Source organism: Sturnira hondurensis, unplaced genomic scaffold (genome assembly GCF_014824575.4).
Source record: "Sturnira hondurensis isolate 20B ecotype Veracruz unplaced genomic scaffold, ASM1482457v3 Scaffold0019234, whole genome shotgun sequence".
Lineage (NCBI taxonomy): Eukaryota > Metazoa > Chordata > Mammalia > Chiroptera > Phyllostomidae > Sturnira > Sturnira hondurensis.
Genome location: NW_028091865.1, coordinates 1,955,554 through 2,243,911, shown reverse-complemented (window position 1 = coordinate 2,243,911; position 288,358 = coordinate 1,955,554). Strand labels below are relative to the sequence as shown.

Here is a 288,358-nt window from a genome sequence, read left to right as displayed (position 1 = left end):
GGACTCGAACCCCAGGACTCGGGTCTAGAAGCCCCGTGTGTCATGGCAGCCCCCTCCTCACAACGCTGAGCCCGACGCCGTGAGTCTCAGCTGGGCGCCACTCTAAGAGAGCTGGTCCACAGGGGTGGAATTCCAGTCAGGGACCTTCTGAATGTACCCCAAACATTCACCCGCCCCGCCCCCCCACACACACACAATGACCACCTGAGACATCGAGAGGCTGTCTCCGACATCCTAACATCCTCGAAGAGCCGTCATCGCCAGGAAAGTTGATGACACTTAAAGGTGAGAATCCACGTAGCAACTCCTGTTCGGATCCGAGTTCCAACAAAGACATTCCGCGTGAGCCTTGTCTCATCACATTCTCTCACGCGTTTCCTTGTGTGTTTATAATAGGTCCCGTGCAAAGTCAGGGCCTTAAAAATAAACTTCACACGGCTACCTGGTGTCCCCGCCCCACCCCGTTGCATTTTTCCATTCAGGGAAGCAAGCCCGATTCATTCCTTTTTTCTTTTCTTTGTCGTCTGGTTGTCGTGCATAAGCATGTCGTCTTCGCACAGACCCAGAAACACACACCGATAAGGACAGACACAGACACACGAGTAAAATCAATGTCCATGCCGTGGCCACAACAGCAGAATGAAGTGTGTGAGGGGGGAGGAAGGCCCCGCTCGCCAGGTCTGGGGCAGGTTGATAACATTTCAACCAAGAGGTGACGTGGAAGTCGGTGTTGAGAGTGAGAATGGCACCGGATGGTGATGGTGACGGCAAAGAGGTCGGAAACTGGAGAAAAAAAATCAGAAAGCACTGGGGAGGCTGTGGAGTTAGGAGATGCATGGGCTGAACTGGCCGTGAGATATTCTTTCCCGTGCAAGTCCAGACGCAGAAACAGGAGGATCCGGTGTTGGTTGGCCCTTCTCTCTTGCTTGGGCGACATCGGTTTTCCCGTCTTATGCAGCTTCTAGTGACCCCTGTCCTTCCGCGGAGCAAAGGGAATCCCCGGATTCAATATCTGTCTCGCCGTCATCTGGAGGCGAGGTTGGGCAAATCGCCACTTGGAGAAAGACACCCTTTTGTCCTCTCTCAGAAACACCAGACTTGTTATCATTTCAAATCGGTTCGCAGGGCAATTCTATTCCCCCCCGAATCACTTGTTCTGCCCCACTATGGTGGCCTAGCGTACCAGGTGACCCCCCAGCGCCTTACAAGTTGTTAACATCGTCTTCAACTACCACGAGCTGAAATTCACTGAAGAACGTCCTTCCCATGCCTTACACTAGTTATTTTGCATGCAGAGGACGGGATGGGAGATGAACATCTCCCGCGTACGTCTGTGAAGAATGTCTAAAACACTGAGAAGTTATAAGGCTCCTTCTTGTAAATCCCCCCTTGCGAAATAAAGCCCGTTCCGGCTCAGTGTGGGTGTTGGTCATTCCTCCAACGTCTCCATCTGCAGTATTTATTCCCCTGCAAAGCCTAAGTAGTCCCGTGATGGCATTAACCGATTGAGCCATGGGCAGGGGCCGCAGCATTTGGCCGCCTGTGGAAAGTAGAGGCACCCGTACGTACGACACCTCATCGAAGAAGGTAGTGTCCGCCCATCCATTCCACCATGTTTTGTCGTGGGAGAGCTTACAAACTTACTGTTTCCTCTTGGCTGCGAAGCCAGTGTCTGTTATATAGCAAAGTACTCCCCATCGGCTGTGCTGGGCACGGTATTTATTTCGGGGGGAGAAGCCGTCGGGGGTTACGGAGGTTGCTGTAGAACGCCCGTCCCTTTGGGAACGAGGAATGCGCCTGGTGACTCAGGTACACGGAGACGCAGTTGGAGGGGGAAGGTGGATGAGGCCAGGGGGAGTCATCGAGGCTTTGGCAGTGGACGTGGGAAGGCAGGACCGTCATTTTGCAAGTGTTCCCCACCACCAGAGCCGCAGCCTCCCAGGCAAGAAGCCCCGTTGCCTAGAATTGCCCTTTTTAAGATCAACACTCTGCCCCTCGGCCATGGCTTCAGGGCCACGTAGGGTGAGCCACGGGGCTGATCGACATTCCGCTGTCTGTTTAGAAAATGCCCAAACATCTCGCAACCCGTGGAAAAAAAAAAAACAAGTATTAAAATTTCCGCTGGGTATCATGGCAACACTTCTCCTAACTTCATGTGTCACTGGCCTGCCTGACAGTTGTCACAATATTGGCAGCCAAATGGGACCGGGATGTGTCACTTGGAAATGACGCACTCTGCACCTGCCTTGTTGTGCCGTGTGCCTCACTGTCAGAGCCCGGGGCTCGGCTGGTCTTTCTCCGAAGTCAGTTTGGTTCCACTTATATTTTTTTTAACGCGTCTTCCACACCTTTCTGCAAGGTGGAGTGGCAATAAATCATTTTGATTTCATTTCTCTATCTACGGCTTGCCATTCCCAGCGAAGCCACGCTATTAAGAGACACTAATAATCTCACGCTGATCGCATTCGCTGATTCTTCTATTTCAATTTTGAATCAGAAATGAACTTTATCGATTCAAGTCTTACAATCCACCGGGTTCGGTTTTCATTAAAGTAAGGGATTTTACTGTTGAGTCCTCAAGGGAAAAGTTTACAAAGTCTTGCCGCCTTGCTACCCAAGAATTTGGTATCCGAACGTGTTAATTCAACTCTCCCCAAACTTCTTCCTCATGTACCATCGACTGAAAACTCAGGGTGTACTGGGAGCCATCAAAGTATGAGTTATGAAGATTACATTTTCTCTGGATACTGTGTAAGCAATGCAATGTTTTCTGTAAACATTTACATTCTGAAAGGTCTCGGCAGGACAATACTGAGCACACGCCTACTGACTTAGAACTCTTGACACAGGGACAGAGATTCAAATGAGGGGACAGTTACAGCTGGCCAGGAGCCCTGCTCTGAGGACCCCACCCCTACGCGGTCCCCTCAGAGACGGGGACTGTGTAAGGGGGAAGGGAAATATAAAGGTGTCCCTCCCCACCACCACCAGCCGCAGCCCCCTCTTGCCTTGAAAAGACCCCGTGTTCCCACAGCAACGGGACAAGGAGAACATCTGGTTCACAACGTGCCGAGGAACCGGAAGAACATCAAACCAAACAGAGCTACTGTCGGAAGGAAAGAGTGGACGCCAGCCGGCGGGGGAAATTTCTCCCTCCACGCAGAAGGCACAGAAAGGCACGAACGGCAATAACTAATAAATAGAACCACCAGCACAACACCCTGCAGTGAGCGTCTCGGGGAAGTGTCCGTGTGAGGTCAAAGAAAGGACAGTGGAACACAGACACCTCGATGCCTGGACAGGGCCCCCGGGCCCCCGGGGCCCTGAAAAGTGGCGAAGGAGCAGGTAGCATCTAGCAGTGGTATCCAAAGTTTCGGCGTCTCCGGGCCGCGCCAGAAGGAGGAGAGTTGCCTTGGGCCACACCTCACATACACAAACACTAACGGGAACTGAGGAGTCCCACAAAGGTTTTAGGTAAGTTTGTGGTTTTGTGTCGGGCCACGTTGAGAACCATCCCGGGCTGCGTGCGTGGGACTCGGGGCAAAGGGCGGTTCTCATCCCAGACAGCGCTGAGGGAGATGGCCCGAGACTTGCTCACACGGGTGTGCGATTGACCACTCAGGAGTTGATCCTTTCTGGAATTTTCCACCTGGCACGGGAAAATCCCGGCCACGATTCTTCGCCGGCATCTGAGACCCACGGAAAATGAGTCTGACGCACGTTCCATGGGACTAATCGCTGAAGGCCCCCCCCCCCCTCTCTCCCTCACTTATTTACAATCCTTGCCATTCCACCCTGGCCCTCCTGTTGCTTCCCCAGGCCCGCCCAGGTCTAGGAAGCCTCTAGAAGTTCCTCCAAGTCTGAGTCGGGCATCATGGCGTCCCATGGCACCACGCGAGGGTAGGTTGTGGTAATTGCTCCAGTTGGTTATTGCTCGTTGCTGCTAATCCCTTGCTCTGTTTTATAAAGAAAACTTTATCACGGGTGTGGACTTGTAGCAAGAACAGTATATGCACTTATATGGTCTGGCCCTCTCTGAAGCTTCAGCCGTTCACTGCGAGGGGCGGGGTCTTCACGTACACCCCACCCCCGGGGGCAGCGGTTCAGAGATGTCCCCTCTAACTGGACGTTATGACCCTTACGGGCGCCTATCAGATCCTTTCGTGTCAGTTTTATAAGCCAGGGAGGGCCTGGTGGAGAATGACAAAGCGCGCTGATGTTCTGTTTCCCTCTCAAAGGCAATCCAATGTCTCATCCATCTCAGAGGAGGGCCGGGCTGTCTCCCACAGACCCCTTACGTATATGTATCGTCGCCGATTAATCTGTGTTGTAGGAATACGTAATCACCTGGTCTGCGCTGTAATAAAAAAACTGTATTTGTAGCAAAACCATCTACCTCCCAGTATGCCGTATGTCTAGATTTTCATAAAAATGTTTCACACGTCTAAGAGATATTTACGGGATGTGTCTCCCCGTTGGGAACCGCTCTGCCTGGTTTCAGGAGCTGTATCCGCCCCTCACGGCTAAGGCTGAGTGAGAGACCTCTGGAATGGGAGCCACTAAGGAGACAACGCTTGTCTTTGGCAGCTGCTTCTGCGTCGTCCCCTGCCCCCAACACTTGGTCGGTTAGTTAGTCTAGGATGGGTAAGACCCCTCAGAGGGGAGGCAACCGAGGCCAGACACGAGCACTTGGGAGGCCAATCGTGGAAGGACGCCAGGGGGCTGAGACAAAGAGGGAGCGATGGACCCTCCCCCCCTGGCTATTCTGACATAGCCCGAGTCCCCATTTCCATCTGGGAGAAGCCCTTCCTGGCTCTAATCCACATAAGCCTAAAAACCTATGATGGGGAAGGAGGTGCGGCCCGGTGCTGGAAAGGGCGGGTTCCCCAGGTCATCAGGCCTACGAAGGAAAGCATAAAATCCTGTGAAACCTGCTTTGTTTAGCATGCTCTCTTTTAAATGATAAGCGTCCAAGCAAGAAGTTGGTTCCTCAATGTTTTATGGCTCATGGTTGGCTATCGGACCCTGAGGGAGAAGAAGCCCTCATAGATCTTTGAATGCTATCTCTTGTTTGAGCCTTGCCTGTATTCTTGTGCAAATGAACCCAAGAAAAGCCCCTTGAGCAGGGGGCTCCGGGCCCTTGTCCTACGGGGGATCGGCCACCTCTCCTCCCCAAGCAGAGCACGTCTTGGGACTGTTTACTTTCATCCTTGGCGCCTGGGGGGACTTGCGAGGAAAGTTGCCCCCACATCTCCCTGGGAAGTATAGGCTCTTAAAAGCTTCCATCAGACCACGGCCACAGGACCACAGGATAATGAATCGTTAGTAAATCGTTTGGAAAGTTCCTTGTCCACGAAGGCGCCTTCATTGTGGGCCGCAGTCTCCGAGTCGTCACGGAAGGCACTCCGACACAGCTGCTGTGGCCGGGGATTAGGAATGCGTAAACACATCCTGACTGATGGGGCTTCCCCTACCGAACCTCAAGTTTTTAATTTCCTGATCGACAACAGATGTCAAAAGAACCCTGGGATAGCTGAGGGTTTAAAAAAAAAATCAGACTCTGAAATAATCAGAATGCATATTCTGCCCTACTTCCTCCTGTCCTCGATTGTACTGACGCTCACACAATAATTAAAATTAATTTTATTCTGAATCTATCCCAGGCAGAGAGGAACTGTCAACGAACCGGCAGGGTGTGAGCATGGCCGCGACGCAGTTTCATTTTATAAACGTCGGCGTTTCTTTCATGAAGTGATATTCACTGTGCTGGATCCTGACACCGTTTTAAAACGTATCGGCGAGATGTCATTTAACAAGGACAAATGCACTTATTAAAACAAGTTAATCCTCTTGAGCTTATGTCTCGTAACATTAGGAGATCGTCTAGATGGTCTAACCAAGCCGTGAGTGTGAAAGAGCCCGTTTCCGATGGCGCGTCCTTTCAGGCACGATGGGGTGGGGATTCCTAGCTGATGACAGGTACCATCTGGTCATAGAGAATCTCAAGTCCACGGGCAGCGGTGCTCAGGGGTCTGGGCCCAGGAACCAGAATCTATGGGAGTCCTCTGTGTGCCCAGACCCCCTGAGGTGCCCCGTGGGGGAGGTGACGCAAACTTGCCGTGCCTTCCGTCTGCCGATGCGTAACTTGGGGACGACAAGGGGCCGCTTCGGGAGGTTGTTGGAGGAGTAAGTCAGTGACATCTGCGAGACCCTGGCGGCAAGAGGCTGGCATCAACCAAGCACCACACATGGCTGTTTAAAAAGGGTAGACCTAGCCCTGGCTGGCGTAGCTCAGTGGATTGAGCGCGGGCCCGCGAACCACACGGTTGCGGTTCGATTCCCAGTCAGGGCACATGCCTGGGTGGCAGGCCAGTTCCCAGCAGGGGACTCACGAGAGGCAACCATACATTGATACTTCTCTCCTTCCCTTCCCCTCTACAGATAAATAAATAAAATCTTTAAAAAAATAAAAATAAATAAAAAATAAATACAAATGGTAGACCTGGCCCTGGCTGGTGTGGCTCAGAGGACTGTGTGCTGGCCTGAGAAGCAAAGAGTCGCTGGTTCGATTCCCAGTCAGGGCACACGCCTGGGTGGCAGGCCAAGTCCTCAGTAGGGGCCTGTGAGAGGCAACCACACGATGATGTTTCATTCCCTGTCTTTTTTCCCTCCCTTCCCCTCTCTCTAAAAATAAGTAAAATCTTGAAAAAAAAAAAACAAAAAACCCTGGTAAGTCTTCCCTGGCAAGTCTTCCCTGGCCAGAGGTGCCTCCGTTGGTTGGAGCATTGTTTTATAAATCAGAAGGCCATGGGTTCGATTCTCAGTCAGTCACATACCCAGGTTGTGGGTTCTGTCTCCAGCCAGGGCGCGTAGGAAGGCAACTGGCTGATGTTTCTCTCTCACGTTAATGTTTCTCTCTCTCTCTCTCTCTCACTCTCTCTCTCCCTTCCCCTCTTTCTAAAATCAACGAGCACGTCCTCGGGTAAGGATTTTAAAAAAAACAAAACTGGTAACTCCACAAAGAAATTACAAATGTTTCCGTGGAATAATGGGAAAGAAAGCACGATCAGGGATTTCAGGAACCATTATGTGGACAGACAGCGCTCTCATTCCAGGGGTAATGGTTTTATCAATAAATTATGATTCAATCCTTTATAGCATTACATCACGTCAGTGTTTTTTTATGGGCTCATCTAGACAAGATTGAAACTAAATCACGGATGTTATTTTTAATTCAGAATTCTAATGCCACTGGCTACAAAATACAAGCAGAGTAATCACCAGCTCTCCAGGTACTAACAAAGGGAAAATATGATTTTGAAGAGAAAAAGGGCCCTGGCTGGTGTGGCTCAGTGGATTGAGCGCCGGCCTGCGATCCGAAGGGTCCCCAGTTTGATTCCCAGTCACGGTACATGCCTGGGTTGTGGGCGAGGTCCCCAGTAGGGGGCGCGTGAGAGGCAACCACCCACTGATGTTCCTCTCCCTCTCTCCCTCCCTTCCTCCCTTCCTCCCTTCCTTGCTTTCTAAAAATAGACAATTGGAATCCTTTAAAAAGAGAGAGAGAGAAAGGATAAACCTGTCTTTGAAAGGGAAATGTTAAAGGATCTGACGGACCAATTCAGTTCGTGCCCAGAAACTGAAGAGGGTTAGAGGTTTTGGAGATGTGCGTTTGCTGAGCCCCCCCACCCCCCCGCCCCCGGTGTGTGATCCTGGGTACATGTTGTGTGGCCCCTGGAAGGCAGGGCGGTGACCACCTTTCCCACCTGTCACGGCAGAAACCAACTTGGAGTTGGGACGGACTCAGCTCACATTGTCAGCACCGAAACCCTGTCCACTGTGAACGTTTTTGCAAAAAGAAACGTTACGGTTTGGTTGGTTGGTTCTTGTCACTTCCACCCTTTTTGGTGTAACCTCAGTCCCACCTGCCTGTCACGGACACACCCGGGTGTGGACCGTCGATGGGTTTGGAGGTGCGTCCGTTCAGGGCCCTGTCCAAGATGGCGCTGAGAAAACACAGGGGTCTTATTCAGGTTCTCCACATCGCTGGTCTTCGGAAGGATGTCTGGGCTGGCAGCCAGGAAGCCCGGGTTTCCTGGGGTTCTGACTCCCCACCTCCAGCAGCCGCATCCTGGTATGAGTGCTGCATGAACCCCTGACATCAGGGAGGCGGGAAAGTGGGTGAGCCTCCTGTCCTGTGACTCACAGTGTCCCCCGGGGAGCCGGTGCCACCCTTTCCTGCAGCCATGTCACAGGCTCGGTGGCCGTGCAGCATGGCCTGTCCCCTAGGGCGGAGGATGCAGTCACTCGTAGGAGCTTCCGCCCGTTCTGGAGGGCCTCCGGTGCCCACTGTGGACTCCAGGGCAGGTCCCATCCATCCCGTTGAACGTGGCCTGGCCGCCTGCCCTCGTGGGATGCCAACTCCCCGGTCTCACAGTGACACCGAGTGAGGTCCTTGTGACAAAGACATACGCACCCTCCAGGTGGTCAGCTCCTAAGACAGCGCCCTGCTGCAAGGCCAGAGACAGCAACGGTGGCGGGCACAGGAAACAGGCGACGGAGGGGCCGGTCACGGCAGGGTGCATAAATAAATACCCTCCTTGCATCCGGATGCGACTTGAGCATTTGTTGAGCTAGCGCCTTGCGTGGAATGAAAGCATTGACTGGGGGCCCTGGCCGGGTGGCATGGCTGGTGGGAGCGTGGCCCTGTACGCCAAAGGCTGTCAGATCTATCCCTGGTCGGGGCACCTACGGGAGGCAACCAATCCCTGTATCTCCCATCAGTGTTTCTCTCTCCCCCTTCTTCTCTCTCCGAAAATCAATACATATGCCCTCAGGTGAGGATTAATAAAAAAGAGACAGCACCGACCAGTGTGGCTTGGTTGGACATCATTCGGCAAAGCAAAGTGTCACCGGTTCAATTCCCAGTCAGGGTTTGGGGCTCAATCCCTGATTGGGGCCATAGGAGGGGCAGCTGATGGATGTTTCTCTCTCTCTTTTTCTCCCATCTTCCCTGCTCTCTAAAACATAAATAAAATCTTAGAGAGAGAGAGAGAGAGAGAGAGAGAGAGAGAGAGGGAAGCCGTGAGCTGCTTCATCATGGGTGCGTATGCATAGGAAAAACCATAGTGTATGTAGGGTTTGGTTCTACCCACACGTTCAGGAGTATTTGGGGGTCCTGAAATGCACCCCTATACATGAGGGGGGAACTGCTGTACTTCCAACGTGAAGCCCTTAAGCACAATCGACTGTGAAATTCCTCAAACACGTTTCTTTTTAAGCAAGGCACGTGGTGACTCAATGATACCACACGCAGCATAGTGTGTTCCGGACGTCTTTATTTCCAGACGTCTTTAGTGTCACTGGCTTTACGGACACTCTGCATTTTCCTCTCCGACTTCCCCACAAACGGTGCGTGACGGTGATGGAGAGCCTGCAGGTTCTTTGCTTCCTCCCCATCCTGACTTGGATGTGCCTGGCAAAGAGGGGTTGGTCACGGATGGGGAAAGGTGGACCTGTACCCTTCAATTAGGGAGCCAATTCATCCGCCCATCACGCGCAGAGGGTTCCAGGCGAGGGTGGAACCGGCTCGGCCGGCGAGGCGTGTTTCCGTGTGCAACACTCTGCAGGTACATCCCGACACCCCAAAGTGAAATGTAAATTTAGCCATTATCTAATTAATTCCAAGCCGAGCCGTGTTGAGCTCTGAATTACGTGCTTAGGTTCTTTTGACACTAACCAAATTAACAGGGCAAGCATTTTTTTTTTTCTTGAAGAAGAAGCGGAGTGAGCAAGGAAAACAAAGGGGAACCAAAGTACGATGGTTTGCAACACCCGGGACACAAATTAAAACACAATAACAACATTTAGAAACAAGATTATGGATTATGAATCAAAATGGGTCAGCTCTGTAACCCTTCCGTAACCTGTGGGTGTCTTACAGTCCCAAGTCCAACACTAGAGACTCACAAAATTCCTTTGTGAATGGGCATGTTCTCTGCCATTTTTTTTTCTTTGAAAATAATGCTTGGATGGGCCCCATATGGTTTAATCATGCATGTAAACCTCCTCGCAGGAGACGTGAGACNTACGATGGTTTGCAACACCCGGGACACAAATTAAAACACAATAACAACATTTAGAAACAAGATTATGGATTATGAATCAAAATGGGTCAGCTCTGTAACCCTTCCGTAACCTGTGGGTGTCTTACAGTCCCAAGTCCAACACTAGAGACTCACAAAATTCCTTTGTAAATGGGCATGTTCTCTGCCATTTTTTTTTTCTTTGAAAATAATGCTTGGATGGGCCCCATATGGTTTAATCATGCATTTAAACCTCCTCGCAGGAGACGTGAGACCGGAGGAAAATGGCATCTCTTTTAAAAAGCGGGGGCAAAACAGGGGGGCAAACGTCAGGTGTACAGTTGTTCCCGTGGAACATATACGGTAATTCGTGAATAAGAATTCAGCATTAAATTCCGTGCTTCACGTACTCACAGGTGCAAACCTACCGACGCCCCACCCCCGCCTTGCCTATCAAAGTTCACCGATGTTGCCCCCTTTTGGCATTCTCCCTGGAGAAACCGGTTGTGAGTGGTCGTGGCATCCTGGGCAGTCTGTTCTCGTACCAGCTGGCGGCAGGGAACACAGGCTGGGCTTGCACCCAACAAGGGCCCCTGGCAGACACCCCCGTGCCGCTTATTGGGTCTGTAGAAGTAGCCAGTCCTGATAAAGACGGATGTGCCAGAGTGTTGCTCCTGCTGAGACAGGAAAGGTTTCTCATACACAGCTCATCAGAGAAGGAAACCTTTCTATGGCTCCTGGGACCAGTCCCCGGGGACTTAGGGGCTCCCAACAGCTCACGTTTGTGCTCTTTCTGCAGGTCAGTGTTCTGGCAGGGACCTTGCTTCTGCAGGCTCTCGGGGTGCGGGTGGGGGGAGGTCTTGCAGGTCGCTTCCCAGCCCCTGGCAGCTGCCTGCCATGCTTGGCGCTGCTCGGCCCCTCCCCCAGCCCGCACACCGAGCAAGGGCAGACTCCTGGCTGCTCACGCACGCCAGGCCTCTCATGGGTGGGGCCGAGGGCTCACTTGCAGTCTCACTTACAAAGTCTGTTTGCCCTTTCGGGTCATTGATTTGCAAGCAGCAGGAATCGGCGCCTGGGCACCTTTGAGGTGCCCACTTCCCGGCCAACCACACGGCGAAACAGGACCAGCCCATCTCTAGAACAAAAATTTGCTTTCAAGACATCAATCACCCCAGGCTTGCAGGCTCCCGTCTTTCCCCACCGATCCTAGAGTAGGCATGGCAGGCGTTTGGAAATACTCCGTGGATTTGCTCACCCGACACTCTCTCATTCATTCCATTTTTACCCGACTCCCCAGCTCACGAGAGCGGTGCCCCAGAAATCCACGCGAGAACTAAACCGCACGGCAGAATGATAGGTCGCCCGTCACTTTTCACCATCGCTGACGTGTTAACCTACAGTTCACGAGGGAGACGCAGCGTACGGTTCTCTTCCCTCTTCTCTTTAACTTGTCTTTTAAAGCGGTCGCACTGATTGGGAGACGAAAGGCGGGAAATACGGACAAACAAATAGAGCAGGACGACCTACTGTGGTCACTCAGAGGCGAGCGCTGTTGACAGATTCTGGGGAACCTCCCAGAGTGTCCGTTACCCCAGGTAAGCACAAGCTTGTGTGTATCGCTATTTCTAATGACAGGTGGATCTCGCTGCGTGCACTGGGCTTCCAACTGCTCTCCTCACTCAATATATTCCTGAATCTCCCCCCTGTCAGCTGAAATCTGCGTTGGTATTGGGACAGGAGCAGCAGACTCCGCTGCTATGTACCTGTGGGGTGTACAGAGGGAATAAATACTCGCTCTCACCTGACGCTCACAGAATCTCCTACATATTCTTTCACCTTCACCAAACATCTTAGAAGCACCTCGTGGCCTTGCTTTTCAGACTCTCGTGAAGAATCTACGAAACTTATTCTTCCCAGTGAATTTTGAAACGTTTCATCAAGATAAACCTTTGGCATTTTGCATGCATTTACAGGACGTTGTTTTGAGTGAGACTTAACGTCTGCCTAGACCCGCACGGGCCACGTCTCTGTGTGTTTCCTCAGGGCTTTTTAGGAAACCGGGTCTACTATTTTTTTTACGCCCTCCCCCTGAGCTTAAGAAATCCACATTTCGCCCTGGCTGGTGTAGCTCAGTGGATTGCGCGCGGGCCTGCGAACCAGAGGATCGCGGTTCGATTCCCAGTCAGGGCACATGCCTGGGTTGCAGGCCAGTTCCCAGCAGGGGATGGACGAGAGGCAACCATACATGGATGTTTCTCTCCCTCTCTCCTTCCCTTCTTCCCCTCTCAAGATAAATAAATGAAATCTTAAAAAGAAAGTCCACATTTCATCAGGCAGATCTAAAAACGTTGTTATTCTGTTCCTTTCTGTTTTCATAGCTATTGTGCAAACAGCAATTTGAGATTACCTTGTTGAAAGTGGTCACGCTGTAAACATGAAAAATTATATTTACTTCCTAACATATCACGTTGGATACTTTCACTTTGAGTCTTTTGGTCAACTGCCGAACCACCTTCAGGTATCGGTAAGGTTGCCTCTTCTCATCAAACGTGACTCTGCGCCAATATCTGAAGGAAGATTGTAAACAGAAAATGGAACGGAGATTCTTGTCATATGATTGACAGTTCCTAAGGGAAAACGTGGCTTGCTTTTCACATTTAGAATGATAATATTTTGACACAAGTGTCTTCTTCATCATGGTGGGAAGTTTTCTTCTCTTGCTGCTTCACCAAGAGCCCTTACGAAGGGTGGAAATGGAAGTGTGTCAGAATTCATTCACGTTGTCCTACTGTATGAAGGAAACTGTGTCCCCTTTCCGTCGCATGACATTCACATGAGTCACAGGCCTGCCTTTTACAATACGGACCTGCCTTGCATTCCAGAAATAGGCTGCGTGGCGTCGTGGCGTGCTGTGATCTCAATATCCTGGTTTCCTTTCTGTTCTTCGAGGATTGTAAGTCCATGGGAAACTCCCCCCACCATCAAACTTTAAAGCCACACACTCTGTTTCGTGGCATTGTGTTGGGACAATCCCCCAGTGACTTCCCGAGTCACTGGTCTAAGATTTTACCTCTGCTTGAATCCATTTTCACACTCGCTGTCTTTACAAAAATAATGCTCCCGTTCCTTCTCGTTTTGTAAATGGTCTATAACTATACACGCACACAGGACACGGATCAGAGATGTATGTCTAAGTGTTTCAGTTTCTCGACGTATAACTCTCTTCCCTCAGTGCAGACACCTGTAAGTTTTTATACTGCCTTTCACAGTGACACATCTGATGTTACATTTTTTCGCTTGTCCCGAAGAAATCATACCTAGGACGATTTTCCATGGACACCTTTGCTCTTCTCTATTATTCCGTGAACTCTAGTCATTGTTTTTAGTAGTGCTTTTCCATGTGTCTGCTCTGTGTTTTAAGATCTTCAATGCATGGGACATTGCCTATCTTCACTTATTGTTAGAAACAAACCCGTTTAAAGATGTGTTATTTCCCCAAGAGTGTAACACTGCCGTAAGCGGAAAGTAAGTGACTCGCATTGCTGACTTTTCGTCTATCGATACAACTTTAATAGGCAGCTTCTCTCCAATGTTGTTCCCTTGTTTCCCCGCATTTCTGCCCGAAATCTCCAACGAGCCCTAATGACCCCGGGAAACACACTTGAATTCCGCATCTCCTGGGACATGTCTCTTGAATTCTTTAGTACGAAATACGCTGCTCTTTCTGATCTGAACTGACCTACTCCTCGACCTTCAAAAGTCTGGACTTATATAAGAAAGAGATGATGAAAAATATCAACAGTGAAAGGACAGCAAACACACAGTTATTAACAACCACACCTAAAACAAAAGCAAACCAAGAGGACAGCTAGATCAGGAGTGGAACCATAGAAATGAAGAACACATGGAGGGTTAGAAACAGGGGGGTGGGAGGAGGGGAAGGGGGGAGAAGGCACAGAAAATAGCATAGACAGTAGGTAGAAAATAGATAGGGGGAAGGGCGAGAATAGTGGGGGAAATATAGAATCTAAAGAAGTTGAGACACGTGGTTATAAACTAAGGGGGGAGAAGGGTTGGGGAGGGAGTGTGCGGGTGGAGGGGAATGAAGGGGGGAATAGAACAACTGTAATGGTATAATCAATAAACTATATTTAAAAAAAAAAAGTCCGACAACCTCCACTGGAATCCCTCTGTCAAATTTACGGGCCAATTCAGGATTCTTCGACCGAACCACAAAACACCTCGGCTACCTTCCCACTGAAAACACTCCATTCATCCAGCTTTGCCTCAATGGCTTCATCCTGCGCGGTCGTCTTTGCCTTCTACCTGCAGAAAGAAGCACTTTCCACTTTCTTGCAGACCCGATCAGCCCTCCTATTTCTCTCCTATCATTCCCACCCTGTGCTCCAGGTTTCTCCCCCCCTTCTTCCCCTCCCATCTGCTCCTTCGATGTCACTTCAGGGGCACACACAGCAACAACAGCCATGAGGATCCCCAGCCCATTTCGGCCCAACGGAGCAAGCGGCCGCGATGAGCTAACTCGTGCCACCGTGCTTCCTGACTTCCTTTACGGTGACAGCTGCGGATGGAGTCACCGCTCACGCAGTCACGCCCCCAAGGAACACATAAGGAGGGGGTGACTCAGACCCACAGTCCTGCCACGTCACAGCCTTCCTGTGCTCACGTCACAGCCTTCCTGTGCTCGTGCCAATTGAATGCCCCCGGGGCAGGACCAGTCTCTGGCATCTTTGGGTGTCGGTTGCAGGGTTGTAGCCATCAAACACCAGAACACAGGCGCCTTGGAAGGCACCTGGTCCCTGCCTTGCAGGGAGGTCAGGCTAGCCACACCGTTCCTGGTAGGCAGATGTCATCCGCATGCAGGTGTCCTTCCCTGAAGCATACTCCGGTGTTTTGCCCGTGCCCTGAGGGCTGACCACTCTGTCACCTGCCCTTCACCCTCTCCTCTGTTCCTGCACCCATGGGTGCTGCCGGGGTGCAGTAACCACCCACGGGCCACACGCCCAACCCCACGGCACCCGGTAAACCTGAAGATCCCTCTCTGCCGCTCTCGGACCTTCCAACCGAAAAGGGAACGCCCAGAGGGAATCTGGGATGCGAAAAAGAATTCAGTTCAAGGATAAAAAAAAAAATCTTGCTTCTATTGCTGATGACGGTCAAAATCAGCACCATTGTTGGGGCCCGTTTCTGGGCAATGTGCCTTAGAGACTGCAAAGCTCTTCACAGCCCATGGCGTAGGTGATGCTACGCCCGCCTCCTGGAAACCGCTGACGTCACAGACGCGCTGTGACGTCCCTTGGGGAGGTGGAGCTTCCACCTGTGGAGAGGCGAGAGATGCCTGCCGTCCACCAGCCCATTTCAGCTGAGAGGTAGGGTGGCAGCTCCCGTGCTCCCCTGCACTGAGCGATGTTGCAGAAAATGGTCATGGCAAGACACAACAAGTAGTAATAAATATCTCCTTTTCGCCTCGCCACTGATGACGTCAGAGGCCTGTGGGGGCGCGGAAATGCAATTGACCGGGGAGAAACTCCAGCCTCGGGTGGAGGCTCGGTCCCAGATGGACAAGCTTCGGAGAGGGTGGCTATCAAAGTTGCCGTGTTGGACTCCAGGAAGGACCTAAACTTCAGCTGAGTCCCCCAACCCGGTGTCTTTGGAAGTGGGGGACCAGGAGATCCCTGCACACCCTCAGAAAGCAGAGGTGTGCGGGTAAGCCCGTCTCCTGCCCGGGTTCATCTCCCACACCCACATATGGCACATTCATCCCAGCGAACGGTCTGATGCTGATACATTATTCAAAAGAGGACTCTCAGGGGAGTGTTTTCCTGGCACGAGCCCCGTTTCTGGTAGCCTCACCCACTTGTTTATTGGAATGGCTCTCGGGGTGGAGCGAGAAGATAACTCTGGTGACCCCACTGGTTTTCCCCAATGATTCTGCCAGTGACTGTGTTTACGAAACGCACATCCTCCTGACAATGTCAAATGTGCACACTTTTCAAAGAAAAAAACGTGTAAATCATGATAATGCCTCTCTCTGCCTGGGGAGCAGCCCAAAGCATGGATAGACATTCTGCCCCCAATTCCTTTGTTCCTTTGATGTCTCTGGGTAAAAAAATTTCCTTTTCCTCCCACGGAAGGCATGCGATCTAGCAGATCAATGTTGTCTATCGATCTTTGTAGCTGCTCAACAAAACAAACAAACATAAAACAAGAAAATCCTCGAGTGTTGAAACCTTCAGTAGACTTTAAACTGAGCTTGAGGCTTTGGGGGAACCCAGCGTTGCCACTCGGTAAGTCAGGAGCGGAAGAGTCAGGGGCGAGCGGGCCCCACCGAAGGCCAAGAGGAAAAGCAGAGAGATGAGGAGCCGGGAGGAAGAAGACCAAGCTCACCAAGCTCAGCCCTAAACCGACGTGAAGTGAACTGAGTTTCTGAGCGAGAGTCTGAGACCCGCCCCCCGCCCAGCTGTGGCACACACACGGGTGGCTTTCTTTTCACTCTCATCGGCGGGCCAGGCTGCATTTCCCCCACGCGTGAGCAAGTACATGGCCCAAGTCACTGTGAGCTTTGCTTCTACAGTCTATTGCAAGCAGCCCGTTCAAGCAAAAAATCCATTTTAGCTTCACAATAAACGTTCTCCGTGTCTCCACGCAGCAATGACAAAGATGGGGATGTTGGGTGAAAGGTTGGTGGTCACTGACTCCACGTGACTCTAACAATTTCATGGCCGAGAAGAACATGTTTTACTTTGCACAATGTCATCCTTCGAGGGGCGGGTGGGGTTAGAAGCAAGGAGTTGGAGGCAGGTTCAGCTCGCAGGAGTGGGGAGCCCTCTCCCCCCTGGTTTTCAGGGGGGTTTGTCTTTTTTTTTTTTTTAATTTTCTCAGTGGAACGACTCACATCCAGTTTCCAAAGTATTTGTGAAGATTGAACTGAACAGCATGTGAACGGACTGGGATCCAAGCGAACCCCTGTGGAAGAACAGGAGCCCCCACTCCCGGCGGCCTGAAACCCGGGTCAGGACTGCTGAGGGCCCCGGCGAGCTATTCTTGGAAGTCACCTCCTGCGATTTTTGTCATACTAATTGGGGTTTGAAGCCAGACCTTCCAGTGACAAGGCTCTCACTCGGCACGCTTTCTGCAAACATCAGGCTTTTACCGGTCTCTCCTCGCTCCAAGGGAAAGTGCTTAAATAATTAATGGATGGAAGAGAAATGTTGAATCATTATTGTTCAGAATGTACCGAGATAATGGGCTCTGCGCTGGAAACAGACTGTAGAACAAGAGCTGTTTTTTCTTTCCCCCCCCCCCGCCTCTCTGTGGCTTCGAATGCACCAGGTAGTTTTGTGAGGAAAAGTAGAGATCGTGTTCAGGAGTTTGTTGGAGCAACACCTATCTGGTGCGGACGTCTGGGCACATCCCCTAGGACAATAGGAAAGACTTCTTGTGCAAGGTGATGCCTCATTACGAGAACGAAACACAAACGGTAAGGATGGACACGGGGGTGTGGGGACACGGGGAAGGATGACCCAGGAAGCAATACACTCCAACGCCTAGGTAGACCGGAACAAAATCCACTGTATCTTTTTTTCAGCTCCCAATAAGTTTTATTTGCTTCAGCAATAGATACTCATTTCCTCACAATTCTCAAGCCAGATGTCCAAGATTAAGGTATCAAAAGGGTTTTCCTTTTCTTTTTTTAATCGAGGTATAATTCACACAGCACGTTACATTAGTTTCAGGTACGCATCCTACTGATTCAATACGGGTGTCCGTTGCAACACCATCCCTCTAAGTCTAGTTGAGATCTGTCACCAAGCATAATAACACATTTTCTTTCTTGCCCTGAGGCCCTTCTGTGCCTACTCTTAGCGACTTTTAAGTATGAAATACAGTACCTCTGTCCCTAGCGGTCAAGGTGCCCACAGTCCTTGGTGACTACAGGTACATCGGAGACCAAGGCCACTTTGGCGAATGAGTCCGTGGGTGGGGCTCGCCACATCACACCGGGGGTAAGACCAATGCCACAACATCTGGGGTGGGTTGCAACTCAGAGAGGGAGGCAGGGAAACATTCTTCATGAATGGATCACAGTGGCAAGAAGGGGAACCCATGCCTAGTCACAGCCGGGGTGGACGAATGATGGGCGAAGATAGAGAAAGATGCTGCAGGCTCTCTGTACCGAAAGGAGAGCTGCTTTCACACCCATAAAAGCAAACAGGAAAACTGGCAGAAGTCCAGTCCGTAGGATGGAAGATCATTTACGCTGTGGACACAAATGCAAAGAGAAAAAAAAAGGGTTTCCCAATTTTATTTTTTAGCTGGTGAGAGACTGTATCAGATTTCTCGAGGCCAAAGAACCATACTTTCACCTTCAAATAATAGTGGGGACTTTGGGAAATAAAGACCCACGGGGGAGAGAAAAGTGCTAAAAATATCATAGAAAAAAATTTTACGAAGCCAAGAGGATCCTTGAGTTTGAAGAATTTCATGGAAAAGGAGACATCATCCAATCAGTAGGCATTTGAGCGAGAGAAAGAGCTGACCTAAAAAAAAGGTGGAAGGAAAAAATAGATTTTCCTCAGGGGTTTTTCCATGACAAAGGGGAGTAAGGTGACTTAAAAATAATGCACAGACTTTAAGGAAGACGGTGGTGGAGTGTCATCGGTAATTTTCAGCTAATCTGTGCATGGAAAATGCAGAAGCGGTGAAAATGGGTCAATAACTTGTGTGTCTACTATTGGTATTTGCATCGATGACATCGCCTCCGTTCAATGGACTATCTATCACATGTCAAAAATAGGAATGTGAGAAGCATATACAAATTTAGAAAATGTCATATCCTGTGTGAAGTATTAACACATAAATTACATTTGAGATAAGTAGGATTACAGAACATCAAACCAACGCTTGAAAAATCTGTGGAACGAAATATGGACATATGGTCATCCTAATTGCCTTTGGGGTGCTGTAATCATGTTTTTTATTGTAATAATGACCTGACATGTAAAGTTTCTTATACTTAGGCTGTCTAATTTAACACGGGGAAACCAAACTTGAATGTTTGTTTTGTTCTGTTTTGTCCGAAGGTTGACTCACATCACCGCAAGAACGCAGAACTTTCCAGTGGGTAAATGTCCCACACTGGTTTCATGCACTCGTCGGCCCATGGCACTGGAGATGCTTCCAGGTCTTGTCTGTCGTAAACAGCGGTGGTAGAACACACAGGGCCCCGTGCCTGCTTTCTGATTGGGGTTTTGGGGTTCTCAGGATATTGTCCCAGGAGTGGGATTTACATGGGACAGACGGACAGGCCCCAGAGGGGAGGGAGGTTGGGGGGACTGGGAGAGATGAGCTGAAGGACCCGTATGCACGGCACATGGCCCCTGGACACGGACAAGAGTGGTGAGGAGGGGGTGGGGCTGGGCGGGGCAGGCCAGAGCAAGAAATGGGGACATCTGTAATAGTGTCAACAACGAAAAAGCAGAATACATTCACTTTCCAGGCATCTGGGGACTAAGAGACTCGCACCTCAGGGTGTTACCAGGCAGACTTCATGGGTACCAGGTGCTCTTTCTGTTCTTTCTAATGTTTTTAATACTCACATGAGGATATATTCATTGATTTTTGTTTGAAAGAGAGAGACAAAGAGAGAGAGCAACCTCAACCAGTTGTCTCCCACACACACCCTGACGAGAGATCAAACCCACATCCTTTCGGTTCATGGGACGATGCTCCCACCCACTGAGCAACCCAGCCAGCAACCCAGGCCTTCTCTTTCTATCAGTGGATTATTCTGCCAGGCCCCCTCTTCTACCGTGTGTCTGGCCCTTCCTCGCGCGGTTTCCAGCCCCTTCCTGTCCCCGCCCCCTTCACTCTATCTCAATTCTGCAGCTGCTCTCTCACACACCTGGTCTTTCTCATGGTATCTCCTGCTGTGATCCCTGGGGCATCTTTCTCCTTCCTCATCCAACAGACCTCACTGCCTAGCCATCATCCCATCGAGATGAATGGAAGAAGCCCATGGCATGTTCCGTCCCTGCACACCAGACCCCATCGGCAGGCGCCCTCTCCTCCCGGGCTAGGTAACCCGCTCTGGTCCCCAGGACAGCACCCGGCGCCTTCCAACCAGACACCCTGCCCCTGCAACAGCTCATTCCAAAAGGGACAGAAGGGACAGAAGACACCCTGATGGGAGAGCGACAGATTAAACCGGGGGTCATTTTCATGACGGGTAGTTCTCAACGTGCACCACCCTTTCACGGTTTAAGCCAATCAGCCTCGTGGGATAGAGACCAATGCTTGCTTCAGGTCACAGCTAATTTTTTCCCCTCCCACCTAGTTGTTCCCTGAAACACCACGGCATGGTTTTTTAAAAGCATCTGTTTATGAGCTTCAGGAATGACTGAAAATAACTTTAATAATACTCTCAATCGAGTTATGTGCCATGTGCTGCTTATTTAATTACTGTAATAATTTTAGGAGGCTGGTATTATTATCACGGCCAAGTCGAGGCTTAAAATTCAGGATCCATTAAGGTTTTCTTAGGCTCTGCCCTGGAAGAAATGCCAACCAGCCACAAAGTCAGGCAATATAGAGCTTTATCGGGGTTTGCGCACCCAGGCGAGGTTCTCGGGTCTGCAGAGTGGGGCCGGGGAAGTCACACCCAAGCAGGGAATATGGCGGGGGTTTATTTTGGTTGGCTCTCTTTGTGGGAGCTGGGGATGGGTCCCCTTTGAACAAAGTGGCAATATATCATTGGTGGTTCTCCTCTGGCTCAGGTTGCTATGCAGATATCCGTTTTGGCAAAGCCCGCCCTTTGGGCTCTCTGGTTTGACCTCAGCCGCCTTTTCTGGATTGTATAGTTCAGCCGCCATTTTGGGTTGTAGTTCAGCCGCCATCTTGTCCTACCCTGCCCATCCTGACATAAACTTTTGAAGAAGACCAGAATTTGCCACCCCAAGATATCTCTCTTTGGCATAAGGATGATTTTTAAATGGCTATTTTTAAATTGATTTTAAATAGAGAGAGGAAGAAGAGAGCGAAACATTGAGCATCGATTGGTTGCCTCCTGTACGCACCCCAACAGGACACTGAACCTGCAACCTATGTATGTGCCCTGACCGGGAATTGAACCTGCAAACTTTTGATAGATGGGACAATTTTCCAACCAACACACCCACCTGGCCAGGACTTAAACTGGCTATTTTTTAAGAAACAGTTGACATAGCCGTGGCTGTGAAAGACTGAGGAAGAGCTACCCTTTTGCAAGGAAAAACTTACATTTATCGTGGAAATCTGCATTTGTAAGGGTGTCTTTTCTTCAGAACCAGAAAGAAAAGGATGAGTCCGTCTCTAGAAACTCTAATCAATGGGGAAGGTAAGAACTTAAACCAAAATAAACCACTTACCCTAGTTACTGTGCTTTGCCCCATAACCTCCCATAACTGCCTGCCTCCAACATCTTTTGTCTTGGCTGAGTAGGGCATTTAAGGCCGTGGCTTCTGCCCTGTCTGCGACTGGCTGTTTCCCAGAGTCTCTGCCATGTATTCGAGAGGTATACGCGTTGTGAAGCTTTTCTTTGTTTTTCTCCTGTTACTCTTTTCTCTTTTCTTTTCTTTCCTTTCCTTTCCTTTCCTCCTCTCTTCTCTTCTTTCCTTTCTTTTCTTTCTTACTTTCTTTTTCTTCTTCTTCTTCTTCTTCTTCTTCTTCTTCTTCTTCTTCTTCTTCTTCTTCTTCTTCTCCTCTCTCTCTCTCTCTCTTTATCTCTCTCTTTTGCTGTACAAAATGTCTCAGCCAAGAACCTAGAAGAGTGGAGAAAAATTACTTTCCTTCCCTGCATTTGCTACCATGCAGGACGGCTCTCCTACTTACCCCACACCAGTACAGGTGAAAGAGGGAGCATACCTTTGCTGTCATTGGATGGCCTGCTCTGTTTCGTAGGCTCAGACAAATGAACGTTTTTGAAGGTTCTCCGTCTCCTTCTCTTGGTAATAGGAGCCACAACCCTGGTTGTATCTTTTGGCACCACCACAGAGCTGAGGGAAAAAGAAGATGTGGAATATTTGGATTGCCCAGCTCCATACGCCAGCTTTGCGATGGTGCTGTGGGTGAAAAAGACGGAAGGACAAGTTCACACCAAGATTGAGGACGACGATAGCACGGGGAGTCCTGGAGGAGATGGGCACAGGCCGAAAAGGTGAGGCTGGCAGCAAACCCTAACGACCTAGGGATGTTTTAGAATGTAGCTGTGAGATAAAACGATGAAATTAGCCCTTGCCGTGAATCATGGCTGTGCTAGAAGGCAGCCATCGCCTGGGCTTTGCTGGGAAGCAAGGCTCAGAAGGCGTTGTCAGCGTAAGATAAAATAGGGATGCAGCCTGCAAAGCTTAACACGTGGAGCTCCGTTCTCTCCTTCCCGCTCTCGAGAGAACACCCCTGATTCCCACTCCAGGAGGCGGTGCAGACCTCTCCTTCTGTTCAGGACCCCCGGTCTGTCCTCACAGAAGCCCCGCCGGGTGCCACCAGGAGTGGAATAAATCAGATGGCCGAACCTGGTGGAGGAGCCGACCCATCCGCACAGCCCACGCCCCGGAACCTCCGAGTCATCCTGACTGTTGGGTTTGGCCCTGTAACACCCACTGTATGCAAACCGTCAGGGGCGGGGGCTTTTCCAGTGCCAACTGCCTGTTCTGTGTTGTGTAGGGCTGACCAGTGAACGCCACTTTCTGTCCCTGCCCCCTGGCGTTGGCGTGATGGGCTGCCTGCCCTGTGGGTGCATGGCGTCCCCTCGGATACAGGGAGAAGCTTGCTCTAGGAGACAGACACCCCAGCCCACCCTGGGCTTCGACTGGAATTCCCTGTCCATACACCGCGCTCTCGCTCGTTGACAGAGCAGACATTATCCTTAACCACAGGCGGAGCTATTCTGCGTGTCGTGGTTGTTTGGTTTTTAAAGCACTCACCCGTGGTTTGGGACAGGCAGGCATTATACCAGAATAGTCCCACGGGACATGCTCAGGGTGAAAGTAATGAACTGAGTGCTACTGTGAGGAATCCAATGAATTAAAACAAGCAGTTGCTCCGTGCCAGCTGCTTTATAGTGTTTCTGGGACTTGCTGTGACAGGATCTACACGCAATGACGATCCATGTTAGACAGAAAAGGCGGCCACAATGGTAAACGTTGAACGTAACCACATGCGTGTGGCCTCTGGTCTCCTACCGTGAATGGGTCGTGCAGTGATGTATTGACTAAAGGGACCTCTCTCAGTTCACGCTTCTCTCCACGTGGCCCTGGGTACAGCAGGCTCTGCACTCGGCTTCGAGCTCCGCTGTCACCCTCCTGAAATTCAGAACTCTTAGATTTATTTTTTGTGCACGTGGAGTTGGTGTACGATCTCACATTGGTTACAGTCGCTTCAGGAGCACGGTATAGAGATTCGATATTTTTATACGTTGCATCGTGATCCCCTCACTAATTCCAGCAATCATCTGGCCCCTTATAAACATATCACAATATTATTGGCTATATTCTCTTCCCATCAACTAGTCTATGACAAAGGAGATAAAAATAGACACTGAAGTAGCCATAGGGTCTTCCACTGGGCAGATATAGGCACACACACAAAAAATGAACCTGGGCCCTGGCTGGGTGGCTCAGTAGGTTGGCGTATCTTCCCCGTGTCCCCAGGTGGCGGGTTGGGTCCCCCGTCAGAGTAAGTGCCAGAATCGACCCATGAATGTGTAGGTGGGTGGAGCCAACAATCAACACTTCTCTCTCTGTTTCTCTCTGACTGACTTCCTCTCCCTCTCTAAAATCAATAAAACTCAAAACGAAGAAGTTGTACCTCTCTCTTACACCATAAACCAAAATAACCTCCAAAAGGTTAAGACATGCATGTGAGGCCTGAAACACCGAAACCCCCAGCAGACCACATCGCGGAAGCCAGCCTCGTGCCCTCAGCCACCCTGAAGACAAACGCTCACGCTGGGGAAACAGAAGCAAACATAAACCCAGGGGACGGCACCCAAATAAAAAGCTCCCGCAGAGCGAAGGAGCCCTCAGTCAAACAAAGAGGCAACCTGCTAAATGGGAGAATTTACTCACCAATGATACGTTCAGTAAGGAGTTGACATCCAAAGTATAGAAGGAAGTCATACAATTGAATAATAAAAAAAGAAATAACCCTCTTGAAAAATGGGCTGCGGACCCGCGTAGACACGCCACCAGAGAGGACATACAGATGGCCGATGGACATACAAAAGGATGCCCGGTGTCACTCGTTATCAGAGAGATGCACATGAAAACCACAGTGAGACACCAGCTCACGCCAGTCCGACTGCCTATCAGCCAAACAGGGATTGACCAGGGTGTGGAGGGAAAACGGCGATACTTTCTGATGAGGATAGCGCTCCCGTTTCCCTTGCCCCCTGCTTCTAAAATAGGGTGCAGCCCATCTGATGTCCACTATTTGACCCACGAGCACCAGCTGCCAGTTGCGACATCAGAGCCTTGAGGGTGTTTGAGCACCTTTCCAGGGGTTCTTCGGCCGAAACCCCGCCGGTGACAATTCCCAGGCGTGATTGCCTTTTTCTCCTCTGTTCCCCTCACCGGGTTAGGGCGCGACACCCACCCCGACAACAGGATTGAATGCAGTCGCCCGCGTGGGAGCCCAGCTGTCTTTCGTCAAGCTCACTAAGGAGATTGGCACCGATAGAAAAAAAAATGGGACCTGATTGTTACTTTTAATATCATTATTTCTACTCAGCCGTTATTTATATTCGCCCGGAACGGGCTTACTATGTCCGTCCGACCTGCATTTCACAGTGTGATCAGCAAAGACTTTAAATGCGTCTGGGTTTTCATTTTGACCTTGGTAAATATGGAGGGGCAGAACCCATCCTGCGAGGGTTCTTCGAGGTCCTTGACCATTTGTAAGAGGACACAGCTGTGCCCACGCAGGACGTTTGGAAGACTGCCGAGACAGGTCTCGTGCCTGTGCCCTGACGTAAGCACCTGAGGAACGCTCAACGCCGTCTCCGTGAACTGCTGTGCATGCGTCTGGGAATCCAGGAGGGTGCCCTGCAGGGATCCTCAGGGGAAAGGAGTCAGGCCTCCTCTGCTGCGGACCCTCATTATTCCTCAGTCACAGACACACACACGCCACGCTACAGAGCCTTCCGAATACTTAGCTGTCTCCCTTCGGTGTTAGGAGTGACGGTGGCTGAGGATGATAATAAAACATCCAGACAGAGCCCCCGGTGCCCTGAAATTGGTCTCGACTGAGGGAAAGGGGGAGGAAGTCTGTGAGCCCAAATGCGGTTTCCTTCACACACATCCTGGTACGGGAAGACGAGGAAGGCTACAGGATATTCTCACCTGACACCGTCCGTGGGGGCTGGAAATGCGGCCAAATGACCTACGATGAACTGTGTTGACCGTACAGGGAACCGATATCCACACGATGGAAGTTCCTGCGACACCTCATCAGCGGGACAAGGACCGGGCATGGAACGTGATGACCTAGTGTGGGGACCTGCTGTGGAGACGGGGTGAGTCCCACGGCATCACCTAGCTGTTCCACCAGGCAAGTTCGCCTCTCAGGGACCGAGCCTTCACGCAAAGACGTCTTTGCTCAGGTGGCTCTGGGTGACTTTTCTCCGCAATGGGACTTCTTGTGCATTCAGGGCCTGAGTCACCGGGGGTTGGGGGTCTTCTCCCACCGAACCCTGACTGAGCAAGTCTAGGATGAAGCTGAGACGCTGTATTGTTTCTTAAAGATTTTATTTATTCATTGTTTTAGGGTGCAGGGAAGGGAGGACCAAAGAGAGGCAGAGAAACAACTGTGTGAGAGAGGAATATGAATTGGTTTCCTCTTGAATGCACTTCACTGGGCCCGCAACCCAGGCATGGACCCTGACCAAGAATCGAACCAGCGACCCTTCTGTTTGCGGGGCGATGTTCAACCCACGGAGCCACACTGGTCGGGACGAGGCTGTGTACTTTCTAAGGAGCTTCCAGATGGTCATGACGTTGAAGCCCGGGGGCCAGACATTGGGTGTAAAGCCCGTGGACACTGGCGTGTCTCTGCCTGCTCCGTGTACTCCAAAGAAGATCGCCTGGAGTCGACGAGGACCAAACCAGCGTATGCCACACAGAGACGCTTCCACATGAATACTAATATTGACTCAGGGGGCTTTCTTCAGCTNTTGCGGGGCGATGTTCAACCCACGGAGCCACACTGGTCGGGACGAGGCTGTGTACTTTCTAAGGAGCTTCCAGATGGTCATGACGTTGAAGCCCGGGGGCCAGACATTGGGTGTAAAGCCTGTGGACACTGGCATGTCTCTGCCTGCTCCGTGTACTCCAAAGAAGATCGCCTGGAGTCGACGAGGACCAAACCGGCGTATGCCACACAGAGACGCTTCCACATGAATACTAATATTGACTCAGGGGGCTTTCTTCAGCTCCGTTGTGTTCGATGCCTTTTGCTTTGAAAGGACACTTTGTCTAACTTATAAAACCTTCTGTATTTTCATCTTGCTCGTTAAGGGGAAGAGAGGAACACGTGACTAGACGTGTTACTTAAAATTCTAAGGCCTGCCTCATAGAAATAGACTCGGCGTCCATAACATTTTTCATCGTTTGCCACTCCGTTCAGGAAATCTCTTCCGAAGAAGCCCACGCTTCATGTCAGCGCCAAGAACAAGTCGTTCTCCTCGTCCGCCGTGCAAAGTGAGCAAGCCAAATGAACTTGAACGGCCCCGTGAGACAACCGTTGTCATCCTTGTTCCTATGACTGATTAAAACAGGGGGCTATTCTACGAAACATAAAAATTAAATACGGAGGACCTCTAAAGGGAGCCATTTACATCTCAATTCTTAAACATACACCTTTAAATGAGGTATGTTTTATCTTCCTATCCGGGCACCGAAAGATGCGAATCAAATTTCATCTCCTTTGCTATCTGCCATTTTGGGAAATGACTACCCCATCAGATCATTTTGTGTCCTATATGAGGTATCAGGAAAAACGCTCAGGATAACTCAACGATAAAGCTGAAGGATGTTCCAACCAGGCAGTTCTCTTGGGCTTTTAGATCTCACACACGTTTCCGACATTTTGAGTCAGAAAATTCAAAGTGGAGTTTTGAGGGAGGAATGTTAGCGGGTAGTACATATTTTAATAATTTTTTAAATTGTTGTTCAAATATGGTGGTCTCCATTTGCCCCCCATCCCTCCCCCCCCACCCCAGCCCTTCCCACTCCCCATCGGCGATCCTACTCCCCCTTTCCCCCGACTATCCCCTCCCCCCTCCCCTCTGGTTACTGTCAGGTTGTTCTTCGTTCTGATGTCTCTGGTTCTATTTTGCTCCTTTGTTTGTTTTGTTGGTTAGGTGCCACTTAGAGGTGAGGTCATAGGGTGTTTGTCTTTCAGCAACATAAAGGGGCCACATATTTTTGGTGACTAGCTGGAAGGCTACAGAAACACACGCAAGGACCCTGACGGGGAGACGCATTGGGCTGGTGCGTCAGAGGGTTGGGGGTTCGATCCTCGGTCGTGGCGCGTAAGGGAGGCAACCGATGAATGTTTCTGTCTCGTGTTGATACTCGTCTCTCTCCCTCCCTCCCTCCCTCTTTAACATCAAGAAGCACGTCCTTGGGTGAGGATAAACATATACAGAGAAACAAATACGCACATACACCCTTCTGGTAAGCGACGGATTTCCGGTTGCAGACACCACCATGGATTCCTCCAGTTCCTCGATAAATATATATGTATGGTGACATGGAAGCCAAATAGCCCACAATGGCCAGACAGAGGACAGGGTTTCCATGGGGTTTCTGTGAACCCATGTGTAAGCTGTGGGAAGAGAAGTCCCACAGCGTGGGATTCTTTGAGACCCCGGTCAGGACCCATGAAAGAGTCAAGCAACGAAGGCATAAATAGGTAGAACAACAAATCGATGTCTCTCTCTCTCAAATCATTAAATAAATTTTTAAAGTGGCATGTCCCATATACAGTGGGCTCTTGAATTTCGCTCCTGGAATGAGATACCTGTGAGCATTTTAATTTCATTGCCATGGGAGGAAAGGGGCACATATGAACCGCTAAGAGCAGGGGGGTTCATCCAGAGATCTCCGTGCCCTTGAGGGTGAGGGCTCCTATGTGAGAATTGGTTTCATTCTGGGAGTGGAGTTCGGCGGAGTTCGGAGTTCCTACAAAAGCTGGAACCCACTGCTCGTTCTCTCTCTCTCTCTCTCTCTCTCTCTCTCTCTCATTCTCCCCTTTTCACTTTCTTGGGTCATGTGGGTGGCAGAGATGCCGTGAAAACATTGACATCTCAGTGTGGTTGTACTAAATGTTGAAACAGAACCCACTGCGTCCATGGCCCTGCCGAAACTGTCGAGGGTAAATCGTGACACCTCCCAGGAGTGTCGCCGGCCGGGAACTTCATGAAGGAGAAAGGTCTGCCGACACATCCATCTTTTATATTGCTTGCCGCCGAAACAGCTCTGGGTGGAGCCATCTAGAAGTTCTTTTTAAAAAAAGACAGAGAGAGAGGAAAGGAAGGAACAATAGAATGGCAAACAGTTACATAATTCTGCAGGTTATATTTAGAATCATTTCCACAGTGTGAAAGATAAGCGAGGAGAGGATGGCATTAATAATACGCGTCTGGCTCCCTCGCAGCGTGCCGAGCTTGCGAGTGGGGCGCCCCGTGACCGTGCACGGCAAACGTCGTGTTTCCATCTCTTGTTTTTACGCTCAGGAGTCCTGGGCAGGAAGGAGGGCAGCAGATCCAGGCTGCCGTCATGGGCCTGAGGTTTCTGTGCCCCGGTGCGGAGCCCTGGCAGTCTGTCCTCTCCTGCAGCCCCTTGGGAATGGGGAGCATGGGTGTGCCGTTTCGGACAGACGTGCTACCTGCCTCTCATTCGCTCTCCTGAAAGGAAAGGTGAGATTCCATCAAGCTCTGTGCACCTTCGTGCCTCACTTTGTCCTCAGAAAAATTTTGCTTTCTCTTGAAAGGAGCTTGATTTCTTTGGGAGGCATGAACTGGTCAACGTGGCTATTCTGTGGGTCGGTTTGGTTTTTCATTTCTGTTTGTTTGTTTTGGAATGTCCTGGGAGAAGACCCAAGGGGACCACCACATTCCGTGCTTTGAAACAACGCCAGGAACATTACCTCCCCCCTGGAGATGGACGCACACCCAGCGCCGAAGAACTGGGCGTCCTGGTGGACATACTAAACTGGGAGAGCAGGAGACACCCGGTACCAGTGGGAAGGGAAGCGGGAGACTCCCAGACTGGGTTTACCGTGAACGCTTTTCTTTTCGGAATCCTGGGACCCGTGCAGAGTTGCTCCGTCTGGTTAGAGAGGGTGGAGGGCAGACTTCCTTCTTTCTCCGGGGAACGCACTTTCTGGCTCATCGACAAGGGTGGAGGAGCCCACGGCGTTCACTGGGGTCTGCACTGCAGGGGTGGGGTGGACACCGAGGGGCTGTCCCACTGCCTCCCGCTGCTGGGCGTGCCCCTGAAGGAAATGAAATGGGCGTCTCCAAGAGATATCCGTACCCCCGTGCGCCTTCCACCGTTATCCCTGCAGCCACGACATGCACACAACCTGAATGTCCACAAATGGGTGTGTGGATAAAGAAAACATGGTCCCTCCACGCCAGGGACTGTGAATCTGCCTGAAAAAGATGGCAATCCCACCGCCGGGATACTTAAGTTACTTAGGGGGCCCTGGCTGGTGTGGCTCAGGGGATGGAGCCCCGGCCTGCGAACCAAAGGGTCCCCAGTTCGATTCCCAGTTGGGACATATGCCTGGGTTGCAGGCCAGGTCCCCAGTAGGGGCCGCACGCGGGGCAGCCACACCTTGATGTTTCTCTCCCTCTCTTTCTTCCTCCCTTCCCCCATCTAAACAAATAAATAAAATCTTTTAAAACAATGTTGCCTATGGATCGCTTCGTTCATCCAACCGCAGCCATAAATCTCTTTAAAAAGTCACCACGAGAGTAGGGACAATGATCTTATCACACGTAAAAAATACTCATACTCAGTAGAGTGGGAGGAGCCTTTGGGAGGAGGGGCTGGAGGCCTGTCTGTCATAGTTGGTACTGATGGATTCCCAGGAGGGTGCCTACCCCCCAATTCACAAAGTTGCAGGCATTCGATACATTTTTACACCAAGCGCTTCTCAATGTGCTCAGTCACAAAATCAAGCAACATGTAAATATCAGCATGGGCACAGAAGGTTCTAACCCAGCCCTCGAAGTGGATGTTTCTCACATAAAAGAGGAACGTTCACCTACCTGGCGATATCAGACCTTCAAAAGTGGGTTCACCCTTTCTTTGTCCACAAAGCGAATCATTAGTCATCTTTATCTCAGGAACGTGATTTTTTTTTTAAAAAAAAGGTGTCCCAATGCAAATCAACACAGAAGCTGTCGTTTTCCACGCATGCGGGTGGGAGCCCTTTTGTATGAAGGGAATGTTGAGTAGCAGATCAATAAAGCCATCCCCGCGTGCCCGCGATGTGAGTTGTAGAAAAAGTGAAGGCACGTTTTCTACAGCAGCAGAGAGAGTTCAGAAACCATTTCCTCCATTTCTACGGGGCCTAAGGACCAGGATTCGCTGGGCCTTCACCTGCTGGGTTTTGGGGCAGCTAGCCCCCTCTCGGTAATAAGCTCCTTCCAGAATTGCTCTCTCGTTCCTGCACCAAACCATCCCCCGTCCCACGGGCTGCTTCTGCTTCGTCTGTTTCCCTCCTCCAGGCCATGTGCGCACGCTCCTCTTTGGGATTTGCAGAGCGGGCCTTGGGCATTTTAAAACTCCCTGCCCGTTGCTTAAAAGCTGCCATCATTTCTTAGCCCCTGGAGGAGCCAAGAGCCCCCTGCAGAAGGGGGCCTGTGAGTCACGGTGCCACTGTCGGGTGTCGAGCACCCCCAAGATGCCAAGGAAGGCCATCTTGAGTGTCGGGGACGCCCTGGTGACTTTGTTCCCCTGGGCTGTGACTGTCTCCCAGTTGTCAGCTATACGCCACGCCAGCCTGTGTCACAGGAGCAGGACTCCCCCTCATGGGAGCTGGTGGAATCCTCGGTCACTCAGCTTGGTGAAGGGCCCCCTGAGGACCTGCGTGGAGGTGGGGGTGGGTAGGGACTCACCCCTGCGGAAAACAGCGGCCCCTTTCTGCTTGCTCTTTCCCTCAGGTGATGGGACTAGGCTGCTGCCGCCCCTGCGGTGGGCTGAGCCGTGTCCCCTCAAAGACACAGCTGAACCCCTCCGCCCCGGCCCCTCGGAATGCCCCCTCGTTTGAGGACATAAGGCGGTTCAGGTGAGGAGTTCGGGTGAGCGCTGGCTCAGTTGTCGGCCCCCTCAGAGAGGGAGATTGGGGTACACGGAGTACGTCTGTTTGCTCTTCTGAAGCAGAAGCTCTTTCCTTCTCGAGAGACATTAAAATTCTCCTGATAGATAGCGAGAGAGAGGAGTCGGTGGCAGCTGGCGAGTGACTCCTTCTCTCCCGCCCGGGGCCAGAACTGTCTCAGAAATGATTTGGGTGGAAGTAGAAGCCACTCAAGACATGGATATAGTTTTACTCAGAGGGGAAGTCTGCCCATGTATAATGGATGTAGGAAACTCTTTTTAACATCTTCAGGAAAGGGGAAAAAAAAGCAAGTCAGAGGTCTAGAACGTCAATATTTTAGGAAAAAATACTCAGAGGTCTAGAACCTAGCAGTGCATCAGGACGTTGGAGCAGGAGACAGTTTATCGCCTCATGAATGTTTTTTTCTTTTCTTTCTTTCCTTCCTTTTTTTTTTTTTTTTTTNAGCCCTCGAAGTGGATGTTTCTCACATAAAAGAGGAACGTTCACCTACCTGGCGATATCAGACCTTCAAAAGTGGGTTCACCCTTTCTTTGTCCACAAAGTGAATCATTTTTCATCTTTATCTCAGGAACGTGATTTTTTTTTTTAAAAAAGGTGTCCCAATGCAAATCAACACAGAAGCTGTCGTTTTCCACGCATGCGGGTGGGAGCCCTTTTGTATGAAGGGAATGTTGAGTAGCAGATCAATAAAGCCATCCCCGCGTGCCCGCGATGTGAGTTGTAGAAAAAGTGAAGGCACGTTTTCTACAGCAGCAGAGAGAGTTCAGAAACCATTTCCTCCATTTCTACGGGGCCTAGGGACCAGGATTCGCTGGGCCTTCACCTGCTGGGTTTTGGGGCAGCGCGCCCCCTCTCGGTAATAATCTCCGTCCAGAATTGCTCTCTGGTTCCTGCACCGAACCATCCCCCGTCCCACGGGCTGCTTCGTCTGTTTCCCTCCTCCAGGCCATGTGCGCACGCTCCTCTTTGGGATTTGCAGAGCGGGCCTTGGGCATTTTAAAACTCCCTGCCCGTTGCTTAAAAGCTGCCATCATTTCTTAGCCCCTGGAGGAGCCAAGAGCCCCCTGCAGAAGGGGGCCTGTGAGTCACGGTGCCACTGTCGGGTGTCGAGCACCCCCAAGATGCCAAGGAAGGCCATCTTGAGTGTCGGGAACGCCCTGGTGACTTTATTCCCCTGGGCTGTGACTGTCTCCCAGTTGTCAGCTATACGCCGCGCCAGCCTGTGTCACAGGAGCAGGACTCCCCCTCATGGGAGCTGGTGGAATCCTCCGTCACTCAGCTTGGTGAAGGGCCCCCCTGAGGACCTGCGTGGAGGTGGGGGTGGGTAGGGACTCACCCCTGCGGAAAACAGCGGCCCCTTTCTGCTTGCTCTTTCCCACAGGTGATGGGACTAGGCTGCTGCCGCCCCTGCGGTCCCCTCAAAGACACAGCTGAACCCCTCCGCCCCGGCCCCTCGGAATGCCCCCTCGTTTGAGGATATAAGGCGGTTCAGGTGAGGAGTTCGGGTGAGCGCTGGCTCAGTTGTCGGCCCCCTCAGAAAGGGAGATTGGGGTACACGGAGTACGTCTGTTTGCTCTTCTGAAGCAGAAGCTCTTTCCTTCTCGAGAGAAATTAAAATTCTCCTGATAGATAGCGAGAGAGAGGAGTCGGTGGCAGCTGGCGAGTGACTCCTTCTCTCCCGCCCGGGGCCAGAACTGTCTCAGAAATGATTTGGGTGGAAGTAGAAGCCACTCAAGACATGGATATAGTTTTACTCAGAGGGGAAGTCTGCCCATGTATAATGGATGTAGGAAACTCTTTTTAACATCTTCAGGAAAGGGGAAAAAAAAGCAAGTCAGAGGTCTAGAACGTCAATATTTTAGGAAAAAATACTCAGAGGTCTAGAACCTAGCAGTGCATCAGGACGTTGGAGCAGGAGACAGTTTATCGCCTCATGAATGTTTTTTTCTTTTCTTTCTTTCCTTCCTTTTTTTTTTTTTTTTTTTTACTTTTGGAATTCATTCCTCACCTGTCCCAAATACCTATATCTAGGTCAAAAATGTGAATCTGCTGCTCAACGATACCATGGCTGGGTTGACCTGAATAACACTTTCTTTACATCCAATGTACTTTGGTGTTGGTTTCCGGGGCGACACAGCAGTTAAGACAATCATCCCCTCTACACAGCGGCCCCCCACTACCTCCAGGACCCACCCGGCATCACACGGAGGTATTGCCATAGTGCGATGCCATTTCCGGTGCGAGTGGCCAGGTCCAACGAGTTAATTTTAGCAATCCAAACAATCACAGGAACACTTAAATGTTGTAGAAAATATCTCTGAGGATCCTCACTTCTCCAAATAGCTGTGCAACAATTTTAAAAAGGATAAGATCGGCAGCATTTCGTGTGTAAAGGAGCTCTAAGTCATTTATATCTAGTATTTCACTGAATCTCCACGACAAACTTTTTAGGTAAGTACGGTAAGGTGTTTATCTCTTTTCCAGTACGGATTAGTTATATTTTTAGATGTGAATAGAGTGTTTTTGCACCATTTATTATATTCAAATAAAGAGTCGCTATCGTTGATCTGTTGAAAAGTTTCAATATACTGGAAACATACATCAGTTGAAATGCAAAAGTACACATTCAGGAGCTGCTGAGTAATGTGGAGGTAATTTTAGATTTATTCAATAGCACTACTTTCTGGACACCACCCCCCCCCCAAAAAAAAATCCAGCAAGTAAGTGAAAATCAGTAGAAAAAAGCTATCTCCATCAGCATCCTCAGTAGACACAGAAGGGTATCTGTGTGTGGAACTTCAACATTTCCAAAAACGACAGGAAAATAAGTAAGGCCAGACAGATGGAATGTATCTTAGTAACACATTTGATGTGGCCCAAATTCTACCCTTCCAACACGTGACCAATTGTGACCGGTATGAAATATTAGTCACGTCTCCCGTATTCTTTTGTTGTTGTTGTTCTTGCTCTGGTGATTGTACCCCTTTGAAATCTCACATGTGTTTCACGCTGGAGACCCATGTCCAGCTCACGTGGCCACGTTCCACGTGGTCAGGGTCACCTGTGGTTGGTTGGTCTCGCGTCGTTACCAGAGAGGCCGCCACCATCATCACCATCACCATTGCTTTCCCCAGCCAATGACCTCTGCGTCTGTCATAGAAATGGAACGGCCGAGGAGGCGAGAGACGGGTGGGACCACAATGAAGCATTCCCCAAAGATGCATGGCACCAATGCCAAGTCCGAGGCTCGGAGAGTTTCACTGGCCCGGGCAGCTGAGAAAGTTCGTACTCGACCAGAACTCAATCCCCAGCCCTGGGTTGGTGTCTTGTCTCTCTGAGCATTTGTGTGTTGATGTTATGTTGGTGTGTGCTGACGTGTAAGTGCCACACGACTGTTCCTTACTTCTAGGACCTTGGAATATCCATCTTTGGGAATGTCACTCAAGGGTGCCCCCTACTGGTCACGCCCTAGAGAACCCATTCCCTTTAAATTGGGGCCGGCTCTGGGATTTGCTTCTAGTCACCGTGGGACCTTCGTAAAGGAGTTTCTCCGGCGTCCCGAACATCCCAGATCTGTTGGTTCTAAATTTGTTAAACGGGAGATTTTCCTGGGTGGGCTTCACCTGGTCCAAAGAGAGCCCTGCTGTGCACTGAGACCCTCCCGGCAAGGCTGGGAGAGTCGACACCCAAGCAGGTGATGCCCACGGGCTTAGCAGTTGTGGGGGGCCTGTGGGAGCCGTGAACGGCCTCTGGGACCTGCAGGTGCCTCTCGTCACCAGGGCGCCAGCACGTGGGACCGTCCGTCATACACCCGGGAGGAGGTGAGTTTTGCTGAGAGCATAAGTGAGTTTGAAAATGACTTTCTCCCATCTCATCCTCTAGAGGAGAAGGCAGCCTGGGTGCTGTGTGGAGTGTCACTTTCTGACATCTGGATATAAGAACCCGTAAGAGTCAGACCTCTAACTCCCGAGGCACGGAAACGAGGAAGCCATCATGGATGTTCATTTCAGCCTCCGATCTAGGTCCTTCGTTGGACAGCAAGAGGAAGGAAACAGAACCTCTGTTCCCGAAGGTCTACCACATGCCCCCTGTTGAGAGCTGACCCGTTCTCAACAACAGGATGGTTTGTTTTTCAAAGACCCTTGCAAGTGAGCTGTTTGCAGAGAGTAACTGAATCAGATCTCATAAATGAAAACCAAGGGGTACTTGGTAGGCCCTGGTAATTTAGCTTCTGGTTTTCTCTGTTGCTTTTCTGGTTGAATCCGTTGTTGTTACAAAAGTCAAGTCCCCCGGCGGCCAACAAGAGATTGTTTCGTAAATGACGAAAAGCTAATGATATTTACAACAACCGCAGACAGAGCTTGGCCATCTTGTGTGTCCCGTGCCACCGCAGTGACGCCAAGGTGACCCATAAAGCGAGTCGCAGAAATGGTTTCGTTTCTCTCTGTACGTAAACGTTACCTTCGTGGTGTACTGTAGTCCTACTCAGTGAACGATCGGGTTGTGTTTAAAATGTCCATGGCTTAATTAAAACTACTTGATTGCTAAAAAAGTCTCACCATCATCGGAGCCTTTACTTGGTCACAATCTTTCTGCTGGTGAAGGGTCTTACCTTCAATCTGTAAAAAAAAAAAAAATGCTGGATCTAGGCCTGGCTGGGTGGACCAGCAGGTTGGAGCATCGTCCCCTACACCAAAACGTTGTAGGTTCTGTCCCCCGTCGGGGCCCATATATGAGGCAATCAATCGATGTTTTTCTTTCCCTCTTCCTCTCTCTCTAAAAATTAATAAGAATATATCCTCAGATGAAGATTAAAAAATGGAGTGTCTAATCCCTGGCTGGTGTAGCTCAGTGGATTGAGCGCGGGCCTGCAAACCACACGATTGCGGTTCGATTCCCAGTCAGGGCACATGTCTGGGTGGCAGGCCAGTCCCCAGCAGGGGACTCACGAGAGGCAACCACACATTGATATTTCTCTCCTTCCCTTCCCCTCTAAAGATAAATAAATAAAATATTTTTAAAAATGGAGTGTCTATACAACACATCGAAGGATGATGCAACAGAAGGAGGGGTGCTTGTGTAATGAAGATTGGAAGACTTTTAAAATGAAGATATCGAGAGTCCCAGAACAGAGGGGAATGTGGACATTGGTAGGGGGTCTCAGGGTTTACCCGCGTAGGATGCCCCGGAGTTTCAGTGCCGGGGCTGTGAAAGGGGTTCGGCTTATGTGCCTGGATGACATCTCACCAGCTGCTTCATCAGAGGACATCTGTTAGTTTCCACAAAAGCCAGCCCTCCTTGGTGACAAGCCCTTGGCGTCGTCACAGGAGTGGGCGAGAGAGAGAAAAATCAATGTGTTCCCTTCACAAATCGATAGATTGCTGAGGTTTGGGGGTGAGCACATAATAACAGGGATCCGCGGAGGGGACAGGGCTACTAGGTAAACCTGTCACGCGGCCAAGAGAGGGTCGGGGCGTCTGAGCGTGTGGCTTCCTCCGAAACTCCCTTCCATCTGAGCGAGACTCACATTTGGCCCGAGGAGAGGAAAACATTCTAGCTGAGCAATATGACTTTCTCAGCATGATGAGCTTCTTGAACAGGGACAAAAAAAAAACCCACTGATAATAATAGTTTTATTCAACGTGTAGTCTAAGTCACCCTGCTAAGGGCTCTAAAATATCGATCCTCTTTCCACATAATAACTCTCTGATAGGACGGTTGCTCTTTGCCCCAATTCATCCACAAGTGACATGAGTTGGAGAGAAGCAACAGCTGTTTAGATCCCAAAGCAAGATCTCGGCCTCACTGACGTTATCGTCCAATCTTCCGGGGATCTGTTATCTATGGCTGCTAACACATTATCCCCAAACCCGGCAGCGTCAAACATCGATTTGGTTAAACCCCGTGTGTTATCTCACGGTTGCCGTCGCTCACGGTTGTGGGTCAGACCCCCGGGGTCTCCAGGGCACAGCTGCGTGTTCTCATCTTCGGGTTCCCGAGGAGAAAAACTCAACCCGGGGCCTGGGGTCGGGGGGGCCCTGCTGTGTGAGTCAGCTTCTCTCTGGAACTGAAACACCAAAGACACGTCACGGGAGCTGCGGACAGCAGACCAAGAGGACCGGGCTGGAGAGGGGCACACCGTGGGAGAAGGAGCTTAGATGCGTGGGTCTGGCTGGAAAGGGCCTCGCCCTGGGGCCACCTCCTGGCGGTGCTGGCCCACGGCCACAGTCCTTCCTAACCAGGCTGTAACCTACGGAGCCGGTACGCAGAGAGGCCTGATGGCAGCTGTTGGCCCCTCTTCACATTCTCCTTGGCATCGAATTGGTGACAAGAACCACTGGTTGGCCAACGAGTCTTCACATACAGAAAACTTGAGTGGACAAAGTGCCCCAGGACTATTCTAAAAACACATCTTCCGTGGGAGTTTCCAGTGACCCCCTGTTGCGTGTCGTAAAAGGAAAGAAGACGAAAAACAGAAAGAAACAAGCAGACCGAAAATAAAATCTGGGAGGCGGTCACGAATGAGCTCAACGATCGCGTGGATGTATGTTAAAAATGCCGTGCGGTGCCTCTCACAAGAAGACAGGCGCGTCATTTTTGCAAGGCGTCTCCATCGTGGACAGACTCTCCCCTGGGCTGCAAAGGACATCTCAGACGTACACGCAAAGTGTCAAAGTCATCAAGACGTGGTCCACTCTCCAATCTGCAATTATGTTACATACACCGGCAGGCAGGCAACACAGAACATACGTACGGGATCAAAATCTATAATAATGCAACTGCCACCTATGGAAAAATACAGTACGCCTTGAACAGAAGACTAATTGAACAAAATCACCCAATACTAGAAAACACGGGGAAATGGGTTTAGCTGTTTGGGTTGGGACTGTGGGGGTTCCCACCTGGTCACCCCGAGATGTGGCTCTGCGGCTTGTTTTGAGCCGGGGGTGTCCACCCCTTCGGCGTTTCTGGGCCACACTGGAAGAAGAAGCGTTGTCTTGGGACACCCATTAAATACACCGTGACATGTAATTACACACACAAAAATCTCGTCATGTTTTAAGCAAATTTGTGACTTGAGGTTGCGCTGCACTCACAGCCATCCTGGGCTGCATGCGTCCCATTGGCCCCAGGTTAGGCACCCCTGATTTAAGCTAAGGACAGCTTTAGCAGGGGGCTCCATAGAAATTTCTGCCCTTCCCTTCACTCCCTACGAGAACTTGAACTAGGGTGAGACAACATCAGAGAGAACCTTTTTGGACCTCTGTGTAGGGAAGGACAAACTTCCATGCCCTGGCATCTGCCCTTGTTATTGTCCTGCAAGGACCCTTTGAAGCCCTGCGGGCACCTGGGCTCACCCTCAGCGCAGGTCTGCTTTCTGTCTCCGAGTCTCTTATGCACAGGGTGTGTCTGAGTCTCACGTAGGCAGGGTTCCCGTGCACACGTAGGCATTGCGTTGGGTCGTCTCGCCCATCTGTCTCGTGTCCCTTAGATTGCTAGACCAGCCAGAAGGACCTGGAGAGGGGAGGGAACGTCTTCCTCTCCCACAAGACAAACCTTCCGCCATTGTCAAATCGGCCGATTTTTCCCCCGACATTTTAGTTTAATTTGTTGTTGTTCAAGTACTGGTGTCGCCATTGTTCAAGCTTCATTATAGCCGCGACCCACTCTTGCTGTTCATCCAGACGGTAAGCTTGTGCCGATTACTCCTGCATGTCGATTTTCCCCAGGCGGGACAGGAGCTGGGGGAAGGGGAGTGTGCCCGGCGAGGAGAGCACAGCGTGGTCAGTCCCTGCGGTTCGCTTCCCTGGGCTCTCGCGTGGAAATCACGAGGGTCGCACCGTGGTTACCACTCAGAGAGTTCATTCCTTCTCTTTTGTGCTGGGGGCACTTCTCGGTTTCTGCTGCCGTGGCAACGAGTGTGCCCCCCCGCGAGCCTCCCCTTTCCAAACAGGCGTTGGCCTGGGGCGCATCCTTTGTGCCCGCCCTTCCAACATGGGCCTGATCCTGCCCAGAGACCCCCCAGATGGTGCCTGAAAACGTGTCGATTTACCATTTCCCTGAAGCATCCAGGCAGAAGGTGAAAAATGGGGAAAAAAAAATCCATCCTACCAGAAAGGTGAAAATAAGGTGAGATCGCTAATTATGATTTTTTAAAGGTTGTTGTTGACATTTTAGCGGCAGGTTTTCTAAAACTGTTCTAACGTGACAAGAGCTATAAGGTTCCTTGGCTAGGACAGTGGGTCCCCTTCAGGGAGAGGGGGGAAAAAGCCATTTATAAAAAAAAACACCCAAAAACAATGGTTGATGAAGTCGAGCAAAAGATGGAACAGTATACAGAGTTATGTTAGAGATGCCCTTCTTCTATAAAAAAAAAACACCCAAAAACAATGGTTGATGAAGTCGAGCAAAAGATGGAACAGTATACAGTTATGTTAGAGATGCCCTTCTTCGGAAAAGATGCCCTTCTTCTTCTTCTTCTTATACCCCTTAGGCACGCGTATAAGATAAATTTCTGACTTTACTTTTATTTCACCTGGTAGCTACAATTTCACTCTTTGCAGAGCTATATGTAACTTACAAACACAGAGTGAGTCAACGAGTTCACATCGGAGGTCATTGGCACGCTGGGTGAAGTTTTACAGGGAGAAGAATAAGAAAGAGCCACGTGGCTGCCCATTCTTTGATGGTATAACTTTGCATGACTGTACGTTAACCACACTGCACTCATCACCTCTCCGTAGAAGGTAGTCTTCTAATAAAAAGGAACTGTGAAAATTCAATTAGATGCCGAAGTGGATTAACCCGAGCGCATTTGATTTTAAGCGTGAAGCAATTAGAGACAGCACAACACTCATTTAATTATTTTATCTACAATAAGATTATCTTCCACAGCCACTTGGCACTTTCCAAAAACATTATTATTTTCCTCGCTCCTTCCCGTCTCCCAATGTATGTTTGGAGAGCGATTCAGGCATCGATGTTCTCAACGTGTAATAGCTCAGAGAGCAGGGCAAATGGAAGTTCATAATTGCAAAGAGCTCGGGTGATCATCGCACCCAAACATTTTCTTCTTTCCAACGGCAGGGTGTAACCCCAGAGCCAGCCACCCGGGCGCCCCTAAGTCCGCCTGTCTTTGCGGGTCCCCTGGTGTTCTATCACGGGCACCTTTGAGAGGAAAAATGGGCCATCTGGTATCCCAGTGTGACGGCTGGTCACCAACCACAGGGATTGTAGGGGGGCTGCAAAACACTCACTCACATTCCGGGGTTCATCTCAGTGCCTTCTGCATTTCCTTCACCACCTGCCCCCTCCCCCCGGCTTCAGAGGCCCCAACAGACACCCCACAAACCACGGGAAGTCTGGAGCATTCAGGAGGGGGGACCGAGAGACCGCTGGACCAATTCTTTTACACACAAAGATTGCCCTTTCCCCTTGTCACAATCCTTGGTTGTCCCCTGGGGACGCAAGGAACGGCCCGCTGACCACTCTGAGGACGCAAACGTTCATTTTCCTTCCACCCTGCTAAGTGCTTCTGGCTGGACCGATCACCCCATGAACACGAGACAGACGAGCAGGAGAAAATGACCACACTTGTTACGTGTGTGCATACGGGGAGCCCGAAGAGCACCACACCAGGGACAGGTCAGGCAGTGAAGACTTATGTGTAGCTCAGGGGAAGGGCGCCGCGGTTCGGCGCTTCAGAGGGCGGGGCGGTGATTCCCATGGAGGTGGAATTGCAGAGGTTTGGAAAACGTGTGTGTTTGCTGAGGCATCTGTAACCACCCACGTGACCCAGAGGGGATGTTGATCAGGTGGACCCAGGTAGCTTGCTCCCTGTCTGTCACATGTAATGCATACTGAACGACAGTTTTCTGTGATGGTGTCACCCTTGCTGGGTCTTCTCGATTCTTTCGGGCAGCTCTCACGCACAGCCATGGTTTCTCCAGAGTCTTTCCTGCCTTAAAAATAACTACGTTGAACATCACCATCATCACATCACCCGAGATTAAAGATCAGGAGAGAATCTTGAAAGCAGTAAGACACAACGAGAGACTTACTTACAAAGGAGTTGCCCCATCAGACTGTCAGCGGATTTCTCAAAAGACACCTTACAGGCGAGAAAAGGGGCTGGGAAGAAGTATTTCAAGTCATGAAAGTCAAGGACCTATATCCAAGATGAATCTATCCAGCAAAGCTTTCATTTAAAATGGAAGGGCAGATAAAGTGCTTCCCAGATAAGGTCAAGTTCAAGGGGTTCATCCTCACCAAGCCCTTATTATATGGAATGTTAAAGGGACTTGTCTAAGAAAAAGAAGATGAAAAATGTGAACAGTGAAAGGACAGCAAAGTCACAGTTATTAACAACCACACCTAGAACAAAAACAAAAATCAACTAAGCAAACAACTAGAACAGGAACAGAACCACAGAAATGGAGATCCCATGGAGGGTTATCAACAGGGGAGTGGAAGGAGGAGAAGCGGGGAGAAGGTACAGAGAATAAGTAGCATAGACAGTAGGTAGAAAAGAGACAGGGGGAGGACAAGAATAGTGTGGAAAATGGAGAAGCCAAGAACTGACATGTATGACCCATGGACATGAACTAAAGGGGGGGGGTGAGGGTGGGAGGAGGTGTACAGGGCGGGGGAAAATGGGACAACTGTAATAGCATAATCAACAACATATATTTAAAAATCACCAGTGTCCCCAAAGGGTACGTTTTGAGAGGCAGACTCTGGTTCCGTGCACCATGACGGCTAAGATGAGCCCCCGATGCGACCTCGGGGATCCTCTCTACTTCGAGGTGTGTTCTCATGCGCCACCCCACAGCCTCATCCCTGACACCTGTGTCTTCTCAGCGGTCACCGCCTTGTCAGCAAGCACGGGTCTCCGGGTCTGAGCGGTTCTTACAGAACGCTACTCCTGCGCCACAAGACCGTGGAGGACACTGTTCTGTAGGCACAGCTGGGACTGGAGGGCGTTCAACCAGGTGAGTGCAGCCACGTGCAAAGAAGGGGTCAAACAGAACCGACCCAGCCCTGGCTGGTGTAGCTCAGTGGATTGAGCTCGGGCCTGCGAACCACACGATCACGGTTCGATTCCCAGTCAGGGCACATGCCTGGGTTGCAGGCCGGTTCCCGGCAGGGGACTCACGAGAGGCAGCCATACACTGATATTTCCCTCCTTCTCTCCTTCCCTTCCTCTCTAAAGATAAATAAATAAAATTTAAAAAAATGAAAAAAAAAACAGAACAGAAAACCTGGTGGCTGTGCATAAGCCACCAGGAAGCGTCCCGTTGGGGACACACAGCTTTGGGGGGTCCCCCGTCTCCTTTACTTTCTGCAAGTCCATAAACTGCTCTGACAGGGGCCATCATGTCTCATTCTTCTTTAGAACATTTCAAATTCCAGAACATTCTCCCCAGAGGGACCTTTGAAAGCCCGCATTCCTCGGCACTGTCAAACAACTGATCTGCCTCCTTCTCTGCGTTTCATTTCACAGCTCAGGTGTAGAGAAACTGCCCTTCACACTCAGAGAGGCACTTCCAGGTGACTCCTTTCCCCCAGGTGGAGGGAACGTGTCCCCCAAAAGGCGCAGGGGGTGGTGGGTTTAGCTCTTGGGGGCCGGACCGTTTATGGTGCAAATTCAGGACTCTCCCGGGGCAGCCCGAAACGGGACGGTATTTCCCAGACTCTATGGGAAGACGTCGGCGTGGCTCTGAGCCAGTAAAACGGTATCCGTGGGTGCTGGGGACTTAAATTTCACACAGTCCTCATGTGTCAACAGAGATTCTCCTCTCGTTTGTTTCTCAGCACGGAAAATGGGCAACGCTTTCATCGTTGGCTCGCTGTGTGGCTCCAGGGGGTGGCCGGCCTTCACCTAGAGACTGTGGTGTTTGAAACCCTCGCACGCAGGGTCAGAGTGCCCCTCACTATGTTCCTTGACACTCACCTGCTATGCAGAAATGGCAGCAGGCTGATTTGGTGAGTTTGCATGTAAGATGTCGACCCCATCAACAGGAACATGAATCGAGACAGAAAAAGGTGGACTGAAGACCCAAGTCAGGGTCATTTATGTTACGACGGACATGTGTCTCCAAAGACGCAAGAGCTGTGGACAATGGCGTGATTACAGTAATTGCTCTCTCGCTCCGTTGGGGGGGTGTTTGAGCAGAAAACGGGAAGGCCTTGGAAGAGAGACACACTGTGCGCTCTACACTGTTTGCTACAAACACAGATCAGCTGAGAGAGACCTCACGGAGTGAGGGTTTGCTCGTCAGCCCTCCAAGGAGAAAACATATTCATCAGAATAAACACACTGAGGAATAGGAGTGTGGCCACATTCTCTCTCCGTCATTCTGACCTCTAAAGAGTGTTTAATAGCCCAGGCCACGTAGCTCAGTTGGTTAGAGCATCATCTCAATACTAGACACCAAGGTTGTAAGTTCAATCCCTGATCAGGGCATGTACAAGAATCAACCCGTGAATGCATCAATAAGTGGAATCACGAATCTGTCTGTCTGTCTGTCTCTCATCAATAAATAGAAATGAAAAGGCTATTTAACAGGTATGGTGTCATTTGACTCCCGTTCCAGAATTTAGTCGCCACTGGGGTTGGCCCACCAAGGGCCAACTGTTCTGCAGTGCTGTGGTCAGCCCTAAACCTTCACTCCAGAGGGTGAGTCGATGGCGAAAGGACGTCTCGAATAAACCCCCTTTGCGTGAGAATTTCCCCTTCCTCTCTCCACCCTTGGCCTCTCAAACAATCCCTCCTCCTCCTGCTGTCAGTGAACAGGCAGCAAGTGTGGGTCCGACTCTGGTGACAGCTGGTGCCAGATGTCTCTCTGTGGTATTTTTGTGTTAACATCTCCTCATGCTTTCTTATCCCTTCGTTTTGCTACTACGGTCTTATCCTGTGGTTGAAAAAAGCATGCCCTGTCCCTCAATGCACTTCACTAGATAGCTCAGGCACACACCTAACTCCCCTGCTCTGAATAGCTGTGGTGATTGGGACCTTCACAGTGGAACGCACGGCATGAGCCCACCCACGCTGCCAGAGACAGAAGGCCATGTCCAATGCAATGCCTGCTGGAGAGTGAAGAAGATCAGGGTGTTGGACTCACGCTGGACGTTTTTTTCTGAAGAAAGAAGTGACCGACCGTAGGCAGGTAGACAGTGGCTTTCTGTGTGTGGTGCAGGGTACGATACGTCATCCATGGTCGGGGCGGCAACATCCTGTACAGTAGCCCCACCTCAACAAAAGTCACCCCCGTTTAAGTAAACCACTTTATTGTTGAAGGCTCACTGTAACTATGGAAGAACTTGCTTCTATTCTTGTTTCTAGATGTCTTCTAAAGAACGGAATGGAGGGAAGAAATGCACCCTTTGGGGGTGGAGAATCCTCTCACCTCAAAGTGCTGATAAACATTTTTAATATATATTTATTGATATTAACGAGTGAGGAAAGGAGGGAGGCAGGGAGGGAGAGAGGAGGACAGATGCGGACCGATAGGGGCAGTCACGTGAGAGTGAAACATCAGTTGGTTGCCTCCCCTATGCCCTTGACCGGGGATCAAACCCACAACCTATGTGTGTGCCCTGGCCAGTGACTGAACCCACAACCCTTTGGTGGGCAAGAAGATGCTCCAAGCAATTGTGCCACCCACCCAGGGTAGAGGTAAATATTTTTTAATTGAATTCTTCATGTAGACGTCCATATTTTCGTTTCTGGGGGGAAAACTGTCATGAGCTTTCCTTACTCTTCCTAGAGTCTTGAAATCAAAATTTTCCCTAAGCGATGCCACATGGTGACTTTAAAAGCTGAAAAAAAAATCCCTCAGACCTGTGGAAACTTGACTTCACGGCCAGAGCAAATCAAGACTGACTTAACGGCCAGAGCAAATTGGATGTTCAATTTCAAGGTCCACCCCGACACATTGAGCACACCTTCTCATTCCTACGACTGCAGACCTGTGAGACAGCCGTTCCCCTACCCAAAGCGAGAGCAATGGCAACAACTAAAAGTGAAAAACAAAACCTTCCACTTTGGCTCCGCGTTCCTTCTGACTTACCCACCGACAGAACCGGCTGCCTTTGGTCCCTCGTTCTTCTCCTGCCCGCTGCATTTTCTGCCGCAATTGTTTCTTTGGCTGTACACGTGTGGGTCTGCAGATAAACACTGGAGTGTTTCAACACACGGGTTAGCCATCAGACTCCTTGCTCCCAGCGTGGAAATAGAAGGAAGAACACCTGCTTTTCTTCTCATTTTCCAAAAGGAAGACACCCCACGGGTGGGGAGTGTCTTCCAAAGGGTTACGCATTTGTTTGTCTTGCTTGCCAGGGGAACGAACGTCCCCCAGCGATTCGAAAGGCCGTGTGGCCGAGGCTCGTCAGATGTGCAGACCTACACAGGAAGTTGGGCTCCTGGGAAACGCCACCATTTTCCTTAGCCAATTTCTCCCTGGCTGTGTGTACCCACACTACCTTCGGGGAGGTGCTCGGCGAAGACTCTGCCCACTCCACCGAGTGGGCAACAACAGAACAGATCGGAAAAACCTAGTTGTGAACCACGCAGACTTACCCCACTTACCTGTGGAGTAAGTGTGGGTAACATGCGTGGGCACTATTCAAACGTCGCCTCTCCAACAAGGGCAGCCTGGGAAGAGGGAGACCATCTCACCGCCGTAAGGAGCTCATTATTTCAAGTCGGTTCCTGGCCTTGGCATTTGGGGAGCTGTTGGAATACGCAGCGGCTCCTTTTTTTGTCTCTTGGTGGGAAAATTCCGTTACACGAAAATCGCCCACATCCCGAAATGCCCACCTGTCCGGCACGAGAGCTCCCTACACTCCGCAGGAGCAATTTGCCACCGAAAGCTCATTGCCTTCTGCGCCATCCAAATAACTCCCTGTGGTTCCAAAGTGTTTGGGAAACACGGCCAAGTTTTCTTGAACACATTTTTTTTTTTTAGACATAGTATTTTAACTGTAACTCTCTGGGTTTCGTTCCTAGTAAAATTGTAATCCGTGCCATCTGAATGCCATTTAGATGACAATACGGTTAAAGAAATGACAAGTTTGCCACTAGAAACGACAGAAGACTCTTTGACAGGCCTTCCCAGACGTATCCCGAGTGGGAAAACCAAGGGCTTGGTGCATCTTTAAAAATAAAAAGGTAACACGGCACTCACATAGCATCGACAAGGGGAAAGGGGGCTGTTAACATTTTTTCTTGCATGTATCATGGCCACTTGTGTTTTTCACACCTTAAACTTGGCCAGCATGACCTTCCGACGGTGGCTTTGTGTGAAGGACAGATGTGAAGGGCCTGGTGGGAGGGAGCGTGTTCGGTCTGCGTGCCAACCACGGGGTCCCAGGTGGGGGCTTCCTGCCTTCAACCCCCCCCCATGGCTGCCTGCGAGAAATGGAAATGAGCACGTCTCCACGGTTAGATCCACACAGTACTTCCAGTTGCCTCTCTCCCCCCCCCAAGATAAAACATTCACCCACTGCAAATGCGGTGTGAGTTTTACTGAAATGTCTCCTTCGATAAGACAAAGCAAGGAGATACATCTAGCAAGAAAGGAATCTTGGAGGAGGTTGGACGACAGCCCCCTGAAATGTTGTGATGCCTTTATCCCTAGAAAGTGCGGTATGCATGTTTCTATTTCTCTGTGTTCACAAAACAAACACCCGCCCCCTCGCAAGGAAGAAGGATGTTTAACGTCATATCTTTTAATGACACACGTCCCCTGCTTGTGATGGACCAAGGTGGCCAACCTGTGACGGAGGCCGATGGGAGACATGTTCTTTGGTGCCTTGAACTGACTCAGGAGAAAGGGCGGGGCGGCTTTCCGGACTCTTCCGTGGGCTTACTGGGGCACAGGGCTGTCTAGCTGGGCTCGTCAACCCCCAGGGAGTCCAGTGTGCCGAGATCATGTACTGCATGCTTTCTGTGCCTTGTCTGCCTTGTTCAAAAACCCTTCTAAAATCCTCAAACATTACCCTAAAGAAAGCACCAATACAATGGGTAGCTTATAGAAAGAGACTGTCTTGCACGTGGGAGGTATGGGTGCAGCTAACTTTACTACCTGTCTCCTGAACCTGTTCACACAGTCCCATGCCTCAGTTTCTCTTCCCCCAGCCCATCCTCACCTCCACCCCCAAATCCTGAGAACCGCACTCTCTCTCCTTTGGGTCGGACGGAACCCATGGCCCGATTTGCATTTTTCAGCCTACATGGGCCTTTCCCCGTGGTGGGTTTGGGGAACTTGCATCTGGAAGCATTACTGAGAGCTATTCATGCTTTCGTGTTTTTTTTAAAATATCAACACTCAGTTACCAGAAACCATGGTTGTCATTTTAAAGAGCTCTGGATCCATACGGAAAGGACCTCGAGCCCTCATTAGATGGACTTTGGTGCACGTCCCCCCCCCTGCCGATTCCACGCAGGTGCCGCGGTGCTACGCTGGACCCGGCCTGTACAGAACTGTCGACGGCTCCCTTTCCAGGAATTCCAAAGACCTGTAGTTAAATGCAGCTTCTGTTAAGAATCTAATTATACCATCTTAAAATGAAACACACGACCTAAAAAGGTGGTCAGATGCTTGGAACTTCTCGCTGGCGTGCGCTCCGGCTACATTTGGCCACGATGGATAGTTTTGGGTTATTTCAGTCGGATGGACCCTCATGCCAGAAAACCTGGGTCGTCCTGGGATACCACACATTCTCAGGCTCACGTCTTGGGACGTCGCGTTATATAGGATACAGGCCAGGACCCCAGTATGTCACCCCAGAAACCAGAGACCCAATCCTTCAATAATTGTCAGCACAAAGTCATGTTCCCTGCAATTTTTTTCCACGATGGAAGTAGACTCAATTTCTTGAGGACCATGACATATACCAACGTTTGCATTCATTAAAGTACATTTCATTCCACCGAGCCCTTGTGTGTTGAGTAATTCTTCTTTCCTTCACTTCTGGTGAGTGGCTACGGATGCTCTCTGACGAAATAGCAATATTTGACCTCTTGTCCCTCAACGCATGGATTCTGTGACTTGGGTCGGCGTTTACCAGCCCATGGCCCTTCATCCTGCAGTCCCATGTTTGTCCCCTTGCCCGTGCACTCGCCCCTATGGAGGGTGTAAGTGGGTAGTGGAACAAGGTTGACCTTTGTCACCGTAACTTGTCATTCTTGTCAAGAATGGAATTCTTTCCCAGTAGGTTATGGCTGTCTTTTGCTGTCTCTGCTCCTGTGTAGAAAACAGGAATTTCTCTAACGCCTGCTCTTGGTTTTACGAACTACTGCGATGCTGTGATTCACACGAAGCACGTGGTTCGACGGTGTGCCTGCTTCCTGGCTCCCGGCTCCCCAACCCCTAGGAACTTCCTGTGCGACAGAAGCCACCGGCCCATCGGCTGGTACCACATTCAGGTCCCTTCTCCTTTGCGCCTTCAGTTCCAAGATCCATCGCCTCAAGGACACAAAGTTGGAGCAGGGGTCTTCCTGGGGGATCTTTGAACAATAGTGCGACCTTCCCACCACACCTGTTTGTGTGACTGGGATCTCACTGGGAAAGTACCCAAGATGGGGACCCACTGCCCCCGGGGGACCCAAGCAGGGACAGGGGTCAGGACTTGCAAATTCACCCAGTGGCCTCGGATGCAGGTGGGGACGGGAGCTGGAGACTGAATTCCTCCGCAATGGCCAAGGATTTCATCATCACCATCCCTCACTGAAGCCCGCATATATTCCCCACACAAGGCGGGGGGGGTGCACAGTTTCCAGAATGGGGGGAGCAGAGTGCATTCACATCTCCCCGGCCTGGAACTCCGTGGTGACAGAAGCCCCACCGTTCCCCTCACTCGGTTATGGGTAAGGTCCTTGGTCACACACCAGGGATCTAGCGAGGAAAGTGCTCTACTGAGTTCTGGGAGCTGCTTGACCCATGTCATCAATCCCGCGGAGGGGACAGCTGACGTAGAGCTGGTCTGAAGCACAGAGGACAACCGGTGCCTGCCATCATCATTGATGTGGAGGGTGGTCTTCCGGGACGGAGCCCTTAAGTCGAGAAATCAGCTGCCACATCCGGTGGGGAAGGACCGTGCCAGAGGCATTAAACAGGAGGGTGTCACAGAAGTACTTGGTGGTGTGCATGTGTGTGCGTGTGTGTGTGGGGGGGACCCAGCCATGGGGACTGGTGGCTCGAGCTGTGAGCTCCGTGAAATGCAAAGCACCCTTTGCGCCCATTCCAGGGCTTGTGTTCCTCGTCTGTGTGACGGAGAGGAAATGCCACCTTCCTCCATTGTCAAAAAAATAAACTCGGTGAGATGATGCCTGCGGAAAAGCGGACACACCTGCCGTGCACTTTCAGCACACTGCTGGGCGTACAAAATAACTGTTCTCTTTCTCCTGAAAAGATTATTTATTTATTTATTTATTTATTTATTTGGTGGGGAAGAGAGGGAAAGAAACATCCATGGATGGTTGCCTCTCGTGCGCCCCCTACTGGAGACCTGGCCTATAACCCAGGAATGTACCTTGACTGGGAATTGAAGGAGCAACCCTTTGGTTCCCAAGGCAGCACTCAACCCACTGCACCACACCCGCGGGGGCCAAAGTCACTGTTTTCTGTAGCGCTGCGGTGAGCTTCCTTTTACAATGGGTGATGTGTTGCTTTCTAGGACTGACAGAGGCCGGTGAGACTTCAGAAGGAAGAAGATGATTCTCAGCGATGCAGAGTCCAAGAGTCACTGTGTTACGGCTCCTAGAACCTGACACAACACAGTTTTCAGAGGTCATCCCTTCTCAAATGCACACGGGCCTTCTCGGTTAAGTCACCTGTGTGTCACCCTGGACCTGGGGCTGACAAGAGAGAAGAAAAAGAAAGTGAAGAGAAAGAGAGGGGAGAGAAAAGATATTGTATTAGTTATCTTTTTTTTTAGTATAAGGAACCCCAGTTTCAACGTGAGTTTAAAAATATGAGCTATTAGTGAATTTACTTTCCTTGAAGCGGCCAATGTGAAATCAATATTCCTTTGCGGTCTTGAAACCCACGTGCTTTCCCGAAGGACCGTGGAGGCCAGAGAGCCGTCCAAGAAGCCTTGCTGTGGTCAGCGTCCGGCCCCTGCAGACCAAGGGCTTCTTTCATCAGTTACGTGGGTGGTGTCCGAGATGGGCCACACCCTGAGCTTGGGGGTCCTGCCTATTATCTGGGACTCCCGCCCCTCTGCACTCTTAGTCAAAACCGCTTCATCTCAGACACTGTCTTCCTGGTAGTCAGACCCGTGGGGGACGTCATCCGCCCACAGTGAGACGCTCTCAGCGGGAAGACAGCGCTGGCGCTGACGTTCTGGGCTGCTGTACGCGCCGACGTTCACGTGCGGTCTCTTTCTGAACCGTACACGGGGGGATATGTGTGTTTCCATCGACAAGATGTTGGCCTCCATCTTGCTGTGTGCCACTGCTACGGGAACGGAACGTTTAGGGACGTCTGGGGAGATTATCAACAAAACTATCATGTTACTGGTTCTTAAGTAGAAGAAAATGTGTACTTGGAGAAAACATGCATCTCTTCCACATTGCATATATGCATTTTCTGGTATGCCTCTTTTCCATAAAGGGTGTGTTTATACATCATATCTCCTTTAATCACCCCAGGAAGCCCACCAGAGAGCCATAGTGCACGCCTGTTGAACACGGCTATTCCCTGAGACACACAGAACACCGCGGGCTTCCCAACGAGGCCCACGGAGCGAAGGCAGGCGTGGGACGTGGCACGAGCCCCGTTGCCCCCCTTATTCGCCACGTCCCCCAAGATTCCTTCTCTCAAAACTCGTGAGAAACTGCGATATCATGTCGTCACAGCGAGTATTGACACCGGCTTGGGCGCCTAAGCGTGCATCTTAAATGCAGAAGGAATTGTGGGAGGGTCCAGCAGGAAGGGGACACGACCTTCCGTCGTAAACGAATGGGTGGGCCTGGGAAATAATTGTGAGGAAAGCCAACACGCGTTGGAAGTGTCTGGCCCGTCGAGTCCTCTGTTAACCTCCCTCCAGAACAACATGGTGGTGGGGATGATGTTTGGTTTCTCCACCTCCCCGAAGCAGCGGCTGGGACAAAGGCTTTCCACGCACGCCCGTGGCCCTACGCCATCGCAGCCCGAGCCGTCTCCGCGCAGAACCTGTGTTCCCATCGCCACCACACCACACCGTGTCCGCCTGTTTATGGACGAGGGACGTCACGCGTTGCCCACACCGGGCGGGTTCTTTCCAACCCAATGACAATTGTGAGGCCGTCTCAGCACACGTGATGTCCACTGGGAAAGGTCAACTCCTGGACCCCCCAAATCAAGAGGGGTGTTGGCACACCACTGGCCGACCACAGATCGCCACACAGCCTGTATTTCACGGATCAAAAAGCCATCAGCGGGTAAGAAAACAAACAAACAAACCAAAAGCATGAGCAGAGGAGGCATGGTTGTGTGGCTCAATCGGGGTTGTTCTGCCCTGAGGGGACCCCGCTGGGTTGTGAGTTAGGTCCTCGGTCAGGGCGTGCAGGAAAGAGGAGCAATAGATGCTTTTTTCTCACATGGATGTGTCTCTCTTCCTCTCTTTCTCCCTCCTTCCCCCTTTCTCTAAGAGCAACGGAAAGATGTTCTTGAGTATTAAAGAAAAAAACCCACACACCTTCACTCGGCACCTGGGCGTGAGAGTGGTAGGTGTTTGTCCTTTGTGGATGTTTACGCTCATTTAGCTGCCCTCCCCAGTGGGTAGCATTGCTTCGAATATTCGAAAAAAAATCACAGTAAGGTCCAGGAAGAGCAGCCGGGGTCAGCCTGACCAGCCCGCACAGCTCCCCGGGCCGGGCCCTGCTGCGGAGGCGGCCCGAAAGAGTTAAAGATGTTTGCCAGTGTTGCACGGCGGCGGCGCTTGGTGCAGAGCGCAGGGCGCACAGGCTCCGGAGCAGGCTGGCCTGCGCGCCCCCGGCCCGGCGGCCCCGCGTGACGCTCACCTGTTCCGCCGCCCGGGCAGCGGGACCTCTGGGTTCCAGCTGGTTTGCGCCGGGATTAGCTGCTCTTTCCCGAGGCTGCTGGCGGCGGCCGGGTTTCTGTAGCGATGGGCCGACTGCGGGCATCTATTGGCTGCTAGCTTCCTGAATTTCATTCAGTTTGGTCCAATCGCGCAGGGGGAGCAGGGAGGCTTCGGGACCACTCGCTGCCATCTCGCCTTTTCTCGCCGCCCGGACCGTGTGTCTCCAGCACGGAGGTCTCATTCAGACCTCGCTCTGCCCTTCCCCTGCCGACCGGGCTGCGTTCAATTCCTGACCCCGGGACTCCCGGCGACCCCAACCACGAATTTCCTGCCCCTGGCCGTGTCTTGGGGGCGGCGGGGGGGTGGGGTGGTCCTCGCATTCCTTTGGAGGCGCGAGTCCAGTTGGAATTGGAGAAAGCCGAGGAGCTGGAACGGAATCCATCCTCGCCGCGCGCACCTGGTAGGGTCCCCGAGGAAAATCCGGATGCGTAAAAAGAACAGTCAGCCGACGCAGCTTCGCCACGGCTAAGGTAGGTGCCGTTTTTTTTCCACATGTGTCTCCGTGTTATTTATTTATTTTCTGAAGCCTTTGAAACACTGGGACTCGAATGCGCTGCCCGGCCAAAGGCGATCCATCTCTCTGCAAACGTTTGCGCTTGGATTCATCAGACATTTTTTTTTTTTTTCCCCTTTTCTTCTGAAATTTGGACAGCATGTTCCCCCATCTGTCGCTGCATTTCTTCGGTGTGGGAGGGAGTGTGGACCTACGTAGATGGACAGGCAGCGTGTCTGGGCAGGCTTCTGCACATCGCCACCGAAATGTTCCGGGTTTTTTTTTTGTTGTTGTTTGTTTGTTTGTTTGCTTGTTTGTTTGGACTTGAAAAATAAAACCGGGGGCCGCCGCGGCTGGGCAGCCTTTTGCTGCAGTCAGCTCTTTGCGAGGCTCCGGGGCCGTGTGTGATGTGTTTACAGAGTAGCGCTGCCTCCCATACACATAAACAGAAGAGTGTGCCGGGCAGAGGACGGCACGCAGACAGACATCTGCAGTGAGGGAGAGATGGAGGAGGCACCAGGTCCCTGCAAACCCGGGCCGCAGGTGGACCCGGCAGGACGACTTCTGCAAACTGTGAGCAGCCGGGGGCTCCCCCTCCTTCTGCTTGGAGGCAGCTGTCGTCGGCTCCTGCCTCCCGGGGTGCTTTTTGGGGGGTTAACCACACAGGAACCAGGAAAACAGGCTCGGCTGGGGTTGCATCCAGCGATCCTCCCCCCGCCAACCCCCCTTTCTCTGGTGCCTGGGATCAGAGGAGGGCTTGTGTGAGGCACGGAATTGCGCACGTGATTGATGAGAGACCTGGCTGGGCTTTGCTGGGGACCCGGGCAAGCCGGAGACCCGGGGGTGGGGGTTGGGGTGGGCGGGGGGCGGGGGGGGGGCGGAGACGACATCTCGGTGGCTTAGCGCTGTCCCTGCAAAGCTGGGGAGCGGGCTGCCTGCCCCCCTTTCCTCGTGCGCGTGGGCTGGGGGAGAGGCCGGCGGCAGAAGGCGCGGGGGTGGGGGGTTGTGCTTTTTTCCCTTTTTTGGAAGCCTTGGGGTCTGGCCTGGCGCTTTCCAACGGGCGCGCAGCCCGGTCGCGACCTGCCCGCGTTTCCGGAGGACCACAAAGTTGCAGGCTGCGGGCTAGCCGGGCTTCTCAGGGGATGCGGGCCCCCGCCGGCGCCCACAGAGGGCCCGGGTGCCCGAGAGCAGAGCCTACGGACCGCACGACCGGCCGGTCCCCTGCCCCTGGCGGGGGCTGGGGGCTGGGTAGTCAGTTCCAGCCCGTGGGACCGGCGCCAGGACCTTGGGCAACGTGACAAACACCTCCCAGCCCCAAGCTGTGTGCTGTCCCGCGCTCCTAAGGTCCTCCCCCACCCCACCCTCGCCAATGCTTTGCCCCGGCCGATGGCATCCTGGACCCCTAAGACACCCGCCTTTCTGCGCGGCTGGTCTCGGCCGCCTCTTATTCCAGCGGGAAGATGCGAGAGCCAGAAGCAGCCAAACCCGTAGCGTTCGGGCGGGGGGCGGTGGGGATGGGCCAGGGGCTTTGAGGCCCACCCCCCCTCAGAGCAAGTGAACTTGAGTCCTGCCCTCTCCCCAAGGCTGCGGCGGCGGCGGCGGCGGCCCCCCTCCCCGACCTGCGCCCGCGCTCCCGCGGCCTGACCTGCGGAAGCGCGAGTGGGGTGCGGGTGGAGTGGGAGGTGCCGCCGGGCGGAGGATGCGGGGGTCCGGGGCCAGCGGCGGGAGGAGGGGTGGAGGTCTCCGCCTGCGCCCGCGCCCCGCCGCAGCTGTTTCCTCCCCCTCCGCTCTCCCGGACGCCAGCCGCCTCCCGGGGCGCACTCGCTTTCTAGTCTCCTGGACACCCCCGGCCTCTGCGCTCTCGCCCCCGACTTGCCCCAGCTGCTTCACCCCTCAGAGAAGTGGTAAGCTGGTTTCCCTCCCCCCGCCCCCCGCGGGGGTCTCGGGCTGGCCCTTGGGGTTTGCGCCGCGGGCTTTGGGGCCCCGTGCGGTGCGCAGTCCTGGGCCCTGGAGCTCCGTTCCGGCGCCTGCTCCCCGCGAGACACAGCGCCCTTTCTTCCCGGAGCGGCGGGGGCGGCCGCCGGGGGTCCCTCCGGCCCCCGCAGCCCCGTGGCCTGGCCGGGACCACCGTGGGAACGGATGTCTCGCCTGGAGGGCGAGGGCCCGGGAGGACGTGCTGTGCATGTCGCCGGCCCCTTTCCTGGGGCCTTTTTTTATCCCTTTCTTTTCTTTTGCTTTTTTTTTTTTTTTTTCTGGTTACGGGTTTCCTATTCTCTGACTCCTTCTTCTGAAACCGGACCCGCAGGTGGGGGCCTTTCTTTATTTTTGGAGGCACTATAGGCTGCTATTTCGGGACTGGCGGCGGCGGAGGGGGTACAAGGAGGCAGTCGGGGGTGGGGTGTCCAGTGGGTGGCGGTGGGGTGGCCGCGCCATGCGCCCTGGCTTGCAGCTGCCGCCAGCGCGGGGTGCGCGCGTAACGCCCGAAACCCGGTGCCCGCCCGAGTCTGGGGCGCGCGGCGACGGCTGATCCCAATGTGTCCCTTGGAACCAGCTTAAATGGGGGGTGAGGGCTGGTGGGTGCGGGGGCTACCGAACTAATAATAAGCAGGTGCTGTTTTTGCGAGCAGAATCCACAAGGTGGTAGTATGGATTCTTCTTTGGATGCGATTTGGGGCTTTTTTTTCTTGTATTTGGTCAGTTACGGGGGTGGGGTGGGGGCGGTGCTGGTTCATGGACTCAGATCGTATGCTTTTTGAAGGGGATCCACCACCCAGAGCGCGTTGCCTTCGACTGTTTTCTAACGGGAGGGGGCGCGAGCCAGCTCCCCCCTTCGGGTGAGCACTCCCCGGGATTTGAGGGGACCCGAAGGGGTGGAAAAAGAGGGAGAAGAGGAATAAAAAGTTTGGGGCCACCCCAGGCACCCCGAGGAAGCAGCATTTCCAGTTTGTGCCGGCGTTCTGCAGGGGACGTGCGAAAGCATGCCTGAGACATTTGGGGCAGGTACCTCTTTGGGCTGCAGAATAGGACTCACTGGGCTCGGCGTGCAAAGAAACCTGACTTTCCATCACGACTAAGCAAAGTCAGCTGCTCAGAGAGCTGCCTGGTTGGAGGGGCGGGGGATGTGCGGAGCCTGGAGACCCGATCCCGAAGTCTGCCCTTTTTTGGTGCAGTTTTCCGAGATGTGTGCCGTGGGCAGGCCTGGGGAGTGGAGAATGACTCCATGCCTTTAGGTGGCTGTGGGCAGAAGTGACCCGCCACCCTCCCAATGGTCAGCATACGTGTCCCTGTGCCGCGAGGGCTGGAGGCTGGGGGTGGGGTGGGCCAATGGCTCCCGCTGGCATGCACGCCTTCATTCCAGAAAAAAAAAAAAATCCTCATATTTGAAATCTGTCCCCAAATTAAGAACGTGAGAATTTCGCCAAGGCCTCTGCCTGTCTATATAAACAGGTGCATCGATATATATATATTTTTTTTTTTAGGTTGCAAGCTCAGTGTTCTGTTACCCAAGGAAACGCAGGGGAACACATACAAACTGGGGCGGGCGAAGGTAGCTGGGCAGCTGGGAGCCCGGGAAACACGGCGTGGACTCTGATATTATTATTTATTCATTCACCGGCGATCGTATTGTTTGCCACACCCACACCCTCAGCGCGGGTGTCGGCCCAGCCTGTGTGCACACACCTGTCTCTGGCCACTTTCAAGGGCGTCTTCCTGGGTGTTTCAGGAAACGAGCCCGGCCACCCGGAGGGAGTGGGAACCCACCCCACCGGCTTGACATCACCGCCTGCAGGCCCCCTGAGAATAATTTTCACCTCCGTGTTTTGAAAACGGGAGGGTTTCGTGCCGGGATTTCTCGCTGGTGGGTTTTCCATCGCCGGGCCTGTCGTCTGACGCTCCTTCTCGGGTGCGTGGACGTGTCGTTCTGGGGCGGAAGGATTGTCCCCGTCCTTTTGTGTTTCCTTGTTTCCGAAAGAAAATCAGGGTGAACGGTACAGTGGGCCCAGACGGCAGCAGCCATCCAGCTGATGGCAACCCCCGAATCTAAGGCTAGAAAAGATGCTTCCGTGACCACGTGCTCTGTAAGGTCGATCCCATCATTCCACTGACAAGGGAATATACACTTGAGCGTGCTCGAAGTTTGTTTCCTTACCTATTTTTTATTTTGGCTTGGACCACAGACTTAAGATACGTATATGATTTTTGAAAAATATTTCTGGACTTGGCCTTTTAACTTCACTTGCCTTGTCGTCATGGGTGGGAAGTTTCTGTTTGGGGCTCGGGGGCGAGACTGGGTTAGCCCACGCGAGTCACCTCGCCTTACTCTCAGAATGCTCCGGGGCAGGGGGTTCTGTTTGGGAACTCTTCCGAATCTAGTGCGTTGGTGCCTCCGAACGCGCAGAACCCTACGCAAGGTCAGGCGGCCCCCCTCTGCCACCTGGGGAGATGGCCTTGGCTTAGCCTGCCCACAAAGTCCGAAAGCTGCGTGGTGGCTCAGGCTCGCTTCGGCATCGTCCACAGTGCCGCTCGCGGATCACGTTTATTTTCTCCCACTGAAGCCGCGTGTTGGAAACCGACGGGACCATGTTGTGAGTCCTCTCGTTCCTTCCCACACTGATCTGGTTTAAACATACGCAAGTGCCAGAGTGGGGGACAGCTGACTGGAGGCAGGCGACAGTCTGTTGGAAGGAGCGCATTTGGAGTATGGAACTCAGACTCGATGGTTTCTGGAAGGCGGGGGAAAAAGTGTGTCCCGGGTTTCGTTTAAATCAGTTGTCCTAGTTTCTCTCTCTCTCTTTTTCTTTCTGGAAACTCTCTTTCCAGAAGAGAGACTTCATATGCTCTTTCATTACGGAGCAGAATTCCGAGGTGGGCGAGGCCTTCTGTGTAGCACAGAGAGAGGTGTTCAACTATGCAGCGACCGGTGTGGAATGAAACGCTCAGCGCTGCTTCATTCCAGGAGGGAGTGTGTGGGGACTGCGGGCCAGTGAGGTCACGTGGGTCAGTGTAATAATCCCTGACGGGCCACTGGCGCCATGAATATTTTCCGGTTTTGTCATCTTTCTCTAAACAACCCCCATTGGGTCTTTCAAAGGGGCCACTGTTCTTGGCCGAGTGAATGGCAGGACAGGAAGCCCCGCCTCATTTTGGGGGGGGGCAGGACGGAACAGCACAAAGGAACGGAAGAAAGAGCAGGTACCACCCAGACCTTGGACCTCCATGGCTTTGAATGAATATAGACGAGAGAGGGATTTCCTTCTGTGATGGTTTTATTAAACAAAACGTGAATTAAAAACTCAAAACTTCCGCACGTGGTTGGAAGGCGAGCGGGCCCAGCCGAGGCGCTGATTTCAAACGTCAGCTGTTTGGTGTTGCGTTCACCTGTCCCAGGTGTTTGTGAGGCACCCGAGAGCCACCGACCTGTGGACACGGGGCCGTCGCTTTCAAGACGGAGGCGCTACTCTGGTCCGGTCCGACCCACCTGCCTTCTCCCCGAATAACTCAACCGAACCCCGACCAAAAAGACATATGTAGTAAGACAAGGTTGCTTTCAATCGATCCTGGTATAATTTAGGAAGGAAGTGAGGGAGCAGGAACCCTGGCAGGCCTCCTTGGAGTCCGTCTCGGGGAGAGAAATCGTTCTCTCAGCACCGGGGCTTTCAAAAGGAGAGCCTGTCCACGCCTGTCTGGAAATGTGGGAAATAACCCCGAGCTCCGTGTGGGTGGCTTCATGGAAAAGTCTGTGATAAAAGTAGTGCTTTGTCATAGTCCTGGAGCACTGTTTCTCTGTTACAAAATCAGACCTACTTGCTTCTGTGTATTGATATCGGTGATCACCTCGGTGTCCACAGGCTCATAAGCCCTGATTGGATGAGGAAGCCCGGGGTCGTGAAGTCATCACCCAAAACGTGTGTTTCTATTTGGTTCGCTGTTGTAAGAGCACGTAGTAGGTGATCTGTCCTCTTAACACATGATGTTCGAAGATTTTATTTATTCTTTGAGAGGGAAGAGGAGGAAGAGAAACATCAATACGTGGCTGCCTCTTGGGCGCCCCCTCCTGGGGATCTGGCCTGCAATCCAGGCCGGTGCCCTGACTGGGAATCGAACCGGCGACCCACTGCGTCACAAGCCAGTGCTCAGTCCACTGAGCCACACCAGCCAGGGCCTATACCCCTTCACATAGGGTAGGGCCTATACCGCTTCACAGAGTTGTCGAGTCTAGGTATGATGTGGGAAGCACATGCCTGCAACTTCTCATCCTCCTTGATTGAAACCTGATAGCCCTCGATTCCCAACTCTCACTTCCTCTCACTCCTGCCCCCGCCCCGGGGCAACCGCCATTGTCCTCATTTAGTCTGTGAATGTGACTATTTCAGATATTTGCAGGTATCCACCACCGCCTCCCTCTCATCCAGGGTCCCGTTCCGTGTCTGGTTTTGCTTGCTTATGGATTTGATGTGGTGGTGGGTTTATTTTATTTTATTTTATTCTTTTGTTTTGTTTTTTGGAGTGATGGGAGAGGACTGCACATTTTGTCTCATTTTTCTTGCTGGGTTGGGGGGGGGTACAGAAGGGACCCTGTTCTGTGTTTCGTATTTCAGCACCACACAGGGTGTGGGTCAGGACCACGGCAGACACTCGGGCGGGGAGCCAGCTGGGGTCTCAGAGTTTGCGCCTTGGAAAGGTGGCGTGGGGGGTGGTGGAGACCAGGATTTTCCCTCCTTAAAAAGAAGCGTCCCTCTCAGAATGGGGTGGGACGCAAAACAGAAAAACAGGCGCCCCGGAAGAAACGAAATGTCATTGTTCCCTGTCTTTGTGGGTCGCTCAGGGGTGCCCTCGGGCCTTTGAGCCCTTGGTGACTCTCAACACCTGCCCATTTCTTGCCTGAAACGTTCTCCTCCGCCTCGGCCCCGCGCCCTCGCAAAGCAGAAAAACTCCAACTGTCAGCAGGAAGAATGTGAGGTTGCCTTTGCTGTTCTCTCTTACTCCCCCCCCCCCCGTCATTTTACCAGACCTATCTGCCATTGACACGTTTGGCGTGGAGGTGGCCTGGGGTGCCCCTGCGGGGTGCCCCTGTGGCGTGCCCCCTGGGAAGGCGAGCACCTTGGTCAGCAACGAGATTGAGTAGAGGGTGTGTGNTGGAGTGATGGGAGAGGACTGCACATTTTGTCTCATTTTTCTTGCTGGGTTGGGGGGGGGTACAGAAGGGACCCTGTTCTGTGTTTCGTATTTCAGCACCACACAGGGTGTGGGTCAGGACCACGGCAGACACTCGGGCGGGGAGCCAGCTGGGGTCTCAGAGTTTGCGCCTTGGAAAGGTGGCGTGGGGGGTGGTGGAGACCAGGATTTTCCCTCCTTAAAAAGAAGCGTCCCTCTCAGAATGGGGTGGGACGCAAAACAGAAAAACAGGCGCCCCGGAAGAAACGAAATGTCATTGTTCCCTGTCTTTGTGGGTCGCTCAGGGGTGCCCTCGGGCCTTTGAGCCCTTGGTGACTCTCAACACCTGCCCATTTCTTGCCTGAAACGTTCTCCTCCGCCTCGGCCCCGCGCCCTCGCAAAGCAGAAAAACTCCAACTGTCAGCAGGAAGAATGTGAGGTTGCCTTTGCTGTTCTCTCTTACTCCCCCCCCCCCCGTCATTTTACCAGACCTATCTGCCATTGACATGTTTGGCGTGGAGGTGGCCTGGGGTGCCCCTGCGGTGTGCCCCCTGGGAAGGCGAGCACCTTGGTCAGCAACGAGATTGAGTAGAGGGTGTGTGTGTGTGTTTGGGGGCGAGTGTCCGTTGCCTGTCGGTTCCCTGGAAGCTCCCTTTTGTCGTGGGAGCGGTATTCGCTCACAAGGTCCTGTCCCCTGCATGTACTGCGGTGGAATAACCCATAGGGCAGGTGTGCTACAACACTGCCCTCCTTACGCGCCGGCGCGGGCCATGGCTCTGTCCCAGGGAGGGCCGTCTGACCGTGTTTACAGGAACCGACTGCTCTCTTTGGAAAAGGCTAAACTCATAACCCTTTTGTGTGCCTGATAGGAGAGAGGCCAGACTTCCTGTCCCGGCCCCAGGGCTCCGTGAGGGCGGGGGACTGCTCCCCTCCAACCTGCTGGCTCCTGCTTCAGCCCTGGAGACAGACCCAGCAGTCACAGCGGTAAACACCGGACGCTTGAGCCGGGAGAGTTGAAGAATGCACAATAGTCCCTTCATGCTCTCCATCTCCCTCACTCCTGTCAGGGGGCCTTTGCCTTCTAAAGACACCTGCACCGCGGAGGTGCAGGGCATCCCGGGACGTGCGGCATCCCTGCTGACCCCCAGGGAGGGAGAGTGGACGGGAGAGGGTGTTGTGTCCAGGGGTGCCGGTGTGTGGACGCTTCAGAAACAGGGTCACGCATTCCCAGCGTGCAGACAGACGAGGTTTAAAGGCCCATCGCATCCATCAGGTGGTTTCATTGCCAGATTGTTGCTAGAAAGCCTTCAGTGTCTGAACTAACTCCATTTCATTTAAATAGCCGCAGTGAGGGCTCTGTTACTGCACGTCCATTGTTTTCATACTGATACTGGACACCCTGCGCAGGTCTGGGGCTGCATTTATGTGCAACTGACGGAATGGGTGAAAAAGAAAAAAAGCCTTTATCATCAAAACGGAGTCTGTGTCAGACTTCCTGGCGAGATTTTTTCTATGTCGCGGATACAATTTGTTCCGCTCTATAATTGTTACGTAAACACGATGATGAAGTCTAATGTTGCCTATTGTTGTATACAAATGCATAACCTATATCCCGAGTCACTCTAAATGTGTAACGTTCGTGTAGAGATCTGACACAATGTAAATGTATGATACGTACAGTAGGCAGACAGGCAGTCAGACAAGCTGATGGGTAGGGAGTTGGTTGTGCCTTTCAGCAAAGAAACTGTGCTGCGTGGTTAGAATGTCCAGGCTGGTCCCCGGTGTCTGCCCTTGACATCCACTTGCCCGGGAAAAGTCGTGACTGTTTCTGGAGAAGCAGGCGTATGGCAGAACTCGGGGAAACGATGAGTGGATCCTTCCAGAGCTTTGATGAGCCTCTGGCCACTCTCCCATCTGTGGGGACCGACCTGGGGCCACATGTCCATCCTGCCCAGACGGGGAGGCATCTTCTGCTGCTGGAGTGTAAGGCGGAATCTCTCCGAGGGGCGTGCAGCTCCGCAGGGAAGAGACCGAGGCAGCCCGTGGTGCCGTCCCTACCCCCGGGGGGCACGATGGTGCGGCCGATGGAACTTCTCCAAGCACCTCTGTGCAGGGCGTCAGCGCGCGCCATGGACACGGCAGGTTCAGGGGTGCAGCTCCCGGGCGTTGGCAAGAAGGAGACTCGCTGGCTAAGGTATACTTCTCTTTTTTTCTGGAAACGAGCATCTTCCTCCAGCAGGAAGTTGTTGTTCACGTCCCTTCTTTCACTCATCACCTTTTCTAGGAAACATGTTTTCAAAAGGTTGTCTGTTTATTTTGGCCGAGAAGGGAACGGAGGGAGAAAGAGAGGGAGAGAAACATCGATGCGAGGCAGAACCATGGATTGGTTGTGTCTCCTATGTGCCCGGACTGGGGATTGAACCCACAGTCCAGATATGTGCCCTGACCGTGGATGGAACCGGTGCCCTTTCGGTTTACGGGATGGTGTTCCATCCAGCTGAGCCACACGGCCCCAGGGTTTGTTCCTGGCTTTGGTGGAGCATGTTCTGTATTTAGTGACAGGCTCACAGGTGGATTGAGTGCCACAGATACAAATGTGAGTTGGGCATGTTTGCCCAACTGTTGTCAAGAACCCCTGCCCAGGTGAATGTTCCTCAGAACGTTGTGAGGGCCCCGAGTTCTTGTGTAAATCGTCCCTTCCTGTTTTCAGGTAGGCATCCTTTCCCCCGTCGCCCCCTCCTTCCTTCCTGTCTTCCCGCGTGGCTTTCTTCAAGGTCAAGGCATTGCAATGCCTCGAACCCAGAGGTCCCGAAAATCTTGAAGGGGAGAGGAAGGTACCCAGCTGTAGCTGGAGGGATGGACCAGCAAATCGGGAGAGAGGAGTACAAAGAAAAGGCAAAAAAAAAAAAAAAAAACAAAACCAAAAAAAACAAGAAGAAGATGATGAGTTGTGGAATGGAAAAGAAACATTCCTATGGAAATTGAGTAGGATTCTTCATGTGTCACTTTTATGTGGCTGGATATACTTTCAAATGCTTGACAAACTCTGTACTTGTAAAACGTGGATTTTCACTTTAGGAAATCCTGTGAGTGAATAAATATATAAAACACTGCTTTGCTCCAATAAACAATGGAGTTCCATGTATAGACACACACACACATATCTAATAGAAGGTAGCCGGCAGCCATTTCCCACGGTCTCTAGTTACAGTCAGCAGGCAAAAGTTTCTCAAGATGTCCGCGTTTTGAGGCCACCGACAACACCTCGAAGGCTCAGAGACTGTAGAATTTCGGATGGTTGTCTCAGACTTGCGCACACCTGAGAGGGTCTGTTTTTTCCCACCATTTAAGGGGCTTTGGTTCCCTGAGTCAGCCTGGTGGATTGACAATGTCAACCTGGGTAATAGACAAGGTCCCTCGCACTAACATTGCGTCAATACGCGGTGTAGCTTGTTGCATCGTCTCAGAAGGAAAAAAACAGTAACTGGGGGGAAGAACTCCCAAGGCTGGATTCCTTCCTCCCATCTTTCCCCTGTTTTTGCAGTTCGGTTTTAATTTGGGGGCACCACCGTTAATCCCTCCTGTACCCTCTCTCACTCTCCTTCCGCGGTCCGGTCATCATGCAGACTCCCCCCCTGCTGTAGTCCTTGGTGGTTTAAAAGCGGTCTCATTCTCTTACCACGATGGTGTTGGCTGTAACGGAAAACTTTGACGTGGACACGGGCGGGTATCGCGGGCGCGTGTCTCCAGAGGCACCCTCTCTGCGGCTCTGGGAACCGGGTCCTTTTTAGGAATAAGTCACTGAGTTGCACGGTGGCCTTTCAAGGAGCTTGTTAGGAGACAGTGTTTTTTTTTTTTTTTTCCTGCAAGGTAAAAATGTGTATGAAAGGAACTGTCGAAATTTCGACTCAACGTTACTCATCATCGCACAAGCCATTGTGCAACCCTAAATAATTGATGTGACTTCTGGTACCAATTTTGTGAATATTTTAAACACAGATGGTCGTTATCGATCTACGTCTACCCTTTCTGTATCTATATTATGTGTAATAAGTGTATATATCTCTAGAAATCACATCTCCATGGATTTCAGTGTCTGACGATTGGACACTGAATTCACGATAATTATCGATATCATAACTATGATATCTAGGACTATATGTATGTCATACTGTACTTACCTGTATTTGTACTCAAAATATATCCATATTCAGATCACTGCTTTTGTATTTTTATGTCTCTATAATATATTTACTTCTGCATCTATCTGCAGTGATACCATTTTGAAGATGACGTTTTCCAAAATGTCACAGCAGAAGTCACTCAGGATTCTTACAAATCTTCACGAGCATCGCATTTTTCACGATTAATTCTCTCCGAAGGTCATGCCTGGTGAATCATTCTTTACTTTTTTGATCTTTCGACTATTCCTACAGTTTTGATCCTATAACGTCTTTCCAGATCCTTCCGTGAGAATTCCGTGTTCTTTGTTGTTGTGGCGTTCCTTATTTTTTTTTTTTTTGTCTAGTTTTCATGCTGTTTGGTTCCTAAACCTTTTTTGGTGTCCTCTTAAGAAACACTTGTGTGGGTACTTGAAACCTCAGGGAATATTGTGATTGTCAAACATTTCAAGTACATGCAAAAACTACAGACACGGAGGAAGGGATGTGGGGGACCCGGTCGTCACTCGGGCAGCAACTAAGGGGTGTGCGAATCATTTCCGGGATTGATCTTAACCCTCTTCTCGTTAGAGCCCCAAGAATCCATCTCAAAAATCCAACGAGAATCCTTCTCACTACAGCCCCAAGAATTCAGAGCAGTGCACTGGGCATTCCTTGCATTGCACTGAAATGGTCGGGCCGTTTTTTTTTAAACATAGGCACCCCATCTCTTCCACATGTCAGATGGTCAGCCCCGCCTCAGTCTGTTCGGCGTCAACCTGGGGCACATCAGAAATCATCTTGCAGCCGTGGACTAAATCATGCCCCGTCTGTGGTGCAGCGGTAACTTGATTTGCCTATCGAACGGCTTTGCGTCGCTCTGTCTCCCTCTCCACCTTCTTGCCATGCAAATTCCGGTGGAAGAAACTGCTGTTTCTTTCATCCTGGGCGAAAGTAGGTTACAGAATCAGCAAAATGAGGTGCTCGGGTTATTTTTGAAGGAAGAGGCGTGGCGTGCAGGGTTGTCTGACTTTGCCAGTTTCCCAGAGAGTGGGGCTTGGGGCTTGAGGTGGTGCCTGCCCCAGGAGGAAAGCTTGGTAGATGCCCCAGGTGTGTGCAGGGGGGCGGGGTGCCCTCCGGGGTTCCTGGCCCTGCCCCAGGCTGGTGCCCGACAGACACTCAGAAACTGAGCAGGTGCAGACAGAGAGCGGCTTGGCCGCTGGCCTTTTGTCCCATCACCGGTCACCCACTCACCCTACCAGGGCTGCCGGGGGTCCCCTCACGGGTCACCAAATTACATGTTGCATGTTGCATGTACCCTGGGACACTCGGACATGTTTCGTGGGCCGGTATAAGCATGACCGAAATGAAGACCGTTGCCAGCTGCCAGCTGACACCTTTATCTCGCTCCAGGGTGGTGGTTTCTTGGCTGTGGCGAGAACATTTAAGGCCTGTTCTGCGGGCAACTTTCAAGTCGGCCCGCACAGAACTCACTGTTACTGTCACCCCCACGACTTACCCATCTCCTAACTGGCACTCTGTGCCCTTGCACCAACACCGCCTCACTCCCCTCGCCCCCCACCCCCACCCCAGGGGACACGGGCCGGTTCTGTGCCTGAGTTTAGTTCTTCCTCCAACAAGAGAGTCAGTCCCGCATCCTCTGGGTGCCCGGCTGTGTACCTGAAAACCTAACACACCTTCGCCATGTCGCTCCAAGAGCAAAGTACAAGAATGAATTTGCCCCCCTACCTCGGAAGAATGATCTTGCTAGAAATAGCGACCTATGCCCTTTCAGTGTGTGTCTGTGAGTGTGTGTGTTGACAAATACAAGTTTCTGTACCACAGATGAACGCTATTAAACTGTAATGAGTAGAAGATCATTGAAATGTCTTACAGAAAGTCGTGTTAGGACACTTGTCGAGCTAGTAAGTGCTGGATCCCATTGAAAATACGATTTGACCTCCGTGGGAGAGTTTGCAGGAACGTGTCTTTCTCACAGCACAAGGTTTCCTGACCTCGGCTCCGCCGATGCCGAGCTGAAGGTTCTTTTCCGTGTCCGTGGCTGCCCTGGGCGTGGTGGGTGCTCAGCCGTGTGTAGGGCCCGATGCCACCGGAAGCCAGGAGCGCGTCTGTGCCAGGCGGTGACAACCAGGAATGTCTTTTGACGTTGCCGGCTGTCCCTGGGGGCGCCATCCGCATCCGTTAAGAATCTTGGTTATAAACTGAGGTGTGCTTATGCCAGCTTTGACAGAGGCAAGCTCCCCGTCTTTGGGGTGTTACGTGGGCAGGGCCCTCAGCAGAAAAACAGGCCGATGGTGCCGTGTGCGATAATCAGCCCGCCATTTCCCAAGCTCCTCTTTGTCACAGGCATCGACTCGGTGAATCCTGCCCCTCATACGGAGGATTCGGTGGCTTTGGGGAAATACTCCACTTTATGCGCTTGACCGGAAACGAAGATGAGATTGATTTTTCTAAGGGGAGCTCGGGAGGAGACAGAAAGGAAGGAGAAGAAAAGACAGTCCTGCGTGGATGACACGCAGCTGGCGTGTCTAAAATTGGGGGGAGTCAACGGAAGGTGGGAAGACAGCGGCGCTGCGTAGGGTGCGGCGGCCTACAGTTCCGTCCTCCCGATGGGCACAGACCGCCGAGCGCCCTTGGTCACTTTGCAGCCACGGGTGCCCGCCGGAGCCCTCCCGTGCTCTGCACAGAAAATTAAACTTGAAGACTCGTTGGAAATGGTGGTGTGTTTTCTGAACGGTTGGCCTTGATGGATTCACCCTCGGTTCTTCGACAAAGTAAGAAGTTTTAATATTCTGTGAGTGGCTGCAAGATGGATCTCTGTTGAGGGGGAGTCAATGCTTGGGAGAGACGCATTAGGAACCTGGGAGGGGGGGAATGAATCCCACACGCCTCGAGGCGTGCGATGCGTGATAGGTTATTTCGTATTATCGCTATTAATTTCTGTGATACATAGGCATCTTGGTCGTTTTTTACGATGAAGGGATGATGCCAACCCCGTTATTTTTTTTTATCCGGATGCTAATAAGACAGGAATTGCCCTGGTTCGCGTAAGTGTGGACGTGAAACCTGTAGTAGGTTTCCACACCCTGGACGGTACCTAGTAGCTCATTATGAGGCGTTGGATGCCGTAAGAGCGGGCTTGCGTTCATTTTCTGTCCCTATGCACACCTTCCTGTGTGTGCCCCTTTGCTAAGCAGGCAAATGAACCGTGTGGCCTCCACTGTCCCGCCCCGACGTGTAAATGGCTTCCTCCTGCCCCCGTGTTTGAAAGCTGGGGTTCTGCTTTTGCCGTGTGGAACGGCATGGGTACCGTACTCCGATAGCTATTTCAAAAACCAGTGTTTGCTCTCCGGGGAAGCAGGTCAAGAAGCCAGACTCCCACCAAGTGCAGGAGAAAAGAACAAACCAGTCGAGGACGCCGTCTTTGTAGACAGTGTGGGCCGAGTGCGTGCTGTGGGCAGTCGGTCACAGCTCCCTGGGGGGGGGGGGGAGCGTGGTGAGTGTGTTGGTGAATCTGACTTGTCCAGAGGGCCAGCCGTCCAGGTCTCATCCTTCAACGGGCTGCCCACTTGCAGACACATCAGGGTGGTTTGGGTAGGAGGATAAAATACCTGCTTGAAAGTGAACCCTTGCAGGCCACTCATCCATCCACACGGTCTGTTTCCACATTGCCGCGTTCCAGTGTCTGTGTCTCAGCATGTGCCTGGGTGAGAGGGAGACAGGGAGGCTCACTGCCTTTTTCTCCTCCTGTTCCCAGCTGTAACACGAGAGACTTGAGGCAGAAACACCCCTCAGTCCAGCCATCTCACGTTACAAATAGACCAAGCGCTGTGGGCTGAATCATTGCCCCCAAAGATACGAGCCAGTCCAAGCCTCCCCCACCCACCATACCGTGTGCCCGTGGGTGGAAATAAGGTCCGTGCACGTGGAATGAAGGGGAGTTACTAAAGTGGGCTGCAGTCCAGGGGGACTGGTGCCCTCCCCCCTCACCGTGTAAGGGGTGGGGCAATGCCCCGTGAGGACTCAGCTCATGGGCAGGCGACGTTGGGAGGGGAACACTCAGGCAGCAGGTGGACACAGACACGGGAGCAATAGAGCTGCCGGCCCAGGGATGCCACGGACAGCCCCCGCCGCCTGAGTCTGCGCAGAGGGAGGATTCTTTGCCCCCCCCCCCGGGGCTTTCCAGGAGAGCGTGGCTGGCAGCACCTTCTGGGATGCCTTCTGCTCCTCGGTACCCGAGGAGACCGAATTCGTAGAGTCCTAAACCGTCCGCTGGCTGACCTTTCTCACCCCAGCCCTAGCAAGTCCCTGGACAGAGAGAGCGCCGTCTAAGGGAATTGCCCCAAGGGAAGGGATGCGGGGAGGGCAGCCCCATGCCTGCGCCTCGCCTTGCTGATTCTCCGAGGCGTCCCAGCAGAGTTGGACCCTCGTCCTTCCCGAGCCACCTCCATCAGGCCCGAGAGAGAGTAGAGAGCACAGCAGCCCGCGCGAGTTCCAGAGAGGGGGGTGGGCGCCCCTGCTTAATGACAGTGCTCGGAAGCGGAGCGGCGGGCTCCACACCCCTACACTGTCAAGTGAGTGGGCCGGCCCCGCCTCCCCGCCCTTCCCCACTCCCCTCCTCGCACAGGGTTCGAGAGCCACTGTCCTTGCAATTAACACTCTTGACTTGAATGCTACTCGTCTGCAGCCATGATTAGCGACGGCAGGGCCTGGGTTTTTTGTGTGTGTGTGAATAAACGTCGTCGCGGCCCCTGGGGGAAGGCCGCAGACAGGAGTGGAGGTTCACCGGGCACAACCGCATCATTTTGAACGGAATCCGGGGGGGTGGACCTACCCTCGCAGCTCCACGCGGGCCAACGTCCGGGCGCCTGGTGGTGCTGACGTTCGAAAATCTAAACGGGGCTGGGGGCTGAGACGAAACATTGGGGTAGGTGCCGTGTCTAGGCTGTTCCTGCTTCATCTTTTAAGTTACAGGTTGTAGGTGACGACTGTCTCCTTGCTCCCGTCTGGCTTGGCAACATCTCTTGTGTGTGCGTGTGTGTGTGTGTTTGTGTGTGTGTGTGTTTCCCTCGCCCCCCGCCATCCCAAGCCATTCTCTGTCACACCAGTTCGGTGTCCCAGAATTCCGTTCAGTTCTGACAAGAACTGGGGTTCGAACAGACCTCCCGGGTTCACGGCTCGTTTCCCCAGGGCTCCCCCAGCCCCGCGTCACCTGTTCATGGCCGGCCGCAACTCCCCGGGTTATCCAGGAAGTTCCTCCCACGTCGCTCCCCCCTCGCAGGCTGAGCCAGTGACGGCCTTCACGGGTTCCGGGATTGGCCAGAACAGCTCACAGAACTAAGGGGAACAGTGAGTTACACTTAGCAGTGTATCCCCTTACACAGGGTGTGACGGCAGGCACAGGTGGACAGCCAGGTGACGGGGAACATGGGCTCTGGAAGGGACCTGACTCAGGAGCTCTGTCCCTGTGAACTTGGGACACGTCCCCTCTTGGCACACGAATGCGCTCAGACACCCAGACGCTTCCTGGGCTCCGTACGTGGGGGAGGGATTTTTCGGGAAGCTTGGTCACGTAGGCAGGATCCCGCACTAACTCCACCTGCAGCCCGTCTCGCCTTCCTCCAGGGTGGGCACCAAAGTTCCGAGTTTCTGACCACAGCTTTCTGGCAGCCAGCCCCGCCCTCCAATTCTGAAAGCTATCCAGCAGCCCGCCAAGAGCCTTCTCCTTAGAACAAAATATACTCCTAGCACCCAGGAAACGCCAAGGGGTTCTGGGGCTCTCGGTCCAGAGCCAGGGCCAAAGTCAGAACATTGGCTCCAAGTTCTCTTCTCACTTAGGAAACAGTAAGTAAGGGTTGCAGAAGCCCTATACCAGGAACTGCGGCATGGGAGCCAGAGACCAATATGTATATATAGTTTTTCTTACTCGACGCATGTCCACACACTACCCACGGCTCGATCCACTCGCTGCCGCCCCTGCCTTTGACAAGCGGTGTGCGCGTTCGTCTCTGGTCCTCCTCAGCTTCCCCCCGAGGGGCCAGGCCACGGACCTGGGTCACGGATTTGAGTCGCTGATTTCCATGGCCCTCATTTGTAAGAGAGTGAGGGCGAGGGGACCTGCCTCGTCACGGTGTTTGCAGAATGAATACGTTCAGGAAGCACATAAGGGGCTTTCCAATGGAGACCCCCTCGTGGGCTTGGAAGGAGGGCTCATCGTGTTAGTCATTGACCTAAGGGCCCCTTTTTCCGTAGTCGGAAGGAGGCCTTCATATTGTGCTTAGGGACTGTGAGCCCTGCCTGCCTCTACCCGCTCTCTGCCCCACCATCGCCTGCTTCCGGCACTGCTGGGATACCAGTCGTCTCTGGTTCTGTGGCTCGGAGCACTCACAGAGAAGGCTGTTTTCAGGGACCACCTTGCCTGCCTGGAACTCGCTTCCCTCTTTCCACGTCGAGCGGGCCGGACGTCCGGTTGTTTCCATAGGAGTGCCCCGTGTGCTTCCTTCCCGGGGCTCGCCTGGGCTTGTCTACTGACGTGTTATCAGCGTTTCCCCGTCCTCCCTTCCGACGGGAGTGTCGTGAGTCTGTCCTGGTTCCCACTGGGTATTTGTTGGAGAAGGAAGTTGATGGAAGACGCCCTCTCGATAGTCATGGAATGAATGGGAAATTAAATACTGCGTGTCTAGGACACGCGCTCGCAAGGCACCGATGACAGTGTCTTCGGGGAGACACCAGGGCAGCGCCCCTTTTTGTTCCTTGAACCAGTTTGTCGTAGGAGGAGCATTGTCTTGCACCCGAGCGAAGGAAGACTTTCCTTGCTTGCTTGCCTTGGTGTTTATCGACGGGCGGGATTTACTGAGGATGGATTGGTTCAACATTCTTACGTGATTTAGTTCTTAAACAGTACGTAGCCTTCAGAATCTTGTTTGCCCGTATTGGTGCCCCCCCAAGATTTCACCGTTTTTTTTGGGGGGGAGGCTTTTGTCAACGTTTGTCCACGCTAGTCCATCCCAGGCAAGTGGGACTGATCGGTTTGGGGAATGTTGAGGATTTTGGAGCTTTATTGTTTCCAGCCTTACCTGAAACCTGTGCACCTACTGTGTGTGCTGTTATTCACACTGTTTGGGGGGCGGGTGACTCTGGGCACTGAGTTTGCCCGTAAAGATTTGGGTCAAAATTACCCATGTGGGCAAGAGACCAATTTCTTATGAGTTATGAGACTTGTGGAGTGATTCCAGAAGAGTGGTGTTGTGAAATTCATTATATATATTTTTACTTTAGTCTTGTTAAGTTCCAGATTGGAATTTGTTGTTGCGTTATTTTTTTGACCTTCATCATGCCAAAAAAATGAAACCATTTCAAGATTGCGTTAAAAATCGGAAGCATATCCAAGACAGAAACAGATGTTGTATTAAATAGGCATCTTTTTGAAAATGGATCGAGTCTGGGAGATTGTTCTTTTGGGGAGATGGAGGTAAAACGTGGGCTTTATAAATTAGGGTGACAGTTAAGGTCGTTTCTGCTCATTCCCACATTTACATACACGGTTTGGAATGTCCTGATAACCCCCCGGAAGGCAGAGATGAGTTCTTTTCTCCCTCTCGCGTGACTTGTTTTTAACCTACTCGACCACATCTCCCCAAGTTCAACTGGTTCCTCCTGTTCTTTTTTCCTCAGATATTTAGCAGGTCACTGTGACTCAGGAGAGAACTCGATCCACGATGCGTGACCCTAGGGCTGGTTTTGGAATTTAAAGACACCCCTGAAACATCTTCAGGCTTAAAAACTAGGTTCACACCGTCCCATAGTTTGTGTATGTTTGTGCACGTCCACCCGCGGGCGTTAGTCACAGCCGGTTCCGAGCCGTGGGTCCCCTGCGTCCTGACACCCTGGGGAGTCCACTGCCCTTCTCTCTGCATGTTTTCACCGGCTGCCTTCTGAGCACCCTGATCCTTCTCTCCTTCTTCAAGATTCTCCTCCAGGCTGTCTCCTGAGACACGCCGAGAGATGTCCCTTTTCCGAGCTTGGCGCTGATAATTCTTTATCAGCGATGACCTAGGTGACACCCTCCCACCTCGAGCCCACGAGCCCTTGAGGGAGGGGTTGGGCCGCCACTGTATCTCTGAAGATCCTTCTCTGTTCCGTCCCGTTCAGGGTCTGTGCTGAGCAGACCCTCCTTCGAGGAAATCTCACAGGGTTTCCAGGCAGTCTTTGTTGGGGAGGATCTCGGTGTGAAGAAGAACAGGTGATGGTGGTCCCACGTTGAAAGGTCAAGAGCTCATGGACGCCGTGTTTTATGAAAACACTTATACCCTGACATCTTGTGTTCCAGGTGCCTTTTGGACCTACTCCCCAGGACGAGTTGGGATGGCTGTGAAGGTCTCCGGGCGCCCCCAAATCTTCCGGGGTGGCGATGAAATTATATGGCGAGGCTCGCTTGAGACGTTATCGTAGTGTGGAGTATAGCGCCCTTAGCTCCCACGTCTGATTCCTTCAAAGGTTCGTTCGCGTTGACTGATCTATTCTGAGTGCCAAGATGCCATTGCGTAACACGAGGTTCTTCTGCTAACATGTGTTAACATGTGAGTAGGTCAGCAATGTAGGTTTGCCTTGACTACTTAACCCCAAACCATCGTAGATAATAAATAACTATCTATTACACTAGGCGTGTCGTAGCTTTATCAGGCAACTACTTCCTAGGGTATAGACATGTCCACCCACTATGCTCTACACCTGGAACTAATATAATAGTAAATGTTACTGTAAAGGAAAAGTAAAAAAAAACAAAGGAGGCTTTATAGATGAATCAGTAAGTATGGTGCAAGTCTTTACAAACGATATGTGCATGGTAAAGCATAGTTATGTGGGGAAACAGAGTGTAAGACATAATTCTATCACCATTTCACACTAATTGGTTCTTTGTACTCGTACGTATCTGTGTTGAGGCGTGGCATAAGACCCCACGCGGTCTGGATGAAATGGTAAAAGTAAGAAGTGTTGTTCATCCTTGGAAACATCTCGGTAACCCCATGACGGTATCTTGTCATTTCGCTTTCCATGCGTGAACCGATGCTCCCCCGGCTCACCATAGCCCACGGTGGGTCGTGTCGCAGAGAACTCGCCACAAAGGCGGTTTTGGTCTGCGTACAGGGGTGTCGTTCTGCACCTCCCAAATGTGCACAGTTCGCCCCGACACACAGTGGTCACGGGAGGCGCCTGCCTGATTCTGGCTCTCCCGGGTCTGGGGGCTGCTGGAAAACTGCCTGGAAACGCGTTACGTCGTGAGCGCATACGAGAAGGGTGACCCTCTAAGAAGGAGTCAGACAGGTACAGGAGGCATGTAGCTTTGCCCAGCCAGAAAGATAAGGCAGTCTGTCTAGGACGTAGTGACCACGGCTCACTGTGACCAGAACAGGAGGTGGCGAGGGGGACCAGCCACGATGCGGCCAGACCTCTCTGTCCTAGACACCGCCCTAGACGCCCCATCCTCCACACGCAGCTAGGAGCCTTGAGCTCAGTTCTGTCCGGGGAGAGCTCTTTGTCCACTTTTCCTACTTAGTGTCCGTGCCACAAATGGACAGCTCTCAGTGCCAGAGGTGGCGGGGGGTTCTGCCAGTCACCTCACATGGCAGTCACTTTGCCAGTGACACGTCTCACTTGTAAGTAGAAAGAGCCGTGTTGCCCATGGGTCGTCCTGTAAAGAGAGGATTCCAGGTTGACAAGAAGACTGTGACGCGGTCCTAGAATAGTTACTGACCGAACGGAGACACCCGTTGTGACGGCGGAGCCCCGAGGATGGGGCAGTGTTACATTTTGTTTCTTCTGACTCGGGGCCGCAGGAGGAAAAAGAAGATTCTGCAGGCTCAGGGTTCGTTCTCGCAGATTACTCTGTAAAACGTGGACTGGTTCTTTGCCCAAAGTAACTTTGCAGAGACTTTTAAATTCGTAACGTACAGCAGCTAGATCTAAGCTAGATGTGTGTTATCTTCAACCACAGTTGACCGCGCCCATGAGACGTGCCTTGGTGTCTGCAGGCTCTTGCTGTGGCCTTTCCTAAGTGGCATGTGGGCCGGACCCTTTGGTTATAGAATCCCCTCTTCCTGTGTGTCTTCTCCCGGGTCGTTGCTTGAGTGATTAAGGAACTGGCTGAGAATTGCGTTACGCCATCACCACCAGCTGCTGCCCGTAGGCACCCCAAAAGAAAGTGTGGGAGGAACGTCACCTTGGTTTTGAAGCCTCCCACTGTTTCTCCGACTGAGCAGAGCCGTGAAGTCTCGCTCTGTTTCGTTTCCGTAGGGGAAGATGTGCTGAGATGGGGGAGAAACCCAGCGGACTCCCGTGGAGGCATCCTTGAAGGCATCTTCTTAGGAGGACAGCGTGATGGTAAGTGCCGAGAGTAATTCTCCACCTCTGCAGACTTGTTTGGTGGCTGGATTTACGTCAGTGAGGTCTAGTAGTGTGTGCGCATGGCTCTGGTGGTGCAAATTTTTTTTTTTATCTCTTTGGCATGAACAAAAGGACCAAGCAGTGTTTTCCAGTGTAGCTGGAATGCGCGTGATGGTGTGCATTGGAAATTTAGGATTCTGTTCTTCCAGATACCTGCAATGCAGAGTACATCTCCTAATGAGGGTCAGCTCTCTGTAACACCCTCTGCAATTCACCCTTGTCCCTGTCGGTCCCTGGAAGCCCACTCTATGGCAGAGTAACGGGTCTCGAGCTATCTGGGTGCTTCAGCAGCATCCGCCTGTCACCGGACCCTTTTGGTGTGTGGTCCCTGCAGCACGCCACCCAACGGGGCAGACACCTGCTTCTAGTCCAAGGCTGGGGGTCCACTGAGGGCGCAGGGCCCTTCTCTCCCTCGGGAAACCAGAGCCCGGGCGTAGCCTAGGGCAGGAGAAATGGGTAGGAAGAATACTTTTACGACCTGCGGTTGCGACCACATGAGGACAAAGACACGTCGCAATTCCAAACCTGGACCTGTTCCTCCTCGGCTTAAATGTCTTAAAGGGCGTGTTTTGGGATATTTCCAGCTAACGGTTGTGTCTCCTCACGGTTCAGCGGTCCATGCAAGGCCTGCCGAGGCAGTCTTTATCATATTGCTTTAAATGCTGGTTATTGACCAGTGTCCTTACCAATTTCAGTGCCAGGGCTTCCTAGCATTTGCCGAAACTGGTAGCACAGGTGACTTTGGGCATTTCTTTCCAGTGGACTGGCTCACACCCATATATTCATTTCCTGGATAACAAGCTTCCGCAGCTTTCCTGGACTCCAGAACAACATCATGCCCTGAATGGAAATCCTTTTCAACGAACCTGATTTCCAAATGCCTCTCTCTGGTTCCCTCCGTAAAGAAAATACTATTTCTTTTCCAGACATAATTGGCGATTAATAGTAAAGTCCAACGCTGTCCCCTGTTTGGTCAGTAACGTGCAAAAAATCGAAAGATTGTGGCTTAGAAAAATGACCTGTTTGCTCTTTTGATTGCACAGCGATTTATGGTTTTTTTTTTTATCAAAGGCACTTCATGTACATGCCTGTTATCTGCCCCTGTCCCTGAACAAGGCCTGTCTTCTGGATCCTGAGACATTGTCCCACTTGATTCACTGTGTTTGTTCTTCTTTCCGTTTTATTTGGTATCGGTTTCGGGGACACAGCATCGTGGTTAGACAGTTGCGCACTCTACATGGTGTGCCTCTCAGTGTCTCCAGTACCCCCCTTGCCCCGTACATAGTTACCACAATATTATTGGCTATGGGTAACCTGTGAAATTTTTTATTTTTTTTCTCCATCCGGAGGAGCATGTGTATGTGTATGTAGCCGGGGGGGGGGGGGGGTGGAGGACCCGGTGGTATGTCCGCCCTTCATTTCCCTCCANATTTCCTGGATAACAAGCTTCCGCAGCTTTCCTGGACTCCAGAACAACATCATGCCCTGAATGGAAATCCTTTTCAACGAACCTGATTTCCAAATGCCTCTCTCTGGTTCCCTCCGTAAAGAAAATACTATTTCTTTTCCAGACATAATTGGCGATTAATAGTAAAGTCCAACGCCGTCCCCTGTTTGGTCAGTAACGTGCAAAAAATCGAAAGATTGTGGCTTAGAAAAATGACCTGTTTGCTCTTTTGATTGCACAGCGATTAATGTTTTTTTTTTTTTTTATCAAAGGCACTTCATGTACATGCCTGTTATCTGCCCCTGTCCCTGAACAAGGCCTGTCTTCTGGATCCTGAGACATTGTCCCACTTGATTCACTGTGTTTGTTCTTTCCGTTTTATTTGGTATCGGTTTCGGGGACACAGCATCGTGGTTAGACAGTTGCGCACTCTACATGGTGTGCCTCTCAGTGTCTCCAGTACTCCACTTGCCCCGTACATAGTTACCACAATATTATTGGCTGTGGGTAACCTGTGAAATTTTTTATTTTTTTTCTCCGTCCGGAGGAGCATGTGTATGTAGCCAGGGGGACATGACGTCTCGGAAGCTCCTGTCTTCCCTGTCACCCACTGGCCTTTGGAACAGCCACTCTGGGCGGTTTGGTGGGTGGTGACAATTTTGGTTGCTGTAGGGCGAGGACACGGTCTTCCTCGGCCTGGCACGATGCTCTGTGTGGTGGAGGGCTCACTGCCCCTTAGGCGAGAGCCCCTGTGACGAGACCCCACAGGGAACGTGGTACAGAGTGACCAACCGGGGAAGGGACGTGAGACCCTCTGACTCTTGAAAGGTGCTGTGTTGCCTTTGGCCTCTGCACCTAGGTGCCCGCGGCGTTTGAGACCACGGGTTGGCCTCCGTGTGTTCGTACACCAGTCTGTCTCCCTGCCTCTCAGAGGGCGGGCAGGCTTTGGGGTGACATTGGGGTGGCCCTCGATGAGGGGTGGCCCTGCTATGCAATGTCCCTCATGGTCTCCCCAGGATGACTTGTCTAGATGAAAAGCTAATAACCCAGGAGTCTTCCCCTGTGCTCTCAGACTTTTAAGAACTAAAAGGGCTTGGACTCCTTAATTGGAACCATTGTCATTTCCCTTAATTTTTTTTTCTTTATTGATTTGAGACAAAAAGAGACAGACAGACGGACGGACAGACGTCACTTTGTTGTTCCCCTTCTTGACACAGTCACTGGCTGCTGCTTGTCTGTGTCGTGACCGGGCATCGTGCCTGCGACCTTGGTGCCTCGTGATGACGCTCTCGCCCTACTGAGCTCCCCGGCAGGGACAGCTGTTGCCGTTTTTGAGAGGTGCAGGGTTTTTGGGGAAAACACGTGGATCGGTGAATCGGGGCACGTTTGTTATAATCTACATCTGCCGCTAAGTAGCTGGTTTCTTTGTTTAAGAACTGTTGGGGTGGGGAGAAAATGGAGACAACTGTCCTTGCAGGTCATACCAAATATTTTATGGTTATTCTGTTACGGCTGTCCCAAGTTTCCCTGTGTGCCCTCCTCCACCCAGCCCACCTCCCCCCCCGCCCATGGTAGCTGCTCTCCAATGGCCAGGCTTCTGTTGTGTTCGGGAAAAGGAGGCATCCAACTCTTTTCTGAGGGGAGAGTGTGTGATGATAAATGAAGAAAAGCAGGGGCCGAGGAAATACTAATGAGTCGTGACGTCTGGTTCATCTCGATTGCCAGTTTACTCAGATTTTCCGTCCAAGGTGGACTGGACCCCTTCTGGCTCCGTTGCCCTTGTTGAAACAAGCCGTTCCCAGTTCCGTGTCGTCGTCGTCCGGGATGGTCGTGGTGCGCCGACATTGGGAATGAATTCGGTGTAGTCCAAGGACGGCCTAGTTTCCTTCACAGCTGATGACCCACAAGTGAGGTGATGACCAGAGGGGAGGGGGTCGGAGAGGCAGGGGAGGGTACAGGGGGCGCCCATGGTGATGGAAGGAGACCCGACGACTCTGGGTGGCGAGCACACAGTACTACATACAGATGATGTGTTACAGACGTGTACACCTGAAGCCTACATACATTTTTTACACAATGCCACCCAGATAAACTCCATAAAAAAAGAAAAAGCCCTGTACCGCCCATTTCCCCCTAATATAATGCTTCTTTGCTGCCAAAAGGATATATGTTAGAGTGGAAAAAGGGGCAAGTGTAGATAGATAAATCACCTTACACTATTTATGAGGTGCACGCATCAGCTAATTTTGTTGGCTGTTTGGATGGCGCAAAACTCACCTGTGGATAAATCACACGATGCAGGTTCAGGTGAGCCAGCTATGGCTTGCCGGCGAGTCCCTTGTTCTTATAAATAAAGTTTGATTGAAACAGCCGGAGGCTTGCGTTTTCTTTTCTGTATGTGGTTGGTTCACACGTCACAGGCAGACCTCAATGTTTGTACTAGACACCGTGTGGCCTCAAATACAGAGTATTTGACCCTTTGCAACAAGTGACTCTATCCTTGCGTCAGGGCGCGACTCAGTTCTTGGAGAGCCGGGGAGGCAGTTCATAGTAAACAGCTCAGATCTGCAAATTCGCAATGCATATTAATATATACCAAATGATTATTCATAACAGAGAGGCCTGCGTTCCCACCAGGAATTCTATTAATGTATTCTGTACAATCTGTGAAACCTGAGCAGGTGTCTCTGAGCTGAAATTTCGTGCACATGTGGGAATGGGGCCCAGGAGAACCCTAGAATTCCACACGTGGAATGTTTGTGCACCAGGGAAACACCCAGTGACCACCCCCGTAAAACAAAGCAGGGGCCGCTGACCCGGATGCGTGTGGGTCGTTGCCAGCCACCCCGGTGATAGATCATAATCGCTCCCTGATTGTTGGGGATGAGCTTCGTCACTAACCAGACTGACCCAGACTGACCACGGGGCACCCTCTTGACAGGCTCTCTCACGCCCAGTCATGCGTTTCGTGGCCCAGAAGACAGGAACGCTCGGTTCAGCACAAGCAATCATTGCCGTTTTTAGCCTGCTCACTGAATTTAACAAAAATTTTTTTTTGCATTTTTTTGATTGTTGTTCAAGTATAGTTGTCAGTATATTCTCACTGCCCCTCCCACCCTCCATTCTTCCCCCCCCCCCTTCAGTGAAGTGTGTTTTTGGGGGGCATTGAAAACCCAAGAGCTCAGGCATTGCGCGTGTGCCCGTGGGAGAATTTCAGAGCCAGGTAGTTGTGACTCAGCACGCTCCCCGGAAGTGGGTAATTAATGTCCCTGGGGGAGAGAATTGTTCCGTCGCTCTCTGCCGGATTGTTGGATGTCAGCTCCCTGTGCTGTGGGCCTGCAGTAAATCCTAGCAGACTGTATTTTGGTTTCGACTGAGGACGTTCCGTCTAAAAACGGTCGTTGGATAGGCGCTACTTCCTTCCCTTTGCAGGGAGACTGTGCACACATTTCCCATTGTGTTCCTAAGTGTTACTTTACTGAAGCGTCACACGGGATGAGGGGGGGGGNACCGTGTGGCCTCAAATACAGAGTATTTGACCCTTTGCAACAAGTGACTCTATCCTTGCGTCAGGGCGCGACTCAGTTCTTGGAGAGCCGGGGAGGCAGTTCATAGTAAACAGCTCAGATCTGCAAATTCGCAATGCATATTAATATATACCAAATGATTATTCATAACAGAGAGGCCTGCGTTCCCACCAGGAATTCTATTAATGTATTCTGTACAATCTGTGAAACCTGAGCAGGTGTCTCTGAGCTGAAATTTCGTGCACATGTGGGAATGGGGCCCAGGAGAACCCTAGAATTCCACACGTGGAATGTTTGTGCACCAGGGAAACACCCAGTGACCACCCCCGTAAAACAAAGCAGGGGCCGCTGACCCGGATGCGTGTGGGTCGTTGCCAGCCACCCCGGTGATAGATCATAATCGCTCCCTGATTGTTGGGGATGAGCTTCGTCACTAACCAGACTGACCCAGACTGACCACGGGGCACCCTCTTGACAGGCTCTCTCATGCCCAGTCATGCGTTTCGTGGCCCAGAAGACAGGAACGCTCAGTTCAGCACAAGCAATCATTGCCATTTTTAGCCTGCTCACTGAATTTAACAAAAATTTTTTTTTGCATTTTTTGATTGTTGTTCAAGTATAGTTGTCAGTATTTTCTCACTGCCCCTCCCACCCTCCATTCTTCCCCCCCTTCAGTGAAGTGTGTTTTTGGGGGGCATTGAAAACCCAAGAGCTCAGGCATTGCGCGTGTGCCCGTGGGAGAATTTCAGAGCCAGGTAGTTGTGATTCAGCACGCTCCCCGGAAGTGGGTAATTAATGTCCGTGGGGGAGAGAATTGTTCCGTCGCTCTCTGCCGGATTGTTGGATGTCAGCTCCCTGTGCTGTGGACCTGCAGTAAATCCTAGCAGACTGTATTTCGGTTTCGACTGAGGACGTTCCGTCTAAAAACGGTCGTTGGATAGGCGCTACTTCCTTCCCTTTGCACGGAGACTGTGCACACATTTCCCATTGTGTTCCTAAGTGTTACTTTACTGAAGCGTCACACGGGATGAGGGGGGGGGTTGTCGCAGAGCTTCACGGGGGCAGGCTGCACCCTAAAATAAACCACATGGAAACTGCACCCAGACTCGTACCAGGCTCATTGGAACTTTCACAACAGCCTTCATAGGCAGTTGGCGACTTCCACAGAAAGAGTGTCGTGTTCCTGGGGACCTGTCACTGTGCAGGGCAGGTGGGAGAGGCGGAGGCGGCGGTGGCCAAGAGCAGGTTCCTGTGAGCAGCTCCCTTGTTTGACAAGAGATGGAACAGGTACCTGTGGGAAACCAGTAGCCAAAAGGGACTAGGCGTGGCTGAGCCGGCCAAGTGGCCAAGTGACATTAGACGAGTCCCCTTACCTCCTGCCGTCCCTTCAGCTGAGAAGTGAAGGCAACGAGCCTCGACTCTTACCAGCCTGAGTGAAGATGATAAGTGTCTCTTATGACATTTTTCTATGGATAATAGCAACTTGGAAGCGATGGAATGTCGATTCTGGAGATCTGTTGTTCCCAGTGATTGTTCTGGTCTCCTGTATATGCATAGAAGGATGTGAATTATTTACTGTGGACTTACCCGTAATGAAGTCTTCTGGGTGGGTCGCCGTGCTAGCTGCTGCATTTTCTTCTCCCGTTACCGGGAAAATGTAAACCTTCCTGGGGAAATGCCTCGTCTTTCCCTTTTCCTTTCAGCGGTAAATGGATTGGTTTGTTCCAATTCTGCTCTTCTGGGAGGAACGTTGACAGGTAGAGTGTCGCCGGGTCGTAAGTAAACGGCATCTGGTACAGGAAGAACGTTCTAAGTCCAGGATGGGCGTCTGCATTAATTTCTTACCGTTCCAAAGCTGCAGATTTGTGATGAAGGCGAACTTGAAAATACGGGAGATTTCTCAGCTATAGATGTAGGCTTTCATACCAGGTGTTTGTTGGGTCCCTTTTCATGATTAGTCTTGACCTTTAGCCTTTTATAATTCAGGGTGTGGCAGAAGTAAGGCCTGCTTGAGTGTGGTTGGTTGGGTAATAACATGGGTGTAACACCCTGGCTGGTGTGGCTCAGTGGATTGAGTGGTGGCCTGCGAACCAAAGAGTCCCTGGTTCGATTCCCAGTCAGGGCACATAAATTACTTTGGGTTTACAGCGTCATGATTGGACATTTGTGTCACTTACCAAGTGTTCCCCCCATGAGCCTAGTACCCACTGCGTATCATACCCACTAAGGACTGTGAGTTAATGAGTTGAGTCCCCGTGCTGGATTCTGCATGAATCACTCACAGTTCCTTTTCCTCACTTTCCACGTGTTTTCTTTTGGAATGTATCAATTTTGTACTGCTGCCGTGGCAACGGTGACAACTGTCAGCATGTGTGAATAAACCCAGTTCTGGAAGGCACACGTCTGGGGCAGAAACCCAAGTGCACCCAGAGCACCTCCTCCTGATGGCCCGGGGGAGGGCACCCACTTCCCTGGCCTTTTCCAGTGTCTACAGGTGCCCTCACTCCGTAGTTCCCAGTCCCCTCTCCCGTCCTCTTCTCTGTCTGTTTCCATCGTCCCTACCTTTCTCCGCCTTTTACCTTGGTCTTTGAGGACCTCCCAGAATGCCCTTCGTCTTTAGACCCTTCTTTTCATCTCATCGTCTGCGTCCTTGGCCATGGAAGGTCGTATAGTCCCCGGGGATCTAGGGGGTTCAGAACTGCACGGGAGGCTGACGTGAGTCCACGCACCACACTTACTATGCTGTGATATTATGGTGGTGACAGCCAGCAGCTGCCAGTTCTCCTTTGTCATGTCCGATGACGCCTACTACATCCGCTTCCTTCCTGGCAATGCTGCCTTCCATATTGTTCCACAGCACTCTTGTTTCCCCTTTTTCTGCCTGGGGTCTGCTTCTCCATCTCCTCCTCAGGGTCCTCCTGGCTGCCTCTCTCCCCTGCACCCTGGGCTCTGTCTTTGCTCCACCCTCTTGGGAGTCTCACTGTCTGTCTTTGATGGCCAGCGAGTTTGCAAGGCCCTCCCATGAATGACCACAGACTGGGGCCACTGTAACGCTCTTTGCTCACTTGGCTGCAGGCCCCCCGATTCCATGCCCCTTGGGACACCCCTTCTCAGACACTGCCCCAGCCCGTGGAACTGCTCAGAACCTTCGAGAACTAGGAGAGTCCAGTTCTCTCTCAATACCGCCCCCCTCTCCTTTCACGGTGGACCTTCCTTCCTGGGGCCAAGTTCCTGAAAAAAAGACTCTGTTTCCATCCTCGGGCGGTCACTCACCCCCATGTCTCTTCTCAACAAAGCATCCTTCTGCTTCCTTATGGTCTCATGAAGAAGGCACCTCCATTGTAATCATCTCCTGCCTGTTTACTGACACAGTGGACTTGCTCCCCAGGTTAAAAAAGCCCTTGAGCGTGGCAGATACTCAGGGTTTCTGTAAAACCCACCCCATCGGACAGTGTGCCCTGGCACCGTCAGACATCACTGCTTGAATTACGCTCATAATAACGGAGCTGCGAACGAAGGCTGAATGCAGACATGGCTTCACTTCTCTGCCATCCGTTTCAGTCGTTTATTTATTGGTATGCATTCTCTAGAACGTGTACCTGTGTGCTTAGGCACGTTATAGCAGTTTTTCTTCTTTTTTAAAAAAATTGATCGATTTTAGAGAAACAGAGAAAAACACGGACTTGTTGTTGTACTTATTGATGCATTCATTGGTGGATTCTTTTTCTTTTTTTAAAAAAATTCCCATTGCTGGATTCTTGTATGAGCCCTGGCGAGCTCAAACCCACGACCTTGGCATATTGAGATGACGTCCTAACTAACTGAGCTCCCTGGTCGAGGATGTTTTAGACTATTCAACAAGTCCCATGAGGACACCCTTGAGGATTTTTGGTAACATCTGCTGGAACTCATTAACATCTCCATAGAGTTGTCAGACACGGGACGTGTTCCAAGTGACCCGGACCGTCGTCATTGTGCGTAGGCCCATCCTGATGTTCCCAAGGGCCACCGATTGTACCCAGGACGACGGGAATTGAATTCCGCCCCCAACGTCTTCGCCGTCGCTCGGAGGGGCAGGCGCTCCATGCTGATGCCTCTTTGTGCACTGCTGCTTCCCCCCAAGAAAAATTTGCTCTCCCTGGGTTTAAATAAAAATCTAGGCCAGAGCGGAAGAAAAAGGAGCTGGTGACTTCCCGCTGACGGGCAGGGCTCTGCCCCAGGGGAGACACACAAGAAGTGACGCTTTCAAAATAACAGCAAGAAAGGAAAGTGTTGAAAGAGAGGCTCTTCACCGTGTGCCTCCTGAGGGTCATGGGGCTGATCGCAATTCACGGCAACTCTGATTCTTTTTCTCTCTGTTTGAGGAACCGTATGGCCAAAGATACTTCTTTTTATAACCGAGTTCTGTGGCTACCTTCTACGGTTTCAAACAGTAAACGATTACATGTTCCGTGTTACCTGCCGTGAATGGACCCATCCAACGTTACTCTGAACGCTCTCGTCGTACCGTGCGTTTGGGTGTCCCTTCACACCCGATGACTTCGTTTAGGGCTCCCTCAGAAGTGCTGTCTGTATGCCTGTTTTCCTGTATGATTCTCACTTGAGAGCCTTTGCAACTGGAATGCATTTCCCCAAGCGACCCATGCATTTCCCTGAGACAACAACGTGAGCTAAACGGACAAAGCTTGACAAGACCTCGGTGGTCAGACAGGAACATCTCAGGCATTTGCTGTGTGCTCGGAAGACCTGGTTCCACGTGTCCTCGGCGTCGTCACTGTTAGACATTTAGACATGTGGGGATGATAATGGCCGTGTCCCTAAAAAGGGAGAAAGGAGTAAGGGCCCCGAGTCACAGCCCTGTAGGCGAGGGATGACCCGCCTCCGGCTCCCTTTTCTTTCTGCCGCTGTCTTGAACCTGGGCTTGGGTGGTGTGCCTGGGCTTTGAAGTTGGAGAAGAAGCAGTTGCTCCCTCTTCTACCGGATGAACTGGAGAATTCAGGCTTCGGGGGGTGGGGTGGGGGGTGGGCAGTCTCTCCCTAGAAAACCAAAACCAGGAAGAGCCCTAGGATGTCGTAGAAATCCGACACAGATCAGGTTGGGACGACACCATCAGCCCAGGGCGCCCCGCAGGCAAGCTCTAACATCCCCAAAATGTAGGTGTCCCTCCTCTTGGGATGCCACAAACAACTCGCACACGGAGCAGGATTCTGGATTTCGGCCTCCTGTCATTCCNGAACCTGGACTTGGGTGGTGTGCCTGGGCTTTGAAGTTGGAGAAGAAGCAGTTGCTCCCTCTTCTACCGGATGAACTGGAGAATTCAGGCTTCGGGGGGTGGGGTGGGGGGTGGGCAGTCTCTCCCTAGAAAACCAAAACCAGGAAGAGCCCTAGGATGTCGTACAAATCCAACACAGATCAGGTTGGGACGACACCATCAGCCCAGGCTCCCCCACGGCCAGACCAGGGCGCCCCCCAGGCAAGCTCTAACGTCCCCAAAATGTAGGTGTCCCTCCTCTTGGGATGCCACAAACAACTCACACACGGAGCAGGATTCTGGATTTCGGCCTCCTGTCATTCCCTGTTCTCGTTAAAGAAAGCGATGTGCCCAGAGCCTTCGCCGTCATGTCAGGTGGTTGACATTAGGAGACATGAGCCTGTGTGTCTCAACCAGAGAGAGGAAGCGGGGACAGAGAAAGAGAGAGAAAAACATCAATACGTTGCTCTACTTACTCATGCATCGTCGGTTGATCCTTGTATGTGCCCTGACCGGGGATTGAACCCACCACCTTGGTGTTACTGGGACACCTCTTTCACCAGTGAAGATACCCTGTCAGGGCTGGTTGTTAAAAGATGCTACTTATTTATTTTTAGAGAGAGGCAGAGAAACATCAGTGGGAAAGAAAGATCGGTCAGTTGGCTGTCATACACACCCCGCGGGGGACCTGGCCCACAACCCAGGTGCCTACCCTGACTGGGAATTGAACTGGTGATCTTTGCCTTTGTGGGGTGACACCCAACCCACGGAGCCACACTGGTCTGGGCACTGTTGTTGTCTTTTAATGAAGACCTTTTAAGACCAGTTTAACACAATGAGTACGGAGATTTCCCTTATTCCCCCTGCGTTCCCCAAAATACAGCCTCTCCCCCATCAGTGCCCCACTGGGTGCTACCCTTGTTACTGTGGACGAACTTACATTGACATGTAATCACCCAAAGTTCAGAGTCCCCATTCGGGCTCATTCCGGGTGTTGTGGACTCTCTGTGTGTGGACAAATGACACGTTATCCGACATTCAGGGGTCCCATAGACTCATTTCACTGCCCTGCATTTTCCTCCCTTTCCTTCTCATTTATCCTTGTTCCCTCCCAACCCCGGGCAAACACCGATCTTTTCACACTGTCTCCCTAGCGTGGCGTTTTCCGGAACGTCTTAGCGTTGGGACCAGACCACGTGTAGCCTCTTCAGACCAGCTTCCCTCGCTTGGTCCTCCACATTCTCTCCTTCCATTCTCACGGCCCGACAGCTCGTTTCCTTTCCGTGCTGACCAATACCCCGTTGTCTGGCTGTAACGCTTTATCCGTCACACACCGGAGGGCGTCTTGGTGGCTTCTGAGTTTGGCAGGGATGGGCAGAGCTGCTAGAAACATCCGCGGGCAGGTTTTTGTGCGCACCTAACTTTTCACCTGTTTTTGGTGAACACTGAGGTGCTCGGTGGCCGGGGCAGACTCTGTCGAGTTCTGCAAAGCAACTGCATAATTTCTTAAAGTCTTCAAACAGTCGTGTGCGTTGGGAATGAGAATGCACTCTGCAAAACGACCCAGCAAAGGGGAACGGGGAGCGTGAGACCTATTTTTAGGGGAGCATGTCTGGCCTAGAAAACAAGCACATGGAAAGGAGGTTTAAGGAAATGCCCACCTCCTTGCAGACCAGCCGACCGACATCCCCTCCTTCGGTGACGAGGGTGGTAGATGTCTTCACACCTGCATTCACCCAACCCACGTGCGTAGGTAGCAAATCTCTACCTCTGAAAGCTTCAAACACCAGACAAATGTGATAAACCATTGACGTCACCGAACATTACATCCGCTCCCGTCTCGTCTCCCTTCTCTCTACATGTACGTGGTCTCCGCCTCTTTGCAGTTTGTCCTGCCTAAGCGTCCCATGTGGGAAAAAAAATGCATGGGGTGTCATTTTCGGTGTGTCTAATCCCGTCATTGGAATGTTAATCCCGGCATGCTGTGGAGACAAGCTATTGCATTCCTAAACGGGAATACGAGGGTATGAGGATACGTTTTATACGAAAGACTAACGGGAGAACGCCTGGAGTACTCAAGAAATACGGGGGCTGGCATGGTGACGAAACAGCTGGCATGCACTCTTGCGCTTTAATGGGCAATGATGCTGAATAATTTCTCTCGGACGCTTCTCCAAGTTCCCTTCGTGTCCTTGGTCTGCCTCCGGTGAAAGACAAGTGGGGCGTCGTGCCTGACGGACGCGTCACCGTGAATCGCGCAAGTCCAATCACGTGAGCCCTTGAGAGTGATAACAGTCACTATAGAGTCGCCGGGATACGGAGAATTTAGAAAGGAAGAAGCCAGCAAGGTGGTGACCGCCCACCCATAATTTTTAGGTGACATCTGGACATAATATGTCAAGGCAGAAACATTGTTGGGGGCTGTGCTGACGCCTGTTTGGAGAAGGAAGTCTAGCTGACCTCCCAGTGTCTGCCTGTGGGTGGGGTAGGGCCCCGGGGGTGTAAATTGGGGTGGGGTTGCTGTTGCCCTATTACTGTTTGAGTGATATGTGTGGGCTGGCTTTCAAGCCTTCACGTGCTAGTCTTTTCTGCCCAAACACAATTCTTCTAAAAGGCAAAGAAGAAAGAAAACGCCGCCCAAATGGTGCGTTTTGTGTGGATGTGAACACGCGTGTGGAAAGCTCGTGTCAGCGTGTGCGTGTTTGGCCGCCCTTTGGCTCGCCTGGAGAATTTCCTCAGTGCTGGTGCTCACACCTTGTTTCCCCAGAGATCCCGATGGCCAAGTTCAGGGTGCATCCTCCCCAGGGTTCCAGTTACACAGCCGCCTCTGGGAGCGAGGGACCTAGGGCCGCCTGGATTGTTGCTTGAACTTAAAATCCCATCTAGAGTTCTGTGCACTGGGATGCAGTGCTTTCCGTTAAAAAAAAAAAAAAAAAATAAGGATGCAGATTGGGCAAACTTCCTCGCCCGGCTGTTTTTCCCTTTATTATCGGAAGTGCTCTTTATACAAAGCCAGTAATTGCTCACAAATGACCTAATGCTTCTCTCACAAAGCTGCCCGTTTTCTCGCCCCACTTGTTCTAACCGAAGTCACAAAATGTTCTCCTTTCTGAGTGCTTTGTGGTTCCGGAAGCCCGTTGTACGAGGTCAAAGGTGCCATTCCGATGTCATTGTTCCAGGCTCTCTGGTTTCCATGATGGCCCCTGGGGCTGGCTTTAAGGTCATTCTCTCCGTTGACATGTCGGGGGCAGTCACCCCCAAGGGGCTCCTGGGAGAGGCCTCCTGTGCCGTGCTGCTGGAATTCCGTGCGGTCCGTCAACTCAAGGGCCAGGGCCGTCGTTACCTGCTCTGAGAATTTGCTCTGCGGTCCAGGACGGTTGGGCTGAAGCCAAACCTCCTCTCATTATAATCGGGCCTTTCCCACGCTGCCCCAGCGGGGGGGACTCAGTCCACCACTAAGCACGCGTGGGTAGTAATAGCCCGCTCTCGTTTTTGCAGGGGGGCGCACCTTTCTGCCCTGTCCCTTCCACCGGCCGCACGTCAGAGCCGGCTGAGGTCTCTGTCACTGCGTGAGAAGCTGGTAGCTTACACACGTGCTTATTGTTTTATTGTCTGCGAGAAGCTGACCTGGGAACTCTCTGCAGGGGTGAGTCTGAGAGCTGCCTGCCTGGCGTGACCTTACCCTTGAGTCTGTCTCTTGGAGTACAGATGGCGGTGAAACTTTCTCGTCTGCCCCCGCTTTGCTCGACGTGTCTGTGTTCTGTCCTGCCGGAGGCTCCTTCCGAGGACCCGAAAGCCCATTTTTATGAGAAGGGTTCAGCCGGTAGGAAGCGACGGGTCCACCCTGCCTCTTCCCTACCTTCCGCGACTTCTGGCTTCCTCCTCTCCTCTCGTGGAACATCCTTCGAGCTGATGAGTTGTCGATGTTCTCGGGGCGTTTCCACAAGCTTTCCATTTGTGACATGGAATCCAAGAGGGCCTCGGTGGGAGGAGGCTTGTCATTGTAATGTCATCTGTAAAAATGTTGGGTAGGCACCTACCTAGAGAGGGAGGGGAGGGCGGGAGGGACAGTGAGAGAGAGAGGCGCGGGGAGAGAGAACCTCAGTTCATTGCTAACAGCACACAGCCAGCTATCTAGGCTGCCGTGACTCACTACGGCTCCCCAAGGACCTGATTGATTCGAGAGACGTACCTCCGAGGGGCAGATCGTTTTTTTATAAAACCTCTTCAAGGCAAGCAGCCACGGGGCCCCGACGTGTGACGAGGCACAAGGAACTTCGTCTTACAGTGCCCTACCCTCCTCCCACGGGTAGATTTCCGTGGTGGACAGTTTGCCAGGTGATGGCCTCCAAGTCAGGATTCTATACGTGTGTGTGTGTGTGTGTGTGTGTGTCCCCTCGGGGTGACACGGCCAGGGGTGGGCCAGTTGAAAAGAACACCCAGCCGTGGACTGGTTAAGAGATAATGAAGCAGAAGGAGCTGGAACAATGGCCGCGGAGAGTGTAATGGGGTCTAATCGGGTTAGGAGGGCTCGGCCGGAGCGGGAGAATAGCTGTTAATAGGCGGGCTGAGAATAGCGAGGAAAGCATTCACCGCAGACGAATCGGGGACATCGGATTTGTGTAGTGAAAAAAAAAAGATCAACCCTTTCATAGCCTCTTCTGTAACACACAATATATTGGAGAAAAGCAAGAGGGAGCCTTTGAGGTCCAAAAGGAGTTACCAGACCTTAGAAGAGAGGCAACAGGTAGATCCGCCCTGTAGAGTTTCGGGATCTTGCCGTGAACTACGAAAAATACTCAACAGCTTACGGAACGTGGAGCCTGTGGCCGCGTTTTCCCATGGAAACGGAGCGTGGGGAGTAGGTAATGCAGGCAAGGACAAACAGAGAAGTGACCGTGGTCACCTCTGATAGTGTTCATGCTGAAATTCTCCGGGGCGTACTTTTTGTGCTTCTCTTGTTTTGTTTTGCTTTTAGTTGAATTTTTTTCCCATTACAACTAGCATTCAGTATTGTTTTCTATTAGTGTCAGTTGTACAGCGTAGTGGTTCGACATTTCTATAATGTACGGACTGATTCCCTTGGTAGGTCTCGCGCACCCCCTGGTCCCATACGTACGCCTCACAACATTATTAACTGCATTCCCCGAGATGGACTTTACATCCCTGGGACTAGTCTGCATCCAGGCGTCTGTTTCTGTTCTGTTTGCTCGTCTGCTTCGTGTGGAGTGCAGACTCCCCCCCGGCTCACAGCGTCTAGTGACAAACCAATCACCTCCACTTCCTCCGACGTGTCCCCGTCCTCCATTAACTTGCAGTGTTTCCCAGGAAAACATGCACGAGTTCTCATTTTCTATGCATTCGTGTTTAACACTCCTTTATGTTCGGGGTTTTGGTCTGAAGGTCAAGAGGCTTGGGTTCAGAGAGCGAAGGACCCTGTGCGCGTACAGGGAGATGGTTGCGCGGGGAGTCTCTGTGCACCCAACCACGTGTGTCCTGCCCACCAGCAGACACCGATTCTGTCTGTAAGCTTTGCTCTGCCCACCAGGTCGTTAGCACTGCAAACACAGGGGGTGAAGCTAGTGCAGTGAGTAGCCAGAGGGCTGTCACCCTGCATGCGTGGTGCATGGGTGTGCATGCCTGTGTGTGCACGCGTGCAGAGGGATAGCCCCCTTTGCCCCCTTGGTGAAAGACACACACCCTTCCTAGACATAAAACTTGACGTCCTAAAAGAAGATAAATGGTTTTATTGGAATAGTAATCAGGCTATTTCTAAAATGTGCGACAGTGATATATGGACATCTTTATTGTGTATTCAATAACCAGGTCTAGGTAAGAAAGCTCATAATGGCCACCGTGCCCAGGTGGTGGGGGGTTATACACAGTATTTCGAGACATCTGTCCAGAGCATTCATGTGATAGGAAAACGGGTGTGACTTCTCTTGGGGACAAAGGGGCAGGGATTTCTAATATTACGGAGTGTGGGTCTGTCCCTCTGAGTACGTGCATTCAGAATTGAAGCAAACGCTAACTTTCCATTCACATTTAGTGAGAGAACAATGGTGTCTTTTCTCCGGTCTGTTCCGGTTTACAGAACCCGTGGGTTCTGCTGAAAGACACTTGGGTTCACGTGGGTGCCACGGACTCTGGGGAGTTCACGTGGGTGCCACGGACTCTGGGGAGAGGACTTCCGGTTCTGGAACCGGGTAGAGGAACAGCCTTTTAAATTTACTTTATCCAGACGTCCCTTTTAAAACCCACCTGTCTCCACAGCAGTTACGCCAGAGGCAGAGTCTGTGAGAGTCGGGAGGTTGCGATTTAGTGGGCTGGGTGTCAGAATTCCTTTGGTGTCAACACAGAAAGGAAAGGATGGAGTGGACTAGAAACTTCCTATCGGCTTTATTAAGAAAACAATGTGGAGGCCTCCAGAGCGGATGCTGTTGAAGCCACGGGCTGCCTTCCTCGGCGACAGAGCACTTCACTGTGATGAAAATGACGTGGTTTTGTGTTCGTACAGGTTGGGAGACAGGTTGCAAAGGGCAAGCCTTCCAGTCCTGTTGTGTGTTCTCGACTCGGCTGCCATTTCTGTCTCTTGACTTTCAACGTCTTGTAGTTTGTTTTCTTCGCTCTTGCTGTTCCTTTTCCTTCTGCCTTCTGCGCTCGGGTGTGAGACTCGCTGGTGTGTAGAGGAAACTTCTTCACTCTGTTCCAGTTCATGCAAGAGCTGGGAGCCCTGGCGGCTTCCTAGAGATGCCTGGTTCTCCCGTGGTTAACTTGCAGCGTTTCCCGTGGAAATAGACACGAGCTGTTCTTTCTTGTGCGTCTGGGATTGGAAATGCTTTCGTATTGCTAGTGATCCGACCCAGGCAGCTTCTCTGGAGGGTCTCAGACTTGGGGCAGGGGGCGGTCTTTTCTCACACAAGTGTGTTTAAGTGTGGGGAAGGCAGAGGGAACCTTTGGGGAGCGGGTGGGGTCCAGGCAGAAGGCACAACCTGGTGTTTCTTCTGGGAGCTTGTAGAGCAGTCCTGCTCAGGATGTAAAAGGTGCGAAAGAGGTTCGCTTAATAACCTGTTGCTCTGTCACTGACAAGCTCGTCACCTTGTCATCCAAGGGACTGTACACCCCTAGCATCACGCGAGACAGGACCCTGTAATGTCCCCTGTAAAATGAGGCGGGCTTTCCGTTACAGCAGACTGTCCCAGAGGCAAACGGGATACCCGTTTCAGGGCAGAAGTGGGTTCCCGGTTCACGCGCACGGTGTCTCGGAAAGTGTTCCGAATGTTGGGCGCTGCTTAGTTCCTCCGTCAGTGGAGTCGGAAAAGCAGGTTCGAGGTGCACCTGTCCTTAAATCCTGCCCAGACACAGGGAACACGATCGCTCAGGATGCTCATCACGTTTTCTCTCTTGTTCACGTGAACCGCAGGGTCCGACCGTGTATCCGCAGATCTGGCGTCCCACGGGGTCGCCCCTCTCACCGCGTCTGTGGTGCGAGCTCTAGGTCAAACTGTGGGACTTGCACACAGACCCGGGTGCAGTTGCTCCAGCCGGGATTCTGGCCCCCTGACGCCGGACGCCTGGTTGCCTCTTTTCCTGCCCAGCAGTGGGGCCTTGGGTCTGTTCTTCCTCAGGTCGCTCACGCTTCCAGCTGTCTCTCCGGAAATGGGTAATCAATGTCCCGTAAACAGAGAGTAGAGTGTATCCGCGACCTACAGCCCCTTGCAGAAGGCCCTGCGGAGGTTTACAAAGAACGCAGAAGGTGGAGTTTGGGGATCCCCAGTGCTTCATAGTTCAGTGGGTTAGTTCGTACCTGCACACACATCACAGTGTGTTCTGGGTTTGGGTGTCGATTATATAGGTCTATTCAAAACTTCTATATACACAGTTATACAAGGTCCAGCACAACCAACCCCCCTTTTTATTACAAAATCTTTGATCACAAAATCATAAGCGCGTAGTTCTCTAACATAACGCTATCACAGTCAAGCGCAGCACAGGACGTTTTAGGTGAAATGTTCAAATTACAACGCTAACTTAGGATGCCCATATTATGACCCTACCAACCACAGGCAAGCAGGCCTTGGTTCTGCTGGAGCCCGTATATGTGAATATGTATCATCTGTGTCAATTTTAGATATATATTATGTCAACATGTATTTACATCGGTAGTGTTTGCACATCTAATACATACAATATTTGGATGTATATAGTTCAAGTGCGAATAACGTGTATAATGGAACATTTACATGTATGCGTCGTGTGCAAACTTGGGGAGAATGGAGTGGGTCATGAGTACTGCATTGATTACCACAGCGAGTCAGGGACTAGAAGGAGAAGAGCAGTGAATATTTATTCTCACCCTGGATGTGGAATTTGGGTAAATGACAACCTGGTGGCGATGCTGTCGCCTGCTACTGTATGTTGTGTGGCCTTGGACAGTGCATTTTTTATGAACAGGGGTGTAAGACTCCTCCTGCTCCGACCCCCTCACCGACCTCAGGGCTTCTGACTCCCATCAGGCCTGTCTGTCCCACCAGCTGCTGCACGTCCCCTGGACTCTGATTCGAGGACAGCGTTCCCAGGTGTCACAGTGGCCTCAGGCCGTGGGCCCCTGGAGAATTCCGTTTGCCTGTGTCATCCCCGTGCCCACTGGCGCCCAGAAGTCTCGGGCTCTCAGTGACGCGACAAAGGTCACCTGGCTCACGCGTGCCCGGGCCAGCTGCGGTCTTGGGTGACCTCTCTCTCCTTGTCAGCAATGCTCTTGGGCCTCCGCTGCTTTTTACGGACTGGGCAGATGGCGGCCCTTTCCTGCTGGGCGTGGAGCGTAACCTTGACAAGAGCGATTTACGTTTTCTAGTCCCTTTTGAAGGCTGAGGTGTCTTGATAGTGTGTGGGGAAACACAGGCGTTGCGTCAGGCTTTGTAGGTATGGGTCCCTGGGTTACCAGCTGCATCTCAAGGTAATCAAACCAAAAGCGCGTCAAGGACGTGCTTAAAAAAAAATGGAAGTGAACGTATCCGCTGCCGGAAAACAAAGTGGAACATGTTGATATTCTTTTGTACCCACTGGAGTGACTTTCCTCCAGTTTCTCACAGGTAAGCAATATCCCCACACTGGGTCTTAATAATGCCTTTGCCATGTTCGTAGGATCGTGGAAACGCCACTCTAAGCAATCAGCTATTTAGTGTTAAAAAGTGTTATTAATCATGAGTGAACTCATGTCACACGTATTCTTCCACGAAATGCTCCCCCTCTTGATAATGCATGCCTCTAGCTTATTCATTTTTCAGGGTTGTGTACTGTTTTTTCGATGTGCAAGGTATTCTTATCTTATCTGTTCTCTTATTAATGAGCATCTGTGCTAGTTCTTTTTTTTTTTTTGCTGTCATGACTGTGCCTGCAGGGGACATTTCCGTGCGTGTGTCCTGACACACAGGTCCAAGGGACTCCGTAGCGAAGATGAGGAGTATGTGGTGTGTGTGTGAGGGCGATGGGCCCAGGTGAGAAGCCCAGGTTGGGGGTGGAGGTAACAGGTGCACTAGGCTGACTCAGGGCTGAGTTCTGTGTTTTTGGACAAAAGTCGGTGCACGAAAGGTTCACTTTGCACCCAAAAAAGGGAAAGTAGAAGTATCTAGAGGTTATACGCCATTTGGGAATAGCTATTACAGGCTCCTTTTTAAAAGGAAAACACCATGGCTTTGGATATTTATTCACCTTAAGATGACGTCTAATTAATTAAAAACTATCCTAAAGATAATTTTTTAAAAAAATTAATTACAGTTGACTTTCCGTGTTTTATGTTCATTTGAAATGGACCTGGAGGGTATTATGCTCAGTGAGATAAGTCACAAAAAGATGAATGGTAGGTGATTTCACTGATGCGTTGAATCTCAAGAACAACATAAACAAGCAAAACAGAAACAGGGTCATAGGCACAGAGAACAGAACACCGAGTTTGAGTTTGGGGGGCCCGGTGGAAAGGGGGACAGGGTTGAGACGTACAGGGTGGTGGGCACAGAATGTTCTAGGCTTTCTCAGGAAACAGCAGAGAAGTTTGTTGTCCAACCTAGTAATTCAGACGCAGACACTCACTGAACGCCAGCTCTTCCGTGTGGTGGAGAAAAGACACGGACGGCTGGATGTTTCCACCTCATTCATTCTCTCTCTCTGTCTCTCTGTCTCTCTGTCTCTCTGTCTCTCACTCTGATGAATCGACAAAATTCCCTATCTCCTAATGTGCTTCACCGTCAGGAAAGGAAAACACCTGGCAAATGTGATTTTACCGCTTGGAAGCCCAAAACCCCAACATAGACGCAATCAGGCCTCACCCTCTTTACATATATGTTCTAAAACGAGATCAGCCTTCGTGGGGGGAACGTGTGCTCTGGGGCAGAAATTATCGCCGTGGGTACTTGGAGTTGTTTTACCATCTGGGAGGTCTGAGTAGTGGGAGCCTCACCTTAATTGCCGCTTCAGACAGAATCACCGCCCTGGACAGAGTGATGCTGAAATACCCAGTCGGGGTATAAGTCACATCAAAATGCCGCTGGAAGGTACGGCGGTTTTCGCCACCTTTGCAGAGAAGACTTTCTCCAGCGTCCTTCTTAACTCCCAAATTATAGGTATTCAGCAAGTGAGTGGTTCTTACCTGCTTTCGTTAAAAGTTCTAGGCATGTAATTTCTCTCGTGGTATCTCTTTTTATGTTTGAGAAAATTAGTGTACAGGGTCTGGCACCAATCACCTCTTTTTCTTCTTACAAAACCTTTTATTACAAAATGGTAGGCTTGTGATTCCGTCACGTGACACTGTCACACGCGAGCGCACCCTGGGACATGCTAGGTGACACGTCCAAATGAAAACTCTCCGTTGTTACACTCATATTATGATCCTACCAGCCACACTCAGGTAGGCGTTAACTTACTCCCGACCCTGTGTGTACTGTCTGGCAATGTAATGTATCAGTATGTGTCCTATATATTAAGTAGACACGTGTATGTGTGTGGAACTACATTTCACCCCTTGTGAAATAATCTCTTTCAGCATGTGACATGGGCGTGCAAAAGCTTGTATGATTGTGTCCCCAGGTATGCTGCTTGGTTAAATGTGTAGTGGTGGTTTTTTAATGATGGTGATGGGTATTTCTTAGGCTCGTGTTCAAAGTCCTCATTCCTTGTAATGCTAATACTTTTAGAGTTGCCGAATGTTTGGCTGGTACTTACATACAGTCACACGCATACAGACAGACGTATAGGCTACCAGTGCTCATAGTTGTCAGTGTCCCCGCCGGTCCTCCCAAGGTCCCGTAATTCCGTGTTTGGCGAGCGAGACCGGTAGCTTTCCCCCTGGAGTGACTGTACCCTACGGGTCACATAGCAACATCTGGAGGCATTTGTTACTCTTAACCCCGGGAGACCATGCAGCCAGCATCTTCTGGGTGGAGAGCGGGGGGTGCGGCTCACCCCTGAAATGCATAGGCCAGCTCTCGCACAAACAATCACGCGGTCCAAAACAGCAATCGCGCCGAGGTTGAAGGGCCCCGGGGTCTACGTTGCATTCTCTTTGTGCAGAGTGGTCAAATTTCAAAAAAGAAAACAACTGAGCGAGTACGGTCGCCCTGAACGCAGGGATGTTTGGAATGCATAAGCCAGATGTGGGAAATTCGGAGATGCGCTGAGGTGTCTCCTCCCAGTTCCTGTGGGTGCCCCCAGAACCTTGGGGGTGGGCGGGTTGACGGAGGGGGGCGCCTGATGACGCCGTCAAGCAGGAAGTGTGCCTGTAATGCTAATACTGTGTCCCCGCTGGGGGCAGGGGAACGTGAGCCTTGGACCACAGTTCCTGCAGGAGTTCACTGGGGAGGCCCTGGGGCGAACCCGCCGCCTGGATCCTGTCCTCACGGACCCCTGAGTTGCAGTAACGGAGCGATGCTTTGCGTGGACTCTCTCATGCAGTCCCCAGTTTCCGTGCTCCCTCTTTTACCCGTGGTTTGCCCCTCTGGGGTGTCAGGCACCCTCATTCCACCAGGGTCCAAGGGCAGCGCATGGAAAATTCCAGAACTGAACAGTTGATGAGTTGTTTTAAATTGCACGCCGTTCGTCAAAGTGTGAGGACATCTCGCGAGGCCCCCTCTGGCCACCGGGGACCCGGATCATCCCTTTCGGTGGCACCTCCACAATGGAAGCTCTGACTCACCCCGTTAGTCATTTGGTCTCCATCTGTCGGACCTAATTGACGGTCCTGGATCCCAGTGAAGGGTGTGCACATCACCCTTCTTTTACGTCCCGATGTCCTCCGAGGGCAAGAATAGAGACGCCGGCCGTGGGCGTGCCAAAGGCCAGCCACCAGGTGCCTCCTTCAGGTGAAACGCTGAAAGTTCTCCACTGAATCGTAGTAGCGTTGCACGTTATCACAAAAGTAGAGTAGCATGGGTAAAATTTGCAAAGACGGAGACCACATCCGTGCATAACTCATTACAGGGTATTGCTGTAATTCTCCTATTTTATCATTATTTACCATATTTTTCAGGCTGTCACACGCACCTAGGTTTTAGAGGCGAAGAAATAGGAAAGGAAATTTTGAAGCAGAAATGTGGTAAATATTCAATAGCATACATAATGTAATATTTCTCCAATGGCAATGGAAACAGAACTCAACGGCAGCATCATTATTCCTTCCAAATTTGGGGAAGGGGGGCAATGTATGTCTTAGGGTCCTAAAAACACGGCGATTGTTAATATAGTGCTGTACCTAGTTTATCCTTTATCTTTGCCATAGGTGTGTGGGTGGGTAGGAAAAAATACAGTATATGTAGGGTTTGGGCCTCTCCGTCGCGTCAGGCATCCAGTGGGGGCCTCGGAACACATGCCCTGTGGATACCCAGTGGGTCCGAGGCTAGCGCATGGACAGAGCAGTAATGAGGGCCTCAAAGCGTTTAAACGACTTGCTCTACACCAGCTCAGCGCCCACGCTGTGCTGATTCAAAGCCCCTGCATGTCCCCAAGATCCTTTGGAGCAGGTCCTCGAGCGAAATCCCAGCGTGGCGCCTCTGTTGAGTGTGCATTTTTTCCTGCATATCGCCTCCTTTCCTTTTTTTTGCCACAGCCCCCTGGAAACGGCCATTTTGCCAAAGCCTGGGGATGTCATATCACGTTCCTCCACTCACAGGGGCTGACATCTGCCCGGTTCAGAAATTCACGGCGTGTCTTATTACCATGTGGGAGGCTAGAGGAGGAGGGAACCCACTGTGGCTGAAGAGCAGGGTAGCTTTCAGGAAAAGGGAAGACTCCCAACACGTCCTCGCCTCTTGTCTGTCTCTCGGCTACCGAGGCGTTGGGTCCCAGTGTGGCAGCTCTCCAGATGTCTGCTGAAGAATTCAAAGAGGCGCCCACAAATCAGCCACGGCGGGCGATGCTATGTATTTTTCACTTTCTTCCTTTTTTTCAATCCTTATCCGAGGATGTGTTCACTGATTTCAGAGAGAGAGAAAAAGAGAGAGAGAGAGATGCTGGAAGCATATTAATCGGCTGCCTCCCAGAGGCACCCCTGCCTAGGAGTGAACCCGCAACCTCTCTGTGTACGCGGCGACGCTCCAACCAATGAGGCCTCCCAGTCAGGGCTCTTTTTTCCACGTTCCCTGTTACCATCAGATTTCTGGAGCATTTGCGTTCAGCCCTGGCGAACTTGACCCAGGAAATCATTACCTGTGGCATTTCTGTGATGGATTCAGCCCCGACATGTGTCATGTAAACAAGGGTGACCATGTTGGCGTAGTCCGCTCAGCTGTCCAGGTCAACGCAATGCGTAGTTAGGTCCCAGTCCAGAAATACGCCCCCCCCACCCCCAGGCCCGCAACGTTTTTACAAACGAGCGTGTGAGTTAAAGGATGCTGGAATACTCCTCGGCCGTGAGAAAGAAGGAAATCTGAGAATCGCGTCAGTGTGGACGAACTGGATGCAGAGTGTTGTGCTCAGGGAATTAAGTCAGAGAAAGACACACACCATGTAATGTTACTTACCTGTGGAGTATAAAGGACCAAACGAAATAGAGACAGAAGAAACTGGTGGTTGTCAGGGGGGAGGAGGACCGGCGGCTGGCTAAAAATGAAGGCCAGGTTAGCTCAGTGTTCTCACCCCTGTCCTGGAAAACGTAGAGCTCCCTCCATACCTCTGTAGGGAGCTATGGCTTCAACTTTTGAGAACCGGTGTTTCGGGGAGTTCCCTATTCATCCGCGGGCCAGCCTTGCCAGGATTAGTGAACTGGGGAGGTGTCGTGACAGTTATCAAGGTGATGTGTGTACTTTTGGGGGATTTGTTTGCCCTTTCACCAAAGCCTGGGGGAGGGTGTCTCCCCACTGCCAGGCGTTGTTTGAGCACTGTGGGCACGCAGCAGGAATTAGGACTCGCTCGTCCCGCTCCACGGGGATCTTACCGCCCAGCGGCGCGGGGGTACAGGTTCAGCCGTGAAGGAGACTTGTGTAGCGTGGGGTCGAAGGCTGCATGGAGGAGACAGTGAGGGGCACAGGCGGCTGGTGCCTGGCCTTCCTCATCTTTGTTTGCTTTCTCTTCCCCACAGGCCAACAACGGCTCAGCCCTGGAGTGGTCGTAAGGAACCGGTGCCCTTGGCCGACGTCTGGGGTCATCGCCTCCTCGGAGCCGCGCCCTTGCTGGGACTTGCCTGCAGTCTCGAGGGAAGGCTGCTCGCTGGCCATGGGCTGCTTCGAACCTTGCTGCTGGGCCTGTGTGGGACGCCGATCTCGTCTATGAGCCATCGGCGAGGCTCGCTGGCCAGCCCTTCGCCTCTGCTGGGTCACCGGCCCCCCCAGGTCTGGCCTTCCTGCCTGTGGCTGGCGTCTCGGCGTCGCTTGCTTGGAGTTGCGTCTCCCCGGCCCCCGCGGATGTCGCTGTGAACAATGTCGAGACCCACGGGACGGTCATGGCTTGCTCTGTGCTTCCCCCCGGTCTGCATCCTGCTGAACCCCAGTGTCCTGCTGGGGCTCGCGGCCCTGGTCCTCAAGGTCCCGCGCGTGGACGGTCAGGCCCAGCACCCGGTCGTCAACACCAATTACGGCAAAATCCGTGGCCTAAGAACACCCTTGCCCAATGAGATTTTGGGCCCGGTGGAGCAGTACCTGGGGGTCCCGTACGCCTCGCCTCCCACGGGCGAGAGGCGGTTTCAGCCCCCAGAGCCGCCCTCCTCGTGGACTGGGGTTCGCAACGCCACCCAGTTCGCCGCCGTGTGTCCCCAGCACTTGGACGAGAGGTCGCTCTTGCACGACATGCTCCCCGTTTGGTTTACTGCCAACCTGGATACTTTAATGACCTACGTTCAAGACCAGAACGAAGACTGCCTGTATCTCAACATCTACGTGCCCACCGAGGATGGTAAGTACCGGAAGGAAACGAAAACGCGCCCCGCTGTCCCGTCTCACACCGGAGGGCCCGGAGGCCCTCAGCACGCCTCCCCCGGTGCCTCCTCTCACCTCTCACCCGTTTATGTCTTCTCATATTTGGAGTCCAGTCCTGGAGTCACTTTGGGTCTGCTCCACGGTGCGTCCTGGGCCTCGACCAGAGGGTCAGTACTTCCTCATGTTCATATCTTGCCTTTTTAGCCCCGATACGGGTTGACTGGCAGGTGGTGACGGGCGTGAGTATGCCGGGGGCCTTCCTGTACCCGACTCCTCTGCGAAGGGGTGAGCCTCTTAAAATAGTCCAGGGGAGAACATCAGGATGCTGCAGGCAGGGCACCGAAAAGTTTCAGGAGCGGATCCAGTTGCCTTATTCTGGTAGGAGTCCCGTCACCGTTTTCGGCACGTTTCGGTCTTGCAAGGAGCCGCTGGGTGGTTTCGGCCCCCAAGCAAAGGGGTGTTTTGTACAGTGGTCAAGCTTCGTCCTTGGGGAGCCATGGTTTGAACACAAATTGGCGTTCCCTTTCCCCCCCCCACGTCCAGGGCTGTCCAAGGGCCGGCGTGTGCCGTGACGGGATAGTAGGTGGCGTGAGAAAATAGTGTGCTCGCCGGAGCAGAATGATCCCTCTGCGCTCAATGCCACACCAGTGAAAAACGCCTCTGAAAACGGCCGTGTGCCCTGTGTTCATCCACCGCCCAGTGCTGGTAGCATTGGAGTGTCTCCTTTCCGTGTAGACATCAGACGAAAAGTTTTTATGGTGTCCAGCCAGGGCAGTTAACGGTTCGACGGTAGCCCCTGTTTCTCATTCACCATTAGCAGGCGTTCTTTTTAGACAAGGAGAGGGGGAAAAGCGTAGAGGGCACCTTGCTGAAATTCAGAGAAATAATAGTTTCCGAGAATGGCAGACGTCGCCTTCCGTAGACACTAGCGTGCGTCCATCGTGACTTGAATGGAGGGGTGTCTTTGTTTTTCTTTCGCCCTTCAATCCTTGGAGAATGAGTCTCAGTGAGGTCGGCAGTTGGAAGTAAACGATGACATTGAACTGTGATCTCCGAAACCGGACCCGGGCTGCCCCCCCGTGGGGTGGGAGTGCCGTGTCGGGAAAGCCCCCGCCAGGGCCGCCTGTTCTGCACAGCGCAGAGAACAAGGGCCACAGAAAGGAAGGAAGCGGCCACGCTGCCTTGCGTTGGTAGCTTCTGGCGTGCGTCCCTTGTCATCGTGGCCACAGAACGCACAGTTATCCTGTAGACCTGTGGGTCTCCGTGCGATTCACAGAGCGCGACTGACATTTGGACTCTGTGCTCCCAGCCTTGGGCGGAGGAGACCGTTGTGGGGAAAAGCCCCCGCCCGGCTGCGTTGTGAGCCTGGGAGAACGTGCATAGTAGGCCCCACCTGCCGCTGGAGCTGCCGTTTTTAAAAGCCACCTGGCTGGTGCTCTTTCTCCTAATAGACTATTCCAATTTAAAAAATGACCCAAAGGGGAAGGCATGGAAAGAGGGAGGAGGGACACCACCCAGGATAAAAGATGAACACGGTTTCATCATGCGGCTGGCGTGCCAGAGGTCCGAGCCAGTGACATTTCACAGCTGACCTCATGAACAATGCCTGCCCCTCAGATAGACTTCCTCCTGCTGGGGAGGTTGGGCCAAATTAGACCACCCACGCAGGAAAAATCAATAGTTTCCTTTCATTGATTGCAAAGCTATAGCTGTGCCATTGTCTGTGTGCAGTGCCACCAGAAGCCACGGGGCCGTTTTCCTGGGGCTGGCTGGCTGTTGAAGAGGAATTTGAGAATGTGAAAATGTGGAAAGAGTGAAGCCAGCGCAAGTTGTTGACTTCTTTGGGTTTTTTTTTTTTTTTAACGAGTTTTGCATACAGTTGTCTCACTGGGTCTTGGAATCAGGCCCGTAATTGTCACTGAAAAGGTAGAATCGAAGTCCCTGTAATACAGATAAATATCTGAATTTTCCTGATGACGGTTGCCAGTCACAAATTGCTTAAAGGCACAAGTCAGTCTTTTGGGTCCCACGTTTTTTTGTTGGCTTTGTCTCCCGTGACATCAGTTTGAGAATCAATGTAGAACTATCCATATTTAACTACCGCTCATTCACTAAGTGATCAACCCCAGTTCTGACCACCGACGTCGGTCATACAGCGTCAAACTGATGTCTCCAAAGGTCTCCTTTCAGGGCGTGTTGCAATTCCAGTCAGAGCCTTTAATCCACAGCCCAGACAGCAAGGGCACACACTTTAAGTTCAGAATTCCACTCTGAGTTTGTTTTAGATTTGGGTTTCTGCGTGGATGGGAGGGTGCAGGTCGTAGCCGGTGCAGGTTCACTGAGCCAAAAATTTTGGTAGTTCGCCGGCTACCAAAAATAATTCCGAGCATTTGGAAGGTGGCAGTCCTGTGCTCCACGTGGAGGGTCGCAAAAGGGACACAAATTCCTAATTGTCAAAGACGCCAGTTGCAGGCATCATACCGACTTCCCAGAGATATTATGCACGTCCTAATACCCAGACCTGTGAATATTTTCTTACATGGCGACGGGCGTAGAATTAAAGAGATGAGCGTATATTCTCCGGTCAGTTGGCCTTAACCTAGGAGGAGTAGATCCTGGATTAATTGGGGGTGGGCTTCATACTTTGGTAACAAAGCCACTTAGTTGTGGCCGAGAGCAAGGCAGAAGAACCAGGCTGGAGTGAGGCAGTGTAGGAGGATGGAGGTGGCCATGGCTGGCTTTGAGGACGGGAGGCAGCTAGGAGTCTGTCAGTCTTTAGGGGCTACAGAGGCCAAGGGGATGGAGTGCTTTGAGCTCCCTCCCCACCCCCCAGAAAAGCACAGCTGACCAGACACCTTGGTTTTGGCCCCATGGCATTCCAACCTTCGGAACCGTAGGACGGCATCAGCGAGCTGTGTTGCCCCCACAGCTTACGTGCCGAGAGCGAGCTCCCGTTTGCATTTCCTCGTTGAGTGTGTCGCCTCATGGGGAACAAAGCCACTCCCTGAGAGCTGTTTCGAGCTTCGGGGAACCACCCCCCATTCTGGAATTCTCACGCATGTCTTCCTTTTCTGTCTCGAGGATTCCCGGTAGGAAACACTCATCGCAACACTGTGCGGTTAAAGTGCGCTGCGTTCTCTCATTCTTCCCAAGGAGAAGGAAAAAATCAGTCTCCACGGGTGGGCAGACATGAGGCGTGTTTGAGGCTTCCACTCTGGGAGGGTGAACACCCAGACGGTGGTTCCCCGTGTGAACAACAGGCTCATAACCCATCCTCCTAAATGGCGTCTTCAGAGAGTCCCCCAGACCTCACACACACAAGAATTGGGCATTTCCGTTTCCCTGGGCGGGTTTCCAGAGTGGGTGTCATTGAGTGACACAGAGCAAAACATGCAAATTGTCCCCTGTCCATAAAACTTCATGCGTGGTGGCAGTCGTATCCCTCAATGTCTTCCGGTCCTACTGAACACCCGGATAAGCAGAATCTTTTGGGCGCCCGGCTTCTTCCCTGTAGACCTCAAAATCCGATCTGTTCTGGCCAAAGTGATTCTCTATTTTTTTCCAGAAATTCTCGATGCATTGATGTCGTGACAAAATGTCCCTGCACTCTTTCTCTTTTCCAGTTTTATCGAGGCATCACTGAGTCTCACATCGTGGTATGAGCTAAGATTCACAGCACAGTGGGTTGACTTACCTATATTGTGGAATGGTTACTGTGTAAGTGTACTTCGCCTCCATCCTCCCTTAGAGATCCCACGAAAAGGATGAGGTCTTGCGATGTGCATTCAGGATTTGTTCTGCGAACACCTTTCTTGCGTCCCGCCCATCAGTGCTAATTAACGGCATTCATCATGTTCTACATCAATCCCGGGTGTGGAGTCTTCCGGCCACCGGAAAGTGGGTGTCTGACCACCTTCACCCAATGAATTCCCTCATCCCCTTCCCCCAACTTGGAGACAAGCGTTTCGGTCTTTTTCTCTGAGTTTTGGGTTTTATTGGTCTTTGGTGATTTTTTGCCTTTATTTTTGCAAGATTGCCCATATAAGAGACAACATATGGTGTTTGTCTTTCTCTGTCTTATTTCTCTTAGCATCCTCAAGGTCTACTGATGTTGTTAGAAAGAGTAGGATTTTTCTCCTTTTCTTTGGCTGAGTAACATCCCATGATATCTCCATCTTTATGCACCCGTTGAATATCTATCTATCTATCTATTATCTATCAGGTTTTCTTTATCCACTCATCCATTGATGACTGCTCAGGTTGGTTCCATGTCTTGGATATTGTAAGTAATGCTGTGTGATCACGGGGTACAAATATTTTCCCTCTATCCTTTTAAATGTAACTTTGTGTACTGGTCTGGCTAAGCTTAGACAAAGGGCCCAGAACTTGCCAGCCTGGCTTGCATTCCTGCTTGTCCCCTTCCCAGCTGAGTGGTGATGGGCAAGTTACTGGGCTGGGGCGTGCCTCAGTTTCCCTGTGTGTAACACGAAGCTGCCGTAAGAGGGTTAAGGCATTAATCCGTAGCAAGTTCTTGGGCCAGCCAAGAACAAACACAAACAGCTACTGCAATCTGGTGTTAGTGCAGTACAATTAATAGTAGAACAAGTAACAGGGCATTCGGGCTGTTTTGCTCCTGTGTGTTGGGTTGAATATGTTCATCCAGCCCGTAATAAATGTGTATTGTTGATAACACAATTATTTACTGTGGAAGTGATAAAGGGACCCTCCTTTCTTACCGTTCCGAGCGTGGCTTTAGCTGAAGGGAGTTGAAAGCGAAGAGCGTTTTCGAAAGGAGCAACGAATCATTCTGCCCGGCTGTCTTTCGTGGCTTTGTCTTCTTTCGCACCGAGCTGTCACGTGGATTTTTAGCGTTCTATGTGACGTACAGAAATTATCATTAAGAAAGCATTGCCATTTGTTTCTTGGAAGAACGCCTTTAGGACGTCTGAAAACCATGGTGCTCTTCTGTTTCATCCGAGGTAAAGGGAGAATTAGTTTTCTTTCTTCTCCTGCGAAGTCACAAATCGTGTGCAGTGAGTCACAGAATGTACAGGAAAAGGTAGACGTTAACGAAGTTACCACTGAGAGAAGGGTGTTTTAACCATGAACATCACTGTGTGTGTGAAAGTCATCGAATGGTTCACAGTTTAGTCTGTCATTTGGGTGTTAGACATATCGACATACCTTTGTAAGTGAAGATAATTACGACAGATTATTAAATAAATCTCTCCCTGACAGCGATGGACGGAAAATAACTTAGAATCTTATGTAGATGGTTAACCCAGAGTCAATTTCTGATAACATGGTTTACAAGATTTCACTAATTTGAGCATAGAATAATGATCTTATTGGGAGAAGAATAATGTTAATAATGATCCAGCAACTTTTATATTTTAGAAGAATACTCTTTTGTTAGTGTGAATGATACTTGTTTGGAAAATTTAGAGAAACACTTTCTCTAAAAAAGGCATTTTTTTCTTATATTTCTCAGTTTCCATTACCTAAAATTCCACGCCATTCCACTTGCAATTTAGAATTTCTTTCACAATTAGGAGGAGTCCCAACACATCACTGAGAATGTGTTAAACACCCAACCTGTGAGACAGAGGGCAGGGTGTCAGCAACGTAATCACACAAACCTGTTCAGGATAGAAAGTGTAGGTGCAGTGCGTCGGCCAGACTATTTATCCATTGGTCATCGTTTACTTTTTTAAAACAAGTTGAATGGAGGCGTTAATGAGATCCCATAGGTCTCTGGTTCATTATTTATGTCTTACCACCAGGTTTTTATCTGTTGCCAAGTGACACCATTAGTGTGGGCGCTGTCACTTATTTTGGGTAGGATCTTAGTCAAGTCATTCAACCTTTCCCATATTTAGTGACCTCAGCTCTTAGTCGTTGCTTTGAGATGGACCCCGATCATCGCCTTTGGCACAGGACTCGTCAAAAGTTGGGCGTCGAGTTTTACTAGCTACGTAGTGCCCATAGACCCAGCTCCTGCCCCTTCCTTTATTGATGTCCTCACCCCCACTTCGATTCTTAGTGTATTTCCTTTTCTCTTCCATCCCTTAGTCTCTTTAGGGATCTTGTTAACGGAGTGATTCATGTAAAAATTATGGGTCAAGAAACCATTATTTACACACCCCATTTGCACAGAGCTCTGGGCATTTCCAAATGGGGATGGGAAGAAATAGAAGCCCTTGGCTGGGAAAGCCGACGAGCCCCGCAGTTGTGGGTGCCAGAATTCGAGGTGCTTTAGGGCAGCAATTCAGGGGGGAAAGGCAGGAGAACCTGAACGTTGATGCTTTCCAGGGAGATCCCACAGGGAAAAGGTTCCCAGCAGTTGCGGGATGAGCACAGGAGACACACACACATCCAGGGAGCAAGGAGGAAATGAGGTCGAGATCCCCTACAACTAATATTCCATATTTATGGCTTATCTAGAAGGACCAGGGCATAAAAGGTATACGATGTGGGGGACGGGACAGCTAAAACGACGGCGGGCCTCTAGGAAGGAGTTTGGGTAGTGTCGTTTCACACGCAGAGGACTCACTTGGGGATTCTGGCATTGTTACATTTTTCACGTCACGAGATTCATAAACGTGGTTCCATGCGAAGGAGTTCTGATGCGTGTTTTTCTTGTCAGCAGACGGCGCGATACAGGCTGAATTGAAGAACCTACAGCTGTTTACCAGACTCGTACTTTTTATCACCGGGAATTTTGAAAGGCACGCCATGCATTAGAATCTGGCTCCCCACGCGTTTTTACCGATTAAAATAGCGTCCTGCTGCATTTTCTCTTGGATCCGTCCTGGTAACGAATGTGGAGCCAAGGGACACTGTTACTCCTGCACGTTTCAAAAATGTGGTGGGGAAACGCGAGAAAACGGCACTTTTGGTAAAAACATTCCAATGTTAAAAACATATAAGCGTGGTTGAGGGAGTGCCTTTCTGAGCTAAAATGAGACAATAGTGAGGTCAGATCCCGCCGCAGCGTGCTTTAGGAGAGTATTCGCATTTTACGAGGGGATTTTGGTCTGTTCCACATCATACTCAGAGTTCCCTAGAAATAACTCTATTTGGCTGTGTATAACGTGCACTTTTTTTGCCTCATTTTTTGCCGGGAAAATAAAGAGGCGCCTTATACACAGATAGCACTAATTCTGTATCTATATACGGTGAAACAGAAGACTTTTTCCCTTGAAAGTTTGGGTGCATTACACACAGCAGAACACGGTAAGTGGTGGAGTGAACTCTGACCTCGATCTCGGAGTGGTACAATTTTTCTTGTGGAAGGAGTTTCTGGGGTTACTTCTCCCCATTTACCCCAGGGCAGCGTTTCCCTCTTCCCGAACCCTCTGTGCCCTGGTGGACAGGAAGGTTCTGCTGTCTGTTCCCGACGGTGGGTGTGATCGTTAACTTACAAGTGTGTACCTCGTCGTAGTAGAATGTTACCTCGATCCAGGCAGGCGGCTTTGGGGGAACTTTAACCCGTGAATCACTGACCTGAATGCAGGGCACCGGAGCGGGTGGGATAGTTCGTGTCCCCGGACGTGAACCCGGTCCGCAGAGACCTGCATGAGGTTCTCAGGGCTTCATCATGTCCTTGTTGGAGACGGTTGGCCCCGTAGTCATGTGATTCCTCCGCCGAGAGAGCCGAAGCAATGCCGGGGGTTTCTTTCTTCTCCCACTCGAGATCGCTTTGGAAACCTTCGAACCAGAGCTACGTTCCTGCCCTGGGGTCTTTTCCAGCCGTATTCTGCAGGCTTGATTTCCTCTGGCTTGTGGCTGGGAGGCCGCCTCCTCTTGCTTCCTGGCCTACGGTGGGGTGGGCTCTCCATGGATTCTCTTCTTCCCCTGGTTTCATGGGCATATACGTGGTGTGCAGTCTTGTAGTGACTTGAGATTTTATCCCTTCCAGTCTGAGCACCCTATTAATTCTAGTAGTCACCTGTCGCCGTGTCAGTGAATGACAATATTACGCACCGTATTCCCTCTGCTGGTCTTGACATTCCGTGACCGTTCTCCTAATGGCCAGTCTGCACATGTCAATCCCTTCGCCTTTTTCGTGCAGCCTCCCCACCTCTTCCCGTCCAGCAGTCTTCAGATGGTTCTCTGTGTCCACGAGTCTGTCTCTGTTGGGGTCGTTTTCTCTTTTTAGACTCCACGTCTCAGTGAAATCCTATGGCACGTGTCCTTCTCTGGGTGACTCCTTTCACGGAGCACAATACCCTTCAGGTCCGCCCCTGTCATGGCACATGCCGCAGCAATTTCTTGGTCATGGCTGTGCAATACTCCATGCGGTGTATGTACCAAATCTGCTCCACCCCTTCGTCTCTCGGTGGACACCAAGCTTGCGTCCGTATCCCGGCGCGCTAAACCAAGGCTGCCGTGACCATGGATTGGATCTTTTGGAATTAGCCTGTCCTTTTTCTGGGGATGAATACCACAGAGTGGACATGCTGGCCCGTATGGACGTTCCACTTGCGATTGTTTCAGGGACCCCCGCCTACCTTTTTCCATGGTGGCTGCCCCGTTCCGCGGCCCCACATTCTTCATGGATGTGTGGGTTCGTGGCCGATGTCTCCCAGTGGGTGGTGACGGGCCTGCGTCGGTTCTCCTGGATCACGACACGCATCGGGAGGGACTGCGTCCAAAGTTTACATTGCCTTTACTGTCCAGGTGCGTGGAGCTCCCGTCTCATTCATATCGAACCTGAACACGTGTGTTTTCCTGTGTTTTGAAAGCTAAGGAAGGGATCCTTCCACGCCAAGCCCCTGAGCGATTACCTGGGAAAGCAGCTACAATTGCCGCAGGGCAGCCAACCAGCGGCCTGATCCGTTTGTCGTTTTGCGAAAGCAGTGGGCCGCCTGGTTTTAAATGCCATGGGCTGTAATTTGACTTAATGGAGGCGGAGCCATTGCTGAGACATTAATTGAGGCTCACAGATGGTAAAAGACTGGAGCTCATTGTCTTAGAGGCCTTCTCTAGACCTAGGGAATCAGGGACTTCCCCCCGGCATTTTCTTCAGCTGACGGTTTCGTACATGTTGGTTACTGTTTTTCGTCCTATTTTCGTCGTTGCTTAAACGACATTATTTGAATCACGTACGAGGAGGGACCATGAGGTCTCAGCCCCGAAGAAACTGAGGGTCTCTACCGTGTGCTGGGGTAATTCTAAGACGGCAGAGCACCTGTTGGGAACTCTTAGAAACTTCTGCAGACTACGGGATGGTTCTTAATCCTTCCACCACCTTCTCTCGTCAAGAGCTTTGACTCCGCTGCATCACCGGAGGTTTGGGGTCACTGTGTCACCCCAAAGTCGTACGTCCAAGTCCTAACCCTGGGTCCCTTTGAACATACCTTTACTTGGAAGTAGGTTTTCTGCAGGCGTATGGGAGGGACACGGAGGTTCCTACTGTATCAGCCAGCACCCTGAATCCTGGATGCCTGGTGTCCTCATAAGAACAGACACAGAAGCAGACAGGAGGACACCGAGTGAAGATGAGGCTGAGATGGGAGTGATGGTGGGTGGCGATGAGGAGAGAAGCAGCCTGCAGAAGCTTACCGCTGAGGGGGAGACGTCAAACAGGGCCCTCCCCTGAGCCTACGAAGCAAACAGCCCTGCTGACTCCTACCTTCGGTTGTGTGTGTGTCCTGCAGGACTTCGACGCCCTCCATTCCTGTTCTCTCTCACTGCCCAGCCGGTGCTGGGACAACCTGGAGTTAGGAACATACCGCCTGCTTGTCTTGTCTCAGCTGGAAGAAGCCAGGCTACCTTGTCCCTGTTCTTCATTCCTGAAGTCCTCTCTCAGTGCCCTCTGCTCTCTCCTTGGGAAGCCTTCCTGGCGCCTTGAGGTCTCCTGGCTCTCTCCTCTGTCTGCTCCGCAGAGGAGAGGTTCTTGGCTTGTCATTCCCCCAAGCCTTGGGTTGGGGTTCCTGGCGGAGACACCCCGCGCATTCAGGAGCTGCAAATGAAGTCCTCGTTCTTCTACGGAACCTTGGTTCCCGAGAAGGACTCAGTGTGCCCCGGCCTCACTGGTGTTCCTTCTTTGAGCATCGACGTCAGGGTAACCCTGTTTTCGATGAGACATCTGAATCCATGGCTGGTAGGACCTCAGGATGCTCGGCATCTTTCTCTGGCACGATCCAGGTACCCGCACTGTGACTTTTCCTGGAGGGACGCGTGGTAGCCTGACTCTGCCTGGGAACGTCCTTGCTTCCTGCTGTTCGCATGCTTGTGGAACCCCCGCCACTTCCGTGAGGGCAGGTGTGGCCCTTTGCTCCCCATCAGTGGACTGGGACGGAGCCGGTGGGACTTTGCTTCCCTGGTCGTCTTCCTTTAGGTGGGAACTGGCCTGTTACAAGCGTAGCCTTTGTGTGGCCGCCTTGGTTTCCACGCTTTGATGGAGGCAGCCGCCAAATTGCAAACGTCCCTGCGGCCCACACCTGAGGGCGGTCCCTGGCCAGTAGAATGGAAGCATGAAGTCCAACAGGCCACGAGGAGGTGGATTCTGCCAAGAAGCGCGGGCGCTGGGAAGGCGATCTTGCCCTGTCGCTCAGATTATCAACCCCTTGGCCGACACCTGGTCGGAGACCCTGGTCCAGAACCCGGAAGCTTGGGCCTGTCGTTCCTCAGGCACACAAGCCACTGTGGACTGGACTGTTCGAAGCCATCAGCTTCTCGGCCATGCGTGATACAGCGTTCGGGAGGCAGTGCCACGTTCTCATGCAGAGAACGCATTTCCAAAGTGGGCCGAGTCATCACTCACCTACCATTCAGGTAGCACGTCTCTGGAGGACTAGACGGCGGGGGAGGGATCGCGCTGTATTCATGTAGGAAACGGTTGATAGCACGGGAAAGACTGATGTTGAAATCACTTAAGGGGGAGAAGAGGGACCTGCTGGGTCCGTGTAGCAAGAATGCCGGCAGGAGCCGCCGCTTCCGAAACCATGTTCTCAGACCTACAGCGTTGTCCCAAGGAACACGGCGTTTTGGGTCCTTCTGTCCACCAGCGCCTTGGCTTTCTTCTCAATGAGATTGACGCTCCGGAGTGACCCGAAGTGGTCCCCAGCATGTCTCTTCGATATCATCCTACAGAGCCGAGAAACAGGTCGGGGTGGGAAAGTGGATTTAGGGTCAGCTGGGGCCACAGGCCCTCGGTGAACCCACCTCAGTATCTGAGATAAAGGGATGTGTGGACTGGCGAGGGCCAGCTTCAGGCCCGCACTTGAGCACGAAAAGACAAGGGCAGGTGAGTCGAACAAGAACTAGCGGAGGATAGACGCAGACAGGGCGGCTTGGCAAAGACAAGGGGATGCTCAGCATCCCGAGAGAACAGAACAAAACCCATTCTGTTCTCAGGTCGCCCGCGAGGGAGAGTCGTTAAGCCAGAAACCAAGGCGTGGCTTCGTGGAGAAAGACTTGAGCCCTGAAGGCAAAGCTGCACCCCGCACCATCGCTTGCCTTCCAGCCAAAAGGAAAGGCGTGGGGATGGGAAGAGGGGGCACTTGCTTCTGAGTGGTTGCTGTGCTGGTGTTGCGAGCATCACGGCGTAGTATGTGAGTGACATAATGTTGTGAGAAAGGGATAGGAGATTTAGCAGGTCTGGGATGTTAGAGTTGGATGGCCAGAGAGCCTCCCGAGACCGGAACACGTTAGCTCCTGGCAAGTCACGGGCAGTCTGCCTGCGGGTGTGGGTGAAGNAACCCACCTCAGTATCTGAGATAAAGGGATGTGTGGACTGGCGAGGGCCAGCTTCAGGCCCGCACTTGAGCACGAAAAGACAAGGGCAGGTGAGTCGAACAAGAACTAGCGGAGGATAGACGCAGACAGGGCGGCTTGGCAAAGACAAGGGGATGCTCAGCATCCCGAGAGAACAGAACAAAACCCATTCTGTTCTCAGGTCGCCGGCGAGGGAGAGTCGTTAAGCCAGAGACCAAGGCGTGGCTTCGTGGAGAAAGACTTGAGCCCTGAAGGCAAAGCTGCACCCCGCACCGTCGCTTGCCTTCCAGCCAAAAGGAAAGGCGTGGGGATGGGAAGAGGGGGGCACTTGCTTCTGAGTGGTTGCTGTGCTGGTGTTGCGAGCATCACGGCGTAGTATGTGAGTGACATAATGTTGTGAGAAAGGGACAGGAGCTTGAGCAGGTCTGGGATGTTAGAGTTGGATGGCCAGAGAGCCTCACGAAACCGGAACACGTTAGCTCCTGGCAAGTCACGGGCAGTCTGCCTGCGGGTGTGGGTGAAGCTTCGGAAAACAGGGAGCGGCCCGCTCTGGCCTCCGCGTCTCTGAGGAGTTCCAGCCGAGGCGCGGGGTGCACCCTGAAGGCTGCATTCAAGTGGTGGAGGTGATCTGGGACAGGTGAGATGGAATTTGAGTGAAGAAATTTCACTCTGAGGTGTTCCCAGTGGAACGGGCCTGGGGGGAGTTGCATGGTGGGGCACAAGCAGATGGCTGGCCGGGTGACATGCAGGCGTCCCTCCGGGAATTCTCCAAGAACTGGGCGTGCATCCTCGGCTGCCTTCTGCGCGTGGGGGGCTTCTTTGTAAGAGGTTTCGGTGGGTGGGCTCCTGGGCAGCTGGTCCAAGTCTCCTCTTGAATTCTTGTGCAGACCCTGTTCACGCAAGTAAGTGTCCCCCACGCCCTTACATCTTTGCATTTCTCCGGCGTGAGCCAAAGTGCCGTTCATACATGTATTCCCTCCTGCATCGAATACTTACCGAGCCTGGGCTGGAGGTCAGGACCCCAGGGGGGGAGTGGACCCCTCCCTTCCTTTCCAAACCCCACAGGGCGAGATCGACAGCGGCCCAGAGTCCGCATGGGGCATAACCATGCTATGAGGCGGCGAGTGGGAGAGACCTGTGCACGTCTCCCAGGGACACGTGCTCCAGACTCAGAAGGTCTGGCGCCCCGTGAAATGGGAAGGACAGGAACCGCCGGGGTGGCTTGGGCGGCAAGGCAGCTTCCGAGAGGAGGGAGTGAGCCCTGTTCGACGACGGGGCCCGGAGGCTGACGTGAATATTGATTCTCTCGGCCGAGCACCATGTAAGAGACCGAGGGAGTGAACTTGGCCGTCTTTGCTCAGCCAAGCGTCCAGAGTGCGGGCAGTGTTTACGGCCATCGGGTCCCACGGCCACGTGGTGCCACCATCCTCTGAGCGCCGGAGAACACGGATGGACGTGGTTTTACGACAGTCGAGAAACCGAACCGGGACAAGCGTCCAGCTCACAGAGGGACTCGCTTCCTGTGAGGGACATGTCATGGGGGTGGGCAGTGTGGCTCACGGGCTGGGTTTGTGGGGCTGCTGCCAGTTTCTGCAACAAAGGTGACTAGAAGTCGGTGACACTTCTTTACCCATTTCTGCGGCTGCCCCCCCGCACGAGAAACCCCAACAGCTGCAGGAGGGACCAAACGTCTTGGTCTCGGACATCTGTTCCTTATCCTGTCGAGAGAAGGACAACACGGTGCCGAAAATTTGGCTGGCCCTGGGTGTAAAGAAACACCCTGACGAAGGCCGGGGGTGTCTTCTGTTTGACACACACACGCGTCAGGGGCAGCTAGTCCAGAGTTTTCTCAGGGCACGTGTCAGATGTCCTCCGAGTCATCCCGAACTTTTCCGGGCCCTGCCTGACTCTCTCCGAGTTAGGGGTGGTCCCCATGAATCTGCTTGGAAATGACCCTAAAGCTGATGCTGACAGATTAAAAAAAAAATGACACATGTTTATTGATTTGAGAGAGAAGGAGGAAAGGGACAGAGAAGGAGAGAGAGAGAGAGAGAGAGAGAGACATTGGTTTCCTCCCGTATGTGCCCCGACCTGGGACTAAACCTGCAAGCTAGGTATGTGCCCTGACTGGGACTCGAACCCCTGATGTGTTTGGGGTACGAGAAAACGCTCCAAACCACTGACCCGCACCAACCTGGACGACGAAGACTTTTTATATACAGTGAAAGCTGCACATAACATACGTGTTTGTATAATAATAACCAACGATAGTTTTGCCTATAGGACTGCTTACATGAAGGATACGAGTAAGGGTAGCACTAAGTGTATGAATAGTCGTCACAACCGGAACTCCAGAAAATCGGATCTAAAACATGGGAGACCACGTATAAGCCAGCCCTTTTTTTCCCTGCCATTACAAAAAAGGAGCAAAATAATAAGAATAATAAGAATAATAACAACACCATGAAACTCGGGCAAGAAACTCAGGTCCCTATTGGCTAGGCCTCCATGGAACCTCCAAGATGAACTCGTCACAAAGCGTATCTGTAGGTAAATAAATTAAGGGACGTGCGTGGCGGGTGGGTGCATCGGCATGGTGCTGCCGGGAGGATGGGGAGATAATCAGGGCTGATGTCTGCCTGCTTCGTTCCCGGTTCCGTGTGTGCTCTCCATAATGCCGGAACTGGATGCCGGCGTGTACCCCCACTGTCCACAAATGTCTGCGATGCTCAGCTTAGAACAGGAGGGGCGTGACGTCCGTCTCAGCTCTTCCCAGTCATCTTGGCGGGGGACCTGTTCTGTTTTCTTTTTTAAAAAAGATTTTATTTATTTATCTTGAGAGGGGAAGGAAAGGAGAGAGGGAGAGGAGTATCCGTGTATGGTTGCTTCTCGTGTGTCCCCTACTGGGAACTGGCTTGCAACCCAGGCCTGTGACCTGACTGGGAATCGAACCATGGTTCGCAGGCCCGCGCTCCATCCACTGAGCTACACGAGCCAGGGCCCTGTTTTCTTTTTTAAGGTTTTTATTTACTTCCTTTTAGAGAGAAGGGAAGGGAGGCAGGGCGAGAGGGAGAGAAGCATCGATGTGAGAGAGAGACATTCATCGGTTGCTTCATGTACGTTTCCCGACGGGGGACCCATCCCACAACCCCAGGCAAAGGGTCCCGACCGGGAGTCGAACCTGCGACCTTTTGCTCTGTGGGACGATGCCCAACCCACTGAGTCACACCGGTCAGGGCTTTGCAAGGATTCTTCCTGCACCTCTGTGGCAAAATAATCAACAATGACAATATAAAACTAGGTATGTGCAGTAGCTGTATACGTAGGTCTAATATTTTGACAGGTCTGCATTCCTCATGAATGAATACATGCAGACTTTCCTAAGGCGTCCGTGAAGGCGAAGGGTCTGTGACGTCTGTTGGACATCGTGCCGTCACCCTCAGCACTGTGGACAGTTGTCTAGTGTGACAGGGTGTCCTCTGTACCTGCCCAGCCTCCTCCTGCTCTCCAGCTGCTCCCGGTGCAGAAAACTGAGGTCCCGTGGGGCACATCCCTGCCCCACCTGGTTGGCACCAAACAGCCACGGAACCCCGAGGGGACAGTGAAGGCCGACACGTGGGCACTGCAGCCAGCCGGGGTCTTGTCCGCAGCCCCAGCCCCAGCCCCAGGAAGGACCCTTGTGAAGCAGGACAGTGACAAGCTCTGACGGGTGTTTGGAGAGCCCCCACACTGGCTGCCAGTGCCTCGTCGACTTGCTCACCCTGGCGTGAGTCGACCTCGGCAGGGTGTCCTTTGATCAATTCTCTGGGCCTGCTGCCGGAATCTCTGACCGTGGAAGGTGTATGTGTTTAGCCACAGCGAGAGCCACCGAGGAAGGGAGGATGGACTAGGTTATCGGGCGTTGGTCTGTCAGGAATGGAGCCTTTCAGGCAGACCCAAGTCCTGTATATAACTGAAAAGGAGACCTTTGTCTCAGTGAGTTATTTTTTGAAGATTTTATGTATTGATAGAGATGGGGGAAGGGAGGGAGAAAGGAAGGCAGAGAAACATCGATGTGCAAGACACGCATGGATTGGTTGCCTCTCATAGGCCCCCTACTGGGGACCGGGCCCGCAACCCAGGCAGGCATGTGCCCTGACTGGGAATTGAACCGGGGACCTTCCGGTTCAGAGGCCAGGGCTCAGTTCACCGAGCCACACCAGCCAGGGTGAAAAAATGTATTGAATGCTAGAGCAGTACTTCAAGGGTTTATCCACAGGTACACCTGAATGAAAAGGTCAGTCTACCTGGCCGATGTGGCTCAGTGGATGGAGTGCACGCCTGTGAACCAAAGGGTCGTCGGTTCGATCCCCAATCCGGGCACATGCCTGGGTTGCAGGTTCGATCGCTGGTCTGGGCACGGAGAGGAGACAACCGATTGATTTTTCTCTCTCACGGGGATGTCTCTTTCTCCCTTTCCACATGGGAGCCCCCCGCCCCACCCCAGTTTCCTGTCTCTCTAAAAGAACCCTCAGTAAACCTATATCTAAAGGGGACGATAAAAGCATGAAAAATGTAAAGATCAATCTTTTAGCCTTCACAGAAAAAAATAATCCGTTTACCGTGGCATCGACTCAAAAGTAGCCTAATGTCGGCATGACCAAGGGACAGCCGGTTCCTTGCGCTCTTTGTCCTCTGTGCTGTGACATCGCAAGATGAAAAACAGCAAAAAGAAACATCTGGGCCCCTCTGTATACAGTTGGTCCAGCAATGTCCACATAGGAAACTGCTGCAAGGCATGCACCCTGAGAACACGGTCTCCCACCACCATTAACAGAATTAGTCCGTGGTCATTAACGGGGGGGGGGGTTCTGATACATTTGATATGTTCTTGATTAGATTCAGAAAGCAAAGAATCAGGCCTAATTGATGCAAACAGGCTGTAATTTTGTGCTTTTAATATAATGGCCTCTGGCCAAAGGCGGACAAAAGAGAGAGCATTTGATTTGTTACTTTAAATTTGTTTCTCCCATCCTGCCCGAAACTAGAGATGATTTACAGTTTTAATATATTTTTCATGCACAATTAACATCCTTGTTGCCAGACGTCGAGAGGGGCCAGGGAAACGCAGCTGCGGTGATTTATCGGGCGTGCGTGGAACAGAATTAATCCCACTAGCAGCGGGCTTTCACGGGGGATGGGGAATGCGGCGTCCTGCAAAGTGCAGAGGGCTGGGTGTCCAATGCCGGGTGGCTTTAGGCAAGGTTTAACCTTTGAGGGGTGCCTTAAAATTATAGATAGATAGATACATATGGATTGATTTGAGAGAGACACAGGAAGGGGAGGGAGGGAGAGAGACAGACAGACAGGCAGTGATGTGAGAGAGAAACATCCATTTGATGGCTTGCTTCTCAAATGTTGCCCTGACTGGGGATTGAACCTGCCGCCTTTTGGTGTATCAGACAATGCCCCAACCAACTGAGCCAGCAGGCCAGGGGCTAACAGATGCCCTTTTATTGATTTCTTTTCCCCAACAGTCAAAATGTTACTATTCACATTGGGGACTTTTCTCCATTTCAGGTTTCGGGGAGGAGGGGCAGAATAGCCTAACACAGTCATAGGACACACTGTGAGGAAATTCAAGATCAGCATTTTAAGGAAAAAAAAACCAACCACAACGGGCCATAGGAAATATTTTAACGAGTAGAAATCTCTTTTCCTTTTTCACAGTCGGCATCGAAATCGAAAACCAGGCATTTGATGGCAAGATAGTTACAAGAGTGTGAACATTTCCGTATTTACAAACTGCCAGGCTTGCGTGTCTGTATACGGTTTTGTTTTGTACTGGCTCCAGTGCTTTTGCTGGTTTGAGAGCCTCACTGGCTGCTGGAAGGTGGGCAGACCTTCCACCCGTCCCCCCCCCGCCCCCCCGCCCCCATGGTGTGAGAAAATCCTCATCTGCCCTTGTCGGAGACCCAGGAAGCCCTGATGGCTTCCTGGGGTGCAGGTGAGAATTCCTCCGCATGCTATTAGCTTTCTTTTCCTGGCAAGAAAGAAAGAAAGAAAGTGTTGCCTGGTATCAGGGTAAGCGAAAGGCCTTGCTCCTGTGCAGTCAGGCGTCTGTGAATATCCTGTTTGGCAGGAAAAACAACAATTAGAGATACGTCTTTGTTTACCTGGGAAACGCACCCAGGGAAAACCAACCATCAATACAGGAGGCGTCAACTAAGCTTGTTCGCATAACGCCTTCCTGCCTCTCAGTTTGCAGAGACACCTCCGGTCTACCTTGTAGATTTCATGCCCCTTGGTCCTTCCCTCTCCCACCACATGACAAGCGTTCCCTTTAAACCCACCAAAAGTGTAGGGTTCTGCAGACAGACGGGGCTTGTGTCCGTCCCCGGGAGCCTTCCCAGTCGCTCACCACGGGGGCATGCAAGGGTAGCGGGGGATACTTGGGGGTGAAATATGCCAGAATCTCAGCAGAAGTCTTGGGCCCGCGGCTTCTGTGGCTCTTTGCAAGGAGGGCTTCCGTTTTCTCTGCAGCTGTTGCATTTTACGGAAGCGTGCTCTCTTCCCTTGCAGTGAAGTCCCTGGCATCGAAAACGCCATTCGCGGTGGGTTGCGGGGAAATGCCAACGCGTACATTCCCGGCGGCTTTGCGATTGGCCACCATCTATACGGGCAGCCACGTGGCCAGTGCAGCAGGGGCCTTGTCCGTGTGCCTGGAATGCACCAGGCTTCAGGGCGTTCTATCTTTGCGAGGTAATGGGACTCCTGCATTTTGTGTGTATACAAATCTTTATCTTGGGTCACTCTTGGGATCAACAACAACAACAAAAAAAAGGATGCCACCGTTTTGAACAGCCTAGGACTTGTTACATTTATTAGGAGCACAATAGAAGCATGGAGTTTCAGCCATTGAAATTGGGTGATACGGAGTGATGTGGGGAATAGGCCGAGTGGATATGAAAACCTTGGAGTCAGACTAAATTACGTTGGCCTAGCGGGCGTTTTCTCGAGAGTTCCCTACACCAGGAGCCTGCCTGGAGGCTCTGTGCCCAGAACCTTATGTCTTATTTCTCTTAACCCACCCAGGGCTCATCGAGGACCAGGGACAGAGGTGTGTGGGCTTTGGTTTCAGCCGTCAATCGCCTTTCTCTTTATTCATGGCATATACCTGCTCTCAGTTGTCCCTTGGCCGGTTCGTAAGCCCTTTGTTGTCGTTTCCATATAGCAAAAATCCCTCAGCATTTTTTCTGCCTTACCTCTTTTTGTACGTTAGGACATAGTGAAGAAATCCTCGCCACGCCAAAGGTGACCAAAATGTCTCCTTTTAATTTGTCTCAGAGTGTCAGCGTTCATCCGTGCAGCTTCCATCAGTGCGGACTTTATTTTCACATAGGGTGTGAGGTAGGGAGCCAGTGTTCTTTTTCTGTCAGCCGTGAACACACATTGGAAACGATGTGTTCTTTTCCGATCATTGGTGGTGAGAGCCAGGGTCCAGGTTCAGCAAGACAGTATGCACAAACAAGCATATTAAAAGGTGGGACCGGGCCCTGGTTGTGTGGCTCAGTGGGCTGGGTGTTGGTTGTCCTGCGAACTGAGGGGTCGCCGGTTCAATTCCCAGTCAGGGCACATGCCTGGGTTTGGGGCCAGGTCCCCAGTAGGGGGTGCTTGAGAGGCAACCACCCATTGATGTTTCTGTCCCTTTCTTTCTCCTTCCCTTCCCCTCCCTCTAAAAATAAATAAATATAATCTTTAAAAAGAAGTACGTAAAAATTTTATATGTACCTGAACAAAAGGTGAAGAAGAAGGATGGGTAAAAACTGCCTGAAAATTTTCTGGGCTGGTGAGTTCTTACGTGGGAGACATTTTACTACTCTTACCTATTATCGGGACTTGAGAGCCAGGTGATTTACATCTATTTATTTGTGTGCCATTCTGGTGATTTCTCTGGACTATTTATTTAGATTTTTAAACATCTGCGACTTTATCATTCGAATGTTTTATATGGCTATTTTATTTGGGATTCTCGAAAGTGGATTTCCAGCTCTTTTCATTGGTTTGCATTGTTCCTCCACGTTGCTCCCTCAGCCCCGCCAGAGTTTGTTTATATTATTAAGCTTTTCAGTAAACTAGCTTTCCTCATTAGCTCTGCTCTGTGCTTTGTTCCCTGTTTCACAGCTTTCTGCTCTTATCTTAATCATAGGCTATTTTCTAATTTACTGGGATCTCATTTGTTTCTGTTGTTCTGGCTGTTGGATTTGCCCCCATCGCTTATTGATTTGCAATCTTTCTTGTTTATCTTGTAAATGCCTCTGAAGGTTTCGTTATCTCCGAAAGGCACTCTTCACCTGTCAGCCTTTCGCTCATTGGCACCTACAGTTATCATCGTCGGAATCCGCGTACTTGGTGGTGTTTCCTGGAATGGGAAGGTGTATCTACACACAGACAAACACACACACATACATGCACACGCGTGCGCACCCCCCCACAGGCACATATTCACACGTGTTCTTGTGGCATGTTTTTGACAGTGGATTTCTAATCATGAATGGTACATGTCATAAGCATGCAGCACGTGCCTGAACGGTGTACACACACACGCATGTCCACAGGCAGGCACGTATTTACTGAGGTGTGTGCACATTTTGGGGCCACCAATGTGCGCAGAGCTCTCCCAAGTGATGCACATGGGGTTACTCTAATTTTCGATATCTCGATTACTTTCTTTTGGTCTCATGTCTATCAGTTCCAAGAATGCAGTCTTTTAATCTCTTGTAGTAGTTTTTCTTACCTTTCCTTTGTGTTAACCATTTTATGAGTATTTTATACATATTATGATGTACAAATATAACATTTATAAACAGATCTAGGGTCATGCATTATACAAAAATATTACACACCGTGAAATATATCACACACATGACATAAACATGTAGATTATATGTTGTGCGATGTTTCGTATTATGAGTCATTATAAACAATATACAAGTAAAAGTAAATTAAAAACACGCTGCTATTAATAATAGATAGCATGTGTGTAGAGAAACTAATATATATTATTAAAGAGTAATACTATGCACAGCAAGTATATGCATATATGAAGCCGTATGTGTCAATAATATATGATGTATGTGTAAATAGGGTATGTAAAGATAGGAAATAATCTGTGTAAAATATATACTTACTATATTAAATATATAGTGAGAGCAGTGTTTAAAAGTTAATAGTATGTTATAATACACCGTGTCAATAGTACCGATGTATTACTAACTCTTTAAAGACTGGGAGACGTCACACGGGGACTCACATCATTGCCTCAGTGATACCTTTTACGCGACCTGTTGCTTTCTCAGTATTTCACACCCAATTCTGACCTCTGTGAGTTTTTGTCTGGTATTAATTGCCACCCCAGACATGCGTTGGATCACATTTCAGCTTTCATATTCTTGCTTCACTTTACATTCAGGTAGCCTTTGGTTTTAAGCGCATCTGTAGTCAACCACGCCCAAATAAAGCTCTTTGTGATGCTGTTTCCTGGGTGTATTCTCCTTGGCCTTTAATGGATACGGGGATGCTGCAGTTCGGGGCCACCGTCTTCTGCGTTTTCGGGCTTCCGGGCTTGCCGAGCTTTTATTTATTTTCCTGGCTTTTTCCAGCTCCTGCCGTGTGACTTTGTTTCCGTGGCCAACGTCATTGTTAACACTCTTCTTCCCTTTTATCTCGTGTGTGTTGAATTTAGTGGGGCGACATTGGTTCATGACATTAGGTAGGCTCAGGGGTACAGTTCTGTACCACAGTCTCCGTGTTGTGCTTAGGGGTACATCACCCCAAGTCAGGCCTCCTGGCCACTCCGCGTATCCCCCGTACACTCTTCTACCCGCCCCACCCCCTACACTATTTTCCTGTGTTTGGCTCTTTTATTCCTTCTCATAGGTTGGAACAATGCACATTTCCTCTCCTCGTTTGAAAGTGATATTTTTCAACTCCGTTTCCGTAAAAGGCTCGTACTCCTATCTGCTATTATTATTATTACCTGTCATATTTGTCAACATTGTCACTTTCACCAAGACGGTGTGCATGAGTTCAGCCCGCCCTCACCTGTTTTTTATCTCCCACTCCCCATCCATCCCTACCCAGCTGCTTTCTAATGGCGCTGGGTAAGTGTTGAAAGTTTTTTTAGATTGTAATTTTCCAAGGTTACTCATGTTTTCTGCTGACCTTTTTGGTGTTTCACTGTTCTAGATTCCTTTTTCTTCTTTCTTTCCTCTCTCCCTTCCTTCCATCCTCCTTTCCTTCCTTCTCTCTTTTTTTTTCTTCAATACTACCAGTCCAAGAGTTTTTGAAATGGAATTTAACTTGGCGGATTGTGTTAAGACCTTTCAGTGGTCCCTTTCCCTGCTCCTTCGGAAGACAGCGTCGGGGTAGAAAGTTGTAGGACAGCTTCCTCTCCCTTTAACCTGGAAGGGAAACGCCCCTTGTGGCCTCTGTCGCTTTTCCCATCTCGTGTTCACGTGGAAAAGTCCTCTCGTCTCGGTCTCCTCCACGCACCAGCTGTTTTTTTCTTCCTGGAAAAGGCAAGCATGTTTTGCGCGTATTTAAAGTTCTTGAAAATCATGATAATGGGTCCATAAGTTTCTCTTTTTTAAAAAATAATTCTGTTCTTTTATTAGCGAGTTCTTTCCATGATAAGCCTTACCTTTTTCTTTGCTTCTTGGAAATTCTCTTCCATGAAGTTGAATAAAATTCCTCTCCCCGTTTGCTCTTTGGTGGTCCTTCCTGATGAGTATTTTCATGGACGAATTGCGGTATTCATCTTGGTACCTTTTGCATTTTGGCGGGGGGGGGGGGATTCTCCCCACATCTCTGCCTAATGCCTTTTGGGGAAATGACTGCCTTTTGGCTCCTGTACCCAGCTTTTGGCCACATTCTTTGCTCTTTGCCCATCCTGTGGGCTCTTCTGAGAAGCAATTTAATTTCCCATCTTTCGTGCCACTCTCCTCCCCTTTACAATGGGCCTTGCATCCCTTATTGCGATCACCCTCCCTCAGTCCCGTGGGGGGGATTGCATAGGCTTGGGTTTGTGTGGCTCGTTCATCTTTCTAATAATTAGGTTATTCTATTTCTTCCCAGGCTTTGTGCTCCTGGCTGGCTTCTAAGTGGTTCCTATTAGTTTATCATGTATTTCCTGGGAGTCAGCAGATACCTCGGCAGGTGATTTATGTTGAGTGGCTTATGGAGAAGCTGGCTCTCAGCTCCCTGCCTCTGGCTATAGGGGAGGGGGTATGTGGTTCCTCGGGGGTCTCTGGGTCGCATTTGTCATCCCTGAACCGGGGACGTCTTCCCTCCACTCCCCCGCACCATCTCTGTTATCTGTCCGCAGGCACACGCTCTGTTGCTAAACCTAAGATGGTTGCCCATCCCGACATTATTTTTTTAATTGCCACAAAATTCTCCCTTGAGTGGGAAACCCGGTCTCAACTGAGTTTCCAGGGATCTCGGGCCCTTTGGTGTGGCTGGGTCTGCACGGGATTTCTGGGGGAGAATCCTGGGGATGATGTGAGCCCAGGGCGGGGCGGGGGGGGCATCCTGCTGTCGGACACCCGCGAGGCCGAGCTCCTAGGCCTGCCTCCCCAGGCACGCGGTGGAGTTTTCCGCTCTCCACGCAGCCCTCAATTTTTGCGGTGATCTCAGGGAAGGTAAATAGACTTCGATCAGAGACGCAGAGAAAGGCATGCAGGTGGCTGTTGAGAAAATGGAGTGGAAAATTTTGTCTCTGCGCTGGTGTAGAAGCACCGGTATTTCTATAAATAACAACAGACTATTTCCAGATGTCATAGAGCAAAAAAAAAAAAAAAAAAAAAAAGGGAGTTACTTCTGGCTCCAAGAATATTTGCTCTCAACCTCTTGCTGTGTCCTCCGTCTGGGGTGGTTAACTTGTGGGTCAACAAACCTACAACCATCTGGAGTGTTTCGACTGCCAACAGCTTTTATCGCGCGAGAAACAGACGTGTCTCTCCTACGGTACTGCGTGGTTTTCTCGTGGCCTCCCACGTAACCCTCCTCGAATGACACAGTGACCATCTCCACGACCCGAACGGAGCCTGGGAAGCTTCTGTGCCCTGAGGCATCATATAACCCAGCGGATTCTCGTCCTGGGATCATCCCCACGGAAAGAATTTTTGAACACTTTAGAACGTTAGTACACGTTCAGATCGAGGCTGCGGATTCCAACGCCGTGAGATTTCTCCCGCCTGCCATCCTTTAGCATAATAGCTTTTTATTGCAATGAGATCTTTTTCCAGCGGCCTGAGCCGTAAAGTGGGATTTTCTCTGTAATGGAAAAAACTTTGCGTGGAGCTGTGTAAATCATTTGAAAATAGACTTAGGTGTGTTCAGGCCTACTTAACAAAGGATACAGGAGCCAGACTTGTTGACTCAAGGTTCTCTCGCAGATATTAGTTTCCCATTGAACGTGCTTGCCGAAGCCACCGTGCTCTCTGAGGTGTCTCGGGCTTCCGTCCAACAGAACCAAATAACTGTAGATTTTTCCTCCTCCTTTCTGCTTTGTAACGCATTTTCTTTCTTCTTGCGGGCTGCTCTGCTTTCCTAAAAGTGCTTATCTCCCTTTTCTCTTCGCAGTGCGGCGTAGGCTACAAAATCTGGTTCATCAGCTCACCCGGCGTCCTGTGTGAGAGAGAGAGAGAGACTTTGCCCACGGTCAGGTCTTGGGTGGCGCCGCAGCATGGGGCAGGTTTCTGGCCAACCTGCAAGTCGTCTGATGAGAGGGGTGGCCGTAATCAGAGTCTCTCCCTCACAGGCCCGGTGGAAAAGTTCGTGACACGCTTTCTATGAGTTCCCAGTGTGGTTGGTGCCTGGCCCGTGGGAGGTGCGTCCTTCATGCCAGGTGGTACTGATTTTATTAACCACAACGCAGCTTGCAGTGAGGAGTGAGCCATGCAGGGGGACCTCACCCACTTTCCATACCGTCCTTTCCTTCAACTGACTGTTGAACAAAAACAAAAACAAACCCACGAGCATCGAGTAAGTGCCAGACCCGGTGCCGGGGGACAGCTGAACTCATTCTTGCGTGCCACACGCCTGTCCTTTTGGGGACCGGTCCTTCCTTGTCCCGCTCAGAGATGCCCATTGGTGACTCTGGTCTTGATTCTTGCCTGTGTTCTTGACGGCGACGGGTCTGAAACAGCTTTCTGCGTCGGTGACGAGACGGGATGCACATTTTTTCCCCGCGGGGGGGGGGGGGGGTGTGGATTCATGGCTCTCGTCCTGGTTTGAGGCTCCTCGAGGGGGCCGCTGTCACCATGCTGTCGAGGGGGTCAAAAGTTGGAAATCAGAGAACAAGTGAATCCGTGAAGCAGTTCACGCATTCTTTTGTTCGCTGGGATGAACCAGCTAATAAACCCTGTCGCAGTTGCCTGTGGTAAGGAGAATCCGGTCACGCAGCAGTTAGCCACCACGCCGCCTGCGATTCTTGCTCTCTCACTCGTGGCCTCGACCTTATGCAATCCTGTGTTTCGTGTCACTCAACGGTTTGATCCACGCTTGGAGTATGAGCCCAGATTTCAGAAGGTTTATAATGTGAGGAGGGTTTTCAAGATTTTGTTAAAAGAAAGACAGATAATAATGAGGGACGTGTTTAAAATAACGTTAGTGTCATGATGCCTAAACCAGCAACGTCCTGGGGAGCAGCATGTATGAATATCTGAGCTGATATTGGGGGCAACCCTGAGGGCTTCCTGGAGAAGACTCACGTTGCCCAGAACCAGAGCTTTGAGAAGGCAGGGATGGGCCACCCTCACCCACTTACTGAGTTCTGTAGTCCATTTCTTTGACGGGATGGATAATGGGTTTCTCTGACTAAGCATTATGTGTCTGCTCTGATTTCTCATTCATGCAGAAGTCATCATTTGGTGAAAAAATAACCCCCCGATATCATGCAGTTCAATGCAATGAAAACATAAGTTCTGTCGGGAGCTCCATTTCAGTGAGAAGCCTCCGATAGTCTGCCTGGTGAGTTGAGCTGGGTAGCTCGACTGGTTAGAGGGTCGTCCCGATGCACCAAGGTTGTGAGTTCGATCCCTGGTCAGGGCACACGCGAGAAGCTACCCCTGAAAGAATGCGTCAGTTTGGAAGAGCAAATTGATGTTTCTTTTTGTCTCTTTCCCTTCCTCTCCCTCTCTCTCTCTTTTAGAATAAAAATAATTAAGAACCAGATACATAAAATCAAGAACCTTTGGCTCAAGATATCATGACATGGGTGGTTCTTGAGGATGTAATCGTGAGCTGCATAATTTTTACTGTATTCCACCTAGAAAGTCCACTGCCCGGTGATAAATACACAGGAAGCACTTGAGTGAAAGAATAAATAATGTTATGGCGTCCGGTTCGGAGCTGCTTCCAGCCACAGACCATGGAAGAACAGAAATGGAGGGGAACAACAGAACTCATGGGAGGAGGGCGAAACACTGGGCGGGGGGGTAGTTTGGTGTTGTTTTTTCTTCGGGCCATTTCAGTGGTCACAGGTGGACAGTGATGGGTCAGCGAGACGCGCCGATCTGAACTGGCCATCCCAGAATACTCCCTCCTCCAGCTGTCACCAGCTGCCAAATGAACCCAGTTGGTTCCTGCTGGTGTGGCCGCAGAAATGTCACCAGGGCTCCTAGGGCGCTGTCCTTGGTGCTAGACCCTGGGGCTAGAACTCAAACCCAGCAGGCCTGGTCTCCGATGGAAAGTGGCTTGTGGTCTTGGGCCGTGGGTCTCACCCCGGGGGCCGCTTTTGCCCTAAAGGGGCCTTCAGCGAGGTCTGGAGACAGTCTGGGAGGTCCTCCCTGAGGTTTACCACTGACATCTGGTGAATGGAGGCCGGGAATGCTTCTGAGCTTCCCTCCTCATACCACAGAGCACCCCCCCCCCGCCCCCGGATTGTCAGACCCAAAATGTTCAGAGTGCTGAGCTGGAAAAGGTCTGGCCTACGGGTGGAGGGGAAATAAGCAACTCATGGCCCACGAGTATCAGTAGACCCTGGAATACGTGCCTGATGCTCGCAGGAGAAACCTCAGGCTACGCATTGAAAATGAGAACAAGACAGAGTTTAGAGTACACAGTTGGGTCTCGAGAGTAGAACGGTGTGTGGGTAGACGGCATGGGGTCAGCAGGAGCCTGGAACGATCCAGGATCTGAGGGCACAGGTGTGGCTTGAAGGCCAAGGTGAGGATAGACAGGAGGCAGCGTGGGATTGCAGGTGGAGGGGACCTGTTGGAAGTGTGTGAGCAGCAGCACCTGGCTGTGGGGGGCACCCCTAAGATTGTATGGATGCCATTCCTCTGTTATTCTCCAGGCCTTTCGGTAATAACCTTCCCTCACAGCGTCAGAAAATTCTGTGGTCTCTTGCTCTCTAACCCAACGGTGGTAGAGCTCAGTGGATGCAAACGAAACCAAACAGTGGTCCCTCCCCCGGGGAGTTCCCCGTTCAGTCAACAAACATTTGCTGCGCTACATTAATGGTTCAGCCATGCATGCCAGTTTTCTTTTCATTTTAATTTAATTTTAAAGAGAGGGGAGGGCAGGGAGAAAGAGAGGGAGAGAAGCATCAATATGTGGTTGCGTCTTGCATGCCCCCCCCCCCCCCCGGGACCTGGCCTGCAACCCGGTCATGTGCCCTGACTGGGAATCGAACCGGTGACTCTTTGGTTTGCAGGCCGGCGCTCAATCCATAGAGCCACACCAGCCAGGGCTCAATTTTCTTTTCATACCTTGTGCCTTTCTGGTTTTCCACGGGTTTATCTTCTCTCCACATTGTAGGTTAAAGTTTCAAAAGTTTTCTCTTCTCCTTGTCGCTGTCTCTGTAGAGTTAGATGGGAACCGGCTGAACCTGGTCACTCACCAGTGTTAAACACTGGAGGTTGATTCTTCAAGTTACATCTGCTAATAGTTCTGATTTGTTTTGAAAGACTGAGTTTGAATGGATTTGAGTTGCACGCAGTCGATTAGCTACCGTGTGTGGGCGAGTTCCTGGATTAATCAGTTGACGTGGATTTTTTTTTAATGGGTGGGCATGCCTGTGAGAGAGACATTGTTTTGGAAGACATTAAGGTCATGGCATGTCATTGTGGCAAGAACTAAGAGAGTTCACTCTGTGTCTCTTTTTAGTTTATCACCACTTCACCCCGTCTTGTTCGGCCAGTCAGAAGAGGGGTCCTGCACATTTGCTCTGGGGTCCCGGAGAGAGGCTAGCTGCCTGGGGTTTGGGGCGAGGGGCTCTCTGGAATCCCCTGCTTCTCCAGGCAGAGTGATACCGTGGAGACTGTCTTGTCAGGTTTCAGTTGTTGTATTGGTGATGCTTTGGACCAGTTCTGTAATCATTTACCAAAAAATAAACCCATGGAAACGTACTCATAGACTATTTGTTGCTTTCCTGTTTCTCTCTGGAGCAAGACCAGGATGTCTGCTCCACCCAACTCTATCGAACAGCAATTGGGAGGCCTTCCCAGCACAGTGAGGTAAACAGAGTAATATGGATTTGGAAAGGAAGAATTGTGTTATATGAGCACATGAGCTGATTGTTCAGATAGAAACTGACAAAGCTGTTAGAAACTCCTAAGACTCATAAATGATTTTTCGTCGGATCTCAGGATAGGAGAGGCGCACGAGATGCTGAGCAAGAAACTTGTTGGAAAATGGAATTTCAAGTCTACCTAACCTTGCAGAAACTGGGTAGTGCCTTATAGAGACTTGTAGTGCACTCTTTGAAAAAGATTTTACTTACTCACTTGCAGAGAGAAAGGGAGGGAGGGAGGCAGAGAGGGAGAGAAACATCTATCCGTTGCCTCTTGCACACCCCCTCCTGGGGACCTGGCCTGCAAGTCAGGCACCTGCCCTGGCCGGGGATCAAACTGGCGACTTTTGGTTCACAGACTGGCATCCAATCCACTGAGCCACGCCAGCCAGGGATATAGTGTTTAACAAGGACATGAGATCTGGGGACTCGTGCTAAAATAATCATGGGTCTGTAAGTAATCTGGGAAAAAATGAACAACTTAAGATGATTGAACCTTCCAACCCATTAACGCAGTTTAGCTTTCAATGTATTTGAACCTTCCGTAATGTTTTTGGCAACAGTTACAATTTTTAGTGTAGAAATCTTGGCCATTTTTGGTAAACCACAGTACTAAAATTATTACTGCGTTGGTCTTTGATGAAATATTTACCCAATAAACATTTAATAGTGAGTATTTGTTACTTAATCTTGTCTCATTAATCTAATTTTGGCTTTCATAGCAAAATGACCCACTTCAATATTCTCCTATTTGTGTGGATTTTCTTTTTTATAATGTTGAACATTTTCGATGCTTTCCCAACTTTGTACCATGTAGCCCACCCTTTCTGTGGATTTATTGACTATTTTTTTGTGGTGTTCCCACTTGTGTCCTGGTGGGACACTTCTTTCCTGTTGTGTTGTCTTTCCTTCTCCATTTTGACTAATGATTTCAAAAGAAACATTGTCACAGGTGGCCATGGAGCAGAGACATGGGATCACGGCAGAATTGGCAGGCAGCCTGACACGTACCCATGAGACCAGGACCAAGTCCCTCCATTGTCCTTTTGTTTTTTTACTTTTCCTTTTCTTTGTCTGTAGAGCATGCGTATTGGGTTACTATCTATTCACGACTTGTACTCACGTCATGCTGTAGGTTTAGCTTATTACCCACACCTTCAGGAGCAAGGGAGAATATAGACAACACGGTCATTCTTCTTGAAGAAAGCAAAGCAATCTTAAGATCTATGCCAGCGTTTGCTGTCCAGGGATCTGTATAGGAAGGGCCCACCAAGATTGGAAGCAGCAAGTTTTTCCTCATCCAACTGAAACCGTTTGGAAAGATTCCATACTTAGGTCGCTCCATAGACTGAACCCAGCAAATGTCTTCCAAGGCAGCCTTTGGTCAATTTATTTAGCCACCTCAACCTTTGCCCACTTGAAACATATTTTTATATATTGATTTTTTGAGGGAGAAAGACATCACTTTGTAGTTCTAATAATTGCTGCATTGTTGGTGGGTTCTTGGGTGTGCCCTGACCAGGGATCAAACCTGCAAATTTGGTGCATCAGGACGATGCTTCTACCAACGGAGCTACCCGACCAGGGCTTACTCCCCTGTCACTGTCCCCTGCGCCCCACACATGTCCCGATGGCATTGTCCCCTTCCTATGAGATGGGAGGCTTTAACCCGCCGTGGACGGAGGAGCTGACAGTGTGTGTGCCGCAGGAGCTATGTGAGACCTGACTACTGCACTTGGAGCTCTGACCCCGGTGCCGAGACAGAATGTTTCACCACCCCCACCCCCCAGAGATAATGAACAGTGCTTCCGGTGCACTCCCGGGACTCCTCCGTCCTGTGGTTGCTGCGATGATTTTATTTATATCTTCATCCTGACAGCGCTGTTTGCCTGCAACAGACACACGGTTGGCTCTGGGCAAACCTGTCCTTGAAACGTCCTCTTTGTGGTCTCTGTGCTAAGAAGACACCGTCGTGTCTACCTGTGCGTGCCCTTGCCCGTGAGGTTTTCACAGCCGCCAGCCAGAGGCGCTCAGTGGGGTGATGTTGTTGACCTTGAGTCCCTGCCACGGTGGCACGTACCTGTCCACACCTGCATAGTGACATTTGCAGAGCTCGGTGCGGGGGTCCCACGAGCACTGCTGTCCAAACCTGAATGCCAAAAACACTGTCAATTGGATTGTTTGTCGAGAGACCTTGTACCACGATTTTCTGCTTCAGAGGATGCATATTCTAAAGGTTAACTCCGAGGGTGACACGTTGAAGGTGACATATTTCATCACGCGGTTGTGTACAGAAGGCTCGGGGGGTCCCACTGACCTCCGATGATTACATGACTCTTTCCATCTCCTGGTGGCCCCTCAACAGGAGGAGCAGCTGGTTCCTACGTGAAGAAACGGGTCTAAAAATTTTGTGAAAAGGTCACAAACGGACACAATCTTCTCACTATTCTTCTCTTCATGTCTCCTAAATTTCGCCTCTCTTCTGACATCTGTTTCCACCCCTTCTTGAACACAGATTTGGGGATGTGATTTTGGACCGTTTTCTTTCCCTGGCCATTTTTCTGATAGGGGAAAAAATGCGGCTACATTGTTTGTTGCAGTTAAAGGCCCTATTTCATGTTTTCTTTCTGAAAAAAATGCTTCATATTTGAAACAGCACTGCTGTGTGCCCTGTTCAGCCGCTAGAACAAAATTCCATGTTTGTCTCTCGCCATTCAAACAGGATAATAGATGGTGTAGCCACCACGCCTGTACCTTAACGCTAATACAGAATAATATTGCGTCGTCTGTAATGTAAAAACATTTTAAAATCAGTATGCGGTATAGCTCAAACGTCCGTCACATCATAGATCATATATATTTGGATAAAAAACCAACACTGGTAATAAAGGTATTTAAAAACACAAAGCGCTAGAAGCAGGGTACAGACCCTCCAAAGGTACCTGATACCTAATGCAAAATCATCTGTGAAATACTCATATGAATCCCCCTTTTTTAAATTAAAAAAAAACTGTCATGAGCCTGGTGTGGCTCAGTGGATTGGGTGCGGGCCTGCGAACCGCACGATCTCGGTTCGATTCCCAGTCAGGGAGCATGCCTGGGTTGCGAGCCAGTTCCCGGCGGGGGACTTGCAAGGGGCAGCCATCCATTGATGTTTCTCTCCTTCTCTCCTTCCTTTCCTCTCTAAAGATAAATAAATAAAATCTCAAAAAAATAAATTAACAAAAAACTGTCATGAAAGTAAAGACAGAAGTGTGGCTGTATTAGACGGAAGAGCCAACGTGAGGGACACCGTCAAGGCAGCTGGAAGATGTGGCCCTCGGTCAGGATTTGTGGGGGCCACACTTGGGGTCGGTGTCTTCTCTGGAGTGGCACTGGGATGATACTCGGAACCCTAGGACCAGAGCACACCTGTCCCACGGGATCAGCTTCTTCCTGGGGGGCTGACAGAAACAATTCTCGGTGTCGTCTACCCAGGCAGCTAGTTCTTTCTTAACAGGCCTGTGTTTCCCTTGTCCTCAGGGATCATTGATCAGCTTCGCGTTGCAGAGGAGTTTTCGAGGTCCTACCAAAACGCCAAGCCATCCGGCGCTGGAGACGCTGGGTTCGGGTGCCGATGCCAGACACCTGGCAGGCAGCCGGGCCGAGGGCCATTTACCTTGTCCTGCTTGCTTTCCCAAATCCAGGGTTTACACAAGGTCACGTGCATTATAGGATAGGTAGCAGCGTTCCAGACCTCTACCGACCTGCACCCTTCACTCACCGCTATTCGTGACAACCAGAACCTCTCCGAGGTGGTGCCGAATGCCGAGTGGAGTGGACCCCATGCCCCCCCACGCTGGGCCCCAGGGCTGTAGTCTGTTGCAGTCTATGCTCCTTCCTGAGTGTGCGTGGCTAGACGTTGCCGGCTTGGAAATGAGCAGATAATCACTTCTGGCCCTTGCCGGTCCGTGGCATAGGCAGGAAAGGTGAAATCCCTCTCTAGAGACGCGGAACGAACACGTCACATGTTACAACCAGTCTCTTTTCGGGTTAATCGGGGAGGACTGTGGGAAGGCCCGCCTTCCGGGAGGCGGCGGTGGCTTGGAAGAGAAAGGCGATGTACGGTTTGAACAAGCGCAGGTTGGTGCCGAGGCCTTGCTTGCTGTGTGGAAAGGGTGACTTTTCGGCAGGATCGTTACCTTTATTCTCACCTGGGACGCTGCTTGTAACAGGAGTATCCGGTTCCGTGCATTCTCCGCGGCGCAGCGCGGGCACGGACGCGTGTGCACCCTGAGCGCGCGGTAACGTTGCTGCTGAAACCGAGGTCACAGGTTAGGGTCATTGTGTGGGTGTCGTATTGCATACTTTTCATTCGATCATTTCACCTGAAATGTCATAGGGTGTGCTTCAGTGTGATAGTGTGATGCCATAGATGCGTATGCTTATGATTTTGTAATAAAAAGGGACATTATTTGTGCCAGAGCCTGTATGTCTCTCTCTCTCCCCATCCGTCCATCCATCATCTGTGAATTAATCCTTCTGCCTGTCCATTCATCCATCTCTCCATCCAACTCTTCAAAACCCACTCTCTCTCTATATGTATAGCCGTTCATCTATCCATCATCCATCAATTTATTATTCTATGTGTTCATCCATCCATCCATCCTGCTATTAAAAAAACGATTCTTCCCCCCTCCGTGCCTCTCTCTCTCTCTCCCTCTCTCTCTCTCTCTTGCTCTCTCTCTCTGATCCTTCCCAGCTTCTAAGAGAACTGAACATCCAAATCTCCTAAACATGGGACTCTCTTCAGGCCACGATGTTAAATGTTCTAGTAGAACAAACCTGTTCTGGAAAGTAACTTTTCCAGTGCAAATCGAAGGCAATTGCCTGTTCTTTTTCTTAAAACATTTTGATTTATTTTTAGAGAGAGAGGAAGGGAAGGAGAAAGAGAGAGAGAGGAACATCAATGTGCCGTTGCCTCTTGAGCGTCCCCTCCTGGGGACCTGGCCCACAACCCAGGCGTGTGCCCTGACTGGGAATTGGACCAGTGACCCTTTGGTTTGCAGGCCAATGCTCAGTCCACTGAGCCACACCAGCCAGGGCTCTTTTTCTTTTCTTTTTTTAAATTTTTTAATTTTATTTATATTTAGAGAGGGAGGGGAAGGGAAGGAGAGAGACATCAATGTGTGGTTGCCTCTTTTGTGCCCCCAAGTGGGGACTTGGCCTGCAGCCGAGGCATGGGGCCCTGACTGGGAATCGAACCAGCGACACTTTTGGTTCGCAGCCCACACTCAATCCACTGAGCTACGCCAGCTGGGGGTGGGCTCTTTTCCTTCATAGGATGTGACTTCTTTTATGAACGCTCTTTCTCTGTACATTGGTCTGGCCCTGGGGCACCCTGTGTGTGTGTGTGTGTGTGTGTGTGTGCACCCTGACTTGACCATGTTTCTGCTTCCTGTCCTGCCAGTGTCTCCAGGATTTGATAGTTCAAAGTCACGTTCCCGGTTGCTCAAGTCTCCTGGCCAGAGAGATAAATTCCTTGCACTAATTTATAACCTGAGGCAGCTCCTCTTAGAGGTTCTTTGTAAGTGTCCTCCAGGACCTCTGCCTGGCCATTATCAAGCACACTTGAGATAAAACAAATTGCCTTCAGCATCCTCTCTCCCCTTCACAAGGGGTGTCTCTCGTCGAGTGACCCCATTATCTCGGTGTCTGTACGAACCTCACAGCATTAGCACTGAGAACTCCGGCAACAGCTCCTTCCAAGCCAAGTGGCACCTTTGGTCGCCCCTGTGGGAGGTCTGGGCCCCTGTAGCTCTGAGATCCATGTTCTGAAGTTGAGCAGCATCTTCCCCTCAAATCACTTCCCTCAGTGTCTTGCTTCGTTCCTGACACGGGGGGGGAGAGGAGGTTGGTAAAACTTGCGGTGCTGTGGTGCCAGAAAAACCACACGTTTTGGGTCTCCATTGTGATCATTGTAAAAAAAAAAAAAAAAAAAAAATGTGAACCAGAGGATCTCGGTTCGATTCCCAGTCAGGGCACATGCCTGGGTTGCAGGCCAGTTCCCTGCAGGCCAACTCCCAGCAGGGGACTCACGAAAGGCAACCATACATTGACGTTTCTCTCCCTCTCTCCTTCCACTCAAAAGATAAATAAATAAATAAAATCTTTAAAAAAAAAAGTGTGCCTTCTGCTAGGGTGATGGTGACGATGACCGAGAACGCGCCTTAAATTGCTTTGCACAGGGGCACATTTCTTAGAATATTGATTAAGCCTGGAACGGTCGGTCGGCTTTGGCAACTTTCAGATAAGCACATTGGAATGTGTTTGGTGGTTATTACAAAAAGCGGACAGTGGTCTAAAAGACGACTTTATTTCGTTACTGGCTTTGTTTCCTTAATAGGACTTTTTTTTTTGCTATTTAAGAACTAGAACATACATTAAGACGATCCTATGTAGTGCTGGGATTCATCAATAATATAAAGTGTATCTACTTTGGGAAATACAGTTCAAGTTATTGAAAGTGCATACAGACAGGCATGCGTGTGCGTGTGCGTGTGTGTGCGTGTGCGCGTGTGCGTGTGTGTGTGTGTACCAGTTTTTTAAACCAGTGCTTCTCTCCTTCTGGGACTTTGATTCGATAGATATTCTTCCTTTTGCACACCTGTTTCCTAGATTCCCGTTTATGTTGCTGATTTAAATCTGCTGTATTTTATCACATGTTCTGACCCATCTCCCACTTACTCTCTTTTCTGCCGCCGCCGATCTTCTCTCTGACTGGTCCATTGATTTGTATGTATTTCAGTCGTGACCGTTTCTGGTTGCTTCATTCTTCCCTGGTCCTGTTTGCAACCTTCTGTGATCTTCACCATAGTTTTTTATATCCGGCTTACCTTGCCATCTTTCCTCTTGTGTTTCTCTAGAGATTTTGGACAGAGCTGCTTATATTTTATGCGCAGTCCCTGCAACATCTCGCCGTGAGCTCATGGTTGGTGGATCTAATCTGTGGGGACTCTCAGGCTAGGGTGAGGATTCCTTCCCAGCCGGGGAGCTGTGTAAGACAGGACCCAGAGGGGGAGACCTGACCCCAGTCCACCTTCTCCTGGCTAGAGCACCCCCATCTGACTGACTTGGTTACCCTACAGCGCCAGCCGCCATACTCTGCTACAACCGACATATTTCTCCAGGGAAATGCGTTTGGTTGCCAGTCTTTCCTTGCTCAGGACACCCAAGTATTCTTTCGCCCACACTGTGGAGGGGACACCGTGTGAGGGACATCCACCCCGTTCACTTCCGCTAGGTGAGGGTGCCCCGAAATTCGCTAAGAGTGTCTTGTGAGGACCTGACTGTTCTTGACACGGGTGTTCTCTCAGCAGTGTTGTTTTGCCTGCTGATGATGTAAGAAGGAAAGCATGAGAAAGAGAGAGAGAGAGAGAGAGAGAGAGAGAGCAAATGGGAAAAATGGCAAGAACAAAGAGAAGAACAGGAGGAAGGAAACGAGGGAAGAAGGAGACGGGAAGGAAGGGAGGGCTGAGAAACGCATCACCCAATTGGAAAGCCAGTTCTCATGGGTGCTTTTCCTACGAGCTAATTTATTTTCCTCCGAGAGGGCTGGGCTGTCTCTCACTCTATACAATGCAGGTCCACGAGGAAACGCGTTTCATAAAAAGGGATTTTGCCGTGTCGCACAGTTGGCAAGAGCACAGCCGCGTATGGTGACGATGAATGCGAATCTAAACTATGAGGAGCAGAAGAAAAACTCTATTAAGATGGTAATGGCACTTTTGTGTGTGTGTGTGTGAAGGAAAGTCACCCAGTATTGATTTCTCATGATGTCGAAGTTCTAAGAGCAGACAGACACTTGACCACTAACAGACTCTTAATATACTGTGTAAAGAACCGGCGCTTGTGGGAAGTAGATACTAAGTCCACACAGGAAGACCGGCCCTCGTTTTCTGAGGGCTCCGTTTTCTGGAGCGCACGAGGGAAGGCAGGAGACGTGAGGAGGGGTGGCTGTTGTCCCATCTGTTCTCAGCTTGAGCCACCAACTCGCAAGCCCGTGGTTCCCGATACGGTTACCACACGCTCATCAATTGCCCTCCGTTTACAGAGAGGGAAATCGAGGCACCCCTTGGCGAAACACTCGGTCACCTGTGCGTAGTTACTGGGGGCCGAGTGAGGTTGACCCTTTGCTTGTCCAAGTCAGCAGCCGAGGCCCGTCCCCACATACCCACTTAGCGTCTGGGCATGCTCACAGGGCGCATCTTTGCGTGTGCCGTACTGAGCTCTCTCTAGGCCATTCTCGTTCTAGAAGATTCTCTTTGATGCATCACCTCTGCCTTTTAGACCCTTCTGCTTAATGGAATGAAGGTTTCCAACCTTCTCACCTTCCTTCCACCACCCCCCTCTCCACGCCTGTTCTTTGGGGTGAAGAGGACAGGCTTTCCTTACACGGACTTTAGTTACTTCTCTCTTCTTGGTGCTTCTGGGACGGGCAAATGGGCAAGAAGATGTGAAAATTAGTGACATGCTCCTTGGGTATATTGGAAACCTGTTCCCACTGATGTTCGACTTCATTGGACCAAAGAATAGTTCTCAATTCCTGTATCTTTCCAACTTAGCGGTTATTTATCCAACACCTGTTGTGTTCCTGGAAAAAAATGCAAGGTGCTGCATGATCATCATTTATGATGATAATTAGGGCTTGTAGAGATATTTTACCCAGACAGGATAGGCACACATACAACTTCTAATGGGTAATACAGGATGACGGAGAGGAAAAATACAGAGTGGAGAGGGTAGGCGTTCCTTCGATTTTGGTTTGTTCAATAGGCACTAACATTTTCTCATCTCTAACTAGCTACCTTTATTGAGTATTGCCTACACACCACTCACTGTAATTTACTGGTATAATAAAATTGGATTATCGTGGCAAAATATATCTAGTGGGTGAAATGAAATTCTGGCCCAATGGTAAGTTCTTTTAAAGGAGTTCACTTATTGTTATCCTATAGTAAGTCAGCATATTGGGAATTTCCCCTTCATGATGTAAGGACTGTTTTTACTTCCTGCATGTATTTATTATAGACATATTAACCATCTATTTTGTGTGAGGCACTATGCTAGACTCTGGGGCAAAAATGCTCAAGACAGTGATGCCCAGTTTGCCTTCGGGGGGCTCCCAGTAGAAATATACGGACAAAGAACAATCAGATAAACAACCAACTAAGTTACATAGCTAGAAGCCATCTATGGTCCACACCATGGAGGAAGGTTAGTCTCACGATGATGAACAAGCCCATGGACCTTGAGCTGAGGGGGACCATGAGTACCCCACAGTTGGGCAGGGGAAGAAGAGTGGCCCCTGAGAACGTCCTCTCCTTGGATCTTGGGCTGGCCCGGGTGTTAGTGCAGGAATGCCAACAGGGAGAAGGGCGTGGAATGAGCATGGAAACGGAGAGCGTGTCCAGGTCACTTAAGCAGGTGTGTCAGGGATAGTATTGTGATGCTAGTAGATTCTGGGGGGTGGGGAGGGGGCGCTAGGTGGGAAGAGGGTGATGGGCAGGTGGCCTGCAGTTCACTGTCTTGCCTCCTGGAGACGGGCTGCAAGCAGGGACCCGGATAGCCGAGACGGAGCTGGACAGACCCATTCCAGGGATATTTGGGAAGGAAGAGCACTAGTAATGGTTTACGTGGACTTGGGGAGAGAAATGGGGAAGTGAGGTGCGGTCGTGTCTTTAGTTTCTGGCTGGAACACCTACCTGCGTGGGGAACATTGAAGGTGAACCACACGAATGCTCACAGCAACACGGCACAGACTCACATAAAGAGTTGTTTTTTTTTTTTCTGTTTCATTTTGTTAATTCTGAGCCGGGGATATGGCTTGTTGATTTTAGAGAGAGGTGGAGAGGGAGGGAAGGGGCGGGGAGAGAGAGAGAGAAACTTTGATGTGAGAGAAATGTATTATTCTGTTGCCTCCCTTGTGTGCCCTGACTGGGGATCGAGCCCACAACCTGAGTATGTGCCCTGACCGGGAATCAAACCCGCCACCTTCTGGGCACGTGGGACGATGCCCCAGCCACCTGAGACACACCAGCCACAACAAGAGTTGTTTGTCTTCTGAACTCCCCTCTGGACTGAGATGACAAAGACGTTTGTGTCCTCCTCCTACATACAACCTGCCGATTGATGACTTTGGGCGCTCTTCTCTTCCTGCCAAGTGCCCTCTGAGAGTGATGCTTGTGGCAGAATGTTGCTCCAGGAATAATAGGGTGCCATCAATGACAATGAACGTCGGCGTGATGGATAATCACGTCAACACGGAACGCGGGATCTCATGTGACAAGTGCAGCCTCTCAGGATTGTGAGGGGTCGAACACTGTTTTCTTCACATCAATGCTGGATAAATGATGCTTTGATGATAATAATTTAAATAGGATACTGTCCACAGGAAGCCACACACCTGCAATAAATAATACAAGTATGTGATATATAAATCTTACAAGGAAGTTATACTATAAATAAATACTATTCTGAAAATTTTATGTATTGATTTTAGAGGGGGGGAGGGAGAAAAACATTGAATTGTCCTTCCACTTATTGATCCATCGTTGATTAATTCTTGTATGTGCCCTGACCAGGGATCGAACCTATGTCCTTAGTATATGAAGATGAAGCTCTAACTGACCTACCCGGCCAGGGTGATAATAATTTAAAATACAACATTTTATGGAGGTGACATTACTTAATAGAAAATTATGAACCATGTTCCTAAACATGCATTTATTCCTTCTCTACATTTGACTTACATGCTACTGTATTTGGGGGATTGCAAAAATAGGTCAAGGCGAGCTTTGAAATTGTGAAATCGGAGATTAGATGAAGGAGATCCATCAGATTTCTCATTGAGATGGGAGCTCGCGAAGGACCTGGCCAAGGGCAAAGCTGGGCAGCCACCCCCTCCATCACCGCAGCCCTGAGATGTGTGGGTGGCGTTGCCCCGGGCTACCCCAGGGTCCTTGGATGGACCGCAGCCATGGCACAAAGCATCCTCACTCAGGAAGCAGCCGTTTCTCCCACCTCATGCTTGGACGAAATGGCTTGTTCCCTTTTCCCCTGTACAAGCAGAGCGCTTTGGTCACCGCCAGAAGATGGCTTAGTAGTGTTATTCTCACCAAATCCCATGACTGCTCCTTGTGAGGACGTGAAGCCAACACAGCAGACCTGTGAGCGGCACGTTCTGGGGACCAGACGCCGCAGGGGTCGGGGAGGGGGTGTGCAGAGCAGGGCGGTGCTGAGCTGAGAGCGCTCAGGAGTCCGGCCTCCGAGCTGGGGGGTCACACAGGAGACACCCTATGCTGCCTTCTCAGGCCCGCCAGCGGGACGAATCACATTTTCACAAACACCTGAGAAGTGAGTTCATTGAAAGAACGGAGGCCAAGCAGATTGAGCAGGGGCAGTTACCACGCGGGATCTGAGCAACAGGGGGTCGTGCACGGTGGGTGGTGACGGGCTGTATTTGGGGAAAGGGGAGAATGGTGGGGCACTGAGTGGGAGAAGATAGCACACAACTATTTTTTCTTTTTATCCCCACCCGAGGATATGTTTACTGATTTGAGAGTGAGAGAAAGAGAGAGAGAGAGAGAGAGAGGTTGAAGCATTGAGGTGAGAGGGAACCATCCATCCATTGCCTCCTGTACATTCCTCAACTGGGGATCGAACCTGCAGCCTTCTGGGGCAGGGGACGGTGCTTCAACCAACGGAGCCACCCGGCCAGGGCCCAGGGCACACTGCCCACAGCATTTAACATCCACCGCCTTCCTGACCAGAGTGAGGAAGTCAGGGCAGTGGAGTCATTTTAGATTTAAAGTGAATGTTTGGTGGACTTGCAAGGGATCAGTGACTATCCTGACAAATGCTTCCGTTTATTTGAAGGAGCTGCACCTTCGGCTGCAACAGGTTTTTGGCTGGTAAAGTGAAATCTTATCGGTATATTAATCGTGGAAAAAAATCATTGAAACCCTTGGTGAATGATTAGGAAGCATCGAAAGACCCCAGGGCATGAATCATTTATTTCTGTAGGATCAGTCATGGTTATCTTTCTGAATTTTCATCTCTGGGATTTTTTTTTCCTCTCCAAATTTTATTGCCTACACAGAGAAGAACACAAATGCGTGGATTGTATAATTGCGTCAGTGATTGAAATGGTTGCCTTTTGGGGTCCGTTTTGCACAGGAAACGAAACCGTCAACAAAATGAGCCCGCTGACGGGGAGAACATATTCACCCATGATACCTCTGATAAGGTGTCAATGTCTAGAATTTTTAAAAATTATTTATTAATTCTTTTAGAGAGGGGGGAAGAGAAGGAGAAAGAGGGAGAGAAACATCAATGTGTGGTTGTGTATTGTGGTGCCCCCTACTGGGGACCTGGCCCGCAACCCAGGCATGTGCCTGGACTGGGAATCGAACCAGCAGCCCTTTGGTTTGCAGGTTGGCCCTCAATGCACTGAGCCAATCCACTTATTGATTGGCGTAGGGCCTAATGTCTAGAATTTTTGAAGAACGTAGACAACTCAACACCAATCAAACAAACTTAAGAATTTTTAAAAGAGATGAGTTTTCCATCATTTCACATGAAAATCCACGTTTTAGAAGACCTTGTGCCCATGCTATTTCATTTTTTCAAGCTTTTGGGGGGAAAACGTTCAATTACGTTAACTCTAGTACCTTTCACCAGAAATGTATTGTGCCAAATAAGGAAGCTCAAATAACGGAGAAGCAACGTTTCATTCATGCATTCTTAAATCTCAACCATTGTTAAAGGAAGGCGGAAGAACTGGGGCCCCGTACTCACCTGAGGGGCTCAGGGGGAGCCTGGGAGGTGAACTTAGAACTGAGAGACCTAAAGAAACCTCAGAGGAGGGCCTGAAATTGAGAGCTTTTAAGGAAAAGAAGTTGGAGGCTGCCGGCGGTCAAGTGCTAGCCAGCATTTTTCCTTAACAAGATCAGTCCTTATCTGCCTGTTGTCTTTTTCCATCCGTGACCTTTGGAATGTCCGGCGACTTCCTTTTCCCCCAGCCCGCCTGTGCCCTAGCTCTCATGGTTCCCCAAAGCTCATGGTGGTTGTGGTTATCATGGACTGTTGGCTGTGCACTCTCCGGTGCCCATGTGTGTAAAAGTTGTTCCTGTCTATCATTTTTTTTACCTTTTAACCCAACCCACAGAGGTCCCCCGTTTTGCTCTCTCCCGCCTCCCTGATCGGTCAACCATGCACTTCATGGAAACCCCTTACTCCACCTCCTTTGCTGCTCAGCTACAAAATAAGGTGCTCAGCTGCCCTTCTCGGGAGCACATCCCAATCCGGGGAGAGGTTGCGTCCCGGCCACGGTTGTAAGAACAGCCTCGCCAAACATTCTCTCCAGGCTCGCTTACCTAGACAGAGGGATCATTTTCCTGTCATGACGTGCACCCAGCTTTATTTATTTTTTCTTTTTTTAAGAGTTTATTTATACACTTGTAGAGAGAGGGGAAGAGAAGGAGAGAGAAGGAGAGAACTATCCATGTGTGGTTGCCTCTCGTGAGCGCCCCCTGCTGGGAACTGGCCTGCAACCCAGGCACGTGCCCTGACTGGGAATCGAACCTGTGACTCTTTGATTCACAGGCCCGCGCTCAATCCACTGAGCTACACCAGCCAGGGCTAAAGTGTACCCAGATTTAAATGACTGCCGGTACTCAGTCTTCCCTTACGTGTTGTGAATTCTCTCCCCTACCTCTGTGGAGGGGTGGGTTCGTTCATGTAAAATAATCATCTACGTGACTTGGGCAGGATATATAGTTTTTTAATACTATTATCACGGAGCGTGTTTAAAACTCAGCAGCCTGTCCCTCGACTTTGCTCATAAAGCCATACCTAGAAAAGCAGGCATGGGGTGGGGAGGAGAACTTGGAAGTTTCTGTTTTCCTTGCTAGTCATTGATACAAGGCGTTCACGCCTCCTTCCCCGTCCGTCACCGCCTCCTGGAAAATAGTTCTGTTCTTCCAGTGGCGAAGGGGCTGCTTGGGTGGCACTGCCTAAGGCCGTATGAAGAGCTGGTTTCGGTGTGAGGCTTGAGGGGCGTTCCCGGGCACCGTGGGGAATCGAGCAGGAAAGGACCACCCACGGCCCTGCCGGAACACCGCTCGGACACGCGTGAATCCCTCAGGCACCTGGACCCCCCCGTCAGACTCCAGGCCCCCGGTCCACAGGGGCCACGGAGAGGAAATGAAGAGGTTTCCGTTACCTCGTGGCATTTGCCGATGTTGCTCGAAAGGTCAGACGCGCCGTTCTAAATGTTCCGTGACAAATGTCACGTAGAAAATGAAGTGGCTTTCCTGGGCGTTTTTCTGGCCGGCTTCCAGAGGGTGTCCTGTTTCTCCTTTTCGGTTTGCGAATTTTGGCGGGTGTCAAATGCCCGCCCCACTGGGAATCGAAGGCAGGGCAGTGCTTTGCCTCAGATGTGGGAACGGTGGGTGGCTGAGAACAGTACACTGTGAATAACAAACAGTGAGATAGAGGAAAGCACCAAAAAATAGAGAAATAAGTTGCAAACGGGCTTGTCAAAACTGTTAAGGAACCTCGCAGTGGAAGACGGCAAGTGTCTAGAGCTCGTCAGTAGAAATATGTACACGCACATTTAAAAGCGGGCAAGTCTATTTCACCTTGTTTCATTTTGATGTTCGTTGTATTATAGTCTGGCTTGATGGCCAGATCCAGTGACCCAGGGGTGTGGTCCAGTGAGCGCTTTCTCACGTTGCTCTTGGGTGCGTGAATTGCTGGGGTCTTTTGGAAGAAATCAGGCAATTACGTGTTAAAGCGTAGAAGCACACCGTGTTTGCCTCCAGCCATCCCTTCCCAGAACGGATGGCATCTGCACGCGTTTGCACAAACACACAGTATCTCGGTGCCTTCGCGCTTCTCCCACCAACAGACCACGCACGGTGGTGTCGAGAACAGAACTTGATGTCTCCCAGTTCTAGACGATTGGACTCTGGGGTCCAGGAAGGGGCTGGGTGATTCCTCACCTGCTGAGGGTTACGTTTCTGCGTGACAAACAGCTGTCTTCATTCTGCGCCTTCGCAGGGAGCTCCCTGGGGTCCCTTTTATAGGGATACTGACCCCATTGAGGGGGCTGCAGACTCACGACGTCATCATTTCCCCGGTTCCCCACCTCCTAACACCCCTGCATGGGTGGTGGGGTTTTAACGTGTGAACTTGGAGGCGACGGAAACACCCAGTGGAAGGCGTGTGTGGGCGTCGCTACAAAACTTGGTCTTCACGGGAGGGAATGAGCGAATAAATTACTGTTTGCATTGACAATGCAAAAGTTTCATTGAAAGGGAAGGGAGCAAGCAAGATACGAAGATATACAGTCCCTAAACCTCTTAGATCTAACTGTGAATCAGTAGGTCCTTGAACAGGCACTGTGCACGAATAGACATACGTGTGTATATTTATGGGCACACAAATGGGCATGTGCACACATCTGTGTGTTGACAGTGTCCTGTAGCCCCGACCCAGTGCTCAGGTGGTTGGAGCATTGTTGTCCTGTGCACCAAAAGGTTGCAGGATCCATCCCCGGCCGGGAGTGTACGAGAGGCAATCAATCGGCATTTCTCTCTCACACTGATTTTCTCTCTCTCCCTCTCTCCCTGCCTCCCTCCTTCCGTCCCGTCCTTTCTCCCCCAAATCAATAAAAATATCCTCGGGCGGGGATTAAAAATAATCACTAAAAATACACAAAATGTTCCATGCATGGGCAAGTATGCACGCAAGTATGTGTGTACCACTGCCGAGAAGAACGTTTGGACATGAACGAATGACCCATGTTCACTGGAGAAATGTAAGGACAACGGTTCCTATACTTTATGCATTTTTTGACTTCTTCCCTGTAAGCCTGAATTTAAAAAAAAAAAATCATCCTTAAGGCAGATTTCCACGTCTGTGAGCCTCAGTGGCTTGAGGCAGTATAGTATAATGTGGAAGAGAAAGATAACCCAAGTTAGTGTTACAGAGGTGTTGGATGGGGTAATATTTAACCAACTCTGTTTGGTCCCAGTTGCTTCGCCTGGAAGACAGCCAGGCATTTCAGCAAACGTGACTGACTCCTTACTGTTTAGGAGGATGACCCATGAGTTTTCTAAATGATGACACCCGTCAGCCCAACTCTGAGATTTGTGCAGAGCACCTCAGAATGTTCCGGTAACTGCTCTGGGCTCGTTGTTACCGGGACATCAACGCAGGGGACCACGTGGCTGGCATATCATTCTGTTTTATTGTTTCCTTTCTTCATTATTCATGGTTTCTCGTTACTGGGGACAAGCCCCTCAGAGAAATGAGCAATACCCTGTAGTGTGTTCAGCATCTTGCTTTTCAGAGATTACATTTCCTCTCCTCAAAAGAAGTAAAACCACTTCTTTTGTCCCTAAACCTCATGTCCCTAGCCTCGCCCGAGCCACCCAGGAACTTTTACATCTATTTGTCTCGTTTGAATGTGATGGAGCTGACCTGGAGACCCATGTGACACCCACAGAAAGCATTCTAGTTCAAGGTGCGCCAACCAGACGGGATGAAGCAACGCAGGAGGGTGCCTGCCTCTCGGCCACCCCTGAGGCTGTGCCCTGCATTAGGGAAAAAGGCGTGGAAGAGAGAAATCAGCCAGCCCCTAACCCTTGAAGACTTTCCTCCTTTCTCAGCAGAACGTAAACGACTATCCATAGCCCGTCATTTCCACCCTGCAAATGGCCCTTGAATAAGAGGCCAGTTAGGTTGAGAATATGAAGAGCCTCCCGTGAACACACATGTAACTTTGTGTATCTGGGTAATTATACACATGTGCATAAAGAAACCCTGCCTGCTCCCCTTCCCGTGAAAAATGACGTCTGAGGAATGAGAATTGTTACCACCGTCTTTCTTTTTTAAAGATTTTATTTCTTTATATTTAGAGAGAGGGGAAGGTAGGGAGAAAGAGAGGGAGAGAAACATCGATTGGTTGCCTCGTTCATGCGCCCTGACTTAGGACCCAACCCACAACCCAGGCTTGTGCCCTGACTGGGAATTGAACCAGCGACCTTTAGCTTTGCAGGATGACGCCCAACCCACTGAACCACACCGCTCAGGGCATTTCTCGGTCTTGCTTTCCTCCCTCGCTGCTCCCTTATCACCTGTCCAGCATCCACACTGTCGCCACCTGCGTATCCCGGTGGGTCCCTGTAACACTACTGTGATTTGTGGTGGCCGGGGTGTCCTTCCAGGGACCATGCGAGGGTGGAGAACAGGATGCACTTTCTTGGGCCCAGAGGAGGGAAAACAAATCTGGTTTGACGTACACACACCCAATATGTGTGGGACGCTCTGTTCAAAGGGATGCAGAATTCTGGGAGTCCGGTGGGTAGCTTGTTCATCTCCAACTGCCCTGAGAGCTCACGCAGTCTACACCTTGTCTTACACCCGTGGTTGGTAGTGGCGGCGGGCAGGTGCAGAATTAGGGACGAGACTCTGGCGTGAAGGCGGGAATCCTTGCCCAAGGCCTTCCCACCATACTGTCCACTCCACAGGAAGGTCGTCCACCTCCCCGACCTTTGTGCCTCTCCAAGAATCATTCATCGAGGTTTTGGTATCCCATTGAATCCTCTCGTCTCGTCTCCCCTGGATCAATTTGTTTTCTAAACAGAGGCACTGTTGTTTACTTTCCGAGGGAGAGTTTTCAAGCTCAATAGATTCCTCCCAAATAACAGAGAGCTGGCCGGTATTGTCTGCGTGGTGGCCGACAGTGAGCACGCCCGCCCCCTGAGGGTGCATTTAGGTCCGACAGGAGGCAGGTGCCACTTTTGTTGCAATTTCCAATTTCCCTCCCGTCCCTCAAGGCCATGAACGCTGCGTGTCTCACTCTGAGGTCGAGCTGAACTCATAATTTGCATTCTTGGAACTACACGTTCTTCAACCAAGAGACAGAGCTGCCCAGTGGCTCTGACAGCCCCCCCTCCCCAACCCACGTGGAACTTTTGTTAGTGGGTGACACTCTTGTTCTTCTATGGAGAAGACGGTCTCCTCATACAAGCCTGTGACCCTGAAAACACCAGGAGGGCCCTTTGGACTGTGAGTATCAAGAACCCTCATTGGAGCTGAAGGAGGACCTCTTCCTAGCGTGGATGAGACGGACGTGTTTGTGGTTGTCCTTTGCTTGCACGTCCCACTGTCAACTGTCCCCATTTGCACAGGGCTCATCCTGTGTTTCACATGCATTTACATGATGTCCGTCCCCTAAGTATTAAGCACCTTTGAATGACGGGGCGTATCTGCTTCTGGTCCTCCCCCAGGTCTTTGTCACTTTGTCACACACAGAGTCTTAGTCACTCGGGGGAAGGACTATATTTCAGTCACACCCATCTCGCTTGCGTCTCACGTGTGGGATCCACAGAGAACTCTATGGAAAGCGGGGATACCGAGACCTCCTAGCGTCCTAGGAGCCAGGAGTTTCACCATGAATGTGTGCATGTTCCCTTTCCCCTTGGGTGACACATGTGGCCCAGAAGGCGGTGCCGGGGGTCTCCTCGCCATTTCAAACACGTAAATGGCGGGTCATATTTATTGAGCGTTGCCTGTGTGCCAGGTAAACCATGTGCTTTGCTTGGGGGCTGATTTCCTCCCTACTCTGGGCCCAGCCCTGCACACGGAGCTGTACGTAGCACCAGTAGCTTGCAGCTGGCCTGCCGGTTCTGAGGTGGGACACTGGACTCAGAAAGGTAGCGCCAGGGCTATGAAACGCGTCAGCTGGTGATGGGGGAGCCCCTCCATCACGGGAGCAGGATGGAGGGGGGAGCAGCTGGCTTGCACAAAGGAGGGCAGGGCAGATGTCCGCCGAGGTGGCCTTCGAGTGGGCGACCCAAGGAAGCCTGTACACGTGGACAGTGAAGATTGGGGCGCACAGCCCCGCACTCAGCAGATGAGGACTAACAGTCGTGACACCTGTTAGCATCCCACCGCCGACCGTGACAAAACAGGGCACCGTTCAGCCCCCTCCACAAGGGCGTTTCCTCCCGTGAACCACGTCACACAGGTGCCCCCACACCATTGCCAAGGGAACCACGGTGCCACTCACGAGTGCTTTCGAGGCCACTGTAAAATCCTCAATATTTTCTTGTGATTCATTAGTCCTTAGAAAATGGGGAGCCTTGTCCCAGGCTTGGGGGGGTCATCGGGTGAAGTGCTGGGCCTGGAAGCAGAGGGAAGGCTGTGCGCCTATTGTTAGTGTGGGGGATCTCAGTAGTCGTGGAAACGACCCTGTGAGTGTTGGGATTCTTCGTCGTCATGGAAACAGCCCCATCCCTTTGTTCCCCACTGCCGTCAACTTGGCAAGAAAGGGCTTTTTTTGGAGTGCGATGCCAGATGTCAAAGTGAAGAGGGGAAGAACCCTGTACCTTGGAGATGGCGTGGGTCCATGGGTGCAAGTGCAATAAACCTTTCACAGGTCCCTCCACTTATTGGTTCATTAACGGATTAACTAATTCAGTGATGGGATGGGCCATTTCTCCAGACACCGAGGACATAATAATGAACAGTGTACACAGGTGTTTTCTGTTTTGTCAGCTTGGTTGGGGAGGAAGTGGATACACCACAGTGTAAGGACAGACTGTCGGACCCTGAAAGGATCTGGGAGGGCACTAAAAACCCAATGTTGCTGGTATTGGTGACGGAGGTGCTTCCCGTTGGGTGACCCAGGAAGGTCTCTGTGAGGACGACAAATGTACACAGACAGCAAGGCAGAGATTCCGGTCTAAGCCTTGGCCCTTCGCCATGTGAAAGAACTCTGCAGGTGTGCTGGGATGTAATTCCGTGAGTGGTGGGAGTTCAGGACCACGCTTCGGGGAACTTAGCATCCTTTGGGGCTGGCGGGATTCGAAGGGGTGCACCGCCAGAGATCCCATCTGCAGACTCTCAAGCTGGCCGTGGGCTAAAATGTCCCATCTCTTACCGTTTTCCAAGCCAAGAAAAAGGTGCCGGACCTCAGACAGGGGAAGTCTCTTCCTGGGATGTCTTGTCTTTACGGAAGCCAAGCGTCTGTTTTAATGTCCATTTGGATGGAGTGGCTGGGTGGCTGGACAGTGAGCGAGATGTTTCCAAAACGGGAAGGTCGATGACAGAAACAAAAACGCCATTTCTGTTTAATGCTAGGCAACAGGTCTGTGACACGGCATCTGAAGGAGAGAAGAGACCACTTCGGCGTAGGAAGCTATAAAATTTTGGAACGCATCCGTGTCTCGCGTTATCGTAAAGTGAGTTATGGGGAAAGAGCGTGCGAAATATATTTGAACCGCGTCACGTGAATTGCTCTCTCCGCGTTCGCTCTCCGCGCGTAAACATTTTCAAATACACACCTGTGCGCATGTCAAGGCTGGCAGGTGGCGTGTGGCTTTTTATATTTAATGTGGCTGTGGGAGTGCAGCCAAAAAAGGTGAAAACCAATGTGAAACTTAGAATTTCAATGAAAGAACATATTGGCAAGGTGAACACATTATTGGGGACTTTGTTCTTTTAGGGTCTGATCATGCATGATGGTGGCTGTGGTGTCTCAACCTTGAGTGGCATTTGCCACTCACCCGCGGAACAGAAGCAGCGATAGAATGGAGGAGCCCGGAGTGTTAGCTTAATCAGCTTTACACTTTCCGTGCGCCGAGAGAAGAAAGACCCGGGGTCAGTCTAATTAATTGGCAGTTGATTTCGGCGGTTATCGAAGGCGTCCGGGGTCTTCATCTGCAACTTTCTTTGCCTCGCAGAGAAGACTGCACGATAACAGTGTGCTGTGATCACGTGGTACCCAGAATCCAACCGGGCATTGATGGAGAGAGGAGGTCAACTCCGCTCTCGCCGCACGGGCTCCCTGGTGGGTTCGCCATGCTTGGCAGCTCAGAGATGAGCAGGCACAGGCCACTCTGTGTACGGAAGATACTCGCCTCCATGCACCTCTAAAAAAGTGCATCGTAACCATCACAAAATCTGCCAGATTCATAAACAAAGCTCTTGGTTCCCAGACGACAATGCGCGAATGCCTTATCATCTGTGGTGCGCCCAGGAGTCAGTGGGTGGTTGTGCCTGTCCTCACTGATTTTACTATGACTAATGTACGGAGAGTGTGGGGGGCAATTTATGAAGCTGGTTTCCTCATTCTGTTAGTTACACTCGAAGAGGTCTCCGGTGCTAAACATGAATTCCAAATATTTTTTTTTTAGAAAGGGCAGCCTACCTCCGTTTCATCCTCCTATATGCCGCACCATCGTTTCAGTCCCTCGTGAAGCCCTCCCGTTACCCTGGCTTTAGAGATGAGTAGATAGATATTTTGCGGGTGGGATTGGCGTGCGTTGGCGAACGATTTGCAAGCTGGCAGTCGGGAATAAATGGAGGAGCCAAGCCTGGGAAGAGTTCACGTTTCTGGCTCGAGGGCCCAGTTGACGGAGAAGTTGCCAAGTTGCTTCTGAGTGCACCTCAGTCTTACCTTTTCTCCTCCGTGCCCGAGTTCAAGTTCCCATCGGGTTTGTCCTGTGCGGTGGCCAGTCTCTCTGCCTGGAGCCTCAGTCTTTGGCGACTGGCCTAGAGTTGTCTTTAGAAAATGCAGGTGTGGTCGCCCTCCTTTCCCGCCCGGCACACGGTAGTAGCCCCTGCGCTTTGTGGACAGAACCGAGTGTCCGTCCCTGCAGATGGAGTTAGGGCCGCCTAACTCCTCCTTCAAGATTCTGCACCAGTGCAACCTTCTCTGTGAGGCTTTCCGTCTGCACGCTGGCCAGGGGCAGCCGTGCCAAATCGAGTGCTTTGTTCTCATGACGTTGCCAAGGCTCCCGCTGGCCTCAGGTTTGCGGCTGCGGTGTGGACCGGCCCCGTGCCCAGCACCCAGGGAGCTCTCTGGAAAGGACCGTGTAGGGGGGCTTCTTTTGTACCCCAGTCCTTTGTCACACTTACTTCTGGGCATGTTTCCTCTGCTCCGTGACTGCTGGTTCTTGTGGAATCAGTAGAATACTATGAGTTTTGTACAGATACGCAGCTCAATTTCGCTCCAAATTCCTGGGCTCCTTGTGCTTCTTCTGCATGGTCAATACGATCACCTTCCTCTCTCTTTCTTCATCTCTGTAGTTCTGACAGGGGCTCCTACCATCTCCCATTTCTGTGATGATTTAAGGGACTCAGATATGCAATGTATCTCCGGGTGGAATGGTCAACGAGACCTTGACACCTGACAACCTTTCCTTTATGCATCCAGCTCTGTTAGTTAGTCTTTCCACCAGATCAAGGGCATGACCATCATGACCTTGGCCCCTACCTAGGTTCGCCATCAAGAGGGTTGGTGTTTTGGTCTGTTGCATCTTGGTCAAGAAGAGGCTTCTAAGACAGCCATACTTCGGATAGAGACCTTGGAAACTCTGGTTCTGGGGCGTTCATAGACGAGACAGGCTCCTGGGAGGCTGGGGTATCTGGGCCACGGAGAAGCCTATCCCCCAGGGGCGCTGGTCTTCTATAGTTCTGACGCTGTGCATTGGAACTGTCACCTGCGGAGCGAATAACTATCTCCCAGATGGCTGCTGCTGGTCTGATGCCAAGCTTGCCTCCCTGTCCTGTGTCCTGCTGAGTTGGGTGGCAGCGTGGTGACTTTCGATGCTCTTGTGATCTTGCACGTTCACTCAAACCTAAGACGACCCCACTGGCCTCGGAGAGCATCGGTGTCCTTGTCACAGAATTCAGGCCGAAGCACTCGTTTCCTCTCTGCCGATTCCTTCCTGCTTGGGGAACTTGCTCTTCCGTTGATGGTACCGTGGTGACACCGCTTCGCAGAATTCTGCATCTTTCGGGTGCACACGTCCATGCCACAGTGTCCCTGCACTGCAGTGAGCATTCACGACTTTTCGTGTCTTCCTCTGAGAACACATGGAAATATCAACTAAGTCGTCACCACTTGCAGTATTTTTTATCTCCCCTCACCACACATTTTTTACCCTCGTCCTTGATTTTCCTCTTTCCTAATTGATGAGTCAGTGCCTTGTATATATTGTTAAATAATTGTCCCCAGTCATCTTACTCCCGAGTGTTCTGTTGCTCCGCCCTACTGTGTGCCCCGTGAGGGTGTAGACCAGGCCCTACTAGAGAACTCTCTTCTTCCAAGTGCAATCGATGGTGGCCAAAGATGGTCTTTTCTGACCGTTCTCCTTATTTTCTTGTTACACGGCGACCGTAATTTGGAGAAGATGGCATATGTCCTCTAGACAGATTTTCCCCACAGAGAACAGGGCTACAATCCGCAGCAAATCTCCATCCTGATCCATCCTGATCCATCCAGGGTTGTGATTCTCTGCGATTCCATGGATTCGTCCCAATGTTCTGAGTTCCAAATCTGCGCAAAGCGTAGCCCTAGAGTCCATGGAGCAAAAGCGTGAGAAGTCATTTTCTGCTGTGAGGGAAATGCAGTGTGGGTAACACGATTTTCTGGATAAAGGACGGGGTGGTTCTGGACGTGTCCTGGGGGGGATACAGTGGGGGCGTGGTGCTGTGTAGATTGTAACGTAAGGAGAGGAGGGGTCATAATGGGTGTCATGCTACCTGGCTCCTGATGGCCATGAGGGAATGAGCCGTGGGGCCTTGCTCCTGGGGGACTGTTGTAAGCAAGGTGTCCCAGTAGGAAAGGGGAGGCTCAATTTGGGAAGGACAGAGGGTCCCTGTTTTGTGAAGAAGAGCACGTTTCTGCAGGGAGTGGCCTAAGACGTTGGGGTCATATTTGGGAATGGCCCAGACTACCGTGGAGGTGAGCGTGAAGAGTTTGGGCTTCATTTGGGCTGTAGTTTCTACAGTGATGGGTTTATTATCACGGCCACGCATGGGTGAAAGTGGAGGAGGAAGTTGGAGACTCCCGTTGTGGAGCTTAAGAGTGGAAGTTCGGGGAGGAAAGAGGCAAAATTAACAAGGGATGCAGCTTCCGTGAATGGGAGGATAGACACGAGGATTATCCCAAGCGGTGGACCCAACGGGAGCCCTGAGAACACCAGGAGTGAGGGGCAGGACAGATGGCCAGAGAAGGCAGAGTCAGCAGGAGGGTCTGGGATCAGCCCGTGCCTCCCAGCCTTCATAAACGTACGACTAACCTGGCGGCTGGAGACACGGAGGCGTTCTCTAGGAAAAGGACAAAGTCGGCTCTCTGAGTCCGAATTCAGAACCCCACACCCAAAGGCCAGAATGTGTGGCTTTAAGTAATTCAGTCTGTCTCACAGTGGTGGGGGGTTGGGGGGGGAGTGGAAGTTAAATATCTGTGGTAGCTAGATACCTGAACAGCTCACACCGGGGAAATCTGTCACCAACGGTTTTTCAAAGGCCTCGAAAGTGGGAAGAAGCCTGGACCCTCTACACCCTCACTTGCACCAGCCTTAGCTCGAGGCGAAAAAAAAAAAAAGGAAAAGAATTTGAGTGGGGGAGGGGGGGATGGTCTTGTTTGCTGTCTCCAAAGTAGTCCTCAGCTCTCCATGGTCCTGAATGAATCATGTGTCACCCTGAGAAGCCACCAGCTTGGACTGCATCCCAGAAGCCTGACTGTTGTCTATAATGGTGTCTTCATTAATGAGTTGGTCAAGGGTTCCTGCGGGGACCCTTCAAATTCAAATCTCACTNAAGTGGAGGAGGAAGTTGGAGACTCCCGTTGTGGAGCTTAAGAGTGGAAGTTTGGGGAGGAAAGAGGCAAAATTAACAAGGGATGCAGCTTCCGTGAACGGGAGGATAGACACGAGGATTATCCCAAGCGGTGGACCCAACGGGAGCCCTGAGAACACCAGGAGTGAGGGGCAGGACAGATGGCCAGAGAAGGCAGAGTCAGCAGGAGGGTCTGGGATCAGCCCGTGCCTCCCAGCCTTCATAAACGTACGACTAACCTGGCGGCTGGAGACACGGAGGCGTTCTCTAGGAAAAGGACAAAGTCGGCTCTCTGAGTCCGAATTCAGAACCCCACACCCAAAGGCCAGAATGTGTGGCTTTAAGTAATTCAGTCTGTCTCACAGTGGTGGGGGGTTGGGGGGGAAGTGGAAGTTAAATATCTGTGGTAGCTAGATACCTGAACAGCTCACAGCGGGGAAATCTGTCACCAACGGTTTTCTCGAAGGCCTCGAAAGTGGGAAGAAGCCTGGACCCTCTACACCCTCACTTGCACCAGCCTTAGCTCGAAGCAAAAAAAAAAAAAAAAGGAAAAGAATTTGAGTGGGGGGGGGTGGTCTTGTTTGCCGTCTCCTAAGTAGTCCTCAGCTCTCCATGGTCCTGAATGAATCATGTGTCACCCTGAGAAGCCACCAGCTTGGACTGCATCCCAGAAGCCTGACTGTTGTCTATAATGGTGTCTTCATTAATGAGTTGGTCAAGGGTCCCTGCGGGGACCCTTCAAATTCAAATCTCACTCATGACGTGGGGAGGGCAGGGTTTCCATTGACACGCGGAGATTTCTCCGGCCACGTGAACTGCAGAATGCATTTAGGGGATGTCATGGCACGGCGGGCAGCTGCTGGCCGTGTCCACAGTTATCACGATATCCTTCGGGTTAGGGGCCCCTCCACCCCCGACCCCAGCCCTACTTACCACGTGCACAAAACTGTCAGCAGGTGGAATGTGGCTGCGTCTCGGCTCACTCCATCCTCGTGGTGAGAGCCGGTCCCGTGTTGCTCGCCTTTTTGCTTCCGTGCATTTGCTATGGCTGTAAAAGCTTAATTTTTACGTTTCTCTTAAATCGATGTTATTTTTTTCTCGCCCGCCACCACCCACGGTCCAGAACATAGAGACAAGTCAGATAGACTGTAGATACTGTCTGCAATGATTACCTTTTTAGTTATGGTGAAAGTATGCGGCCTTTGGTCCCTCATGGTTCCTTACTCGTTAAGGAAAGTCATTGTCTTCTTTTGATCAGGATTATTAGATGCTGTGTTTCCGGTAACTGTATCTTGAAGGTTTTTTTTTTTTAATCAACAATAGAACTTCTCTGCCTAAGTTTATGGGAAATTTCTCTTGAGTGGAAAAAACAATACTGTTACATTATATCGTAACAGTATTACCGTATATCGTATTACCATTTTGGAAGTAGTTATAATTGCAATACAAGGTCTTTAGCTTTGGGGCAGTTATCATAGATAACTTTTGTTTTGTAGAATCCGGGACATGGTTCTTTTTAGGATTGCATGCGTTTTCGTTTGCTCGTCGATGGTGGTGGGTTTGTTCTTTACCCTCCCTGCGAATCCAAACAGTTCTCAAGAATGGAGCGTTCTCTTTGTTGTACAAGTAGTGTGGTGTCGGACACGCAGGGGAACACATCGGTGAAGATAGCGTCCATTGATGGCCACAGTAGCTTTTTGTCCCACTAGCTTCTGACATCATTCATTCCACCTGCGAAAACCTAACCCTCGCTCAGTTATCTCATTGATATATAAGCACGAGGCATTTCTGATAGCAGGCATGCAGAAGCTTTTCTACGTCTTGCATTTCAGTAGGAATAAAATTATTCTGTATTTTCCCGGGGAAGTGTCGTCTCGACCCACCAAAGGGTGGGCCTCGGTGTGGTCACAAATAACATTAGTGTGACTGACGTCACCCCCTCTAATGGGATTAAAAATGATTTATGGGCGCTATTTCTGAAGGAGCTGCTGCATCACTGTACATTTTCAGGGGATTTGTGGCAGGCATCACATTGAATCGCTCGACGAGCGAGCTACAAAACCTTCTCCCTTTCTCCCCAGAACACTTGGTTGATGGAACGTGGTTAAAAATCATTATTTTGGCCCTGGCCAGCTGGGTCAGTGGATCGGAGCATCGTCCCATGAACCAAAGGGTCACCCATTTGACAGCTGCTGGGTTCGATCCCTGATTGGAGCACGTACGGGAGGCAGTCGATAAATGGGTCTCACACAGATGTCTGTCTGTCTGTCTGTCTGTCCACCCCCCTCTCTACAATCACTGAAAGCCTGGCGAGGATTAAAAAATCGTGGCTGTACGTGGTTCTAGGAGCCATCATCCTTCCTGTTTTGACTTTGCTGTACTTTCTCAGGGTCTCTAGTGAACGTGAGCCAGGGTGTCATTGACAGCCGTGATAACTTCATTTTCTTGGACTATCCACGTGCCTGGGTTTTCCCCAGTCCAACCCATCGTTGTCCCTGTGTGTTTGTGGCCAGCTTTCCTGGGCCCGCACTGCCTTCTGGTTACTCCCCCACGTGTCCCCAGGCCCAGGGACCCAGGCGCAGATGTCCCCTACACACCCGTCTTCTCTTTCCTTGCTCACCGTGTGACCCCTTTCTGCCTGGTCTGAAGATGAGGTGACATTGCCTGGATATCCTGGAATGCAGTGAGCCCCAGAAAAACGTCCTCGGGATGGAGAGTCCAGGATCACGGGGTTTGGAGGCAATGTGGACGTCTGTCCTCCTGAGAAAGGCATGTGGACCCCCCGCCACTCATGAAAGCCCCCTGCTTGGTCGTGTGGCTTTCTTACGCATCCTTGATGACAAAGTCTTGGCCAACTTCAAACCCAGCTTTTGAAGAACCTTCTAGGAACCGGAGACTTCGAAGGCTTGGTCTGGATGGAGAAGGGAGGGAGTGACAAATACAGGAAGCCCGAGATGTGTCCGCCATTCATCTGACTGTTGTCTGGGCAGGAGCATAGATTCACGGACCGCATCTAAAAATAGCATAGAACAAAGGAAGAATTCAAAGGAAACGGCAAATCATTTCACCCGTGACACGCAGAGTTCAATGAGCCAATGAAGACCAAGGCCCCTGCAGCCCTTGACGCGGCCAGCTGAGTTACGCCTCAGGGACCTCGGAAGGGGGGCTTCCCTGCGTGTGCACTCAGCTCGCCGAGTGGATAGGTTACCGATTCCCACATGACTCTCCACGTGTGAGGGAGGTCAGCTTCCGAGCTTCGCCCTGCACTGCAAAGTCGCCCTTTTTGGGGAGTCGTATATTGTACGTAATGATGCAAATATCTTTACGAATTAGAGATTCGCGCCTTTCTTGGATAAATACCCAGAAGTGGAATTGGCCGGGTCATGACGGACGGTGGCTGGAAAAGATGAACAAATTAGGAAGTACACATGGTTATAAAACAGTCACGGGGATGTAAAGTCCGACACAGGGAACGTGGTCCAAGTAGTATCGGAATAGCTATGTGCAGACCTGCGGGTAATAGACTCATTGGGGGGGAGCGGGTTTCTTCATAAATTATATAAATGTCTAATCCTGGTGGCGTACATCTGAAACGAATACAAAACAATAGCCCGCGACAAGTGTGACTGGAGAAAGGAAAGAAAAACATGAGCATCGTAGAGATCTTGACAGTAGAGCGGCGAGTGAGAGAGAGAAATGAGGATGCAGTGTTCTTTCCGCATTCTGCCAGTCCCGACCTGGCTGGTCACCCACACAGGGGCAAGACATTCATCATTTCTTCCATCTCTGCCCGGAACCGGTGAGGCGAAGGCACCTGTCTGATCGGTGAAGGGACCGGATCCACGAGCAGATGTTTTCTTGAAATTCCTTGGCTCAGTAAAGAATCCCCGTGCCCGGCTTGGGGGAAAAAAAAATTTATGTCGTTGGATGAAAGAGTAAACGAGATATGACAGCAAGAGAGTACATTCTGGAAGCCGAACACAGCGGAAAATGTGTTTTCTCAGTAAATAAGGGGCTGCCTTCAGTTCTCATCATTTTTGGTCAAAGATGTTATTTCTGGGTCTCGGCGAGTGTTTCGGGTGCCCTCTCCCCAGCCCGCGGTGCGCTCTGATATTTGATGACGGCCACGCAGAGAGTATTGGTTGAAAGGGCGTTGGGCCTTGCATGCCGGGCGGTGGCTATAAAAATGGCCCAGGTCTGGAGGCCATTCATGAGGTGCTGGAAGTCTTGTGGTGAGACTGCAATTAGGGAACGGGAGAATTCATACATAATTAACTGCCCGCGTTGGGGGGGTGGGGGTAGACAAGAAGAGGCTATGGCAACAGATGTTTTAACCTGCTGGTGGCCGGTTTTAGACAATAACGGAAAAGTGAGGAAAACACCACCAGGGTGGGCTGGAATTGCCTAGGGTGCTGGGTTCTGTCGTTCCACACCCCGGGGTGAATGGGGTTGGATTTTGTTCCCCAGAATGAGGCTTTCCATTGGTCGCACTTCACCCGCGAATTTATCGCCCCGCCCCCACCCTCGGGGAGATGGGATTGTAGTTGAATTTCTGTTTCTCGGGTAGGTGGAGGACAGCCACCACCATCAAGATCGCATCGTAGCCATTCCCTTCCTGGAATTTGCCCGAAAGTAGACCATGGTGACTCCGGCCCACATGGCTAAGGAGCCCATTTTCGAGTGGCGCAAATTCCAAAACCGAATTCGCTCTCAGCCATAGTCTCATGTGCCTTCCTGGTGTTTGTTTTCTTCACTGAGAAGGCTCTGCATGCATAATCTTCCGGGAAACCCAAGGTTTTACCCCAAGGAGTAATTTCCTTGGTAATTTCCCCCAAGGAGTTGGGGGAATGACTCGTGGACAAACTCTGCAGTGGCTCCTTCCCTACAGGAGGCCACCACATCCGTCACGGTCACTTCATAGGGTCTCCTGTTGTATATTCGCTCTTGGGTCATTTGTCTTAAATAGCTTGTGCCGTTGGTACAGAATTTCAGGTAGCCTACAGAGACAACACAGCTGATACAAAATACCTCATCATTTACCTCATACGTTTAAAATGATCTTTAATGATTTCAATTATAGATGCACTGGTAAGGTACCAAACTGCCTGGTATTAGTCTTTTACTGTTTTATATAACAAGATGATGCATCTTCCCCTAAAAATGGCTAATTTCCTTTGCTTTTTTAATATGCTGAAAACCAATAATTCCTTACAATGAGTGGGCCATTTCTCTGCACCTGCGAAATATGGAAGAAGGGATTTAGAAGCAGAAGCAGGATTGAGAAAGACAGCTATTTTGTTCCATGTGCTGTGGTTTTGGATCAGATTGTTAACTTTAATGGAGTTTTAATGAGTCACAGGTTGCCAGTTCAGTGAATGTATATTCCTTCTCTACGTTGTACAGTTGAATATCTTGAAGACACTGTCTGCATCACATGGTGATGATGAAAAATTTTGTCTTAGAGATGAAAACTGTCCTTTATTTGATAGCCACGCTATTGCTGCTCTAATAATTACATGTATGCATGTATGTATACTTGTGTACGCCAACACACATTTGAACGAAATTGTTTCCTGAAACACTTTTTTCCTCGTCAGTATGATTACGACATTTAAAATTCTGCCAAAAGTTACATTGATTACTTTCAGTGTGTTTGTAACATCCTTTTTAAAGGATTTTAATTTTTTAAAAAATTTTGATTGATTTGGGAGAGAGAAAGAGAAAGAAACCTTGCTTGACTTATTGTTCCACTTGTTGAGGCGTCCATTGTACCGATTTTTGTATGTGCCCTGACTGGGGATCGAACCCGCAGCCTTGGTGCATGGGGAAGACGCCCTAACCTGCTGAGCTACCCGGCCAGGGCTCGATGTGTTTATAACATCGTTTTGTTCCACCCAAGTTTTGTTGTGCAAGTGAAACTGGAAATGCCTGCATTCGTACGGCCTGTCCCCGCTTAGCAAAGACAGACATTGAATCTCTGTGGGCGCTTTCTTCAGACGCCAGTGATCGGGGAAGATGGCGGGTTTGTGTCCTCGAAGATGGTCTTGGGTTTCATTGAGAGCCAGGCTTTTTTGTAAGGAGGAAAACGAGTAGGGAGGGAGGGGACTTGGAACGCAGGAAAAGGGTGAATCCGATGAAAGCTGCAGCCCGGCCCTTTTCCTAGCAGCCTCTCACTGGTTGACCGGTGATTATTTACCGGTGTCCTGGGCGATTCTTTCTTCTTGTTCAGGAACCACCTCTGCTGCTCCCAGCCCCGACTAGGGTGCAGAAGTCCAGTTGCTGGGGGTCTCCTGGAGTCAGGGTGGGTCATGCCTTCAGTTCCTGAAACAATACGCTTGTTACATGCATTCGTTGCTAAGCTCATTAACTATCACCGGAAACTAAAACTTTCCACCTCTTGACTTCCCCCGTCGTAAAGCTGACTCAATCGAGTCCACGCCCCTGAAACTGTTTGGGTAGGAACTTGAGAGAGTCCTTAAAATCTTAACGGTTTTGGCTTCTCTGGAGGCAGTGTATTGTTGACTCTTAGTGTTCGTGACGCGGCTGGTTTTGAAGTAGAGGCTTGCGCTCCTTAACGTATATTAGGTGTGAGGGTCCAGTCGCCACAGATTCTTCTCGGAGCTCACACCAGGTCCTCAAGGATCAGAAGTACATTTTTATTAACATAAGAACTGTGAATTTAAATGGAGATGCCTCGGCCCGACGGTCTCTCTCAATGATCATATATTCACAAAATCTGTGATCTCTAACATGGGTATATACCAGGCGCATTTTCACGATTTTAAATAGGAAAAAGGGCGCCAAGTAGTATAATCTGTGGGACGCACGATTCCCAGTCGCCAGCTCTTCTTCCACAGTTTTGGAGACTCTTCCCGGTTTTCATTTCAACTCTGCTCCCCCCACCCCCTGCCCCCGCCCGTGGGTCTGTCTTTTCGTCTCAGCTGTGGGTGCCCAAGAAGAGCCCATGGAGCTGTATCAGCACTGAGGTGTCAGCTGCAAACCCGATGCCACAGAATCGCACAGCCTCTGCCCAGCAAAGCAAATTGCTTTCCCTGGGGCCAGGTTCCAGAGCCCTTTCCCCAGGACCGCCGAGTGCAGGCAAAGACCAGAGACTTATACACAGTTACGCAGTCCGCATAGGGTCCTTTCTGCTGACATTGTGCTTTCCGTACAGTCTTGCGGACGACATGATCTCTTTATTCCAACACCCCTAACGTTTTACCTTACCCCTGTCGATGACTTGCCTGTTGTACCTGTTAGGCGTCAGCTGTCTCACACGTTTTTTTTTTTTTTTTTCCTTTCGTTTTCGGCATTCCATCATTAAATCTGGGTCATTAAAGATATTCAGAGCTCCCTGGCTCGATGGCTCAGTTGGTGGGAACATTGTCCTTAATACAGCAAGGTTGCAGATTTGATGCCCTGTCAGGGCACAGGCAAGAAGCAGCCAATGAATGCATCATTATGCAGAACAGCACCTGGCTGGTGTGGCTCAGTGGGTTGAGCTCAGGCCTGCGAACCAAAGCACCGCCGGTTCGATTCCCAGTCAGGGCACATGCCTGGGTTGCAGGCCAGGTCCCCAGTAGGAGGCGCTCGAGAGGCAACCACACATTGATGTTTCACTTTCTTTCTTTCTCCCCTCCTTCCCCATCTCTCTAAAAATAAATAAATAAAATCTTTACATATATATATAGAGAGAAAGAACAGCAAACTGATGTTTTTCTGTCTCCCTTCTTTCTCCCTCTCAAACATCAACTAAACAATTATAAAAGATATTCAGAGCACCCCCGAAGTCCCTCCCTGACTCGCTAAGGACTTTGCTGCTCTCCAGCAGAGGTCGTTTCCAGTGACGTGTCTCGGTGGCAGAAGCCACCCTCCTCTTCCTGCTGGTCTTCCTCCCCGTCCTTCCCCTGCTGCTCATGAAAATCTCCTGTAATTTCGTGCCCAAGCCTGGCCCAGGGTGTGAGTCACAAACGGCATTTATCTTCCCAGTGGACCGGTCCCAGTCTGCTTCGTCGTCCTGAGCCTGCCAGCGTGTGACATCTGGCTAAACGCGACTAATGCACTGTTGGCTTCTCTCCTGTCATCTCCCTGCAGCGGTTGGCTTCCAGAGTCCCAGGGCCCGCCACACGATTCCTGTAGCCGTCCAGTTGACCCGTTTCCATGCACTTGTGGTAGGAAGCGTCACTCGGGTGCATTCAGCACAACCCCCAAAACAAGACAACACAAAAAAGTGGCCACCGGCACGGCCTTGATCGAACCTCCTTTGGTTTTAAACCTCGTCGGTCACGAAGCACCGGGTGGATCCAGCTCTCCATCTCCTCAGAGCGTGAACGCCTGTGGTTGAAATTGCAGCTTCTTGGTGGGAGGCGTTGGACTTCTTCGTTGCAGTTGAATGAAACGGGAACAGGGTTCGGGCCATTGGCCTGAACAGAATTGTCCCCGGAGCCGAAAGGACGGATGGAAACTGTGGCTTGGGCAGAGAGATGCTGCTGGAGAGAAAAGAAATGAGAGATCCTTCAGAGCTTGGGGAGGCTGGAGGGTTTTCCTGATTCTTGAGGCGTTTCGCTGGTGACCACTCCCCGTTTGCAACAGTGTGCGGTATGTTTGCTTTCAACGGCAGAGTTGCCGCTGATCCTTCTGAGACATGAATGATGGGGGCTGGTGGCCATTGGAGAGCTGCCGATTTCCGGTGAATCCCACGCGGCCACGGCGGACACCTGTGGAGGAAAGCAGGCTTGGCGGTTTCGGGTGGTGTGCAATTCCTCCACAGATCCACACAGTCAGAATCCAGCTCCTTTGAAGGGGCTGTTTTCAGATGCATACCTTTCTTCTCCCGTCAAGGCTCCTAGAAATATTGTTGGCAGAATAGGGGCAATTGGAAGCCAAGTGCTTGGATCTACAGCTGAATGGGATAAAATGCATCGTGGAAACTAACCTTGTTATTCCCCCAAGGAATACGGGGGGTTCTGATTTGGCGACAGAAATAAATACTGTTGTGTGTGTATTAGCGCTCTCTTTGCTAAGTGGCCGCTATAAAGATGTTGGGGGAGGGAGGAAACAGTCACGACTTTGTAACTCGTGGCCGTGGTGCGTGGGACCCCTGCTCTGATTAGTAGAGATGGCCCCTCTCTTTGCAAATGACGTCACGGTCCTCAGGTAGCCCTGTGGTAGGTGAATGGTGAAAGACGTGACCGGTGGACCACGTTTGAAGCATGTGGTGTTGGTTGGCGGTTGGAGTCATCACTTCCTGAGGCTCCCTTCTAGAAGCAGTGGGAGCCCTCAGCAGACGCAGAATATCCCCGACGTGAATGGCTTCTTCAGCACGTGTGTCGGTGAACGCTTCCCGAGTGGAGCCTGCAGCCCGGCCCTGGACGATTCCTTTCTTGGGGAGCCAGAGTGCATTTGGATGGTGTCGACGAAACGCTCTTCTAAACTCTGCTGGCATTTCTTAAATCCTCTGTGTCGCGCTGAACGTGAGCCGCGCATCGGGGACGCTGCCACCTCCCTAGGCAGAAATGGGGAGCTGCGTGCCTGAAAGCACAGGGACTCGACCTGTGGAAAAAGAGCCCTCCCCTCCAGGTTTATGGGATGCCTGTGAGCTGTGGCCCCCGCCAGGAACCCACTGGCTCCGTTCCCTGGGAGCCTGGCGGCAGCCCCTCACTCTGGCCTCTCGGCCCCGCGCTGCCCAGCATGCTGGTGGAGTTCCAGTCCACTGCAGAACCGGAGGAGCGACACGATGCTCGCAAATGGCTTGCCAGCTGCTCAGTGCGTGACGAGTGCTCCTGCTGGACGAGGGACGGATGCTCCTCCCCGAGTTGCCACTCTCTGCCCAGGCCGTTGGAGGAGGGACATAACTGCTGCTGCGTGACAGAGCCCTGTGGTCTTGGCCCAGACGCCTGCACTCAGAGACCAGAAGGGCACCGTCGGGCTTGGCAGGCAGGCAGGCAGCAGCCTCCAGGCCTGGTGGGAATGTCTTCTCTCTAGGGACCACTGTGCTGGGCTTTGCAGCCTGTGTAACCGATCCCCCGTATCCCAGGGCCTGTGCCCACCCCGGTGAGCGAGGCACCTCCTGGGGCGGGGGGTGGCGGGCCTTGTAGCCCATGCTTTCCAAAGCCATCGAATGGAAAAGGGATAGAGGCACAGGAAGGAACACAGGCTCCTGACGGAAAGCTGGGACCCAGGCAGCGACCGAGTTCACGTCTCAGGACGGGATTGGATGTCTACCGCTAAGACGGTGCTTGATCAGTGGTAGTGTAATTAATCATATTCGTTGGCATGTCCACAGCGTATGCAGAATGCACGCGTAGGCTCAGGAGGAACTCAACAGCAGCTAGCCCTCTTCTCTGTTCTGCCTTTGAAATAATTGCTGTGTCATAGAATATGCCATGTACTTTAGTGCCAATGATGACCACACGCAGGCCCTGGCCAGGTGGCTCAGTTGGTTAGAGCATCATCCTGTGCACCACAAGGTTGTGGGTTCAATTCCCAGTCAGGGCACATGCTTAGGTTTGCGGGTTCCATCCCTGGTCCAGGCAAGCGATGGATCGATCTCTCTCTCTCTCCCCCCGCCCCCCACCTCCAAAATCAATAAAAACATATCCTCGGATAAGGATTGATCATGACAAACAAGGACACGCCCAGTGCCCTCTGTGGCATGCAGAGCTGGACGAGATCAATGGAGTGTGTTTTGAACAGATGGGGATGGTTTCCATGCCTGTGCCCCCGGGTGGCCTCTGGGTGGCCTGCTGGTGCTCATTGGGTGCCCCTTCTTTGGGTCTGAACAGAGTCCAGGGTACCTGGGATTTGACGGAATTCCTGGGATTCGCTAAACAAATGGCCTGCCTAACTGGGAATGGGCAGTGAGAGAGAGAGAGAGAGAGAGAGAGAGAGAGAATAGATGGTCATGCATTGCCTTTTAAAACACAGCCCATCTGCCTGTCCCGTACCTGCGTAAGAAATTACCACGACACCGTGCTTCGTAAAATGATGTCCATGCATCGCCCCACCGTTTGAGTGGGCCGGGAATCCGGGCACGTCCAGGTGGTTTTCTCAGCTCAGGGTCCCACAGAGGCACAATTGTGGTGTCGGCTGGCAGCTCATGGCCTTCTGAGCTCTCTCGGCAGTTTGTGAAGTTGAGTCCCTTGTAGTTGAGGTGTGGGGGGTCCCTTCATCTTGCTGGCTGTCAGGAAGGGCTGACCTTTGTTTCTGGGGCCTGCCTGCCACTCCTTGGCCACATGACCGCTTCCGTCTTCGAGGCCAGCAGGGGAATGTCTCGCTCTGTGTATTTGCCGGGGGGAAGAATGTCATACAACATGGCTCATCCAGTGAACGGCAGCCCATCCCTTGCCCCACGACCAGGGGACAGGCTGTGTGTTTCCGTGGGCATGGTGAGCTCGCATCCAGCCATGGGGACTCTGGTCGAATGTGACTCAGCGTGGGTTGCCTCTGGTTGTGTTCACCACCCCACCAGTCAGTCCCCAGTGTATTAATTTCCATGACTTCCATAACCAATGATGGCAAGTATGTGGCTCAGGAAACCCATAGACATGTTTCCGTTCAAGAAGCCAGGAGTCCAANTGTGTTTTGAACAGATGGGGATGGTTTCCATGCCTGTGCCCCCGGGTGGCCTCTGGGTGGCCTGCTGGTGCTCATTGGGTGCCCCTTCTTTGGGTCTGAACAGAGTCCAGGGTACCTGGGATTTGACGGAATTCCTGGGATTCGCTAAACAAATGGCCTGCCTAACTGGGAATGGGCAGTGAGAGAGAGAGAGAGAGAGAGAGAGAGAGAGAGAGAGGGAGAATAGATGGTCATGCATTGCCTTTTAAAACACAGCCCATCTGCCTGTCCCGTACCTGCGTAAGAAATTACCACGACACCGTGCTTCGTAAAATGATGTCCATGCATCGCCCCACCGTTTGAGTGGGCCGGGAATCCGGGCACGTCCAGGTGGTTTTCTCAGCTCAGGGTCCCACAGAGGCACAATTGTGGTGTCGGCTGGCAGCTCATGGCCTTCTGAGCTCTCTCGGCAGTTTGTGAAATTGAGTCCCTTGTAGTTGGGGTGTGGGGGGGTCCCTTCATCTTGCTGGCTGTCAGGAAGGGCTGACCTTTGTTTCTGGGGCCTGCCTGCCACTCCTTGGCCACATGACCGCTTCCATCTTCGAGGCCAGCAGGGGAATGTCTCGCTCTGTGTATTTGCCGGGGGGGAAGAATGTCATACAACATGGCTCATCCAGTGAACGGCAGCCCATCCCGTGCCCCACGACCAGGGGACGGGCTGTGTGTTTCCGTGGGCATGGCGAGCTCACATCCAGCCATGGGGACTCCGGTCGAGTGTGACTCAGCATGGATTGCCTCTGGTTGTGTTCACCACCCCACCAGTCAGTCCCCAGTGTATTAATTTCCATGACTTCCATAACCAATGATGGCAAGTGTGTGGCTCAGGAAACCCATAGAAATGTTTCCGTTCAAGAAGCCAGGAGTCCAATGTCAAAAAGTCAACACAGATGGTCCTTGTTGGGAGTTCAGTAGAAGGAAGTCTTTCGTGTTCCCCTCTCAGGTTCTGATTTAAACATGCACCCCCCCCCCCTGGTTAGGGAACCAGATGCCGGAGTGACTTGGTTTGTCTCCTTTGAAATAGTTTCAGTTCTCAGCCCTTTACAAAAAAAAAAAAAAAAATCCACCGGAATGTTGTGTGCAAATATCTTGAAAAATGGTGTTGATGACGTTATCTCCCAGGTTTTACTTTTCACGAACATTCGCGGGGTGCACCCTGTCCTGGGTTGTGAGTCCTGCTGTGAATGTGTGCCTGGCATCCTCGGCCACGAGGGTAGGAAAGGTCCCCCCTGAAGTATCTCAGATCTTCTCATCTTCCCATGAAATGAATGAACGGAATCAAATGCCACCTTCCAAATTACTTTTTCTCCTTTCCTCTCAGCTTTGGTTCTCAGTTGAGTCTTCTCCTTCCGTGGTGCGCTGGACGAAACAGACACCGTAGGCGTCGTCTCGAAATGTTGAACTCTTGCCAGCGTTTGCAGAGTAAGCCTAACTCTTCATTGGGTCATGACATGGTTTTCCTGTCGTGAAATTTTAATTATTTTTTAAGATATTATTTATTCCTTTTTAGAGAGAGGGGAAGGGAAGCAGAAAGAGAGGGAGACGAGACAGACACCAATGTGTGGTTGCCTATGGTGCGCCCCCTACTGGGGAAACTGGCCTGCAACCCGGGCCTGTGCCCTGACTGGGTCTGGAACCAGCGACCCTTTGGTTCACAGCCCAGCGCTCCAACCCACTGAGCCACTCTATAAGTGGCTCTTTGCCTGGAATTCCGTTCTAAGACACATATTGGTCTGCCCCTTTTCTCACCCAGTGAGCGCACATTTTAATGGTTCCGCTGTGCGTGCTGTTTCTCGAATCAAGCTGCATCGCTCCGTTCTCTTCTTTCTATCTTAGACTGTCCCCACGTCGTGCTGCCGCCTCTTATCTTGCTCCATGAAAAATGGCACACGTTTATCTCGATGGTTTTGTGGAGTCTTCCCAACCCCCCCGTGGGTACCTTTTCTCCTCTGCTGATTTTAGTCCCCGTAACACGGACGCTGCTTTTTCTCGTATTTTCTTCCCCCGTCTTTGAACAAGTCGTGATGGACCCAGATAAGGTGTCTGCTGGCCCCAGAGATACGGGGGAGGTTTATTTGTTTCTGAATGGTGTCCAGCAAGCCTTCATCCCTCGAGGGTCGGCCCCCGACCAGCCCACATAGTGGGGGGCCCCTGAGAAATGCAGAACCTCACTGGCACTTCATCTGTTTAACTCTGGCTGAAAGGCAGTTTCTAAAGAGACACTCTTCCCCAGGCAATGGTATCTCTTACTCAGACGGTCTCAGAATTAGTTCATGTTCAGATACTCGTTGGGAGGCAAGTGCTTAAAAACGCCGTTGAACGCCCAGCACTCTTCCCACATTACTCACCTCTGCAGCGATGTGCCGCTGGCCAGTCCAGCCCACCACCCCTCCTTCTCACTGTCAGTTTTGGTGGATTTAAGTTTGGTTGGATCCAAATGTGTCCACAGAAGTGCAGGACTCGGGGTTGTTTCTGAGACAGGAACGTACTGCCCAGGCTTTTTGCTCTGTGCAAAGCGACATTTATTCTCTGTGACAGGTGGCTGCATGCAGGGGGTGGGGGAACCCTGATTCTTCTCTCATGTAGTTATTAAAAGATTTTATTTATTTATTTTTAGAGAGAGGGCAAGGGAGAGAGAAAGAGAGGAAGGGAAACATCCATGTGTGGTTGCCTCTCGTGCGCCCCCTACTGGGGACCTGGCCCACAACCCAGGCATGTGTCGTGATCCTTTGGTTTACAGTCCACTGAGCCACACCAGCCAGGGCTTCCCGAATTTATTCACCACGTTTATAAAGTCAGTCCCAAGGTGGTGACACCATACGCACGTTCCCGAGTAGCCCGATCCCTCTCGATCCTCATGGACAGCGTTCGTAGAACCGCACCCGGTACTGCCTTTGGTTTTCTGACATTCCTGCTTCACAACGACGCCGGCATCTCTCTCTTTGTTTTCGTGATGCATGCCATAGTTGGGGAATTTGCAGCAGGGGAGGCTGCCGGGGCAGAAGCTGTTCAGAAGGGTTCAGACGTCCTGCGTCCCGGGAGGGCGGGGTGCATACAAGTGAAGGGATTGAGCAAAGAAAACCATCAGAGACGCAGACAACACACAGCGGGGTGACCACCAGAGGGAATGAGGGTGGGGGACACAGAAGAGGGTAGAAGGGGCCCGGTGTCTGCTGTCGGAAGGAGAGTTGACTTGGCGTGGTGAGCACACAGTACCACGCACAGATAAGATGTGTTGTAGCCCCGTACACTTGCCACCTGTCACATTTTGTTAACCAGTGTTGCCTCGATCAACTCAATAAAGATTTTCAAAAATGATATCAACCAAGACAATGGGGGCAGAGTGGAGGGAGCGAGGGAGAGAGAGAGAGAGAGAGAGAGAGAGCGCGCGCGCACATCATGCATAGAAGAGGTTTTATGCGAGTCTCGAAGGGCGGTTCGGTTACCGACCGGCAGGCAAGTGCAACCCCGGGAGGAACAGCGGTTTCCCGGAAACGGGCCGGTGTGTTTGAACGTACCGTATATTAACCACATGCACCACTCTCTTACAAACTCTTTCTTTGTGCGCAGACTTTTCTAACCTTTATTTAGCCGTTCCCCATTTATTCCAGACAGTAGTAACAATAAAACCCCAAATCCATAACCAGGAGAGATTGTTACAAATACCTGAAACGGCATATAATTACCGATGAAATGAAATCGGGAAGGTGGCAGACACAGCACGCTCTTCCACGGGGCGCTGATTTAGCGTAAGTCTGCAAACACCTAGAGAGGAATTAAGCTTCCGTCTTGGCCTGAAGCAAATGCTTTTATGGACTTACAATAGAATGAATTGATTGGCTTAGAGTCATTGAGCATACCCGATTAAACCTTGATGTGAAAGGAAATCCCATCAATACAGTGCTAATGCAAATATACAAGAATATTGAAATCCAGGCAAATTGGAGATTAGCGGTGTGGGTTTAGCAAAGCTGAGTCGTATTTTCTGCCTTCAGCGTTAGGTCAGGGTTTGGAGTCTGGCGTCCGGGGAGGGGAGTGGCTTGCGGTATCTTAAAAATCTGTTTATCACTAATGGTTGAGTTCAAAACACACGGGGGCTTCTTCAAGTTCAGTGTCTCTGTTTTGCTCCAACAGTGGGCTGTCCTTGACAAACCGTCTGGTGATTAGGAAACCTAGGCCCATAGGAACAGGGCTCTCTGTCTGCATTATCCGCTTGCTCCCACAGTTCCGTCTCTCTTTTGAAACAGAAAATTCTCAGCTCCGAGCTCATGCCTTTTCCCCGAACTCTCATTTTTCTCCTCCTCTATGCAGTTATTGAAGAAAACTTTTTCTTTGGTTTATTACGCCAAAGGTCCTCACACGTAGTCTGAGGCAGATATATCTCTGTGTGTTATCATTTATTTTGGGGAGTGAAACAGAATCACCGTGCCAGAGACGAACCTACCACCTGGCATAAAATAATGTCTGCTGAAACGGTGAACGGTGTGTTACCATTCTCGGTTTAAATACGAAAACTGGGGCAACTTGAAATCCTTGAGATCCTGAGTGACCTCACCTTTCTTTGCTTGCTCGTCGCCGTCTCATCGGTACCTCGGGGGCGCACCTAGTTTGTGGCAACTGTTAGTTTTTACAGTGGATACAACGGATGTGTAGCCCTGCCCCTGCGTGGAATCAGCAAGCAGTGCAATTCAGTTACTAGGAGATTCTACTGACATAAGTGCTGGGATGGAGGAAAGAGTCGGGTAGTAATTTGCAGTCTGTCTTCTGTGGTCATGGATTCCATAGAAATGCAATTGTGCATCGTGGAGACTGTTACTTAAACACCGGGAGGTTCCCCGACTTTATTTATTTTTTGCTTCACGTAGGCAAGTCCCCCTCACTGTGGCTCCTTAGCCTATAAAATGCCGGTGTGAACTAGGAGGAACGGAACTCTGAGAATTATCCACTTTAAAAAACGGGGTGAGACATGTGGAAGAGGATCCTACGCGTTCTTGTAGCGCCAGAACAGTCATGAGGTGGTAACCAAACTAACCGGAAACGAAACCCCAAAACACAGCGCCGTGAGGACGGCCTAAGGCAGGGACCTGAAAGCCCAGTGAGACCCGCCTGTCGGGCCAAAGCCAGGGCAGACTGACGGACAGAAGAAAGGACAGTGTGACACCACGCCGCACAGTGTGACACCCACCACCCCATGTGGGCACAGATGGCTACCCTTTTAAATCAGCAGGACAGCAGGTTTCCTCCGGTGCCGTGACAAAGTATCACTTGGTTCCTGGCTCAGAACAGGGCAGGACGGTCTTACCGTTTTGCGGGTCAAAATTCCCAAACGGCCCTTGCAGGGCTCAGATCAGCTTCCGTAGCACCAACTCCCTTTGGGAGGAGGGGGAAGAAACCTACTCCTGGCCGCTTTCTGTTTACAGATGCCGCCCAAATTCTTGGGATCAAGGCCCCCTCCTCCATCCACAGACACATCCAGCTGTGTCTTGTGTTCCATTCTGGGTTTGAGGCTGATGGTATTTTTCCCGACACCCTTTTTCCCATCGGAAAGACTCTGGTGTTGCTATATTTTGCTGTGTATAATGGGCACTTTTTTGCCCAAATTTTTTTGGGGAAAAATAAGGCTGTGCCTTCTGCATAGGTAGTATTAATTCTGTATGCATATACGTGTTTTCAATTATTTTAGTTCCACTTATGCATTGAAAGTATAACTCTAGAAAGCAATACCGATACTCGTATACAAAATAAAACCCTGGGATGCCATACTTGGTTTTACATATAAATATAAAAAAATGGAATTAAAAAATGAAAATGGAACATTTTTTTTTTCCTTGCAAGTTTGGGCCAAAAACCTGAATGCACAGTATACACAGCACAATACTGTACACTGGTGCCACCTGGATTATCCAGGGTAATTTCCTTATTTTGAGGTCATTGGATTATCATCTTAATCTCAGAGGAAGATTTTACCTCGTTGCAGGATGCAGGCATGCCCCTCTTGGGAAATGGGGTGACGTGGTTGTCCCAGTGCCATGGGGAAGATGAGTAATTTATGCTGATCTTGCCCTCACAGTCGTGGCGCGTAAAGGCCCACGTGCCCGGTTTGCCGGTTTGCACGCCAACTTCCTTCCAAAAGGTGTAATATGCAAGCGGGTGGGGAAGACAAAGAGTGACTTATCAGTGGAGAAATCGGACAAGCACACCCAAGCCAGGTGGGCAAGGTCAACGTCAGCAGGGATGTGTCACGTGGAAATCATGCCCCCCTCGGGGGGCGTCCTGGGGGAGCACGTTGCCTGTCTGACCTCACTGCCCAACATGCACATCCCTAGTCTCGTCACCAAAGCACATTGGAAAGACCTGGATGGTGGGGTGCTCTCTCGAGTGCCAGGGGGCACTCCCTCAGCCCGTCTGGGACAGGAGCAACAAGGCCAGTCTGAGAAATTGTCACAGCCAACAGGAGCCTCAGGAGGCATGATGAGTAACACGGAACATGGTGTTGGGGGGCGAGAAAACAAAGACATTAGGTACAAAGTGTGAAAATCTGAACAAAATGCGGACTTTGGTTCATTATCATATTTCAGTATCGACTCACGCATTTGTAACCAAAGTGCCCGACTGATGTTAGATGCTAATGCCGACGAAACTGGATATGACGAGGCGTAAAAAAAAAAACAAACAAAACTCAACTCTTCTGGTTTGGTCTTCATATAGACTCATCTAGGAAAGGAGAGCTTGCCGTTAGATTAACGTCCACCCAGCGAGCATTCATGTTGGCCACGGTATGGAGTCCGTGTGCGCCTCTGTCCTCGGCCCCTGCGGGGACGGTTTGATGGGCCAGTCCGAATAAATGATGGACAGGCACGTCAAATGCCACGGAAACCATTGCTTTCCCCGGAAGACAGTGCTAGTAACATACCTGGGACAAAGCTACAGGGAGAGGGAGAAACCGGCACAAACTGAAGGCTTATGAGGCTTCATGTCAGAGTGACATGCATTTCATTGCTAAAGACCTGGAAGGCTGTCACGCATCCCCGGGGAAGGGCATGGGGTATTTGGAATAAGTAAGAGAGCCCTTCGTGCAGCCCGTGTGGAGCGAAACCGAGTATTGCCACAGCGAATGAGGGGTGAGAACTCTTTCCCCGAAGTGCCCGTCCTGGCTGACCTGTCTGCCGTTCACGTCATCGCGCCCTCTGGTTGCCACCCGAACGCAGCCGGAAACGGCGCTGTGACAGCCAGTCAGCCGAGTTCCATGTGGATAACAGCCCCACATTCCCGTCTGCTCGGAGACGCACCCTACATTCCAAAGATTTGAGGGCCGTTCTGATTAAAAAAATACTTTTCGGGCCCTTTATTGAGGTCATCGATTTACGTCTCGGGTGCGACGGACGAAGGAGTCCAAGAGTATAAATGCAGAGTCCTTTCCTTTCTGTTTTTTTGGGGGGAAGGATTGTGTGTGCCAGGTCCCCAGGTGAGACCCATGGACAGAAAAGCCAGAGGCAGCCTAGTAATGGGACGGGGAAAGAATGAAGCCCCACTCTGAGATGAGGACAGGTTTCAGGGGTGTCCAGCCTCTCGGCGTCTTCGGGCCACACGGGAAGAAGAAGACTTGTCTTGGGCCACCCATTATGAAACACATGGTGACGTGTCATTACAAAAAAAGATATCTCATTGCGTTTTAAGTAAACTTACAATTTTGTGATGGGCCACATTCACAGCCACGCTGAGGTGCGTGTGGCCCGCCGGCCACGGGTTAGACACCCCAGCTTAGAGAATAAGGAGGGTCTCAGTCCCCTCCGATTCCTTTCCCACAGCATGAAAATATCGTCTGTTGTTCAGCGTTCCACACTCTGACGTCACACTGCAAAGAGAATTCAGAGCCTTCCACTCCATCGTGGTGAGGAGAACCTGTGTCTGCCCTACAGAGGTTCATTGTGTGCGTGTGCGTGTGTGTGTGAATACAGCGAATGAAAGCCGGTTTCATTTTCAACATGAGTTTTCTATATGAAGATACGTGAAGAACGTCTGCTCAAATTCAAGAGGAAATTAGTTCCGGTTTTTAAATGCCTTGGGATTTCATCTCAGGCTTCAGAGATGGTTCAGGGAGGTGTAATATATTCTATCAGCCGAGAGTCCTGATAAAAATGGGAGAAACCCATGTAAATCTAATAGGATTTGTCTTTTATTCCTGAGAACACAAATATTTCAGTAACAAAATCCACGACAAAGAGAAATGCTAATGTCAGGCAACGCAGCGCCCTGAGATTTTAATAAGAATCACAGCCACATATCAGAAACCTATAAAATTTCACATTCATTCGATTCCTGGCAAAGTACGAAATCAATTCTTCCGAATTCTAGCAAAACAAGAAAACGATCATTCACATTTTCTCTCGAGTCTGCCTTCCAAAGCCAGTCAGAGAAAGAGAAGAAAATATAATGCCATTTTAAAAAAGCCTGTTATTTTCATTATCCCTGTGAAACATTTTTGACCAAGGGGAAACTTGGAAAGACCCCCACCTCGGTTCCACGGCATAGTCACAAATACATGCCTGCAATTTTCCCGAAAGGACGGCCCCAGGAGAATGAAGTCACGATAAATTACAATCTGCTATCAGTTCTGAAAGTCAGGACAAGAGAATGCCACCTTTGATGGGATCCGCACACCGGAGAGACCAGTGCGTAGAAGGGCGTGGGTTTATCGCGCGAGTATTTTTTACGTTTTGTGCCTGGTGGGAGACGTAACTCTGCCTTGGAGCAGGTGAGTTTGGGGGGGTCACAAATCCAGGGTTCATCTGAGGGGAACCCTGGCCTTCCGAACCCAAACCCACTCCTTTCGTGGTGCTTTTTGCCGTATATAATGTGCACCCACCTTTCTGAGTGATTTGTACGCGGGATTATTATACCCATGTGGATAATCCTTATTCTGGTGTACATTGTGCCCTCTTAGTTTTCCCTCAGAAATGTGGGCAGAGACCGTGTGCGTTCTACCTGGCCAAATGCGAGTCGGTCAGCAATTCTAAGCCTTTAAACGCAGAGAAAACGTTCTGACATGGTTTCAAAGCGGAAGTCTGTGGCTCGCTTTGGGGAAAGCAGTGCTCCTCCACTGAGCTTCTCTCTCCCAAGACCAAAAGGTACCCGTCTCCTCCGCCCATGCAGGACATCTGTGGCTGAAAAATGAACAACTGTTATTTTGAAAATAAGAACACGCGTTACGTGAAAAATAAAACAGGCCCTTCCCCCCCTCCAGCAGCTCTTACTACCCTGCCTCAGCCCAGCTGGGGCAAAACATCTCTGTCTCCAGGGGCTGGTTTCACCAACGCCTCTGTGTTGAGTAGGAAGGCTTCCCCATCGTCCTCATGTTTCCTCAGAATGACATGGAGCCTTGGCCTAATGTTCCGGCTTCAGAACCAAACAACCCAGCCGTGAGGCCGCTCTCCTCGTTCCTTCCGGAGCAGACCTGGACGTCCCAGATAGGCCAAGTTCCTGCGGTTCCCCTGCGGGGGATCAAACCCGCAGATGGAGCGCCCCGTGTCAGGGTCCGCGCGAGGCCAGCCGGATGCGATGGGGCGTTGGAGCATATGCTGAAGTGTCTGTCTGTGTGGGGGGTGTCTCTCCCAGGCACAGCGAGTTGTCTAGGTAGAGAGGTAACAGTGGGGTCCCTTCCCTGCTCTGCCGCTCTCTCCTGGGCTCCCCCGCTGTCCCCCTCACCCCCTGTCCTCCACCTGGGCCACCTGCTTCTGTTTCATCTAGGAACTGAGTCCCCACGTGGCGCCTCCCGGGCTGGCTTCCTTCCGTCCTCCTCACAAGCGGCGTGACGTCACAGTCCCCACCCCCAGGCCCCGGAGAGGAGTATGGATGAAGGATATCCGCCCCCGGTGTGAATCAGTCACCCCGCGCACTTCTGTCAGCTTCTGACCCACCCCGTCCAGGGCGGGTGTGCCTGTCTCAGGCTTTCATGCGCCCTGAGTGAGGACCATAGCCTTGAACGACTCGATGCGCGTTTGCAGAGGAAATGAATGTTTCTGGAATAAACCAACAGATGCGTGGGTGGTTGGATGGGGGGGGTGCGGTTCCCATGTGTCTCGTTGCTGGAATAGACCCCAGACTGTGAGCGCTCACCGGTCTCCTCCCGGTACTGATGAGAAGGTGAAGGAACTCTCCTTCGGGAGTCAGGGACAAACTGATCAGCCACACCCATATCTGTGACAGTTAAGGAAACGTTTCTTTGCTCCCAGGCCAGTACGCGGCATCCTCTGCATCGAAAGTCACCTCTGTGGCTTAGACACGCCCTCACCGTGAAGATCGGGGGGGCAGCATGGAACTCGGAACTGGCCCCCCGAAGAGTCAAAATACACGTGCACTCCTACGAAGCACGGATTGGATGTGGTATCTCACGTTAAGAGCAATAATTGGAAGGTGTTTGGTGTTTTCTCATTTTGTTGTGTTCTCACCGTGGGTCATGGACCTCCCGAGCGCTAGGCCAGGGCTTTATTTCACGATTTCCTTATCTACAGGGTGGGGCCAATGGGGCTTGATGGTTGTTGGCGTGGAAAAATCACACAATAATTAATAAATAACAATACAAGCATACAGTCTCTGTTTCACACACTCGACAGCTGTGCACCCGCCTTTGCCCACCCTGTATGCATAACAAGCAGCAAACGCTATCTGCTAAGAGCAACCGATTTAAAACTGCCGTTCCGAGTTTCCTACAAACGGTGTCCTGGGACGTTCCGCAGACCACGGACGGCTTTCTCCACTGGGACGCTTGAGAGCAACGCGCATGAGGCAGAACAGGAAACATCAGAAGAAAAGGTGTGAATCACATGTAGATTTTAACAGCGGCACGCCTGTACGTTAGTTTGAAGTCACTCAGATATATTCCCTTTAATATTTAAAGCCACTTCCCCGTGGAGAGGCTAACTGCAAGGGGTAGAGGAACATTTTTTTCCTGGCATTTTGCGGGAAAAGGCGTGCCCCTTGGAGGAGCAGGGAGGAGGCGACGGCCCGCCTGGGCGGCACGAAGGGCTTTCAGGGGTTCCCCTGTGTACCGTCACGCCTGCGTTTGCCTCGTCCGCGATTGCTGCTACATGCGATACCACACGTCGGCTGCTTTTCAGGTCCCTTTAGCGGTTTTATTTGCAAGGACAAATACGGCGGCGGCTTATTAAAGCAGAACAAAAGGGTGACACGTTAAATACACCTCGAGCATTAAAGGCACCCTCTCACTGCGTTTCTGGGTCAGGCGCGGCCATTTAAAATCAATTTCAAATCGGGGCTTGGCAAATAATTCCTGTACGAATCCCAGCAGGTGATTCTGCTTCTGTCAACCAGCTGGCCTGGAAATTTGCCGCGAGAGATTCCAGAAATGGCCGAGTCTGTTCTCCAAAAGAGCAGAGGAATGTGGGAACATTGTACCGTCACTTTTAAAAGGTTCTGTAACCGAGACAGGAGGGTGCTTACGTGGGTAGAAGTATAGAGTACACGAAGGAATATGACCAGAGCCCACAAACAAACCCACACACATTTACAGTCGGTGGGCTTCCTCTTTTTTAAGTATCTATTTTTAATTTTTCAAGTACGGTGAACAGGCAATAGTGTGTTCGTTTCGGAGGTACAGCCACGTGGCTGTACACATATGGTACCTTATGAGATGACCCCGCTCTGGTCCCCAGCTGGCCTCATGCGCGGTGAGTGGAATATTACTGTGTGTGTTGCCTCTGCTGAACGCCACGTTCCTGTGACTCTTTTCTAGCTGCCAAGCTATACTTTTGAATCCCGTTGCCTTCTGCACTCACCTCCCAAGCGCCGCTCCCCGGCGGCCGTCCCAATCCACAGAAACAAATTCATCGATAGATAGTCAGAGTCAGGGATGCAACGGGGCACAACAGGGTGGACCCCGAGGGCGTCTGCTCCGGGCAGTACGCCAGGCAGAGAAAGACAAACCCCATGTGGTTTCACCCGTGGGCCGAACCCACAGAACAGACTAAAGGGACAAAGAAAAGCCAGCTCGCAGACGCGCGGAGCGTTGGTTTTCACCGCGTGTGAAAACGATTCCGCGAGGGAAAGAGGGTTTTCCCGCACGGAGGCTGAGTCGACTGGATCTTCCTATTCTCGCACATTCCATTTCTGCTAAAAGACTGGTGTCTAAAAAATACAAGGACCTTTTATCATTCCATAGTAAGAAACAAAGAACACGATGCTTAAAATGGGCAGAATGGCCCTGGCTAGGTGGCTGAGGGGGTTGGAGTGTGGTCCCACCCACCCAAAGTTTGTGGGTACACTCCCCAGTCGGGGCGCATACAGGAGGCAGCAGGCAAAAAATGGATCGCTGTTTCTCTCTCTCCTTCCCCCTTCCCCATTCTCTCTCTCTCAAGCCAATAACCCTATCCTCGGGGGAGGATTTCCAAAATGGGCTAAACGTTTGAACAGACAAAGCAGATGATACATGAGAAAACGTTCCATATCATTCTTCATTAGCCAAGTGCAAATTAAAACCCCAGGGAGACACCGTTTCAAACGCCTTAGGATGAGTAGCATCAGAAAGATAATAACAAGTCTTGGCTAGGAGGGACAGAAATCGGAGCCCTTTTGCCAGGCTGGTGGGAAGTGCCCGGTGATGTGACCGGAAAACAGCCTGGCCGTTTCTTCATACAGGAAACAGAAATTAGCCGTGTTGCATAGCCGTTGCACTGCCCAGTTTCAACCCAAGGGAAATGAAGATATGTATCCACCGAAAAGAGTTGTATATCCAAATATTTGTCATGAAATTATCTATTCTAGCCGCCTCTTGGAAACAACCCCCAAATACAAAGCCAAAAAAGAAAGAAAGTGGCCCTTGATGAACAGATACGCACAACCGGGTGAATCCAAACACTAGCGTGTTGTTATTCACTCACGCACACGCAGATGAAGTCCCGGGCACACGCTACAACACGGGCAGACTTTGGAAACATCCTGCTAACTGAAAGGAAGTCAGTCAGGCACGAGCTGCCACGGAATGTGAGAATCTATTTGCATGAGATGCTCAGCCACGGCAGATCCGCGAAGAGACAGAAAGTACGTGAGGGACACCCTCAGTTGTGCGCCTTGGTGAGTTGATTTTGTGATCCCGTGAATTATACCTCTGGAAAGGCACCGGCCATTTTTGAAATGTGTGGATTTGGGAGGGAGGGAACCATCCATTTGTTGTTCCACTTACTGAGAGTCCTTCTTTGGTTGGGACTGGTCTGTGCCCGGACCGGGGTTCGAACCTGCAACCTGAGCGCATTGGGGCGATGCTCTCACTCACTGGACTACCCGGCCAGGGCTGTGAAGGCCTTAAAAAATCACTGAGGAATCTGGTGGAGAGGAGCCTGGATCCATTATCAAGTGATGTCATGAACACGGGACCCACATGGCCCGTCTTGAGAACATTGTGGTCCCCTCACTGGGAAGGTCCCCCCTCCGTGCCGCCCCCAGACATGTTTCAGATTACTCACATTTTGGGCACGGATGCTGAGCGGGGTTGTGGGAAAGACCTTGACACTTGGTTGACCTTGGGCCTGGCAGAATGGCCTTTGTTCGGTGTGAGCCAGGCCGGCGGCCGTCATGCCTCTGTGCCCCTGGCTGTGGCGAGGGAGAGAACGAAGCGTTTTATGACGGGATGATGGAGGAAGGCCGGGTATCATCAGGTCAGCATCTGGGAAGGGGATTCCAAGTCCCGGGTCCGAGTGTTCTTTCCTGGTGTCAGTTTTCCCGACTGCCCCTTTCCCGGGAGACGGGGGGGGGGGTCACTATTCAAAACCACGCTTTTCTGGGTGAGAACCGGCTGATTCGGGAAACGCATACTTGTCTCCTCACCCGTGTCTTTTGACTCCATCTTTGATCTCTCTACGGTCTCTTGGTTTTGGATGAAAGAGGTGACTTATTTCTAGAAAAAAGGTTAAAAAGAGTCTTCTTCTGTGAAGGCATTGGACTTTTTTCTTGAAAAATGAGGACTCCTTTCCAACACAGACGGTTTAGTTGTTTTATCCATGTTGCCTATTTCTCTCAGCAAGTTATCTTTTTAGGTGTTTTTTTTTTCTAATACCATGTAGCCATAAATTGGGTCTACAAGATGGCTTTGAAATAGATCTCATCCTGATACACCCTGAGCAAAAGGACTCTAAAGTCTGCCAAGCTAATTTGATGGAGATCCATTTTTAAGTTGATTTTACGATATTTAATGCAGTCGAATTCCGGGACGTGACTGGGTTTTGATAGCAAGGGCCTGAGGTCACGAGATGAACACAGTAGCATCCCAGGTTCGTCTTCACTAGTCTCATGGTGGGGGTTTGCTCCAGAAACCAGCAAATACAAAGAAGCAGGATTCCTCCCCACCCATGACCCATCTGCACGGATCTGCCCGGGAACAGGTACATACTCAACCAGAAATAGAGGCCACTCAGCCCTTACCGGACCCTCGCAGACAGCAACTAAAGATCTTGGTTTCGAAACACGTTGGAGGTCTTTGCACTTAGGGAGGAGAGCTGAGGAATGCTTCCAAACTCAGGGGTTCTGGATGACCATTGCCATTTCCTGTCCCCCCATCCCCCACCCCCATATCCTAGCAGCGGGCAGGAAGGCCAGGACTGCTATCATGGATGGTGACAGTTCAAGTGACAGGAACTTGGGTATCACGGGATGTGCATGCCTGGCTATGTTGGTCTGTAAAAAGATAGCGGAACCAAGGGAGTCACCGATTTAAGTGCTAGTGAACGCTTGGCCCCTCGTATCTGGAAAATAGGAAACCCCAAATGACGCGTCCCGTGCAGAATGAGTAGGGGGTGTCCTGGTTGTGGGGCAGGCCTGCTCCCCACGTTTGTCTCCATGGAAACCCCTGTGTCGCTTCTGATGGAGTGATCAAGGTAGGTGGCTTCACTTACTTATTTGCTCTCCACGGTTCACACAACGGCGAGCTCTAAGTCATGCTGCATAAGTATTTCAAACACACAAAAAACATTATTCATAGCATTCTATCTTAAGAAACACTTATCAAAAGTCTTTGTTTTTTAGGTTGGACAATAGTGCGTATTATTTCTGTGGCCAAGATCTCAATGGACTGGAAACGTTTATGACTTTTACTGGAAATGATGTATTTTGACATTCGTATGCATGAAACTGATGTCCATTGTCAGATATGTTTATGAAAACTCTTTCACGTTTATTGTTTAAATGTGCTTTTTTCCGGTACATCATGGAATTCCCTAACCAGAGTGTGTGAGACATTTCAGAAATTCATCTAAATGATACCAGCTAAAATGAGAGAGGCATTGAACACTTTATATGCCTTTCTTCTAAGAATGTGGGAGATCTGTTTTTTAACAATTTAATTTTCTTTTTTTTTCCGTAAACTCACATTAGCTTTTTTTTTTTTGCAGTAGTCTCATTTTAACCCCAAACTGCATTTCCACAGGATATCTAATCTTTTTTGAAAATGACATTTTGACTTGGTTCCTCTTGACATCTTTTATGTTTCTATGCATCTTGCATTGCCCAATTTGATTTTTTTGAAATCCAGCTGTCACAGATTTTAACTTTTTGTATGACATTTTTTTTTCCTTTACTGGGTGGTATCTCTCTCTCTCTGTCTCTCCTGAGCTTTTTGCAAACCTGTTGTTTTTGAATTCTTTTTCCCTTTATTTTCCTGTGCGATATGACCCCAGGAGCCAACACAAAGAAACACGCAGATGAGATCACCAGTAATGACGGAGGTGAAGATGAAGGTATTTTTTTTTTTTTTTGTTTTTCAAACTTTGACCCCGATGCATGATTCGATATCTCTCTCTCTCTTTTTTTTTTTCCTTTTTTCTTTCAACCTGTTTTTCCTCCCTTGACTTGAAGTGAGGACCCTCTGGTCCGCTTCTTTCATTTTCTTCTTGTTTACGGAAACCAATCCTTTCCCCTCCCAGTGGCGGTGTATTCCTCACTGTGCCTGCAAGAAGAAGTCTCCACATTGTTTGTAAATATGAGCTGAATAACAAGAGGTGATTTACAAACAAGGTCACTTTTTCTTTTCCTTTCTTTTTTCTTTTTTCTTTTTTTTTTTTGCGTTGGTCACGAGAAGAGAAGATGAACTTTCAAAACATGCATGTATTCTTTCTTTTCTTCCTTCCAAATGTTATTTTGTGTCTTGATGTTGTATTTTGGACCTTTGGTCTTAATTCCGTCTGTGATCGGCAGAGCTCCACGGGACGCCTCCGTGGCACGTTTTTTGGGTGGCTGACGTGTCTGTTTTTGTTTGTTTTTCAAACTTACTGATTCCAAACCGGGTTTTCAAGACTCTCCTCTGGTTCACAGTGAAATACATGAAAAAGTGTGTTATTAACAAGATGCTGTTGATTGTGTAAGGACGGACTTTCGCATCATTTAAAGAAAAAAAAAGTAGACATACTCGAGAAGTGAAAAGAAAATCTAGTTCTATGTATTTTCCTTTTATACCCTGGCTGTTTTCTAAACATTTTTGTTGGCAAAAAAAAAAAAAAAATGTTTCCTACGTTTCCAATGGACAGTTTCTCGAAGGATCCCTAAATGCTTGACAAATTACCCACCAGAACAAAATTGATTTTGTTAAAAAACGATGACAGAGACATCTAAGTCGCCCACCAGCACTCTGGGTAAATGGCATAAGAGAAAAGAAGCGTCAGGTCTAAAAAAGTCTCGGCCGAAGGCTTTGCAGCGTCAGGCTCTGAGAGACACAGTGCATTTAGCATGCTTTCGTTTCTCTTAAACGGAGGAAGGCCCGACAGGAACCTCTGCCTCTCTGGCTGAAAGACAGTTTAAATTATTTCTGTTTTACCTGAGCTCTCCTTAGGGGCAGTACCTGAAGAGAAGAGAAAAGCAGTCTGTTCCGTGGGCCGTGGAATGTCTCATTCTGCACTCGGTACAACAGCCAGCCCGCGCTTTGGTGCTGGCCCCAGAAGCCTGCACTTTTGTAGGTACTCAGATAAAAAGACAGGGGCTGGCACAAATGACAAAACCTTTTATCGCAAAAGGATTCGCGTGTCATTCTGCCACAGAACGATGTCACACGGAGGAGAACACCCTATGACAATTCCGGCGAAATGTTCCAATTAAAACTGTCAGTTATTACCCGTATATTACTACCCTGCCAGCCACACTCAGGCAGGCGTTACTTCTTCCAGACCCCGAGTCTTAAAAACCAACACCGAACCCAACAAACTCCTCCTCCTGGTCATCATCGTACACAGTCGAGGGGTTTCGTTGGCATCTGGCTCTGTTCCGTTTTTAGCGTATTTCCACGGATCACTGGAGTCCGTTTTCATGACTCGCGTAAGACGGCTTCGTTAGGCTTTGAATTAACACGGCATCTGGCCCTTGACGCCCTCAAGTTCAAGAGAATCTTGTTCTCTGTGTCTTGGGAGGTAAGAGATATTAACCTAACATTCTCTCTGAGGAAAGCCCTGGAGGCAGGTTGTCAAAACCTCACCTTTTCCCTTTTCCACAGCCAAGGAGCCAACAGCCCGTGAAAGCTTACTAAATAAAGGCGGACCAGGGGCCCGAGAGAGCCAGCACCGTACCCGACCCCACGCACTCTAGCGACCGCCATTTATTTAAAATAAAGTAGGATGAATAAACCACAGACGAAGCGTTTCTCCTTCCTACCTGAATTTTGTAGGAGAAAGTTCGAGGTTGCCCTTGAGCGGTGGCTGCAGTAACCAAGGGCAGCTGAACACTGGTTTGTGTACTTGACTGTGACCAGCGGGTGTCTGGAACCTTCTCGACGCTTTATATATATGCATATATATTAGTGGCCACTAAGGAGCTCATTTTGAGATGATCCTGGTAATTCGCGGGATCCCAGGGAGGGCGGCTCATTTCCTTGAAATGCCTTTCTGACCTTGGAGAAGGGTCTTGATGAATCGAGACAAAGCAAGAAGTGAAAATGAATGTACCGAGGTACATTTGATTTTCTTTTAGTCACGGATATGCCAGGGGTTTATACAGACACACCTACACACACGTATATGGGTACGTCTCCGGAAATAAGTGAAATGCGAAAAAGAAAATAAGGCCACGGGAGGGTGGCCTACTAAACGCCTGGGTTTCCATCCTACATTTCCCCAAAGTAGGCTCGATCCTCACAGACCCTTGCAAAATGCTACTTCCGCATCATTGTCCAATCCACTAAGAAAGTCATGACCACATTGGTGGCAAATTACAGTAGCAGTTTACATTCCCCGGGAAGATAGAGAAAGAGCTTTTCAATCATTTTATCTTGAGGTTGCAATCTTGGGCTATTTTTGTTCCATCTCTCTCTTTTTTTTTTTATCACTGAAATGTGTTGGCCCCTTACAGTCAGTCAGTCACCGAGAGCAAAGACATTTGCTCAGGCATCTTGTCTTGGTTTGATATTCTTTTTGTTTTTACACGGTTCTGTGCTGTTGATCATTTCTTTTTAGCCATGTATTTACTTTTTGTCGTTTTGCCCGGGTGACAGTTTCTAGATTCGCTATTGTCCTTCCCTGACCAAAGGCAGCAGTTACGGGAAAAGTAAAAGGGCAACTTTCACGCTGATGTCACCCGTAGGCGATAAAAAAAAATACGTTTCGTAATGAATGCCTCGAGCTTCTTCAACTTCAGTCACCTTTTAAGGCGTGAGCACCATTTAGAGAATACCATAGTTCATCTGAATCCTTCATGTTTGAGTGTGTCAGATAGATGCAGAAACACACGTATTCAGATGTCGGTCTGCCTCTCAAAATACCATTTCTGTGAGTGGGAAATGCAGTAGCATCGACCATTTTGCCTAGGTAGCCCTATCACAGCATCTGTGATTAAAAAAACAGAGGAGGGTTTGAGTCAAGCCAAAGGTAGGGAGAGGAAGGAGTGCCCGCGGTCCGGGGTGGAGCGCCCGTTCATCAGCGTGGTTCTTTATTGTGTCCCCCCCACTTCCCGTTTCTTCCCAGACATCCACGATCAGAGCAGCAAGAAGCCCGTGATGGTCTACATCCACGGCGGCTCGTACATGGAAGGGACCGGCAACATCATAGACGGGAGCATCCTGGCCAGCTACGGCAACGTGATCGTCATCACCGTGAACTACCGCCTGGGGATCTTGGGTGAGTCTGCAAGGCGTTCTGCTCTCTCTGTGGCGGGGGACCGTTGGCCATCGTGGCACCACCCTCGCCAGGAAGTTCCGCTTTCCGGTGACGCTGCAGGGTCCGTTGGCTCCTTTTAGTGCTTTCCCAGGGCACAGTGCGCGACCCTACCCTTGCTCATGGCTGATGACGAGACAGCAGTTGACGGTGGCCAGCCACGGATGGTTGCTTTCTTTGGCCGTTGTGTCGATGTGTTGTTTCTTGTGCGTTGGGAAGAAATCGTTGGCCTAATCTTTTTTTTTTTTTCCAGCGGATGGTTTGTGTGTGAGCTTCCTAGCACTGCTGGGTGATTCCACCACCATCCTTGCTACCGATAATGCAGGTTAACTCTTACTTATCTTGTATACCATTTTAGGATTAGCGGTGATGGCGCATTGGCTAAGTGCGAGGATAGTCAAGAAGCCCAGTTGTTATTTTGCTGTGTCATCCATTTTTCTCCAGCTGGGTATGGGAGCATGTATTTCGGGAGGCATCGCTTCAGGTTTACCTTCGGTGCCTTTTCCCGTTGGGTTGCGCATCTCGTGCATAAAAATACCCCTTGACCCAAGGAGCTAGGCTGTTTTCGAGGCGAACGTGCCGGGCGGTGTGTGAGCGTGAGATGTGTCTGTCGCCGTGTGGTGACGGGAAAATGTCACCAATAAAATAACATGGATGAATGGAACTACGTCAGACAGAAATGTGACTGAACACGGTCCCTCCAAAAAGACGAATACTGCCAACAACATTTTATTTTCCGCTGGATGTTTTGATTTTATTTTCCGCTCGATGTTTTGATTTCATTTTGAGTTCCCCCCCCCCCATTCACTTACGAAAGACCGCAGAAGGCGGTGAGTTGTAGAAATGCATTTCTAACGTGGAAATAAAGGCAAATCACTCCCAGACTCCCCGGATATTTGCAAAGTGGTGCCGTCTACAAAATACTCGAAATTCCCTCTTGGTTTTTCAGAGAAACAAAGTCTTAGACTCAAGACCCCTCCCCTTGCTTGAGGCTCTTTCATTTTCTTTTTCCCATGGGTTGCATGAGCCAGATCTCTTTGTGGAATAATTTTACTTAATTTCCCGGAGCGATGACAGTCAGCCGGTCTGAGCATTTTTTTTTTTTTCCAGCGACTTCTGGCTGCTGCCTCTGGCCACTCCTGCTGAAAACAGGAAATCGTGTTTTCTGATCTTTTACAAAAGGTCCATTCTAAGAGAGAGGTGGGGAGGGAGGAAACGGCCCGCGCCCCCCCCCCCCCCCACCTCCTGTGCCTTTCAAAGGGGGCAGTATGTTCCACCCGTCCAGAGTGAGTGGGGACCTCAGAGCGGTTCTCCGAATAAAAGAAACGGGCATGGCACGACGTCTTGCTTCGGAGAAACCGCAGCACATTTCTCCTGCGTGCGCGACGGGTGGACGTGCCTTGAAAGGGTAGATTTCAAAAGAAATTGATTTTCCCCCCTCTAATGCCAAACTCTGCACAGCTCTACAAGGTAATCTCTGATGCATTTGGCTCACCGGAGAATTAAGTGCTTATCTTGAAACGGAACGGAGGAGTTTGGAGGCCCTTAGTTATTTGTTGAGAGAGAGAGAGAAAGCTTGGGTGTACAGCTTTTTCTCCCAGAGAAAGACTTAAGTTTTATGTTTTGCTCTGGACAGTTGGAGGAAGGGTCCTGGGGAGGGGCGGAGGGTGTGAGGGGAAGCAGAGAGATGAAAGGAGCCATTCAGCGTGCCTGGGCCCCTCTATTTACATTCCGCTGCGAGCTGCCTGCAGCCCTAGGAGGCCACAGACCCCCTTTTATTTGACGGAGTGAAGTGGGCCAACGCTGCTGAATCGAGGCCCTGATAGAGGCTTCCGAAGGTGACTCGGTTTCTCTCTCTCTCTGTCCCCGAGATCCTCCCTTTGCCGCAGTCCCTTTGCGAGCTGGTAGCCCCCACGCACCACAGGTTTTCGGGAAATCGTGATGACGCGTCTCAAAATTATTCTTGGGATCGTCTGCCCCCAGGTCTGGAAGTCGTAATCAGATGAAATGGTGCGCTGCACCCCGGGGTGTTCACTCCAGGGATCGCCGTGGGGACAAGTCGGTGGGAGGGCAGCCAAATGTGGAAATACTGTCGGAGTGCCTTTCTTTAAAAACTCACGCATCCAGCCCTGGCTGGCGTGGCTCCGTGGATTGAGCGCCGGCCTGTTCCCAGTCAGGGCACAGGCTTGGGTTGTGGGCCGGGTCCCCAGTAGGGGGCGCGAGAGAGGCAACCACCCATTGAGGTTTCTCTCCCTCTCTCTTCCCCTCTCTAAAAATGAATAAATGAATACATGCTGCTTTCCTGTTTACGGAAGGGAAACATATGACTAGAGATGAATTTGTAACCCAGTAACAAGGGGTGTCATCCTCCCCAAAAGAGAGGGTGAAAAGACGAATAATGGTAAAAATGAACGGTGGCTTGGAAAAAAAACATGGCTTTTAAAACAGAAAGGAACTCGCATCTCCCCTAGACTCCGTGTCTGCGGTGTGGCCCTGAGACAATCGGCTCATTTTTTCGGAGAGTTTACATGTAGAGGGGTGTGACTTTCCACCTCTTGCCAGGCCACGGAACGTGTCGTAGAAAGATGCCGTGGGCTTATAGTGGGGAAGTTCCACAGCCCTTGACTGGGAACGAGGACACCCAGCCACCTTATAATTTCCCTTGTTATAAATCTCACTGGACGTTGTATTAATATCACTATCGATTCAGTCAAAGGATCGCCCCTGGCCACATACAGAATGGCTCCTGTCCACCAAATGCCATCGTCTAAACGAAGCCACCGTAATTTAAACATGAAGACCTGTCTCGTGAAGTCAATGAGATCCTCACGGGGGCTTTTCGAAACATGAGTGTTTTCTTTCACGAGACCTGAGCCGTGGGCTTGTGCGCCATTGACCGTGGATTGGACTGGCCAGTCCGGGACGCGCTGAGAGCTGTTGATGTCTCATTCACCCACTGGGTTTGTCCCAGGCAAGCTGGGCTGTAGTGTCCGAGCCCTCAGGTGATCCTTGGTATGCACACCGGGGTCTCACAGGTTACCTAGTGTTCCATTTCTTTGCCAAGACGATGCTCTTTGACGATGCTCATTGGTGGAAACATCTCACCGTTTCGTATGTGTGGTTCTTCCTGTCCTTGCTCTCCTGACCTGTGTCCAGTTTGCATGGGGTCGGCCGGCATTCTCAGCAGGTCCAGTCTACCGCCATTCACACATTGACTTGCAGGGAGCGCATGGGGTACATTTTTCGTCCGCCTGTGCTTGGATGTGTCAGGTATACTTTATGTTAGTTTTGCTCCCCAAACGGTGCTATCTACGGTAGGTTGACCCAAAAAGTCCATTTCGGTTTTTTCCCCCCAGAAAATAAAAGGCACATTTTTTTTCATTTTCACCAACAACTGTATTGATTTGGCTATTTTGAGTATGTCGGCTCTCTCCTGCACGATGTAACATCGATCGTTCTCAACGAGTGTCTCGTTTTCATCGCTGTTAGCTTCCACTGGTCGGCCTGACCTTGGAGCATGGTCCAGTGAGAAATCTCCAGGACCCAGCTTTGACACCGTCGATCAGTCACAGCCCCTTCTCCACACGCTGCACGCATCTCCCCTTTGGCATTCGAGTTGTGTGTTTTTACCTTTCTTGAACTACGGAGGCACAATGTGCTAAAAAAGTTGCATGTTTTCCCCTTCGGTGCTAAAATGGCTGCCTCCCAATTCACCCATTTTGATAAGCTTTTTTTAAATGCACGTCGCTATGACAGCTGTCCCAGTACGGTGACACGACACTGTTTCTAAGGAAGTCCGCCCGCCATCGTGTCCTGCCCCGCCCATCCTGACAATTTGCTTTTTGTAAGGATTCAAAAAACATCAGAACCCTTCCCCATTTCCCACGTAGGTCAGCTGCGCCCAAAGGTTTGGTCTCAGGGCATGCTGGGAAACAGCCTTCTGTGTTCTGAAGGTCGCTTATACCTCCAAGGTGCGTTCACGTCATAATGGCACATATGAGACAGAAATGTTCGTTGGAAGTGACGGCACTGTACGTGCACACAAAGAAGAGCGTCTGAATGAGCGTGTGGTGGGTGGTATCTGGTGGCGTCAGCCAGAGTGGTTGTCCCCGTGAGATACTGGGGTTCCTGCCTGTGTCCATTCAACACAAGAGGTCACTACAGAAGAAGATTGATACGTTCTGAGGCGCGCACCCGTTCTGAGTTTGGGGTGCGTTTCACGACAGTGATACTTTTGTGGGTCACCCTCATAGACTATGTACCTTACCTACCCTCTGAAACATGTCTTGTTGCTATAGAGATGCTATGTAACATCCTCTTTCATTTGTGAGTTCAAGGTGCTTGATATTGTTTGGTACTTTCACTTTTTCCCCCCAAGGATATTTTTTCCCCTCTCATTTTTCTCTTTTATTATCAAGTCTTTTAAACTGCGTGTGGAACACGCCTCCTTTATTAAGTCGCATGCTCACACATGTACATATAAAGGAAAAATCTTCCGTGTCAAGGATGTTCATGATGGGATGCCGGCTACCTTCCCTGCTGCTTCCTCCGCTTCCCTCTGACGTTCCCTGATTTCATTTCTGAAGCTGGGAAAGTGTCCTTCTTTCTCCATCTTAACAGAGAAATCAAGTCCGACGAAGCTGCAGAAGCAAAGCAAAACAAAACGAAAAACAACCCCCCCCCAAATCACAGGGTGACGTGACCCCAGGTTGAGAGCCCTGGGTGGGGTGTTGTGCGTCGGGAAACGTAAATCCAGGAGGGACCTAAAAGAACGTTGGGAGAAGCGTGAGAGACTGGGGTGCAGGGGCAAGATGGAGTCGGGCAGCCAGGGAACAGGTTGTGGGACTGGGCACTGAAGGACAGAGCCGGTCACGTGCTACAAGCAATGCCGAAATACCACGGGGGCACTGGGAAGGGGCAGAGACACCCGAGAAGAAGGGACCTGATTTTCTCAGATGCCAGAGTCCTGCAGAACACAAAAAGCAAGAAACTCTTACGAAATTTCGACAAGTTTCATCGTCTTCTTCCTCGGTGGGTGTCCATGGTCTGAACACCCATTTGGAAACGGCGTAATCGGTGTATTTGTTGTGGCTGCTGTGGACAGGAACTGGACGTCTGGCTGTGGCAAAAAATCATGGCCCTATTTCTCCTTTTCCGTTTCTTGATTTTCCATGACAGCTTCCATTCTCTGTTATTCCGTTAGTTACAGAGGAACGCAGCAAAGTGTGTCAACCATTACCCACTTTCCTCTTCTGCCTCCCCGTGGCTAAAAATGCCCACTGCGCGCATTTGACTTATTCAGCACATCGGAGGGTGTACTGAGTGGGGAGAGGGCCTTGTTTGGGGGGGGGGCTCGCGAGGGACCCGAGCAGTTTCATTTGAATAAAGCGAGCACGACCCCTTGTTCTCAGGAACCTGAGGGGCGTGGAGGAAAGCAAACTTCAGGAAACGGAGAAGCGAGGGATGTGAATGGATATTTGGGGTGAGCGGAATCATGGTGGATAGAAAGCGGAAGACCTGCCTTTCTGTGTTTGAAGGGTCGATGGTGTTTAATTTGTTTGGGTAAGACAGTGTTTCTCTGCGTTGGCGGCAAAGCGTCATCCTAAAGGCAAACGAGACAGGGACTGGTACTTGGGCTTGAGGGAATCTGGGCCGATCTACAGAGAAGCATTGAAATGGAGCCCCCCCCCCCCCAAAATACGTTAGCTTGATTGGGGTGAGCGGGGAATGAAGATTCTGGCGCTGTTTTGGTGAGAGACCTGGTTTGGGGGCCATCTCCAAAAGATAAGGGGCGGCCTGCCTTGTATGCACCCTTCCTTCTGTCCTTCGCTAAATTGAAGGAAATTACTTTGTTCGCGTCCGATGATGGAAAGATCTGGGAAAGGCGGTCTGAGCGGGACGCTGAGAGGCTGCGGAGGCTGAGGCGTCCCGCACCTATGCGCACTCCAGGCCCCGCATCGTTGATCTTTCCTCCTGACGTTCGCCTGAAACCCTGGCACCGTAGGGAATCCCGAAATGCATGTGCTCACACGCGGTAGCATGGGTGCCCCCGGGGGCATGGTCAGTGCCACTCTTACCCTTTTTTGTTCTTCTTTTTCTGCCCAATCACCATTTCATAATTCACTGGCTCTGTGGAGCTGGGTAGCCCGAGGCCTGGGTTCCAAGTGAATTTCTGAGGCAGCACAGTGTCACCCGGAGAAGGGAGACACACTGTGCTCTAGCAATGTATGTGTGTTTTCAAATGACCTTCCCTTGAGGAATATCCACTGGGTACATGGGGGGTGAGGCCTAGGGGATTTTGTGCTTCGGTGAAAAATAATAACAGCGTTTTTGGAAAGAAAGGCGCCATCTCCAGATGTCTGATTTAGGACAAAAGTCAGAAAAGTTGGGCACAGGAAAGGCAACAGTGTTATGCTGTTGAAGCCACTGGACATGAGGGAGCGAGGTCTCCATGGAGACAAATCGATCGCAAGGCTGTGTGGACTTTTTAAATTACCCGAGGTGTGACATGCACCGGTTGTCACAGTGTTCAGCGCCGCGGATGCACAGATTGTCACAGGTTCAGATGTCACAGGCAGGTGGCTGTGCCCGTGAAGTGGGTGTCGTCACACACAAGTGGGTGGGATGAGCTATGACAAAGAGAGACATTTTCCTGGGGATGTACAGTTACAGTAACATCCTCTCCCAGAGAGACACTGGGCATCCTTGTGCATAAATGAATACATAAAGAAATAAAATTAACTAGCTGAAAAAACCAACGAGAAAACAGTAAGATATGTACAGCACTTGGGAGAATGGTTTAGAACAAGGAAGAAGACTTTCCCATTGGGGTGGAGAAATCTTTTCTATCATTCGACGGGACTCCTACTTTCTTACTAAAATGTCCCAGTGACGGTTTAGAAGCCATATTTTTTCCCTTAGCGATCTAGCCAATGCAGATGTACAATTACAGCTCTGTTATATTATCACACATACTGTCTCTGTGATACAATCAGAGGTATTATATCCTTGTGTATTAGATTACGTTCTGTGTTATCTCTTCTTACACATGATTGCAATCCCGCCCTGTGATTTTTCGAACACATTGGCACACTCCACCCGAAGACCTTTTCCTCTGTGCTTCTGAACCCCTAAGGTTCGTTCACAAATACTGTCCCTCTTGTGCCCCGGTACTCCTTTATTAAATCCGTGCATAGGAATCGCCACGTGTGGATGAAAAGAAATCTCGAGCACACGGCTTCTCCTCGTGTTCATGTCCCCTTTCCCCATGGTGGTGTTCATTTGTGTGTGTGTGTGTGTGTGTGTGTGTTTGTTTAGTCTTCCAAGGCCCACTCTTCTCGCTGTGCCCCTAGTTGGCCCGCATCCTCCCTTTTAATCATAGGTTTTTAAAACTGTTCCTTCAAGGGCCACTCATGTCGTAAACGTTTTCTCTCAATGCTTTCTAAGTGCCCAAGCCCTCGAACACATTCTGGTCTGTGTCGTCGTTCTTTTCGATGACCCGCGTGGTTTCCCCCGGCCCTCCCTGTCTGTGACCTTCACACCAAACACTTCTCTGCCCCACGCGCGCCTGAAGTGTACAGTTCAGGGTCCCTTACTGTGTTCACGGAGTGACTCCCCATCAACACTGTCTGGGGTGTGAAGACTTTTGTCACTCCCAGAAGAAACCCAATCCTTATTCGCCCCAGTCCCCAGAGATTCACCAACCACTAGTCCACGCTCCGGGCATGTTGATTCTGTGCATTTCCTAGAAATGGAATCAATATAACATATTTTATCTATTCGTCTTTGACGGGCGTTTGACTTTTTCCCACTGTTCGGATTTCCTGAACAATGATATTATACACTTTCACGCACAAATGTTTGTGTGAGTACACATTGTTGTATCTCTTTTATTTTATTTTATTTTGTTTATTTTTGGAGAGAGGGAAGGGAAGGAGAAAGAGTGGGAAAAGAAACATTAATGTGTGGTTGCCTCTCATGGGTCCCCCACTGGGAACCTGGCCTGCAACCCAGGCGTGTGCCCTGACTGGGAATCGAACCGGCGACCCTTTGCTTCACAGGCCTGTGCTCCATCCACTGAGCCCCACCAGCCAGGGCTACATTCTCACGTCTCTTGAGTACACGCCCAAGCGTGCAGTTGCTGTGGTGTGTGGGACCTGTGTTGAACCATTTCGGTAACTTCCAAATGCTTTTCTATAGCGGCTGCTTTTCCAAATGCCTCTTACATGGCTGCCAGCGTAAAGGGTCCCAATTTCTCCGCACCCTCACGCACACTCTTTTTTGTCCATCTTCATGTTCCGGATCCTGTGGGGTACGAGGTGGCATCGTATTTGACTCAACATTTCCTGATGGACAATGACATTGAGTATCTTTTCCCATGGACACTGGCAATTTGTAACTCTTCCTTGGGGAGACGGCTGTTATGATCCTTTGCCGATTCTCGTTATGGGGTATTTATATTTTTAGTATGGGGTGGTTAGACTTTTTAAAAAATAATATAGTCTGGATCCATGTTCTTTAGCAGATACAGAACTTGTAAACAGGTATTTTCATGTTGGGTTTTTTTTTTCCCCACTCTTTTGGTGGTAGCCCTTGAAGCACACATTTTTAAAATTCTGATGCGGTTCAGCGTATCTGTTATTTGTTGTCTTGTTTTGCTCTCTGTGGGGCATGTAAGGAGTGTTTGCCTAACCCAGGGTCACACCCGTGCAGTCTTATATTTTCCTAGCAGTCCTATCCTTTTGGACCTTATTCTAGACCTTGATTGGGGAGTGTTAGGTGAGGAGTTTTACACCAGAATTCATATGAGATCTGTGGGTCTCTTGCGATGTGTTTGATTTCGGTATCAGGTACGAGTCTTGTCACGGGAGTGGAAGGTGTTCTCTCCACGTGTATTTCTCGAAAAAATCTGTGAAGGATCAGAGCTAATTCATCTTTAAACAAACCGTAGGATTCGTCAGGGAAGCCCTCAGGGCCTGGGGCTTTCTTGGAGCAAAGAGTTTTCGTGACTAACTCTCTTTCTCTATGCGTCGTTCTGGTCAGGTTCTCATCACCTGTCCTTTGCACACCGGCCGGGTGTTGGGCACCGGGCGCTGGCCTTGGAGGTGGCGCACTTCACTTCCCGCCTCCCACGCCGACTTCTGCAGTCTGTCCTCATTTCCAGCTTCCACCCACCTGGAGGCTGTTTCCTTTGAAATTCCAACCTGCTCTCTGACCCGAAAAGCCCCCCTAGTGCTGATAAAATTGGCTGCGGAGGGGCAGACGGCAGAGCGCCTTTGTCTCTTTCTCACCGTGTAGGTCCCTGAAAGTGGAGTCCCCAGCTTCCTGTACCCACGACTTTCCGTGATGACTGTCGTCACCCAAATGGGCTTGGCCACCGGGTGTGTCTCACAAGCCCCGTGCTGCAATGAGGGCCCATCCGTTGCTGAGCCCACAAGGCCTGTGCTATTATTCACGGTAGCCTGTCCCTAAATATAGGTCTGGGGCCACCCCTCCCCACCCGCTGGGTCGCTCTGTCCTCACTGTATACTCCTGGCACTGACTCTATTCACGGACGCAGGGACCGGTCAAGGGTGCTTAGGATGGAGTCCCATCGCAGTCTCCAGATGGCCTTCATTTCAGCCAGTTTCCCACAACAGGGGGCTGCACTTGCTCGCTGCAGGCTCAGGGACGTAAGTTTCTGAACTTGACACCCGATGGTTGCTCGTCTACTGGGAGACCGGCGCTGAGCAGACAGCAGTGCAGATTTATTCGTGGACCAGCAGGCACATAACATCTCACAACCGGCCATAGAAATCTGCGAAGGCACCCTCCACTGGTGACTTGGCAAGCATCATGTTCCACGTTGTACAGGGAATTACAAATTATACTAGTAAGTTATCATAAATAAGTAAATGACAGAGAGAGGAGGGGTTGTGTATAATATAAATGAGAGTTCCCCTACTCTCACAAAGAGAGCTTTTGCCAAGGGAAAAGTCAAGAGTTGGTTTCCTTCCTTCATTCATTCATTCATTCATTCAAGAAATACACACCAGCCCCCCCGTTGCGGGGCTCAGTTGATGGGGGCATTTTATTTTTTTTTAATGTTTTATTTATTTTTTAGAGAGATGGAAAAGGAAGGAGAAAGAGTGGGAGAGAAACATCGATGTGTGGTTGCCTCTCATGTGCCCCACACTGGGGACCTGGCCTGCGACCCAGGCACCTGCCCTGACTGGGAATGGAACCGGCGACCCTTTGCTTCACAGGCCCATGCTCAATCCACTGAGCTACACCAGCCAGGGCTGATCGGAGCATTTTCTTGATACCCCAAGGTTATGGGTTTGATCCTGGTCAGGGCACATACAAGAATCAACCAAAGAATAGTAAATGAGGCAACAAAGCAGTGTTTTTCTCTCTCTTTCTCTCTCAAAGGAATCAGTAAAAAATTAAAGAAAAGGAATACACACCAAAGACTTCCTGTTTGCCGCATGATGCAATCCACTAGAAATAGAACCGTGACACAAAACAAACAAAAAAATCCCTAAGCATATAACCTTTTTATTCCAATGAGGCAAAAAAAAAATCAGACACAAATCATGACAGCGTAGTGGGATATTGTACAATGACTGCTGTGGATAACAGCACAGAGGGCCCCGGGGTGGGGGATGGAGTGTTACAAGTTTCCAAGGTGTTCTTGAAATTGATTCCGACAGCAGTGCCGTGTCCCTTCATTTCAGGTTCTGGGGAAGGACTTGAGCTCTTATGGTTTAGCGATCTGTGTCGACATATATTTATAGGGCGATGTGTATTTGCATGTCCTGTGTGGTCTCCACCCACTAGATGCCTGTGGTCCCCAGTCTTGATCGCCAGCAATGTCCCCCAGTGGTGCTCCGTGTCCCCTCGTGACGAGGCAGAAGAAAGGACCGACCTGGTGAAGAACTGCCTACCTTTTGTGTGTTTTGTTTGTCTGAGAACAAGCTTATAGAGCAGTAACGTTGAACCATAAAATTCACACCAAGGTGCGAACAGCTGGGTTTGTTGGTGTGGGAATAAAGACTCCTCCAGCCCAGCTCTCAGCTCCTTCCCAGTTGGACACAGGGCTCTGGCCTCCTGCTCCTGACCCCTGTGTGTCTGCGGGTAAGAGACACCTTCCGGACGACGGGCCGGTCAAATATGTTTCACTCTGAGCTGCGAAATGAAACCTCATTCACAAAGAAAGAGGACGTACTTAGTGAACCACTTTTTTTCTTACTGCAGGGTCAGTTCCTGCCTGTCAGAATCGGCGAATAGCTAATTTTATGTAAAATCTGTTTACTTTCACGCCTGAACGTTTTGCAGCAGCTCTCTTTTCTCCAATCCTGAAGGTTCTATTTCCCTGGAAGCGCCCACTTGACCCTGTGTCACCAGCTCAAGCCTGGTCGTCGAGGCCCGGGTCGGCCCGAATGCAGACGGCTCGGGGCCGCCTGCAGCGTGGATCTCAGCGGGGACCCCAGGTCTCCAAAACACTGGACGGTTTCTTCATGTCCACACTCTGCTGGGCTGTTCAGAGTGAGGAAAACAGACCAAACACAGTACTGCTCTCTCACTGTGCACTTTTTTCCTTCACTTCTTCCACGGGCGGTTTAAACAATGATGATAATGACACTAATTGTGTGGGTTTTTTTCTTCTTTTTTTTTGCTCCCCAGGAGCTGTCCTGCATTCTTGCAAATGACTGGCAGGTTTCTTAGAGGATCCTAAAATCTCAGTGCAGGCGTGTTCAAGGGAGGCCATGACAAATGTCCTCAGATGTGTGGCTTATACCACAGACATTCACCCTCCCCTGTCCTGGAGACCAGACGTCTGAGCTCCCGCCACAGGCTCCAGGGAGGGGCCTCTCCCGGCTCCGGGCGCCCCAGGCGTCCCTGGGCTGGTGGCCCTGTCCCTCCCGTCTCTGCCTCCCAACTCCACGTGGCTTCTCCTGTGGGTCTGCGTCTCCTCTTGTGATCAGGAGACCATTCCTGGACCTTAGGACCACGCCGGGGGAACAGGGTCTCATCTCGAGGCACGGAACTCACTCTATCTGCAAAGAGTCATTTCCACACAAGGGGGCCTTCTGAAGTGCCATGTGGCTGTGACTTGTTGGAGGACACTCTTCAACCCCTGCTTGTTAAAATGGGTCAGTACTGCCTTTTGAGGCAAACATAAGGATGCCCATTATACATGGGTATAGTGGTTACGTAGCATGGGTATCGGAATCCTGTGAATCTAATGCCCACAGAATCATGGGGGTATGCTGTACACGGTGCATACGGGACGTGTGGACAGAGGGGCTGTTCCGTGTGTTGGGGTGTCATTCGGCCCAGGATGGAACCTGGTCCCCCACCGGGCCGTTTCACAGTCCTGTCACATCCTCGCGCATTCTTGCTTCTTCTTTTCCTCCAAATAACGTTATTTCCGATCATGAAGCACCCAGACGTTTATTTTCTGAGCACTTAACGCGTCCCCACTCGTGTTGAAAGCATCCCGAGCCTTTCTCCCTGTTGGCTCCAAGACGTACGCCTTTGTTCCAGAGCGATGCATAAAACCAGAGCTCCCATTTTCTTCCTCAATTACCAAGCTATAAATATGAAGCGAAAAGTGTCACTTTGCTCCATTCTTCCCACCTTTTTTTCCCTCTATTATAAAATCCAATTAGGAAGGATCCTTAATGCCCTCCCTGGGCTTGGCAGGTTGGCCACCTGCCATCTCAAAATGGAGACTCCTGGAAATTAACAGCCGAGATGAATGTGGGCTTTTTTTAAAAAAGGGCCTTTTTTCAAACACAGCTCCAGTTTTCACGGCGCCCCTGGACTCGCAGTGAAAATCAACCCGCCGCACACTCACGCGCACGCGCATGGAGGTGATGTTTCTCTCTGTGAGATGACGTCATTGCCCGGCCCTTCCGGGGGAGAGCCTGGCTGGGGAAAGCGGGAGAAAGGGCCTTTTAGGGAAGTTCTCTGGACTCTTATCTTTTTATTTCCTAGAATAATTTCAGAGCCTCCTACGTCCTGAGCACAGAGAGGTTGGGGTACTGACTGTGGGTACTGTTATTTGAATGGGAATAGCTTTCCTTTTGGACAGTAGTTTTTTTTTTTATTTCTATTGAGTTTAGGGGGAGGGAGGGAGAGAGACAGACAGAGAGAGAGAAAGAGAGTGAGAATATCAAATGTGTTGTTCCACTTCCTGGTGCATCATGGGCCGATGCTTGCATGGGCCCTGACTGGGGATCGAACCTGCAGCCTTGGCGTATCTGCATGATGCTCTAACCACCTGAGCCACCCTTTGGGCAACACTTAATGCCCCCTTTTCCCAGATTGGCAAACTTACTTCTTTTCATGGAAGGGGCTGTGTGGGCCAGATTGCTAGTAGCTTCTGGTACTCCTCGTCCAACTAATCTTCTTTCTTCCATGAATGTCCCCAAAGAGCGTCTCGACTCAGGGATTTTTTTTTTCCAGTTACGCTGAAATAAAATCTGCATGTAGCACTGTGTTCATTTCAGGTGGATAGCGCAACGGTATAACGACGAGTGTGCCATGAAATGTTCACCACAATGAGCGTCGTTCATAGACGCCACCTCGTGTTTTCACACTTTGTGTCTTGGGAGACACAGTGTTTCAGATCTGCTACGGGGGGGATAATTGTCTTGCCTCCAGGGTAGCTGCAGAGATTGTTAGACGTTGGCGACACCAGCGTGATGCTGTTGTTCATGGTGGGAAGGAATCCCCTCTTCCTGGAGTTCCCCGTGTGATTCCTGTTTGCTGTGACTCAAAAAGACCGCAGGGGTGCGGGATGCCAGGGACCACGGTCTTACAGCCATCCTTTGAAGTCTCCTTTTGGAATCTCCTCTGGGGAACGGCAGGGATGGCGTCTCCAGATGAATCATCGCTACTACAGCGATGTAGGCAAAAAAAGACCATCTGTGAAAGAGTGTCACGAAAACAGTTAGGGCACCAGGCTGTCGAAGCCCCTGCTTCTTCACCGAGCTATCACTTCTGTTGGACGGTGGGCTGGGGGTGGACTCCTGGGGGCTGCCAGAGCCAGGGGTGTTCACCCTTTGGGGGTTGGTTCACGAAGGGGATCCTGGGGGAGGGGGGGAGTCTTAGGGGAGGGGAGGGCAGACGGGGCTCCTGGCAGCGAGATTCCCCAGGTCGGCAGGCTGTTTTCAGATGCTGCCGTCAGCACGGCGGCACTGAGGCTGGCCAGATGGATGCTCGTCCTGCCGTCCCTCACCTGTCCGACACACACACATCAAGTGAGACCTTCCTGGCCTTACGTGCCGCTCACACATGGACCTTACCGTGACCAGGTCGCAGAAGGCAGACTCGCACCCGTGTTGGGCAGTTTGCTACTTGAACCTGTGTCTCACTCCTCTGGGGACCCAGGCGTGGGATCCTTTTGGACTCCAGGCACTCCAGTCCACAGCCCCAAGTACCTTATTTCTTTGCCATGTAGAATGCCTAATCGTGTATTCTGCACACACCCACGTTTTTGGTCCAAACTTTCAGGGGAAAAAAGACATCTTCCATGTTAATTTTTTAATTCCTTTCTTTAAAAAATTCACTCGTATTTAGAAACAGAACCGATGATCGTATTCCAGCATATTATTTGGAACGTACAGATATCATTCTTCTCTCCAGAGTTATCCTTTTAATGCATAAGCATCAGTAAAATACTTAGAATCATTTGTGTGGACACAGAGTCAGTGTAACTCATGTCTAATGCACTTTCTTCTTCCCCCCCCTCAAAACTGTGGGCAAAAAAGTGCACATTATGAGGGCCACTCACAGACTAACTGGAATCATGAAGACGGGCATGATGGAAGGGAGACGCGTGTGGATACGTAGGGTCCCGAGGGATCCGTTCCGGCCCTAGACGGTGGCTGAATGTGTTTCGCATCAGGGCTCCAGTTTTTTCAGTCCTCACCTGAGGGCACGGTTCACAGATTTTAGAGAGAAGAGGAGGGGGGAGAGAGAGACAGACAGACAGACATGTGAGAGAGAAACATCCATGGGTTGTCTCCCATATGTACCCCGAGCAGGGCTCAAACCTGTAAAATTTGGTTATAAACGATGATGACACTCCAGCCGACTTAGTCACCCTGCCAGAACGTTTTTCTCCCTATGTTTCATTTATTCATTGATTTCACAGGGAGAGAAAAACACTGCTTTGTTGTTCCACATACGAATGCATTCATCGGTCGATTCTTGCATGTGCCCCGACCAGGGATCGAACTCGCAACCTTGGCGTAGGGGGTCGATGCTCTAACCCACTGAGCCACCCGGCCAGGGCAGCATTCAGTTTGACTGAAACGGGGGACCTCTGGAGCCGCNTGTGGGCAAAAAAGTGCACATTATGAGGGCCACTCACAGGCTAACTGGAATCATGAAGACGGGCATGATGGAAGGGAGACGCGTGTGGATACGTAGGGTCCCGAGGGATCCGTTCCGGCCCTAGACGGTGGCTGAATGTGTTTCGCATCAGGGCTCCAGTTTTTTCAGTCCTCACCTGAGGGCACGGTTCACAGATTTTAGAGAGAAGAGGAGGGGGGAGAGAGAGACAGACAGACAGACATGTGAGAGAGAAACATCCACGGGTTGCCTCCCATATGTACCCCGAGCAGGGCTCAAACCTGTAAAATTTGGTTATAAACGATGATGACACTCCAGCCGACTGAGTCACCCTGCCAGAACCTTTTTCTCCCTATGTTTCATTTATTCATTGATTTCACAGGGAGAGAAAAACACTGCTTTGCTGTTCCACTTACGAATGCATTCATCGGTCGATTCTTGCGTGTGCCCCGACCAGGGATCGAACTCGCAACCTTGGCGTAGGGGGTCGATGCTCTAACCCACTGAGCCACCCGGCCAGGGCAGCATTCAGTTTGACTGAAATGGGGACCTCTGGAGCCGCCCTGAATCGCACACTTTAAACGGTTAATTGTACGTGTATGGGACACGGTGCACGGTACTCCAGGAATGTGTGTGAAGCCTGTGCTTCACAGGGACTTGGAAAAAAACCAAACGGTGAGTGAAGCCAGTCAACACCCCCCCACACACATGCTGAAATGAGGGAAGAAAACACACCTGGCCCCAGGCGTCTGTTCTTTCCTGTCTGATCCACTCTGAGGTGTTTCATCGCACTTGACTTCATTCAAGGTCAAGGTCGCACTTGACCTTGAATTGCCGCAACGTCTCAATCAGGAGTCAGCGCGAGCTCCGGTTGCTGACGGAATTCCTAAGCATCCAGCAGGTGGAAAGCCCTACTAGTTTGAACAAATTCCCTAGAAACCGTGAACTTGTGGAAACGCGAGGATTTTGTGTGTGTCCAGTGTTCGATTTCTATCCACTGCGTCTTGTTGCAGAGATTCCCTTTCTGCCTGTTATACTTTCTCTTCGCATCCACTCGTGCGTCAGCAAGGATGTCTTCTTGTTCAGCTTCCAGGAAGGGAACACAATTTGGAAGGGAACTGACCATGTGTACTTCTCACCCCCTCTCTCGGGCCGCCACCTATGTGTTCTCTGTGTCTGTCACTTTCTTGTTCATGTACTTTGTTTTTATGTTCCGCGTGTAAGGGAAACCATAGGGCGTTTGTCTTTCTTCGTATGACTTATTTCACCGAGTTCACCTGTATTGTTGGCAGATGGTGAGATTTCCTGGTGTATACTGCTCAGTGATGTTCTACGGAGTGAGTGTACCAGTTTCTTCATGTGCCCTTCATTTGGCGAACGCTTAGGCTGCGTCCGTATCTTGGCTAGAACACACAGGTGCCTAAATCTGTTCCAGTAAATGTTTCCAGGTTCTCTACATACACGCCCACAAGTGTCATGGCTGGGTCATGGGTTAGTTGCAATATTTCATTGTTTCAGGAACCTCCATGCTGTTCTCCTTAGTTCCCTGCTTCGAAAACCCTGCCCAGCCAGAGCCAGAAAAAAAGAACAAATCAGCCACTTCAGTGATAGAAAAGAAAAGCATGTCATTTTTCAATGTTCCTCTCATTTCCTGCCCCATTCTTTGTCCCGTTGTTGTTTTAATTTTCTTGGTGTAGTCTGTACTATTTCTGTGAGTGCATGCGTCACAAACACTGGCCTGTGTCTGTGACGAAGGACACTTCGGCCCTCATCTAAATGGGTAGTGTCCATTTCGAGAACCATTCAGCATATCGGAGCAAGGTTCTTGTATCTTCGTCCACCCATTCAGTTTCGTCATTTAAACGTCGTTGTGTTGTGAGTGAACAAGTGTCCGCCAAGAAAGACGTTTATTACCAGTAAATACAGTTTTGTGTTTATTTTTGGTGTGGAAGACAAAAGTTTGTGTGGGGTTTTAACGTTGTTTAATTCCTTGAACTGGTTTTTTTTTTTTTTGTCCATTCAGTGAATACACAATCCTGTGCAGTGCGCACCCCGTGCCTCGGCTGGTTTGTAAAAAGACATTTATCGTGTGTGTCCCCAGATTTCAGGGGGAGCTTCCAGCCAAATGCAGCAACATTTTTTTTAAAAGAATGCATAATGACTTTCTTACAAGTCCCTTACCGATTCATTGCACATACCCCACCTCTGTTAGAAGTTAAATGCACCTTCGTTTTAAAAATGGGATTAGAAAATAAAGCCCGTCACTCCCTGGAGAACCAGACAGAATCGAATGCGTTCCCTCTCGGGTTGGTCCTCAGTCTCTTTCACGGGTTTCTGGTTCCTTCTGCCCTTCGTCAGGAATGGCTTTCTCTTTCCGAGGCCTGGGGCTGGACGTGGTGGGTGTTAGGATGGACCAGTCATGGCTCTGAAAACATTCCAGGGGCCTCGGGTCCTGCGCCTGGGAAGCGGACCACAGCAGGGACGGGTTCTGGGATCTGGGGACCAAACCCCTTTTATTTATAGTGCAGGATGTTCAGGTCCACAACCTGCAAACGGTCCTTTCATCCCAGACTTTCTTTTGCGGGGGACGATCTTCTCATACCTGTCTGTGATTTGCATGCAGTAGCCATTTGCCCTGAGAGACTGGGCAGTCTTTTCTCCAGTAATCCTCCGCGTTTTTCCACGCACAGTGCTGTCATTTTGAGTCACGACGCTTCTTAGTGAAGTCTGTGCGGGGAGCCAGGCCCACGTGCGCCGATTCCGCGTTCAGCATGGGCTCTGTTCTCTTTTCACCGCATCTGGTCTGGTTTATGCACTCCGCGGGGGGGGGCTGTTTTCAGTGGCTACATGCCCCCCGCCGATTCTGCTGGCCAGCATCTCCCTGCCCGTGGACATCCACCTGTGATGATGACAAAGGAAGGCTGAGAGTGTTTTCTCCCTCGGACAACCGGGGGGGGGGGTCCATCTGCAAGTCATTTTGGAGATAAGATCCTAGCATGCTGGGGGGCAGAGTTGCTTGGGTCCAACATCCTTCCAGGTGTCCTTAAATGTTACCCGCATCGGCAGTTAATATTCGATGCCTTCTCCGTGCGTGCCACGGGGCGGTGGTTAGCCTTTCAGGTGGAGTGTGAGTTCACACTCATCACATACACTTGGGCAGTGCCTGGGAGGGAGCGAGCGGGCTTTAGGCTTGGAATTGGTGTCACAGGGTCCCTACTGCTAATCCCTCCCTTTTACGGGGTGGTACGGCCCCCTTCCCCCTGGGGGACTAGTTGACCCTTACGTTCTTCAACCACAGGTGGCTTTGCCCTCACCAGAACGCCCAAGAAGTTTGGACCATGTTCTCGATGGCTCACCTGTGCCCCGTCACTCCACTGTGGGGAACTGCAGACAACATCGTATTATCATGTCTGTGTTTCTCCTCGTTGAAAAAAGTAGCAAGGAAAAGCTCAGGAGATAATAATGGGCAGGTTTGCTTTGCAGAAAAGAACGAGAAGGAAGCCCACCTTGGAGCCTAGGAGGTCATCAGCTGGAATCTCCACTGAATCTTCCCCTTTTTGTGCTTTGAAAGCCCAGCGGGCAGGATGGATTGGAGGCATTTTTGGTTCTCCCATCTCCTGGGTTGGCACCTTCCAGACCGATAAACTCTTTTTGCTCCACACGCTGATGTTTCAGGTTTTGGCTTTCCAAAGCATTTGGTCCTTGAACTGGGGCTGGGTAGCTCTCTCCACCGCTGGATGGAGTTGTCATGGGGTCTTACCATTGAGATACTCGCCTGACCTAAAGAAAAGACTGGTGTGAGGGCATTGGGTCACTGCATCGTTGGTTGGCCAAAATCAAACAGGTGTCACGGAGCTGTTGGCTCTCATAGAAGAGAAAGACAAAAAACGTACCCTACCCCTATGAACATCGTTGACTAAAAATTCCATAGTAATGACACTTTATAAAGTAGAATCTCCGAAATAATATCTGCGAGGGAGAAAGATACCAAAGAATTTCCAAAGAGTGGAAACAGGACAACAATAAAAGTTGAGAAATAAAAAAAAAACCTTCCTCGCATCAATAACCGTGACAACATTCGTGGTAGAATAATTGATTAAGATTTTTCAAAGTGAAATATTTTAAGGAAATTCTAAATCAATACCTGAGAACACGATAGTGCACATTATTATATAACAGCTGAACTAATTCACCAGCTTCTTCCAAAGGGCTCTTGCTGGCTTTTTATATGCTAAAATTATCCAGAGAAAAAGGCTGTCTCTTTTTGTTTCTGATGTATTTTGTGTGTGTGTGTGTGTGTGTGTGTGTGTGTGTGTGTGTTTGCCTTGTAAAAGGCTGATACATAGTTAAACATGAATAGGACAGGCCTTGGCCTGGTGGCTCACGTGGTTGGAGCGTGGTCCTGATACACTGAGGTTGAGGGTTCCAAGCCCGGTGAGGGCACGTTCAAGAATCGACCGACGGTGCATATAAATCATTCTGGGGAGGCGGGTGTACTGAGGGCGTGGGAGAGTTCCGTCTTCATCCTGGACGCCCTCTTCCAGAGGCCTTGCTCGGAAGGGGGTGGAGGGTCAGTCCCCGTGTCTCGGAGTTTTGACTTCATTATCAAACGGCCTGTGGCGATTGGAGGCCCGTCCAGGCTGCAGTTGTTCTCTGATGGTGATAACCGAGGTCAAGTGGCAGATACACGCTTCCTGCCCCAGCACTGACGCCCCCAGAACCACCTGCTTCCCCTAGTCCTTGTGACATAGGGGACAAAGGTCTGAAATTCAACAGGAGTTGGTAGTAATAGTATAAGATGTACAGGAAGTACACACACACATTGGAAAAACCAAGGAGTAGAAAAAAAAAAAACCCCATGGACAAAAGACATGTTGCCATGTATTTTCAACCCGTAAGCCTGACTCTCATGCCCTCAGCCCTCATTTCCCAATATGTGCTTCTGGCTTTGGAGAGCTGGAGGAATAGGCAAAGAAACTCATATTTATCCCAGAAATGAAGGCAATCTGCTGCTCTCTGCTGGGCTGAACGCAGGTCATTTTGGACGAGTGGATGAGAAAGGCGATCATATCATACTTGTTTAAAAAACAGCGGTGTGGGCTAGATCGGCAATAGTAGGTTGAAAGATGTCACAAAGACCGCACTAGTAAAAAACCTGATTGACAGCCCTGGCTGGTGTAGCTCAGTGGATTGAGCGCGGGCCTGNTGTATTTTCAACCCGTAAGCCTGACTCTCATGCCCTCAGCCCTCATTTCCCAATATGTGCTTCTGGCTTTGGAGAGCTGGAGGAATAGGCAAAGAAACTCGTATTTATCCCAGAAATGAAGGCAATCTGCTGCTCTCTGCTGGGCTGAACGCAGGTCATTTTGGACGAGTGGATGAGAAAGGTGATCATATCATACTTATTTAAAAAACAGCGGCGTGGGCTAGATCGGCAATACTAGGTTGAAAGACGTCACAAAGACCGCACTAGTGAAAAACCTGATGGACAGATAACAGTGCTTAGGGAAATTTATACGTCTGTGTCTTGAGGTGTATGATTAATCCTATAACCTGTATCCCACAAGCTTGTGCCTACACATGGAGGTGTTCAAGCCATGTGCAGCACACGTGTGGGTAAAAAGCCCGGGGAGAGAAATACATCTATTTCTCCTCTTGCAGAAGCAGCTTCCCGTGATGAACCACGCGAGATCGATGGGAGGAATCAGGGCTGGCCCCACGCCATGCTGGTGCCTGTGTGGGATGGTGTTGGCTTTAAAGCCCCGGGGCTCAAAACCACCAGCCTTACACCCAGAGAGAAGAGCAGCGGGTGTCCGTGGGTGGAAGGCAGAGACGGGCAATGGCTCCTACCCCACCGAGTCAGCAGATGGTGTTGATTTTTCAAAAGGACTCACTCAGCGTGGATCGACGTACTTGTTGTATTTTATGAAAATGGAACTAGACCAGTTAAGCTGCAAACTTCACAGTTTTTGAAAAACCACAACCTATATACATCAGTAGATTTATTCCTGTACATATTAATTTGTAATCAAGATTCCCATATTTTCAAAGTGAGTAGGCCAAAAGAAGGGTCATCTAAATTTTTTTTTATTTTCTACTTTTTAAAAAAATACTTTATTTATTTATTTATTTATTTATTTTTAGAGAGGGGGAAGGGAAGGAGAAAGAGAGGGAGAGAAACGTCCATGTGTGGTTGCCTCTCATGTGTCCCCTACTGGGAACCTGGCCCCTGACCCGGGCATGTGCCCTGACTGGGAATTGAACCGGTGACCCTTTGGTTCACAGGCCCGTGCTCAATCCACTGAGCTATATCAGCCAGGGCTACATTTTCTACTTTTACATGCAACTGCCACATCTCTCCACTATTGTAGCTTCTGAAGAAGAAAAAAACCTGCCGTACTTTAATGGGAAGTCTAAACCGCCGGGGACTCTGCAAATACTTTTCAGCACAAATACTTTTTCTCCAAACATCGTAACCTAGTTTCACATGGTGTAAAATTATTTTCGTGCATTGGGAGAGTGTCCCCCTAGTATTTTTTTGAAAGGTGCTAGTATTGACAAATATCTCTGAATGATACTGGCCTGAAAAGGCAATGCACAGGATGTGATGAAAAGATGCACAAGGACATTTCGTATGTTGGGATTCCTGAACGAGACAGTGTTTCACAAACTCTCAGAAGGAACGGAATGGGCTGCAAGGCGTAGCGTGAAGCGAAGGTAGATTAAGGCTGCTCGGAACTGCACCTGCCCGACCTGGCGTCTTTACCTGTGGGGCAATGGTGTTGCTCTGTACCTGCGTAAGCCCTGTCAGGTAGCACGAGTGACTGAATTTCCACCTCTCTGGGTGTTGTTTTCTCACCTGTACAGTGGCGATAAGAAAGTGCTCGTGAAGCCCCCCGCCCTGCTTCTGCTGATTGCTTTACCCCAAGTATTTTCACTTCCCTTCATCCCATATCATTCATTCCTATTTTCCCATGAGATGACAGGAATTTCAAGCGATCTTTAGTGAAAAAAAGACTCCTATTGCTGAAAAGCAAAAGATAATATTTCCAAAGTAAGCCTTAAACGCCCAACTCATAAGCAGTGCGTAGTATGTGGTCCCCGTTTTGTAGGTTAAATATTATGCATGTGTAAAAAGGACTATAAACTATATACTGAAGCATTCACAGAGAATGTTGCTAGGTGAGACTCAAGAGTGTGCTTCTATTCTTCTTGAAAATTCTCTACAGTTGGAAAACTAGAATCATTTTTTACCTCGTGGGCAACTTCTGGGAGACAGCCCCAAGAGCAGATGTTAGCTGTCTGGTGTTTCCTTTTCTCTCTCCCCCTTCCGGACCCTCTCCCTCTTCCCACACTTGGTCCGATTCCGACACCCTCATAGCTGGGTTCTTTTCATTGTCCAAGGGCATCTCGCTCGTGTGTCTTCTTTGCGAACCAGTGGGTCAGGACCGCACCTGCCCACCACAGTCCTGGTCCAAGCCCTTCCTTCCTCCCAACTGGGGTCCCCGTGGACCGACGTCTAACCTCCACAGGGCGCGTGAGAACTGCCGAGATCGGACAGCACGCCGGAGAAAGGACTGCTTTGTGCAGGCAGGGCCGCTTGGGCGGGAGATGGGGGACAGGCAGCGGGTGCTGAGGGAGCCCCGAAGACTGTGGAAGGAGCAGTGGCTCAGGCGGGAGACTCCCCAAATTACATGTGTGTGCATACGTGTGCACGCATGTGCGACGTGAACTTACACATCCGAGTATAGTATATGTGTCTATGCGTCCACAGGCACATAGATGCTGTGTGCCCATGTACACGAAATATATTAAATATGTTACATACACACGTGCACACATGTACATATGCAGTATATACATGTTCCCAAAATTTGCATCTAAAATATATACATTAAATATATATGCACTCTACATAAAATTTTCCCATGCCTTCATATATACTTGTGTATAATTCACATAGAACGTTGTATATTATAAATATACTACATGTTGTATATGATATAAAGTATAAAAATAAGTATATATTTCATACAATCTATAAAACTTTATAGTAGAGCCCTGGCTGGTGTGTGGCTCAGTGGATTGAGAGCCAGATGGCGATGTAAAGGGCCCGGTTCAATTCCCAGTCAGGGTGCATGCCTGGGTTGCGGGCCAGGTCCCCAGTAGGGGGCCCACCAGAGGCAGCCACACATTCATGTTTTTCTCCCTGTCTGTCTCCCTCCCTTCCCATCTCTCTAATAATAAATAAATAAAATCTTAAAAAAAAACACTATGTAGTATATAAAATAACATTGCACGAAAAAACATAAACATATGTATACATCTATTTTACACATCGAATACATAGAAATACATAATTTAATACAAATAAATACATACATATGAATAAATACAAATAAATCAATAAGTACAAATAAATAAGTACATGCAAATACATACAAATTTATTATAATGCAAACAAATACATACAAATATTTACATATAGAATTTTCAGAGTCTAGGGTTTGTTTAATCCAACCCTCTCCCCCGCCTCCCGAAAGTAGACACTAAAGGGGAAGAATGAAATTCCATATGAATTCTGCGGGAGCATCTGTGTGGACTAGCAGAAACCTCATGATCGGATTGCACAGTATTTTCTTTCAGGCTTAAGGTTAAGACGACATAGATTTAAGAAGACATTATGTATAGTCTGCAGGATTATTGCCTGTGGGCTTCCTCGTTTCTGACTCACGTGTCTTCCTCTTTTTTTTATTGGCCTAAAAACGAGTTGACTCACTGCAACGATATTTTAATCTAAATGGATCGCAGTTTCACGTATTCCCCATACACAGTTTTTGAAAAGTGAATTTGTGACATCTTAGGCTCCCACCCAGGTGAACACCCAACCTTACTCCGAGTCCATTCCGGGTGTTCGGCAGGGCCAGCCCCTGGGCCTTCTACCTGAACGTGGGGAAATCCCTAGTTACCTCTCCCAGCTTCAAAACTCGCTTTTGGAGGGTCTCCTGAGGTCTGTGAAGTAGCTCATTCACAGGGTCTGTGACCCTTTGTACTTAAGTGACGGGGGCGGGGAGAAAAGGGCCTGACATCGCGAGAAGATGGCCCCGAGGCGAGGATAAACGCAGGTGCAAAGGCCCGCGTCAGGCGTCACGATCGGAGTCCCATCTAGAGGGGAGTTGCCCCAACCGCCGCCTCCAGCCCGGATGTCAGACGGGTGTCACGGCTTTCGTGTGACCTTTTCTTTGCATCAGACGAGATACAGTGTCGCAAGGCTAACAGGAGTCTCACTTTGGGGGGATTTGTTCAATGCCTGCCATTGCTTGGATGGCGTAGCGTTCTTTGCTTGTGATGAGCATCTTCACGTGTCTCCCCGTGTCATGAAGACACGCGATCCGGAATGAGTCAGACTTCCAGTGTTGGACAAAGGGTTCATTCCGAGGATAGTCTTACAGTGTCAGAGCCCACTTGGATATGCCTAGACAGAACGTACCCGCTGACTTCCTTTTGGTGAGCGAGGATTCCAGGTTTTGGGAAGGCCTCAGTCGTGGAGGCTCTCCGTGGTCAGAAGAACATAGGGTTTTGTTTTTATGCTGTGGCCCTTGGTATTTCACGCCACCTGATTGATGAAGCTTTATCTTGGCGACCCCTCAAATGTGGCTTCTTTCACATGTTGAGCCTCTTTGGTATTTCCCTGGAGCTTGTTATAAGTCGACTGTTTTGGCCACTAGAATTGATGTTCCTGACTTACCTTTAGTATCAGCTCAGCTCATGTGCCAGCTGGTTCCCAGGTCTGTATGTGCCCATCAAGTCCTGAATTCTCTCCGTTTCTAAACTCTGGCCAAGTCTTCCCTGCTGGTCACAATCCTTCCCATGCGGCTCATCACTCGAAAACGCAGTCTTTACTTGGCAGAATGCACGAGCGCTCACACCACTTACGCCTTTGAAGTGAGAAAACGTCCGATGTGACCAAGAAGCTCTTGAGTCACGCGGCTGCTTGCTGAGTTTGCCCGTCCACACCTGCCACGGACCTGGTGGCACCCTGACTCACCCGTGTTTGCTCATGCAACCCTCCCTGTGGGTGCTGGCTGTCACCGTGTCTGGCTGCCTTTGTGTACATGGTCAGTGTTGTGCAGAAGGTTCCCTGGGAAGAGTGGATGATACTTTCATGGGGTATTATTCCTTTCTGTTAAGTACAATTCACTTAATTAACCCAGGTATTCCCATCATTTTACCAAATGAGTGTGGAAGTTGTGTGACAGAAATACAGCTAAAATTAGAGGGATTACTAAAAAAATATTTACTCAATTCATTGGAGAAGCACAGACAAAACTTGTAGAAATGGAAGTACCATATTTTGCTATGTGTAATGCACACGGTTTTTTGCCCACAGTTTTGAAGGAAAAATTATGGATGCACATTGCATTATACACGGATAGTACTAAATCTGTCTCTACATAAATGTTTTTCGTCCTCTTATTTATGCTTATGCATTAAAAGTGTGTTAAAAACGATTCTGGCCATTCATGGAGCAAGATCTCCAATTTGGTCTATTGCACAATCTCTTCCCAGGTAGAACTTTTTCAGACTCTTTTCCTGGGCCAGCCATGGATGGGACAAACATTCACTGAGAAGGGAGCATGCGAAAACAAAAACAAAAAAAGAAGAAGAAATGGAGGGAAAGGAAAGAAAGAGAGAAGGGAGGGAGGGAGGGAGGGAGGGAGGGAGGGAGGGGATACACAGTGATGGTGGCTTATTTCTTCAAGAGGATCCTGGGAATGAGACTAAGAAGCAAACTGACAAGGGTTGACAGGGTTAGAATCAGACGCCTCTGACTTTGGGAGCAACAGAGGCATCTCCAGCTCAGCTCTGCTTTGGAGGCACCGCTGAGTTGGGCCCACTGGCTGCAGTTTCCTTTCGCGTGCGTTCCGTGTCTTCTCTCGCATGGTTGGGTCTCTGTCCTTGCAGGCACCGGGACGTCGTGGAGACGTTCGTCTTGAACAGGGCCTCTCTTGGGCGACCACACAATGCTTCTTTCTGACAGGTCCACCTTTGGCTCCATCCCTGTCCCAGCGCGTAGGTAGCCTCCTCTCCAGGGACTGTGCAGCGTCTCCCACCTCTCTGTGTGATACACACTAAAACAGGCTGATGGGCCGATGACCGCTGTGGCCGTCTCAAGTCTCCGCAGTCTCACAAAGAGGCACTTGGCTCTTGATGATGAAACTCTCTGTGACTCCTTTCTGTGGATGGCCATGCCTCCTGTCGGCTGGTCGGCAATGTCGGGAGACATGTCTGGTTGTCACCATGAGAGCGGAGAGTGGTACTGGCCTCTCCAAAATAAGGAGGAGGCCAGGGATGCTCCTGAGCATCCTGAAATGCACAGCCAGTCACGCACACAAAGAACAATCTGATTCCAGAAGTCAACAACGCTGGGATGCTTCAGGTCAACACATTGTCCTACCCAGTGACCACGTGATTCCTCTAGACGTTGAGCTCTCGACAGGGGACGGGTTCGCCTCCAAGGGGACATGCGGCTATGTCCGGGGACATTTTTCCTTGCCACAACTTACAGCCAAACAGGGATGGTATCGAGATGATAGAAGCCAAAGATGCAGTTAACGAACACCCGGATGGAAGAGCCCTCAACAGCAGAGCATGATCCAAGCCGCGGTGTGTTACTACCGTTCAAGGCGAGAAAGTTCCATGCAGAACGTGGGGTGCCTCTCGCTCAGGAGACTGCTGCCAGGAGCCACTTTGAAAAGCAGCCCAGAGTGTCGGTTTTGAGGCTGTGCCACCTGGATAAGGAACACCGAGTTGAGTGACTCAGGCTCTGCGTGGGGTCTTGCACAAGTTCCCCCATCGCTCTGATCCTCTGAAACTCGGCTTGTTTCTCAGTGCCTCTTAAGCCCCCGCACGAAACATCACTAGATTGTCGGTATAAACCCAGTTTATAGGCTGTGTCTCTAAGTCTTTTTTCTTTGCTTAATCCCATCACCTTTTTCGCCCAATCCCCAACGCCCTTCCCCTCTGACAGCTGTCAGTCTGTGCTCTGTGAATCTGTCTCTGTTTTGTGTGTTATTTTATTTTCTTCATCCGATTCCACATCGGAGTGAGGACATACGGTATTTGTCTTTCTCCGACTGGCTTATTTCATTTAGCGTAATGCTCTCTCCAGGTCCATCCGTGCTTTCACAAAAGGCAAGACTTCCACCAGAGCCTTTTTATCCTCTCATCTCCCAGTGGACCTTGGGGCTGCTTCCAAACCTTGGCCTTTGTGAATAACGCTGCCGCAGGCACGGTGGTGAAAATCAGGGCCTGTTATTTAAGCCCCCACCCCCACCCCATGAAAATACAGCTTTATAGGCCTACCTGACCCAAAGCAAGCTCTTTGGAAGTGTTCTTCTGCCACCAGCACTCTGCTTTTAGTTTTGCGATCTCAGGCAATACTGTGATAGCAGGAAAAAGGCCCCTGCTATGATTCCTTCCCATGCAAAAGTTCTTCTCTTTGGAGGCCGTGCATAGGGCGTGAAAGAATCCCAGGAGTCAAAATGTGTTCCTCGTCTCTGACCCTGCCTCTTGCCCGGCTCCTGAAATGGAGCCAGGCCGTGACACTGTAAGGAGAGGAGAATGACGGGAAAAGAGGTCCAGCCATCGGGGGCCTGTCTTCCCTTCGCGTGTACCATTGTGACTCCCTCTGTCATCCATTTCCTTGAGCACCCATGGCCGCTATGAGCCACAGTGGTGTCCCGGCTCTTCTCGGGGGGTTCCCACCGATGGCTGCTATTTAATCCACACGTGTTTACTGTGATTAGCCCTGCCGGGTATAATGTCCGTGTCTTCCTCTGCAGACCACATGGGGAGGGAGGGACCTGATGGCCCTGTGGGTCACTGGAGCAGACTGCAGCCCTGCCCCGATGCGTTTCTGTCTTGCTCGTTAGCCCATGGCTCACGGAAATGCCCAGGCTGGTGGCAGCTGGGTGCACCGCGGGGGCGCATGTCTCCCTCTCCTTCCAGGAACTGCAGGGAAGTCACAGTGTCCTCGAGAGTCCTCCACTGTCCCTGGCTTTTCTGACCTTTGAGGTGCCGGGTCCCCGCCTGTTAATATTAATGAAGCCGCGAGGGCGGCACACAGGAGGCAGTCCCAGATGCGAATGAAGTCTCGTCTGCTACTAAACTATTAAACGAACCACCACTTGCTTGCTCTTCCTGCCTTTTCCTCCCCCAGAATATGGAGGGCAAAGCGATACCGGGCAGCTCTCCCAGCTCTGCCAAATGCCGGGCTGTGCCCTCCGGCTCTGGCACTGCCCAGTTGCGTGCCGTACTGTCCTGGGCTGCAGTTCCGTCTCTGGCTTGCAGCTTCGTTGGTAGGGACGCTGCTGCTGCCAAAGTCAAGTCACATTTCTTTTATGAAAGTCAAAATCATAAGGTGTGCGTCCACACCCCTGCGGGTCCCCGTGGCTGTGTGATTTGCATCCTGTGCGCAGGCAGGAGGCTCAAGGCACCTGGGCACAGGTGTGCCCACTTCCACCTCCCCCAGCAGTAGCCACCTTACTGACGGGAGGCTCCCAGCCCGCCTCTTCCTCACCCTGTGCCCAGGACACTCAACCCTCCAGTCTGTTTGCTTGTTAATGTGTCACTGGTCTGCTTACCCCGACTTGATGGGTTGTAGCTGGCCTGAGCCTGGGTGTCGAAATTAGTCCTTGGAACCTTGAGGGCCTTCAACGCATATTTCTTGAACAGAAGGATAAGTGGTTAAAATACCAAAGCCATGGATGTCAGTATTGGATGTGCATTGTCTTGACTTGTTCTTAGGTAGAACTGTGATTGTGTCTCTTGTACACAATGGATGACTGTAATTTCTGTTTAGTTTTTCTTTCTCAAGACATTTACGGTCCTTGGATTAATCTTTTGGTATCCAGAAACTTCCATGCGGTGTGCCAAAGCATGAGGTTTTCACACTTTCATCCTACAGAGGTCTCTGTCTCTTGGGCCCATCCCTGTGACTCTGGGCATGTTCTGACTTATTTTTCCATTTGGCCATGACTTCCTACCTGTTTTTTTTGTTTATACTGTGGTCCTTGAAAAATCTTCCCCAATCTAGAAGTCAGATATTTAAAAAATGTAATTATTTTACCAACTTGCCCGCATAGCTTTCTCACCTTTGTTTTTGTTTGTGTGTTTTTTGTTTTTTTTTTGGATTACTTCTGAGTAACCTTCTGTTTAGTTTCACCTCCAGCTAGGTTATGTATTTACATTTTAATTACAGGTGACATTCAATGTCATGTTAGTTTCAGTGCACAGCATCGCGGTTAGACATTTACATCACTTTGGAAGAGATTCCCCCCAGTAAGGGGGCGACAGTGAAGTATGGGAAGTACAGATGACTCACCAAAGAGCCATGGGGATGTCAAGCCCAGCACACAGAATATAGTCAATAATACCCAAAAAACGATGGATGGTGACAGCTACTATCTTTTAATTTTTGAAATGTCATGACACTGCAAAATAAAGTCAACTTTTACTTCTTAGATATTTAAAAGATTGGAGAACGTTTTAGGGGTCTTTTTAGAGCATCACTGTTTGTGTAATTATAGCTGCACCTTTGTCTCTGATCACTCATATTCAGTATGTTTGGAGGGACTCTTTGCTATTTATTTTCTTCCTTTCTTGTCTCTGTTTCTGCCCACGCCTGGGGTTCAGCTGATTGTCATTTGACTTCCTTCTTTTTAGAGCAGTTTTGGGGTTTACAAGAAAATGCAGGTGGGGGCAGGTGCCAAGATCCCCATGCACCCCCGGCCCCCCTGTTACTAGCGCCCTCCCCAGAGGGGACATCAGTTGCAACGGTGAACCTACACTGCCAAGACCTCATCACCCAGAGCCCGCAGTTGACATTCGGGGTCCCTCTTGCTGTCGTCCATTCTGGGCGGGTGGAGAACTGTGTGATGACGTGTGCCTGTTGTCACAGCATCACCCAGAGCAGTCTCACTGCCCGAAACACCGTCTGGGCTGCACCCCTTCACCTCTTCTCCCCTCCCTCCTCCCCAGCACCTGCCAGCCAGCCATCCTTTTCCCGTCTCCTCACTTTCGCCCTTGGCAGAATTTCATCGAGAATGCAGACTCATTCCACGTGTGGCGTTTTGAGACTGGATTTGGTTTTCCGATTAGGAGCAACACACATTCATTTTCCTCCCCGTCTTTCCTTCACGGAACAGCTCCTGTCTCTCTAGTTCTGAGTTAATATCCCCTGGTCTGGATGGACCTCAGTTTACGGACCCGTCCATCCACGGACGGGTGATGTTGGTCAGGAAACCTGTTTATGAGCGTCATAAAATACTGAACGTGTTTCGGTGCCGACTGTTACATAACAAGGCTGATGTCATTGAGCGAGCCGGTCAGAAATGACACACCCCAGAGGAGCGTGGCGCTGTACCAATCAGTCCCTTTGGGGGCAAGGTGCTAATTGCAGGGAAGTAAGATTGCTTGATCCCTTTGTGTGTCTGTCCGCTTTGAATCGCCTCAGAGCCCACAGTCATTTGTTTTCCGTGTCTTGCTTCGAGGCAGGTCGTCCTCCCCAAGCACCGATTTCTATTGGAAACAGGCAGGATCCTGGTGAACGAGGTCGGCGATGACATTGTCTAATGCAGTTTTAATTCACAAACAAGGCACAGCAACCCATAAATACCAGCTCCCACCTCAACAAGGAAAACAAGAGCTTTGGCACCTCCTCCCAGGGTGTGAGCTGCTGGAAACCTCAGCGAGCCTGTCTGAATAGGTCTTCAACACACCCTCCCCCCAGAAGGATATCCGTGCATTTTAATTTGCAATTATGTCCTTCGGGCCCTCAAACAAATCATTCTCCCGGCCTCTGGGTTCCATTGTTGCGGGAAAGAATGAAGCTGTCGGGTGGAAGGACGTTCTCCTTTGAAAAACCGCCACGTTTTCCAGATCTCCCTTCCGCGGGTGGCTTTCGCACTGTTTGCCTCTGTGAGTTTCGGCAGTTGTGCTGTGATGCACAGAGAACACCGTAGTCTTTCCGTGCATCTTTTTAGAATTCTTGAATCGCTTTGAAGCTTTGCCGTGGGGGTTCGCTTGACTTCTGAGAATGCTTAGTCATGACAATATTGCAGTTAGTCTTCAGAGGTTGTGATTGCATTTTCTTCCTTTTTTCCAATAAGTAGTCTACTTACACATAGCTCAGAGTTTATCCCTGTTTTTTTAAAAGATCTTATTTATTTATTTTTAGAGGGAGAGAAGAAGAGGAACCTCAGTGTGTGATTGCCTCTCACGCGCGCCCCCTACTGGGGACCCGGCCCCCAATGCAGGCATGTGCCCTGACTGGGAATCGAACTGGTGACCCTTTGGTTTACCGGCCAGGACACTCAGTCCACTGAGCCACACCACCTGGGCTGTGCCTGTCTTGTTTGTATTTTCTTTATTTTGCGGTGTCATTCTGGATGTTTTATTTCTTCAGATCTATATTCTACTTAGTTGATTCTCTCTCTTTTTTTTTCTGTACCTAATGTGGAGGGAAACCAATGCTTGAAACGCATCATTTTGTTCCAGGTTCCATATTTTCTTCCAGAACGGTGCTTCATTTCCCCTTATAATTTCCTGCTTTTGCCGTTTGTCTTTTTACGTTTTCGTCACTATTACTTCCTACTTGTGTCCATGCCTGCGTCTTCTATTGCTGTTTTTGCGGTCACCTCTGTGTCGTTTTCCCTCTCTTGGGTCTTGATCTTCTTGACCTGAGTATGTTCTGTCTCGGCATATCTTGGAAATTCTCATTTAATTCTCCCCATTTCTAATTCTGTTTTCTGTATTCTCCAGCTTTCCAAAGCATTTCCTCTTCTCTTGTTCATGCCTTTTCTCCTATCTGCCCTTAAGCTGACCCAGTCATTCCTCATTTTTATGTTTTATTTGTCTAATACATTGATCACTATACTTCCTAGTATAGGAAGTATATTGCCCCCCCAATATTTTGGGGGCGTCTCTTCCCAGGGACCATTCTTTCTGCTGGATCTTACCAGTGGCTTCTTGTTTCTCCCTGTATGTTCCCGGTTGTCCTTGTGAACTGGTCTTGGAATCTGGAAAGACAATATTTACAGTAATAACTTGGCACTTGGGTTAATGGGCACAGTAGTGACGGGAGGGCTCATTCATCATGAACGCAAGCCTCCAGTCCCTTTTCTTTCTTGCTTGCCCTCCAGGCAAGAATGCATGGAAAGATTCGTGTTTCCTCGGGGTGGGGGGGGATTGCTCAGATCACATACCTTCAGTAGAGACTGCAGTTTGACGGATGCCGCCTTTTGTAGGAGTTTCTTCCAGGTTGTAAGAGTCCCAAGGGCGGCAGCTACTCTGTCTGTCTGCACCTGGGGTCGTACCTACGAGAGTCAAAACTTTCTCATCAGCTTCCATGCTGTCATCTCTATGATTTTAGCATTGAGTTTTGCTTTAAGATTTTTTTTGGCATGATGCAAATTTTTTATTTGTTCTTCATAAGGCGGTCGGCTTGAATTTCCTGGTCTGCTACTGCAAGGTGCAGATTGTGGATTTATTCGAATTGTAACACAAAGGGAAGAGAAGGTGTACCCATTTATCCAGAAAATACAAAATATTTTATTAGGGTGAGAGTCTCCTGAGAGCAGTTTAGGATTCCGAGAATCACGTCATTGTTTCCGAGGCTTTAAATATTGCTCGTATGTATTCCTAACAACCTGCACCTCCAAGACATTTCAGACAGTTTATCCTTTAACAGGACGGCACAAGCCCCCTGAATTATAATTAGGATTCATCGTGTTCCTGCTGGAGCTGTGGATGACAAGATATTCTTATTTACATTTCTCTGCGGCCCACCGACTCATACTTTTGGGTTTTCCTAACTTTCTTTAAACTTTTCAATCAGCCAGAGGAGTGTTTCCTGGGAAATAGGAGTTTAGCTATTTTTGTGTATTTGGCAGCGTCTGACCTTTAAAATGCATGATTACAAAGCATTTCAGAATAAACTCCTGAGTGTTATAAATAGAAATCACCGCAGCCAGTGTTTCATTTACAATTCAGATACTTAAATTTTTTCTCATCAAGATGCTCTCATTTACATGGGCAGAACGGGAGGCAAGGTCATTGACCTCAGGGATGAATGGAAGTTACTGGCAGCTCTCTGTAGGGATGTCTGAGTCGAATCTACCTTGGGGCGATAATGACAGCTACTTTGCGGACTTCCTGTGAGGAGAGTCTTCCTGTGCGGACTTCCTTTCCTTTGACGCTCCTCGGTTCTGTAGAGCGAATTTATGTGTGAAGTCTCGGCACAGTAAAAAAAGAATAATGGCGTATTTTCCCCCCACATTAACATTTCTCGCGATAGGAAAATGAATGGATTTTTCAAGGAATGCACATTAGAGACTTCTGTCGTGATCGTTTTGAACATTGGGCTCTCACTGGTTTACTTTCAGAGTTTTGTTGGTTCGCCCCTTTTTTTAAAAATTGGATTTATCAGGGTGAGATTGGTTCATAAAACCATATAGCTTTCAAGTGTTCAGGTCAAGAAAACATCTCTTTCTGTCTCCATTACTCCTCTCTGCCCCCCCGCTGTCACCTTTGCCCACCTCCACCCTTCTCTCTGGCCTTCACCATACCGTTGTCTGTGTGTATGGGTTATGCATATATGGGTTTGCATATATGGTGTGGTTTTTTTTTTTTTTGCTTTATCCCTTCAGTTTCTTTCATTCAGTCTCCCGCCCACCCAGCCCCTGAGAACCATCAGTCTGTTCTCTGTGTCTGTGAGTTTGTGTCTGTTTTGTGTGTCAGTTTATATCGTTGGTTTGATTCCGCCTCAAATTGAGATCATGATGGTATTTGCTTTTCTCTGGCTGGCGGACATCGCCGTTCTCTGAAGGCAAACCAACCTCTAACCATTCCAGTCTGGAGAATGCTCTCCGGGCAGGATATTTCAGGTTAGCAAAAGAAGCAGAGGAAAACACAGACACGCAAACATGGAAAACTGGCCAGTGAGCACAGCGCGGCAGGAGTTGAACTTCTACCGGTCTTCTGAGGGAAAGCAGAAGGACGGCGCGCAGAGGTGTTGCCCAAAAGATAAATACTTTAGAAATGGGGGACTTTTGAAATGTTCTCTTTGCTCCGGGAAAATCACAGAGCACCACCCTTTCCACCTGCCCGTCGTGGATAATTAGGTTTCTTTGTTGGGTGGTTTTTCTTGCGTTTTGAGTCCATCACGGAGAGGTACTTTGGTATATGGATGTACAATCCACACGCTGGTAAATATGGCAAACTACATGGCTTGTCTGTGCATCAAAATCTATGCTCTTACTGAGGGACGTTAATGAAATACCGTGCAGCTAGGGAAGATACCTCTCTGTCTGTCTGTCCATTGGTGTATGTATCCTCTGTCTGGCTGCCTACCTCACCCTATCCTGTCTCTCTGTCTACCCACCTATCGATAGCCTATTCATGGAATCTCTCATCAGTCACTCAATATTGCTGACATTACTCATTTTTCCTAAACAGTAAAATGGAACTAACGTTCGATCACACAAAAATAATTGATAGAATTTGGTGAAACGTCTGTTTTGCCTGTTAATCTAGCCTGTGAGATGTCTCACATATAAATTAGACAGGGACACTCGTTATGCCTGACTCAATGCCTCTTGTTTATTTAGTAGCAGTTTTTTTTTTTAATTTGAAAAAAAAATTCAAGATCACCTAGATGCCCATCGGTCAATGACTGGATCAAAAAACTATGGTACATTTACACAATGGAATTCTATGCTGCAGAAAGGAAGAAGGAGCTCCTACCCTTTGCCACATCATGGATGGAACTGGAAAGCATTATGCTGAGCGAAATAGGCCAGGCGGTGAAAGACAAATACCATATGGTCTCACCTTTAACAGGAAGCTAGCAACAAAACAAACAAGCAAGCAAAATATGACCAATGACACTCAAATACGGAGCAGGCTGACAGGGTCCAGAGGGGAGAAGGGAGAGAATCACAGGGGAAAAGGGGAAGGACTCACATGAATAAGGAAATGGGAGGGAGGTGGGGAGCCCTGGGGGGGGGGGCAAGACTGGGAATATAAGACAGAAAACTGTACTTGAACAAGAATTAAATTAAAAAAATTTAAGATCAAAAGAGATAGAACTCTCCATCTTGGAGAAAAGCAAGGTGAGTTGCATCATGAAATTTCCACTAACAAAAGAATTGGGGGGAAAATCAACCACACGACATTTTTTAACTAGCATTATGTGTTTCTGCAAATGATTCTTTTTCCATTGGCATGTTTTTCCTGGAGTTTTATTCATGATCTCCATGTGCATAGTTTCGGAGACCTCTGGGGACCACCTGCCAAGGACTACAGATGGGATGTGGGTGCGCCCCCATGCACAAATTCATGTACCGAAATTCTACCCCCAGTGAGGTGCTATGGAGAGGAGGGGCCATTGGGAGGTGATAGGGTCTTGAACGGGAAGCCCCCATGAATAAGATGAGCACCCTTATCAAGGGCACCCCAGCAAGCTCCTGGCCCCGTCCGCCAGGTGAGGACACACACAGCAAGAAGACGGCCACCTCTGAAAAAGTAACAGAGCCCTCCCCAGACGCCAACCTTTGGTCTTGCCTGGATCTCAGATTTCCAGCCTTCAGAACCACGAGAAAGAAGATGCTTGTTCTGTGTACACCACACAGTCTGCCATATTTAATTACAGTAGCCTTGTGGACTGAGACACCAGATACTTACCTGAGACTGGTCTTCAAGGACAAGCTGCTTGGGACACAGGATCACACAGTAAGAGTGACCCTCACCCCCACCCCACCCTGAGCCACCACTAGCCACGTGCGCGGCCCCAGGTAGCCTGTGGCGCTCCTGCAGGGCATTCTGACGAGTCCGACACTGTTCTTCTCTGGGCAGGGATTGACTATTGGCCATGAACTCTTTGTTGTATAATGAAAACATTGTGTCTGGTAATCCAATGTTTTGAGCCACACAGATCTATGCTAGGGCTTATTAACTGTGGCACTGATGGTTTTTTGAGCTGGAGAGTTCACCGTAAGATGATAGCCAGCATTCCTGGCCTCTACCCACGAGAGGTTCATAGATTCCCAAACTGGTCCTTCCATGAATTGTGACAATCAGATATCTGTGCAGTCTGTCCCGATGCGGCTTGGTGTCCCATGGAAGGTGGAAAACTGTACTGTATCAATGAAACAATTTGTACTGTTATTTTCATGGGATGAGAATCTCATGGAACAAGTGGTCCGTTGGAGCCTAAAGTTACGTCATGTGAACTAGCTAAACACAAACAGAACCTCCTTAGAGGTCAATATTGTTCTGGTGGGCACTTCCAAAATGTGAGGAGTTTTCCCTGTGACGTCTTCTCTTTCATTCGCACTTAAAAAATGGTGCAAAAACAGAAGATAGTATCATCCCGTTCACAGTACGTTTAATGACATGAGTTGTGTATTAAATTGTGTTGTGAGGCCCAGTTGTAAGTGTTCACTGAAAACTCCTCATGTGACCTGGGCTCAGAAGTTTATCTGCCGGTATTTATTCTGCATGTTTATGAGAAATACATCCAGCCGTGCTGCTGGGCACACGTTAAAAATATTTTGAAATGCAAGTGGGCAGACTTCAGAAGTGTTCTGGAACAGTGCAGCTCTCTATTGGCATCGTGGGCAAAGCAGACACTCACAACACCCCGCCGTAGCCCCTCTTTCTGTATAAGCAGCACACAAGGGCACGTGAACAGATTCCACTACTTTTCTTTATCTTTCTGCAAGCCTGTGGGGGTTTGGAATGAGTGGCCCTTAAAAAACCAAGGATCTTCCAAAACGAAATCATGTGCGAAGTGTAGCACAGAGAGTTGAGATACGAGGTGCTGCGTCTCGTGTGGAAATGCCGTCATCTCAGCAAATCAGACACAAAGAGCACCCATTTATGTATTTCTTGAGAGCAAAAAGAGAGCAGGAACACACATTAGCGTAAGGGCAAGAATGTTCTGCGTGTAGGACTTCCCTTTCCCAAAACTGCCCCAAGTGGATTCACAGCAGGAGACGGGCAGATGGGAATGAGTTCCATGCGCGAGCCAGGGAGTTTTTTTCCATGAAAAGCATGCAGCAGCAGAACCTTGCTATTTTCTTTGGGTTGACTCGTCTCCTTCGAAGATTCCTCCCTCCCCCTGTAGTGTGTGTCTTCCATTTTCAACCTGCGCTGTCTGTTGTTCACTAAGGACGATAACTGTGTGTCTCTCCCCAGCGGATGGTTTCATGTCCTGGCAATGGGGCACCATAAAAGTAGGCTGGGTGGGTTTGTTGAAAACATAGGAATTGCAAAACTCAGGGGGGATAGCCATGAAAACAAGCTCTCGCTTTGGAATCACGTAGTAATCCGTGGACGTCCCCACATGTTTGCCGGCGTCTTCAACGGCCCGTTCTTTTTTCTTCTGCCAACAGGCCTTCCCGAAATGGACATTTGCATTGTGGGTTTAAGAAAGAGTAGCTCCCATTGGCTGGGTGGGGTGCCCGATGGCTACAAGACTTACAAGACCTAGTAAGCTATATAATATCTAATCATGGGGCTGTACGTATGAAACAAACACGACATTGTACGTCAGCTGTCATTGAGAAATAGAAGAGTGATTGAAGTGGAAAAGACAGTGCTCAGCTAGTAAACTCTTTGAGTGCGGACGCGAGGCCGTTCTGGCATGCTGAGCCTGAAATCCCATCTTTGCATCGCTGTCTGAATCAGCTTGAAGGAAGCCAGGGCTTCCTGAAGCAAAATTCTCTCCGCGGTGCATTGTTAGGATTTGATTGATGCTTTAGAAAAAGCTGTTAGATGCTCTTTTCTTTGTAGAGTGGGGCATATGCTGCTTCTACTTGGGAGAGTTTGGGGATATCTGGAATAGTTTTGTTGGCAGGTTCTTATGGGTCACGATCTTTCGGTGACTGTAGAACGAGGGACCGGTGACACTCTGTTTGATCAATTGTTACGAGGGACTAAGGTCTCGGTGTGTTGGGGTGACAGTTTTGAAGAACAGGAAAATACTGATTCTCCGACTTCAGCGTAATCGAATCATTCTTCTTCCATTGTAGTCTTTCTAAGCACCTCCCTGGGTTGAAGGATCTTTCATATCACCTCCCTCCGCCTCTTCCTCAGGGATGTGAACTGTATTGTTAGAATCAGGAAGACGCCATGGGGAGTTTGTGAACAGAGAGTTATTTTTAAGGTGACTTGGAGATAGCTTGATAGGTCAGAACGGGGATGGACAAAGCACGTACGGACCAAGGACTCCTATGTTGATACATAAAGAAGTCTCTACACTTAACAGCCGAGTGGGGAAAAAAAGGCACAAGATATGATGAGTCCCTAGTGAGGATGTACAGATGGCATCCCGTGAAAAGACGCTCAACATTATTAGCCTTTAGAAAGACGCAGATTGAAATCACAGCGAGGGTTCACTGCACCTGTCAAAATGGCTCAAATGACGGTAATGAAAACATAAGACAGTCCCAACGCCCAGTGCTGGCAAGGGATCGGCGAGATGGAATCGCTCCGGTGTTCCTGGTCGGGTGTAAAACGGAAGAACGCCAAAACGGTTCTCACCAGAGAACTTCGCTGAATGGATAAAGCCAATTCCAAAAGGTCGCACAGTGTGCGATATCATTTCTAGAGTGTTCTGAAAGTGGGAAAGTGATCGATTGAGAAGCAGATTTGTCACTGCCGGGGTTAAGGAAGGAGAGGGAAGGGCTGGCTATCCAGTGGATCTCTGCGAGGCTAGACGTATTCTGTACCTTGATGGCATCAATATCAATATTCTCATTTTAATCTTATGCTGTAGTTTTGCAGTGTGCGACCACGGAGGAGAATTGGGTAAAGGAGGTGCTTTCTGTATTAGTTCCTGAACATGTGTGTCTCTTGCGTGCGTGTTTAGAATCATCTTGAGATGAAAAACTTAATTAAAAAACGGTTTTTGATGTCAAAGCCGGTTAACTGGGAAAATGAACGTGTTTTTCAATGTAGTTAGGAAACTCCCCCTTTCTCAATGAAGTGATTTCCACAATCTATCAGAACAATCCAAGGAAAGACCACGTTACCACAAATGTGATGTTTGGTAAGCTCTGTTAAACACGTAGAGATTTTTTAAGCGTGCAAGTCTAGAAGACGTCATCTGCATGTAGTATTGGGTGCTCACCACCCCAACTCTCCTTCCATCACCATTTGTCCCCCTTTACTCTATTCTACCTCCCCTACCCCCCTTCTCTCTGGTCATCTCCACCCTGTTGTTTGTGTCCATGAGTTGTGTTTTTGTTTTGTTTTGACCCCATGTCTCCCGGATGAATTTAATAAAATTTAGAGATTTTCATCTGTTTAGGAAAAGAAAACATTTGATTCAAATGCACCTCTACTTGGTGTGGTTTCAGACGTGCCTACCTCAGGTGGGACAGTTCTACCAACAGAGAACCGTCATTTGAAGACAGATTCACGCATGGGCATGCTGTCCTTGCTAGGGATTCCATGTAGAAGTCAGATTTTTTTCTTGCAATTTCTGTCTTTTTAAGCTTTTTTTCCTTTCCTCCAATTCAGTGGCTTCTATGACACTCTTAAGGGAAAATTTCCTTCCAGAGTGGAGCTAAAAAGAGGCAGCTCAAGAGAGGGACCCTTTGAGTGTATACTTTTCCTCGAAGGTAGGGATTGAATCCTTTCTTGAACACTGTGAGCGTGCTTTTGTTGGTAGGGAAATGGGATTCAATCTTCTTAACACAACAGTTTTCTGGATGATTCTTCTTCCTCAGTGATTTCACTTCTCGGGACCGGGCAACTTTCAGGAGAGCTGTTCTACCTGGAATGGAGCAAGAACTGGTTTTTTTTTTCCCGTATTTTTGGTGTGTGGGAAAATGAACTTGAATTTTGTCTCATATTTGTTTGATGGCACTGTAGCCTTGTCCACTTCCCGACTTTCGGTTAGATTCATCCTGACTTAAGGCCATTTCATTAATATAAGGAAGTATCCCTCCTTATATTAATACCTGCAGGTATCCCTCCCTGTAATATGAAAAATAGAGACATGTATTGAACAAGATCCAAGATCCAAGAAACATTGTCCACAGGACAATGACACCTCAGCCTCCTTCAAAGGAGGCACCTGGGAGGCCCCACACAGTTCTCCCAATCACCCTCAGCTGCCCTGTCGTATTTTTCTGAATCTCATCAGTGGTCTAAAATCTCCTTGCTTTCGAAGGTGATTTTAGTTTCTGGAAAAGCTAAAAGTCACAGGTCGCCAAATCCAGGCTAGAGGAGAGCTGAGTCACCTGGGCAATTGGATGTTTCACCGAAAAGCTCTGCACCAGATGTGATGAGCAGGTGCGTTGTCCTAATGAAGTTACCAATCACCAGCTGCCCACAGCTGCAGCCTTCTGAATCATCCAAAGAGTTTCCACGCAGGGATGTTCAAGTTTAATGCCAAATTGGATGCAGGTTCATTGCTCTAGTAGCTCAGTCTGTTGAATAGGGTGGCCACACAGTGCACACGCTCACTCAGTGGCATCTCCTGTCCCCACTGACCGGTGCAGTGAAGTCGTTATTGTTCACACATGCTCATTCCAGTCCACTGTCCTTGGCCTGCCAGGTTAGATCCATGTCGTGCAAACGATTCCCGTTGTAGTAACCGTGGCTGGACTTTCTCCGGGCAGACCTTGTATGGTCAGGGATCCGTAGAAACCACATTGCAAGACCAGATTTCATTAGTGCCAGTAAAATCATGGGGAATATCATACTGAAAAAGTTTCTGAATAAGACTGTTTCCATGACACAGTTTTGGAGAACACGTGTGTTTGATTTGCTTCTTCAAAGGAAAAACATTTATAAAAAATATGCAAATACATTCAAAAAGAAGTGTTTCCAGTGACTGTCAGATCACAAATTGATGAATTACCCTTTAGGGCACGTTGCGTAAGATAGAAGGGAAAACCTTACAAGTAAAATAAAAACAAACAAACTAAAGTTTCGTCCTTGAAGGAACGTCTCACTTGACTTTTCCACTGACCAAGAAAGCTCATGCCTTTTGGAACACACGTTGTGATTCAGTGACTATTGTCACCGCTCGGAGCTGGCACAGAGCACCGTCCAGGCACAGTGGTGGAAGTCGTGTCCTGCCTGATTTCCTCAAAGCCTCTTGTTGTGTCTGTGAGGGTGCAGATCACACCCAAATGAGGACAGGGGCAGCCGAGGTGGAACTGGTCACAGAAACGTGCCGGGCCTCTGCCCCAAGGAGAGTGTGGCTGAGGAAGTGGTGACCAGGGTGACTCACACAGTGACGTACCTGACATCGCTTTTCCACACACAGCACCAACGTCAACCTTCCCGATGTGTTCCTCGCAAGTGAAAATCACGGGACATTATTCCCAGGTGGTTGCGACGTGACCCGCCAAATAGGAGTTTGTTTCCTATTTGTTAGAAGGGACAGAATTTGTTAGAGTGTTCGGAGCTCTTGAACTGGGGACTGCAAAACGTAGAGCGAGGCAGACATGGGGGCTCATTTCTCCAGGGTCGGTCTCATGAAGGAGGTCTTGGGAAGAGATAGCAGCGTGTAGCCCTGGTGTAAATCACCTGCTCAGCTGTCCCGATGTGCAGAATAAGACAAAGAGTTCCAATGTCTAAGCAGATGTGATATATATATTTTTTTTTGGTTGGAGGGACGAGGCAAGAAAGCAGACTTAGGGAGGATTTGCCCATTATTGGAGAGAGCCAGGCTAAGAGTCTCTCTAGCTTACGGCAGTCTCCCATAATTACTTCTGATCATAGAAATTGCAGTTCTAGTACATAGGTTATTTGTAATGAGTATTGATCATTTCTGTAATTGAGGTCTGTAGTCACAGGTGGGTTTTCGCGGGGGGCAGTGAATTCCTGAGCGCTGAAGGTGCTTCGTCAGTGGTTGGAGAACTCCTCATCAGGGTGGTCTGAACTGCATTCCCATTCCGGAAGCAGTTTCGAAACTCGTCAGATCTGCCCTTCTTTCTAAGATGCTTGAAGTCCGGGCCTCTCGCGTCAAACCTTTCTCCATCGTCGTTGTTCTAATGATCGCCAGTAGATTGATTGAAGATCGAGCGAAGGTATGGCCCTGGCTTCTAAAGGGTAAAAGCTACAGGTGAAGGCCTAGTCATACAACAGACACCCATGTGAGCACGAGGACATGCCGTTCCAATGAAACTTGGAAAGTAACAATAGTTACTTCTGCGAGCACCATGAAAAGAGTCGTCCTATAAGTTGCATAGAAAAGCCTTAAAAAAGAAACAAGGCTTTGTAAATTGCTGAAGGGAGGAAATAAGATGGGTATGGATAACCCAGAAGGATGCTCCATGGTGGGTTTTAAGTCAAATACACCCTACAAAGCTAGGAATCTATGAGCTTGAGTCTGTAGTAAATGCCTTCATAAATGCCTGAAGTCCTGGAGACCGGAGGACATGTCTGTTGCAACCAGTAGGAGGTAAAGATTCTCCAGGAGTTCGGGTGCTGTTACGTGGCAAAGACGTTAAGATAGGTGTTTATTGCCTTTCTCAGTCATTGGAGTCATGTGCCCATCGGCCTGACCCCAAAGGCCAAGCTGGTTCTGGAGGGAACAGGCGGACCGGAGCCACCCACAAACCCCTGGGCATCTCCAGGGGCTCGGTGGACAGGGGGTTTCTGGCACAGCTGATAAATAGACAAGTAGCTCCTCCTTAGTGGCCACTAAATGCCTCCAAATTTTACAGTCTGGACCGTACAACATCCAGAACAACTCAGTTACTAAAAATGCACCTTTTTAAAAAACCACACAGTGGTCTCGGTTGGATATTTATTGATTTCATAAACTGCGGAGACTTCCGTGAGTACTTGGATGCATGGATTCATTCATGGGAGTTGATTTTCCTTAGAAATGGGTTAAAATCTTATTCACTCGTTCATTTTAATGTTCACTGGAACACATGTTTATTGATTGGAGAAACAGAGAGAGAGAGAGGGAGAGAGAGAGAGAGAGAGAGAGAGAGAGAGATTGATCAGAAAGCTGCTGTGTGTGCCCCAATGGGGAATCGAACCTGCGACCTTCCGGTGTGTGGGATGCTGCTCCAACCAACAGAGCCAACCTGGCCAAGGCTCAAACTGTTGTTGGCATTCTAGATAAACTATACATACGCAGAAACTCCCACAGTTGTGGGGGAGAAAGAGATTTTCCTTGACCCTGCGAGGGACCTTGGCTGGGTGTGACATTTAAATGGACAGAGACGCATCAGCAGCAGATAAGCGTGCAGATTTGTTTAGTGTAGGTCTGACGGGGAAATGAAGACCCAAAGGAGCAGTTGAACGTGAGTGTTTTTAGAGTGGGTTTGATGGAGACGGGGGAGTCATGCTGGACTGTGCAGCTTAAGGAATGTGAAGAAAGTGTGGGGTGGGGGGCACACTTAGCAAGTCCTGTCAGGAGTCTTCTCAGGTCCCCTTGTCTCAAAGATAAAGATGTTCTTTTCCTTCAGGTGCAAGGGGGGTGCCTCTCACCTGAGGGTCTTAGGAAATGTGCCAGGGCCCAGGCGGTGAGGGAGATCATCAGCTTCCAGCTTCTCCTGTTTTTTTCAAACTCCGTCAGCATAAAATATTCCGCGTGCCAAGGTGCCAGATCTTGGGGGAGTGTGTCCTGAACCCTGCCACCGTCAAAGATAACACAGCCAGATGCAGTGGATACAGATGCAGAGAGAGAAGGATGAGGGCATGCAGGCAAAGTGAAAATGCACAGAGCCACGTGACCAGCAGGCACGTGGGTGGAGGACGTGGGGAGAAAGTCAACTTCCCCCTACACTTGCATTCTACCCTCCTATCCATTTCCAGCATTTATTCCGCCTCCTACTCTTTTCAGGAAAGAATGAAAGGTCTGCAGAGAACAGCCTAGAGTCATCCTAAAAATCGGGTGTGAGGATTTTCCCTAGTTTTCTTTTTAGATCATTTATTGATTCCTTCGTGGAGAAAAAAAAAAGATATATATTGATCAGCCACTTAGCTCGTGCCTTCTGCTCACAGTCTGATGGGAAGGCAGATGTATAAATGGGCTTTTGTGATCTGGAGGGAAGCCTGGGACGAATCCTGGAGGCCCAGTCCAGATCGGAAACCCGATTTCCAGACCACCAATTTCATGGGCCTGTTCTCTGGGCCTGCGCCTGACTCTTGAGGAGAGGGAGCCCATCTGCGGGTCTGCTTCTGTCCCTCACGAGTCACCCACGCCCAGCTCTGCTGATGGAGGCTCAACAAGAACCTTCTCTCCGAATCCCCTTCCCAGCCTGGGAGATTCAGCTCCTCCAAGCAAGGCTGAATGAACGCAGGCTTTGAGTCCACAAGGAAGCCGGGGTGGAATGACTCGGCAGTTTTTCTGAACTCCTTCTGCCTTCCTTAGCTTTTGGCCCCAAGACCTCTCAGATTCTGCTACTCTTACAGAACAGAAGGGGTTCGTTTGCCCGTGCCCATCAAAGCCCAAGGAAAGGCAAACGGGTCCGTGCCAGAGAAAGGTTTGTTGAAGGCCATGGCACCCAGCTAAGAGACAAGAGCCGAGGTGGCACCGTGAGACCTACCTCCCCTGTGGCCCACCTGGGGGGATGGACTTCACGTGGGAAATGGATGAATCAGAAGGAGGAAGGCGGTTGAGTTCACGGGCTCATCCTGACTGGTGGGGCCAGGGTTGGGGGTTGCTGATCATTGTGTCAGGCCCCAGTCCCAGCCAGGGCATAGTTCTGGGTAGCTCTTTTTTTTTATTACTTTATCGTTGTTCACGGACAGTTGTCTGTGTACCGTCTTTGGGAGTCTCTTCTCTAGGGTCTGTCCGCATTCACGGGCCTGGTGCCCAAAACCCAGCTGACATCAAGATGTTCTCTACAGTTTCACCACAACTCAGTGTCTGCTGTTGGCAGACCCTACCAGGGCAGTCCAGCCTTTTGGCGTCTCTGGGCGCCACACATGAAATACACAACTACTAACGAAAACTGATGAGCGCCCCCCCGCCCCCCCCAAAAAAAGCTTTAAGTCGATTCACAATTTTGTGTTGGTCCGCATTCACAGCCATCCTGGGCCACAGGTTGGTCACCCTTTATATTTCGGACTGTTTGGTGCTGATGAGGCTCAGATACCTTAAACGCTTAATGGTTAAGGGAGTGGATGGGCGAAGGTGTACGAATGAGCCCGGGGGGGGGGAGTCAAGCGTTGCGCCCATTGACTGGTCAGGGTCGGTTTGAATCTAGGACGAGAGAAGGAGGAAAAGTCATAAGAAAGAAGGAACTTTCTACTCAGTTCCACCGTGGGAACATAGGAATAAAGCAGAAACTGTCCGGAAAAAAACAAATACCCTTCTCCTGACCCAGCCCACCTGGGGCCCCTGTGGTGAAGGATGTCCGTGCTCTTAGAGGGTGGATTTTCTGCAAAAGTGTCTGGGGGATTAAGGTGGGAGAAGGTTCTGCTGACAGTCACTAAATGTGGAATATTTAAAAATAAGTCCTAGATATGTCTTCCTATAAAAATGCGTGTTTTGTCCTGGGTCAGGGCGCTAAGGAAGGAATGAACGTAAGCACTGCCTGCATCATGCCCTTCGTCACAGCTGTCTGAGCAAGCCACCCCCACCCCCATGCAGTGACCTCCTTCTGGCTGCCGAAGAAGCCCTTGCCAGCTTTTCTGCCTGGATAACAGAGGAATGTGTCTCAGCTTTGACAAGGATCTATCGCAGCCCGAAGAGCCACCAGCCTGCTATATTTAGCGGATGAAGAGTAATAGCGAGGCTGTCTTTTATGGAAGTAGTAAAAATGGAAATGATATTACAGATTATTCATCCACTTTGGGGGTGTGAGTTTTGCAACCGGGCTGTCTTTTCCCCTCCAAGTCTTCAGTCATCATGTTTTACAGGAACCTTTTCTAATACCCACTTGGTGCCATGGCCAATTTCACAAGCTGCTTTAGCTTGCGTTCTGGAAAATCAGCTGAACCTTGACATTTTACTAAATGATGTGTATTCTACTTTGTGCATTGAAATTATTCTAAAGGGGTTATTGAAAATTTTATATAGAGTTGTCATACATTTACTTCTCTGGACGTCACACAAAAGCGTCTTGGAAGGGTACATTTAAATGTGACATTAAGGAATGCAGCCGTTTGCATTCATGTGGTTTAGAGTGTATTTATCTATTAATAGTAACCGACCCATGTGGTATGTGGTGAATCACTCCTTTTCAGCGTTTTAAAGTATAACGTATTTATTGGCTATTCTTCGTACATGCCAAGTGTAATATTTACATATTATAATACAAGTCGTATTCTCTGCATGAATTTTCATGGGCCGTGAGGCATGGGAGTGAAACAACTTCATAAAGGAGCAAAAATATATGCCCTGAAAAGCTCTAAGTCCAAGTGATTCTCTTACCAAAAAGTGTGTTTTCAAAATTTCATTTCGGCTGCTGGATGACTCAGCATCTCCCTTCCACCCCAAGGCTGTTTCTCTGCTTCCCCAGCTGTCTGTATGGGGCTGGATGTTATTTTTTTTTTTAAGCTCGGTGAAGAATACCTCCAACCAAGCTTTTCAGGTTTTGTGGAGAACTTGATCAAGGATCAGGCACATTTGGAGGGGTGCTGGCAGGTGGCCTGTTGATGTGGCCACACATTCCCCACTACGGCTCCTTGCCGCCAACAAGGAGTTCATCTTTCAGTTCATCTTTTCCATGAACTGAAAAAGATCTCACAACGGCACTGCTGCTGCAGACACTGAGAGCCGCTTCTTGGTTGTTTTTTTTTTAGTGGGGTTTGGGCCACATAGGGGCTTTGGGTAGAGAGTTTTCCTGTCATTCTCATGGAAGTGACGCTAGTTACAGTGCCACACCCCTGAAACCACATCTGCCTACTGGAGGTCAGGGCTGTGTGGAGCGGAACAAGGCTCACTTGGAGGTGGTGTTTTCTCACGCACGGAATGTCTGAATTTGGGTCCGTGATTCCCCGTCTCCCAGCATCCGTGTTATCTAATGTTGGCACACCTCTCAGAGAAGGCGGGCGTAGCGGTGTAGCCCGTGTCGGCCTAGAGCCCTGATTCAGCACCTTCCCCCTTGGACAGCTCCAAACACCCTATTTCACTTCCTGCCAATTTAAAAAAAATGCATGCACGCCAGAGCACACTTTGCACCGTTCTCTCCCTGAAGCTGTGGAGAGCCATGCCAGGGGCAGGCACGGCCCGCAAGGGCAGTGGAAAGAACGCTCGTGGGTGCACCTGTGGCTCCCAACCAACAGTGTGGAAGTGTGGGTGGAAAAAGTACTCACTCAGCCTTCTGCCTGTAGGACAGTGGGACACCTGTGAGGGCCGCCAGCAGAGTCCCTTGAAATTCCACAGAGGGACTGACCTCCGGGTGGTCATGCTGGGGACATAGTCAGGAATCAGTTGCTACCTGCATCGGGTCCCCTCCCCCCCATTTAGGTGAGCACCCTTGATGTACATTTGTCAAATGGGGCACACTCATCCTCACACGCACCACACACTGCTGTAGGCACGCACCGTGTGCCTGGGACAGGCACTGCTGCTGAGCTTTCTCTCGGATACATCGTTCAATTGGGATGTTAGTCCGTGTGGACGGCCACAGCAGAATTCCATGGTCCGTCTGTCTCGTGATCACCAGAAATTGGTCTCCCGTAGGTTGGAGGCTGGACGTCCAAGATCAGGATGGTAGCCAACGCACTGTCTGCTGAGAACCCTCTTCTTGGTTCGTAGCCTGTTGTTCCCTCTCTCTCTTTGTCCTCCTGAGGTGGAAGGGGCAACTGAGCTGTCTGGGGGGTCTTTAATAAGGACACTAATCCTACTTATAAGGGCTCCACCCTTAGGAGGTCACCAACGTCCACTGGCCTCATTTTTAATACCACCATAGTGGGTGAATGGGTTTCAGTATGCAGTACGAACTTTAGAGGAGACGCAAATATCTGATCGATAGCAATGACCCAGGATGTTTTAAAGAGGCATTTCAACGAATCCCCACCCAGCTCTTCCTTCAACTCGACAAATGTATTCATTGCCTTCAAGCTTTGCAAGAACACAGTGGCATAGAATTCCCTTGGACCTACTTGGTGCTCCACACGTATTAGATAATGTCATGGAGGCAATTGGGAAATGTGGGGGCGACTTTGCCCGCAAGTCTCCCCACCCGCCACGGATGAAAGTAAACATTATCAAGACATGATCCTCCTCCTTGAGCAGTGGCCAGTTTCTCAGGGGGAAAAGGCCTCGAGCCCCTTCCTCTAAGGGCTTTTATTGGGTTGTAATCCACAGGAATACGGGGCGGCAAGGATCAAACAGTAGGTAACATTTCAAAGAAATCTGAGGGCTTAGTCTGAGTCAGAGTCTGTCAGGAACAGAGTCTTAGGGTTTCCTGCTTGCACCCTTAACATATGAATGAAAGCACTCTTAGCAGAGCAGATTTCCCAGGTTTATCAGCAAGTCTTTGTGATGCCAGATTTTTCCCCAGGCCACGCTCTAGCAAGGCAAGGAGCTGCACCCCTCCCCAACAGGTATTCAGGCTTAAGGGGATTAGAGCCAGGAAGCGCTTCTCCCAGAGAACATGGGGACTCGGGCTGTGTCAAAGCCGGAGGGTGAGTCCATTGCTCTTTGTTGCAGCCCCCCAAGTCCTTCCGCGAAGGCCTCCCCCTCCGCTGTGAGGGGTCTTACCTGTCATTGACTTCCAACCAAGCTTTGGGGGCAGGGAGAGGAAACTGAGGCAGCATTCGCTACCAGAGACCAGCTTCGTCTCCTGTGGCTCCCATTCCCGAGGCCGCTCGCTCATCCTTAGCCATGAGAGGTAGTTACAATTCCTGAAACCAGGCAGCTGTGGTCCACAACAGGGACATTCTCTTTTTTATAAATGTTGACTCTTAGTACTGAATGTCTTGTGTAGCACACCTTTCCTTTTTTCAAGTTTATAGCATTAGTAGAGTGGTAGTGTCATTCTGCATACGAGTAGAAAGGACCCACAACTGAAATACAATACCAAGACCACACACTGGCACTTTCTGCTTTGGAGGTATCAATTCGCCAGTGAAACCTTACTTCCCCTTGTATTGTCTGCTGCTCTGCAGGTGAAAGCCACTTCTTATTTTTGTTGCAATGTCTGTAGAGGACCCAGGACTCGAATCGATTCTGCCAGTCTCTGCGTGCAGTACGATGGCCACAGTTGGAGTGAGTTGACAGTGTAGTTGCGGGATTCGTCTTGGGGAAACACGAGACAAGGGGCCGAAAATGAAGGTGCTTTCCGCTAAGCTCCAAACCTGGACGTAACATAGTTATGTTTTCAGCCCTGCAAGAGATGGAAGCCGTCAGTCAGGATCGCCCGGGTACCACCAGTTGGCTCATCCTGGACAGATAGCCGCCAATCCCTGGAGGAAAGTCACTTGGCAATCAGCCACCTGCCTTTTTTGCCATTATAACTTCCTTATGCCCTCTCACCCCTGCTGATGTGTCCTTGATTTTCTCCCTCCCCCTCCCCTCTCTCATAGTTCCATTCTTTCTGCTTGGTCAGGTGCCACCAGATTCAAATAAATGTTTGCTCAAATAAACTCTTACTGTTTTTAATGTGCCTCTGTTTATCTATAAGCATGTGGGACATTTGCATCAGCCAAGCTTACTCTCAAAGCTTGAGATTCAGGATGTTGCCCTGTGAGGGACTTCCTCTCCAGCAAGTTTGCGTACCCAGCTCTGCCCCTGTAGACGTCGTTCTCTGTACACTTACCGCCCACCTTGTGACCAACTCCAGTGTCTGCCTTCCTGGAGGTCGGAATGCAGTATCCCTAGCCCCCTGAGGCTGTCTTGCAACCTGTGACTTCCTTCCAAGCACCCAGGCACTCGGTGGGGTTGGCCCACTCCCAGTCATCCCATTATCTTGAAAAAAATGCACAAAAGATACACAAACAACAGCAATGTTATCCTGAAGCAGGAGAAGTGAGTGCCTTGATTTTCCGTCGATGAAGCTAAAGGTTTTGTAGAAATGGCGGCATGCGTGGGGGGGTTTTCCAAATACGGTTTCCACACCAATACCGAAAGATTTGAGAAGGCCAGCCACCTGTGTCTCCTTCCAGCTTGTGTACTGAACTCACATGGCTTTTGGACCTTTTTCTAATAATCCCAGGATTTGAATATTAACGGAAGTTACCTATATTCGTCTTTAGATAAAATTCCCCCTGAATTTTATTTTTAAGGAATTTGTTAGGGAGCTAAGAAGACGTTAGAAGCTGTGAAAATCTATAAACTCGTCCACTTTTTCAATTGGAATACATTCACGTATGTGTTTGTTTCTACAGCTTTTGCTTTACCGGTGTTATTCTTGACCCAGAAAATGAATGCACGTAGGGAGATTTAACTCCCCCTTATGTATCGGCATGAGTGTAGCTTTAGAATTGCTGTACATCTCATCCCTTCTAAACCCTCTTGGCAAAGTTACCCAATATCTCAGAAGTCAGTCTCTTGAGTCTTGAGATGTGTGTATGTGTGAAAAGAGAGTAATTTCTCTCGTATCCTTCCAAGTTCTTCTCTGGGGCCCTTGTACCAAAAGGACAGATTAACGGGAGGGACACCACCAGACGTTTATTAACATGTGCACTTCATGGGAGATAACCTCCCATGAGAGAACTGAATACCTCTGTTAGACACGTCTTAGAATCGAGGCTTAAACACCCTCTCCTGCTAAAGGTACCCGAGAGAAGGGTATATGGGGAAGGGCACACGTGGAGAAGTGGCAAGGAGAATCGACGTAAACGGGAGTAAGCTTGTTTTGCCGAGTTAAGTTCCTGATAAGTTCCTTGCGTTGTATAGCCATCCTTTTCCCGGTACGGAGAGGTGCCGCCTTGGGTAACCCAGTCGGTCCCCATGAAAGTGGAATAGAGAGCTCTGGAACCCCAGCGTTATACTCAGTATTATATAATCCACCCACCTCTCTGCTTCCCATGTGTATGGAATCGTGGTTAAATACTTCATCTAAAATAGTTTGGATTATTTACTGGCTTTTGTAGATGACCACTGCTTTTGTCCAGTTTATTGTTTGGAAACTCAGTTAAAACCCATCCTGGCCAGGCGGCTCCGTGGGCTGGAGCATCATCTTGGACATCCGAAGGTTGCGGGTTCGATTCCAAGCCAGGACACGTGCCTGGGTTGTGGGTTCAATCCCTGATGAGGGAGTGTACAAGAGGCAACGGATTGATGATGTTTCTCTCTCACATCGATTTTTCTCTCTCTCTCTCCTTCCTCTTCCTTCTTCTCCTCCCACATTCCCCCCCTTCCCTCTCTCTCTAAAACCCATAAACGTGTCCTCGGATGAGGATTTCTGTAAAAAACACAGGAATTCACCTACACTCAAGACAAGAGGAGGTTTTGCTTTATATTTACGAAGAGATGACAGTGGCTCCTTCCAGTCTGTCATTGTTGGGCAGATCACGTGCCTGGGAAGATGGGGGCCTCCATGCAGGCATCATTAGTGGAAATAAGCCCATTTTGAGCGCTACTCTGGAGGCATTCAGCATGCTATATTTTCCTTTATGTTGTCAGACTTTCAGCTGCTAAATCCTCAAAATACCCCAGAGGCTCCCAAGAACGTACGAGCACGTTCAAAGTCTGCAATGACGCACGTTTTTCGGTATCCGTGGCAAAGAACTTCTTTCCCCAGCCGTAATAGAATTTCAAGTTGACATTGACATTTGGGTAAATCAGAATTAGCTTTTTTCTTTTTAAACTCGTGTGTCTTATGTAAATGGCGTTGCTGGCTTTTATGGGCTGAGTGTTCCAGAAAATGTCATGGAACCTAATTTAAACCCAGTTAGCATTCTCGTGTTTTTAGATCTTAAAGGGATACGATGTTGAAATGGAGATTTGGATCCCCTTCCAGCCTGCACGGTGTTTTCTTTGCATGAGAATTTGAAATGCAAGTAGTCAGCGTGTCTACTTGCAGAGGCATACCCATACCTGTGGAAAACCAATTCAAGTGTTGAAGGAGTTATCATTTACTTAACTGAGAACTGCTTTCCAAGTCCCACTCTGCCAATGGGACTGTTTGGGAGAACTTCAAAAGCTTTTCGCTGCTCACTATACCAACTTGATCAAAATAGCTGTTCGATTGTAAAAGCCAGCCTCCTGTCACAACAACCGCCATTCAGAATTTCAACTTCTGTCACCGAGAGAATGCTACATTTGTGTTATTGTACATTTGAACACCATACTATTTCCCCCTTAACACCCGGTGTTCATTCCTAACGCGAACAGGGGACGCCTTTTTCAGAAGAAAAGAGTTTTGCCATGATCACGTGTAAGCTATGGAACACAGCCCTGGAGAGTATATCATTCACAGACATGATGGAACCAAAGCCTGGTTATAAGGTCGAACAGCGAATTCATGATTTGATTAGCAACTTGGTTAAGAAGGATAAGAAACGGCAGCATATTTTCAAATGACTAAACCATTGTTTTCTTAAAAATCTTTCTTCCTGGGGTGCTAATTTCATGTGAAATCCCCCCCCGCTTTTGTTACTAGTTTGATGTAAGGAATCCTGTCTTTGGAAGGTTACTGATGGGTGTGATCATAGAAAGACAGTAAGTTAAACTTCTCATATGCTGTTTGCATGATTTTTCTGGGATGTAAGAGACCCAGTGCATAATAAAGATAATTCTCCTTTATTCTCCGTCAAAATGGGGCACCCTTTGGCCTCCCCAGAGTTCACTTTTTCTGACTTCCACTTTGGCCTTATTTGATCACGAGCTTCCCTAGATCCCAGTAGATACATAGCGAGCCCTAAAACGTCCCAACAGTACAGAAATGTTTGCCTTAGATATTGAAGATATGCAAGGTACATGGATTGGCTGAAACGTTGTAAACACAGGGTGCACGCGTGTGTGTGATCAAAAGAAAAAACTGCAGAGTGGCCTGTGCCTATTCCGTTGTCCCGCGCGCAGGGCTGGAAGCCCTGTGTCCATCCAGGGACCACGGACAATTTCTGATTGCCCGAGGCTGTTTGAAGATGAGCCCTTGTCCTCAGATGTTCCAGAGTTAGAGGTGGCACGAGGCAGCACTGGAATCTCTTGGAAGTTTCTGGAGCTAGTCACACCAACTATGTTCTTCTGCCTCTTCCATTGGAGTGTAATACATGGTTGCATCTGTGACAGATTTGGGTTCGGGTTGTAGGAGCGCAGGGCACTGTAGCCAACCATCACCTTCTAGGGCGGTTGCGAACCTACGAATTGTCCATAAACATACTGGGCTGGGAACTGTGTGGTTTGACCCAGGGCTTTCTGGGAGCTCACCCCAGTGAAACTCAGCATCAAATTGCAATACGCTGTGTCTCTTGGCTTTCCACCACCTCTTTTCTGGGTAGGGAAATGCCGGATGCAGTTGCCATCGGCTGATCTTCAATAAACCAGGACAAAGCGAGAAGAGGACGAAAACTATGTGACAGGTTAGCTCAGCAAACGATAAGAGGGCGACGATGAAAGGGGGCCAGACTGATACAAGTAGCTGTGTTCCATGACACACTGAGGAGGTGTCATTGTGTAGCCATGTTTCAGATTCTGCTGCTAATATGTTTCAGATTATGCTAATAATCTGCCAGGCGTTTAGTCTAATCCGCAAAAGGCACAGTATTATCATAGCTCCTTAGACGCCAGGTAGCAGAAAATAAGCTGTTATCCATTGAATGGCATTTACGAAGGAGGTTGGGAGCATGTACTGTTAATCATTCTGTAGCCAATTTCATTCTACTTTTTTTTCAGTGTCCACTGACTCCATTTAATAATAGAAAGGAAGGAAGAAAGAAGTATGCCTGGGTGGAGGGATGGGTGGTGTAGGTGGAAAACCGATGATGGATAGATGGATGGAAGGAAGGAAGGAAGGAAGGAAGGAAGGAAGGGAAAATGGGTGGGTGGACAGACAAATGGATTTTTTAGATGGATAGCCAATGGAAGGAAGGAAGGAAGGAAGGAAGAAGGCGGGGGAGGGAGGTTCTGTGGAGGCTTTCATACTCCTCATAGCAGTGCAAAGGCAGGATTTTCATGTCATGTATGCTACATGTGAGTATGAGTGGACCACACTCATAAATTTTGATTTAATCGCATAAATTTTGATTCCGGTGCCTTCTCTTCCCTGGAATTCGTCCCTGAAGTTCTTGTGGTCGGGATGGCCTGTGAAAGCAACTCATGAAACCAAGATGCGTTGTACACAGAGGGAGCCGTAAAGCCCACATTAATGTGTGATTTGCATATCAAAGTGCAGGCAGTCCATGGAATGTTCAGAATTTTTATCAGTAAGTGGCATTTGTTTAAAAAAAAAACACAGGTTTTCAGAAGGAAGCTTGTGGGTGTATTTGAAAGCAGTTTCGAGGTGGACCATACAAGCTGTTGATTTGTCCTTGTTCTTTGTGTCTGTCTCTTTGTTACTCTCTTTTTCTATCCCTTTGCCTTGCTCTTCTTTGTACACACACACCAGCTTTCCTTGTTTCTGAACACACACCACCGATGGGATTGCAAAAAAAGCCAGGAGTACTTTTCCACCCCATGTGGCTTTCCAGTCTGTTGTCTCCTAGACACAAAACCAAACAAAAACACAGTAAAACAGATCAGGAGAAGTGTTCATAGGTAAGTTTGCAATAATCTAAACCCCAGCGCATCGTGGGTTGTTTTCCAGCGTTCTCACAGTTTCTCCAACATTTTCCCTACCTCTCTGTAATAGTGCCCATTTCAGATGACCGAAAACGGTGAAAGAGAGAAAGAGAGAGGGAAAGGAAGCGAATGCACATTAATTGGGGACGTTAGCTAAAAATTGCCAGGGCTACGAGCAGAGTCCTTTCCATCCCCTGAATGCCTCACAGTCTCCTAGAAATGGCTTTCCTCTCCGAATTCCCCCAATCATGGAGGGGAGACGGGAGCCCAGTATCTGTGTGCCCACAACAGCTGTCTGCATCGCCTGGCATCCCTGGCCACGCGCCAGCCCTTTCCTCTTCTCCGGGCTTCCTGGTGGGGACATAAATTACCACTTTATTAGGCGGAGCGCATATGGCCAGTTTCCACCGAAGACTCCCCGTGGCCCAGGCTGTGGGCCAAGACGGCCCCTCCAAGTTCATCCCGACTCATGTCACGTGGCGGGAAGGAGGAGCCCAAGAAGCTGCTGTAGGCTACCTCGGAGCAGTTTTGCCCATGGAAGGTAATGGCACCTGCCAAGTGTTCCGATACCCTGTGCTCCCCGCGTACAAGTCACTCACGCTGCATCTGCAAATGAGGGGCAGAAAAGAGCCATGTTCCAGCCTGTTTCTCACCGTGTGCGGCATTCACTGAAAATGAAACAGGAAGCTCGCGTGAATTTGCACGAGGGAATACTACTTGGCTGTAAAGAAGAAGCAACTCTTACCTTTGCTGAAAGCGTGGATGGACCTGGAAAGCATTGTTCCGAGTGCAACGAGCCAGACAGAGAAAGAGAAATACCATATGCTCTCACTTACAGGTGAAATCTAATGAACAAAGTGAATGAACAAACAAAACAGAAACAGAGGCATGGACACAGGGACAGACGGACAGCTGCCAGAGCAGTGGGCGTTGCGGGCTGGGTGAAACAAGGGAAGGGATTGACTGAAAAAAAATAGGAATGAAGTGCCTTGTGAGGCAATTCTACCTTGACACAGTCCTTAAGCTGCCAATATGCCTGTTCTTTCTGCTCAGTCAGGGCGATACCTTTCGGGGAAGGCAGAGAGAGGGACTTAATGAGATGTGGTGGGTCACCACGGATACATAAATTACATATTTATGTAAATATAAAGTATCCTCTACATACATAAACTATACCGTACTGGGAAGGCAAAGAGACTTAATAAGACATGGCCACCATGTCTACATAAGTTACCCCTTTAACTTACATGTGAAATTCGTTTACCACCCGGTGGGTGCTAAGACTCTTCAACTCTGTGGAAATGAGTTTCTCAGCATTTGCAACGATTTTGAGTCGCATCTTCTGCAAAGTCCAGTTCACCGTGGGCAGCCTCAGGAAGCTGAGAGCCCTGCGTGGCTGGGCTCTGCTGCGTCCTTGAGACTCTGAGGGACTGTCCCCCTCCAGGAGCCTGCGTTGTTGGTTTGTCTCACTGAATTGGACTCGGTGCAGGTAACGCTCCTGTGTCCACGCTCACTTTTCAGAGCCCCTTGGTTCCTGCCCCCACCCCCCGACCCCTTCCCATGGCAGCTTCTGATTCTTTGAACCAACCACTCTGACTCCCCTCTGCCCGTCTCCTCCTCATCCGTCTTCTCTGCATCTCTGTGCTCCATCATCCCACCCCCATCTTTTCCTGTTCATCGTCCTCTGACACCACAGAAGCCCCTCGGGCACCCTGGGGCAATCTGCTTAATGTCACACCACCTGTCCCGCCCCTTAAATGACATTGGCAGATGCCCTTCCCACCAGGACCTACATTTAGGTCCGATTGACCAACCACGGCTGCTCCTCGGCATTCTGTTTACTGGGTCTTGTGATGTCGGTAACCGTTCCCGATGGTTGAACCCCCTCAGCAGCTGGGTTTGGGTTGCCACTTCTCTGGCCGAGGCCCTGTCACCCAGCAAGCGCCCCACTGGGGAAGGAACTGCCCTCACCTTCACGCCGGATGCAGTCTGAGAAAGAATCCTTGCAATCAGCCGGTACTGCCCATGCTCAGAAACAGTGAGATCCCACATACTTCTCTCATGAAGACACCCAAAATACCCAAACCGATTTCCCCCTCAGCTCTGTGTTGGGTAACACGTCTTGTTTCTCAGACTTCTGAGCCCTGCAGTGGATCCACCCTGGCGCACAGGGAGTTGTTCTTTCGCTCTTTCTACCTCAGTTACGATTCTCATCTTCCTGTGAAGGGACTCAGTGACTGAGTGCTCACCAGCTCTTGTTCCATCCCCCGCCCCTTTTATTTTTTTGGTATCATCATAGGTTACCTTTTTCCCCCTTCCTCAGTTTCCAAAACGGACTCAAAGGAGGGTGCATTTTCAGAAATAAGTCATTTGGCGACCTTTGCCTTTTTAATCGGCTTGCTCTCAATGGCAAAGAAGCAGGCAAAGCTTGGAGGGCCGCCTGATTCTTTGAAAGTGTTGTGTTCTCAGGAAGAGTTACAGTGATTTTTCTCTGTCCCTGAAGCCTGGATGGTGAACACTTACACTGTTTCCTGTTGGGAATTCAGAGGCATTGCCCTCATTATCCTCTGCAACGGTCTTTGCCCATGTTATTCAAAGTGGTCTTGCAGCCTGACACCTCCCTGCAAGGGCAGCTCCTAGGTCAAGGCCCACCTTCACTGCGGAAAGTGTCTCCCATTTGCTTTCCCTTGGGTTCTTGCTGTGGCTCTTCGGGTAACTTAACAGCAGTTCCTTGGGAAATACAGCTTGGGACGTGAAACGGTCTGTCTTTAAACGGCCTCTTACCGAGAAGACGAAATAAAACTCGCCATAGAACATCCAGAACAAAGATTCATCTTTGTTTCCAGCTAAGTTTTTCATTGCATTTTGCCGTGTGAGGCAGACTTCTCCAGCAAGAGTCTGGCTTTGTTGATTTTATGTCCTTGTACCTTGTTGCTTTTTTATTATGACAGTGGAGAGTCACTGTTGTTTTGTATTAGTTTCAGGTGTCCAGCGTAGCGGTTAGATATTTCTATACCCTAGAAAGTGATCCCCCTGGTACTGCCGGTCCCCACCTGGCTCTACACCCAATTATTACAATATTTCTGACTCTGTCCCCTGTGCTGGACTTTTTACAACCTGTGAGTTTTCTGTAACTGTTATCTATGTTTCTTTATTCCTTGACCTTTTTCACCCAGCCCCCCAAAACCCCTTCCATCGGACAGCCATCTCTCTGGCCTCTGTATGTACGAGTCTGTCTGTGTTTCGTTTCTTACTTTAGTTTGTTCTTCAGATCTCATAGATAACTGCAATCATGAGGTATTTGTCTTTTCTGTATCTGGCTTGTTTCACTTAACTGAATACCTCCTAGCTCACAAATGGGAACATTCCACTCTTTTTCAGTCCAGTAACCCTGCATTGTATTTATGTACCGAATCTTCTTTACTGACTCATCTATCCATGGCCAGTGGGTTGCTTGCACATGGTGGTTATTGTAATAGTCCCGTATCTTGTAACAGCTTCCCCAGGGCTGTGATAATTGAGTAGCGGGAGAAAGATGTTTTAGAACGATTTTTGAGTGTATGTTCCATTGTGGTCAGCTGAAAAAAACACTGACCACATTGTATTGTTTGTAGGAAATAGAAGCGAGCGTTGTCCCTGAGTTATGTATCCTTAGTATATTTAGCACGAACGGAATATTGCTCAGCATCACATCTTTACAAGGATACGACACTGTTTTCGCCGCGTGTATGACAGTACGAGAGACACTCAGCTGTTGCACTGAAGGCGATGAAATTCGCTAAGATGCCGTATTAGAGACAACGCCAAGGCAGGGCTCAACTCGTCTGTTTACTTCCCCAACCTTCCCTCATCAGTTGTAGCTCAATTGTCAAGGAGACTCAAGAGCAAATTTCCACGGAAACGTGGTCTTGGCATACCACAGCGACTTTGAGGTTTGCCGCGGCTACAAGAGAGAATAAACGTAAAGCTCTGGGCCATCCCCGAGTCCCTGAAACGTGGGGTTTTGTTTTCATCGATGGGTATCAGAAATAAAGAGTTTTTTTTCCCTGTAAATGAAACGCAGTCATTAAGAGAAGACGTATATGAGGAATAATGCATCGTGGCACATTATTTAATCGAGCCAAGGTGACAAAGTGACATTTTGGCTTTTTCTGCACGCCCTTCTCCATTGTAGAGTGAGTTCATTCGGGCTCCCCTCTGCACCTCAAAGACATCTCACCTGGGCAGCAAGTTCAGGTGCCATGGGAAGACTTTGAAGAATTAAAATCTAAGCAGAACGTGCCTCCAAGTGCTTGGGAAAAAGGGACTTTGCCAGCACATTTCACGCCATATGGTTAGTGTTGCCACGTCAACCAAATTATTTTAGGTGATTTCGCCCTGACTTTTTTTTTTTTTTGTCTTGTGTGATTTTCATTTTGCAACAAAAGCGGGAAGTGGCAGAACCACACGGCGTCCTTCATCACGGGCGTCACTGGGACTGAAAACCGTAACAGAAATTCACAGGAATGGAAAAATCTTCATCACCTGTGCCCACTGTTAAGACACAGAAAAGGTCAAAGAGAATTAACAACCCCATGATAATTTGGCATGGTAGCACAGAGGTTATTAAAAAGTGTTGTTTTCGGTTTGGGGAGCCTCACCAACATCAGCAGATGGGCGTCTCCTAAATATCACCTAGGGAGCTGAAGCCCGCCCTCAGCTGTCCCTACCCCCGACGTGGGCAAAGGGGAGTCTGGGGGCTGGAGGGCGCTGCAGATGACACAGCCCTGGGCTAGGGCTCTCTCGCGTCATCCTGGAAAAACACTCAGCGCCTGGGGAAGCACGTGTTTGAAGTTCACGGTTCACCAGTGTGTGGGCAGAGTTTATAGTCATATCCACGGCGTGGGACTCTCAGTGTTCCCGATGACATCCCGTTATTCTCCAGACATCACCGCTCACTTCTGCGCCCTGGAAACCCAGCCACCCAACGCATGTTTATTGGGGACCAGGGGGTGTAACAGGTGCAAAGCCCCGAGCAAAGGAGACCCAGGTGCCCGGTTCCGTGCAGTGGACATTCGTAGAGTGGTCGTCCCCCTGGCCGACTGAGATGCAACTTTCACTCTGTGGGGGAAGCCAGCCCCGCCCGGAAGCATTTCTGCAGATTCCTCGCAGAGCCGGGAAGGGGCCTCCTGTTGATAGATAAGCTTTATGTCTAGAGCCAGTGAGCCCCCCTTTCTTATATGGTCGGCACATTTTCCACCTGGGGTAACAGCCCCACGAGAAAGTGAGCTACTTCTGAAATGGCACACAAACCACTTCTACTGGGTGTGTGTGTGTCTTTGTCATGCAGGGGAGGGCTTTGTTTCATGTTTTAACTTCTGATTTCGGGAGACACGGGAATCACCGTATACCAACAGGAACCTAAGCATTGCAAATTGAACACCTTTTGGCCCTTTGGGTAACCCAACTACCTTCGGGGTCTTTTCTCCTGGGGGTTCCAACGCCCAACTCATCACAGCTGCTGATCTGCCGAAGCGGAGGACGGGTCGCCGGTTCTTCTGGTGAAGGCAGCAGGTTAGGAATCCAGAAACAACACGACGAAAGGCAGGTCTCTCCCTGGGATGAGTTGAGCTTCTCTTTTGTTCAAGTAGTAGCGTATATATATCTGTGCGCCTCTTAAGGTAGATTTCCGGCCACACAGGAATCGCCTTAGAAGCGGCGTGGTTTGGATAATTACTACCTCCCTGAGCCCGCACCCTTCCCACTCAGTAGGTTCTCATCTCGGGGAGGCGGAGCCGGGGAGCCTTCTGGCAAAACACATCGCAGGTGTTCAGCAGACTCTGCAAACCTCTGGTAACATTCCGAACACGTGATACATTCCCTACAGGTGCCCACCAAGAACACCGGGGCTTTCCATTTAAAAACCATTTTCATAAATGCCTTCATAAACACTAATATCGAGACTTCATCATTTGGATTCCCATGTGCTGACGACTGAGAAATGGCATTTGGCGCAGGACGGGAAAAATTAGCAAATGGATCCTTTTCGTTCATTCCAGATAACCCATTACTTTAGTGTTTCTTGGGAACCCGGGTGGAAGCTTAAATTTAACCAAGGCTGTCTTGGGATGAGAACACTTAAGTTTTGTGATGATGCTGGCTTTTGTGCCGTTGAATTTGATCTGAAATGCAACGTGGGTTTCTTGTTTTTATCTCTCCCACTGCTTTGTAGCTATTTAGCTCTTCTGGTTCTAGCTTTTTAAGACAATACAAAGCATGTTTGATTATTAGAGAATATTTTGTACGTAGACATCAGTGATGCCCTGGCCAGGCGACTCAGTCGGTTGGAGCATCGTCCCGTACAAGAAATGGTTGAGGGTTCGATTCCTGATCCGAGCCCCAACCTGGGTTGGGGGTTTGATCCCTGGTCGAGATGCATTCAGGAGACGACCGATCAATGCATCAGTTTCTCATTTCTCTTCCTACCTCCTCCTCTCTCCGGAGATCAATAAAAACATACCCTTGGTCAAGGATAACAAAACTCAAATCAACATCGTTCTGTGCACAACCTGGAGTAAAATTGGAACACAATGCAGATTTTGGGCTCCATGCCTCTTCCCCCCGTTGGGTCCCTTTGTCCCTACTCCATTGCCACTATAAACTGCCTGAATCCTGGTTATTGTTTCCTTCTTTTACTAAAGCTTATTTCTATGAATAGGGTGACCTCCACAGCGACCTTACTCGTATCTTAAGTGCAGGCTGTTTTTGACCTTTTGACGTTGGATGACTGCATGTCCTTATTCATGGAGCATTTTCGTTGAGTAACGTGCTTTCAGCCCCAGGGACATGGAGAGGCGTGGGTCACTGGAGGTCACGGCTGTGGAGATCACCTGTTTGTTGTTAGACCCTGGATAGTTTACTCTCTTTCTGACACTAGATGTTTATTCTGGGTCGACCTTTAATAGGTCAGGCTGCTGTGGGGGATCTGGTGGGGACAAACTTCCGTGCCTTTTGAAATACATAGTTTACGGACAAAACTCATTTCCCTTGGACGCACAATTCCATGATCGCTCGAAAGCCTTTGAAAAATAATTTTTGACAAAAGTGTTTAAAAAATTTTTTTTACAAGTTGTATTTATGGGCTTGAGAGAGAGGGGCATGGGTGTGTGGTTCCGCCCACTGATGCTTCCACGGTTGATTCTTGTATGTGTCCCGACTGGGGATCGAACCCTTGACGTGGACGTACCAGGACCCCACTGACCTCTAACCCACTGACCTCTCTGACCACGGCTCCATGCTTGTTTTCAAGTTGAGGGTAGGCAGGACTGTCTCCACAGAGCAGCATATTTGGATTTGGTGTAAGTTAGGAGGAATGGTGAAAATCACGTTTAATGAATTTGTTACATAGTCTTCTCTAAGTCCTTTTTGCTCATAGGTGGGGTAGCATGTAAATACCATGCAGTGCATACCATGTAGGTACAAACTGTGTAACTTACGTCTGTTTTGTAAGTACACTTTGATACAAAAAATTGTGACTGTGATGGGGTGGGTACAGGGCAGAGGGGACTAAGGGAGAGAAAAATAGGAGACAGCTGTACTAGCATAATCAATACAATTGTATTACAATGTATTAAAAATGTAAAAAATAAAAGGGGATAATAATAGCTAATCATAAACAAACGATGACTTTCCATTTCAATCAGTTCTCAAATCAAAGCTTATAATGCAAAGAAAATCGTCTCTTCGTGTTTTGAAGATACACATGTAAATCCACTCAAATTACGTCTCATTGACTTTCCCCAGCTTTCACCGCACAGCTCGGAACAGTGTGAGTTTAAAATAAATGCTGGTTGAATGAGCCCTTCCCTGACTTCCCCAGCGTGAATGAAAGCAGTGATGTGTTTTTCTTTGCCTTGCGTTTCCGTTTAGATTTTAAGCACATTGATAAACACTGTTCATCGTCTTCCTGCGAAGTCGTCCCCAAACCACCTGGGTGGTCAGGCAGCATAGAAGCTTCCTGGACCATCTGCATACTCTTAATGTCAGCCGTAAGTAGACCAGGAACCCATTCCCTCAGAGGACCCTGCTGTGAACCTGCGGATGGGGGGGAAACAGAAATGAGTAGCCCGTTCCTGATAGCCAGGAAATCCGTCTAGCCGGCGATGTTGCGAACATTCAGTGGAGGGCATGCCAGCTGTCACGATTTGCATACCCACGTTCCATGGGGCTCCCAAACAGAGGGAACACAGAGCTCCTGTTTTCCTTTCGCTCCCACAATGAGCGGAAGTGGGGCTTGGACATGGGAAGAGATGTGTGTAGGTGGTGACCCATCCTGCCTCCAGGACAGGCATCTGGGAGCAGACCTAGCCCTAACCAACCATAACTGGGACCCTCACCCTAACTGTAACCCAAACCCAATCTGAACCTAACCCCAAACTACTCCAAACCGTAACCCTCGTCGTAACCCTAATCCCTAATCCTAACCGTTCATATAAAGTGGTACGTTCTATCCTACACGTTTGTGTCAAACAACATCCTGTGTTGAGGACACGGATGAGGGAGCTTTAGCGTGGGTAGGGAGAGGGGAGGAGAAGAACGGTGGTTGGTACCCACGGTGTAGGACCAGGTGGTGATGGGTGCGGCCTGCAGGTGGCGCTGTGCTGGAGGAAGGTGCATTGGGGCCATATGGAGAAAGAAGGCAATTGGCAGGCTCCTAGCAGCCCTGTAAACGGTATTCTAGCATAGGATACTGCATGTAAAATGACAAAGAGCATCTGAAAAATAAAGATATAGATAGATATCACATCTTGATGCATTCATCTATCCATGGATGCCTAGCTTATTTCTACATCTCGGCTGTTGGAAATTATGCTGCCCTGAACATAGAGGTGTATGTATCTTTTTTGAATCCCTGCTCTTTTCGTTATCCGTATAAATACCTGGGATTGATTGGGTGGTGAGATAGTTTCTGTACTGACTTCTTCGAGGAATCTCCACACTGTATTTCACAGTGGCTGCCCCTGTCTGCATGCCCACCAACAGTGCTCAAGGGTTTCCTTCTCTCCACGGCCTCACCAGCACAAATTGTTGGTGAGCTTTTCGAGGATAGATGTCCACCGTGGTACCTATAGACAGCGCAACATAAAAAAGAATGAACCGTCGCCACCTGTGGCAACATAGAAGGAGCGAGAGGGTATCGTGCTCAGTGACACAAGTCAGAGGAAGACAAATGTCGTATGGTGTCACTTGTATGTGCTATCTGGAAAAAAAAAACCCAAAAAACAAAGACAGATTCATGGAAAGAAAGACCAAAGGGGATGGTTACCGAAGGAAGGTTTGGGGATGGCTGAGAGGGAATACGGTCCACATACGCGGTCAGTTTGCACAGTGACAGAATCAGTGGGGCGGTCACATGATACAGCATAAAAATGACAGCTCACTGTACTGTACACCCGAATCCAACGTAAATTATACAATACTGCATGCAAACTGCACTTCAACAAAGTAAATTATAAGAGGACAAAGAGTCCAAGCTGGGTGGCTCGGTTGGTTGGAGCGTTGACGGTTCACCAAAGGGTTGTGGGTTCGATTCCGGCTCAGGGCACATGCAGGAGGCAACCAATCGTTGTTTCTCTCCCACATCGACATTCCTCTCTCTCTTTCTGCCTTCCTCTGTCCCCAAAATCCAGAAACAACCTCAGGTGAGGATTAAAAATAAATAAGTAAAAGTAAAGAGACAGCTATAGAAAAGGCAAAGCACATTTCAGGAGCTGGTAAGTGGTTTGTAGGCTAGCGGTTAAATGCAGGGTGTGGCCAAAGATGTGGAGACTGGGAACCGCAGGAAAGGCTCTCAGAGTCCTGCTGGTGAACTTGATCTTGAAACCACACCGGTTGTGTTGTGGGTGTCTGTGGTTGCTCCACATGGAACAGACTGTCAGCACAGGTTTCAAATGCACTGACTGAATCCCCTATAACCACATCCCCAGGATGAACACAATTAACTGTTGGATATTCTGGCAGACCGTGTCTTTTATACACCCATTTTTTTGGTATTAATAAAAATGGAATCATGTAACATAGGATTCTGCACCTCATGGTTTTCTCCGGAGAGACTTGAGACGTGTGTCTTTGTCCACACAGGTAGATTATTTTATTACTTTGTCCAAACAAAGAGCTCCCCATAATATGGGTTCAGCCAACAGAATTAGGCAACGAATCTCCGATTCTTGGGCACAGGAATGGCTGTCATCCTTGTTTTCCAAATTATTATCCCTGAAGCTTGTAGGTCTGTGGATGGCTATTGATGTACATCCAGATAAAGATTTTTTTAAAAGATTTTATTTATTTATTTATCTTTAGAGGGGAAGGAGAGGGAGAGAAACATCCATGTATGGTTGCCTTTCATGCATCCCCTGCTGGGCGTTGGCCTGCAGGGAACCAGCCTGCAACCCAGGCCTGTGCCCTGACTGGGAATCGAACCGTGACCCTCTGGTTCGCAGGCCCGCGCTCTATCCACTGAGCTGCACCAGCCAGGTCAAATAAAGATTTTTTAAAATAGAAAGCTGGCACAGAAATAGAACTTTGGGGTCAGAGGGTTTCAAGTTTTCCTTTGCTTGGGGTCGAACGGTTTTGTCCATTTTCTGCTCTGGTAAACACCCTGGTTCGAGGGATGCTTTAGAACTGGGTTGAAAGAAGCGAGTTGACGCTCTCAGCACGGGGGGGGTGTGGACTAGGTAAGAAATAAAACTAGAAGGAGCTGGCAGCTCCTCGAGTGGGAGGCATCCAGGCATCCGGGAAAATGTTTACCCACGGGGTTTAGAATGAGCAGCAATCCAGATCAGCTCAAAGGCGATTTGGTTCTCGAAGGGCCATTTCTCCGTTTCCTCAGACGGCCATTTTCCCGCTTCCATCCGTCCGCCCTGTCGCCCCAGTTAGGCTCCCGTACTGACCCGCATTGGGCACCCAAGGAACCCGTGTCGATGATTCCGTGTTCTGTGTCTAGGATGTCCTACACTTCAGTGTTCTGAGTTGATACTTCAAAGAGAGAACTTCCTGTTTCACGAGAACTGAGGTTCCTCCATGTCCTACCTTGTCCTTCTCAGCCACATAATCCATACCTGATCCTTCGAAGCACAGGAATATTTTTAGGAGCGGCACAGGGAGGCTTTCCCTGTTCCACACCTGCAACGGAGAAATTCCCGTTTTAGGGAGTACAGACAGACGAGGCTGTTTGATCATTCCCAGTGTCGTGATTAAGTAATACTTTTAAGGAATTCTCAAGGATAAACAAAGAAACAATAAAGAACTTAAGGACAGCATGCAGCCTCATTCTAAATAGTCCTGTGGGGACAGAACACACTTTATAAATCTCATTGATAATTTAGTGAATCCCAGCTTTGGAAACAGACGCTAAAGCAATCTTCCTAACGGCCGTACATTTATTTTACTGTAGAAATAGAATTTGACCCTGTGCAGTCTTGAGGGGATAATGAAATCTAACACAAGGGTGCTACGTTGCTATTCATGTCATTTTTAGGTAAAATAAAAAATACAGGAAGTGAACTTCAGTCAACTTTACCTATCAGTTCTATAGAATTTGAATATGCCCTTTCTCCTCTTTTCCATGCCATCTTCTCTTGTAAGTTAATTTATAAATGATTCCAATGAAAATTGAAGATTCTGTCCTGGCTGGTGTGGCTCAGTGGGATTGAGCACTGCTGGTCTGAGAACCAAAGGGTCACTGGTTCGATTCCCAGTCAGGGCACATCCCTGGGTTGCCGGCCAGGTCCCCAGTGGGGGGACACGTGAGAGACAATCACACATTGATGTTTCTCTCCCCCTCTTCTTCCTTCCCTTCCCCTCTTTCCAAAATCAATAAAGAAAATCTTTTTGAAAATTTGAAGACTCACCTTGTGATAAGTGAGCCCAGTAAATGAGCTTTATAAACATCAAACAGTCTCAATATGCGTGTATTGGACTGATTCTCATTGTTTTACATGTGCCCAAGTCTCATCACACATATTTCTTTCTAGGGCTCCTTTATGTGACCCCAAATTAATTCTGCCTGTTTTCAGTGACAGGTTTTATTTAAACACTTTCATTTTTGCTTTGATGCAATTAAATGAAACGTCTATGTGTATCTAGGCACATCCACACCAAGGCACATCTGTAAGTACATCTCACTCACTGTGCAGATACGAAAGGAAAGATTTGTTTTTCTTTTTTAAAATATTTATTTATTTTTAGAGAGAGGGGACAGGAAGGAGAAAGAGAGGGAGAGAAACATCAGCGTGTGGTTGCCTCTCATGTGTCCCCCACTGGGGACCTGGCCTGCAACCCAGGCATGTGCCCTGACTGGGAATCGAACCTGTGACCCTCTGCTTCACAGGCCTGCACTCAATCCACTGAGCTACACCAGCCAGGGTGGAAAGACGTCTTTCAGTGAGAGCGTACACACACCCACACAGAGAGAATGTGGAAATGCCCCTGGGACTCTGGGTTAACTCTGTCAATGACAGGTGAATACACAGTCAAAATGTGAAGGTTACCGAACGTGTATTTCACGTAAACGTTATGTTCTGGGTAACTGTCGTCAACGACATGCCTACTGTGCGTGACGAGTGATGAGTTACCTCCCACGAGAAAATGGGTTGTGGGTTTAATACCCTATTACTCATGAACAAAGGGGTGACCACACCTGACCCCACTGGGTTTCCTCTGCTGACGTGTAACGCATGGGAAGCCATGTGACCTGAACCCAATGGTGCCATCGGGGGGAAAAAAAGAAAAACAAGAAAAGAAGGTAACTTTAGATTGTAATTACCTCCTGCAAAGCCCTGGAACGTTCTATCCCAGCAGCCGTGTGGAGACCCAGTTCCATGCTGATTTTCGCAGTGCGCTCATTGCTTTCGCATCATGGGGGAATATGGTGGGTGGTTTTCGGGCGTGTTTCCACGATTCACCCTTTAAAGTAACCACACAACCCCTGAGCATTTCTCTAGTGTGTATATTTGTGGTTGTCCCTTCTTGGTATGAAACGCAGGGCCCACTTGGTCCCTCGCCTGTCTGAACTCACACAGTCTTGGTTGCATCTCTCTGTCCTTATTCTGTGGTTGGGACGGAAGGATGACCGAGAGGCCGTTGGTTTATTATTCAGCCAAGCATCGATGGAGGCTCTGGGGCTCCCAGAAGCAAACGCGTCTGCAGTGCCCATCATCTTGGCTAGCGTGTGCACCTGTGTGCGGATGGATCAGCTGTTGTCACGGGGTTGTTCCTAGCCCCTCACACCGGCAAACCCACACGCAGCCTGTTTCTGGGTCATATCAAATACCGTATTTGGACTGTCAGCACGAGACAGGAACGCGGCAGCGTGGAGAACACGACGCTGGAACACTGCCTGGTGGGTTGGTGAAACTATAAAAGAGAAGGAAAAAAAAAATCCCTGGGCCTGAAAGTAGGTGAAAATTCCAGAGCAGAAACTATGGAAACACTGGCTTTTTCCCCCCTTTTTTTCTTTTTTTTTTTAAAGCCTATTTGTTTGCTGAACTTCTGACGTGCTTGGAGCGCTGTTTCCCTTAGGACTTTTGGAAAGAATTCAACATCGTAAAGCAGGCTCCAACCTTTCAGTAGGATGCTCTGGGAAGAAGGAAGACTTCCTGGGGTGCGGGGCATTAATTAACCAGTCGTTTCACGGGCCACTACAGCCCCGTTTTGCTGGGGAGGGGTGGGCCCCCCCCCCCCGGCTAATGAAGAGCCGCCATCACTGCCTGTGGCAAATGCTCGTATTGCTTCACAGACACAAACTAAGCAAAGGAGGTCATTTCTGCAAAGAATTCAGAGAGGGAGCGAGGCCGGTGGGGGAGGAGGGGTCTGCTGGAGACAGAATGGTTCTGCCAGAAAATTCCTGGAGCCTGTCCGCGTTAATCACCGCTCTCCTTAATGGGGAGAGGGAGGCCTGTCTTAGTGATTACGCGGCGCCCACACTGCCATTACAAGCTGTTTTATTCATCAAATGGCATGAAGGAGGCCTTCCTCCCTCCCAAGCAGAGCATGGCTCATTTCGTGAGAAACCGTGTACAAAAGAAAAAAAAGGGGAGGCTTAGGGGTGAATGCTGAAGCTGTACAACATGCGTTGGCAAGAAAAGGTCATTAGTGATTGCTAATTCCATGAGGGAGGGTTGGTCCATCGGCATGTTCTCAGTGAGCACCGGTCCCTATGAGGGTCTGAGACAGCAGGACTCGGGGGGATGTGTCCTAGCTGCACGACCTTGCAGGGATCATCCTGCATCTCCTTCTAGGGCCAGGAGATTCGGGATTCCGACTGGTGCAATTTGAAAACAAAATCCCAATTCCCTGCCCTGGCTGGTGTGGCTCAGTGGATTGAGCACCAGCCTGCGAACCAAAGGGTCTCCAGTTTGATTCCCAGTCAAGGCACAGGCCTGGGTTTGGGGCCAGGTCCCCAGTAGGGGGCGCACGAGAGGCAACCACACCTGGATGTTTCTCTCCCCTTCTTCCTCCCTCCCTTCCTCTCTCTGAAAATAAATAAATAACATCTTTAAAACATAATTATTTGTGTGTGTGTGTATAACCGTGAGAGTTTTTTCTGCATGGAAAACTGGAGGTGCTCACTAAGCTATTAAGTGTGGGATCTCATTATGTCTATAGTTTACTTTGAAAGCTAAGCAGGAAAACGGTATTACATTAAAATATTAATAAAAATGTAGTGAGAAAAAGCGGTTGTCCAGTGCTCTTGTGCACGCGCACACACACAGCTTTACAGAGAGTCACAAACACACCAATCCGCACACACACACACACACGGATCTTTTCCCCTGGAAAAACTTGTTTTAGGAGTCTTTTTCATTTTGTGAAGAGAACAGACATACGCACCGGGATGATGCCTTGCATCCAGTCAAGTTTGTGGTCCCCACCGTTGTGACTTGTTGCAAATATTTTAGACTACTTTTGCTTTTCACATTAGCTCCACACACATCCACCCACCGAGGAGGCGGTTCATCACCGCGTCAACCGTGATGACATACGGCTGAGCCTCCTGCCATGAACAAATGTCTCTCAGGGTGGAAAGAGCGGGCCCCGTGAACCGCGAGCTTTTCATGCGCTTGCTGCAGCTGCTCCATCAAAGTGTGTTGTCTTCTCTTGCAGGGTTTTTAAGCACTGGCGACCAGGCGGCCAAAGGCAACTACGGGCTCCTGGATCAGATCCAGGCGCTGCGGTGGATCGAGGAGAACGTCGGGGCCTTCGGCGGCGACCCCAAGCGCGTGACCATCTTCGGCTCGGGCGCGGGAGCCTCCTGCGTCAGCCTGCTGACATTGTCGCACTACTCAGAAGGTAATCAATCAATCACGCTCTTCCCCACGGCGGACGGCTGGCCCCCAGAACCCGCTAGACCCCCGTCCCCAAAGGGACATGCATCTACATTCTCTTTTTTTGGACTCCGCGTACTTTCCATTTTTCAAAAATGGACGCAGAATGGACGTGAAATAATTAGATGGGTTTCAGGTGTACAACATAACGATACCACATTTGTACATCTTTCGAGGTCAGGGTGGTAAGTGTAACTCACATCCATCACCTCACATTGCCACAAAATGCCTTCGAGATATATTGTCTTAGCAACATTCACATAGGCAACACAGTCATCCTCACGACCGTATTTCCCTGCGTATGATGTGCACCCTTATTTTCCCCTAAACAATTTGGGCAGAATGTATGGGTTATATACAGCAACATACACTATTTTCACAAGACATCTTTTTTCTTCCTTGAATGTACAGCCAATTATCTGTGGCGCGCAATAACTGGAGGAAAATGACTTCTTCCGAAAGGCTAACAACCCCTTTCCTTTTGCCCTTTGACCCTTATTCACTCAACTTGAAATGTTAACTTCTAATGTCAACTTGGCGGAAGCAGTGGGAAACAGAAAAAGGACGTATATAGTGGATGTGGATTTGTCTCCAGTGACGCCTTCTCACATAATGAGGCCGGTGGCCTCTCCCCTGACACCGACTCTATTCCCTCCGCCGTACTGTGCAGAATAAAATTCACAGCCAGCTGTAATTGATGAACACAGGGCACTTTTCCGGTCCAGCCTTACTCAAGGTCCTTCCCTCTTGTCCGTTGGTGACAGAGGATATAAGCAATTTGGGGATTTAAAAGAGGCATCCACAACATAGAGGACATAGTCAGTAATACTGTAGTAACTACGGATTGGGCCAGGTGGGTACCCCTCGACTTATTGGGGCGCGGATTGCTTTGTAAGTTATATAAATGTCTAACTACTGTGTGGCACACATGAAACTAACATACTATTGAATGCCCACTGTAGTTGAAAAAAATAAACACTTTGCGTTAACTTAAAGAGAGAGATCAATGGGGCTTGGACACAGTGCGTACCGTACCTCTTTGGACCATTTATCAAAAGCTCTTACAATTGGAAAGGCATTAGTTTTACTTTAAATAGTTCCACAGTATCTTCCCGTAAAGCACCTTCACGATCCACAAACATTCTGAGCAAGGGAGCCGCCAGGGTGCCGTATCAGGGTGTCCCCTCCCGCCCTGGCTTCCTGTATCCTCGCAGACAAGTCGCTGAATCTCTCTGTGCCTTGGTGTCCTCGTTAGCAGAGTAATGTGGATGGGAGCCTTTTAGTCTTCGACTTTGGATGTTCTCGATGCTTTGTTTCCTCGTGGATAAGGAGACCGGGCCTTAAGGGCGTATCTTTGTGTTCACCCTTAACCACAAGGAAAGGGGAGTCATCCATGCCTACCCAGGCTCTCTCCTGCTTCTCACTTTGCGACTGAGAAACTCGTCAGAACCACATTTCGTGGGAATCAAACCCATGTCAGCCAACACGAACGGGAGCAAGGGTGCGAATTGCTGAAATTGACCCATAGAAACGATTATGCTGGGCAGTTGTGTCTTGTGTGGCTCGTTTGGGCAGAGTGCCCTCCCAAAAATCAACCCCAAGATAGAATTCCTGGCTGGTGTAGCTCAGTGGATTGAGCGTGGGCCTGCGAACCCAAGGATCGCGGTTCGATTCCCAGTCAGGGCACATGCCTGGGTTGCAGGCCAGTTCCCAGCAGGAGATGCATGACAGGCAGCCATACATTGATATTTCTCTTCCTCTCTCCTTCCCTTCCCCTGTAAAGATAAATAAATAAAATCTTTAAAAAAAGATAGAGTCAAGAATGACACATATACCCAAAGCTATATTCTTCTAGCGCTGTATTCTATCGAAATCAGCATACATGTCGAAGAAGCACTTACAAACACATTTACCGTAGAATTATCAGAGCAGAGAATGATGAAAACAGGTAACAGATTTTTTAAAAAAAGACAGGACAGTTATAAGGAGCATAAGTGTTTGCTTAAAGGAACACTAACTAAGTGTAATAATTGAGCTTCAGTTATGCAGTAGCCTGAGAAACGCCATGTAAAAATATGCATATAATAGACACAGTTCAGCAAAGTGCACCAAGGAGGAACAATAGCCAAAAAGAATGATGCTGACATATTAAGGTAACTTGCATGTTAACAGTATGAATTGTAGGCGATATTTTTTTCTTTATTCCATTTTTCTCGTCTTTCAGGGACTTTATTACTTCCCTTACAGACAGGTACATCCATACTTCTTCCTCAGACATGGCCAAGAGTGGTGAGATAGAATTTAAAAAAAGTCACTTCTAGCAGTATTTTTCTAATTCTGATGGTTGGAGCCCACAAACGTCTTCATAGATCGAATACTGACGTCATTTCTTTGACGTGTTTTTGAGCACCAGTCTTTAGAATCCAACACACAAGTCAGTACGTGCCTATTTCTGGCAGTGCTGAACACGGAGACATGGACCCCAAATGACTTTGCTTACGTACGGGGCAAAGCCACCTCAACGCCAAGCCCCAAGGTTGTATCTCATCACTGGGCGGGCCACACTGTACTCCTCACAGTGTCCAAGATGTTTCAAGTTTCTCCCCAAACAGACATTTTTAAAACAGAATGGGTGCCATTTTGAAATGACTAATCCTTTTTTTTTAATCCACATTTCAGTTGGGTGTTCCACTAAGGTTTTCTTGAGCAATAGTTAGTTCCCTGTAGGGAATTGTAACATTTTAATACCTGCCCCCCATAGGTTGAGGAGGCGGGTGGAACTGCATCTCTGAATGTCTCCTCAGAGACTGATTTCCGTCGATCTGCTTTCCCTGTACTGAAGCCGTACCTGGTTTTCCCCATGTGACAGAGTGGCCCGCGTGGCCTTCCTTCTGGCCCAAAGTGTATTTTTAGGGACAGGGGGTGATCGTCACATGGGGTGAGACGGACTTTGCTGATACATCATTTGGGACAATGCGCAGATTGTGCCGTGAGAAAGAGAATGCCTCTTTTGGCCAGTGTAGGTAAAGTGTAAATGTAGCGTTATTTTCTTCAACACCACTTGTGGTGTGTGTGTATGGGTGTAAGAACACCCCTTAAAAGCAACGCCCAGCAGGGAGGTGGTGAGGGGCGTGGGGAGAGGGAGTGGACTTGCGTCAAAGAGGTTCTGCCCGGTCCGAGGGCCGCCAGCCCAGACGTTCCCAGGGCCGGGACTCAATCAGAGCCTTCTTCGCTCTCTACAAGCCACCCCTCTGTCTGTCGGGTTTTCATTTGCATGCCCCCGATTGTGCACCTGCAGGGCTGTTCCAGAAAGCGATTATCCAGAGCGGGACGGCGCTGTCCAGCTGGGCCGTGAACTACCAACCGGCCAAGTACACCCGGATCTTGGCAGACAAGGTCGGCTGCAACATGCTGGACACCACGGACATGGTGGAGTGCCTTCGGAACAAGAACTACAAGGAGCTCATCCAGCAGACCATCACCCCCGCCACGTACCACATCTCCTTCGGGCCCGTCATCGACGGGGACGTCATCCCGGACGACCCCCAGATCCTGATGGAGCAGGGCGAGTTCCTGAACTACGACATCATGCTCGGCGTCAACCAGGGCGAGGGCCTCAAGTTCGTGGACGGCATCGTGGACAACGAAGATGGCGTGACGCCCAACGACTTCGACTTCTCCGTGTCCAACTTCGTGGACAACCTGTACGGCTACCCGGAGGGCAAGGACACCCTGCGGGAGACCATCAAGTTCATGTACACAGACTGGGCGGACAAGGAGAACCCGGAGACACGCCGCAAAACCCTGGTGGCCCTCTTCACCGACCACCAGTGGGTGGCCCCCGCGGTGGCCACCGCCGATCTGCACGCCCAGTACGGGTCTCCGACCTACTTCTACGCCTTCTACCACCACTGCCAGAGCGAGATGAAGCCCAGCTGGGCGGACTCGGCCCACGGCGACGAGGTCCCCTACGTCTTCGGCATCCCCATGATCGGCCCCACGGAGCTCTTCAGCTGTAACTTCTCCAAGAACGACGTGATGCTCAGCGCTGTGGTCATGACCTATTGGACCAATTTCGCCAAGACCGGGTAGGTTCTCCCCATCTTGTTGTTCCCCTCCTCCCAACCGCCTGCTTCCTCCGCACAGGTGTTGGCACGGCTGTGACGCGGTGGCTTGCAGGTGCTCACGTGAATGTCACTGTTCCCCAACTTCTACGGGGGCCGCGTTTGCTCTTCACCCCTAAATTACTTCTGCCGAGACTCATTTGTTTAATCCTTGCCTGAGCATGTGTTTCTTGAGTTTAGAGAGAGGGCCAGGGAGAGAGAAAGAGAGAGTGAGAGAAACATTGGTGTGAGAGAGAAACATGGAAGGGTTGCTTCCCGTCTGTGCCCCGCCTGGGGATTGAACCTGCAACCTTTGAATGTATCATAGGATGTGGCTCCAACCAGTGGCACCACTGCAGGGGGTAGACATACTTGGCAGTGTTATCGAAAGCTAACGCTAGAGTTTCAAATGTAAATAAGACCTCGTCTCGCTTGCTAAACAGCAGGGTTATCCAGAAATGCGAGCCACAGGATAAATCTCCTAATCGTGTAACCGTGGAAACAAAACAAACCTATGATGTGAATGTACACACACACACACACACGGGCATCGCTCATTTTAGAACCATTGGCTTTATTGTTGAATGTCGCTTCATTCACTTACTCATTTATTTTACACACGTAAGGTTACGACCCTCCTCCGCCAGCAAAATTATGATTTACGGAAGTATCAGATCATGGCCACCACTGTTGAAGCAATAATGTATTTTTCATTCATGTAGGGACATTGTTTTTTAAACATAATGCTATTATTGCACACCCCCATATACTACAGCACTGATGGCCAACCAGTGCAACCCAGAATTTTTAACACATGCAGCACCCAATGATTTAATCCGGGGCAACAAGACCTCTTTACCTTAGCTGGTCAAATTAAAAAAAAAAAACAATAGGCTTCCGGTGTGAACAAATAAAAATTATACCTATTTTGGGGGTCGGATTGGCAAACGATACATTCTTGGTTGTGCCGCAGAATTTTAGTAATGAGTGAAGGTGTGCCATGAAAAAGGGTCACCGGGCTGGGGTGGCTCAGTGGACTGAGCGCCGTCCTGCAAACCAGAGGGTCGCCCGTTCGATTCCCAGTCATGGCACATGCCTGGGTTGTAGACCAGGTCTCCAGTAGGGGGCGGTGTGAGAGGCAACCACACATGGATGTTTCTCTCCTTCTCTTTCTCCTTCCCTTCTCCTCTGTCTAAAAAAATTAAATAAAATATTTAAAAAAAACAAATGAAGAAAAAGTTTCACAATTACAGGACTACAGTATAATACCAGCTTAACTTGTGTGTGCCCTGGGAAAGCAAACAATTTGAGTCCCTCGCTTTATGGCAATATTTGCTTTATGGCCGTGGCACAGAACCCAGAGGGCTGAATTTCTAACCCTGTATAGTTATGAAATGTGCTTTATATATAGGAATATATATGTATAAATATATATGCATACCGATTTCATAAGTAAATATACATTCCATATAGATGTGCATACAGAGAGATATGTACTTATGTGTATCTATAAATACATCTTTTTAAAAAGCTCCTGGGCTAAATGTATGGAAAATATACAAGAGCAACACATACAACAGCTTTCACCGATATTCTACGGAGCAGATTCTGGGCAAACAAGGAGAGAAAAGACTGCCCGGCACCCTTAAGTGGCCACACATACCCGGGCGTCTTCATTTTCACTTGTCCCCTAACCTAATTGTGGAAATTAATGAGGAATCGTTCTGTCCCGCCTGCCTGTGCTTCTGTCATTAACCTTGAGCTTCTTGTGCTGAATTGAAAATGAAGACGCGCACGGCCCCGCGGCGGATGACTCTCCCCACAGTGAGCCAGATGGCTGGGTTAGCTTCCCACAGGGCTGCCCTGCTGGCCCCCGCCCCACGGGGCTCCAGAGAGGGGGGCATTAGGGGGGATTTGGAGGGTCTCGATGCTTGGGGCTTTGCAAGCCATCATTCTTTACAAGGACTCCAAACACTGGTGAGAAGGGGCTTCCGAATGCTTGGCAGGGTCAGCCCCAGTAGGGCACGTCTGCCCAGTGGGAAGTGGGTTGCCTGGGTGCCCACCCGGCAAAGGTCAGATTTTAAATATTTGAAGAAAAGCTGCCCTGGGGGCAGCAGGGAAGGGAAGAGGTGCACAGATGTGGGAGAGATGGTCGCCCATCCTGAAACAGCTTTTTCTTCCAAAGGAGAGGATGACGTCAAGCCCATTTGTGTGTTTACGTAACAATGATGTGTTAGGTTTCTAAGAAATTTCCCAAAGGATGTTGTTTGACCTGATAGAAGATGCCCAGAGGGGCCCTGGGGAGGAGGCTTTCTCTTTTTAAAAGATGAAAGGAAGAACCCCTGGCTGGTGTGGCTCGGTGGATTGAGCGCCAGCCTGCAAGCCAAAGGGTCGCCGGTTCGATTCCCAGTCAGGGCACATGCCTGGGTTGCAGGCCAGGTGCCCAGTAAGGGGCGCGTGAGAGGCAACCACACATCGATGTGGTTGCTCCCCTTTCATTCTCCCACCCTTCCCTGCTCTAAAAATAAATAAATAAAATCTTTAAAACGATGAAAGAAAGAGAAAGGGGAGTGATGCGTGGTGTGTTCACACCAAGTAGCTGCCTCCAGCAACCACTGAGCCAGGATGGAAAGTGCCCCATTGTCTGGCCCTCGAATGCTTTTTAATGTCATAACTGTCCTTCCTACAATTCGTTGGGCTCACGGGGGTGGGGGGGTGCACACCCCTCCCTGGGGGCACAGACAGGGCATGGGCATATAACATCGCCTGGGATGTTATCACATCCTCAAGGGACAATTCTTGCTACCTGGCTACGACATTTCTGGCTTTCTTCGTGGTGACAAAGTGTCAGGAACAGGCAGGGAAGAATGACGCCTTGTTCATCTTATAGAATAGCCGCCCCCTGCCCCCGAGGCAGGGGTGTCCCCGAGGTCACGGGATGGAGATGGTGGGTGGCCATCAGAAGCATCTGGAAGCCGTGAGCTCACTTCGCTTCTGCGGTCCCCGAGGAGCAGCACTGAAATGAGGCTTTAGCCATAATCAGGCAGTGAGATTTTTCTTTATCGTTAATTGATAAAGACAGTCGGTGGGACTCAGAGCATCCTTAAAGGGAGGCACTCAGAACTCCGTGTAATCTGCAAAGCAGAACGGCACTTTGGAGGTAAGGAGGTAGAGAGCAGTATTTCACAGGCTCTTGGTTCAGCGAGAAAAAGGGGTGGAGCTGGTGGGCATTGTCTAGGGATTGAGGTATCTGTGAGCAGATGACAAAGGCTTCAGAGGTCACTGCCAGTTAGTCACCTAGTTGAAATAGGGTTGTGGCCGCAGCCGCCCCGTGCACAGAATTTCCTCGTCCCCACAGGAACGGCTTCAACAGTCCAGGGGAGGAGAATGAGCTCCAGTGGTGCCAGGTAGGGAGTGGCACAGCTGAAACCACGTCTGGCCTCCAGAACGCCAGGGCAAGCAAGGATGCCGAGAGCCGCCTAGAATGCGGGTGACAACCAGCCACCGCTCCTAATAAGCGCCAGGCAGACAGGCGTTGGATAAAAAAGAATAGCTGGTCACGCATCCCAGACAACACGTGTGGAGAAAGCAGCCCGTGGCTCCAGAACACGCATTAATTGCCAGTATCCTCTCCTGGGACTGGAACGCTTTTCCACCTCACACCCAACACCCTCCATTCCCAATTGTTCAAGGTGGGGTAGCAGCTGCTGCTGCTGTGTTTGGCACATCCTGAAGCTGACGGGTACCTCCTTGTGTCTGGGTGTCAGTGGACATGTATTTAGCAGGACCCACTTGACTCGTGGGTTTGTGTTTTGGTTGCTGAGCACGCAAGAAATGACGTTTGGGAAGGTGCATATGGTGGGGAGCAGAGAGGGGAGGAAGGGACGGGGAGGGGGGAAGACAGAAGAGGATTTATCTGGACCCGAGAGATGGTGTCAGTGACCCCCGTGGGAACTACATGCAAACAGGGAGGGAGATGAACGATGCCGGCAGAACAAACAGGGCTGACGTGGGCAATGTGATTAATGAGAAGTGATGTCAAGGAAAAATGAAAGCCGATTCCAACGTTGGCCGGGATGGTGAAGAGGACGCATCTTTGTCCTATCACATCTCTTTGGCAACAGAGGGAAGGTGTGGGTCCTGGCCAGTCCGTACGACTCAGGCGCTCACTGATGAAGAGCCAATTCAGCCCAGGTTCTGTGTGGAAAGAGGTGGGCAGAAAGCAAAAATAAAGATCTCCCTGGAATATATGGCAGTGAAGAGGACTTTATTTATTTTCTTAAGATTTTATTTATTTATCTTTAGACAGAAGGGAGAACGGGGAGAGAAACATGAATGTGCAGTTGCCTCTCGTGCGCCCCCCACTGGTGACCTGGCCTGCGACCCAGGCATGTGGCCTGAGTGGGAATCGAACCAGCGACCCTTGGCTTCGCAGGCCGGTGCTCAGTCCGCTGAGCCACACCAGCCAGGGCATGGGAAGGGCAGTTTACGCAGTCAAAGTTTCCATTGTACCTTGAAGACTTCAGCTGCTATTGGCATGCAGATAGCAGTTTGACTAATACACCAGATTTGTCCCATAACATAAAATCTATAATAAAACCCGCACACATTTCAATATTTTCACCTTGTTCTGCAGAGTTTGGGGTGGATATGGTGCAATGCCTTCTTCCGTCTTTACTTGGCTTCAGGGACATCTCTCCTGTGGAATTTGACTTTATAGTCCACTCTTACCGAATCTTTGCAGAAAGCAGGGAAGAGACCGTCTAGGGGAATAGCCCGGCGGCAGGAGTCTGACATTACAAGTGACCTTTATGGCCAAACAGTACTTAATGCTAAAGAAATAAACACCTCTACTTGTTCCACAGGAGTCACTGGACACGTCATTCTTGCCGTGTAACTGCTGTTTGCCCCAGCAGCCCGGTGACAACCAGGCAGCGGCCAGTCAGCTTCAGGTCGAAGGAGAGCCCCCGGGCCTGCAAGAACACCGTATCAGGGTTCACTGCCGTCTTTAGAGAATTCCTGTGACCTATCTCTGGTCAATAAAGTGGCCCACAAAACCTTAGGGACACGTGGCCCTCTGTGTTCAGAGCCACGACAGCCTCTCCCGTAAAAATATGACCCTTGAAAACATTTGTGTTCGGGGTTGGGGCGTCTGGAGGAAACTGCAGGAAGAGAGATGTGTGTGTTGCTGTCGTGAACCATTACAATCTTGAGTTGTGCAGCTGGGAGTTAAAACATGTGATATGCTACGGGGAACTCTAGAAACCAAACTCGGGGTCCCATTTAGACACCTACCTGGTAAATGGAGCGCCTGACACGGTGAAGTCGGCCCTCCGAAGCTCCGTGGGTGTATTTTGGTTCCCGTTTCCAACTTTGCACCTGGGAAGTTGACTTGATTATGTCAGGGTCAAGTTTACCTTTCCGGTTTCCCCAAGGCCAGGGCTCCGCCCCCTGGGAGCAAAAATAAATGTGTTTCTTGGCTTTTCAAATGTTCCCTGAATTCCATCAAAAAACGGCCTGATGACCCGACATGAACCCTCGTTTTCCCACGTGACGTCCCCTTAATGGGAGGTCGCACAGCTAGGAAGCAGAATGCCCTGCAGCTGGGTGAGCGGAGGTCTAACGGAGGTCCCCACGACCTTTCGGGGCCTCCGACAGTGGAAGTCACTGAGAAATGCCTCTGTGGCAGATTCCCGATAAACACAGAAAATGGGCAGAGACTGGGTCTAGAGAACTCAGGTAAAAGACATACAAGGTGCTCTGTCGAATCCAGCACTTAGTCTCCCGACAGAACATTTTCAAAAATAAGAAATAAAAAGCAGTGTGTCTTGAAATGTGTTGTTTGTGAATGAACGCACACAAACAAAAGCGCATGTCATGAGCAGCTCTAATCTTAAATTTTCGGGAAATAAAAGCACTGTATTTAGTGTGCATTCAGTCATGAGATAAAACTGCTTTTCCTTCTGTACGTATATAATGATATCCATATATCATATTATCTGTATGTACACTGTATACACTGACATACGGTATGCATTAATACAGATATACCCTATACTCTATACAGTACACCACATGCTGTATATACACGATGCTTTTACATAGCGTATGCTACAAAAGTATATCGTGTCCCCTGTCTACTATGGGCATATATCACTTTATAGCTCCCTTTAAGGAAATGCTTAGGTATTTTAAATTATATTTTTAGTTACTCTAAATTATACAGGGGCTGGCAGAAGTAAGGCCCGCCTCAGTGTGGTTGGTAGGGTAATGACACGGGTGTCCTAATTTATTAAGTTGTGATTTGAACATTGCACCCCAGATGCCGTAGGGTGTGTTTGAGTGTGATGGTGTTGTTACAGGGTGCCATGCTTGGGATTGTATAATAAAAAAGAGGCGTTCTTTGTGCCAGACCCTGTATGTGTAGGTATAGTATAAATGAGGCATGTTTTAGGAATTCTGACGTGTGGATCGGCAGGAGGGGGTGACATTTATCGAGCTCTTACTGAATGCCAGCAATGTGGGAGTGAACCCCTTCCCTTCATCTCTGACTTCCAGACCCAGGGTTCTCTATAGATGAGGGATCCTGAGAGCTTGCTCACCATTTCCCAGGTGTAGAAAGCTCAAGACTTTGGAAGCGAGTTTGACAGCCTCAGACGGGGGTGGGCTGAGGTCCTTCCTTCGGCAGGCGTGGTGTTTGCCCGCCAGGTCTACTGTGTGCATCCTTCTCGATGTCTCGGAGCATCTGCAGACCTCGTGTCTTCCAGTACGACCTTCTGGGCCGCCTGCTTTCCGGCACGGGCGTCCGCGGCGGGCAGGGAACTTCCTCAAAATGCACCCAGACGTGGTTTTCTTGTATTGACGTTGAAGCTCATTTGATGCACTTTCAACACAGAGTCAAAGTAGGATGGAAATGCCATAATGCTGCCAGAGGGAATTATTTAAAAAATACAGTTGGATTCCCCTGGCTGGTGTAGCTCAGTGGATGGAGCACGAGCCTGTGAACCACACGATCGCGGTTCGATTCCCAGTCAGGGCCCATGCCTGCCTGGGTTGCAGGCCAGTTCCCAGCAGGGGACTCATGAGAGGCAACCATACATTGATGTTTCTCTCCTTTTCTCCTTCCCTTCCTCTCTAAAGATAAATAAATAAAATCTTAAAAATAAATAAATAAAAATACAGTTGGATAAAGAAGGTGTGGTACACGTTGACAAGGGAATATCGGTCGGCCACAAAAAGAGTGACATCTCACCATTTGTGACAACATGGATGGACCTAGAGGGTATTGGGTTGAGTGAAATAATTCAAACAAACAAATACCATACGATCTCACTTATGTGTAGAATGTGACACACACACATACACTCTGGAATATTCCTCAGCCATAAAAAGAGTAAAATCTTACCATTTTCAACAGTGTGGATGGATCTAGGAGGTGTTGGGCTAAGTGAATCGGTCTGGCAGAGAAAGAGAGATACCATATGATTTTACTGATGTGTAGAATGTAGTACACACGCACACACGCACAATGGAATATTATTCGACCATAAAAAGGGAAATCCTACCATTTTCCACAGCATAGATGGAGCTAGTGGGTGTTGTGCTTAGTGAATCGGTCTGGCAGAGATAGACAAATTACCGGATGATTTTACTGATGCGAGAAATCTAAAGAACAAAGTAAATGGAGAAATAAAACGAAAAAATGATCGCTGTGGGAATTGTAAGGCAAAGAGAAAATGGCAGCCATTCTTAGAGTCCCACGGCACGCATATGCGGCTACTTCGGTATTCTGTGCATGTCGGTAAACACCCGGGATGACCAGATGGTGATTTCCCGTGTTAATTCGATTAGACTTTCCTTGTGCCCAGTGGGAGAATGTGACCTTTTTTCTGTTCTGTCCTCCCTCCCCCGCCCCCAGTGACCCCAATCAGCCCGTGCCTCAGGACACCAAGTTCATCCACACCAAACCCAACCGCTTCGAGGAGGTGGCCTGGTCCAAGTACAACCCGAAAGACCAGCTCTACCTGCACATTGGCCTCAAGCCACGCGTGCGGGACCACTACCGCGCCACCAAGGTCGCCTTCTGGCTGGAGCTCGTGCCTCACCTGCACAACCTCAACGAGATATTCCAGTACGTCTCCACCACCACGAAGGTGCCCCCTCCCGACATGACGTCCTTCCCCTACGGCACGCGGCGCTCCCCCGCCAAGATCTGGCCCACCACCAAGCGCCCGGCCATCACGCCCGCCAACCACCCGAAGCACGCCAAGGACCCGCACAAGACGGGGCCCGAGGACACCACGGTCCTCATCGAAACCAAGCGGGACTACTCCACCGAGCTGAGCGTCACCATCGCCGTGGGGGCCTCCCTGCTGTTCCTCAACATCCTGGCCTTCGCCGCCCTCTACTACAAGAAGGACAAGCGGCGCCACGAGACGCACCGGCGCCCCAGCCCCCAGCGCAACACCACCAACGACATCGCGCACATCCAGAACGAGGAGCTCCTGTCGCTGCAGATGAAGCAGCTGGACCACGACCACGAGTGCGAGGCGCTGCAGGCCCACGACACGCTGCGGCTCACCTGCCCGCCCGACTACACCCTCACCCTGCGCCGCTCCCCGGACGACGTGCCGCTCATGACCCCCAACACCATCACCATGATCCCCAACACACTGACCGGCATGCAGCCTCTGCACACCTTCAACACCTTCAGCGGCGGGCAGAACAGTACAAATTTACCGCACGGGCACTCCACCACCAGAGTATAGCTTTGCTGTCCCCACCCCGCCCCAGCCCGGCACCCTCGGCCCTCCCCCTGCGCCTCTGCCAGCCAGAGTGGGAGCGCAGAGAGGCAACACGTCCAGGACCACACGAACAAAACGCCCGGCCAAAGGGCGGCCCGCCATGCTGTCCGTCTGGACGCTGCCCCCCACCCCCCCCCCGCCCCCCTTGGCGCGAGATCAGCTTCTGACCCCATGAAATGTGAAGCGTCGACATCGCAGTCATACACCCCGCTTTCCGACGGCCGCCACCGCGCTGGCGAACCTTCCAGCGCGAGGCCTTGCGCCTTCCTGGAACCGGGGTCTTCCCCCCCGGCCTGACCACACAAGCTGACTCCTCCGAAACTCAGCCAGGGACACTTCACGGTGGTGGTGTTTTCTTTTCTTTTTTTTTTAACTGCAATTTCAAAATAATAATAATGATAATAATGATAATGATCATTAAAAAAGCTCTTTATGTGCCATACGACAGGTAGCTCTAGGGAAGGGAAGAAAGAATCTGTGGGCGTTTACCCAGCAAACAGCTCTACTCCAAGACAGGAGAGAACTGCCATTTTATGATTCCACGCAGGACCGACCACTGACTATGCAGAACCGTGGGGAGGCCTGGGGGCAAAGGGATGTTTTGCCAGCCTGGACTCTATTTAAGAAACTTTGGAACAATAAAAAGAAAATGTATATAGACGTGGGTTGAAACACACAGACACTCCCCCCTCCCAAGGAAACACGACAAAACAAAACAGGCTTTTATCGGTGGTGTTTTTAGTTTGGAAGAGCTTTTAGCGAGATTGTCCTATTCCCATTGTGGTCTGTATGTATATAAATATATATATATATATATACACACACGTTAGTCATATCACCTCTTGTTTCCTGCAGACCGTAGGAGGTCTTTCTTCTTAAGGCCCTTGTGAGGATGAGGAAGAACGGTTTTGCCACGGGTCTTCTGTGTAGCAGGGGGCCAGTGTCTGTTTGAGCGTCTGTGGCCCCGGGGACACCGTCCCCTTCCCGGGTCGTACCAGTGCATGTGACAGCAAGCAACCTTAGGAGACCGCTGTTTTAGGAAACGTTTATTTTCGTGTGTGTGTGTGTGTGTGTGTGTGTGTGTGTGTGTTTGAAGCTTTCATGAAGTCGACACGCACAGACAGAGCCCCAAAAAGAGAGAGAGAGAGAGAGAGAGATTTCAGTTCTGCCGTCCGGGCTTTTTGACTATGCTGGGGGAAAGCTGCTTGCCAGCGCGGGCTTGCCCTGCCAGAAAGGAGAGAAAGCAGGCTTTGGGCGAGGCAGGCGCTGCCGCGTCAGTGCGGCTCTGTTCCCTGCCCCCGCTGCACAAAGGCCTGTCTGTCCGAGCACCCTGTGGCAGGAGAGCGCACGCCTTCCCTTTCTGCTGTGGAAGCGGGGAGTCCCTTCTTGATCAGCAAGCAGAGTGTCGGTCTGTTGGTTGGTTTGTCTCCCCTGTTCTTTAGAGGTGCGTCTCACAGCCTTCCTTTGTGCGGGGTGGTGTATCCGTCTGTGCTCGCGAACACGACAGAGAAAAACACACACCAAAAGGAAGGCAGAACGTCAAGGGCGCTTGCCGTGGGTTGTCCAGGAAGTCAGGGGGGGAGCTTCCCTGTGGAGGTGACACGTGGAAGTCATTCACCCATTTAGAGTGAGCAAGCTGGGGGCCAGGGTCCACCCGACATGTGGTTGTGTTTTCCTTGTCCTTTTCATCTCCCTTGAAGAATGTTTTGAGTGTCATAAAGGGAGGGGCGGGGAACGCCCAGGGGCCAGTCTCCGTGGTTATTTGTTGTGTTGCAGAAATTACTGCAACCCCGGGAAAGAGTCGCCAAAGATCATCGCAGAGGGTGTCTCTGGGTTTCATGGGGTGTCCTGTCCAAACCCAGTCGCCAGTGTTGCTGCGAAGGCGGATGGGTTCCCCCCAACCCAGCCCTGCTTTCTCTGAATACAAGACAAAGGTGGTAGCTCGTTCGATCAGAGAGCTTGAGAAAGCCCTCAAGGGAAAAGGCACTTCCTAGAAATGGTCGACAGTCGTGTTTCTCTTGGTTTAAATTGGAGACCGAGTCTCGGTATGTTCACGTCTCATCCCCCATCATCGGCGCGCGGCGAAGCCACACATCTTCCTTGCAGCCGAACCAGAGGATTCGTGCCCCCGGTGCGTGAACCCCGCCAGCTCGCGTCACGCCTTCCTTCAGGCTCTGTATACTGACCGCAATCACACGCGCCATCACACCTCAGAGGAGAGACACTTGCATCGATGTGGGTACGTCCGAGGGATGTAATACAAGTTCCAGTGTCTGTTTAGTATTTCCAGTTGTCTTCAGCTAGCAATATGCCCAGTACTGTATCAGGCTTGTCACATTTGGGTAAGCGGGGGCGGGGGCGGGGAAAGAGTTCTTAAGTGAGTAACTACTTTAGCTTTTACAGAAGATTATGATCAAAAGCAAATTTAATACGCCTTCAACAATACCGTATTTCTACATGGGAAGGAGTTCTAGAATCTTCATAGAGTTCTATGAAAATGAAATAGACGTTCAATCTATTTAAAAAAAAAACTGAAAAAAAAGAGGAAAAATGAGAAAAAATGCGTAAAAAAAACTTTACTTTCCTAGGCTTTTCTTCTCGACCTTCACAGGCACGCAGGGTTTCATGGTTTCTTGGGTTGTTATTTTGCGATTTTGTTTTTGATTTTGCCTTAAGTAATGATAGAACATATATATGGCTGGACACATATGTATAAACTTTTCAGCAAAGCATTTTTAATAATAAAATATCACAGTATTTTCTAATGCTTTGTGCACATAATTACGCGTCCGTTCTTTTGTAGGCGGTTGATGAATTTATTTTGATTCTTTCCCGCACGCCCTTTCCACTGGCCGAGTTACGTTGCCACAGCTGACTTACATTATAAAGGGGAAACGCGGCCGCCAACGGGGTCCATTTCTTGCCGTTTGGAGCACACTTTCTGGGCTGTGGTTGGGTCAGTTCCTCAGGCCCGATATTGCAGACCAACGCTCTGGGTGGAGACACCCATGGGTGACGTGTCCCCTGCGGTGCCACCGCCGAAAACGGTACACCAAGCACACTGCCAGGCTGAGGGTCTCTGGGTTCTGAGTTGTGCGTGATGTCACAGGGCCGTCAAGCTTTCGAGCACGGGGCGGTCTTTTGAGTTAAGCTTTCAAGGGGACAGCCAAAAAATTCTATGGAGTGAAATTCGAGACTCAGAAAAGCGCTATGGTACCAACGAATCTATCACATTCTTACGGCACATCTGGCCACGCCTTCTATCTTACTTCACATTCGCTGTTGCCCTAAGGGGGCCGCAGCTGTGTTTATGTTTCAACAACAAAAAAGTTGGGGGTCAGAAACTTTGAGTAGTGAGCATTCTCAGTAGAGGAAGTCCAAGAACAGGGCGTGTTGAGTCCACTTTACTGGTTGCAGATGGTCCTCGGATTTGCCTTTAATCCAGAATGGCTGGGGGTGACCGTCGTCAGATGTCACCTACAGTTACAGTTGACCCTCGAACAAGGGCAGGGGTTAGGGGCATGGACACACACCCCCTTCTTCCGGTCGCATACTCACGTAGAAACTCGGGGCTCTCCCCAGACTTTGCCTCCTGTTCACTGGAACCCTCACCAATCACATAAACCGCCAATGAACAGATACTGCCATGTCGTGCGTGTCATGTGTGTTGTGTAGAACATCCCTAAAACAAGCTAGACAACAGAAAACGCTATGGAAAAGTCACAAGGAGGAGAAACTACGTTTACGACGCTGCACTGTATTTATTGGCCCTCTAGGCTTACATCAGCCGTGTGCCAGAAGAATTGCCTGTCTGTACCTGTATCAAGATTGCCTTACATGATGGAAAAGGCTGTAAGTTTTATAGCAAGATGGCTAGCCATAGACATGAGAAATGACAAGGTAGCATAAAAGGGAGGTTCCTGTTCACTTACAGGTAGAACGGTTTCTGCATCGGTGACAAAGAACTGCAGTAAGAGTACTTGATGGAATCAGTGTGATTGCTTCGTGGTGGTAAGGGAATCTCAGGAAGTTTTCCAGTATTCTTCTACAACTTCATGGATCGCCTTGGCTGGGTGGCTCAGTCCGTTGGCGTGTCATCCTGTGCACCAAGAGGTTGTGGGTTCAGTCCCCGTTGGGGAGCGTACAGGAGGCAATGGATCCATGTTTCTCACATCCAAGTTTCTCTCTCTCTCTCTCTCTCAAGTCAATGAGCATATCCTTGGGTGAGGACTTTAAAAAATCCATCTATACCTGGACCCGTGAAGTTCAAACCCTTGTTGTTCAAGGGTCAAGTGTATTTCATTTTATGTTTTAAAGATTTCATTTATTTTTAGAGAGCGGGGAAGGGAGGGAGGCAGAGAGGGAGAGACACATCCATGTGTGGTGGCCTCCCATACGCCCCCTACTGGGGACCTGGCCTGCAACCCAGGCCTGTGCCCTGACTGGGAATCGAACAACCCTTGGGTTCGCAGGTTGGTGGTCAACCCACTGAGCCGCACCAGCCAGGACTCCACTGTATTTTATACATGGCTGGACCCATTGCAACGTAGGCATGAATTTTCAAACAGTTAGTAGAAGTCAGATGGCCGGGCTGTTTTCCCTTTTTCAGAACGTCCTTCAAATGACCTTGCCACCTCCTGTTTTATGAGACAGGTGATTAGGAAAAGAAAACTAGGTTCTGCCAAGGAAGTAAAAGCAATTCTGNAATATATACTCTTAATATATATATATATATATATATATATATATATATATATATATATATATATATATATATATAATGGGTATGTAGGAAAAAGTGTTTGACAACCAATTCTCCCCATAAAGTGACAATCAGCACAAATACTTAGAAGCCCCTAGAAACGGCTGTGTTTTCTTGAAGAAGCAAAGACTTTAGGGAAAATAGCAGAGATATCCTGCTGTCTTCCATTTGGTCAAAGAGGAAGCAAAGGTCATAGAAAGAAATAGGGGGAATATTTCCCAGGGAGGTGAGTGTGACCTTCAGATGCGTTCCTGAGGTCATCACCTCCTAACAGGAGTGGGCTGGCCATTCTGGGCGCAGAGAGAAATGGCCAAGCAGGGTGCTGGGGGAAGCGTTGACATGAAGATTCTAATCCCCACATGCAAGACCTTGGGCTGTATTACTGCCCTGATGTCAGAAGGAGGTGGTCATGGGCATTTCTGGGAGTTCAGTGCACGGCCCCAGCCATGCCCCGTCGTGGAAAGCGGACACGTAGAGGGGACCCAGTTTCCAGTGTTGGGAGCCCGATTGTGCCCCAGGGGTGAGATCTGTCCAACTTTCTTTCGTGAGCCTTACTCCAAGAGACATTTCTCTCCGCGGGGCTCCATTATTTATACACATAGCTTCAACACCATTATCTGCAGGCTGTTGATATTATTGGGCTTTAGCTATCAATAAGGCATTATTAGCTCTTCTTTTTAGGTGTTATTTATGTGCTTTCTCTGGTTATGGTATAGGGAGGGAATGCGAGAAATGACTATTTTTTCCAATTACAATGAGCAAAAATACACAACACTTTAGGGGCAATAACACTTTAAATGGCAATGCATTCCATTTAAGCAGCAATGACTCATGTTGAATTGTAGAAGTTGCTCATGGTAATCCAAATGTATTGCTCTAAATAGTGGCACCTGGAGGCCACCCTCTGGGCGTAGACCCTTCCGCTGTACCGATGAGGAAACCGAGGTGCCGAAGGGTACATGAACTTCCCCACGTGGCAGAGTCCGGCATTAAAACGGCCTCTGAAACCGGAGAGTTCAGCCTCTGGAAGGCTTATCAGCCCATCTCTAACAGACCCGGTGAGGGCAAAGGTAGATGACTACGGTCGGGATTTTGCAAGATCTAAAAGAAGATTAAAAAAAATCTTCATCTCTCTACGCCTGAGAAAAATGAGAGCTCACGCACACACCCACAGACATACACAGAAACAGATTAGATTCAGGGTGCGTGTAGAATTATGTGTGTAAAGGAAATCTGTTGTAACTATTGTGTTTACATGGTCGGGTTCGGGTTTTTTTTTTTTTCGTCATCACACGTTGAAAACTCCTGAGGTACCTGCATCCAGCCTGAATCTTTGGTGTATCAGGCTTGCTGAAAAGAAAGGAAGAGTTACTGCCCAAGGCAATGTTGTCAATAGTTTACAAACCAGGAAGCGAAAATGAGCTGCGGTTCGAGAGTGGGCCAACGGGTCCTCTCATGAGGACATTTGATGGTTGTGAATGAAAGGAAGCCTGTTCCCAGCTCGCCATCCGTGGGGCCTCGGCACGCGCTTGAAACCGCGGGTGGCTGCCACGAGGGTCCATCCGTACGGGTGTCTGGCAGCAGGCCCCTTCCCCAAGACGTATGCAATATGGAGAACCTTCATTTTCCGCTCTGGCTGCAGCTGGCTGCGTAAGAAGCTCCGTCTACCGTCCTCACGTCTTGGGGACGACACCTAGACTGTGAGTAGACAGAGTCCCAGGGTTTTTTTGGGGGGAGGGAGGGAAACATGTTGGCTCAATGTTGTTATGTAGGAAGATTAACTCCGCCTTTGCTATCTATCATGTATTGATAGGTGGTGGTTTTCTTTCTCTCCCTCTCCCCCTCTGACATCCCCGAGCCACATTGGTATTGGAGACCTAACGCCACTCATCACTCAAGTTTCCACTGGGTTCCAAATTCTTCCTCAGTCACACTTACATGGTTGCTGTGCACCAGCAGCAATGGGGCCCAGACAGATGTTTTGAGATGCATGTCTCATGTATGGAGACATGCATGTGTGGAGGGTTGCAGCTTCCTCGTTTGAATTAATTATTGGGCTGACCAGAGAAAATGACATCGCCCATCGCATCTGCAAAGTTTGCAGGCATTGGGTGATGGCTGTGTGTGCTAGAAAAACAGGCTGTCTTTCGCTCCTCCCTCTCCGTCACTCATTGTGTAAATGGTCCCCGAAATTTAATGTGGCGGCTACCACACTGTTGTCTGTGTCCCTGGGCCAGGTACCCATGGTCTTGGGCTACTCCCTTCCCCTGCTTTCATCCACGCCCCCGCTGCCCTGCCTCCCACCCCCGGAACAGCTGTCAGTCTGCTCTGTGTATCCATACCTCTGTTTCTACTTTGTCTGTTTATTCTGCTCATTAGATTCCACATGTAAGTGAAGTCATATGGTATTTGTCTTTCTCTGTCTGGCTCATTCCACTCGGCATGATGCTCTCCAGGCCCATCCATGCCGCCGTGAAGGGCGAGATTTCTTTCTTTTTTATGGCCGTGTCCCAGGCACTATTTCAAGAGAGCGAGCACCATCAGTCTTGCTGACTTTGAGGAACCCGGTGTAGCAACCCGGCGACAGTTTTCTTTCCGTGTTCTCTTTATTTCTTGGGCACCTGTATAGCTAGCACACCAGGTCCTGTGGGGATACCAGAGAGGCAGACGAGTGATTCGTTCACGCTCGTGAGGAGGAAAGGGACCCTTCAGGGGCTGCGCAGACACACACAGAGGGAACAAAGAATCCGAGGAGGTTTGGAAAGCAACACCGAACTGTATTAGAGGACAACACGAAGCAACAGAAAGACGCGTCTAGGGCTCAGGGGTGTGTGTCTCAGACACGGCGCTTCTGATCTTAAGGAAGCCGGAAATGTGAGTGACAAAGAGGAACCCCTCAAACTCCGTCCCCTTGATTATATGGTACAGCAGGACATGGCGACCCTAGGGACGTCCTTCGGGGTATGGACAGAAGGCATGACATTGAGAAATACGAGGTTTTGGCTGTTGTGCAAGACTTTTATTGAATGAACAGTTATCGCAAATGTTTCTTTAGTTGTATTTTAAGTACCCCAGCTATAACACATAAAAAATACAAATGTAATATATAGTATAATCTACCAGCTGCAGTCTATGTATATAGGCTATACATAATTATATATTATGTGTATGATGTATTATGTATATTATATAACACGCTATCCTGGCTGTAGTATCATACTTATAATACTTTTTCCAGCTACGTATACGCAAGTTATTATCTAAGGTGGCTATATGTTTATGTATTACACAATCCTGGGCAATATAGTACATAACATGCTATGTGTTGCATACAGACATATGTTTTATATATATATATTTACACACACACACACACACACACACATACTCATAACTCACTGTTGCTAAAAAAAGACCCACACGGCATATCAGCTCTCCTTTGCGAGTGCAGGAATGGCGCCCCTGTTAGCATACCCTCTTTTCAATGCCCCGCACGGCGTGAACATGGACCTTGGATTTCCCTGGACTATTTGATCTTCAGATCAAGCATACGCTGCCGTTCCTTTCATCATCATTTCAGGCTACACGAATAAGAGCAGAGACGCTCCTCGGGACGTGTGGTTCGTCTGTTCATATTAGCATCTGGTCGACACGCACAGGCTGCAGAATGCCATTCCCCCCCCCCCCCCGTCGAGGGCCAATCAGACCTCCGTGGACCCCCGACGTGGCACACCCCGCCTGCCCCAGCAAGACAAAAGCCTTTTACCGCCCCTGGAGAAAAGGGAGACCGTCCGATTGCACCCGTGTTTTGGTCGTGGGGACAACCAAAGGCTAAATTCTGTCCCCTTGGGGGACAACCGAAGGCTAAATTCTGCTTCCTCTTTCAGAACAGGATTTTACTGGCAAAGGGTACAAACACACGCTACCTATGTCTAATGATAGAGGTGTTTGTGGTGTGTGTAAAACCTGCCCTCTGGTAATTATATAGTGCATTGTGTTTGTCTTATTCATAGAAGTATTTACATATAAGTAAGTGTCTGTTCCAAGTTTATGAACACCAGTAATACAACTCTCTTACCACGTGCTAAGCCAGGAACAATTCTCTCTGGGCAGTCGATCAGAGTCCTGGGAGAAGGGTCATTAAAACCCAATTAGGCGATGATTCTCAGCCACACACTCCTTCCCTCATTAGGAGACAATCTTTTTGTGAGACGCCAGGGAACTTGGTTTAAAACCAGACTGATTTCAATTTCTAGTCCCCCGCACGTAATTAGCGGGGTAACCTTGCGAACATTCCTTACATTCCTCATTTCTCCCCTCATTCAGTTTTAGGATCATAATATAATGTCATAAAGTCATGGGAATAATGTTGTAACATATTTGAGGGTTTCTGTTTTACTGTGTGTTAATATAATCAGAAAAAATATTTTAACAGAAAAAAAAAACCTCCCAGTAGGTGGCACTATCCTCTGTCAGCACAGAGGATAGACACTTGGGGGTTGAAGGGGAAGGATGGCTGTAGCCTTAGACTATGGTTGGATATCAGGTAGAGTCATTCCTCCCACTTTATTTCTTTCTTAAGCCTGCTGTGGGTATTTGGGGACCTGATAGTCCCATGGAAGTTTCTGGAATATTTTTTTCTCGTTTTCTTAAGTACGCCATTGGCATCTTCATAGGAATTGTGTTGAATCTGTGGATTGCTTTGCGTGGTATGGACGTGTGAACAATGTTCATGTTTCCAGTCCATGAACAGGGGACGTGCTTCTACTTACTGGCATCTTCTTCATTTTCCTTCTTCGGTGTTGTATAGTTTTCCAAACACAGGTGTTTTTTTTTTTACTGTCTTGGTTAAATGTATTTCTAAGAATTTTGGGGGGGTGCAATTGCGAGTGGGGTTGTTTTCTCCTTTTCCCTTCCTGATAGTTCATTTTCGCTGTATAAAAAATGAAACTGAATTCTGGATATTTATTTTGTATCCTGCTGCTTAACCGAATTCATTTATTAATTCTAGGGGGGTTTTTTTGGTGGACTCTTCAGGGTTCTCCATATACAGTATCACGTCATCTGTGATTAATGACAGTTTTACTTCCTCCTTTCCGATTCGGATGATTTTTATTTCTTCTTCCTATCTGATTGCGATGGCCACAACTCTCAGTACTGTGTTGAATAAAGGGGAGGAGCGGATGGTGGGTGCTGGGACATGGAGATGTGTTGGCGTAAAAAATGCAAGGCTCTCCATCATTCTTTCCATAAACTCTCTTGAAGCATTCATGCCCATCCCATATATCCCCAGGAAGGCTGATTTTACAATAGTTTTGTATATTTTTTCTGGCTCGATGGTCACTTTTTTTCATTACCTCTGCCAAAGGAAACTAAAGCAAAAACCCCACTTGGCTTTTGCTCCCAGTCAACCATGAAGTAGCACTTTTGACAGGAGTATACGAATGCCTATTTTATTAATACCTTTTGGATGAACACTTTTTTAAAAAAAATCCCCAAAACATTACACTGAGAATTGGCAGCCTCTCCAGCTGCAGAAACATGTGTGGCTTGAATACACATTGAGAAATTATTATAGCTAGTTGTTCTGAAACCGGTTCTAGGAAAAGGTGATGGCTTCAAAATGACGGGAAGTGAAATCTACACTGATATTTCACCCTCAACCATAGCTGTTTAAAGAAGTGAATTCTATAACGTGAATGTGAATTCACTGTAAAGTGAATTCTACACGGCTAGACCCCCAGCTGAGACGTACGGCTTTTGAGTCGCATAGAAGATGATGTCCCATCTCCTGTCTAGTTTTTATCACATTTTTTTCTTTGGAGATTTCGTTTGACATCCTCTTTCACCGTGGAATCGATCGCACCACACCGTTCAATGATTCCGTGTGATATTAAACTCGATCGACTGTCGCGATCCGTTAGGAGACATTGTTATTTTGGGAGCTGAGAAGACGTGTGTCTTAGAATGCTCCATCGTTTGTACTGAGCGCTGTTTTTTTTTTTTTTTTAAATTGGCCTGTCCCAGGGATATTTACTTTGTGATTTTTGTGGGCCTGATTTCCTGTTAGCTTCAGGGACATGCTCCTTTTCAAATACAAGAAGAATTTAGTTTGGCCAAGAAAGTAAAAATAAAACAGAAAGGGGGGAGAAAAAGCCATAGTTTGGTGCTGAGGTATTTTTAATGAAACAGGATTTGGTGATGAACATAAACAAGTGTGTGGAAGTACAAAATTGGACGAGAACTTTCCAGGGGGAAAAAAAAAGATGGTGGTTTGGTCAGAGCTGAATTCTGAAAAATGTCAAGGAGCTCCGTCTCACAAGCATTTAGGGGCAGAAGAGAGGACGCTGGTAGACAAAACAGGACTCCTGAGCAATTGAGGACTTTTATAACAACTGAAGGAAGCGTAGGGGGACTGGAAGGTGTAGGGAGTGCATAGGTTCAAAGGTGAGCTTGTAATGTACTTGGGTGCGAGCAGAAGCCAAATCTATGGCTTTATAATCCTGGTGATAGGTGGACAGATTCCAGTCAATGGTTGGTTCCATGTTCCATGGGACGTGGAGTCCCAGTTCCATGGGACACTACGTGACAGGCATAGGTCCGCAGAGCTCCCCAAAGCTATGCAGAGCCCAGGAGCTGAGTGAGAGGGCCAGGTGGGCAGTGAGGAGGTCAGTCCAAAGCCAAGCAGAGGGCTTGCAGGCAGTGGTGCGGAAGAGAACCAGGTGGGGCCCCTCTGTGTTGTGGGTCTGGGACCTCCTGGGCTTAGCTCTTGGGCGGAGGAGGGTAGGTGTGGAAGAGCAGAGTAGGAACCTCTAGTCGACGAGCTGACCTGAAAAGGTCTTTAGAAAGGGAGGGATGGACGGCGAGGAAGACATCGAAATACCTGTTTTGCACGCACCCAGAAGGGGATCCAGTGAGGCCATGGACTGGTTACACCCAAGATGCAGGCACCTGATAGTGTTTCTGAAGAAATACGATGTTCGAGGAGTATGCAGAAGCGAGGGATGCAGCGGAGAACCCCAAGATTGAGCTACTAGAATTGTGGTAAGTAAAGGAGGTGAGCAGGACGTCCCCAAGGTCAAAAGAAGAGAGCCTTCGGGGATGGAGGGAGGGACCGCCAGGACTGGAAATGGTTGGCAGGGCAGGTGAGGTGGGGATAGACACGTTTCCATTGGGTTGGAGAGCAAGATGGGTGGCGGGAGCAGTCTCGGAAAAGAGAGCACTACAAAAGCGGTCAGCGAGGGATAAGATTGGACTCATGGGCAGGGTTGACAAAAATCAATAAAGATGAGGGATACAGCTATTACAAATTTTATATTTTACCTATCATCAATCTCTCATGTATGTATTATCTATCCACCTATCTCTCTACCTACTCATTTATCCATGCATCCACCCACTTATATCTATTATCTGTCTGTCTGTCTATCATCTACCTGTCTGTCTACTATCGATCCATATCTATCTATCTCTACATGTTTCTATCTACCTACCTAACCATTTTTCCGTCCATCCACTCATCCATCCATCCATCCATATCTGTCTATGTATCTGTCTTTCTATTACTTTTTCCTTTTATCATTGTGCTGGCATCTATCTACCTATTCATCTACCCATGACGAGCACTGTATCGAGGCTCCTGTTTCTCCACGTCCTTAGCAACACTATAATCCCTTCTTTTTTCTAAAAATAACCACCTTGGTTTGAAGTGCCATCTCCTTGTGCTTTTGATCTGCATTTCCCTGGTGACTAATGATGTTGGGTGTTATTTTATGATCTCAGGGACCCTGTATGTATCTTCTTTGGAGGAAGGTCTGTTCCAAGCTTGTGTTAATTATTTTTCAAATTAAGTTATTTGTCTTCTCTATTGCTGAGTGAGTCTACCTTTAATGTTAATGTTGGGGGGGGCGGGAACTAACCGATTTGAGTAGAGGGAGTAAAGATAACTGAGTGCTCATGGCGATTAACTGCGAATGCCTGAAAGGTGTTTGTGGTAGAGCCGCACATACCTCCCTCATCAATGACGATATTCACTCTTCGCTGGAAGCGTTTTTCCTTCAAAGGCNATCCCTTCTTTTTTCTAAAAATAACCACCTTGGTTTGAACTGCCATCTCCTTGTGCTTTTGATCTGCATTTCCCTGGTGACTAATGATGTTGGGTGTTATTTTATGATCTCAGGGACCCTGTATGTATCTTCTTTGGAGGAAGGTCTGTTCCAAGCTTGTGTTAATTATTTTTCAAATTAAGTTATTTGTCTTCTCTATGGCTGAGTGAGTCTACCTTTAATGTTAATGTTGGGGGGGGGCGGGAACTAACCGATTTGAGTAGAGGGAGTAAAGATAACTGAGTGCTCACGGCGATTAACTGCGAATGCCTGAAAGGTGTTTGTGGTAGAGCCGCACATACCTCCCTCATCAATGACAATATTCACTCTTCTTCGCTGGAAGCGTTTTTCCTTCAAAGGCACTTGGTGACTTTCAGATCCTCGATATACTGAGGAAGCAGAGTTATTAATATATGTCATGTTCTGATGCAGCTTTGACCTGGAGCAGCACCAGCTGTTGTTTGACCATAGACTAAAGCACGCTCGCCAGAAACTAATGCATCACGCAGCCAGGGGCGCGGCCCTGTATCTTAGCAATTCTTTGGGGGCTGTGTTTCTTTCTGACATTGTTTGCTGCTAAGGCTCAGCCTGCCCACTGCCCCCGTCCCCTGCTCTGGTCCACAAGACACAGATGTCTGACGAGACAACTGAAGGAAGCAGAGGGGGACTGGAAGGGGTAGGGAGTGCATAGGTTCAAAGGTGAGCTTGTAATGTACTTGGGTGCGAGCAGAAGCCAAATCTATGGCTTTATAATCCTGGTGGTAGGTGAACAGATTCCAGTCAATGGTTCCGTGTTCCACGGGATGTGGCGTTCCAGTTCCACGGGACAGTACGTGACGGGCATAGGTCCACAGAGCTCCCCAAAGCTATGCAGAGCCCAGGAGCTGAGTGGGAGGGCCAGGTGGGCAGTGCGGAGGTCAGCCTGAAGCCAAGCAGAGGGCTTGCAGGCAGTGGTGCAGAAGAGAACGTGACTGTTATCAAGTTACCCTTTGATTAGAAACTTCCTCCTTTTATGAACCCTTTTTTAATGACCAAATTACCAGAAAAACTTCTCCTATGAATTAACTTCTCCCCTTATCCTCTAACTCTCTCTGTCGTGTGTACTAAAAGGAGATAAGGAGGTCCTAGCCAGATAGGACTTTGACCGTTTACCAGTTGTACTCAACTCGCTCTCCAGAATGCTGGTGAGCTGTTCTTTCTTTTTCCTGGGCTCACATTCCGTGATCTGACACCCCAGACTGGAAAAGTTCAGTATTTTTCCCAACCTCCGTCTCATGAAGGAGTCATGGCATTCGTGAGCCTGTCATTTATTATTTCTATGGATGCGGAGGTGGAAAGGAAAGGGTCACTGGAGTTTCTGCCCGAGGAAGGTTCCCAGAGCTTGGCCACACTTCCGCACACCGAATCTCTCGGTAGAATCTAGCTTCGCGAATCTGTGCTGAAAGGCAAGACAAACTGGTCTCTGCCTACCTTTTGCAATGGATAACAGGGAGGCACTGCCATCCTGCCCCTCCGGCACGTGTCTTCTCATCCTCATGTGAAATGCCGAGGCTAACCTTTGGGGTGTCCCCAGACAGAGCCCACTAAAACATGCATGAGCACATAAGGAGGGCCCAAAGGAGTGGAGCGTCGTTCCCACCATTCACTGTTGTATCATTCCCCGGTGGTTAGCTGCTTGGAGCTTCTTTGCGCGATAATGAACACAACTGCAAACATCAAAGGGGGCACTGGAGATACTTCATGTTTTATTTAGAGTCACCATCGAACAGCGTATGTGTCATTAAAAGAGCAAAATTACATATTTCTGTAAGTCAGTCCCGGAATCTAGGCATCACCTCATGAATACATGACTTCCCTTGATCACTGGAAAGACCCGATGAACGATAATCTCATCCGACAAAGAGGAGAGTCTCATCCTGGTGAATGATTGATTTGTACGCTAGGTCAGTTCTTTTCTGGCAAGCGCAGTGTTTATGCCAAACAAGCTGTCTCTTGCTTCTTCCAATACAGGACGCATCGTTCACAGGTAGTAGTAGACACCCAGCGCCAACACTCCTTATTTACCTGCTACCTTTTTGGCAAGAGCACTGGAACCGGTGATTCATGGGCACTGTGGGAAGACCAAGCGAGTGCCGATCGAACAGGGCTGCCCTGGCAAACAGGAGGCCTGATGGGAGGGACTGGCTTGTGACACTCGTGTGGCCTTTGAGCCAAATAACACAGAAATGAAAGGATGAATGGAAGGGACTCCCATTTTTGAGCAAATAATAAGGCATGTTTTGGACCCTTGGAACCCAGTTCCTGGTATTGATTCACTGTGTGGCAGACTTTATTTTCCCCCCCAAACCTGCCGTTAGTTGTCCTTCTAACGACCATCCATGATTCTGCCTCTTCCCTCACATCGTTGTGACTTGTTATCTGTCGATATATCACACATCGCAGTGCACAAGTGGCTTAAGACTATGCACTTACTACTCGGGGTTAGCAGTCCAGGGCATGGCCTCACGGGGGCATCTGTCTCAGTGTGTCCCACAAGACTGCCTTCGAGCTGGTGGCCGTCACTGAGGTCTTCTGCCAAGGTTTGACCAGGCCAGGATCTCTTTTCAAGGTCAGTAAAGCTGTTTGCAGAATGGAGTTTGCCTAGGTTGCTGGACCGTGAGTCTTACTCGCTGTTGTAGACTCTTTGGCCTGCTGTAACACAATTCCTAAGACGGGAAGGCTTCAACAGTAGACCTTTATTTTCCACGGTTCTGGAGACTGGAAAGTCCAAGGTCAAAGTATTCTCATGAAGGTAGGGTTTCATTCTTAGTCCTGTTATCTTGACAAGCTGGAGGTCACCATCTACTGCTTTGCTCATATCTTGTTTCTGTGAGTGGAGAGAGACAGTAGATAGATAGATAGATAGATAGATAGATAGATAGACAGACAGACAGTTGATTCCCAGGTTGATTGCTGGAATGATCAGTAGACACATAGATATTGATGAAGAGAAAAAGGAGAGAGATGAAAGATAAATGGGTAGATGGGTAGATAGGATAGCTAGATGAGTGATAGTTTGATTGGTGGAATGATACAAAGATACCGAGAAAGAGAATGTGAGCAGGGCCTGGTCTCTGGTTTTCTTATAAGCACAGTAACCCACCATGGTAGCGCCAACCTTATTTCAACTTAATTCTTTCCCAAACACCTCCCTGAAACACCACCACATTAGGAGTTAGGGCTTCCACATATGAATTTGGGGGGGCACAGTCATTCAGTCCTTAACTCTGTCCGAAGGTCACCACGCGGGTTTCCTTGCCATGTGGACCTCTGGTACCTGGCTTCTTGTTTGATCAAAGCCTGCAGGCATCAAGAAGGTGACTGAGCAGGCCAACCAGAGGGGATTCCAAGTCAGCCCATCAATTCTACCTTCTCCTACTGGATAGAAGGAATTCACTAGGGCAGCCAACATTCCGTGCCACAGAATTACATAGAGACAGGGCAGCCAGGATTTGGAGGCTGTTGGCGTAGATTTTCCACCGGCAGCTTCCCCTGCGATTTTCCTGCTTGACCCTAGCTGCACAAGGCAGAGAGGTGACCAGAAACGGTGCGTGCTTTTCCCCGTTTCTGCCTCCTTGGCCTGGAATCTCCGACAGGAATATCTCTGCTCCCAGAAGATAATCAACGGAGGTGCCGACGGGACAAATTCCCAACTCCACGTACATAGTTCACGGTCCGAAGACCGTTGACCACGACCCAGTGAAAATGCCATGGGAGGAGGAGGAGTCGCCCATATGCCTCACCATAACCCCAAACATTTTCTGTCCAAGGTGGTGATGGATGAGCCCTGCCCTTCACCCACCCCAGATAAGATCATTGTCATTCTTGTGATGGCGAATTCACTCGCTGCCCCCGAGGCTTTGGGAGACGCAGGAAGTGAAACCCAGTGAGAGAAGGGGGTGCTACAGGGAACGTTCTTTCTCTACAATACTGTCAAAATAGAGAAAAAGAGCAAGAAATCATTTGAAATCACTCCTCGTCCCTTCACCATCAATAACGATTTCTCCCAAACCCTCCCAACCCATTTATCACTCGCCACCCTCAGCCAGCATTGATATTCTGTAAATGTCCTCAAATCTCCTGATCCCCCCAAACTAATCCTGTTTTAGTTAGAGGAATATATCCGTTTGCATTGCTTTAAGCCTTAAAAGTCCCTTGTTTGGCTGTGTTTTATCACATTTCCCTTGACAATAGTGTTTGGATTTTGTTCTGTGGGTTGTAATTCTGCAGGGTATACATTTGGTCTCTTTTTTTATCATAGTAATCCCTAAAGTTAATTTTTTTCCCTAAAGTTAATCTTAATTCACTCACCCAATAGGGTTGTCTGCTTTTTTTATTTCCCTCAGTGTAACATTACAGCTTGACTTATTTCGGTGGAAATGCATGCTAATATACTAACTACCCTTTATGTATCTCTCCTCACATTTCCTCTGAACTCTGTGTTTTAATGAGGATTCTATATGGAACGGCAATGCTACTGACTCAGATTTTGAAACATGCTCCATGTAAATGTATGGCAACATTTCTTGTTGCAATACCCCCCCAAACCGCCGTAGCAAAGTTATAGGTCCAGGTGTAAGCAGTTCAGAAACCTCCTTTAAGTAGGAAGGGATTAGATAATTAACTGGAATTATACTCAGACATACAGAAACGGGAAATGTATTTATGTTTAAGAGTAACAAGCAAAGAATATTGCCGACGAAGAATTCCTAATTACACCTAACTTCAATCCAACTGCGAAAAAAAAGGTGTATATAACCCAAGCGCCTAAGTTTGCAATCTCTACCCTGTATGGTATCGAACCTCACAAAACAATATGAGAATGCCATCTTTGTATTCAGAGCTTAGTCATTATGCATGTCTCTGGTTATTTCTTAGCTCACAGTAGGTCGCCCCAGTGTGAATACATAAAGCAAACACACGCTCAGGGGTTCAGAGAGAGAACTCCTGGTCTACAATCTGGTTGGGAAGATACAAAACCGAACACCAAGAGACTATAACTTAAGACAGGGGGTAGAGTCCACTGCGGTTCCCTAGCAACTAGCACACTTCCCTTTCTCTATGAGGAAGAACATTTGCACCAGGTAACACCCCAGAGGATTTCCTCATGAAATATCCCAGGGTGTGGAAACACCACTGTTGTCCAGGCACAAGCCCAGGACCAGCAACAATGGAGCGGTCACGTCCTTAGGTCCAAAGAAATAAAGGCAGAGGCTACCAGTGTCTACAGGAGAAAGCTTCGGGTGAGTGTGAGGGGTGGAGGGCTGGAGGTGCGCTGTGACCTTCGGGGGAAAAAGCAGGCTAAGGCCACACCACTGATACAACATCAGGAACCCTCGTTTTCCTCCCAGAGATTTTGGGGGGAATTACCAACATGGCTTCCAGGTGTCGGAAGAGCCTGTTGATGTGGTTGTACATCTGAGCCTCAAGGGACCGAGAAAGAACAGACCACAGCTCTGAAGAGGCAAATGGAAAGTGTTTTTCTGGATGCTGGTATTTCCCAGCTATGAACCACATGTGAGCATACCTCAAAGGATCATGAGCTCTTGATCCAAACATTGATAGGGGCTGTTCTCAGTGGCCTTCCAACTCTTTCTTGAAATTGTACCGAAAGCAAAATGTCAGTGATGTTTTTGCCCACCTTTTTTTTTTTTTAAGTATGGGCACAACATTTACTACACAACCAGACATTGTGTTGGGCACGAAGGCTATAAGGATAAAAACCACAGGGCCCACCTCCTTCAGGTTAAGAACCAATGACTGCCGTCATTGAGATATACCTGCGGTGTCACGAGGCCCCAAGGAAATGCCACCTTAACAAGGTATGGAGTGGGATCCCAGGACCGTGCTGAGGAAAGCAGGCCTAAAGGGAGCTTTGAGGACTAATGATGAATTTAGCAGGCGATCGGAGCCATGAGTAGGATATCATTTTCCAGAATGATGTTGGCGGCCGCAGGTCAGTAGACCTGCTGGAGACATTAGCCGGTTGGTTGAGGAGGGAGCTAAGACCACAGAAGGGATGAGATCGCATCAGAAGGAATTCATTACTGCACAGTGAGGCGCCTTATTCTTTCCTCACTGTTGCGGCTTTTCACCGGTAAACGTTGCATGTCGTGTCTTCAGCATCTAAGATGGTTAGGGCCAGCTAAATCAGCCCTGCTGGTTCTGCCTAACCACCCAGATATTCTTCCTCTGGAGTTTGTGTGTCCAAAAACGAAGGGACACCCATTGGTTTTCAGATTCTTGTTTTTCTTGCCAGAAAAGCTTTAAAAAATGCAATTTTAATATGAAAATGATAGCTGCTTCTTCCACACCCGATGGAATTAAAGCAGAGACTTCTTGTAGTTCCACATTTTAAAAAAGTATCCATGTGTATGTCTTTCCTCTGATTCATGAGGGCTATAAACCTATCAGGGTCAATAAGAGAAGATTGCTTTTACGTGTTACTATGAAATTATTTACGCTCGTTTGATTTGTGTAAAATACACCATTAACATTTACATATTTGATTTCAGCCTCAAGTGATGCAGTTCTTTAAATAAGATTTGTAATCCCAAATGTTCTCACTTGTTATTTTCGCAAGGAACAGATTGAAGCGGAACCATCTTTATCCTAAATCAGTGGACTGACGGAGCAAGCCAGCTCTTGGAAATAAAATTGAATTGAAAAGTATTTTCGAACCCTCTTCTAAGTATAAAACTATAAATATTAATGAAGCTGTGCTCTCCTAAAAAGACATTTAGGAATATGAATTTTGTGCTCTGCCACAATACAAAATCACATTTATACATGTTCATGCTTAGAAATTCCGAATCCATGGCTAGGCAAGTGCATGGATTTAGTCCTTCAGCAGAAGTTTCGTTTTCTTTGAAGTTTTTGAACAGTCTGACTCTTAAAAGGATTTCTCGGCAGGTGAGATGTTCGCCCTTCCAGAAATCTTGGCTGCCGTCTGAACACAGACATTACCCGTCTTTATTTTAGGAACGGACAGATGGGTTCCCCAAATTGGGAGACATTGTTTTTTCTGCTGTTTCTCAAGATATCAGCAAGGTTACACAAGCTGTCATCACTGAAGCAGCAATTATTAATGTCATTGAGTCACAAAAAAATATCTGATCAAGATGATTGACCCAGACCAGGAAAATGCACATAAGCGCCTTTGTACCTAACGTACTTTCTGGAATTGACAGCACATATGTAGATTACTGGCCGAGAAGACCTCCTTCTGGAAGGAAAATGTCCTTGGAAGAATACGATGCCTCTGTTAATTTGGGAGAAAGAGAAATTTAAAGCGGTTACCGGCCAGCAAAGATTCACAATCAAAATTTGTTTCTGGTAGTCCCGGAAGTGCCCGTACATAAAAAACAAACAAAGAAAAAAATCCAAAAGTAAGAATTTTTCATGGCCTTAGTTAGTTTTCATGGGGATGTTTCCAGAAGAATAGGTAACTCTGAATACTTGTACAGAGTTTTCTAAAGTGCCTGTTCTCAGGTTGAAATCTGAGGTGGGCTCTAAGGCTAATGGATCCTTCAGTCGGTTCCTGAGGATATCGGAGTGGCAACTGGTCTTTTGTTGTTGCTGTCGTTAGACTTTAGAAGCCTCACCAAGTTCCCTTGTAAAGGGTTCAACCAGTAAATAAAAGATATACTCTAAGGACTAGTAAGAAGATTCCACTGTCCTTTTCACCACGTTGATTTCACACCTGCTTGCATTTTCCCGTATTATAATTTGTGATAAAATCAAATGCAGTGGGCAATTCCGTTTCAGTCAGGTTGGTGAGCATGATGGCGTAAAATCAGTGACTGATTTTATTGCTCGCAGAGCTGACTGGTGTGCCAGAAATGCCCATGGATGGAAGACAACATAAAACAAAAGTCTGATGTCAGATGTGTACATTAGAATACCGCTCAGAATTCAATCAAATGAACACAAATAATAATGATGTGATAACAGCATGGATAAACCTCAAAAACATTTGGCTTAGTGAAAGAAGCCCAGT

General features: G+C 49.8%; 1 protein-coding gene across 4 annotated transcripts; it reads left to right on the top strand.

Moving 5' to 3' along the window:
• Positions 1-52,582: 52,582 nt before the first annotated feature.
• On the top strand, positions 52,583-270,201 carry NLGN4X (neuroligin 4 X-linked). 4 transcript variants are annotated; one of them, XM_037027700.1, is made up of 9 exons: positions 52,583-53,044; positions 72,733-72,899; positions 74,697-74,783; positions 99,638-100,446; positions 180,726-180,785; positions 183,990-184,142; positions 254,326-254,511; positions 257,845-258,634; positions 266,568-270,201. In XM_037027700.1, exons 4-9 carry the CDS (start codon positions 99,975-99,977, stop codon positions 267,415-267,417), a joined length of 2,511 nt encoding a protein of 836 aa, XP_036883595.1. In that variant the 5' UTR covers positions 52,583-53,044; positions 72,733-72,899; positions 74,697-74,783; positions 99,638-99,974; the 3' UTR covers positions 267,418-270,201. The 4 variants fall into 4 exon arrangements, with proteins under 4 accessions (XP_036883595.1, XP_036883598.1, XP_036883596.1 ...); XM_037027701.1 differs by lacking the exon at positions 52,583-53,044 and adding an exon at positions 54,740-54,971; XM_037027703.1 differs by lacking the exon at positions 180,726-180,785 and having other exon boundaries at positions 52,584-53,044.
• The last annotated feature ends 18,157 nt before the right edge of the window (positions 270,202-288,358 follow it).

What these genes read in the sequence shown, in the direction of transcription:
- NLGN4X (XM_037027700.1), top strand. Translation starts at nt 99,975, where the DNA reads ATGTCGAGACCCACGGGACGGTCATGGCTTGCTCTGTGCTTCCCCCCG. An exon ending in CTACGTGCCCACCGAGGATG is followed by an intron (nt 100,447 to 180,725) that starts GTAAGTACCGGA and finishes ATATGACCCCAG; the next exon opens with GAGCCAACACAAAGAAACAC. An exon ending in ATTGTCGCACTACTCAGAAG is followed by an intron (nt 254,512 to 257,844) that starts GTAATCAATCAA and finishes GTGCACCTGCAG; the next exon opens with GGCTGTTCCAGAAAGCGATT.